Below are 233,930 nucleotides of genomic sequence, written 5' to 3' on the forward strand. Positions count from 1 at the left end.
CATTTTATACACACGCCGTTTTCGTACACAATTGTCCAGTAGAATTGTAAACTTAGGTATTTATTTGGTAATAGCAGCAGACGTATTACTAGTATAATACACTTTGTCAAATAATTGCCACCTTAAATACAAGAAAGCATGTACTCAGACCGCTCCAATTTTCTCAACGCTGGACAGAAAAATATAAGCACCAAAGAATAAGGGGGGCAATATGCTGCAAACTTGCTCAGACTTACCTGCCCTATATAGTCAACAAATACTTCCAGTTTAATATAAAATAAAGTCAAGCGAGAGAAATAATGTATTTCATTATTATCTCCCCCTGAAAATGCATTTCAAATATGATGGTGTAGGGTAAACGTTTCTGTTAACACGCAAAACGCACGCTGTGGAAAAATCTCATGCGCGTTACACGCTTCACGAACAAACGTTACCCACATACGCAGACGCACACAAAACGATATACGCTGAACGATATACTCTGAACGATATAATCTAAACGAAACACGTTTAAGCACGCAAAATAGAAACGTTTTAAATAAAATATCGTTTCAATATAAGTTTTTAACATTTCAAAACCGCAATATGTCACCGATTTCATTAAATAGTAGCTAGATATGCATATTCTGTTAGTGTTTATATAAAATTCCCTCAGCAACAATGTAAGGCTATAATGTTTTATAATTTCATGGGTACGACTTCGTGTGCACTTATGAAAATTACTTGCTTTAGGGCTTGTTCGGAGTCAAGAAAGTGTAAAATATGGCGAAGATTAAACGTATAATCTTCTTATGAGTATTTTTTACGTCGCCACCGTTTCTAAACCGTTAACAAAGAGAATTGTAAAAGCTTAAGCAAATTAATGAAATAAATAGGACATTGACTTATGCAAACGATGTTTCAGGAAACAATGTGTTTACAAGTTTGGATCCATCAATGAAAACGGAGCTCGAGTTACAAGATTTCTTGAACCTTGAGACAATTGGTATAAGAGATGAAATAGAAGCTACCAATGACGAGGTAGCAATGAAAAAGTTCAGAGACACATTAACATTTCAAAATGATCGTTATCAGGTTACATGACCCGGGCATGAAGAAGAGTTTGACCTACCAGTCAACAGACAACTTACCATGGGTCGACTAAAGCCAGCTGTTTCTTGTTTGACTGATAAATCTGAGTTAATGGAAAAATACAACAAAGTACTAGACGATCAACCTAACCAGGGCATCATAGAAAAGGTTGATTACAAGCAGCAAGATGGTACTAGGGGGCGATGATGGTAGTTTGCACTTTACAGTACCGTACATGAACAGGCTCAATCAAACTGAGCCTGCATCGTTTTAAGTTTTGTCGTGTTGGGCTTTCTTTGGGAATTCTTATTTTCTCTATTTTATCGCCACATCAGCGTTGTTTGTGCCGTGTGGAGGCTGTGGAAAGCCGACCCGTACATTCAAACAGAGATGTTATATTAACAATCCTTAAAGATCGTTCAGCACGACATTATTGTTGTGTTTGTGGTATTTTTAGTTTTAACCTTTCGGTATTTTCTTGCTGGGTGGTTCCAATATTCCTACTTTAATAATGTTTAATCACCCTAAGGATTTGTTGCCTGCTTTTTAAAACTTGTATTTTGACGACTTATCTGTGCTAGGCTTTATAACTTATGATCCCCTTTCAAAATTTCATTTTATTTAGTTCCGCCAATTGTGTTCTCGTTAATGGCAAACGCTTTCTATTACTTGAGGACAATTCGCCTCTTTTCATAGAATGGCACGGAAGTGTCACATTGAAGGTTCCATGATAACCGCCGTATGAACACAACTGCGGATGTTTCTAAATTCAAAACTTTTACTATTTCAAGTTCAATTGTTGAATTCTGCTTAAGCCGGTGCTAGGGGGCGTGGGCGGTAGTTTGCACTTTTCAGTTCCGTCCATGAACAGACTCAGTCAAACCGAGCCTGCAGAATTTTCAGTTTTGTCGTTTTTGGCTTGCTTTCTTTGGGGATTCATTTTTTCTCTAGTTCGTTTACTACCTCCCGCATCAACCAGTTATTACTCCACAGAAAAAGACCACAAAACTCAGGATAGTGTACGTTGCCTCAGCTGAAACTAACAAATAGAATCTAACTTTAAACGAGTTCAAACGTGTATCGCTGACATGTATGTTAGATATTAATTAGATTCAAGATACACAGAAGTGCCAAAGTAGTTGACATTGAAAAGGCCTTCTCGCAAATAGGCCTACAAAACGACCAGAGGGACGTCACTCGCTTTCTGTGGTTAAAACAGTTTTCATTTTAACAAATATACAGGAATACAGATTTTGTAGAGTACCTTTTGGTATTATGGCTAGTCAACTCCTACTTGGAGCGACAATTCAGTGTCATCTAGAGTTGTACAACAACGACATTGCAGAGAAAGTAATAATTACCATAAACATTAATAACTTGATAACGGGTACAGATACTGTTTTTGAAGGCATTCCGTTCTACAACGGAGCAAAGGAAATATTCAGAACGGCATCTATGAATCTCCAAGAATCGGCATCAAATAGTGATATTATCAACGCTTACATACCCAAAGAAGACAAAGCTGAAGTTAATTCATTAACAATTCTTGGAATGTGTTGGGATCAACAACAAGATACCATGTCTTCAAAACCTATCTGATGAAACAACTACTTAAAGAAGTGTATTGAAATAAATGGCAGTGCACTACGATCCGTTAGGATTATTTTAACAAGTCTTGTTCAGAGGCAAACTACTTAGCCAACGTCTTTTGAGTAAAGGAATCAGCTGGGATAGAGAGGTTTCAGATGACATAAAAAGTGAGTGGAATGCAATAGAAACAGATTTGGAAAACATATTTAACATCCATATTCCAAGATGTTTTTCACCAGAGAATGGCATCCAATCTGAAACAACAAATTTGGTTTGCTTTTGTGATGCTTCAGAAAAAGCATATTCTTGTGTAATTTACATACACAAGAATAATAGTTCAAAAGAAACGTAGTTTATATTTGCTACATTACGTTTAGCACCTATGAAGAGTATCACAATTCCAAGATTGGAGCTAATGGGAGAACTAATAGGTGTCAGGTGTATGAAATTCGTGCAGACACAGATTAGGCTAGCAATCAAACAAAAGTATCTCTTCAATGATTCACAGTGTGTTCTTAAAGAATGAGTTCAGAAAAGAAACAACCAGTGTTTGTAAAATACAGGGTCCGTGAAATTAATCAAGAAATTGATATTGCATTTGGGTATGTAAAGTCTACGGAAAATCTTGCAGATGGTGCAGATCTGAATAAAAACAATACACTTCGGTGGCATGGACCAGAGTGGCTCGGCGAATGTGAAGATAAATGGCCACATAACAGTTTTAAAGTGAAACTGATATAGTGAACAAGACCTGTCAATCTGTATCAGAATGAAGTGTAAAACAACACATTTAATAAAAGAAGGAAAAGTGTCAATTATAACGAATTCAACCAACTTTGGCATTGACTGCACAAAGTATTCATCTATCACGAAGTTGTTTCGTGTGACGGCATTAGCATTGCGTCTCATATTGAAACTGAAGAAAATAAAATTTACAAAAAGTGGTTCCCTTACATGTACTGAATTCAGTGAAGCGGCGGAGCATACTTGGATAATTTATGTGCAACGGAATCTTTACGCTGATATATTTACGTCAATGCATTCAAAAAACAAAGTAACTTACAAAGTCAGCTAAACCTGTATGAGGATGAAAAAGGTATCTTGCGCTGTAAAGGAAGACTACAACAATCAAACTTGACCAAGGGATTGAAACATTGCTCCCAAAGAATGATAGAATTACACAGCTACGCGTGTAAAAATGTCATAAGCAGTTTCTACACTACGGTGTTTCAAACTCTCAGTCATCTACGCTATAGATACCACAAGGTAGAGTAACGGTGAAAGCTGTATTACGCCAAAGTTTAGTGAGTCGTAGTTTGGAAGGCGCGTCTTACAAATTAACAAAAATGCCTCAACTACCACAATCGCGCGTGATGAAGTCTAAACCATATACCACACTGGAATTGACTACCTCGGACCGCTGTATACAAAAGTAAATGGTGAAAAGCAAAAGGTATGGATATGTTTGTTTACATGTCTAGATACACGCGCGATACATTTAGCGCGCATGCAAGATATGACAACAGAAACATTTCTGTTAGGATTTCGAAGATTCATTTCGCAAAGAGGCTCTCCTGTTGAAATAATATCTGATAATGCTTTATATTTCAAAACGGCCAATAGAGTTTTGACTCAGCTTAGACCAGTGTTTTAAGAAATGATGATGTTCAAAGCTTTTACCCCGACAAGAAGATTATATGGAGCTTCATAGTTGATTTCGCCCCATGGAAGGGTGTGTTTTATAAGAGATTGGTGGCTTTGGTTAAGCGATCTTTACGAAAAGCGGAGGAACTTCTAGGTTCGATGCAAATGCAGACGGTGCTTAAAGAAATAGAATAGTTTATAAAGTATATGTAGGTTATGATATTAACCCAAGCATTACCTTAACGCCCAGTCATTTCTTGACATTTAATAGAAGTGTTTGTTCTCCTGACATTGATGAATAAGATGATTACACATACTAGCCGCTTGAAAGTACTGCTGATGCGTTGATAAACAAGAGGGCCATGATGGCCCTAAAGTCGCTCACCTGTATATAGGCCGCCAGAGCGGGGCCAGTTTAAACCCCAGGGCTTTTGTTTGAACAAACTTGGTAGACACCCATTAGAAGATATTTCATGCTAAACATCTAAGGTTTGGCTTGTTGAGTTTTTAAAAAAAAGATTTTTTAAGATTTAACTATATACATATAGTTGAAAGCAATGACACCCCTAGGGCGGGGCCAGTTTTGACCCCATTTTACACTAACTAGAAGATGTTTCATGCTTAATATCTAAACTCTAGCTATTTGTTTTTTTTAAATCAGATTTGTAAGTTTTTGCTATACACATATAAGGAAAATCAATGTCCCCCGGGGCAGGGCCAATTTTGACCCTAGGGCTTTTATTTGAACAAACTTTGAAGACACTAACTGGAAGATGTTTCATGCTTAATATCTTAACTCTACTTATTTGGGTTTTTTCAAAGAAGTTTTTTTAAGTTTTTGCTATACACATAAATAAAATCAATGACCCCCGGGGCAGGGCAAATTTTGACCCCAGGGCTCTTATTTGAACAAATTTGGTAGACACCTATAAGAACATGTTTCATGCTAAATATCTTAGCTCTAGCTCTTTGGGTTCTTTAAAAGAAAATTTAATAAGTTTTTACTTTATGCATGACCGCCTCCGTGGTCAAGGGGTTAGAGTCGATGACTTCTAATCCAGTTACCTCTCTGGCGTGGGTTCGATCCCCGGGAGATGCTTTGGTAGTTTAGCGCGGAGGAAGGTAGTCTAGTATTGGTGTAACTCTCCAGGAACGATGGTTAGGAAACTACCCGCCTATATGACTGAAATACTGTTGATAAAGGCAAAAAATGAAACAAACAAACAAACAAACTTTATGCATATAGGGAAAAAATCAATGACCCCCTGGGGCGGGGCCAATTTTGACCCCAGGGCTTTTATTTGAACAACTTGATTGACACTCATTAGAAGATGTTCCATGCTAAATATCTTAGCTCTAGCTCTTTGGGTTCTTTAAAAGAAGATTTTTTAAGTTTTTACTATATGCATATAGGGAAAATCAATGACCCCCATGGGCGGGGCCAATTTTGACCCCAGGACTTTTATTTGAATAATCTTGATAGACACTCACTAGAAGATGTTTCATGCCAAATATCTAAGCTCTACCTTTTTGGGTTTTTTAAAAGAAGATATTTTAAGTTTTTTCTATCGGTTGCCATGGCAACCATAGTTCTGCATGGAAAAAAATTCTTTGAACATTTTTTAAAGTTGACCACCAAAGGAACATTCCTGTGAAGTTTGGATGAAATTGGCTCAGCGGTTAATGAGGAGATGTCATTTAAAGTAAAAGTTTACGGACGCCGGACGAAAAGTGATCACAAAATCTAAAAACCTATGACCCCCCCCCCCCCCCAGGGCGGGGCCAAGTTTGATACTAGGGACAAAATTTGATCAACTTTGGTATTGGACCTTCAGATAATACAATATACCAAATATCAAAGCTCTAGGCCATTTACTTTCAGACCAGAATATTTTCACTATATGTATATAATGAAAATCAATGACCCCCGAGGGCGGGGCCAATTTTGACCCGAGGGCCATTATTTGAACAATCTTGGTAGAGGTCTACCACACAATGTTTCATGCCAAATATCTTACCTGTAGCCTTTGCCAATTCAGAGAAGAAGATTTTTTTTATGTTTTACTATATAAAAACCCGGGGTGGGGCCAATTTTGACACTAGGGACGAAATTTGTACAACTTTGGTATTGGAACTTCAGATGATACCATAGACCAAATATCAAAGCTCTAAGGCATTTACTGTCAGACAAGATGATTTTTCAAGTTTTAACTATATGTATGTAATGAAAATCAATGACCCCCCGGGGCAGGGCCAATTTTGACCCTAGGGCTTTTATGTGAACAATCTTGATAGAGGTCTACTACACAATGCTTCATGCCAAATATCTAATCTGTAGCCTTTGCCAAATCAGAGAAGAATATTTTTTTAGATTTTACTATAATATAAATATAAGGAAATACCTATGACCCCCGGGGCGGGGCCAATTTTGACACTAGGGACAAAATTTGAACAACTTTGGTAGAGGACCCATAGATGATACCATATACCAAAAATCAAAGCTCTGGCCTATGTATTTTCAGACAAAAAGATTTTTTAATTTTGTGTTTTTTGAAATCCTTTTCTGGCCATGCAACAGACCGGAACCATTTGAACAACTTTGAAAGGGGACCACCCAATGATCATTTCTGTAAATTTTGGTTGATGTGCAGTCATTGGTTTCAGAGGAAATGTTGTTAATGTTCAAAAGTTGACGACCCACGACGACGGACGACGTACACAGGGCCATCTTAATAGCTCACCCTGAGCATTGCTCAGGTGAGCTAAAAAGTGGCATAAAGGGCAAAAGTTATTGAAAAGTTATTTGAAAAATATGGCGAGAAGAGTATTTACTTAGTTAAAGAGAGAGGACACAAGTGAAGTTAGAATGTGGTAGAAGTCAGTCACCGTTTGGTTTAGAAGTAGGAACTGTAGTGTTTATTAAAGATAAATTACCACGTGGTTGCTGAAGAATGGGTAAAAAAGTCGAACTTGTGGTTAGTCGCGATAAACAGGTTAGATCTGCAAAAGTTAGACTTCCTTCCAGAAAAGTTCTGGGTCGACCGTTAAATTTACTCTATCCACTCCAGTGTTCTAAATCAGTCGAGGACAGTGATAGTTCATTGCCATTAGTCACAGAAAATGTAATTAAACGTCCTATGAGAGAAATACAAAGTACAGTTACAGTAGTAATTCGTGTGTAGTGTCTATAAGCGGAGCAAGAACTTAAGAGATTTAAATTTTCCGCGAAAACCTATCAAACGGAGCAAACGGTTTATAGTAAATTAGCACGGGGCAAAGTAGTAACACTACTGTTATATTTCGGCGTTAAAGTTGCACGTGATTTTCGTAAAAAGTGTTTTATTAACAGCGTGAAGATTTAATCCCATCATTTGCTTTTTAGAGAAGCAGTAACAATTACACGTTTTCAGTGTGACAGTTGTACAAAAATATACAAATATAAGAGACACTTGAATAGGAAATTTGCAGAAAAAAACATTTACAGCCAAAATGTTTGAGATGTACGGAGGAAATGTGCAATGAAACATTCATTAGGAGAAGCTACTTGTACAAACATTTACAGTTTATTCACAAGTATACCATTACAGAGGCTAAGAGCAAAGCACTGTATGCGACAACTGCCAAATTATGTCACGAAGACGCGCAATGATACCAGGTACGAGGGTATTTCATCAGATGATGACATTTTAAACGTCTTTGAAGAATATATGGTGCAGAATTTGATATCAGTCTTTTAAGTTTGGCAGCAAGAGTTGCTACACGTTATGAGGATGAAATGCCGGAATATGTTAGACATGTAATGATCGTCACAAATAATGATAATATTGGTGATGATACACAAGATAGTGATAATCGAGTTAGTAACGGTGCACACGAGAATGATGATGAAGTTAGTGATGATGCACATGATTATGGTAATAAACTTAATAATGATGAACGTCAAAATGATAGTGTAGTGAGTGATGGTATTCAAGAAGATGTAGTTAATATTTTAGTGGATGAATGTTACGTTAGTGATAATGGTGCAGATAATGATAACAACAGTGTTAACGACAAAAATGTGAAGACAGTAGTGATAACGGTGCGCAGACAGTTGATAAAGGTGATGATTAGAACGATGAGAACAGTGTTGATAGCGGTGCAGAGAAAAGCGATTACGATTGGGGCAACAATAGTGATTACGGTGGCAGTTATTCAGATTGTGAATTTTATGCTTTAATGGATGAACTTAACGATGTGAAAGATAGCGATAACGATGTTGACAACAAAAGTTATAATGACAGTGATAACAGTGAAGGTGGTGAATACATCAAAGATTATGATGGTAATAAACAAGATTGTGAAATTGATAACGGTGATGATAACGAGGGTCAAATAAGTGATTTAGACAGTGATAATGATAGCGTTAACAATGTAATTCAAATATCAGATGAGGAGCTAGCAGTAGAAACACGAACATTAAAAACATTTGTAGAATGCTGGACGAGAACGGGATTCAAATTCACTACATAGGGGAATGACGAAACTATATATTCGTTGCTGAAGTACGAGGATAACTGTTCAAAGTTCACCATGAACAAGATAAACAGTAAGACAACTGTATGTACTTGTGACACAAGGGAGTGTTCTTTTTGTTTATATGAAACACACAATACAAAGTGTAATTATAACAATAGAATACTGTTATAGCAATATCCTTAACATGAACAGTGAACTGTATACAGGAGTATATGTTACATAAAGATATGTGTTATATACTTATTATGTTTATATTTATTCACAAATTGTATAGAGAAGACATCACATTATATATATCGTGTTTCATAATGGGACAATAAAAATATTGACCTAAACTTATATTAAACTTAATTTTCATTTAACTGGTGGAGCATATTTTATTTGTTAAGATTTGCCAGTTTTGGTTATTATTACATATTTATCAAAAGTGTTCTTAATACTTTAACTGGCAATGTGAATTGACTCAACGGAGCTATATACCGTCAATGCCCCATGTTGCGCCCTTAAAGTAACAGGAAGAGAAAGATGTTCAGTCGGACAGGGGCTCAAATCTGGGACACTAGGAGTACCATTCTGCAGCTCTACCAACTGAGCTTTCAGGCCTAATTATTTAACAGTTTATACTGTAACCTACTTCAACTCCTGCTGTATTGTACAGAGAACACTTCTCATCTATAAACCATCATGCCCCCACACTTTCTGTCAAATATCAGAGCGTTAGAAAATGTTCAGTCTAAGCGAAATTCGAACCCGGCACCCGAAGGATACCATATTGGGTCTATCAACGTACTGACTGAGTTATCTGGCAGCTTACACATTTTCTTCCATAGTTAGTAATCAGTAACATAAATATGTAATAAAATTTGTCCCTTAAGTCTGAAATGTTAAGTCAAGAACTCCTGATTTAAAGATAAGGGTGCATCATATGCTTACCTGCAGAAGACAAAGTATGCTAGATAGGAGATATAAGGACCTGGGCACACCTCAAAGAAGAAAGATTTTCCTGTAAATATCTCATTCTCCCTCAATTAAGTGATTTTAATAAATTTATACAGGGGAGTCTAGACAGCTAAGTCATGTCCAGACAAGTCCAATACATTGTATATATATCGTCCATAGGCATGCATTCATTTATAATTACTCATTATTGATATGTTTGTTTACATGCGGCTTAATTTAAATTAAGTTATATCAGAAACAGTCCTGCATTTATATCAGACTTTCAATATTTAATTAGATTTCGAACAATAAATTTTAACACAACCTTTCATGGCTTAATAACATTGAGAATTTTATTATTTTACGGTTCATATGAAATATAAATATCATTAAATTTTCCTTTTGTTCATGATTATAATTGTCACCTGTATATTCATTAAGATGAAAAGTAGAAATTGAAGTAATGCATACATGTGGGTGCCTATATCACTAAAATGTGAAAAGGAGAAAGGATTAAATATATGTAAGGCCCAAAGTGTCATCATTTCAAACATTTTCTGTATATACAGTTTGTCCGTAAAGTTAGTTGTAATAAAAGTGTGTCTTACAAAATACATAGTGTGCTGAAATTGTCATCATTATAAACAAAAGGAGTTGACAGAGAGAAGTCTTATCACCCAACCCATTTCAAAATAAGTGATTTCAACCAAACTTTAAACATTTATTATTACGAACAGATTTTTTAAAGAAAGATTAAGTAATGTAAACATACTAAATGAACACTGCTGAAAGGAAATTTCATTGATTTTGGTTCATAACTAGAACCTTTTTTGTTTTTGTTAACGGTAACAGCCAGCGGAGAATCTTTGCCCCATTTACCTACCATCTGTACCTTAACTACGATTTAAAAGTGTCCTTAACATTTATAAATCATTTCACATGAGAGATTTAGGGTTGTTTAAAAATAATTGACTTCAATTCAAGCTATATTTATTTGTTTGTTTTTTTTTCATATTTTTTTCTCCTGGATCCGCCCGGATAAATGCCGTCCGCCCGGAAAATCAAAATTCCAATCAGATTATTTTCCGGAATTATATATTTTTCCAATTGGATTTATTTATTTTTTTAATTTATTTTTGTGGAAATGCCTCATCATATACTCAATATGTATTTTTAATGTATTAATTTAAGCATTTTTCGGTAAATCCGTTTGGATTTTTTCCCCTTTGTCTTAACTGTAATATTTTCTTTTGGAAATAAATCATTTCGAAATTAATTCCAATTTTAAGGAAATGAAAATTAATCCAACTGGAATTCTTAAAAGAACGTACAATTTATATAAGGTAGGGTTATGTATTTTACAGACTAAATAAAGACAAAATGAGTCGGTTTTAACATAAAAATGAACGTATAACAGCATTGTTGCAACAATTTCAGACATTCGTTCTACGTTGATTAAAATTATATACTAATGATCTTTTGTCTTCTCGCAGATAATAAGTCACATTTCACGCAAAATATACAGTTTAAGTGTATTCAAGTGCAATATATCTGTGTAATAAAGACTTTTGAATTATGTTCCATTCGCCTTTCTGATTTCTCAGAGTGTAAAACGTTACATATTTACAGCTGGTAGTTTGGAAAATAAAACTTCAAATTTGTAAAAAAAACGATACTTAAACATAAATGAAGAATTATTATGTTAAGTCATATAGATCTATCAGAGAAAAAAAGATTGGAACAACCCGACCAAGTGAAAATTTAGCTTTCGATAAAAATACTATAAAGTCAGACGTATTTATATCTTGTGTTTTTCGCACTTTTGAACGACAACAAAAATGTAAAAAAAACTTTTTTTTGCATTGCCTCTGTTTTGATGTTTTTTTTTCTTTTTTTCCCTTTTTTCTCTTTTATTTTTTTTTGTGTGTGTTAAAAAAACGTGAAAAAAGAGATATAACATGCTTCAATTTTGTCCCTATTTGGCATTCTTACTTGCATACATTTTCGCTTTGTAATATTGTTTGTTTGTTTTTTTTTTGTTTTTTTGCAATCTAGTTGTACAAGCGATTGCTCACATTTGTTAAACAGGAGATTGCAAACGAAATTTTGATAAGTACATTTGTGAAGATGCAAAATGTAACAATGCTATTTACTGAAAATACAATAAAGTGAAAAACACGACAATGAGACAACGCAATAAATTACAAAATGTGACATGAAAAAAGCATGTTGCAATGTTACGATACAATAATACAAGAGTGCAACAAAGCAAAAATATGACATGCAAAAAAAGCATGTCGCTATGCAAAAAAAAGGATTTAAGTCCAACTCTGTGATAAGCATTTTTGCTTTCAAAAAGATAAAGGACAACAAATCATGAAAAAATACAAACTAACAAGGTGTTGTGCTTTTAAATAATTACATCTGTTGACATTTTGCTTTTTGCGGTGGAAGTGCAACGAGGTAAAAACTGAAAACATGCAGGTACGACAAAGTTGGAATTCGTCTTGTGACACATTTTTTTCGCATTGCTTCATTCCTTGCTTTTTATGCATTATTACTTTTTCACATTCTTGCTGTGTTACATTTTCACATTATTTCATTGTTGCGTTTTTATATTCCAGTTGTACAAACGCATGTGCACTTCTGTAAAACAGGCGATATCTTACGAAATATTATAGGAATCTAATTATATGTGTAATTCATATTCAATTGCTTATTTGTATCTTGAAGATACAAAAATGCAATAGTTTAATAAAGTGAAAAAGGCAACAATGAGAAAATACGACGATTCAATGCGATAAATTAAAAATTGTAATTATGTGACCTGCGAAAAAAGCGAAAACAAAGCAATGTGAAACTATTACAATGCAACAGTGCGAAAAAGCAAACATATTAGATGCAAAAACGAGAACATAATGTTATGCAAAAATATGATGAAGTCTATCTTTGACATAGCTTTATGTTTAGGAATTTTTGCATCCGAAAAGAAAGAACAACAAAATCATGAAAATAAACGACACAATCAAGTGTTGTGTTTTAAATTAAATCGTTGCCTTTTTGGTGTGGGAGTGCAAAAATGTGAAAACATTAATACAACAAAGTTGGACTTTGTCTTATGTCACTTTTTCACAATTCAACATTCCTTGCTCTGCATGCATGGTTACAGTTGTTGTTGTTGGGTGTTTTCGCATTATTGCTGAAATACATTTTCGCTTTATTTCATTGTCGCATTTTGGCATTCCAGTTGTTAAAGCACATGCGCACATCTTTAAAACAGGTTATGGAATGTGATAATATAAAAATATATGTGTATTATGTATGCACATGCATGTTCAAATCAGGAAGATAGGAAATTGCTCCTATACAATAAAGTGAAAATGCAACAATGTGACAATGCAATGCGGTACATTTTAAATGTGACATGCAAAAACCGAACAATACAAAAAAGGTACATCAAGGTTTTACTTTGTCTTGTGTTACCTTTTTGCATTGCTAGATTTCTTGCTTTGTACCCATTGTTACAGTTTTGCTTCTTCGCATTCTTGCCCAGATATATTTTTGCTTTGTTGTATTGTCACATTCTTGCATTAATTCTAGTTGTACAAGCGCATGTACACAACTGTAATTGTTTGTTTGATTGGGGTTTACATTACAACGTCAAAGTATAGTTAGTTTCTATGGCCACGTTCCACCTTAACTGGTGGAGGAAGACCTCAGTTACCCTTCCGTGTATTATTTCAATAAGGAACGGACACCTAAGAAAACCCATCCACGTTCTGTTATCTCATGTACAGATCTGTAAAACAGCTACTAAATGTGATGATATATGTGTGATATATATCTCCACACGCTTATTTATATAACCATGTGTATTCATATTATAAAGATATGAAAAAAGTAACATTAAAATAAAGAGAAAATGCATCAATCTGAAAATATAGCAATTCAACAATGCAATAAATCTAAAATGTGGCTTGCAAAAACGCAAAAGATGCAAGAAAAAACACAACAAAATTGGACTTCATCTTGTGTCACTTTTTGCATTGCTACATTCCTTGCTTTTTATGCATTGTAAATATTTTCGGTTTTTCGCTTTCTTTCGTTGTTACATCATTGTTACATGTCTGTGTTCGGTGAAAAAAGAAATAAATAAATGCACATGAATAGTAAAGTTTAAATTTAACATTTAATTTTGAAAAGAATGTTTATATCATCGTTACCAATGTCAAATTACAGTTGTAAATAAAGTCACTGCTTATATTTGGGGTCATTATTCCATTCACTGTGGTATAATTGTCATATGTACATTGTTCATTGTATCTGCATATTTCTTTTCTAAAAGCAAATGGAACAAAAAGCATCGAGAATGCAAGTATGCCAAAATATGACAATGCAACGATGTACTCTGCTTCACTTTGGAGAAATCGCCCAAGTTAAATTAATATCCCGCCACTCATGTAAAAGTTACGTTCCGAACAAGGTGTTTGCGCCTTACCCCCCCCCCCCCTCCAGGTTTGACCTTGATCTTTGAGCGGTGGACCTTGGTTTTTCATGTGAACATCACCCCATAATGGTAAAAATTTGTATCAAACTATTTTGCAATCTGTCAAAGAATGAGCAGGATATAGATCGGACAAATCTAGATGGATGCATGAACTAACGGACATACAAACACCAAACAGCCAAAATTGAAATCTGGCGACCTTTTCACAAGAGGGATCAACAATTTAAAAACTCTCTGACCACAAAGCATAATATTTCTAAGCATAAACAGGAAACAAATTTTAGTATCTTTATTTGACCTTTAACCTCTGGTGACCTTGCCCTTCATTTAGCTCGAAACAACTTAACTATATATGGGAAATATTTTTGCTAAGTGATATGAAAATCCATACATAGAAGTTATACTCGCAGTTGAATCTTTTATTTTGTTATTATACCTTTAACCCCTAAGTGTTACCTTGACCTTTGCCACAGACACCTAAATTTTTAGTTTGAAACTCCGCCTCACTACTGAAAATATTTTTCTAGAGTTATATTAAAATCCCTCCATGCATGTAGAATTTACACTCAGGACACGGGTTTTGCACTGGCTCCTAAGTGTGACCTCAAACTTTGAGCGGCGGACCTGGGTTTTGTGTTCGACACACCAACCTATCATGGTTAACATTTGTATCAAACTGACCTGGGTTTTGTGTTCGACACACCAACCTATCATGGTTAACATTTGTATCAAACTAGACCTGCCACTGTCATGGCTTGGTAATCCCGTATACCGCTATGTCAGAATCAACAGTGGCCATTTAAAGCTCAAGGGCAACCTCCCTACTAAATCTGAATTATGCTAAATTATGCCTTCTACATGACTTTAGTGGCAATAATCAAAGTAACTTTGGCCTTTGACCCAGTGACCTCAAAATCAAAAGGGGTCTTCCATTGGTAATGACACATCTCAAGGTCAAATATAAAGACTATGGGTCGAGGATTCTTAAATTATTGAGCGGACAAACCTTTTTAAGCAAGCCCCTGTGACCTTAACCTTTGACCTAGTGACATGAAAATCAAAGGAGTCATCTACTATTCAGAACCTACCTCAATACAAAACATGAAGACTCATGACCAAAGCATTCTGAAACCATTGGGAGGACAAGCTTTATTAAGTTAAGGTCCTTTCAACCTTCACCATTGACTTAATGGTCTTTAAATAAATAGGGGTTATCTACTAGTCATAACAAACCTCAGTACCAAATTTGAAGACTGTTGATCAAAGCATTGTAAAGCAATTGAGCGGACAAGCTTTTTTAATTAAAGGTCCCTATGATCTTGACCTTTGACCCAGTGACTTCAAAATCTTACAGGGTCACCTAATGGTCATGACCAACATCCATGCTCAATATGAAGACTGTGGCTCAAAGGAATCTTTAGTTATTGGGCGTACAAGCTTTTTTGTCAAGGCCCTGTGACTTTGACCTAGCGACCTCAAAATCAATAAATGAACAGGGTCATCTACTAATTATGACTCATGTTAATACTAAATATGAACACTGTGCGCCAAAGGATTATAACGTTATTGGGCGGACAAGGAGTATCCAACGGACTGCCAGACGGTCGGATTGCCGGATTCCAGTATAGCCCCCATCCCCTCACAACTCTGTTGTGCGGGGCTATAATTTATTTTCTAATCCTTCAAAGAATGAGTAAGATATAGATTGGACAAATCCAAACCGATCGACGGACAGACTTCAACACGTCCGCACATATCAAACTATACGACAAAAGTGATGACTAAGCCGAGTAAGCAGGCTGGACAAAAAAGATAAAGTTCAAGTTACGTCTTCCTAAAGACATTCCATGATTACTTATAACAGATAAACAAGAAAATGTCTCATTCTAAAATTCACTCAAACAAAACAGAAGACCGTTCAAAATTAAGGAAAGTTTTATGAAAATTAGATATAAGGTACGAACAATGTGCAGATCAGAAAACCCCTTCATAGGTAATGATTTATAGACAACTTTTCGGCTGAAACCTACGGTTCTTGGGATTAATATGGCTTTGGTGAACTAAGGAAAATAAAAGTTGATAGTTACTGAAGTTCATTTTAGACTCTCCTAAAATAGTTTAATTAGTGTTTATTACAATAATAACTTCCCCTTGTACTTGCTTGATTTATAACCAAATTGTTTAAGATAAAGTGATGGAACAAACGGACTGAAAATTAAGAGGTACTGGTCTACCCATAAATATTGAGCTGTAATAGTACCCCACAATAAACTTTTACAGACCTTTTAACTTAATATGTTGCATTTACATATCATATTATACAAGGCCGACAAAACCAAATGCCCACCTATCATAAATTAAGTTTGCCGTAACCATTTCGTGTACACCATTGATAATTGACGTACCAAATGAGCAATAAATTTCTGAACACTGCAAAAAAATAAGTTTTGCCAAAACTACAACCTATTTCATAATAAAAAATAATTTCGCCAAACTAGTAATTTGACGAAACCACTTTCACAAAATGAAACCACTTGGATGCGCTCAGGGCCTTTTTACCTTTTTTTCTGTAGCCGGTATCCAGCTACTTCCCTTTACCAAATTAATACCTTTTACAAAAAAAAAATAATCTTAAATTCCCTTACTAGTGAAGATTTCCGCTTTAAAATAAAAGATACACATCGAAAACAAACTTTTACGTTTAAAAAAGACTGTAACTGTAGCTAATAATTCAATTAACCAAAAGAGGCATACCTTTATTCAATACAAATGATGTTAACTAACAGTGTAATGCTCAAAAACCAGCATGGGAAAACCCCGCTACCTCATTCTGACATACAAAACATGATTTTCTTTTGCGATTTGGCTTATGTAAACAAGGTATTCCTGGTTAAGTATACAGTGGCAATAAATTGATCTGTTAAAACTCCCTTTTTACTGACTAAATAAAGTAAACTTTGAAATTAATGTTTAAAAAAGGAAATGCAAATAAATATCTTCCCAAAATGTGTGAAAATTACATGTTTTTTTGGTCCCCTAAAAAAGGGGCTAAGGCGCCTTCCCGAAAACTAGATAAAAGGCCCTGGCGCTAACCAATATAAATTGCCTTTTACAGATAATCGGTCTTAATAAAGCTTTTTCATATTTTAGCTGGCATTTTTGAGCATCACAGTCGTTCTACACATTTGAAGGGTTGGATATTGTTAAGAACGAAACAATACGAAACGATGCCGATACTTGTGAAACAATATGGTATTTCATCGATACCGATACTCGGTAATTTTTAAGTTGTTTGAGCAGCATAATTCATTATGTACTCATTATTTCTAGAGGATTCTTATTTTGATTGGTTTTGTTTTTTTATTAAATTATCAGTCTTAATATGTTACAACAAATTGCTGGTGTTTCCATCCTTGTCGAGGCAGATATCCGAACTACAACTCTCCTCCGTCTTTAGGAGTGAAATGAACGCTTGTTCTAGAGCCCACCATGATGTTGACATCAGCAACGACATGTATATTAAACAATTCGAAAATTTAATCCAAATTGCAGAAAAGATTTATTGCAAAACATGTAACTATCAGTTTCAAGAATAATACACCAAAAAGTGATCAACAAATGCCTTATCAACTAACTGTCGATTTTTACCGACTCAATGTTATTCAACCATTTTCAAGCATATACTCAGCAAAATTAAGCACTTATAAGCACATTTTTAGTTGTAAGCACTTTTTAAGAAAATGCTTCAAATTTAAACACTTTTAAAGACTGTGACGCAGTGATGACGTGTGGTCTTGACTAACGTTTTCAGAGACAAAGACATGAGGTAACTACTGTAAACGCTAAATATCATCCTTGTCTAAATTACGGGTCGAATTGGGAAGAAATATACCAAAATAACAAAACATTAATGACAAAATGGAAGTATTCCTTAACTTATTGCATGCATCAAACTTAATCAAAAGCCTCCGAAACAACGTTAAGCATTTCCTTCTGTGGTAGTCAGCGAAAATCGCATATTATTCGCAAAGCGTTAAACAGTAAAATGAAAATTCTTTACAGTCATTTTACATCATTTATATTGTACAATTATGTATTGAATGCATTCAATGATATTTACGTGTGTTAATTAGAATGATTTCTGGCTGCGATATGTATGTGAGAAAAAATACATTTCCTGTCCAAAAATAAACGTTTGTTAAAGAATTGTTTCCATATATTTTAAAATGCTGCTTTAATGTTTGTGTTTGTGCACAGTCTAAGCTAAAGGTTTAACAAATGGAAAATAATAGCTAATAGCTTAATGATGCTAAAACTGTAATGTACTGATTCAGGGGTAAAAAAGAATCGGCATCTTTTCAAATGAATTATAATGAGTTTTGTCTTAACGCGTTAAACAAACACATTTATATAAGAGATTACGTGCTATCTATGACGCGGCAGCCTGTTTTGCAATAAACTCAATATATAAAGCAGATTTTTCCTGGATGTAGTAAATGATAAATAAATGCACGAATTTGTACCTTTCTATCTTTAACATGATAGTAGACAAAACCTGTTGACGGGGAAGTCAGATTTATAAGAAAAAATCGTTCATTTTTTTTCATTTACATTTTTCGTCTTAAAGGTGTCATTCGGTATTTCATATTCCGCGTCCGTTTTTAATCAGAACACGTCGACGATTATTCATAAACCGAAAAGTTGCGACTGTTCCCTTATCGGAATACCCTGCTGATTATCGTTATGTTACATTAAAAATGGCAGAGCCGGTCTTGAAATGACACTGATTATTTAACTGATAGGTATAGAAATCTTTATATTTTCAATTGTTATTTTTTTATTTTTTTTTAAATATGACGTATAATCTATAGCCGGGCCTGTCAAAATCTGAACCCGGCCTTTGATTTACCCGTATGAACGAATTTGTGTTGTTAAATCTATATGGGCAAACTTTTAAGCAGTGCCCCCCCCCCCCCTTTGCTCAGTTACAGAGACCACTGCTACCACAAGTAGGGGTGTTTTTTCTATCAAAATTTTGAAAAATTATTTTGATTGTGATATATTTTCTGGTAAACGATTGCTTAAATTGAATTAGGAAAATGAAAAAACTAATTATTACAAATATATCATTTTTCGGATACTTTTGATCATGTACGTAACAGAAAGTAAAGTGGAAGTGGAATGCTTGCAGTCTATAAAAGTTAAAACATTTGTACTTCATGAAAAAGCTTGGTTTTATTCGCTTTCTTTACAAAAAAGAAGAAGTAGCGTTTGTTTTTGTCACAAAAAAGAAAACAAATCGACTTTGCGCCGTTTAGTAACCTCTATTTTTGGTGTCACGTGTCGTTTTCTATGATCATGTTTGTGAAGGTAGTGATTTGAGTGAAACCAATCAAATCACCGTGGGGAGTTTGCTACCTGCAAATTGTCCGCCATTTTTGCTATTCTCTAAACAGTTTTAGTTCTTTTGATAAAAATATTAAGTGCATTTTGTTTAAATGCATCATATTTGAATAATATCAAGGTATTAAATAGACGCAAAAATGTGCCCTTAATTATAGTAGAATCAATGGGTTGTTTTAAATGATTTTGATCAGTTAGTGAAGAACTTTCATATTTAAAATGAGGCTCAATATGGCACCAAAAGTTATCAAGTAAATGACTGACAAAATATGATATTTTTCGCAGCATCTATTAATTTTAGAAATGCATTCACAATTTATGTACTAGAGTACTTTGTTATATGGACACTATTTTTAGATATTTCAAGTGGTAAAATTAATGAAACTTTTATCACTTGAGCATCAAACAAAGTATCGACCGTCATCTTGAATTCCACTTCAAATATTTCAATGTCGCAGATCGAAAATAAATCAGTACTCAGTATTTAAGCAGAACTCAGTTGACACCTTCAGAACTCTGGAACCCAAAGTGCGTTAATATTTAGTATATTTACGCACTTTGGGGTCAATTTCTCGATTTTGACCCCAAAGTTCGTTGGACCCCAAAGTGCGATGCGAAGTGAAACGCACTTTGGGGTCGGACCCCAAAGTGCGTTTGACCCCAAAGTGCGGTGTTTCAAGGCTTTTTACAAAGGGAAATGATTAAATGAGTGTTTAAAGCGGTTGGGGTAGGTAACATTTTTATCCATATTAAAAACATTTTGTTAAGAAACAATCATTTTGCTCGTGTATTGTGATACCAGAATGTTATTTTTTGTTTCTTAACAATGAGCAATTGGAAAACAGTTTTCATAATGATATTATAGATAATTAAGAGTGTCTTCATTTTATAGCAAAGTTTTAGTTCAGAAAAGTGTCTATAAACAATTTCCAACTCATAAACCACACAGTAAAATTTGTTTAGATTTTGCATACAGGCTACCTTTAGTGCATATAACTGTCCTATGTTGTCAATTGTACAGTTCCTTGTAGTGCCCATTTAATTAGGGTGTTCTACCTTAGTATAAATTTCGCCCTTAAGAGGCGATAAAAATCGCGTATTTAAATTTCGATAGTCTCTAATGCGATAATTAGCGCCTTTCAACACCATAATTATCTCGTGAAGAACACACAACATACGAAAATAAGACGATAATCATCGAGGCGGAATTTTCAAATTTTGCAAGGACACTTTTTAGCTCACCTGAGCATGCTCAGGGTGAGCTTTTAGGATCGATGATTGTCCGTCGTCCGTCGTCCGTCCGTCGTCCGTTCACATTTAGTTGTTAACACTCTAGCGGTCACATTTTTGCCTCAATCATCATCAAACTTGGTCAGGATGCTTATCTAGTTGATAGCTCGGATGAGTTCGAACATGGGTCATCTCGGATGAGAAACTAGGTCACAAGAGCTAAAAATAGAAAAACCTTGTTAACACTCTAGAGGTCACATTTTTGCCTCAATCATCATCAAACTTGGTCAGGATGTTTGTCTATGTGATAGCTCGGATGAGTTCGAACATGGGTCATCTCAGATGAAAAAGTAGGTCACCGGAGCTAAAAATAGAAAAACCTTGTTAACACTCTAGCGGTCACATTTTTGCATCAATCATCATCAAACTTGGTCAGGATGCTTATCTAGTTGATAGCTCGAAGGAATTCGAACATGGGTCATCTCGGATGAAAAAGTAGGTCACCGGAGCTAAAAATAGAAAAACCTTGTTAACACTCTAGCGGTCACATTTTTGCATCAATCATCATCAAACTTGGTCAAGATGCTTGTCTAGGTGATAGCTCGGATGAGTTCGAACATGGGTCATCTCGGATGAAAAAGTAGGTCACCGGAGCTAAAAAATAGAAAAACCTTTTTAACACTCTAGCGGTCACATTTTTGCATCAATCATCATCAAACTTGGTCAGGATGCTTATCTAGTTGATAGCTCGGATGAGTGTGAACATGGGTCATCTCGGATAAAAAAGTAGGTCACCGGAGCTAAAAATAGAAAAACCTTGTTAACACTCTAGTTGGTCACATTTTTGCATCAATCATCATCAAACTTGATCAAGATGCTTGTCTAGGTGATAGCTCGGATGAGTTCGAACATGGGTCATCTCGGATGAAAAACTAGGTCACAGGAGCTAAAAATAAAAAAACCTTGTTAACACTCTAGTGGTCACAATTTTGACTCAATTGTCATCAAACTTGGTCAGGAAACTTGTCTAGGTCATTGCTGGGAAGAAATTGAACATGGGTCATCTCGGATTAAAAAGTAGGTCACCGGAGCTAAAAATAAAAAAATCTTGTTAACACTCTAGTGGCTACTGTTGTGATCCAAATATTCTGTTAATTGGTCTGAAAGTTTGTTTTGATGATTTCTAAGTCAAGTTCGAACATTGGTCATCTTGGATGAAAAAAACTAGGTCACACCGCCCAAATATGGAAAAACCTTGTTAACATTCTAGTGGTCACATTTTCGACTCAATTATCATCAAACTTGGTCAGGATGCTTGTATAGGTAATTGCTTGGATGAGTTCGAAATCGCATGTGGAACTAGGTCACCGGAGCTAAAAATAGAAAAATCTTGTTAACACTCTAGTTGCTACTGTTTTGATCCAAGTATCCTTGAAATTGGTCTAAAAGTTTGTTTTGATGATTTCTAGGTCAAGTTTGAATATGTGTCACCTGGGTAAAAAACTAGGTCGCACTGCTCAAATATGGATAATCCTTGTTAACACTGTAGTGGTCACATTTTTGACTCACCTGTCATGAGACTTGGTCAGAATGCTTGTCTAGGTAATTGTTTGGATGAGTTTGATAAATCAGGTGAGCGATCTAGGGCCATCATGGCCCTCTTGTTAAGTTTCTTGATCTATCAAAATGGCGATAATTATCGCTCGAGAGACTAGCGAAATTTTAGAGATGCGAAAATTACTACTAAATTTCGCGCTTTAGAGGCGAAAATTACCGCTTGTTACTAGGAAAAATGTGTGGAAGAAATAGGACACCGTAGCGATTAATACTTTTTTCCTAAACAACAGAAAACTTTTAATTCAACTTCTATAATTTCTATAGTTTTAATATACAAACTGCTGGCTATATACTTAGTTCCTAACTCTAGCTATTAACCGGAAACAATAATTCTTTTCTGTTTTAAATAGTAATTACTTTTACATTGACACATCGGAGCCAAATATTGCACTTTGTTTTATTGTCATATCTAACTTCCACCTTAAATCATCAGTCTGAACATTTATCTATTTTAGCAAAATAAACATTTACCCATGATTGTTCTTTCTTCATATTTGCACTCTATTGTCTTGTACCTTAATCAATAATTTTGTAGTACAATATCAAACAATTAGTTTTTTTTAGTTTCAACTTTTCGGCATTTTCTAGTTGGGTGATTCCAATATTCCTACTTGAATAATGTTGAATCACCCTTAGGATATGTTGCCTGCTTTTTAAATTTGTCTTTTGACGTCTTATCTGTGATACGCAGGCTTCATAACCTCTGATCCCCTTTCAAAATTCCATTTTATGTAGTTCCGCCCATTGTTTTCTTGTTTAGGGCACACGCTTTTATTACTTGGGGACCATACGCCGCTTTTCATGGAATGGCACATTGAAGGTTCCATGATAACCGCCGTATGAACACATCTGCGGATGTTTCTAAATTCAAAATTTTACTATTTCATGTTTAAATGTTGAATTCTGCTGAAGCCGGTGCTAGGGGGCGTGGACGTAAACTTGCACTTTCCAGTACCGTCAAACCGAGCCTGCAACATTTTCAATTTTGGCGTGTTGGGCTTTCTTTAGGGATTCTGTATTTATCTATTTTAGACAAATCTGCATGCAAAAGCAGTGCCGAGAATAAGAGAACGTGATTTTTTTTTCAATTAGCTAATTATAACTATATGCAATATGGCACATTTAGATTTCAAACTACGCCAAAACGTCATGAACCATATCTTTGACATTGTCAGTAAAAATGACTTCATTTAAATTATATTTATATTTGCAATCACAATTCAAACGTCACTTGTTAAAAAAATATTTGTGTTAAATCTATGTCGTCGGAAAGTCTCGAAAATCGATCAATAAGAAAAAATGGTCAAAATTAAGACGAGAACCTGTTTAAAATGTAGAAAAAGATTATGGCTATCAAGGGAAAAGTTCAAGGAAGCCACAGCATATTTTTTATTAGCATTAAAGGATTAAGAAAGGGTAACAGAGAAATAGAAAACAAGTAAAGGAGAGGAGACAAAAAGAGAAATTTTCAAAGACGTTGGTGACGTCAATCGCCAAGACGTTGAAAATGACGGTCGATTGACTGCGGACATTGTCAACGATGTTCGACAGTAGCTACGGAATTGTGCAGTCAACTCTAAGGATTTTAAAATGATAATAGTTAATGCATTTATTACATATATTGTATTCTTGGTTTACAATTGTTCCAATTATTTTCTTATTTTAAGCAGTGGTGTTATCATTATGGAGAAATTGTGTCAACAATTAAACAGTCACTGTTCAAAATCGGCTATGCAATTTATTTATTTTTAAAAAATGGCAATTTTGGTCATAGTTGTATTATTCTTCTTTTATCGTATGTATGATACTTTATCATTCAGCAACATTATTTTACATTATTTGTAATACATAATATAGTTTATTGCATATGCGATTTTCCCAACAATCAAGTTACAGAAGGAAAGAACGGAAGTTTGCGTGATTACAGGAGATCTTTATTATCATCCATTTTATAACAATACAATATGATACCCACTTGTACAGAAATATATATATAGGCAGAGGAATCGCCGTTTCAACAACATGACTGTACCACGTATTGGCCTACTCCGTGAATGAGTAAAAAGCTGCTCCGTTAAGGACAATACGCTTGTGACGTTGTTAACGTCAATTTTAAAGTTATACCGTGCGCCGCATTGCTATACACGTACATGCTTATAACAGCATAATTTTTTTCTTTGTTAATATTTCTTGTTGGTATTTTTGTATCATTCAGGGGATAGATTCCAATTTATTTTCCGTGTATTTTTATGTGAATTCATTTAACAGGTAAAGAACCATTTACAAAGTCCGGTTAATTTTTGATCACCCCTCGTATAATAATATATAATTATCCTTTGTAATTCAGCTGTTAGGTACCAAATTAGCTCAAGGACAGCCAGATGTAATCCCTTAAGAAGTTCAACGAGCACATTAATTCAAAGCGTATACTCATTTATCGCATTAGTAAATTTGATTTGTTTTGTAAAACAATTTATACCTGTTCTAGTTTATGGACTGCTTTCTTGGATGCCTCAGTGTGAACCAGGCACTTTAGATCTTGAAGAACCATAATGAAGGTGTCCAAATAAGAACACAAAGTTGTTTTGTCGATTTCTAGCTTTGAGCTATGTAAGAGTTTATTACGGATATCCAACGCCTGAAATAGATTTTTAAAAAAATTCTGAAGAAGGGGAATCATAACGCATAATTCCAATTATTATTTCGTTTTTGTTTTTTTTTTGTTTTTTGTTTTTTATATAGAAGCTATGTATCAACGTAACATTTCATTTCTGCTTGTGATAAAGGAATATTTGGTTTTAATATATGCTGTAATGATTGTATATTTCTAATCCTATACAAAGTCAAAGTTCGAATTCATATTTGAATGTTTACATTAATTTTCTGAATATCGAACAAACTGATTTTGTTGATAACGGTTATCTTTTAAGTAAAATTGCAATACGATTATTTTAAACTAATAGTCTATTCAGTAATTAAAAAACATTTTTGATGATATAAAATCATTTATAAATTATTGACTGTTTCCTGTACTTACCAAATGAAACGATATGATACTTTTAAACAATTAGTCTTTTCAGTAATTATAGAAATCGTTGGATGATATAAAAATCATATATTTATTATTGACCGTTTCCTGTACTTACCAAATGAAACGGACTGGTAGGATTAATACTGGTCACAAAGTTTTGTATTGACCTGTTGTTTATAATAATGCTGAGCAGTCCAGCAGCATCTGTATCTTTAGCTGATGTCCATGGATTTTTAATGGTTTGGAAACATTTTGCATAACTCCATCCATGAGGATCCGAACACCACGTACTTGGGTCAGTGTTCTTCCATAAGGGGTCTTTAAATACATGCTCGTCTATAATTTCATCGTAAAATTTACTGCAAATGCCATCTGGGCATTTCCTACGTCCGACTGGTCTGCTTCCAAAACAGCTGGTTGGGTTCTTCTGGTGACATGTGCGTCCGTTACATGCCTTCGTAGAGTTTAAATGATCTGGAGAAAGATTAAGTGACGTACATTGGTTGCACTGTAGTGGTGATCCAGATGGTAATGTCAATATTATCCTTTGAAGAGTATTATCACGACATTGCAGTACCTTTTCTCCAACAAATTCTTCAAGGCCTTCCTTCAAGTATTTTATTCCTTGACAGCCACGCACCCAATTCATACGCAGATCTTCATCCAGGTCCTCATTTTCCATCATAACATTTTCCGAAAAGGTCAGTCTAAATGAAAATATATTCATAAATGTGATTATACAATGCAACTTAATTTTATAAGATCGACATTTTAAGCATATTCAAACTGCAACTCATATATCTATATATAATGACTTTTATGGTTAAATTATAAGGCTATATGCTAAGAGAAACAATACCTCATATAACCAATCATTTTGTTTCTATATTTGGTTTTTTATCTGGTTAACAGGTAAAAAGAGGAGTGTTAAGAATAAAATAAGTCTTTATCACAGCACAGCACATTATAGCATAGCATAGTATAACACACAACACAACGTAACAAAACAAAAAACAGGCGGTAATTAATTGATAATTGAAGATGTCATATGTTGGACTAATGTTTTAATCTACAGTATCATTCACAGTGCCTTTGCTTCAACAAATTTTTCAAGACATTGTTATTGATATAGATGCATAATGCAAATATCTCTAAAACAGTTTTTATTCAAAATTTATCTTCATTCAGTTATGTCATTATTTTTGTTGGTCATTTTGGTTTCAAATTATAATTATAAAATAATAAGGATAATGATACAAGTTATCGGCTTGTGTTTTGGTAACTATAAACATCAAATCCTACCGAAATATTTATTACCCTTGAATTAATGAAATAACATAAAAAAACAACAACAAAATCAAAATACAATCTTTTTGATATTATCAAATATAGCACATTATAAGTTTTGTTTGAATACATTGTATCAATACGTTTTGTTGTGGTTTCAACACGAACATATCTTAATATAAATGATCAAAAACATAAAATTTGTTTAGATATATTGTCATTTAATTGCAGCAACTAATCTAATTTGCCAGTACTTTTTTTGATGGGTTTATACAAAATGAAATCCGGTGTCTTCTTAATGGCACACTAAGGTAAGTAATAACAATACATGTTGGGCATAATGAAGATTACGAGGAGGTAATAAGGCTGTAATATCGCGTTCCTACAAGAAAAATATATATGTCAAACTCAGATTATCATTTTCTTTCTTAATTTATATCTACAATTTGTAATTAAAATAAAATGAAGTTTAATGTATAAGTTTTTACTTTGAAATGTGTGAAATTGGATTGCATAACGAATTAAAATTATCTTAAATTAAAATCAACATGGTAAACTTTCTAAAATGTATTGATGCCCCGATTTCATTTGACAAAATCTAACTGGTTTTCTTACCCCACCCTCTTATTTATTGTTATAATGTACCTGTCTCAATAAACTAAAACATTTTTTTTCATATACATTTAACATTGATTTATTTGAAGTTATTCAAAAAATATAGTTCTTCATTATCACTTTTCAAGTAAGGAAATATGAAATAAGTGAAACTTTTCTACAGATAATAAAAACATATTTGTTGCTGTTGTTAAGAAAACGATACAACAGTCAATATTTTTCAAACAAGATGGTAAACTTTCGTAATTTTTTTGTATTTATGTCTAGAATATAGTAAAGTTTTATAATACATGTATAAAGTTTTAACCGCATTTTGAAAAAGCGTCAGTTATATATCTTATACATTAAATTTGGACGTAGTAAGTACATGTATATATTGAAACAAATTTAATCAAACTTATTTGGAACAATTGATTCGTTTCTAGTTGATATAGATGGTTTCACACATCCTGCATTTATCACATAATCAATTAATTATACCGATTTAATTTTAAGACAATCATTGAAAAACATAGACCAAACACTATGAAATCCACCAAAATGTTTTATTTTTATACATATCAATGTAATTTTGCAGTCATCGAAGACTAAAAAGCTATCTGCAAAGTCTTAATCCGCGGAAGCATACATCTATTAACTTGACTTATCGTGCGACGGGGGTAATACACAAAACGGTGTTCGAGCCTGTTATGTCCTACCTCGGGGATAGTTGACAGGCTATTGTTTTATTGCAAATAACCGTTTTATACGGCTATATAATTTGTCAGGAATATTTATAACGAATTTTTAACACAGTACAAAAGATACAACAAATCATAAGCAGTCGTGTACATCATTAGATATAAATATTTTGATAGGTTATATGGCCTTATATAAACGGTTGTTTGAAAATATAACTCAATTATTTAATTTATAATTCAGCAAATTTTCTTTAGTGAGAAAAGTGAGATTTCTTCATAAATTGACAACAGTCATGAACTACTTTAAACACAAACGTCACGATTATCAATGAAATGCAACGTCATAAACAAACAGAAAAACTATATAAACGTCATGATTGTCCAATGAAAAACGACGTTTCAAACGTTTATGACAAAATTTAAACATGTATGCTAATATATCAAGATTGCATGTTACGGTAAATGCATAGATATGTGATAGGTATTATTGTTATTATGATATACGAGAGAGATGTTGATGAAAGACAGATGCCATAAACAAAATCAATGTTTAATGCTTTATTTATTTTATGTAGATTTTATTCAAAAAAGTTTAATTTCTTAGAAATAGAAGTGAAGTATTCTGAAGCATTAAATTTGCACCACTTAACTGCATCGCATTAATAAAGAAACCGGTAGTACAACTAAATCTTACATTACTTACATGTTAGTCCTTTCTTGAATTTCTTACACATTATCAGGGAAAATGAAATAATTAGTAAATCTGTTATATGTCAACTATGAAGAAATTGAGCAGTGGTTTTGTGTACTTGAAATATATATGAATATCGACCTATACGTATTATGATGATTTAGTGTTAAGACAATATAGATTATAAAGTCCGTCTATGAAGTTATTTAGAAGTGGTAAGTATACATTTTTAACATACTTTGATTCTGCGGATTCTTAACTACTTACTCTGTGAATAATTATAAACTGTTAAATAAGAGGATATCTACATACATGGGTCTATATTAGCACGGTTTTTGACATAATTATATTTCTTTTTGATGAGTTAATATTATTTCTAACTAATTTAATATCCGTTTAATATAGCAATTTTTCCCATGTTCCATAATAGTTCTTTCATAGCTGTATTTTTATGTTTTCTTTGTTAATTATTATACATGTACGTTTATTTAAAACACGCGTTCTATTAAAAAAACTATAATATGTTCATTGTTTATTGAATGAGGCACTGCATTCGTCGTAATATATTTCTTATTGCTTTTGTTCACTAGATACAGCACTTGAAAAGTACTGATTTTACCATTCATTGAATACAAAATGATTAATGTAACTTATGCAATAATCATTTAACCTCGCGTCTCCCTGAGCAATATCGGCGATTTTGAGATTTAGGGGGGGGGGGCAACTACAAGGGAGTAATTTTATTCATAATCTAAAATTCAACCAATATTTGATTTTTGTTGTTATCTTTAAAAACTGCAATTTATGCGAATGTTTATAAAAAATTAAGATTTTAAATAATAATTAATAAAGCCGGCACCGGGATTTCCTTTCTGATATCAGGCAGTACTTTTCAGTAACATATATGTGCAATCTATATTATTAGGTTTTTTTCAGTGTAAATGAATGTTTTCTAAAACTCTTGAAGCCTATCTTCTAACTTGTATTCGATAGCAAAATTTTGAAAATTGATTAAATGATAAAGTATTTAAAGGGGCGCCGTGTTTGTTACCTAATTTAAGAGAGAACAAAAACGATAACTTTGAAACAACGTACTTACTTAATTTTTATTTTTAAGCCATCCATAGAAAGCTTATGCAGTTATTTTTTTCTTTTATATCAAAATATTAAAATTGATTACGAAATATAAAAAAGTTGGAAGTGGGCGCAGTGTTTTCCTTCAGTTTTATTGACAAATATGGAAGAGGCCCCGGGTTTTATGCCTGACCGAATATTTTCCTTAACAGAAATTCGTAAGCACTCGATCATATAGGGGCGGAGTGTCATGCATGACTTAAAGTCTTTTAACTTTGTGAATCTATTTTTGTCTAATTAAACATGTTACTGTATAAAGTGTTCTTGCAGCTCTGGAACTGAAAACACGTTTTCTTAAACTCTATTTTAAAATATTATTTTGTTTATTGTATTTCAGTTGTATATACATTTGTCTTGTCTGAGGCTGTAAATCTGCAAACCTTCTTATGTAGTATATGCAATGGAAGATATGAACTTGAAAAAAATTGCACGAAACTACAGAATACATCTGCACACAAACTAAATAGCTGCATAGCTTAAAATGACTTAAGGTCAAATACATTTTGTAGAAGTAACACAACATGAGAACAGAAGGATGCACGCATGGACGGACGGACTTGTGAAAATCTTAATGCACTCGCTCCCTCCTAGAGTGGGGCACAATATTTCTTAACTAAAGAGGAACATCTAAGTTATCATTTCTAATGAGAAAATTTGTATTCATTTACCTGAAACTTTCCTCGATCGGCTTGGCAGCACCTGTGAAAAGAATGAGAGGTAAAATTATGATATTTAGGATGGTTGATTTTGAAACATTTTCTTTGAAAATGATATATCCGGCCAAGATTCTCGTCACAAGCACATTTTTTTTTAATTTCCCATTCACTCAGTATTGGACGAAATTCCTAAAAAGTTTGTAGAGATATATATCACGTGAGAAGGGTATGATATTTCGTTAATTGGCATGTCATTGCAATTTGAAAAATATTAAACTTACCAATCAAAGTTAATCCAATATGTATAAATGCAAGACTTTGAGCTTGAACCCAAGCCATAAAGTCCACTTAAAGTGAGGGATCATTTGTTTTAAATTTATTCTTTACAGAAGCAACCTTGAACTTGATTTAAGTGATCCTAAGCTCCACTTAAAGCCAGGGGATCAATACCAAATATGGGATATATCATAAATTAAAGGTCTTACAAGGGGAAATTTATGATAAATACAAATTGCCGGAAAATGTTAGCAATACCCGGTCCTATTTTTATAAAAGGGTAAATAACTGAGAAAAATGTATGGCACAGTTACATAACTTGGCAGTAGCATGTATTTTGTATCGATGTTTTAAGGTGTAAACTATGAAGTCAACTTAACTCAACTAAACCCACTGGCCATAGACATATATGTACAATACAGAAACATTTGATGTGTACACAATAAAAAACAAAATTTAAGATAAGGAAACATAATATATTAACATAATTAATTGTTAAGCCGAAAACATATCTGTAAGATTTCAACAAAATGTTGTTATTTAAATTCTATCTATTTTATTGGATTTAAATGTTCAAAGTATATTTATTATAATGATACTACTGATTAACAAATGCATAATAATATTAATATGCTAATAAGCATGACTGATGTAAACTTAATTTAATTGTGTAAGATTGCCTAATATTATGTTAACATACTAGCTAGTAGTCAACAAAATGTTATTAGAATTCCATTAAGATTTTCTTTCTTTCTAGTGAGTAAAAAAAGTACGAAGCTGTATTCTTCATAAAATATCATTTCAACTACTTAACAATTTATATTACGTAATTTCATTAAAAAAGGAACAAGACAATACTTTTTCGGAATGTATAAATTTCGTAAATCTTGGATTACCGGACATTTAAACATAAAGTGTAGCTCGTCATCAATTTTAGATCTATTGCATAATTTACACAGTCTTTGTTCTCTCAGGATACCTTGATGTTTGCCTAATTCTAATTCGAAAGTGAGAGAGCCAGCTCGGAGTTGAGCAAAACAATATCTTAATTTACGTACAAATAAAATATCTAAGTAATAATCATGTTCATAACTTTATTTCATACCCTTATATACCGATAATTTTGATGATGATTAAACAGTGCTTTACCAATTTTGCAAATGTTGGGACTTAACTCTTTCAATAAACTCTGATGGTCTAAATTTTGATTATTGTGCCACACATAGCTAAAACCATGAACAAACGTTTTATCTCTTTGGGACAACTAAAATGAAGATTTGTGTTTGTGTCAAATAGAAAATTAAAGCATGTTTACATACAATGTGTCGGGAAAACTAATTACTTTTAACCAATACTTCAAACATACATAAGAATATTAACGCCCACATTCCCCTTATGAAAAGGCATTAGATGTTTTTTTCATTCACACATGAATATTTTTACTGCAAAAGTATGTACCTGATCAATACAATTATATTCCTTGAAACCCCAAATTTTGCTACCATATAGCAGGACCGGTAATAACTTCCTATCAAATAATTAAAAAAAAAACAAGAAATTTGTTAATTGGCCACAGTTTTTGCATAGACGATTATTGGTGTCATAATATAACTCAAAACTGGTTTAATATATTTAAATGTAAGTGGAGACCGTTAACTGTATCGGTGAGAAGGGCTATATCATCGGGAAACATCAGTTAGAGGATATCAATATCGTTGCAAGAGAGTTGTATACCCCTCACGCCACTATGTTTTAAATCTTGGTCTAAGTCCTTAATAAAGAAGAAAAATAGCAGAGTGGAAGTCAAACAGCCCGGTATCATCTGCATTTCCATCATTACATCTAACACAAGCTTTGACCCTCGCATACATTGACCTCAATACATTAAATAGATGCCTTTGCAAAATTTGATTCGATAAGAACTTGCCATAATATATTACCATTTACGGAGTCAAATGCGGTCTCAAAATCAATAAAACATACACATGGCTTACAAGGTTTTCTCGATAAAAGTTTAAAAAATTGTTTGCAGTACAAATGCATTGTCAATAGTATTATAACTGGCACGAAAACCATACTGGCAAGCATCTATTTCTGCGAAAGCAACTGCATATTAATGATGCTAGTAAATTTTTTACCAAATTGTCGAGTAATTAAATGCCACGGTAATTAGAAGGACAATTTATGCCACCCGTTTTATTAATGGAACGATTCTTGCTGAACTCAAAGACTCTTGAAATTTTCCTGTAGTAAAAATTTTATTAAACAAGTGAAAAAGTATCGGGAGAACAAAGTCACTCGTATATTTGAAAAGGGCTGCTGAAAGCTTGACTCGCGCATTTGTTTTCGTCTAGTACACGTATGCATGACAAAATTTCAGTTAAAGGAATATTTAATATTTCATAATCACATTCAGTAAATACTTTCTTCATAATTTAGGACTCAATTAAAATCATCATATTCATCGCAAAAATTAAAAGAAAATACAAATTGAACCTAAGATATGTCCAACTTGCTGGTTTATGTTTACCATTTTCAAAAAAAGGAAAAAGCTTCGAATTTATGAATAAATCCACAAGAAAACTCCTAGGTGCACAACTTCATATACTGAACGATTTTCGGTAAAATTTCAAGACTCCAAGTCAAACACTTTTTTGGCTAAGCCCGACATAAGTTAAAAAATGCAAGTTTTTACCACATCAAGAGCAATAAATACTGAATAAATCAACAATTTAATCTTAAGATTCACAAAATTCAAAATTCATGAGATAAGGTCAAGTTCAGTCTGTTCGACTTTAAGGTCAGTCAAAATTCATGTCCGAATTATGGGCCTTGAACAGTGACCTCATATTATAATCCGAAAGCGATGTATTTATTTTCAAGTAAATACCATTAGTAGATTTAAAGATTGATGCTGCTGTCAAAACTTTTACCAAAAGTTCAAAAGGGCAAAAAGTCTGTCAAAACCTACATTATACTTGAATTACATGGCTCGGGTAGTGACCTTTTATTATGATTCTTAGTGCTTTTTTAAGTTTTATGTAAGTAATTCTATCAAAATCCGTGCTAGACTCAAGTGCCTTGGATAGTGACCTACTGTGCTCCAAAACAGGTGTGTAAAGCTACAAGCAAATATCATCTGTGGTGTTCCTGCCGACACCCGGGCTAATAGGATAGCTCTCCTATATTTCAATGTTGGATAAAGGCGTACAATCAAACAAACAAACAAAAAACTATTTTACAAAAAGTCGACCTAAAATGTATTTTTACATTTTATTTTGTCTTCAGCTTATGTGACCAAGATATACAATGGACCGAAGCAATTTGATAGAACTTTGTAGAGCTGCATGCAACAAACCCTTCGAAGATTCTTCAAACTTAGCCCACTTGTTTCATTTGTATTGAATGACGGACAGCCAATGATCCTCAAAGCTCAAGGTGCTTCTACATGACAAGAGATCTATATAATGTGGAATATAAAAGATATATCAATAAGTTTAATAATAATCTGATGAATCTATTTACGATACACTTCTCTACACGCAGTTACTATAGCAATTCAAATACCAGGCTATAGAAATTACAATTTTTGTGAAGGGTTTCCTATCTTATAGAATTATAAATAATCCCGGAAAGGCAGATCAATCGAGAGCAAAATGAACAAAAACAAAGTTGTAAACTTATTCGGTTTACAATGAGTCCATTTATGCCAGAAAACGGAAAATACAATACATCTCTATCAAAACCTTCAATGTAAGATGAATGTAAGTAAAGGTTTCGAATACACAATGTCTTTTTAAGAATTTTACCTTAAAATAATTTAAACCAGTGGAGCATTAATGAGTTGACTATTGATGATGTTCAAACTTTAGTCGTCGCTTGTTTTATTCAGTTTCATTTTAACAATGATAACAAGAGTGCCAATGTCACAAAGATGCCAAAAATGAAATAACACAGGGTTTTGATTTTCGCTTATAGCACTAATATGCTTTGTTAAAACTTTCCTGTGTCATCTGAGTGTAATTTGTTTTACCAAATGACCTGGTAAAAGAGTTACGTTTAATGTTCGTGGATATTTGTATCTTGAAATACCAAAATCCCTCTGTGCACGATATATTGACCTTAATATACAGACCTGGAATAAACATATAAAGCTCAGACTGGATCCTCTACCTAGTTTTTGAGCGGAGACGACCCATATTCAAACTTGACCTAGAAGTCATCAAAACAACCTTCCTGACTGATTTCCAGGAAATTTGGATCAAAACTGCAGCCACTAGAGTGTTAACAAGATTTTTCTATTTTTTGCCCCTGTGACCTAGTTTATGACTGGAGATAATCCATCTTTTCGAAACAGACTTAGAAATCATCAAAAACAACTTTCCTGACAAATTTTCAGAATATTTGGATCAAAACTGCAGCCACTAGAGTGTTAACAATTTTTTTTCTATTTTTAGCTCCTGTGACCTAGTTTCTGACCGTCGTTGACCCATCTTCAAACTTGACCTAGAAATCATCAAATCAATCTTCCTGACAAATTTCCAGAATATTTGGATCAAATCTAAAGTCACTAGAATGTTAACAAGATATTTCTTTTTCTATTTTTAGCTCCTGTGACCTAGTTTATGACCTGAGATGACCCATCTTTGAATATGACCTAGAAATCATCAAAACAACCTTGCTGACAAATTTCCAGAATTTATGGAGCAAAACTGCAGCCACTAGAGTGTTAACAAGCTTTTTCTATTTTAAGCTCCTTTTGACCGGAGTTGACCAATATTCGAACTTGATATAGAAATCATCAAATAACCTTGCTGACAAATTTCCAAAATATTTGGAGCAAAATTGTAGCCACTTTTTGACCCGAGATAACCCATCTTCGAACTCTGTATTTCATTAAGACAAACATTTTGTCAAAGTTTGATGATGATTCAATCAAAACTGTGACTGCTAGACTGTTAACAACCCAAATGTTGACGAGGAACGACGCACGACGACGGACGCCGGACATGCCCCATCACTATGCCTCAGCTTGACCATATCGTGGTCATGTGAGCTAAAAATCGTTCAATGCATGTATTATTTAATTTTATAATAAAATAAAGTTCAAATTTGTTCGGATAGATTATTTGACATTCATACTAAAATTTTCTTTATGCGTAAAAGATAATTTAGAATTCGTTAATAAGTAAAATCATTAGGAAGTAATTGCTGATCTCCAATAAACATAAACAAACAAAGAATACCGAAATTGAAAATTAAAACAAACAAAATGTTTAAAATTCAGTTGTAGAAACATCTATTTATTTCAATTTTTCCGTGCTAATGAAATGATTATGTAACATGTACACTTTGTGTTTTAATGTCATATTAAGACGCAATTATTTTCTTTATCAAAACATTAAGGTCCAATTTATAACTTAAGCAAAATTAAAGTTTAATTAAACTCTTTGGTGAAATATTTGTTTTTTTTATAATTGGTAGCACATGCCGTCAATCTTATCTTACAGCAAGAACTGTCAATGGAAACAGAGATATGCCCCCAAGCAGGACCCAGTTAGAGGTACCCTGACCTTTGACTTGCATCAAAGGCTATGTAAGTACAAAAAAGAGTTTTACACAAATACAGAAATAAAAAATACCTTCTTATATTGTTAGTGAGGTAAATTATTTAAAACAAAACTTGCCGCAACGGGAAAAACAGATGACTATTGTCACAAATCGACTTTGAAAGGCGCAATACATTTTATTCCATAATTGACAATCCGAAGTTACTTTAAAAGTTCATTCATGTATTGCTTTGCGTGATGATTTGACATGGATGTTATTTCGTCCTTCAGTATTAAAGTGATCTTTAGGTATCACATTACTGTTTTTTTCAGTGATATAGCATTGAACGGCAATGTTATTTTAAATTAAAAGTCATACTTAATATTATTCAAGTGTGAATCAAGTTCATCTATAAACTAGATGTATCAATGAAGGTGATCTTTATTCACTCAAACACATTTGTACGTACAATATGAGGTTTTTCTAATGTAATGAATATAAAACTTTAATTTTCCAGCAGTAAACATACATAATTTTAGGCAACATCTTTTTTATGTAAAAATATGATTATTACAGTGTGTTCTGGGGTGGGGATGTTCGGATATTCTAAATTCTAATTAATTTAACAGTTGATCTTGATAAGAATAATATATATACATATATAAAAGAATGTACTAAGGAGTTCAATGAAATTATAAATATACCTGTATGTTAAAATTGTTCATTCAAATATAATTTTGAGATTTTCTTTTGATTAGTATATAATTATGTAACTATCATGTCACGCTTCATCAATATAGATCATGACATTGGATAAAATTATGTGTGTATTTATTTATTTTTATAAATTTTTTTATATATTTATTTATTATAAGGGGTTTTGAAACGATTAGATTGTAATTTAAATACGCTGTTTTGAGTAAAAGTCAACAAGGTAGCGTTATAAAAGATAATTTATAATTGACAGAATACATAAAATAGATATGTGCACGTGTAGATATCATGCTAAATAGGGGAAGTTCTCATTCCATACCGTAATTCTGTGTATATATAATAATCCATTAAGTATATATTATTGGTAATATATATAATTATATGTGATGACGTCACAATAAAGTTAAAATAACTTAAATATATAAGGCCAATTAGCACGAAGAAAAAGCAATGGCCGCTGTGGTGTAGTGGTTAGCATACTGGACCGGCAATCCAGAGACCCGTGGTTCGAGTACCGGCTGCACATAATTTCACGCACATGACTTTCTTTCTTTCATATATATATATGAAATAAGTATTGCAGAAGTGTCTTTTTGGATTATTTTTACGAGAAAAAACGGTAAATCTGTAAAACTTTTATCATAAATATGTTAGATGCTATATAATTAGAATTTTGCTAGGGCAATACGGATAAATTTACAAAGATTCAACAGTTTAGGCACATTTGTTGTATCTATTAAGCTTTCAAAACTGTTTTCATTATCAATTAAGTGAAAGTTATTAAGATACATGCTGCGTTGATTGTTAAAATAGCTATAGTTAAAGATGTAATGTCTTTCTGTGCCTGGGGAGCCACTTGTACACAAAGGGCAGGTTCTATCTGAGAAAGCTGTACCATCAAAGCGCCCCGTTTCTGGTGGGAGTCTTGTATTACATGTTCTGAATTTGAAAAGGGTAATGTAGTCATTGCGTGGGATTAAATTTAGATATTTTTCATAGGTAAGCGACTTTTAAAAGCTATTGAATACACGGCCTTTATTTGATGATTCAATTTGGTCATGCTAATTTTGTTTATATTGATCAATTAAAGTGAGTTGAATGCGATATGGAATACTTTTATTTACTGCTGTATTTTGATTAATCCATAAGTCAGTCCTGCAAACAGAGTTCAAAATGTCTTTAATTTTATTTATCCACTTATAATTTTGGTCTGAATTGAGCGTAAATTGGTACAAGATAAAAGAAAGTTTACTTTGTTTTCCAAGTAAAAGTCTAACCCAGAAAGATATCATCCTACTCTTAACTATGATTTCGACAGGATATCTGCCTAATTCACAAAGAAGCATACTAGTATATTTAGGATTGCATTTCCTAGCACAGGCTATTCTTCTAAGAAATGTGTTATGATGTTTTGAAGAAGATCTAAGTTCTCAAAGCGGAATACGGTATTTCAGATCCGTAGGTTAAGACAGGCTTTACAGCATGATCGAAAAGTTTAAGTGTAAGATCGATTGGTAAGTCTGCGTTATTGCATCGTGAACACGACATATTAAGGGCTTCATTTGCTTGTTGGGTGACATGTTTCCTTGCATTTAGAAAGGAGCCGTATCGGTTACTAGAAAAGGTCTAATATAATAAGAGAATAAGAGTAATAGTTTCAGCCATGTTTCATAGTTATAGTATAATTTAGATTTACTCCTAAAGCTCTATTTGATATAAGATAAGATTCAAGGTCGTTTAGATGAATGGAAAAAAGTCAAGATCAATTTAAATCTTCTTTAATGTCTTGTTGTGGACAAATATGGAGACAATCCATTCATTTATTACATAGTTTAAAAGTTGTAGCCAATTAAAGCAAAAAAAAAAACACTGTGAAATTACAATATATTCTACTGAATAAGGGTGATCATCTTACGGCGGTTGAATGTTATTGGTCAAACGGATCTCTATTTATTACCTTTATTACCCTGGGGTCTTCCACACAATAAGGGTATTGACTCTATGAAGACATTTTGTCAAATTATGTGGTAATTATGTAGCGGAAAGACTTTCGCATCCAAAGTCACTACGACATTGACCTTTATGCTTTGGCACTTAAAAATAAATGGTAATACTTTATAATGATCATCTTATGAATTACATTTTTGTGTCGTCATGGATCTCGTCTCCATCGTCTGTCCGCCCGTCACAAAACATGTAGCCTAATGGTGCAATTTCAGGAGTGGTCAATACCAAGTCTAGTTGTACATATTGTCGGCATTTTCCGTTTTAATTATTTTTGTCAGAGTTATAGCCTTTAATATTTTTTATTTTTAAAGTTTGTCCGGACTACGTCTCTTATACCAGTATTTTAGTTTGAATGATTTTTTGGCTGAGTTATGGCCCTTGGATATAAAAGGCGTTTTGTCCTGTTCATGAAAGCTAAAACATGCTACAAAGTATAGAACGAACTTGTCAATATTCCCAAAATACAACTGCTAACACATGTACAGGCGACACATGTAATTATTGCTCGTTCTTGTAATAGATCTATACTTATTTTCTCGACTTCGTGACTTTTTTCATAACATTGAAGATTTTATTGTTCATGACATGAATCCATGTTCTCACCATGCACCTATACAGATAAATTTGTGTATAAAAAATCATTGTAAAAAGTCCTTAAGTAAGGACACCTTTGTTGATAAAATCGTGTGGAGTAATGCAAAATGTTTAGAGTATAAAAATGTAATTGACTTAGAAAAAAATTACATAGAAAGTATTGTTGATAACATTATTTTTTCCAATACAGATATAAATTGTGGAGTAGATCAATTTGCAGATATCCTTTACAAAGGTGTATATAGCGTTTTTGGTAGGTCAGTAAATGTCAAATCGAAAACGCAAATTTAAAAGTCCGTGGTTTACGCAAGAATGCGAGACGACTAGACGTGAATTACGTTCAGCCACGAAGTTATACAAAAGCAATAGATCTACTAATAACAGTGACATTTTTCTTGAAAAAAGATGCATTTACTAAACGTAAGGCTAAAACGAAACTAAGGCAAATCAAAAAAATATTTTGCTTAAATTAGCTGCCACAGAACCACAGCAAATTTGGAAAGAAGTGAATAATTTAATAGCTAAAAATTTCAAAAAACAATAATATAAGTTCGGAGGATTTTTTTTAATCATTTTAAATACATTTTTTCGGATGATTTAGACTTTTCGAAAGATGATGTTAAGAATATCTTGTCTAATAATAGCAATGTAACTAATGTAGAGCTGCTCGATAAATCATTTACTATAGAATAGGTTCTAAAAGCAATGTCGACATTAAAGCGGGGGAAAAGTGGGGGTATTGATATTTTAATTCCTGAAATGGTTATTGACAGTAAAGATTTATTAGCACCATTATTATGTAAAGTTTTTTATCATATGTATGTAGATTGTATATATTCGGTTAGTTGGGCAAAGGGCGTGATTGTCCCTGTTCCAAAAAAGGTGACCAAAACCATGTTAACAATTATAGAGGTATTACTTTCACTAGTATTTTCTCAAAAATATTTTCAGTTTTGCTAGATACAAGGCTTTGCTCATGGGCAGAATCAAATAAATTATTATCTGATTTTCAATATGGTTTTAGAAAAAAACAAAAGCACAATTGATTGCATTTTTGTTCTAACTTCGATTATAGATATCTCCCTTGAAAACAAAAAGTTAAACTGTGCTTTTGTTGACTTTAGGAAAGCTTTCGATGTTGTATATAGAATTGGCTTATGGTTAAAGTTATTAGAATCAGGTGGTTTGTCAAAATTTGTTAAAATGTTGCAAAAAAATGAATGAAAATGTAAAAGTAAAAAAGTTGTGTACGTGTTTATGGTATGTGTTCTGATAGTTTTGATAGTGTTAAAGGTGTTTAACAAGGCGAGCCTTTATCGCCGTTATTATTTCTGTTTTTCATAAATGATATGTATCAATGTATTCTTTATGACACATGAGATTCGTTTTGTTTAGAGGAACTGAAAGTTTTTCTATTACTTTTTGCAGACGACACTGTGTTAATGTCATATTCTTCTGAAGGGCTTCAACGATTGTTAAATAATTTACTTGTGTATTGTAACAATTGGGGTATAACAGTCAACATTGATAAAACAGTTGCTATGGTTTTTAAAAAGGGAAATTATCCAGAACATTTTGAAGTATTTTATAACAATTGTAAGCTCAATATTGTTCTTATTTTTACATATTTAGATGTAACGCTATCTTCTAACGGATGTTTTTATCAAGCTCAGAAATCATTATCACAAGAGCATTGTATTCTCTTAATTCATTATTCGATGTTGTATCTTTAAATATTTCTGAAAGGATTAAACTCTTTGATTCGATGGTTTGCTCTATTTTGAATTATAGTTGTGAAGTGTGGGGTTGTTATAAGGTACCAGATATTGAAAAGGTTCATATGAAATTTTTAAAACAAACTTTACAAGTTTGAACACAAACATCAAATGTTTCATTTTATGATGAATTTCGAAGATTTCCACTATATTTTATGCATAATATAGGACTGATTAAATATTGGTTTAAGATAATGTCAAACACAGATTCTCTTATGTAAAACTTATTTATGAAGCATGATTTTAATGGTTATCCAGTAAATAAATGGTCTAAAAATGTTAAGAACATTCTAGATGAAACAGGTTTTTTGCTACCTATGAAATAATGCATCTGTAACAAATTTACAAATCCAATGTGTTATTAGATCAATTTATGATCAGTATATTCAACAGTTTTATTCTGAACTTCGTAACTCACCAACACTAAAAACATATTGTTTGATAAAGACAGATTTTTGTACAGAGAAATATTTATCAAGTATCTCTAAATAGCATAATCTAGGCAAAGTTGTCCGCTCATAATCATCTACTTATTGAAGAGGGAAGGCATAGAAATGTTGACAGAAGACTTAGGCTTTCTTTAGGCTTTTTGTTGGGCTTTCTTTAGGGATTCTGTATTTATCTATTTTAGTATATGAGTAGTATTCAAAACGAATATCATGTTTTACTAGTTTGCCCATTTTATAAAGAAATAAGAAAGCATGTTTGCCGAAATATTATTGTCATTGGCCTAATTTGAACAAATTAAAAACATTATTATCTAGTACTCAGAGTAGCATTTTTAAACAAAACCTCAAGATTTAGCTAATGTTAAAAGAAATATGTAATGACCATATTGCATTTTTTCAACATTTTCTTAAATGAGTTTGTATTTATTGTTATAGCTTGTTAATTACTTCCTGCATTGTGTTTATATTGTAAAATAATAAAAGAATGAATTATATATGACTAATGTCGTTTATTGCCTTATCAATTATTTAATGCATGTATTATCTACAACTGTAACTATATAATAACATACTTTTCTCAACTGTACATTATATCCGCCATACAGTTGTGTATTGGCGATGAACATTGTATATGTTTGTGCCAAATAAATATTGAATTGAATTTAATATGCTTATTGAGCTGAAACAGTTTTCACATTCAATGACACAGTGACTTTGTCAACTATAATTAAGCGCCCATAATAATTGTGATCATCTATGCTAATAGCCCTATGGTGTTTAAAGACTAATGGTTCTCTAGTTGTTGAGCGGATATTGATTGATCACTTGAAATCATCTGTGCCAAAATCAATAAGGGTATTGTACAAAATAAGGGTAATCATCCCGCAATTTGAAGGATATAATTCATACTGTACTCAAGCTATTGAGCAGAAACTTTTATGTAACATTAAAAGTCACTATGTGACATTGAGTCATCAGCGCACAAAAGCAATAGGGCTATTTTACTCAATGTGGGTGGTTATTCTATACGGTTTGAAAACTATGGGTCACAAAGTTCGATAGTTAATTGAGCGGAAAAGTTGTCATATAAAAAGTCACTGTACCTTAGCGTGTACGGAAATCGATAGATCCCATAAAACGAATATAATACAAAAAAAGCCCAACTCTGACTAATTTGTTGCAAGGCGAGTTAATAAGTTCGAGTCTTGACCTGGAGATCCCGAATCGCTCAACCGTGACGTGTGTTATCAAAATTAATAAATTAAGACAATCTAAACAAATGTATGGCACCATAAATGGACATAAACCGTAAATTAAATTATAATTGAAATTTCAAATACATCAATAAATGTCATTGTCATTTAAATGGAAAACGTTTTACCACTTACTTTCTGCATCATCAATGTATTGTGCTCTAATAATCTCATCTTTATTTTGTTGTTATAATTTTTCTTTAATCTTATCTGCTCTAATAATCTCATATTGCCTTTTTCTCTCACCTTTTTCTATTCTAATGGTGTCACGAGCTGCCTTTGCGGCATCATCCAGTGCTGTCGTTATATCATCTTTTCCAATAACGAGGCTATCATTTTCTAACTGAAAAATTTGTTACAGGAGAGAAAAATTAGAAAATATAAAACCAAATATATAATAAAAAAACAGTTATTGAGATAATGAGATAATAATTACAACATGTCTAATAACAAACATCATACAAAATATGAATACATTTAGAGGCCGACACTTACATTTTTAAGTATAAATTGTTGATTTGGGGACGGATTTTGTTCAGACTTAGACAACATATTTAACATATCAAACTTACTTATGTAGAATTAATAACGAAACAAATAGGCTTCTTTAAAATGAAAAATCACAAAAAGCTGAAAATATCGTAACAAAATTAACAGTTTCTGAATTCCACAAAACCAGTTCTAATACTGTGTGTGTCCGTGTCCTCCAATGTCAATAAACAACGTGTAAACACCTCTGTCTCATGGAAATGACGTAGTTTCTCATGAAGACTTGATGAATATTTCTCCATTTCTGAATAAGGATTTACTCGAGTTCCAGCAACTCCTTCTGCCTACTCAGTCACCAGATCTGAACATCATCGAACACTTGTGAGAATAAGAGTGTGGAAAAGCGACCAGTACCCCTCGTACTTTGTGGAACTCGAACAAGCCCTTGTTCAGGAATGGAGGACCATGAGACAGAGGTGTTAACACGTTGTTACAGCCATGGAAGGATCACACAAAGTATAAGATTTTGGTTAACATACAGATTAATTCGGATTCAAATTTTTTTACGATATTTACTGCCATTCTGTGATTTTTTCATTTTATAGTAGCCTATTTGTTCAATCTGACTAAAGTTCAGATCTACTTTTTTCTTTTATGTAGATTTAAAGACGACCGTATATGTTTCGCCTTCTTTATAATTCGGATTTCCAGAGAAAACTATTCTTAGACATGCAATTAAACCGGTTTTTACATAGACATTAGAAAAAGTATCAAAATACCGTTAAACATGGAAGTTAAACAAATTGTTGATTTTTGTCAGAAAAGTTGAAAGTATTTTTTAACAAATTACTTGAAAAAATAGAGTCAATTTTTAATGGGAAGATTGTTTTGTCACTTAAACGTTCTGCTATATAAACAACGCCATGTTTGTTCTCGAAATCATGCAATTTACCTACTCAGTATTTTTTCCCAGGGTTAAGATTAGAAACCCCATTGCTTTCAAAATTATGAAAGCATGCCGATGATTGGCTGTGCCATTTTCGGCTATTAGCGACACAAGGTAAAAAATGCAAATCTTATATAAGTCAAGAAATAGCAATAAATTCTTATATGGCCACTCTCAGATCTAAAAGCAGTACGTTATTTAGAGCTGATTTTAATCAGATTGCCTATTTGTTTTTTTTTTTATTTTCTTGTCAATGAAATGCGAATAAATTCTTAGTAGTAAGTATGATATATTGAAATTTGTATGGTCCAAATTTGAGCAAAATACGTCACAAATACACAATTTATACTGAAAGTGTAAATGTCGGGTAATCAGTGCCTCTAAGTGTATATACAAAAATATCGATTCATCGAGAGCTATTTATTTAAGAATTAGAAATGTGTTAAGCACTTTATCAATATAAGGTAAATGCACCTATTTCGTGCATTGACATCTGCAGACGAACGAGGAGGCATTGAAGATCCGAGTCAGCGAATGAATAATGATAATAAAACTTAAGATTACTTACATGAAGAAGCTTTTGTTTGGCACTCTGCGCATGCGTGTCTGTCGCTAAATATCCGGTATCGGAAAGAAGTTGTTGAAATACTTTAAAGAACTGTTGAAGATCCTGATCCTCTACCTCTAATGTTGGCGAATAGCTCAATGTTCTACTAATTTCTCTTGCCTGGCAAAATCAAAGGAATATAAAGGGGAAAACAACTACAGCATCGTTAATATAACTTTAGAAGTCAGTTTCGACAAAATATACATCTAAAAAATCTAATCACTTTATCTGAATAAATTGAAGCTACCTCACGCACCTTATATTTATCAAAATATGACTATTATTGAAATCTAATATAGTAACAAAGTTGCCAGAATTGTTTATCTTTATATATGTTGATTTATGATATTTTATTTTAAAGTATTGTATAAACGTATTTTATGTACACTTTGACTGACTGGTCTACACAAACAATTTTAAAATAGTGGGTACCTTCTCAAACATGTTGGTCTTTTTGTTAAGGTTTTCATGTACTTTCGACTGAAAGTCCTTGTTATTGATGATAACACTGATCATGCCAACGAAGTCTGTTTCTTGTGCACAATTTACATCTTTGTACCCATCTGGGGGCATGAAACATTTAGCTACCTCCCAGGAATTACTACACCACTGTGTAGCATCAGTGTTCTTGTATGACGGACAATAGAACCTATGCGCATTTTGTATTTCAGTTTTGAAATTATGACATATCTTGTAAGGACAGCCGGTAGGATTGTATCGTGTTGCAGAATGTCGATGGTAATTGCATCGTCCACGCCCAACATTACATATTCTATCTGTTGGACATTTGACAACATTTTCGGTGAAGCAGCTTGAACATAACGTTCCACTCATTAATCCATTGTTGTAGCATATATCATTTAAGCATTTCAATTGAAATTCTTGAAATTCATGACAAACAAAAGGTTCAATTCCTTCTTTGGTGAAAAGCACTGCTAACTGGGCTTTAATCCAGTTATTGTATTTTCTTTCCAAACGTTTAGGAGGACTGTATGAAGCCATTGTTTACAAACATTGTCTTCCGCAGATAACAAAAGTACTTTGTTAGATGTTCATTCCAAATCTAAAACAAGAAAAACAATGATAACCGCTGCATAATGTGTTCCCAATTCAATTTTTTTTACATATTCAACTTTGAAAATGACATTCAACTATCATAAAAGTCATACTAATTGACGAAAATGAATGTTAAAATAATCTGCGAGAAATAATATAAAGAAACTTTACCAGTTCCGTACAATGATTACCATTGTAAACTCACATAATACAATTATATTAGAATAGATTAGTGTTTGAAATTATTTTTGTCTAATAGGATTGCGGCATTTCAAACGAATCGTGTCACACTTACTTTGGTAAATCGGTAAACTGTGAATCAGTCTAGTAAATCGACTGTTTATAAAAATTATTTAAAACACCAAGCTGGTTAAAATTTATCAGTACGTATTTGCAAAATTAAATTGGTCGCGCTTAGATTGATAAAAATAAATGCTTTACAAGTTTAATAAGATTATTAATACCTATGCTACTATATATAGTAACAAAATGTAGGGTATATTTCAGGGCCATTATGGCAAGATCTAGGTCATTATGCAATTTTGGCCGCCTTGCTACTCGGCATTAATTTTTCCATAATGGGCAATTGAATGAGCGCACGTGCAGAATGACGTAATCAACTCTTAGTTACTTTCAAGATTGCTGCTGACGTTGAATGAACTGTAGTCACTCGCACACATTTTTTTAGGTGAAAGCTGCATGCCTCCAGATGAGCGAAAATAGTTCAATAAAATCAAACTAGAAAAAATGTACTAAGATCTTAGGAAAAGTACAAATATTCAAGGTTCAAGTAATAGTTTACATGTTATGTGCGATTAATGACTGATTTTCAGCATTTATAACTATATTTCTACTGCGTTACTAACGAAGCCAGGGCTATTTTTGCATATTTTGTCCTTTATTTAGTAATTTACGTGTGTTGTAAGTGCCATTGATAATGTGTAAATTGCTTCCTTTCGGTCATTTCACTAAATAATACTTTTAAACACATTTTCAATATTTTCATGAAAATCGGCATGAATCAGTAGACGTGCTACTACGTTATTAATCACAATCAGCAGAGCTAAACATTGAAGATATATATAAACTCAAAACAATACTGTACATGACCCTTAGAAATTCCAAAAATGATTTCAGAGTGACGGTAGGAAACGGTCGGATCGTTCGCATTTAGACTCAGGTTCGCATTTAGACTCAGACATCAGTCTCAAAAACCGTGCTTGAAGGCACAAAACTTCATGAAAAACTGGCACTAGATCTAAATGTTATTCTCACAAAAATGTAAAAAGGATTCTGTATTTATCGATAAAAACAACAATAAAACAACATTTTATTTTTTGTGTTATCTTGTTTTCTTTGTTAGTAGGAGTGTTGAACTGTATGACAACTGTCCGTTTCTTAGAAAAGGCAACAACGAAGATAAGCGACGTTGTCTAAACGCGTATTTCGGACATATGTATTAATTAAAGACGTTAATACTTGGTTGCTGCTCGGCATTATGCGATGTTCATAATGTCCTTAGAATCTACAGTTATTGTTGATGATGAAAATATGCTGATATTTAATCAAACTGATTTTAGAATGGACATTGATGTTGAATAAAACATACAAATTTAATAAATACAATCTGAGAATGCAAATCCTTATATAAATCAAAGTGCTGAAGGCACTGCAGTTGGGACGAACTTGAAGAATAAAAATTACCATTTTTTTACTATTTCGGGGGCAAATCATTCAATGAGTGAAGGGTGTTGCCGGTTGATAAATATAAAGTGCACAATTCAGTAAATTATCAGTAGTTGATACAATTATTCTATGACATACATGTTCAAATATAATATTTAGGTTACATGTACATGTAGGTCCATCACAAACTGTTATTGGCCCTTTTTGACAAGAGCAACAAGTAAAATAAAAGCTGCCAGAAGAAACTGCTAGCTGGACTATTTTTTAACGCATAGCATAATAAGGGAGACAAAACTATGAAAAAATAATCAATAATGATATCAATATATTTCTGTATCAGTATCAAGAAAACACTGAATGGTCAATATTTTTGCATCACATTATATATATATATGTGGCCATGTCATTAAAACTGATGATGGCTTTTGTAAACTGCACTTTTCATGCTAATCTCTTTCACTGTGTGACGTTTCAATCGAATTCCCTTAATATTTTAGTCCTTCTCTTTTTCTTCAATATTTTAATCCTCTCTCCGAACAAATATCATGAAATAACATATCATGAAATAATATAAACGGAGATAATTCAAAACTAAGTAATGTAGAATTTTGGTTATTTGACACAGCTCTGCTCACTAGTCTCTACAACTGTGTTTAGTTTGAGTAAGATATCACTGAAAAGATATACATCAGACAACCAATATTTTAAATTTTGATGTATTATAAGAGATGATAATTGTAAAATTAAGCTAGGAAAATTATGGTTCTTTGAAACTTCACTTCCTTTCACTTGAATGTTTTCGCTGTGTAAAATTTTAATCAAATTCCATCAGCACTATTAGGTATTTCTCTGGACAAGCATTATTAAGTACATGTACTATAAAGGGAGATAATTTAAAAACTACGGAATGTAGTTATTGTTCTTTGACAATTTGACAAATTCGAGTATGTACAACTGTATGTAGTTTCACTGATAGTTTGGAAGTAAAACTCCAAATAAGCATTTTTAACTTAAGGGAGATAATTAAAACATTAAGCAAGGTAGAGTTATGTTTTTGAACACATTTCACTTCCTCTTAAAAGTCTCTATCATTTTGTGAAGTTTACATAAATTCTCTTCAATACGTATCTAGTTACATTCATATTCCGGACAAAAGTGTGAAGAACGGACGTCTTCCTAAGATCACAATGTGGGTTTTTTCTGTAATCATTTAAAATCTCAAAAACACCATAAGAAACTATTTTCCTCCCATGAGCAACCTTTTTCCCCACAAGTACAAGTCTGTGTGGAATGAACACAGATATTTATCCATAATATTACTCGAGTCCATACAGACAGATGGTTAAGGCAGCAACTGTATTCTCTCCCTTTTGGGATCATAAATTATAATAACATGCGAAATATCCATATGGTTCTATATCAGATACCAGTATGATTGATCTTGCTTTTGTACCTTTTGAGTAATATCAGAATTCAGATTGCATTGACATGGAGAAAGGGATCAGCCTTTAATCCCCTCTTGGTGAAAACTGAAGGGGACTAATAACAACAATTTATTCTCATAGTTTCAATCATCAGGTTTATTACTTTTCATTAAACCAGGCAAGCTAATATACATGTTATAACTTATGAGGTATGCTAGCTCTGAATGTATGTCATTGCTAAATATTACACAATATTTTAATAAATTGCAATATGCAGTCATATGTGACACAAGTCCTTGGAGCTTCAATTAATGGAAGTTTTTTTAGTAAAATCAGTCAAAATATCATCATTGATTTAATTTATCACGATGGTTTTGTTTGTAGCCAAAACAGCTATATTTAACATTTTCCTTCAACACAATGTTCTTGCCTGGCCCTATACTATTGACAGGGGATTTAACTGAAGTGCTAACTCAGACTACCGCTCTAAAATAGTCCAACTAGTCCCAAGTGTTCATGGTTGAACAGTTATTTAGCCTATACAGTTATGATCACACTGTACTGTACTACATCTGGAAACTGGAGATTACCACAGACTGTGGTGCTAATCCTCATTTGCTTGACAGTGACGCATGACCACCTTAAAAAATGCATTAACAATTATATGAAGTTCAACAATTGGCAAAAAATACTTATCTTATTTGCTTCTTCTTAGATTTATAATGCAGAGCACTAAAGTTGTGTGTCTGCCATACAAAATGACTTTCAATAACAATATTTAAATATATTCGAAATACAATTTCTTTAATAAATACTCATACTAATACTAATACTTTTCTGTCACATAGGTTCAGACAGTATACAATTTATTTGTTTAGACTGCATACAATTTAAATGTATAATAATTTATTGGCTACAATTGTAAATAATGGTTAGTTTAATAAACAATATGAATGTTCAAAAGATTATCCCTTCAAACTTTAAAAACAGCCTGTCAATTAAGCAGATCCTAGCAATTGAGGCACATTAAGCAGAAAAATGGTCAATCAAAAGGTAGGGAAACATTGTTATACATATTTAAATCATTTGGTGAAGAAACAAAAGCAACAAAACTATATTGTAAATTTTGCAGTTCCTTGTAACGCCCTGTAGGATTGATTTGTACCACCTTAAAGCACCATACTATGATATTTCATGTAAGTAATCATTTTCAGCAAAGGAAAAAGACTGTCATATGCAGTTATTTAATGCCATTGACAGAAATATTAACTAGCACTATAATAAAATGTGAGCATGCACTGACACTCTTTTATTTTACGCTGTACTATATATGAACAAGTCTTGGACTATTTCAGTATGTAGATTTGAAATGCAAACTAAACAATTTCAGTTTAAAGCCTTTTCCTAGACATTTTGGGGAAAATTACCTTGCACAGTTTGGGAAATTTTGCATCTTGATTGGGAAAAATATTCAGTACCAGCAGGGTATTTTGAATTGTATAAAGTTGTTAATCCAACGAATTGTATATCATTCAAAGCATAAAAAATACATAAAAATTGACAATGAAATGTGTTTTTGAACATCACTGTCTGGTACCATATTGGATTGGAATGGAATGAAGCAAAATTGTCAGCTTTAATAACGAGAATTTCGACTCGATAATGATTGTTTGCCACTGGGAATGGGTCTGGTAATCTGGCCCGCGGTGACACTGGTAAAAAGGCTTGTGTTTTCATGAATAACTTTTGAAGAAAAGTTTGATTTGTGAAATATACATCAAATATTATACAAGAACCTGTTTTTGATAATATTCTGTCTTTCTTTAATCTTACACCTTTTCTAGCTACACTGTTCCAGCCTTTCCAAGTGAATATTGGAGTAAATGATCTTTTATTTCCCTGAAAATATCGATTAAGAGATTTCATCTTCAAAATTATCTAATACTACTCTTAGTGTGTGTATATTCAATGTATATATATGTGTACACCATAATAATTATGATTGTGTAAAGCATGTAATGACATAAAATTTGAAAATTTATGATTTAATATTTCCTCATATTACTCAAAAATATTACCACTTAAATAGGAAATGTTCTAATCATTTTTTATGATGTTACATGTATATTTGTGAATAAAATGTTAAAATGGGAATATCAGTATTATCAAAAATTGTTTAATGTCTAATTAAAACTGATTAAATTATTTGAAGTACGTAGTGATTACATCATTTCAAACAGCCTTGCTGTTGTGTTGACCTTTTCGCCACATGGTTGTGTGTCTGCCTTGTAATCAAGGGGTCTGGGGTTCAAATCCTTTTCAGTGGCTGAAGATTTTTCAGGTTAACAATGATCATGATGGCAGTTATTTTTCTTCAATTTTCAAAACAACCTGTGGCTTTCTGAAGGGAAAAATATAGCATGATAAATCAGAAAAGGGGAAAATCAGATTCTAACTACTGGGAATGGAATTTACCCATACATTTAAAAAAAAATTTTTATTCACTTTACTGTGCATGGTACTAGCAGAGGCTATCTATAAGCAGCTTTCTGTCTTCTGCTGACTGATATAAGTCAGCTGATGTTTAGTCATCATTCTGGTGAAGAATGTGCACAGGGGCTTTAGAGGAAAATATAAGTATTTTAAGGGGAAAATATACCTTTCTTGGGCGAGGGGAAACATTCTTTATTCGGCTGTAAAATACAGGGGGAAAATCACTGGGTGGTGAGGGTAAAATAAAAAATTACAATAATGCTCGTTTGTCTTTTGTGGGTATGAAGAATCAACTAGCAATCAATAAGAGTTTAGTCAGAAATAATAGGACAGTGCTTCTAGCTTGTACTCTAATGTCTCAATTATACAAGACCTGCAATATTAACAGAGGCTCAGCTTAACAGCTAAATGGCTGCTATTGAGGGTTAAATCTTTTTTTTCTAATCTTTCATATAAGCTCTTTATTCATTGAATTACTTAATGTTTGAACATGATAGATAAAAATAAAATTATTCTGAAATATTTAAGAATGTGCCCCATTTGGTAGAGACGTTACGGCCGTGACAAGACCAACAAATTGTAGGCGTATATGCCGGTTGTCCTTGTAAAGGCAGACATAAAAACCTGTCTGTGTTGCAGTCCAAAAATTGAGACTAGGCTACAGTAAGGTCGAAATGTCTTGGGGACGAAATACTCGAGATCTCTCAAATTACTTCGAAATTATTAACGAAAGTTTTAGGTTTGGGAACGAACTGACATGAATAAATGAACTTATTATTATTATTCATCAAATTCATAACATATTTTGCTTTAAAACTAACCTTATGGGCTAAACAGGCTGATAAGCTTGTCAAGTAGGTCATAAAGTAAACTCGAAGTTGTTGGATTCATCTAATTACTGTACATTACTGTAGACAGTATAGACATATATTATCTACATCTCTGGCTATTTCTATTTCAATATTCACTTTGCAATTATAAACTACAAAATTTATTCGATAAAAATTGTCTTTTTCAAAAATATCTGGAATATCATACAAAAAATGTGATGATAAGGTACGGATGAGTAATTTGAATAGTGCGACTCTCCATTCATAGAATTACTATGATCAATTCATAGAATTACTCGAATTTTCAAATTATATCCGCTAGATTTCTAATACCGCAATTCAAGCTTAATTGCACATGATTTTTTAAAAAATAAATTTCTTATCTTTTCTTCTATTCGCAATAAATCAAAATTTTCAGAAATACAGAGCACTATTTTTCACTCGCGTCGGTTAAGCGTCGGTCATGGTCGGATGATCACTATGAACTCAACTTCCTTGAAAAATGTAGGAATACAATATAACATATATAGTGGTGATGAAACGTCACTGCAGTGGGCGTTACCCTGTATGATTGGAAATTTCGGGTGTGTAAGTAAACTAGTTAATCAAAGCACAGAGGGCGCTGAATTTGTTTGGGTCTCAGAATGTCAGAAAGAGATTATAAACCAATTTGTTTTTGTATAGTGCCACCAATGCTTTCCAGTGTTTAACTGTAGTAAATTGGCTATAAGATTTATTGCAACACTGATATTCAATTCAATGTTTATTTGACTTAAACAATTAAAAAAATGAATTGCCTTAACTTGGATTTGAACTCCAGACCTCTCGATTCCTAAGCGAGCGTGCAAACCGCTCGGCCACGGTGTACTTATATGTTAACGGTCTGAAGAAAACCATATTATTCTCAATTAGGGTTTGTAACTTTTATTATTTCGACGCTAAACCTGTTGTTCAACACAGATGTAAATAATCATGGAGCTTACTATAAGCATGTATATCTATAAAGAATAAAACAATATTAGAAATCTTCGACCATTCGGGAATTATTTTGCTTGAAAATTAATGCGCCTGTCATTTGACAATCTTTACGCAGTCATCTCCCCTGAATTTTTAGTGTTAGTGTACATATAAAGGGTAGTAACCGCTTCAAAAAAGCGGACTACTTTCGGCATTTGCAATTATCAGCATCAAGGTCTGAAATTTCGCTACCATTATTTGTTTGGTCTGACGACCCAAACAAATAAAAACGAACTTTAGAATGTTTAGTGAGTAATCTTGATATTAAATCTTATATCAAAATAACTTATTGCAAAGCACATTTTATCGCAAAACTGGTTGAGACAAAAATGCAACTAAATTATGTCATCACAACAAGTATTGCAAAACTCGTTTTATTGCAAAACGAGTTGTATTATTATTAACTTTATTTCCCATTTTCATAGATCTTAAACATAATAGAAAAAATATAATGTATATAAAATCACATTCAATACATGTTATACAATAATTCAAAGTAAATATAGGTTATAGTTTAAACATAGATTAAGCACATAAATTTATGATATGCATCATAATATAATTATACATATTTACATAAATAAATACAAGAAAAAAATTACACACGTGCCTATTTTGTAATAAAAATGCTGTGAGATATTTTTATATGATTTATGGTCTAGAATTCCATTTAAAATTAGTGCTGTAACGAAACGAAATCAGAAACACTATAAATGGATTAACATCTTCACTTATTATATCCTTTTTACTTTGTCTAGATATATTTGTCTAGACCTATATCATACGGAACATTAACCTCGAAAAATTATTTCTAATTCCTCCATGTCAAAAACTTCAGTAGAGTCCTTTTAAAAGCGAAACATTAGATCAGTATCCACAAGTACTGACAAATCATTTTTGAAAAATACTCCAATAACAGTAAGTTATAACATTATTTTCTTTATTTCATTTTCTCAAACAGTTATTTATGTTTGCATACAATTTGAGAAATGTATCATGTGGCATTAGGAACTTTTTAGTTGGGTTTTACGTCGCACCAACACAGTTGAGATCATATGGTGATTTTCCAGTCTTTAAATAACTGGTGAAGGAAGACCTCAAGCGCTGGAAAACGACCTTGTAAATTAATCCGTTAACATACGGTACTAGACAAAAGGTAGAAAAACGTCCTTGTAAATTAATCTCTTAACATACGGTACTATATACAAAAGGTAGAAAAACGTCCTTGTAAATTAATATCTTAACATACTTCTCACTAGACAAAAGAAAATATATTTGGTAGTGTTTATAAAGACAATTATCCGCGCTAATTTTTTTTAAACCTCAATTCTAGTTACATAAAATGAAGAAAAAAATTGTACAAATAAATAATAAGAAATATAAGACTATGATAGCAAAATATGTACAGTCGCAATAGTTCATGTCTGAACAAGAGATTTGCTGAATATTTTTTTCTAATGGAATATTCACAATACGCACATCATGCATACATTTACATGTAGTGCACGACACGTAGACCTTTTCAATGTAATCTAAGAACAAGACCTCTTGCAATAATATTTCATTCTTAAAAGTGAGAACAAACATCAAGTAATCAATTCGACATTCATAATACGCACTCCCGACATAATCCTGCCACAACGACAAGGCAAAGAGTAGCCTTCTATAGAAAAAATAATTTGAAAGCGCATGAAAGATCTGAAGTAGATGTTTAGCTAAAAATAATTGTAAGAAACATTGTTTTAGCAATCATTTATAGAATTTATTGGTATTGGACATTACATATCGTGAAAAATTATCTAAATAACCGCTAGAAGTAGTTTCATTTAAGGTTGATGTTTTTTTTTCTATCAACAGGTTTGGTAAACGTAACAACTGTGTGTAAAAGTTTTAATTTACAAAAGACACATACTGTTACTTCCGTCTCGTATAACTTTCGCCCTATTAAAATCATTGTCAGCTATCTAACGTGTAAATCCTTAAATTGAGAAACGGGCATTTTCAATCCTTTGATGACAAACTTAAATAAAATTTCGAAATCAAAATGTATCATTTTGATTGTTTTGATAATTTTGGATACTAGAGACTTTCAACTTTTCATTTTTCTTTTAACTTTTAATGTCAATCCTAACATCAAATCAATATATTATATATTCCCGTTTATACGTAATATGATATAATTATCTTATGCGTAACTAATGATCTGAATTGATTCAATTTGGATCCAAATTAAGATTATTTTTTTCAATAAGTAAAACGGTAATATAAGATTACAGTAAACTCCGCTTATAACAAACTCACTGGGACATTCAAAACGTGTTCCTTATATCCGGAGCTCCTTGTAAGCATATAGCGAATTAGTTTCTTGTATCAGGAGTTTTTATAGCGAACAGATTTACATATAACGAACTGATTGTTTACCATTGTCCGCCATTTTTGAAGAGCATTTGATTAAGAAATAGAATAGAAATATTAGTCATTAATTTATAGTTTAGAAACAATACCCGAGAGCGTACTTTTTGGAATTTGAAAATCATTGCTATTTCAGTTTTAGTTTTACTCCCTATCTCAATTTCACATAAAATATAATATTTTGTTTCTAAACTCTTTTCGTTTTCTTTCCATGATTAAGAATAAACAAGATTTTCGATTTTTCCTTCCTTTAATATTGAATATCTTCTATTATAATATAAGGGTGACTTTTTAATGTAAGATATAGATTTCTTTTCAGTTAAATCAAGCGTACTTTGCAGTTTGCAATGGATCATGCTTGCAAGCATGCATGATTATGTTGAAAACCGATTATAAATTATTTTAATTATTTTACTCGAGCAAAACTATTGAAGAAAATAAATAAATAACCGTTTTATCTTGGTGAAAAGAGATCATGCTACAAATATCCTAAATAGAAAACTATACAAATTCATTTGAATAGATGTATTGAAGTACATACAACGATAAACGGTGCATTCGCCCGAGTTTTCATCCGTGCGAATGAAAACGAAAGTTGAAAATGCATGATCTATTTACGAATAGCCAATATTTTGGAGTTCGTTATAAAAGTGTAATTTTCTGTTGTATTAACTAAATTGGGACTTAGAAATGAGTTCCTTATAAGCGATAATTCCTTATAACCGTGTTCGCTATAACCATATATTTTTATATTAAATAAAGAAGGGCAAAATTCGGGCCAAAATAAATTGTTCCCTATAACCGGAAGTTCGCTGTAACCGTGTTCGCTATAAGTGAAGTTTACTGTATTCCAATTTGAAAGATAGCCACACAAGCAATACTCGTAACATTTTCATGACTACCTTATGAATATTCCTGTAATGTTAGGTCAAATTAAAAGGTAGATGTTTTAAAAGTTTGCAAAATGGCGACCTGCATCAGGTAATATTTCCACCCAGCATAAAAAACACTGCAAAACAATAACCTTACAAACATTAGCACTATTCTCCAACGCAAAAGTCAACATCGACATTTTTTATATATAACTTCTCTTTTGTAGTTTCGATTCATTCATGTGGGAAAAATATCCAACTATTAGACAGAAGATCAATGTTTCTTCATAGGTGCGCGTACGAGATGATTTCCTGTACTTCTAATTGGAATGGAGCCATATTATGTTTATAGTGTCGTTGTAACGTAAAACGCAATTTTAAAAAAATAAAATTAAATATCTATTACCTTTATTCACCTGGTATTACATAACAAGAGTAAGGAACAAGATTTTTTCTTCAGTAATATCCTGTCACTTATTGGAACACATTTTTAAGCAAATATTATTTATTTCGTTAAAGTTGTTAATTTTGTTTAAGTGTTTTGGTTAAATTTTTTTTACAGATATCGTCCTCGATTCTACCCGGTTATCGATCGATCACGTGATTAGCTGTCTTTGTAAAGTTGACATTCAATACACAATAGTTATAATGGCGGAACTCATATTATTTACATCGGTCAGGGGCGGATACAGAACAGGATTGGTTGGGGGCTAATATGTGGGTGGAAGGTTTTGACAAAAAAGAGAGAAAATAACATGAAAGGCGAAATGCGTGTCTTTAGGCTTTTGCCAGCATTGGTAATCTTCTGGATTACCAGTGAAACAAATTATTAACGATTCTGATACATCGTCTAGTTTCAAAGTAAAAGCCAGGCACTTAGCTGAGTTGAAATGGATAAAAAAATTACAAACCCCTTTTCCGCGTGACCTTAATGACAATATCTTTAAACGAGGTAATATTTCTGAAGATCCCACTATTGACACTTTTTCTATTCTTGACATACGGAAACGGAAATCTCGATCCCATGGAATACGTAAAAATGGTAACATTTAACGTAAATCAAAACAACTATGTCTGTTTCCGATTCAAATAACATCCTGCCTAATTCGGGTAGACATGCTATGTTATCACGTCTAACCTCTCTTTCTTTTCGGTCTCTTTAAACTTTAGATGAAGAAGCTGATAGCATAGTTATCCAAACTGATCCTTTATATACTGCAGCCTACCTCATACCAAAGTTTTACACAGTATATTTTAAGATCTCTTATCGACGCCACCGCTGAACATGACAGACACTTTGTTACAGTTACTTTTCTAAACAAAGGTATTGATTTCATCGATTTACTTAGTATTTTTCGTGACAAACGCGTTACCGACGCGATTCCTAAATATTTCAAAAACTCTAAGATAAGCTCTAGAAATGCGGTCGAGAAGCGATCGTATAGTGATCGAGTAGAAGATCTATTTGATCGAGAAAAAATCGTGTAACGATCTAGTTTGGTCGGGTATGCATCGGGTATACATCTCTTACCCGATCTGTACACGATCATCTCGACTTCTACTCGAGCATTATCCGATCTGGTGGGGTGGAAATCTGGCAACGATCAAGCAGAGGTCCAGTTAGTCTAGTTAAGATATTGTATGACTCGGCTAAAGGTCTGGGTGATCAAGAAGAATTCGGGATGATGGCCGGGTTGTCGTCGAGAAGAAGTCGTAAACATGATAGACTTGAGGTCGTGTAGGAGTCGTGAATGTGCATTTAATCCAACTTGGTCGGGCTTCATCGGGTAATTAATGTGATCGGGACGATCGAGTTGATCTGATCGGCGGTGAGAACATAGCTTTACTTGGAATTTGGCAAAATATTCACTGGTGATTTTGATATAATAAACGACAAGAGAATCCGTAATTTATTTCTTAAAGGACTAAAATATAGAATTCCTTCCGATATTGATTTTAATGTTTGCTGAATTGATCGAGGACTTTTCAGTTAAATGGTGTCGTCGCGAAAATGCTGATAGTAATGCACTAAATACATGGAAACATTTTTTATTTAATATTATTGAATCACGTATAGAATTTTATCGTGGGAATGAACATCTTTTGTCACCTTAACCTAGACTTACTTTACGACATCTTAGAAAGGATATATTAGCGTTCCACTGTTAATTTGTTTGAGTACCGTCTAACAAGGCGGCCAATAACATTATTATAGTATGAGGTATTCATTACGTAAATGTTTAACAAAATGAACTTAACAGCACCAATTGTTCTTACAAATCATGAGCGGAAAAATATATAAACTTGTTAAATGCGTCAAATCTATCTTGAAAATCTGAGTTTAGGCACAAAACTCGTTCGTTTTTTTATTGGATGTAGCATTTATTACAAGACAAAATAGCTCATATAATGGATATTATTATATGTGTGTGTTTAGATTGGTTTACCCTTGCCATCGTTATGATTACCAGATGGGCAATGATTCTCAAAATAAGGACTAACTACATAAATACACAGTAGGTATGTATATTTGGCACTTTAAAATGTGTCTGTGTTAGTGGTATTAGGTTATCATTATGAAACCCAAAACAATCCGTTGATTCGTTATTCTTTATATTGTTTCAAGGCTGCCCCTTATGCGCATTAACTATTGCATTTTAAACGAAATGAAACTTTTCATTAAAATAAATTCATATTGCATTATTTTGAAACGGAGTGTGTGAATGATCTTAGATTTGGCACTTGAGTTATTGATCCAAACTGTCATCAAATGGTAGATATATCTCATAAAAAAATTCACGTCTGTCATGTCAAAATATCGTCAGTGGAATACCTTTTGCATGATTTTGTTATGAAATGTATTGAAAGATCTCTCCTAAGCATCATTTAATAATGGTAATAATGCAAATAAATTTCTCGAATTCTGATTGGCTTTAAATGCTTTGTACACTCGTGCCGTATATACCATGAAAATCTGAACACTCACAATTAATGGTATATTCTCCATTTAACTGTCATTATTTCAAAACGATAGTGAAAAGTTACATCGCTATGATGACTTTAAATTTAAATTATTTTTATTGCGCAGCATTCGCATAGCTGAACGTTCAACGTCATCTTTACGTGTATATTTTTTCGTTGTGTCTGGGTACACGGGAGAATACAGTTTTGCTGGCAGCAAAAATACAACTTTCAACATCTGCGGATGTTTCAAAATTCTAAATCTTACCAGTTCATGTTAAATGTTGAATTCTGCTAAAGCCGGTGCTAGGGGGTGTGGACGGTAGTTTGCACTTGACAGTACCGTCCATGAACAGGCTCAATCAAACCGAGCCTGCAACATTTTCAATTTTGCCGCGTTGGGCTTTCTTTAGGGATTATTATTTCACTCTATTTTATCGTCACAGCGTTGTTTGTGCCGTGTGGATGCTGTAAAAAGTCGCCCCGTACATTCAATCAGGGATGTTATATTTCCGATCCTTAAAGATCGTTCAGCATGGCATTTTTGTTGTGCTTGAGATATTTTAGTTCTATCTATTTGGCACCTTTCTTGTTGGGTGGTTCCAGTATTCCTCACTTGAATACTATTGAACCACCCTAAGGATATGAGGTCTGCTTTTTAAATTTGTCTTTTGACGTTATATCTGTGATATGCAGGCTTCATAACCTCAGATCCCCTTTCAAAATTCCATTTTATTTAGTTCCGCCCATTGTTTTCTCGTTAAAGGGCACACGCATTTTTTTACTTGGGGATCATATGTCGCTTTTCATGGAATGGCACTAACATGTCATTGAAGGTTCCATGATAACCGCCATATGAACACATCTGCGGATGTTTCAAAATTCTAAATCTTACCAGTTCATGTTAAATGTTGAATTCTGCTTAAGCCGGTGCTAGGGGGCGTGGACGGTAGTTTGCACTTGACAGTACCGTCCATGAACAGGTTCAATCAAACCGAGCCTGGAATATTTACAATTTTGCCGCGTTGGGCTTTCTTTAGGGATTCTTTTTTCACTCTATTTCGGCTAGCGTCTCGGGTCATATTTATCTCATTCAGGCTATTTTCTTCCATACCTGATTTGCTAATAATATCTAATCTTCTCTATCAAGTATTAAAACATACAATTTTATTGATACAACAAAACTTAAATAAGCATTTGACCAATTTTAAAGACGTCATACAACACTTTACCTTTGCTGTTTTGCAGATAGAATTGGTTCATCAGAGATGATGACAGATGCATAACAATTACATATTGCGCTAGTTATTTTATTAAGTTTTCAATGTCCACTTCACATACTTGCAAAATTTCAATACTTTCTCGTTTTTTGCACCATATTCTTAAATGGTCTTCAATCCTTTGATATTGTTTTCAAATTAGGTTGTAAAATCTCGTGATTATATCGAGCAAGTACCTAGTTGTCAACTAATAAAACAGTGTATTGATGTGTACATTACACACTATATTATAGTTTTTATTTACATGATCTTTGTCTTTTACTTGAAGATTTGTCCTAGATTTATAGAGCAAATCTTCAGCAGGTCTGTGGTATATATTATTCAAGTGTTTTCAATAATATTTAGGTAAAAAGTACTAATGTTATAAAAGCTGTGTACTGTTTAGAGTCCTGCTGGGCAGCTTGCCGGTGGTCTTGTGTTGGAGGATGCATTTGTTGCCCTTCCTTGTTGATCATGTTTTTCATATTTTACATAATTAACAGATATAAGCCAAAAGTTCAAATTATTAAAATTTTGAAGCGGAAGGTACTTCCAGGAAATTGATATTTTATCATGCATAGCAAAATGGTGAATAAAGTTAACAAATGAGCAAATACTTTACTATTTTCTATATCATCATACAGAATAACAAAGTCTTAGACGTTTAATCCATTTTTTCAACGCTTCTACATACTAGTAGTTATCCTTAGGTATACGTTTCAGTTCTGAGTCCGAGATGCTTTTCTTTGCATGAAAGAGGAAGAATCACAGGGTGCCAAGTCTGGGGAATAAGGTGGATATTTAAGGAGAGTTTTTGTCCATTGTGTGCAGGGACGTTGCCGTGCAAACAATGCATGCCTTTTATACCGGACTAAGAACGAACTTTATTGCAGTGTTTTAATTTTTGTTGTCTTTTTTTCAATTTTTCTTAACACGACAGCTCTATCACACATGGATGTGATAGACGACCTCTAGAAATTTGAACAACAGTTTCACGGGTATTTAACACAATAACATACATAACTTTCTTAACGCTTATCACTCGCCTGGCAATGCATGGTCGACAAACATTTTTGTTTAAAATAGTAAAAAATTCTGGAAACAAAGTGATCCCTCGGAAGCATTAATCACAACAAAATTACAAGATAATTGCAGACTCGGTTTCATTGAGTCTGTACATGAGGGATAATGAATACGTGCTCACGCCCCCTAGCACCGGCTTGAGTGGTACTCAATTCTCAACACTTAATAGTGCTGGCATCAATGATCCCGAATGACCAGAAAAACCAGCTTTCATCCCCAGTCAGAATGTTAGAAAATGGCTACAGTTATGTTTAAAATACATTTTAAGTAAATTGCGAGCGCATTTACCTCGCTCCTTCTCCTCCTGGTCACATGTTAGCATATGGCGTATCCATCTAGCAGTTATTCGCCTATATTTCAATTGATTCAATTCGTGCTTAGTATGTAATAATGTACAAGAGAAACCGAAACATGTAATTATGATTATAAAGAAATGAATCCGTAAATGTGAAAGAAGGTTGGTTGCTCTGTTTTTGAGTCACATCAATACCATTATAGTCATATAGCAACTTAGAGTTTTCAAGTTGGAGGAAATCTCAAGTGCCCATCCGTGCATTATTGCAAGCACACGCGGACACTCGAGTCAAAACCCCTTACTTTATAAGGCCGGATGGATAGCTTCCTCAACTGAAATAGCTTTTAACTCCCGGTGGGATTCGAACATATAGCAATGAGGGGCCGGCGACTCTTTTAGAATTGGTTAATTTCTTAACAGGGTCAAATGATTTATAACATTGGTGCCAGAAGTAACCACATACGATATTTGATCAGTTTACCAAAAAATATGTTTCAAATTAGATTAACAGAAAATCAAGGTTCCGATGTTACTCTTTGCTTTATAGTCAATGTATTTGTGTTTAAATAAAATAACAGACAAAATGTTATTGCTAAGTATTGTTCCCGAAATTTGGCATCTTCAACGCGGACCAGAATGTCTTTTGTAGAGTAGATATCTATTCAAAATTAGCAATTAGAAGCAGTATTTATTGAAATAACACATGCCTTATGTGAAGTGTATGTAAACTATCATAATTATGGATCCCCTGAGCAGGTAATTAATGTTATAGCTAACACGTGCAATGTGTCTTATTTACTCTACAATACCCAATGGAGACAGTTTCATTTCCTGCATTCCAATATTTCTTAAAAATCATTTACCTTTGTTACCCCTTGGGCAATTTAGAATAAATAAATTTGGAGGCAAAAACATCAGAATAGTTTGGTATATGTTCGTAGTTAGTTTATTGAAATAATGAATTTGCACAAAAGAAACAAGTTTCAAAGAATCATATGAACATTTAGAGTTCGTTAGTTGTGAGTACACAGTATGTGCGAAACAAAATGGTGCATTGAACAGTTGTGAACCAAAATTTATTAAATGGACATGATAAAAAAAAACTTGACTTTTCGGTATTAAAGGCACTCTTCTAAGGTCTTTTTGATATTTCGGGACTGAAAATAACTTTTCGAGCTTTAATATTCCTTTGGATGTAAATCTGTACCAAATACTTGTGTACAAAAGTTCAGATCATTTGCTCGCTTTGTTTTCAAGACTAAGCATACCTTTTGTGTAAAATGACCTAAGATTGAAAAGCGTTGCAACACTTTTCAGTCAAATGGGACAATAAGTAGCAGGAAAATACGATTTTTAGATCTTTCTGAGTATATTTCTTGATTATCATTTTTATATCTTTCTGTTTTAAGTACCCCAGCTGATCTATGTAAGAAAATTCAAATTTTATGTTTGAAGGCGTTTGGACCTCAATAAAGTTCCTTTTTATTTTTATGAATAAAAGTGTTTAAATGAAATATTTTCCAGGAATAGAGCAAAAAGGTTTTGAATTTAATATCATTACACAATACATTAAATAATGCAAAAGTGCTTTTATCTCTTATGTTATTCAGAATTGACGCTCTTCAGGACGATGACCAACATAGGAAAACTGAATATACATTTTTAAAAGAAAACATTATTCAAATGGTCGAACATGATATAGTATCATGTAGACATTTATTTTTCATTGTCATACTGTTTCTTTACAACTTGCATCTATTGCTGGTATATCTAAATGATGTGAAGCATCCTCAACCATGACGATATTATAACTCATATGTTTATAACTAACCAGTATTGGTACTTGGTTAAATGACATAACAAAGGTACTTTGTCTTTTAAATAGCATAATTATCAACAATTCAAACAGTTTAATTTTTAGTATAATCATTTAGCACATTCACATTCAGCTATGATATAGTTATATTAATTGCTGTTATTCGCAGCTTATATGTACTATTAAAATTGATGTGGATTCATTCAAACTAAACGGTGTTAAAATATATAACTTGTTTGTATGTGATGACAAAAATGTACCTTTAGTTTCAAGGAAATAGTATCAAAAGGTTTATTCGAAATTTATACATACAAATACAGCAATCCCCAATAGAAACATTTCAAAAAATGTTAAAAGTTATATGTACAAATTGAGGAGTAAAATAAACTAATAGAGACAGTTTTATTGTCTTATACTCCGCACAAGACTTATTTGTTTTCCCTAGAGAAACTTGTATCAGAATTTGTAAGAATTGTTACATGGTTCTTCTAAATAAAAAAGAAACAACTCATTATTAAAACAGAGGATTTGAAATTTCAAACATATGTTACCGGTATTTATACCAATTGTATATGTATGCATGATGTTTCCATAAATGCCATTCCTTCTTGTGGACCCGAAGCTGAAAAAAACGGATTTTGATATCCAAAGATCCCGAATTCTTTGTAGAATTAGTTTCTGTGAGGAGTATTGATTTATATTTCCATGTTGTTTTTGTTTGAGGTTTATCTCTTGCTGTTCTGTTATTTTCTTACCACAGAAAAGCAAAACAATGTTGTTTAATGTCTCAATCTATGTTTGGTATTTCAGAAAAGGCATTATAAAACCTTAAAATTTACAATTATTTCTTTGTAAAGCGGTTGAGCAGGTGCACTTTGTATGAAAAGTTTATCTGTTATTTTGTCCCTTTGGGAATGTCATTTATATAATAATTAGCACATGCGATATGTTTTACTACCATTCTATTACTCAAAGGACTCATATTGTATTTTCTGACTTCCGATATATCTTTTATAATTGACCTTTGTTCCTCCCTTGGATGTTTTGGATAAAGGAATTTGTATATGATAGACAACAGACTAGTTGGATTAGATAAAAGTCGGGTTTTCCGGCCGAATGCCGTCTGAAATCAGTCTGATTTCATGTAAAGTTTACAGGGAAGAACTGAATATAAGAAGAACTTTCATTGGTCATTTTAGAATAACAAACTAAAATCTAGGAATTCCGTTGGCCATTCTAAAATCAAATGTAAAGGATAGTTTTTGCCATTCTAAAATAAGATTTTAAGGATAGTTCAAAATAAAATGTAATGGATAGTTCTTGCCATTATAAAATAAAATGTAAAGGATAGTTCTAAAATAAAATATGCAGGATAGTTCTTTAACTTTCTAGTTAAATTGCTCTGATATTCCAGTTCTGTTTAACCATTACTTTATTTACAATATTTCATATTTTCACACTGCCAATAACGCGTATGATTACAAAAGTTATAAAGTCAAACGTAAATACAAGTCAAATGGGCTTTTAAAGAATAAATACTGTAAACTAGAAATTGTTCTCCATTGAAGAGACAACGATATCAATATTTCCTTATAATTTAATTTCTATGTTAACGAATGTTATTGTTATTTTTTCTTAGCTACAAGAAAATAGAATGTCATTGTTATGTACGCATTGCTGACATTTCTATATGTACAAAACATATGCAAGTTAACCAGTTTTACTTCGACCAAGTATCTTTTTTAAAGGTACTTCGTGTTGTTAATGAATTTGGGCACACACTGGTTCAAGACAATGATCACAATACATTCAAATTTCGTTTTCCTATCATTTGACTGGACTTAAATGAACTTTTAATTCATTAAGACTTTCGTTTCATCTTAGATAATGTTACTGAAAATTCACTTGAAATATATTATTATCGAGCAAGAAAATTGTATTCCTTCAATTTTAAAAATTCAAAATAGAGCAGTTACAAAATATCACAATTTCGATATTTTACGTTTTACAAAATAACTATCTGTGCTATTTTTGTCATCATATAGGCATGTGTGTACGCGCACACGTGTCCGGCGTGTGTGTGCGCGCGTGTGTGCTTGGTGTTAAATGGCACGAGTAAAAAAGCTCAACCGTTGACTAAAATTGATAGAACATTAAAAATAATAAGTGTACTCAAAGTTAAAAGCACATGAAATAGTTTTATGCTAACCAGGACTAACCAGAGAATAGTATAAATAATTCAATGCACAATTCTATATTCTATAAGGTTCTGACATATAACAGATGGTGACACAAATGTTGTTTTTTCCATATTCATATTTTCCCGATGTTTATCCCATAACGATCGGGCACTTATTAACAATAAATTAAACATAACCTTCAGTTTTATTCTGGTTAAAGGCCTATTATGCCTGAGAGATGCTATCATGTTTTTTTCTCAAAAACTTTTTTATTTTTGGTATCTTGTTACAGTTCGAAAATAATACTCATTTGCAATATACATGAACTAGCTTTTGCTCCTTAAGCTCTATTGATAATGGATATAGTTATTATAGTAAATTAGTATTTTGTATGGAAGTCTTTGTTTACCTTTACTTCACAGTTCTAAACATTCAACGCTATTTACTATATTTGCTGAGCATCTTACATGCTCTTATCACATTATTAAAACATTATTAAACACAAGTTTAACATATCTAAAGAATTTAAGAAATATGGATAGCTGAGCATAATACATTTTGTGTTTCCTGAATGCTGGCATTATCTTCAGTTATTATTACATTACTTTAAACCTTAGAAACTATTATAGAATACATCAAAGAATTTAAGAATCTCTGAAAATAAATCAAAATTCTTATTTATAAATACGAAATGATATCTTGTTACTGTCAATTAGAAACTTATCTTGTAAAAAAAAGTGACAAAGTAACTATTCGCGTGATATGTCAGACGTGGTTGTAGAATCCTATTATTTCAGGGCGGAAATAATCGGATTATATCGAATAATACACTAATTAGGTTCTACAATGAGTTTTAAACTATAATAATTGATGATTCTGTATAATAGTGATAATGGTCCGTGTAATGATTGCGTACATATTGATTCAGGTACGGCAAAAGAGCAAAAGAATAACTGATGTAGGTCAAAACTTTCTGAACTTAGCGTAGCATCATATGATCATTGTTATAGCATACGTTAAAATATATCCAAATAGTTTATTGATGTCTGATCAATAAGTTCGTGTTTAAAGATTAGATCTAGAAATTAACAGACCGTAAACATAACATAAAGTTTAACCAGCATTTAACATAGTATACATGTATATTATTATAACAATTTAAATCCTGGTACAGCAAAGAGATCAAATTGTTTTTGTTTGTTTGTTTTTTTGAAGAAACTTTTTGGTTTATACATGAGTTCGATTCATAGAAGTTCTACATGTATGTAAAATATACTGATAGTATTTGAATGGGAAATCATTTCTTCAAGGCACATTATGCCTCGGAAATCCATATATTTCTGATTTTTTAGAAATGTTTAAACACGTGTTTAATAATGTTTTAATTACGGATTTAGAGAAAGTTAGATGTTTGACAACTGAAGAAAGTAGCGTTGAACGTGCAGTAATGTGTCATAAAGGTAGCAAAATGTAAAGAAAGTAGTATTTTGACTTCATAGAAAATTCTTATTCACTGTAATCATACAAATTGCAAAAGAGAAAAGGAAGCAAAATGTAGTTAATCTTTATATGGCAAATGAATTTATTTTTCTTGAAACTGTAACAAGAGACCAAAAATAAAAAGATTTTGAGAAATAAAAGTGATAACATTATTGAGGCATAATGGGCCCTTAAAACACTTCAGATTCAGGCCATGGATAGGAAAATACAAGACAACATATTAAATCTAAAGAATTTATGGCAGTATTATACAATCCGGATACATATTAAACATAGCATATCATATCAAAACAAGCTCTCTCTGGAGACTCATAAACATTGGTTAAAAACATTTTGAGTTTCCATATCTTTTATCACTAAAGAACGCTTTGGGTTCTTTTTATTCTAATTTCTCGCGTATAATTTTATTATTGATCCCATAGCGAGTGTTGTCAGAAATCAGAATAACTCGCATATCTTTGTTCTATTAATATGTAATAATTGTTGTGCTCTTGTTTTAGTTATAATTGATATACTGTGTAAAGTTATGAAATGTATGCGTCTCTTTGTTGAAATTCACGCCGACATTTGTTGGTTATATGATTGCTGGATGAAGACATCAGGTTTACACAACGTGCATTATTTAACAATACATAATAGAATATCTTATTCTATACACAAATGAGCCGCGTGACAACAAAACAAACATAGTGGGTTTGCGACCAGCATGGATCCAGACCAGATCAGGATTCATGCTGTAAGCTATCAGTTTCTCTACTTGTAATAGGGTTGGTAAGCGAACATTATGGATGCGCAGACTGGTCTGGATCCATGCTGGTCGCAAACCCACTATGTTTGTTTTGTCATGACGCGGCTCAAATTATTTTTGGGAAGATGATTCTTTCAGTATTTATATGGAACACTTTAAAAAGCGTCATCAAATAAAACTTTTTATTTTTGTCGTTTGTTTGTTTTTGCTTCTTGTTGCTGTTGTTGTTGTTGTTTTGCTTTTGTTGTTGTTTTAATGAGATTTTTTTAAGTGTTCTTTTAAGTCTTATTCATATACTGTATAGTATTGTACATATATAATTCGAATGAAATTCCAAAACATGACGTAGGGTTAAAATTCCACAAAATCTTTGACCCACCATCGTATAATTTCATAGCAGTTCTCAATAACATAGTTAGTTATGTTTTTAAATGCTATCTCCTAATCTCAGGTGTTGAATTTTGACCTGGAATTATCAGACCCTATCCAGAGAAGCCCCTCTAAATCGCGGTATGCAAAACGATTTAAAAATGAATTATTGAAGTGGTTTGGCTTGATATATAATTCAAAGTTAGTATTTTATAGAATAAATAACCCAAGTAACTACTTGACTTATATCTCTTATCTAAGAACTTCGCTGCACTCCATGGTTTCAATGTTAATGTTGTTGTTATTTTTCCCAAGAAATGATATACGTAAATAATGTTCATATTCCTCATTCATATCTAACATATAGACGGCTCTCCTGTGAGAAATAAATATTTGTTAAATATCGTTTAGACAATATGAGTTAACCTATCGTTTATTAAATCAGATATTAGTATTTTTATACATTCCCTTAGATCATTAATATATTTTGTTTGCTTTCTTTCATGGTGGTTTCAGAATCTTTCGTATTTTGTTCATGTTACCATTCACATGTCCTTCGATAACAATATTTCAGTAGAATTAGGAGTTTGAACAAAGGTTTATGCTTTAATATGATTATTAATTTTATAATTAATTATTTGATTATTTTCCTCTTGAATGTAATATTAATTCTGAATATTCATGACAAGCTATATGACCTTATATAAACGGTTATTTGCATATAATTATTACAAACAACCGAGCATATGTACGACCATATAACATGTCAAGAATATTTATAACGAAATTATAACGCAGCAACGGTTCCTCTTAAAAGAAAAAAAAATGAAATTAATTCATAAATTCACAGCATCCTTTTATAAAGTTTAAAATTATAAACATCACGATTATCCAGTGAAAATCGGTGTTACAACTGTGCAAAATTATAATATGCAAACTATTCGACTATGCTTTGTAAAATTTAAAAATAGTGGTAGCCTGGTGAAACCTGTATATACCTAGTTTTTCAATTCATTAATTCCGATTTAACAAAATAACTATCATAGTGAACATATTTTCTTGGTGTTTGGACGTGTTATTTCCCAAACCCATCCCTATTTCTATCTAGTTTATGAAATAGTTTATTTTCACAGACCGTCATTTTGCCCCCGAAAGAAAAACCTTAAAACATTATCGACACCTGCAATGTAATAAGCGTCCAAAACAAGAATTGTTAAGAAGAATGTGATATTGTGAATGTACAATGTCTACAGTGCTGATCCCTTGGGTAAGTTATAAATGTGATACTTAGCACGTGTAAAGTGTCTTATTTGTTTAACATTTCTCAAAGGAGATATTCTTATTTTCGCCTTCCATCATTATATTTATCTTTATTTATCTTTTAACCATAAAAGCTAACGGAAATGAAATATACGAGCCACAAGAATGATTTTATAATGGTTTGCAAAGAAATTACTGTAAATTTATCTGCCACCAATGCTACTGTTTTGGATAAATATTTACTTGTTTAATTAGCTAATTGTATGCGCGAATGTTAAAGAATCGTTGTTGGTTTAAACTTTTAACATTTACTTGGAACTATACCTATATTTATATCTATATTGTTTTAGATTAGAGAAGCGTGCGTAATGTATGAATATTAGATCGAACATTATCAGGACTTTCTAGAAAAGTTCCTCTGAAAAATGTTTTAATAAACAATGAAGATAAATACAAAATGTATGTGCATTATTGGACTGTTGATTGGCGTATAGAGATGATAAAACAAACAAACAATGCAAACACTTATGTTAAATATCTTTAAAGGGGAATTTAATGGTTGCTTTATTGGAAAAAGAAATATATCACATATCTAAATTTGCTTTTTATCACAACATTACATAGGTTTTCAGATAACTATTACTAAATTATAACATTAACTGCATTCAATATAGGTTGTTGTCTTTTTATTCAGTATAACATAAAAAAATCGTAAAACTTTTATTTAAGGTGCGACTTTTAAGTTGTATACATATAAGGGAAGCAACTCTGTAAAAGTTACTGTACAGTACAGTAGAAATCTACAGAGACAGGAATTTCAACGAAAGAAATATCAAAATGTGTTTTTCTTTTAAATGCTACTATCAGATCTAGCAAATATGTTAAAGACATTCATTTTGTGTTACTTTTTGCAGATTAATATGAATTCTTAATATGTAAAGCATTGCGTTCCTTAATTGCAACATTTCAAAATAATTACATCTACATGTTAACAATGTACATTGCAACTGGGATAAAATAAATATTATGTGCAAGATAGCATATATTCTCTTTTAAAACGTTTCTATTCGTCGAAATATTATAATTGTTTAATATAAACTAATTAAAGACAAGTAGACAGCCAATCAATTATTCTAGAAGCCGTCCTGTCGCATTAGATATCCCTTGGGTACGGACTTGTCATTTGTATATATATTTCAATTTAGTAAAATGGTTTAAATAAAATGTTAACGAATGACTTACCTCATGGGATAGTTCTTATTTATAAACTATATTGTATTGAGCCTATAGTTAATATTACATAACTTATACAGTTTAACACTTCTCATATAAGCCCGAAATAAATCATTTTGAATATCTAAAAACGGTTAAAAATATATTGAAATATAGCAATGTCAAAATGACGGACAGAAATATTTTGAAAAGAACTGAAGGTATTTAGTTCTATATATGAAACATCCAATGTAATATTTCATAGATGGGTTTGTTAACGGTTAAGTCCCGTTGTTTATTTCCCGCCACAAAGTTTCTCAAATCAAATCAAATCAAATTAAAATTTATTTATTGTCGGTAATTATATATAACATTTTACAAAGCATAAACTATGTATAGCTTTTGACCGACATGTTTATTCTCGTTCATGGCCCAATCCTGTCGATTCTAAATTAGTAGTCTTTTGCCTATGTAGGTTTGTTATTCTCACAATTTATTGTTAACATGATAATCACCAAAATGGCCGACTATGAAAAATTCATCACCGGCTGTTTTCCTTCAATAGATCCAGAAATTGTCAGTTATGTTACTGGTGAGTTAAAAATTAAATACATCGATGTCAAAACTATTGTTACATCGAAAGATCCAAAACTTTACCATAGATTACATCGTGATAGGCTCTTAAAGTAACTTTTTTCAACCTTGTAATTTTGCCCACGTTGATCTGACAGTTTAATATGTTGTGCAATACTTGGTATCGACCCGCCCAGTTTTCACTCATTCTATTCCTTAAATGTAAATCATGCCAAGTTTTCATTTACCTTTATACATAGTGGTTGGCAATAACCAGAGCGACCACCAGAGCTAGATAGAATTTTTAATTTTTGGCACTCTCAGTGTGTCAGTTGAACAGGTCTAGGATTTCATGATATTTATGGACTGTCAGTAAATTTATGGATAGTCTATAAATTTAAAGATTTTTCGGTCCATAAATTTACAGATCCTCGATGTTAAATTTGCTTTTTTTAGTTTTATACTAAAATCCGCAGCTTAAAACAAGTTGTTATATAGCTTAAGGTCTTCAGCGTACCCGTTTATATATATGACATGACGTGAACGCTGAAGATAACCCCGTAGGGAAAGTCCACCAATAATCGTGCCAGGAATCTGACACGCTCGTATTTATTAATCGAACATGCCACTAAGTAAAGTGAAGCATACCTTGATAATAACGATATATAATCTGTTGATAAGCCAATAAATGGGCAGATAAAAATCTTATTAGGAACATAAACTACCTAATAGTTCCGACAGGTAAAATTTCGCACTTGGCCGCCATATTGTCAAAATGTTTGACCAAGTGATTACGAGATTGACCTTATGAACCCATGTGCCTCCAATATTTTTTATAGATTACTTTTTTTTTAAGATGTTGAAAAAAGGTTATTTACTGACTGTTATATTCAATAAAAATCATAATTAAATACTAAAAAAAATTATGAAAAATAAATAAAAACATTATCATTGATAAAAAAAATAATCGAAATCATGTCGACAAAATGTTCTAAATATAGTACACAACTCTATTCAAATCTGTTCCCGCGAATGACGTCATACGAGATCTCGCGTGGCACATGAATGTCATGGCCGACTGTAGTCGGCGAAAATTGAATGTTTTACAGTTTAAATAGGCAATTTTAATGACGGTATTGATATTTTATTACTGAATTGGTTTAGAATACGATATTTAAATAATTGTTTACCGTAAAATGCACAAGAATTGATCGGGTCAAGTGTATTTGCAAGTGAAAAACAAGAATAAATCAACTTATGTTATTCTGGTTAGGTTTCGTAACGGGTCTAATCCAAAACTTTAATGCCGCATCTGATGAAAAACAAAAATGTTAAAAAGCGGCTTATAAAGTTTTGGAAGCCAGAACTAGTTGTTATATTGATTGTTTCTATTAACAAAGGTAATGAGATAAGTTTCATCTTTGTATGATGACTTTGAAATTTTTGTTAAAAGTGAAAATTGAAAGTCATCAAATTGTTCTGAATCTTATCATACTGTTACATTTAATCATATTATCAGTAAATTTATTCTTATTAACCTGCGGTTTTTAATTTTAATACAACTTATACTATTTTCGCATTTAATGTCTATAAATTTACAGATAGAAAAATCTGTAAAATTATAGATGGTCCATAAATTTACAGACTGTCCATAAATATCATGAAATCCTAGACCTGTTGAAGAAAAATAAATTGGTGTATTGAAATTTGAATGAAACAGAATTATATCGAAAGATTACTATGAAAAAGGCAAAACCTCTTAGCAAGCTTGATTTACTTTTATGGTGAAATAATATAAAATAATCGTTCATTTATACTAAATTACTTTACATTTCTGTTTTAAAACCGTCATTCGGTATGTTATACATTGCTTCCATTTATTTGGTTCCCTGTCCTATTATGGTTCCTATTAAAGTGCCCAGGACACCAGTCTAGGAAAATGTTTTCAATCAGAATTCCTCGGCTTTTATCGTTATCTTGAAATTTGAAAAGTTGCGATGTGTCTGTGTCAATTCAGTACTTCTGACGAAAGTTTTCAAAACCATCAGGCATCACTATCTAGCAGGTACTCGTGTTACCGTAATTCGGTAAAGCAAGCTTTGCAAGCAGGCCCTTCAGGCAAGCTCTTTGAGCTAGCTATTTTTTATTATTCTCATATACGCTGTACCAAACTAAGAAAAAAAAAAACAAGATAAAGAAAAGAAAAACGTTCTTCCATTTATTGTGACATATAATCCGTCCTTACCTAATATTGGAAATACTATTCATAAATATTGGGACCTACTAAATCTGTCAAAAAACGAAGGTGTTAAAAATATTCACAATAACTACACACCCATAATTGCCTATAAACGTCCAAGAAACTTACAAGACTTTTTAGTTAGATCTAGATTGATACTGACAGTGACTTTACATCACATTCTGGAGGTTGTTGTAGAAAACGCTGTTCTCATTGTGTTCGTATTAATAGTGGTACGTCATTTTATAGTTCAAATACAGGAGAGATATTTGACTTACGTCAACATACTAACTGTCAAACCAAGAATTGTATATATTTGATAACATGTAAAAAATGTAGCATGCAGTATGTTGGTCAAACCAAACAACCTGTGTCTAAACGAATGAATAGCCATAAATTTGATATATGCAATTTTGTAGATCCTGCATTCTCCACTAATGTTGCAAATCATTTTAATAAGGACGATCATAATTTTACCGACTTTTCATTTATGCCCATAGATGTTGTTTACAATACTTTAGATCGTTTGTGCAAAGAAACATTTTGGATTCATAAGCTAAAAACTCATTTTCCAGAAGGAATGAACACAAAGTTGTTATACTCAATTAAATAATTCATAAAATATCAATCCACGCTACAAATGCTAGAATTACGCCACATAGATATTCGTTTTTTCCTATTATCATTTTTTATAATTAAACCCTATAGGAAATATTCGTATTTATTAATCCGATATCTATTGTGTCGTTTTTATATTTTGATGCTTTGTTTGGTGCACTTATCTCTTTTATCATGAATTGGAATTGTTCGTATTTGTTCGTTTTTCCGCTAAAGTGGGCGTGACGTTAATTGTAAAATTACGACGTCACGTCCGTTGATATTATTATTATTTATTTACCTTGAAAAAGGCATACATTTGCCGAAACGTTGGAAAAATAAAAAATGATATACGTGTTATTGCTGTGACTTTATTATTTTAGTACCAAACTAAGCACATTCTAATAATTCTTAATATTCTAAGTTAATATGAAATTAGGCAAAGCCTATCAGTGATTTTCCTACTTATATAACAGACTCCGAAAAAAGGCCTCTTCCCAATTGAAATTTTCTTTAAATCATGCAGTTTTCCCAAAAATCTTAACTTAAACCAGCTTTTTTACTTCCCAAATCAAAAATTTTAGCGATAAGTTTTCCCAAAATCAGGAGGATAAGGCCTCTTCCCAATTAAGTGAGAAAAATCACTGCCTATGAATGGGGATGTCGGTTAAATTTTTTTTTCATTTTTCCGTTTAAAAGACCTTTGTCATTCAGTATTTCATGCACTGCTTCTGTTTTCACTCGGAACACTTGATGATTATTATTAATCTGAAAAGTTGTGATTGTTCTGTTATAGGAATACCCTGTCTATTATCATTGAGTTACATTGAAATGGCGGCGCCCAACTAGAACTGACGCTTAAAATTTCATTGATAGGTTTAGATCAAATTCTATGTATTCTTTTATAATTTTTTATTTGAATTCCTTTTAAATATACATGTGTAGTCTATAGCTGGGCAAGCCAAAGCCTGGGGCCTTTGGCTTCCCTGTATTAGCTTGTCAATTTCAAAATTATAATCTTTAATGTTTCTATATATTCTATTTACAGAAAAATGTCATTGATATATCAATATAGTTTATCCAGCTTTACTTGTACAACTTGAGAAGTTCACGATTATAGATATATAGATATTGTATTTTTTTCAGGAATGCTTGAAGACTCGGATGTTGTGGCATCCTCAGATGACATGTTTGAAGCGATTGGTCCTTTCTTTGAACAAGTTGATGTTAACAAAACAGAAGATGATATACGTGAAATATGTAACAGATTATATGCTTTAATTGGCAAACAGTAAGTGATGATTTAGGGTTCAATTACTATGTCAGGGCTTTCATTTCTCTATTCCGAACCATTCCCAAATCCATTAGATACAAGTTTTTCCCCTAATTTCAAAAAAAAATACCCCTTTTAAATTTTTTTAAAAATATGCCAAATTCCCCTATTTTATAATTTAAGGGCCTGGGTACAGTTCCCTATAAGGTAATTGGGGTCTTGTATATCAAAATTGTTGTTGATCAAGAGTCAGGTTTTACATCTAATAATGACACAAAACAGTAATGGAATGCGATAAGATTTTGTAAAGTTACTCTGTTCAAATTTAGAGTGTTATTTTGAGAATATGGAAAACAATGACTAAGTATTTGATTATTTCAGGGATACAGTAGGGGAAGTAAGCAATGGTCCACACAAGATTCTAGATGCACCTGTTCACCTTGGTGCTCTGATTGAGGATAAAAAGGACAAGACAGAATCAACAGGCAGTATATGGATGTCAAAAAGGGACAGCACTCTGGTATGTGTGTAACTATTTCTAAAAATAAATTGAAATGAAGAGATTTTGTATCATGTAAAAAATAGCTGTTCAAATACACTAAGTCACACTTTATGTTTTATCAGATTTTATGTAGTAGATTTCTTGAATTAAGTCTTTTTTAGAGCTCTACTGACTTAATTTGTTTTTTTTATGTTGAACTTCAAACCACTGGCCCCTTACTGCTGCGAGTTTGAATCCTACCATTGACTTTGGATTTTTTTATGAGAGGAAGCTATCCAGATATCTTAAGGGTAGTCAGTGGCTCTACTCAGATGCCCACTTGTCCCTGAAGTAATGTATCTGAGGTCTGTATTCACCAGGAAAGCTAGAAGTCTCCATATACCTTAAAAAATGTCAATGTGATTTAACTCTTTCCCTGCTGGGAATGAAAGCAATAATTCTTTGTCATCAGTACAGAGTTAGGCCAGCTTGCACATCCATGCTTTCTGACCAGACTCTATACTGTTGGTTGGCTAGCTTCAAATTTTCGTCTTAACATTCCCAAAAATGATAATAGACAGTTCCAAAAATGGAAGCTAATCAAGTTCATTTTTGAAATCTAGTAGATTGTTTAATTTACCAGTTAAAACCCAACCCAAAATATATATGGATTTATAACAGATGATTTGCTGGCTTTAAGATATATGCTAGAGTTACAATTACATGTAGACATATAGCAAAATGAAAACTGCATAACGGGATTTATTTAAACTTTGCATGCTTTTAGAATATGTGTTTATCAAGAGTTCAACTATTTGAAATAAAGAAGAAGTTACAACAGTTTTGCGTTCAGTCCTCCTTATGTAACACTAGCATGTCATACACCTTTAAGACAATAATGGATTGAGTCCTTAATGTTCCTTCCATATATTCATACATATATAATTATGTTAATTTGTTTCCACAATATCTGTACACCATTATTTATCATTTACAGCAAGTAGATTCTAAACAGCTGGCGAAAGCAGAGGCTCAGATACAAAAGAAACAGAAAAAACAAGCAGACAAAGATGGTGTAGCTTCTAAAAAACCAAATGGGTAATACTTTTATTATTGTGCTTTTAGTAGAACAAAAATACAAGGTTATAAAGTAACAACAAAAGTGAATTTAAAAAATACGCTGATAATTTTGTGTAATTGTAATGCAGTGATTTTTCTCACTTAATTGGGAAGAGGCCTTAGCCTCTTGATTTTGGGAAAAATTATCACTAAAATTGCTAATTTGGGAAGTAAAAAAGCAGGTTTAAATTCAGATTTTTGGGAAAACTGCATGATTTTAAAGAAAATTTCAATTGGGAAGAGGCCCTTTTTCGGAGTCTGTTATACAAGCAGAAAAATCACTGTAATGTTCTATAATTTAATGTAAGTAAAGGGATTACAGTATCAGAATACAAAAATTGAGCAATTAACAGTCTAATGTCTGGCCATACACCATGAAAATGCTGGCTGACTAATGGTGGCATAAATCTTATAATTCTTTTAGCTAGTACTCGAGGGTCATTGCTTACAGGTTGTGATATTTGTTTATCTAGAGATAACAAGATAAATACATGTATATGTAGAAACTAATTTTTATAATGTAATATTGTTATGAATAAAACATATAACCGGTTTCGAATGCAACAGTTCAATGGTTTACCTTGGTTAAAAATCATTGTCAGCAAGATGTGTGAATTTCTCATTGCATTTAGAATTTTATCAAAACAGCATAACACTGGCAAAAATCCCTTATAAAAAATTATAATTTCTGTATTCATATAAATTAAGATTTAGCTAATGGCTAAATTGTCTAATGGCAGAGTGAATCTGGTTTGACCTAGGATGGCTCCTAGCTGTTGGTTAATCTTATGTTCCTTTGTAAACCTGAACCAGTCAGATATTTAAATATGAGAAGACTGGTTCTAAAGTTGTCATTCTTACTTTTAAGTTCTGTTTTCATCCATATTGCATGTAGCACACATATAATACATACATTTATCATATAAACCATGGCGCAGGAGCATAATAAAGCCATTTGATAAAAATGATATTACACTAGTGTAATAACATTTTGATGTGTCGTCATTTGTGTTATATATAAACATAGCGTGAGAGCCACTAATGTTAGTGTCAATAAAAAATGACTCTTTTTAACAGTTAACTGTTCTTATTTTATATATGTAATAGAAAGAGCATCGAAACACGAGGCTATCTGATTTGTACGAGGGGGCATAGCCCCCGAATATAAATCAGATTGCTGAGTGTTTTGATGTTCTTTCTCTTTTGTATCATAGTCAAACATAAAAACACGTTCCTTGATACCACAATATGAAACCCCACAAAAAAGTAACCACTGAACGGGCATCTGAATATGATATTTCCATCGCTATCCATTTCTCTGCAGTCACAATATGTAAACCACGGACAAAATAAACCAATCAATGGGTATGCTCTGGAGTGCGGGTAACTAATACCTGCACTCCAGTCAACGCACTGTACATGTTTATATATCAATTTAACTCTGTCAGATTTTCTACAGAAATATCCCCAAACTATGATACAAGTGATAAATAGAATACTATATTCGTATAGATTCAACATTACATGTATTTAACTCGCATTTTGAAGTTATATCAAATGATTTTATTCAACTTGTTCAATAAATTTAGTATTAAACCTACACGCATTCAATATCGTCTATGTTTATTGCTACAGAGTATTGGATGGACCCACAGCAAGTCAGCAGTTTAATAAACGAGACATGAAGTTTGATGCTTCCGGTGCTAACAGATCGTATGATATCAAAATAGAAAACTTTGATATTGCTTTTGGTGACAGGTAAATATCTCTTGCATAGTCGATCTGTAGTTGCCATTTCATACATTATATTTTAGGTTGAGAATTGTTCAAAGTTTAATGTACTGAATTTGACGGGGTTGATTAATTCACTCGCTGATATTTAAGAATAATTTTACATATTTGTCATTTAGTATCTGTATACATGTTAATGGTGTTGCAAAGTTAAATAGTTATCATTATCCTGTATACGATTCTTTTTTTGCTTTTTTTTCCACAAAGGGGTCATTATTCTCATCATGCAAAATCTTTACCGGAACATTATCATGATTCTGCCTCAGAAATGCCTGAAATTTTTCCTTCTTTAGAAAGGCAAAAATTGTTAAATTTTTCCTTCTTTAGAGAGGCAAAAATTAGTTTTATAAGGTTAAAATAATGGTTTAAAGAGCATAAGAGATGGTTATCAACTGAAATAAATAGTGCTGAATGTAAATTTATTTGTCATGAAAGTACCAACATGTAAGCAAAGTAGTATTTTGACTTCCATACAAAATACTACATGATAATCACTGTAACTGTTCTATCTGCCAAAGGCCATAGCAACTTCATCCTATACCTTACAGCCTTCATAGTTGGACAAAACATGTTTGTAGATTTTCATTTTGGCTTGTATTGAACTATAAAAGTGACAACTGAAATGGTCTTTAATTTGTAAAATTCTCAAGATTTATGAAATTGCACCATAACTCTGTTATTTATGCCCAGATTTTTTCAGGCTTCATTTGTGTTGTAAAAAACGCTTTTTGTTTATTATTATATTCATTTATTTTTATTCAAAGGCACATTATGCCTCAAAATTTATATTTATTTTCAGTTCTTTAGAAATGTCAAACATTTGTTTTTAAATGTTAAAGAATGAATTTAGAGCATGTTAGATGTTTAACAAATGAAGAAAGTAATGTTAAACAGTGCTGTAATATGTCATAAATGTAGCAAAATGTAAACAAAGTAGTGTTTTGACTTCCATACAAAATTTATTCACTATACTTATACGAATTGCTAATACAGCAACAGAAGCAAATGTTAGTTCATCTATAATGGCACATGAGTTATGTTTTGGCAACTGTAACAAGATACCAAAAATATTTTTTTTAGAAATAAAAATGATAGCATATCTGTGGCATAATGGGCCTTCAATAAGTAAAATTATCTTCCAAATAATAATTAATTGTTTTGTTTTATTGGTATATATATTTTACATCTACAGAGTGTTACTTACTGGTGCTTCATTACATCTATCAGAAGGTAGAAGATATGGTTTGTGTGGTAGAAATGGTCTCGGTAAAACTACGCTTTTAAAAATGATCTCTAGGTAAGATTGAGCCAATACCCAGCTGAATTTATCAAAAAACTGCTGACTGTGTAAAACTACTAAATTAGTTTAAATGTACACGTCACCTTTTGAATTTAGAATTGATAACATTGAAAATTTATGTAGGTTAAGTATTTCAATATAACAATAATGTTTATAAGTGTAATTCCAACCCTGTTTGAGTTGCCTTTCAAACCTCAACAGACTTGGTCAGTGAGTTTCTAGAAATTTTTCCAGTAATTTTTTTAATTTTTTATGATAAAATGTAAGCAATATTGTATAGTTTTTTGCTCCTTTTTTCGCAGTGGAAATTTACAGATCCCGTCACACATATCAATTCTGCATGTAGAACAAGAAGTGGTGGGGGATGATACACTATCATTAGACAGTGTTCTAGAGAGTGATGAGGAAAGACATAAACTTCTTACACGAGAAAAAGAACTTAACCAATTACTTAATTCTAGGTAAAATATTCTTTTTACAGAAACTTCATTATTTGATTGGTGACTGTTGGCAAGTTTGTCAGATGATACAGTGTGAACAAATTACTATCTAACTAACTTGCCCTACATTTTCCAGAAGTATTCAATCAAAATTTTCACAGGATGATGTTGATTTTTTTCTTTTGTTTATAATTATATGACATTGGCAGAAAGCTTGAATTTTTATAAGGAAAACATGACTTATTATGGCAACGTCCCAGGCAGATGGGCACGTCGAATTTTGTCCAGAGCATATTTTAGCTTTTCAGAAAAAATATGAAAACACAAGTGGGGACCAATTTCCTTGCCACACTTTTTATTGCCCACACCTCCACCTAAAGCTTTTGTGACGGGTGTATTTTGTGACAATTTCACCCTTGTTTACGATTTCTTGCCATTTGTGTTACACTTTTTAATTAGCATTTGTCATTATGGATCAATTACTTGAAAAAAATAAAAATAATGAAAAGAAAAAGCAACAGGAAAGAGTTCAAAAGATACATAAAAGATCAGTATATTATATTGTGGTGTGAAAAAAAATTTGTAGATTATAAGAAGTGATACGCTGAAAGATTGTGTTACAATGTATATTTCTTTATAAGTCATTATTGACAGAATTATGAATATATGTGACATGTTTTGATTTCAGTGAACACAAGGGGGAGAATTCATTATCAACAGAGTTATCTGAGATCTATCAGAAACTTGAGGCTATTGAGGCAAGTAAAGCCCCGGCTAAAGCAGCTGTGATACTGGCAGGTCTCGGCTTCTCTCCTCAGATGCAGAGAGCTCCTACTAGGTAAGTTTGCTGAAGGGACACCACTGACATTTTTTATTTACAGAACAGAACTAGAAATGAGCCGCGTCATGACAAAACCAACATAGTGCGTTTGCGACCAGCAAGGATCCACACCAGTCTGCGCATCCGTGCAGTCTGATCAGGATCCATGCTGTTCGCTATCAGTTTCTCTTCTTGTAATAAGGTTGGAAAGCGAACAGCATGGATCCTGATCAGACTGCACGGATGCGCAGACTGGTGTGGATCCTTGCTGGTCGCAAACCCATTATGTTGATTTTGTCGTGACGCAGCTCATTTTACAGAACAGAACTAGAAATATTGTTTTGAGATTTTTATATACCATTTGATGAAGTTTTATACCAGTATCATTTGTGCATGATTTCAGATAGTCACTTTTTTCTCCAGAATAATCAGAATAATTTTTGTTGTGCAAAACAAACTAAAAATAAATAGTGATTTTTTTTTGATTTTTTTTTTTTTTTTTTTGGCGAAATTTAATACTTTAAAGAAATTTATAAGAAATATAGTGTGCTATTAAACCTAAACAAATGTAAATAAGCTAAAATATAATGAAGAAGCAGCATTAGAACAAAATGAACACTTATATTGTAAAGAGAAAGTTACATATATTCCAATGTTTCCAGTGTTATTATATTGTGTATCATTAATCTAGGTCACTGTCTGGTGGTTGGAGAATGAGACTGGCGTTAGCAAGGGCGTTGTTTTCAAAGTAAGCCTGTCTTTATATTTTATTTATAGTGACATTATGCCCATCCAAGGGTAAATTGTAAGTGAACAGGTGAAAGACAATATTAAAAATGGTGGATGATTTGTCCAGATTGAAAGATCTATAAGTTCTTATAAGATATTTTAAAGATATTTAGTGGGGATAGAGGTGAATAGATAAATAATGAAATTTATTATATAATCTATAAATAGCTTTGAAATGCCTTTCCCTGATTGGCTAACAAGCAACTTTTTGTAAAAAATAACAGGTCAATATCAGAGTATATTCGCTGTTTTTTTCCTAAAAATAGATTTTCAGAGTATATTCACCGGTTTTTCTTCTAAAAATAGATTTTCTGGAAATCCCAAAAAGAAGCAAGACTTTGACGTGACGTCATGCCAAGTTTGTTGTTATTATTCTGAAAAAACATCGAGTTGGGTGTACATAAGAGTCAAATTAGTCTATATTAGCTACAGTTTTGCATTTTTAAGAACAATAGGGATCAGCATGCCAATGGAAAGGGCCAAATTATGGAAACAGTAGACAAGCTGAAAAATAATGATTTCCATCATATGCAATGGCAGATGTGATAAGCCATATAAAAGCTATTTATAAATTATATAATAAAACATCATATCGCCTCGGTCAATATTAATTTTTTCAGTACATATCACATCATATTCAACAGCTAAAAAGTCCATATTTGTATAATATATGAAAGTGTTTAAAAGAAAATATTTATTGATCTTATATCATGTTAACACATACTACCATAAAATTTACAATTATAACTTTTAAAAACTTTAATAGGTAGGCTGGTGAAACCATCAAGACTGAGATTCTAAATTGACCAATGGTTATTATTCTTTGTGAAAATAAATTTGTACATTTAATTCCAAATTTGTTCAATGTTTTTAAATAAGAATAACAGTAGATTATCAAGAAAAGATTTATCAGAAGATAAGCATAAAAACATGTACAGTAATCAATATTCTGAAATGTAATTTTCAACTCTGTTTTTCATGTTTTCAGACCAGATCTTCTGTTACTTGATCGTAAGTTTGTTTATCTATTATGATATATTTCAACCTCTTTAGTCTATAATGATTTTTATAGATAAAAAAAAAACTTATATTAGGCTTAGAACAGCTTTAGTATCACCATTATAAATGTAAAATGATATATAAATACAAGTATTTGCTAAAAACAGGCAATAGTGCATGTACATGTATACAATGGTAAATGTTTATTTAAAATATTTGTTGAATGAAGGTGTACCTTTTTAGCTCATATGAGTTGGCTTGGTGAGCTTTTAGGATCGTTGAATGTCTGGCGTCTGTCATCCGGCATCTGGCGTCTGTCCATATTTAGTTGGTTAACACTTAATTGGTCGTTTTTTGCTTTTTTATTCTTATAAAACCAATTAAAATAATGCTAAATTCAGGGTTTATAGATTTTTTTGACATTTTGAACATACACATGTGTAAATCTAGCTCTACAAACACATTGCTACAGAATCAAACCATTATGGATAATTGGATTTTGTTTTTCAAATTAATGGCGTGCATCCTTAGCTTGCTGTAAGTTTATTATTGTTTTATTGTATTAATTGATAAAGACACATTCTTAGATCTAAGTTCAGTATTACTTTAAGGAAATTAAAGGACTAAAATAATCTTTAATCGCACAAACTTTTTTTCAGAACCTACAAACATGTTGGACATGAAAGCCATTATATGGCTGGAAAATTATCTACAGGTAAAATTATATTGTCTAAACATTATAATGTGTATTTCATGTAACATTGACTTTCATTGGATAATTATTGAATTTATATAATCAGTATCAAGGGTTGTCTGCAGAACTGCAGTAACTTATATGACATAAAGGACTTACAACAGTTTTGAAGTAAACCCCCATCATATACTCTGCTGCTGTGAAATAGATTAGATTAGAAAATATGGAAACAGTATTTAGCCTTTTAGGACACATGGCATGGGTGATTTCTCCAGATTTTTGCTTGGACATGAAATAATAAAACAGAGTAGTATCTTTGAATGTAATGTTCCGTATTTTTCATTTATGGAAACTTGACGTATTGTCTAATTATGTGTTATCTTTAAATGTAATGTAATGTTATTATGCCCCCGCCATAAAATAGTGTCACCCTGTTCCGTCATTCCGCCATCATCAGTTACCATTCATTATCTTAGTAACGGTTGCACACATTCAACTAAAATTTGACATATGGATATATCATGAGAAAATACAAGCGAAGTTTGAATTTAGTCATGGTCTGATGATGTTTGATAAAATTTTCAGTTTCCATTCATTGTCTCCCTAACAGTTGTACACATTCAGCTCAAATTTAACATATGGATATGTCAAAGGAATGCGCAAGTCAAGTTCGAATTTGGTCATGGGTCGATGATTTTTGGCAGATTTATGCCCCTTTCACTTTGAGAATAATATGAAATTTTCAGTTTCCCTTCATTATCTCCCCAACAGTAGTACACATTCAACTCAAATTTGACATATGGATATGTCAAAGGAATGCACAGGTCAAGTTTGAATTTGGTCATGGTTCGATGATTTTTGGCAGAGTTATGCCTGTTTCACTTTGAAAATAATATATAATTTTCAGTTTCCGTTCATTATCTCCCCAACTGTATTACACATTCAAATCAAATTTCACAAAAGGATATGTCAAAGGGATGCGCTGGTCAACTTCGAATTTGGTCATGATTTAATGATTTTTGGCAGAGGAGTGCCCCTTTCACTTTGAAAAAAGGAAATTTTCAGTTTCTGTTCATTATCTCCCAAACAGTTGTACATATTCAACTCAAATTTAAAATATGGACATGTCATAAAAATACACTGGCCAACTTCGAATATGGTCATGGTTTGATGATAGCTGACAGAGTAATGCCCCTTTCACTTTGAAAAAAATCAGAAATTTTTAGTTTTCGTTCATTATCTTCCGAATGGTTGTACACATTCAACTCAAATTTGACATATAGATACATCTTAGGAATAAGCAGTTCAAGTTTGAATTTGGTCATGGTTCAATGATTTTGGACAAAGTTATCTATCTTAAATGTTGGAAAAATTTTGAATTTTCAGTTTCAACACTCATACTTTTTGAAAGTGTAAACTATGTAGTCATTATTTTGGCTAGAAATATGCAATATTCAATTTACAAAAAGTTTACGCTGAACAGTTTCAGTGCCTTGAACTTTGTATGAGAATGGTTTGTGTAAACATTGATTAGCTTTAAGGGCTTTGAACTTAAAATGAAAAAAGAATAGTTTGTGCAAACAAATTTGGAACTAAATATCATAACATCTGAAATTTTGGCTGCATACAGGGGCATCTGTGGCGTGACTACACATTTCTAGTTTGTGTTTTAGGGTGAATATTGTACATACTATACCAAAAATGGTAAGCAAAAAAGAAACATTTATAAACTCACAAATTTCTTCAACACTCTATAATACTTCTTGCAGATTAATATTTACGGGCTAAATTTATTTTTCTTTCAGACTTGGCCGACAACGATATTAGTAGTATCACACGACCGTTCCTTCTTAAATTCAGTTTGTACAGAAATTGTGCATTTACATGATAAAAGACTGGACACTTATAAAGGAAATTATGATCAATTTGATAAAACTAAAGAAGAAAGAATGAAAAATCAGAAGAAAGAATACGAGGCACAGAAGCAGTATAGAGATCATATACAGGTACATGTGTATAGATAAATAGTGATGTTTTATTTTTTCTTAAACCTTAATCTGCTAAATATCTTAAATGGACTTGCCCATATTTCAATCTGGGCAAAACCAGTCATCATTTTCAGTAAAAACTTCAAAATATGTAGTGACTGAATACAAGTAAACAGGGCATGGATGTGCATTCTGTTCTTTGTCTGACTGGAGTAGATTCAGTTGTGGCTGGCAGGCTAACAGTGAACTGCCATCTTATGCTGTACTCTTTATATGTCTTTTAAATGTATATTTTCATTGGTTAGTTATCTATAAACATGGCTGCTGCAGATTCATAAATTAATTATTTTATTGTAAGTAACCATTTGTACACTTTACAGTATCATAAACCTTTTATAAAGGTCACTTGTCCTTAACAAGCAGCCTTTCAAGAAGTGTTTGATTTAGCTATTTTGGCCTATGTATATAAGCTAACACATTTGCAATGGAAAATTGTATACATGTTTTATGATAATGTAAAATTACAATATTTATTTATATTTTCAGGTGTTTATAGACAGATTTAGATATAATGCAAATAGGGCTTCTCAAGTACAGAGTAAATTAAAACTTTTAGAAAAATTGTGAGTATTTACACTTCATATTACATTTATTTGTGACTATAAATTTTTAATGTACATGTAACAATTTTAGCAATATTATATAGGCCAGTGTTGATTTTTTTCCTTCAACATTTTATGAATTACCCGGCTCACTTAATTCCCGGCTCAATTAATTTGGTTTTTATGAAGTCATTTAATAAGAGATTTTGTGGAGAAAAAATAAAACAAAGCAACAAATTAAAAATTTTCTATAGTCATTGGGAATTTCTTGATACCACTTTGGGTAAAAATGGGCATTTTTACTATTGGGAATCTTTTGAAGAAAGGAAAACTGCTGTAAGTAAATAGTAAGGTTATGAGTGTGACCATCTCTCAACTGTTGGACGGTATTACATTGTATCTTAGTAGTGAGTTGTTTTTTTCGGAAATGACACGCTGTTTAAAATCTTATTAAGTCAAACTGACGTCTATGATATTGCTGCGCTTTGAAGTCGCACCTTCATAACAGGTAGCAACTCTTACATCTGTGTGATTCAGGACTTTGTAAGGGTTATACAAAGTTTATTACTGATAATTTTATGTGTTCATATTGAAAAATAAAATTACTTAATTTTCTTCTACATGACTAAACATTAAAATTGGCACATGAATATGTTGACCTTTAAGTTACCTTTATATCATGGTTTGAACGCCCTCCCCCTATTCCTAGCTTGGTAGACTAGGTACTTTTATTCTGAGTGTACCAGGCAGGCACCAAAACAAGAGCTACCTTTTTAATCCATTTAATATTAGATTACCTCCTTTTTGGTGTTAAAGACCTTATTTTCCTCTTGTAAAAATTATTAAAATTTATACTATGATTATGGTGCCAGCTTTATTGGGTAATTTGTAATTTGAGACAATATGTATTGAAGTGTCAATTAAGGTCATTGTATTAAAATGAACAGTTATGATCATACAAGAAGATAGGCACTAGAATGGTGTAATTTTATGTTTAAATCTTTTTCAGACCTCCATTAGAACCTCCAGGTAAAGAAAGTGAGGTCACTATAAGGTAAATATGGCATTATGATATTGTCACTTTAAATAATTGTTAGAACAAATTCTGTAAAAGAATTCCACTTAGGTTCAGAAATCTAAAAAAAATCCTGTAAAAATTTGAATACCATATTGAAACTTTGATTAAAATACATTGTTTAAAAGATATAATTCAAGTCTTTTAATAAATTCTTTGAAGTTGCATACAAAATTTATCAGCACAATGTATTTATAGAATGCTTGAGGGATAGCATTTGTATAAAATATTTTTTGTAGATTTGGCGCTATGTCATTCAATGCTGCTTTTGTGCGAAGTTCTTATTTATGTTATGACATTTTTTATATGTATACATATTTGTCAGATTGTCAAGAAACCAATTATACACCACACACTATTCACTTAAAACCATATTTGTCAGATTGTCAGGAAACCAATTAAACACCACACACTGTTCACTTAAAACCATAATGAAACCAATTGTACACCACACACTGTTCACTTAAAACCATATTTGTCAGATTGTCAGGAAACCAATTATACACCACACACTGTTCACTTAAAACCATATTTGTCAGATTGTCATGAAACCAATTGTACACCACACACTGTTCACTTAAAACAATATTTGTCAGATTGTCAGGAAACCAATTATTCACCACACACACTGTTCACTTAAAACCAATCTTTGCCATTGAGTCTAATTATCATTTGTCCATTGCTGCCAATTAAGATACCATTAACAAATAAAACATGGCCTTGAGGGCAATATGCAAATTTACGGACTGGTTGGTCAGACTGAGGAAGGTATATGGCCCGAAGCGCAGCTGAGGGACATATACCTTCCGAGGTCTGACCAACCAGTCCGTAAACCTGTATTTTGCCCGAAAGGCCATGTTTTATTTGTTATATTATACCAAATCTAAATCCTTTCACCCCTTTTGTTGCTGTCATTTTTACTATAATTTGCTTTCAAATAATAATTTATTTGTTCAGTGTGTGAAATATCTCAAACCCTAGTCGGATTTTTTATTATTATTTTCAAGCGATACAGCAAAAAAAAAAATCATGCTCTTCTTTTGTTATTCAATTTTTGTTTATCAAACTAAACTGGCAAAAAACCCGAACTTTTAGATTTTCACAAACTGTATAAATAAAATTTATAATCAATTTAAAGACAAATCATGACTTTTGATTAACATGTAATAAATTTATGTAAAACAAAACAATAAATTCAGTAAAAAGAATCATTTAACAACAAAATAAAATATTATACCTCATTTGCATACGCCCTTCTATATTTAATATGACGTCATCCGGTCCATATAAGAATTATGGACCGCCCCCGGTCTGTATGCGGTTTATGGACCGGATGACGTCATATTAAATATAGAATGGCGTATGCAAATGAGGTATAATATTTTAGGATAACTAGTTGTTCACTTGCAGAGAAATTGATAATTACTGGTTAGTTATCCAGAAAAGCCGGCTAGATAGACGATCTCCGAGTTATGACCAAAAAATGTGTAAAATTTTGGGTTAAAGCCAAACAAACAACCAATTTTTTCACCGTCTTTATTAATCTATTTTTTTTATTTTCAAGGTTTCCTGAATGTGAAAAATTGTCTTCAAATATATTACAATTGGACGAGTTGCAATTTTACTATAGTAAAGATAGGATAATCTTTGATAATGTTGATTGTAATGCCAATATGTCTTCAAGAATTTGTATAGTAAGTATATTTAAAAATTAGTAAATTTGTTGCTAGGATACTGGTATATTTAATCATTGGTTGCTAGGTTACTGGTAAAAGTATATTTAATTACTGGTTGCTAGGATACTGGTAAAATATATATTTAAATACTGGTTGCTAGGATACTGGTAAAAATATATTTAATTCATGGTTGCTAGGTTGCTGGTAAAAGTATATTTAAAATATATTTAATTATGCCCCCATTTCGAAGAAAAGGGGGTATATTGCTTTGCACTTGTCGGTCCGTCGGTCCGTAGACCAAATGGTTTCCGAGTGATAACTAAAGAACCCTTAGGCCTAGGAACTTCAAACTTGGTATGGTGATTGGTCATGACCAGTAAATGACCCCTATTGATTTTGGGGTCAAGGGGTCAAAGGTCAAGGTCACATTGACCTTGTAAGCAAAAACGGTTTCCGATCAATAACTAAAGAACCTTAAGGCCTAGGAACTTCAAACTTGGTATGGTGATTGGTCATGATCAGTAGATGACCCCTATTGATTTTGGGGTCAAGGGGTCAAAGGTCAAGGTCACATTGACCTTATAAGCAAAAACGGTTTCCGATCAATAACTAAAGAACTTTAAGGCCTAGGAACTTCAAACTTGGTATGGTGATTGGTCATGATCAGTAGATGACCCCTATTGATTTTGGGGTCAAGGGGTCAAAGGTCAAGGTCACATTGACCTCTTGGGTAAAAACAGTTTCAGATCAATAACAAAAGAACCCTTAGGCCTAGGAACTTCAAACTTGGTATGGTGATTGGTTATGACCAGGAGATGACCCCTAATGATTTTGGGGTCAAGGGGTCAAAGGTCAAGGTCACATTGACCTTGTAGGTAAAAACGGTTTCCGATCAATAACTAAAGAACCCTTAGGCCTAGGAACTTCAAACTTGGTATGGTGATTGGTCATGACCAGCAGATGACCTATTGATTTTGGGGTCAAGGGGTCAAGGTCACATTGACCTTGTAGGTAAAAACGGTTTCTGATCAATAACTAAAGAACCCTTAGGCCTAGGAACTTCAAACTTGGTATGGTGATTGGTTATATCCAGCAGATGACCACTATTGATTTTGGGGTCAAGGGGTCAAAGGTCAAGGTCACATTGACCTTGTAAGCAAAAACGGTTTCCGATCAATAACTAAAGAACTTTAAGGCCTAGGAACTTCAAACTTGGTATGGTGATTGGTCATGATCAGTAGATGACCCCTATTGATTTTGGGGTCAAGGGGTCAAAGGTCAAGGTCACATTGACCTCTTGGGTAAAAACGGTTTCGGATCAATAACAAAGAACCCTTAGGCCTAGGAACTTCAAACTTGGTATGGTGATTGGTTATGACCAGGAGATGACCCCTATTGATTTTGGGGTTAAGGGGTCAAAGGTCAAGGTCACATTGACCTTGTAGGTAAAAATGGTTTCCGATCAATAACTAAAGAACCCTTAGGCCTAGGAACTTCAAACTTGGTATGGTGATTGGTCATGACCAGCAGATGACCTATTGATTTTGGGGTCAAGGGGTCAAAGGTCAAGGTCACATTGACCTTGTAGGTAAAAACGGTTTCTGATCAATAACAAAAGAACCCTTAGGCCTAGGAACTTCAAACTTGGTATGGTGATTGGTTATATCCAGCAGATGACCCCTATTGATTTTGGGGTTAAGGGGTCAAAGGTCAAGGTCACATTGACCTTGTAGGTAAATACGGTTTCTGATCAATAACTAAAGAACCCTTAGGCCTAGGGACTTCAAACTTGATATGGTGATTGGTCATGATCAGTAGATGACCCCTATTGATTTTGGGGTCAAGGGGTCAAAGGTCAAGGTCACATTGACCTCTTAGGTAAAAACGGTTTCCGATCAATAACTAAAGAACCCTTAGGCCTAGGAACTTCAAACTTGGTATGGTGATTGGTCATGACCAGCAGATGACCCCTATTGATATTGGGGTTAAGGGGTCAAAGGGCAAGGTCACATTGACCTTGTAGGTAAAAATGCTTTCCAATCAATAACTTAAGAACCCTTAGGCCTAGGAACTTCAAACTTGGTATGGTAATTGGTCATGACCAGCAGATGACCTATTGATTTTGGGGTCAAGGGGTCAAAGGTCAAGGTCACATTGACCTTGTAGGTAAAAACGGTTTCCGATCAATTAACTAAAAACGCTTAGGCCTAGGAACTTCAAACTTTGTATGATGATTGGTCGTGACCAGCAGATGACCCCTATTGGGTCAAGGGGTCAAAGGTCAAGGTCACATTGACCTTGTAAGTAAAAACGGTTTCTGATCAATAACTTAAGAACTCTTAGGCCTAGGAACTTCAAACTTGGTATGGTGATTTGTCATGACCAGCAGATTACCCCTATTGACTTTGGGATCAAGGGGTCAAAGGTCAAGGTCACATTGACATTGTAAGTAAAAACGGTTTCTGATCAATAACTAAAGAACGCTTCGGCCTAGGAACTTCAAACTTGGCATGGTGATTGGTTATGACCAGCAGATGACCCCTATTGATTTTGGGGTCAAAGGTCAAGGTCACATTGACCTTGTATGTTTAAACGGTTTCCGATCAATAACTAAAGAACCATTAGGCCTAGGAACTTAAAACTTGGTATGGTGATTGGTCATGACCAGCAGATGACCTTATGATTTTGGGGTCAAGGGGTCAAAGTTCAAGGTCACATTGACCTTGTAGGTAAAAACGGTTTCCGATCAATTAACTAAAAACGCTTAGGCCCAGGAACTTCAAAGTTTGTATGATGATTGGTCGTGACCAGCAGATGACCCCTATTGAGTTTTGGGTCAAGGGGTCAAAGGTTAAGGTCATGACCAGTAGATACTTGATAACCCTTATTAATTGTTTGATCACTGGGTAAGAAGTCATGCATAATAATCTTATCACATGACTAATTGGCTGCTGATAGGGGGCATACATGTTTTACAAACATATCTTGTTTTAATTGTAGGTTGCTTGTTAATTTTCATGTTACATCTTGATGTAATATTAACTTGATCACTGCCATCAGTATATAGCTAGGCCAGTATGGACATTTTCTCAAAGAATGAGAACCAAAACTGCTAAAATTAAATTAACAAGCTGGCTTATAGAAGGTCTGTGGTTCTACTAATTTGCAGACCTGGACTAAATCAATGCACAAAGGGGCACCAGAAATCTTCCTTTAGTAAAGTTGAAAAATCACCATATGACTTTAACATAGTTAGTATGACTTAAAACCCCAACAAAGAAAGACATGTGTACAACATTAACATGTATCTGCTAAAATTAACCGTTTTATTTTAGGTTGGTGAAAATGGTGCGGGTAAAACAACATTACTGAAAATATTATTAGGAGATTTATCTCCGACTAAAGGTATACGACACGTACACAGAAGTTTACGTATTGGTTACTTTAGTCAGCATCACGTAGATCAGCTTGAAATGGAACTGAATTCTATAGAACTTTTGCAACAAAGATTTCCTGGTGAGTTTAGATAGTGAAAAAAGAAAGTAGTCAACTGCAAATTTTTATTTTTCTTCTATTGCTTGTCCATTCATTATGCAGGATCATAAACGGATGTCAAAGACTAATTTCTTGATATATTTACCTCCCCTTGTAATCATAAGTCCTGTAACCCTTACATTGATCTAATTCAAAGTATACACTATTGCCATCCTGCATATCGACAAGTACTTTGGGAAGTTTTTATTTAAAGTGAGATTATTGGAAGAAAGGGAGAGATACTGTACTCACCTTGAAGTTGGCTTCACACTTTTGTTAAGTTTTTGCGCGTAAGTTGGTATTTCTAAAGAGTGAAAGACAAATACCCACCTGGGCAAAAGTCTACCATCCTAAAATGACACGGCAGACAAAAGCTGTTCCATGATGATTTACAGATTTTTAAAAAATGTATCAAGAGTTGAGTAAATATATAAATATTGTCAATCCACCAAATGCTTTACAAGTTCAATGATAGATATAACTTGAATAATCAATGACTACCCATTACTACAATTATAACCCATTTCCTAACATAGTTAGGGCTATATCTTTAGAACACAGGGCTATATTTTTAGAACACAGTTAGGGCTATATTTCATATCTTGACATTTTTTCAGGTCATTGCTGTTGTTTAAAGTTCTTTATTTTAGATATACATTTGTAAATGTTAAATTGACATTTTTCCTTAGCTTAAACTACAGTCGACATTGTATAAAGAGACCACTCAAGGGACTGCCAAAAAGTGGTCTCTTAATAAAGTGGTCTCTCAATAGAATTCTTGAAAAATCGAGATTTTTTTATATTACAAGTCATAGATATATTAACATCTTTTTATAAAAACAAAAAACTGTACAATATTATGTATGTTTTACTGTTTCATAATTACATTTATGCCTTTTTTTAAAGTCATGGATATGTGTTTGTTTTTAGTTGAAATTTGTGTACAAATGTGATCTACGCTCATAATACTATCAACAGGTCATTTTGATCATGAAACAAAGCATATTCAAATTGTCTTATAATGTTAATATTTGTTTATACACATCTGCTGCTGAACATACCTTCGTGTAATCAGCCAGAGCTCCAAATATTTTTTCATGTTTCTAGTTTTAAACTTCCTGATTTTTTCAGCAATTAGTTTTCACACTATCCCATTTCAAATTCAATAAGGTTTTTAGAGATCTAGGGTTTTTTTTCGATTTTTTATCAGGGTTATATTTAATGGGGTACAACATGTATTTTATAAAGCATCAGATGAGCACCTACACCATCAGCAATGAAAGGCTCGGTTCTGTAATGTTTAGTCTACTACATTTCACGATTTTATTTCGACTACAAACGACGACATTTGCTATTTACTCAGACACAATTCCATGCACGATTTCCTCATTAAATTTATCCGGACAATTAGTTGTCTGTCATTTTTTCGTTCGTTCCGACGTCATTTTCGACTTTATTTTCTGGAAGGGAGGTCACTCTGAGCACATGACAAAACTTTGCAAATGCGGTGTTGTGATACGTTATTGCACTGACAAAATATGTCACAATATATTACGATCGGAAAACTGTTCTTTTTTTCCGATTTTGAAACGATTGCAATTGTTATTCAATTCGTTTTTAAGCGACAATTATTTGTCACGGTCGTTTCCAATGACCATGAAAAATATTTGTTTGTTTGCTTGTACACATCAAACCTACTCGCTGATTACACAAGTGAGAATGCCCGTAGGGACGATTGTTTGTCACGGCCGTTTAATAGATACTTTAACACTTAAATCTGACTATTTGGGCCGACATTTAGTGGCCGCTGGCCGCGATATAAAATCGTCGTTTAATGGAATTAACTTATATAGTTAAAATCATCGGGAGGGATTTTATGTGGCCGCTTAATAAAAAAGTCGCTTAATAAAGGTGGACGCAAGTACGATGCCGACTGTAATTGATAATTTTAGTTGAATTGAACATAAATCTGAGTACAAGCTGCTTTGAAATGTAATTTTATAATTGGTTATTTTACAGGTCAGACTATTGAGCAATATAGAGGGGTGTTAGGGCAGTACGGTGTCAGCGGAGAGCTTGCTACACGACCTGTTACTAGTCTTTCTGGAGGTCAGAAGAGCCGAGTGGCTTTTGCAGTCATGAGTATGACCAAGTAAGTTTGTGTACAGTACAACTTCGGCAGAGTAACACCTTTCACGACACTAAAAAAATTATTGTTGCTGAGATTGTGAGGTGTTGCTTTAAAGAGGTTAAATGTAGAGTAATGTTTTACTTATAAAAAGGAATGATATTTTTGTTGTGAATACGTTATTGCTGTACAAAAGGCTGCTGCCCTGTAGAGTATTTTACTGTATCATAAAAGCTAATCCTATGATTAGTACAGTATCGAATCTGGTGTTCAGACCACATGTCTTTCTGTCAGTCTTTGTTAAGTTAACATATTGTATTCTTAAATCAAACAACATGTGGCAGTCAAACCTGTTCCACTGATAACCTCAGAATAGTCAAACTTTAGACTGGTTTTAGCGATTAAGAAGAGTTAACTAAATAATATCAATTTTGTCAGGTTTATTATAGCTTGTTGGGGCATCTGTGGCCGAGTGGTTAAGGTTGTTGACTTAAAACCACTTGCCCCTTTCCGCTCTTGGTTCAAATCCCACCATGGACTTTGGATTCTTTCATGTAAGGAAGGTATCCAGCTACTTACGGAATGTCAGGTGCCCATAATAAACGCTAGTTTGGACAACTTTTGTGAAATTGCAACTTAAGTTGCCAGCCCCAGCATAATGCTTGTTTTTGTGCTAATGGATAAACAAAAAGAAAATGAAATAATATTTGTTTGTTTCAGTCCAAATTTCTTCATCCTTGATGAACCTACCAATCACTTAGACATGGAGACGATAGAAGCACTCGGTTTTGCTCTCAAGAAATTTGCTGTAAGTATATGTCCTTGATACTAATAACATGCTGAATTTGTGCAATGAATTAGCCTGGATTAAAATCTGGAACAGGTGGTTCAAAGTTTACGGGATTTTTATATAAAAATAGACAAAAAAATCAGGTAAAAATAGTAAGAGCTTCTGGGGTCCGTCTGAACAGATAAATAGGCTGTTCTAGCTTTATTCTTGTGGCCAAGGCTGATCACAAATGTTTGAAATATTAAATTTATTTGTTGTGCCTCCTCCTTTGTGTTTTAGTAGCTCAAAAAGTATTTGACCAAGAGTCATGAAACTTTACAGGAATGTTGATCAGCATGTGTAGTCATGCACCTGGGTATTTTCATGTGGATTTATTTAGTTTTTTTAGAATTATTGCCCTTGACTTAACAAAAATTTGCAGGTTTCAAATTGTGTTGCACATAACTGAAAAATATTTGACCTAGAGTCATGAAACCTTACAGGAATGATGCTCAGCATGTGAAGTTGTGCACCTGGGGTTTTGATTGTGAATTTATATGTATTGTCAGAGATACTGCCCTTGACTTAGTGAAAATTTACAATTTTCAATTTGTGTCATGCATAGCTCAAAAAGTATTTAACCTGGAGTCATGAAACTTAACAGGAATGTTGGTCATCATGTGTAGTTGTGCACCTTGGGTTATTGTGGATTTATCCAAAATTTGTAGAGTTATTGCCCTTGACTTTGTAAAAACTGTTTATTATGTTGTGTTATTTGATCATTGAATGCTTGAGTTAGAACCAACCAACTTTACAGGAATAATGATCAACATCACTGTTAAGCTATGCACCTGGGACTTTGCATGTGGATTTTTTTCAGTTTTGTTAGAGTTATTGCCCTTCACTTACAGTAGTATAAATTTGCAATTTTTAACTTGTTCATGCATAGCTCAAAAAGTATTTGACCTGTAAGCTTGAAAGATTACAAGAATGTTGGTCAACATGTGTACTTGTTCGCTTGTGGATTTACTTAGTAAAAGATTTTTAGTTTTCAACTTGTGGCACATGTAGCCAAAAAATATTTGACCTAGAGTCATAAATTGACAAAACTGGAGTGTGGGAGCACCCGTGTCCTATGGACACATTTCAAGTTTCATATTTTTCAAACAGTTTAGTAGTTGTTTTTTTTGTAATACAACAAATAACAATTAAACCAGATGCATTCAAAAATGGGAATTCCAAAAGAAATTATCACCTATAATTGATAAAACATGTTATACTCTTTGCATACATTTTGAGAGAAAGGCATATATTTAAAAACATGTTTATTTTTCTTTTGTGAATCATTTGTTTTACTGATTAGATGTCAAACACTTCAATATTGTCATCTGTATATCTACTTATACATATCTTTGTCATTTGTTGATTACAACAGACTGACTCTATATCTTTTCCACTATCAGCTTTTACAACCTCTCCTATAAACTCACCATCACAAGTAAACTGTAAAATATTATTGGAGAAATGTCCAGATACCAGCACACTACCTGCTTCAGTGAGATAACAACATCCAGCCCAATCTAATTGTTCACCATTGAATGATGTAATAATCTGACCATTGTTGTCTAGTACTATCAGTCCATTATCATTGCCAGCAACATAAATCCTAGTAGCATCCTTACTGATAGCTAGACTGCCTATGCCAGAGAACAGCTTATGTCCACTGAACTGATTAATTTTCCTACCTGACAATGTATAGATATATACTTCTGAGGAATCATCTGAGATATATAAATTATTGTTTGCATATGCAAGACAAACACATTTATAATCGGTGTATATCTTGTTTGTTGTTTTCATTTTTCGTTCTAGAGAAATGAATTGAACTTCCTGTGTTGATGGAATAGTTACTGCTACTTGTGTGTTATTGATCATGCACACTTGATATGGCCTTTCAGGTAGGTCACAGTAGTCTGTGACAGTATAGTTGTAACTGTGTAACCGTTTAAGTTTCATGTTTTCTAAATCAGCTAGAATTATTGTTCCATCTTCCATACAGCAGGCAGTCCTGATATAACAATCTTTTTTATCTGACTTAACTTTTACATTATATGATTGATTACCTTTAATCTGAAATAAATTGTCAGCAGTCATTGTAGGTTTCTCTGATAGAATGCATATGGTCTTCTTTTGTTCTAACTGTGTAAGAATTGTTCTGTCAGGTTGAAACTCTATGTCTTCTACTATATTTTTTATTTTGGCATGCTCGATATATTTGTTGGCAACATTTGCAGCATCTTCTCCCATTTTCACATAAACAAACACTTCAGGATGACTTGTGTTTGTAGATGCTAACTTATCATTAGCTGATCTAATCCTGGACTTGTTTGCTTGTAGCTGTTTTAAAACATCTTCGATTTTGTCTTCAAGACATTTGACTTTACTTTCTATCTCATCTATAGAACTTTTCTCCAGCTTGTCAAGATGGTCATTGATTTCTTGACGGAATTTTCTGATATCAGCCAGTATTTCTGCTTTCCTCTTTAATAGCCTTTGTTTATCCTGTTTAAATCTATCAGCTTGTTTTTCAAGGGTCTTGGCTATTTCCTTGAGTTTTGTTTGAATGTCTCTCGAATTGACTTGGTAAGTATTGTTTTTGATAAATTCTGGTATGTAGAATGTGTCCTTACATAATCTGAAAAATAAGTTCAAACAATTTTTGGGGCTATGAGATGACAGAGGAGATGATATTTTATGTAGTGTAATATATTTAAGATAGTCTAAGAATATTATGTAAAGTACCTACTAAACATTCCATATACTTACTTAAAAAATATTTGTTTAAATACTATAGTTTACCTGTGATCAACTGCCATACATGTAGAACAGCCAACATTATCATGGTTCTGACAGTACATATCAATGTGTTTATGACTGTGCATGTCACATGTCTCTGCTGGTGCCATCGTCATAGCTTTGCTGGCTCCTGACTTAACCTGAGATTTATCCAATACCTTGTGATCAGCACATAAAGGCACTTTACTGTGAACTTTGACACAACTAACACAGAAATAATCGTGACAATCTACACAGTATTTTTCACCTTCAGTGTTCCTGCCTTCATTTCTACACATTGAACATAATACGTCAAATATTTCATCCGAAAGAGTATCCGTATCAAATTGTCGACCTGTAGCCATTTTGTCTTTTTCCCGACAACGTTGATCTATTTACATTGCAAAATCAATAAAATTGTCTCTGTTTCTTTCACAGTTATTTTAAATCTAAACATTGATATACTCTATAATTAAGATAACTGAAGGCCTTAAGTATCTTCTACATTGTACTCCTGGAAAAATATCAATTTCTACATAATATTTTTTTCATTGATATAAATCCTCTCCTATTGCTAAATAATGTTTAAATGATTTGACCTACTTTTGGTTAAACTTATCAAAGGTGCCCTTATACCTCTTTGCACACAGTCTAACTTAATCTGTTGAAAAATTATCCAAAGTTTATCATAATCAATACTAAATTGTTAAACTTTATATAGGTATAAATAAAATGTTTACATAGGGCTGGTTTAACATTATGCTATTTAAATCAATATAACATAGAAGAAAATATCTACTTGATAAAAAGAAAACTAACTTTATCTTCACTCGCAAAGCAAGTGGTGTACATATACATGTATATATTAGTCCTTTGTTATTATGCCCCGCCGATGACATTGGAAGGGGGATATTGTTTTGGCGTTTCCGTCCTTCCGTCAGTCCATTCTCATTTTGTGTCGCACATACCTCAAAAAGTATTTGACCTAGGGTCATGAAACTTTACAGGAATGTTGATCAGCATGTGAAGTTGGGCAACTGGGTATTTTCATGTGGATTTATTTTGTATGTTTAGAGTTATTGCCCTTGACTTAGTAAAAATTTGCAATTATCAACTTGTGTGGCATATAACTCAAAAAGTATTTGACCTAGAGTCATGAACCCTTACAGGAATGTTACTCAACATGTGAAGTTGTGCACCTGGGGTTTTGCTGGTGGATTTATTCTGATTTGTTGGAGTTATTGCCCTTGATTTAGTAAAATTTGCAATTTTCAACTTGTGCTGCATGTAGCTCAAAAAGTTTTTGACCTAGGGTCATGAAATTTTACAGGAATGTTGATCAGCATATGTAGTTGTGCACCTGGGTATTTTTGTGGATTTATTTCAGTATTTTTAGAGTTATTGCCCTTAACTTAGTAAACATTTACAATTTTCAATGTGTGTCACACCTATTTCAAAAAGTATTTGACCTGAGTCAAAAAAATTAAGGGATGTTGATCGCGTGAAATTTTTGCACCTATTGTTTCGGTGGATTTTTTGTTTTGTCAGATTATTTCCCCTTTATTATAAAAATTTGAATTTTTAATTTTGTCAAGCGTAGCAAAAAAAATTTGACCCAGGTCATAAAATTTTCAGAAGTTTATTAGTGTGTTGTTGTGCACCGGGGTTTTTTGGGGGTTTTTTTAATATTTTAAGTTTTTCCTTTTTGATAAATTTGATTTTTAAAATTTGTCACATGTAGCCAAAAATTTTTAGTAGGTCCCTGAAAAATTTTCAGGGAAGTTTATCAGCTGTAAAATTTTGCCCTGGTTTCGTTGACTTTATTTTTTGTCAGACTATTTCCCTTGACTTAGTTTCGCTTGTGAATTTATGTTTTGTCAGAGTTATTGCCCTTGACTTAGTGAAAATTTTCAATTTGTGTTGTGCATAGCTCAAAATGTGTTTAACCTAGAGTCATGAAACTTAACAGGAATGTTGGTCAGCATGTGTAGTTATGGTCCTTGGGTTCCCCAGTATTTGTAAAGGTCTTGCCCTTTACTTAGTAAAAGATATTTAGTTTTCAACTTGTGGCACATGTAGCCCAAAAATATTTGACCTAGAGTCATAAGATTGACAAAACAGTGAGTTTGGGGGCACCGTGTCCTATGGACACATTTCGAGTTTTATGCTTACCAGTGTGAAACTGGATTTTATCTGTGTGATAAAATTCATATCACCACAGTATATCATCCACAGTCTGGGTGATATAACTCTGCCGAACTTAATAGTCTGTATGTTGTAAGTTTTATGACTTCGTAAATTTGTAAATTTACGTAAAAGTTTATTGTTGCAATTTTGTTTTAAATGGCATATTTCTCAATTCAATTTGCATTATTTAACTAATATTGTTTAATGTTACACCTCAATAATGACAACAATCTTCAATTACCTTTGATTGCACATGGTGTGTGTAGGTGCTGAACTTAAGACATCATCTTTATATATGTTTATTTTTTTCCATGCTTCAATGAAAACAGTCGAAAAAATTGCTCTTACGATACTTAAATGCATAAAACACAAAGAAAAATTGTTGTTTTTTTTTTTCATGAATATGCTACAAGTGAGATAATATCCACAATTTCACTTGGACTGGTGAAAATACAACAATTTTCTCACTATTCAGTGTGATACTGTTTACAGCATATCCATTCAAAACAAACAAGCAAAATATCCTCTGTATATCAATAGTCTTTCAATAGCTGGAAAGTTTTTGATGGTGAAAAATTGTTTTCATTAAAGTTAGGCCAAGAAATTCTCGAATTATCTGATAATTACACCTGCTATGTAACTTGATTTCATCAATTTTAGGGAGGAGTTATTCTGGTATCTCACGACGAGCGTCTTATAAAGATGGTGTGCGAAGAACTCTGGGTGGTTCGAGACAAGAAGGTGGTGTCATTAGAGGGCGGGTTCCCACAGTACAAACAGATTGTCGAGGAAGAATTAAGAGCACAAGGCTGTTGATGAAGGCCTCTATCTTAGCCATTGTTATATTTATATATACAATATGTTCCTTAGTTGTACATGTTAAAACTACACGCATACAGTCTAACACTGTGGTTAAAAGCCACTTTCAATAAATTACTGTGGTTTCAGGCCACCTTCAATAGGTAAATTTGGTAAAGGCCACTTTTAATTATGAACAACAAAATAACCTTTTTAGGAATGGCCTTAAATTCAAAACTTACATTTGAACAATTAAAATACTAAAATTTATTTGTTAGGATTGTTTTTTTTTCAAATTTTTAATATGCACAGTTGCTACTATGTCCTTCTGACTGTAACACTTTTTCTCATATAACATGTACAAGTTATTTGTGTCCAAGGCCTCAACACCACGTTAAAACGAGGTTCTGATATATAAAATTGTAGTTTGTTTTTCTTTCTCTCACTAACACATGCTGAAACCAACATTATTTATTGACTAGTATCTTTAATATTAAGAGTGTTGGTGACTTATATAAAACCGTTACCATTGGTAGTGGTTTCAGTTCATTAAGGTGAAGGTCATGGTCATGAAGATTAAATAGTTTCTTTACAGTAATATCATGTTTTAAGCTTTCTTTTAAAACAAAAGACTGGTTGTTATGTAAATGTCTAACTGTATTTAAAGGGACTCCACTGAGGTTTTTTGACATGATGTGACTGAAAATAATTTTTCGAGATAAATGTTCCATTTGATGTTGGTCTAGACCAATAACTTATGTGCAAACTTTCAGACCATTCGTGAACTCCGTTTTTCCAGAATAATTGTGAAATATGGCCCAAAATTAAAAGGCGTTGCGACGCTTTTCACTCAAACCATTATCACAAAAATAAGGTTTTCAATTTATTTTTGAGTTTCTTTCTTAACTATCATTTGCATATTTTTCTGCTTTACGTGCCCTAGCTTATCTGTGTAAAAATTCAAGCTTTTTGTTTTTAGGTTTTTCGAGCTCCTTTAAAATACCAGTTCAGGTTACGTGTGATCTAGATAAAGATGTTCCATAATTATGACAGTTGGCGTTTTACATTTAAACTCCCGTGTTAAACATCATGATATTTCTTTATGTATACTAATATATTCAAGTTTTTTGTATGATAATTAATTTAAAAACTTACACACAATGATTACAGTGTAAATTATTTTTTTGTTCACAAACTGCCTTTACCCTTTTAAAGGGTAAGATAAGATTTTTTTCTGTGAAAAAGTAAAAAGATTTTTTTACATATTTGAATGTATATATTTGAAATCATGGCTATTTATAAACTTTCCAATGCATTTAAAATAGCATGCCTCCAGATAGAATGGCAATGTGCTTTTATTTTCTGTTGGAAACACATTTCCACATTTCTGTGTTGATTCAAACTAAGTATTTTATTAATTTTATCTTGGAAAAGTGCATCATATAACTGTAAGCCTTTTTCAAAACAGCCTCACACGAGCTATTTATAATGCGACAAGTGTCGTTTGTTTCTAAAAATGGAAGACCTTGAAACAAATTGTCTACTTTACAAATTTTATATAGAGACCGGACCTGTAGATTAGAGGTATCGTGGGATTTCTTTGATGTTTATGTATTTTATCTTCGGGAAATTTCATTTCCCACCTTTATTCTTTTGATTTGACAATTATATGAAATGATTTATCTAAAAATAACATATTTAACCATAAGAAATATGTAGGCTACTTGAAGTGAGATGAATCTTTAAAAAATATAACTTTAATTATAACAAGCTTTTTAGAAATGTATACATACTAATGTATTCACAATCGGCCAAAATTTTTGAGTATATGCTATGAACAAAATTTGACATATCAAGTTTATGTAAGAATTAAATTAAATCTGGGGGGCATCCCTGTTTTAAAGTGGTTTACAACAAAAGAAAAAATTGCAGGGGGGTCCCGGGTTTTTTTTATGGGTATCATTATTTCAACATATGTTAAAAAATGATAATTTGGGTGTATGTCACCCCCCTTTGGGTTGTAAATACCCATGGTCAAAATTTTCAGATGGGATCTTTTTTATTTTTTTTTTTTATATTCAAAAACAGATAAAATTCATACATTTTGTTTTGGGAAATCAAAAATTTAAGGGTCACTAATTGGGGTTAAGGGGAAAAAAAAAATTTTTAAAAAATCTCATAAAAAATTACTATTTTTTCTTCCTAATGAAAAAAAAGCATAAAGTTTGGTTCATTTTGTTTCACTAAACTTAGTTTAAAAAAAAATTTTGGGGTAAAAAATTTAATTTGTTTATTTTCAAATAAGTCATTTTATGATTTGTAGTTACACTGTTTATATCAAATGAATGATTTTTTTCCACTTTTCATCATAAAGTTGTCCATTGTGTTCACCAGAACACTCAACAGGATTGCCAGTGATCACTTAGGTTAGCAATCATGGCCTTGGGCGGCAAAATTAATTGTCCATACTGACAAGGTTGTCCACCAGCCTGTGTGTATCAAGAATATACTTTACAAATATCATATGGACAAGAAAAATCAAAGCACAGAAGGCGCTGAATTTGTTTGGGTCTCAAAATGTCAGAAAGGTGAAGGTTGTGAGATTATAAAACAATTTGTTTTTGTATAGTGCCACCAATACTTTCCAGCGTTTTAATTATAGTAGATTGGCTATAAGACTAATTGCAACACTGATATTCGATCCATGTAATGTTTATTTGACCTAAACAATTTGAAAAAAAAAGATTTGCCTTAACTTGGATTTGAACTCCAGACCTCTCACTTCCTAAGCGAGCGTGTAAACCACTCGGCCACGGTGAATTTATAGTTAATGGCCTGAAGAAAACCATATTATTCTAGTTAGGGTTTGTAACGACGCTAACTGTTATATAACACTTGTGTAAATAATCATGGCGCTTACCATAAGCATGTATATCTATAAAGAATAAAACAATATTAGAAATATTCGACCATTCGGGAATTATTTTGCTTGAAATTTAATCCGCCTGTCATGTGACCATATTTACGCAGTGATCTCCCCTAAATTTTTTCGGCCTATGTGTAACATATAAAGGGAAGTAACCGTTTCAAAAAAGGGGACTACTTTCGGCACTTGCAATTAACAGCATTAGAGTCTGACATTTCGCTACCATTATTTGTTTGGTCTGACGACCCAAACAAATAAAAATGATAGAGAAAAAACAGACAAGTAAGTCAAACTTAGATTTTGCCGGCCCTGATGGCCTCCTTGATTACTTCAGGCGTAACAGAAACTTGGAAACACCAAAGTTATTGGTAAAGGTTTGCATTCTGCAGTAATATGATAATACATTATTGTTACTATAGCATTCATACAAATGTCTGTTTTATGAAAGTGTATGTCAAAAGTGTAAATTATTTTAAATTTATTCAGTATCATGTTGGAAATTATAAAAATGTTTAGTTAGTTGATTTTGAGTGGGTTTGTTAACTTTATCTACCAAGTACCTAATGAATTTATCTTAGAGCTGTTGAATTTAAGACATGAGCTTCAGAACAGTAACACATTAATGTTCTTTTTTATATGCTTCTTTTATTTTTTTTTTCAAGAGGCATTTCTTATAAAAATATTGGCTTCCAGCCAAACTATGAATCCTTTATGAAAATATTGGATTCCAGCAAAAAGTTTCCATTTCATTCCAAAAATGCCTAGTTACCATAAAGTTTTTGAAGTTTTGCAATGAAAATATAATATAAAGTTTGAACCAACACTTGGTGTAAGAAATGCTTTTTATGGGATATCTTTATAGGTTAAACACATTAATACAGAGTAATGACTTCTCTGTGGTTTTCTTTTAACAGTCAATGCCCCTACTGGATTAAGTTATCTTATCAAACCAAGGGGATACAATATTCAGCAACAGCTGTCAGAAGGAAATGTTGAATTATTATTCAATGAGCAACAAATAATAAGTTATCTTTTTATGCCCCCACAATGTGGGAGCATATAGCGTTGCACTTGTCCGTCCGTCAGTCCGTCTGTACGTCCCGAAATCTTGTGAACGCAACTCCTCCTAAACCGGATGGCAGATTTTGCTTAAACTTACAGAGATGAACAACCTTAATGTGTAGATGGTATTAAAGGAAGGAATTTTTGCTGCGACCAAATTTAACAGAATTATGGCCCTTTGTTGATTTTTAGTTTTCAACTTGTTGCACACGTAGTCCAAAAAATATTTGACCTAGAGTCATAAGATTGACAGAACAGTGGCATGTGGGGGCATCCGTGTCCTATGGACACATTTCTAGTTTTAATTCAGTATAGATTACAAGATTAACAATTTTGAGAAGTTTGTCTATAAATGTTCAATAACTATGTCTTGCTTACTAAGTTGGTTGTACCTTTTGTTGATTCTTGAATTTTACATGAAACCTGAAACTTTACATTGAAACAAACATATTACATGATAAAAGTAATAACTTGATATTGATCATGCCTTGCATAGTAAAACTATGTGACAAAATATATGTTTATTCTGTGATGAAGAAAAATAAATTTTTTACAAGCAAGTATTTTTCCTTGTTGTTCTTTCCCTTTGTTCAGCCAATAGGGCTACAAATTTATTTTGTTAATTATAATTGTCCCCCTGCATACATGCATACGTTAGTTCATAAAAAATTATAGAAAAAATCTTCAAATACAAAGATTACGTTTGGAGTAAGACAGGAATAGTCATTAGTGAACTAATCCTAATCCAAACACCTAGTCTAAATTCTCTACTAACAGCAGGCCTTTCCCCAGGCGCTTCAAGCACCACGCTCCCACTGTGCCTTATAACTCCAAAATTAATCTCACCGATGTGCCATGAAATTTATAGCGGCACTTGATTTTTACGATCACTCTATCGTTCAATTGTTTACAACTTTGTAAAGCGCTTGCAAAATTTGACAATAAACACAGTGGATAGTGTTAAACAATAACCTAACTACATTGTATATATTAAAGTAAGAGTGTCCTCTCAACAATATCCTTACTATATATTAAAGAAAGAGTGTCCTCTCAACTACCTCCAAAACTTCACTATCATAAATATCAAAAATAAATATCCTTACTCAAGCAATCATTCTTGACAGTGCAGTGGTTTTTCTCAATTAGGAAGAGGCAATAGCTTCTCAATTTTTGGGAAGAATTACTAATCTGGGAAGTAATAAAGCTCAGAGCATTGGCAGAACTGCACGATTTTGAAGAAAATTTCAATTGCTAAGCCTTTGATGTATAAAGTGAAAAATCACTGCAAGACCTGCCTTTGATGTTCATTTCTTGCATGATAAGTATATTTTCTGAATACTGTATTCCTGGAAACTTTAAAAGTGTACAATATTTCACATTTATTCTATAGTTGGTATATTCGCAAAGACATTTAATGTTGGCACAAACAGAGATATAGATATCTATGAAAATTTCACGAATATTAAACTACTGTGATAAAAACATACAGGGTTTATGTTATTTCAAACAAGTAAATGTAATCAAACTTTATTATTAAAATGTATCCATTTGACAGTCCTTTAATAAGATAGAATATGGTAAGGAATTCATCTGTGATGATTTTGGCAGTCTTGTCTTCTGTACCTACATATATTTTTGCATGGAATTATTTATACAATGCTTTTGAACCCTTTTTTAAAAGTAATTGTTTTATTTCATTTAAAGCTGAAAAATACCGGAAAACGTCAAAAAAGCTTAAATTTTAAACGGAAAAGGGCAAAAAAAACCATATCTAATCGCTATTTAATGCCATTTAGGCAAATTTGCCAGAGCTAACATCTGGAATATACAGAAAATACAGAAAAATATAAAAAAAAGCTTGGTTTTTCGAATTTGTGAATGATTTTTGTTATGTGTCAGTATCAAGACAGTCTTGTCAATATTTTCAGCCACAAAAGCATGAGTGTTCTACAATGCATAAAGAAGTGTTAAATTAGTTAAAACACTTTCTTTCCAGGACATGATATGAAATTTGTAATTTATATGTATTTGAAATAACTTTAAATTTTGGTCTTTGTATTGATTAATGTAGCTTAAAGTCTGCAGATATGAATCTTTGCAGCATTGTTTTTCTCTCTGAACTTAAGAGATAACAAATAAAACTGTAAAGCACTATGAGCTCTACCTTCATCTTCCATACACTGTCCGATAAGATTCAATGCTGTTTCCTTGTGCCCAAGGTTTGGTTCCTTGCCTATAGTGTCGGCAAGATTAGTAAGTGCTTGTCTCCTATTTTCTTGTTGTCCTAGATTACTGTATACCTTATATTGCAGAAAGTAGAGGTAAGGAAGTGAATCCACAACGGCCCAGTTCATCCAGTAGTCTTCTGGTGTTTTGAAACAGTTGTCTTCCCTTGTAGATCGAAACATTTCATATTGGAGCTCTTTTGGTGCACTATATATTTCACACGGTAAGAACTGAACACACGATGCAGCAACTGAATGTATGGCGTCCTCATTTTTGTCTGTGCGACACAGCATCAAACCTTGCTTGTCTTCTTGGTGCCTTTTTGTAAACATAACAAGAACAGACAGTTTCAACAATGTTTTTATCATAGTCTCCCTCAATACCTCTTACAGCAAATTCAGCTTTCGGAAAGTTTTTTGCACAATATAACATGGAGGCGAGTTTAAGTTTAGTACATTGTAGCATCTGTCGTTTGACCAAGATAGGATCAATGCCCAACAGCGATCTTTTGATAAACATCTTGCTGAATGAATAACTGGGAACCAGAGCACAAATCCTAGAATAGAACCTGAAAACCATCGTGAAAAGATGTTAGTGGCGACTCTCCTTATCAAGATCTTGACACTGGCAACTTAAAAAGTTTCAACAATGTTTCTTTTAAATGTAAAGAATTTGCTTCTTTCATTACTTTTGGTAGAAATCTCTATTTTCCACTCATTTAAATGCAACTGTGAATAAGACCAGATTAAGTCACACAAAGCTTTCCTAAGATAATTTTCACTTGTTTTGAGTAGAAGAAAAATTTACGGAAAAATTTTTTACTCAGTCTTATACTAATAATCATCCGTAATTAATGCCAAGCAGTACTTCCCCTTTGCTGTTGATAATATATTTGAGAATTTCTAGCAAACATAGTTTCACAAGATGTGAGATCTTTCCTATGATGTAATGCGGACAATCTGCATCAATACAGACCAAGTAAACACAATGACAAACACCTCAGTAAGTTATTTTCACTCCAGATTTTAGGAGATGTGTTTGTTATGCAATGAAACAAACCCGTTTTACACATGTCACTTGAAATCACATCTTAAAATACTCGATTGATATCACCAGCATTTTCATTAAGACTAAGCAACGAATGTGTGTAATGTTCAGATGGAACATCAATTTTCTCTCTGCTAAAGATGTTGATATTCTCTATTCAAGTTCTTGGTTTTTACTTCCTCTGCACCCCAGGCAACAACAAAACATGCAGCAATACTACAACTTCGCTTCATTTCCGCAGAAGGCCATTGCCCTACACCTACGTTGTCCAACCAAGATCTTGCTTGGCGAGGCCATGATGTGCAAGGAAAAGCACTAACAATGTCCGTATCCAGGTATCCAGGCTCATCCTGTATAACAATAGCTGGACCACGTCTTGCACCTTTACCAAATACATTTTCAGACTTGGATACAATGGTGTTCTTTACAAATAATCTTCCTTCTCTGTCTTTAAAAAGGTAATGATCAGACTCTCCGATCTCTGGAACAGGGACATCAGATCTGACACACTGAAGTTAACAGTAACCAGCTGATACAGAACTATCTTGGATCATCAATAGATTTCTTAGACCAGGTTGCCAGTCACTCAAATCTTGTATAACATGATATTCATTTACAACAAAAACTCTGTCCAAGTCCGACATAAGGCCTGGTGTAGTTGTACCTTCAGATTGGCTGCCAAATAAATATATTGGACGATGTTGACCACGCAACAAAAATGATGCTTTATACATTGACTCCATTAACATGTGTGTTCTTCTTCTCTGCAGGACCATTTCCTCATCAACACCTATATCAGTAAGAACCTCAGACAACCTTGTTGACACAAACTGTGTATAATCTGGCGCACTAAACATTCTGAAATTGAATACAAATTGTATATCTGTGGTATATGTACTGTTTTTTGTTTCTTCCGATATATGTATATATATAATTCATAAGTTTTATTTGCTTTCTTCAGAATTAAAGTTGGAAATAACAATTATTCTATCTAACTGACCTAAGAGATATGTAATTTTGCACTGGAAAATGAGCTGTTAATTGAATACCTTGGTATAAGTAAATATTTATATTTTGAGATGTCTTTTGCTGATTATGATATTTCATTGATATGACGCCTGTGACTTATCTCCAGGATGATATCATATTAGTTAGGTTCTTAATCATATTGAACATATCTAGGTTTCATTAACCTGTCAGAGTTCCTCATACTGAATTTAGTTGTTTCAAACAATCTCACATCATATAATTATTCAAGTACTCTGAATATATAAACAATAAGGTGCATTTAAGAGCTCTAAAATTGAATTGAAGAGGTCTGTAATTGCTTCATACCAACCTACAAATTAATGTATAAATCCAGAGGTCTTGAATACTCTCTAAAAAAAATTTAACACAGTAAAATTTAACTTAAGGTATCTTATAAATTTTTACTATTTTGAAATTTATAACATAATTACAGTATACTACATGGATTAAACTGTTAAACACAATATTAAATACAAATTTAACGATCATAAATACCTTTTTTTTTAGTTGTATTTAAAATAGAATCCTATCGATCGTTTAACAAGGGACTTTCATAATCTACCGGCATATGGACAACTGAACTATATCGATATTTCTTTGTTTACTACTTTGGTACATACATGTAGTTTGAAAATTTTCTTTAAAATGATGAATGGTTTTGCCAAGATTGAAAGGTCTATAAGTTCTTATTAAGCTTGTTGAATAGATAAATAAAGAAATAAAGAAGTTGTTTATCAGAAAATATATATTAATCTGTTATTTTGTTTAAGCATAAAATCATAAAATTTAACTATTATAACTTTTGAAAAACTTTTATAGTGGAAGATGTAAGCCAGTGAAAAATTCATGAATGATGGCCCTAATAAAAGATAGAAATTTGACCAACATTAATTCCCCTTTGCGAATGAATATGTTTAGTAAATTCCTAATTTGTTCTAAGTATTTAAATAAGAATAACAGTAGATTATAAAGGAAATATTATCAGAAAATAAGCACATAAACAGGTACAGTAAACATTATTCTGAAATGTAATTTTCAGCTCTGTTTTTCATGATTTCAGACCAGATCTTCATTTACTTGATGGTAAGTTTGTTTATCTTTTATGATATTATCTATTATAATATACCTTGTATTTCAACGTCTTTACTCTATGATGATTTTTATAGATAAAAAAAACTTCTATTTGGCATAGAACACATTCAGTATCACCATACTGTTACGCTCCTGCGCTTGGTAGTGTGAGCCTTAAACTGTTCTAGATGTGAGCTGCTCCCTGCTGGCCAGATCTATTTGTAGTCTATCTGTCTGATCCCTGTCTGTCTGATAGCTCCTCTGTAGACTGCAACTCTATGCTGCCCCGTACTGTTTGTTAGTCTGCTCACCGTGAAGTTATGCACCCTTATTCTGCTGTAGTATGCCGCAGCTATCCGTTTTGACTGCTTCTCCGTGACTAACTTTGCTTGATGTAGACAGCAACTATCTTTTCTTGCTGCTCTCTCCGTGATTTCACGTCGTCTGCTGCTGATAGTTGACTGCCACTGAGCACGCACAAAGTTTTGAACTTCAACGTTAAAATAATTAAGGAGGGAAAAATTACAAAATACTTCTTAAAGTTTCTAAAGTTTATTAAACAGCTTAAATAAGCCAATATATAAATTAACTGTAAGTTGCTATCATGTCAAAAAGATCGTTCATAAAAATACTGTTTTAAGTTACAATCTCAAGTTCCCTCAATAATGTTTCTAATCAAAATAAAACTTGAACTTCACAAAAATAAATGTCCAATTATGTGATAAAAATAGTAAAATCCCAAAGGTAAATTAATAAAACGTTGTGCACAAGAATAATTTCGAATAAATGCCAAAGTATTGAGAATTTTAAAGAAAAAACCAAAACGGTGCACAAAGTAAATTTTGGATGTTGAAGCTCCCGACTGAAGGAAAGCTGGCTATTTATATGCCACAGTCCCCACACATTCCACAACTTTGTGGAAAGAACGCTCCACAGCTATTTTTGTGGGCTCCACAGTTTTTCTCGTGGAAGGACGTCCCACAGATTTTCTTGTGGGAGGAACGCTCCACAGCTTTTTCTGTGGGCTCCACAATAATTTTGTGGGATATCTTCTGCGCCAAAAATAGGCACCTAATCAACAAAATGTATACATCAAAACTTACAATAAGAATAATCACATTAAAACATTACATTTTCTAGTTAACAAATTATGGGATAAAGAACTATCCCTTGCATTCACTAGTGCCTACGTAAGGGGGCAGGGGACCTAAAAATGAAAAATTTTGTATTTCAGTGTGTCCAGAAACACAATTCCAAATATTTCAAAATCTGTTTCACAGGCAGATAACCAGTTGCACAGCATTATTCAATGATATATGACATACATTGAAGAAAATAATAGTTTGCATGCATTGCTCCTTCAAAAAATGACTGACAGCAATTTATATTTACCCCCACCCAGCCAAAATCACACCTAAAATGTACCAATATAGGCAATCTTCATGAAGGTGCAGCATACTCCAGAATCCGCCCGATTCCTTTAAAAATATCAGTAACACGCAGTGCAAGCTATGGCATTTTCAGAAATGACAAATAAAGTGTCTGTCATACGTTTAGATTTTTCACAAAATTTATCTGAAATTTCTTACTTGTTTGGCGCCAACTGTCAAAGCTTGATTTTTTAACTTTTTTCACCTCCATTCGGAGAGTCAGAAATACATACAAAGCTACCAAAATGCTTAGTTTCGGGTAAAAACCCAAAAATATATCTCATTTCCTACACACAAACAAGAAAGAATTACAATGACAGAGAAATATCAGAAGTTATCAGTACCTTCAAAACACCATGTCTGAGTTATTAAAAAATTTGACCGGGGCCATCATTCGAATATGTCCCCTGCCCCCTAATAGCAGTAGACGTAATAGTCCAACATGGTCGACAAGGAAAAGTGCATTTCAAATTATCATAAATAAACAGTGTTAACAATTAAATTCAGATGGATTTATAACGCAGATTTACATATTAAATGAGGCTGCATCATAAACAATCAAACTTTAACATCTTGAGTGTGAAATAAAGGAATTAACTATTATGACAGAAGTCACGAAAACAGATTATAAACACAGGATTCTACCATGGATAACATTTAGGGAAAATCTTCCAGAATCAGGAAGGATTAAATTGCTGGCACAATACGTAGATTTACGTTGATGTCCTGTATGTTTCATTAGGACACCACAGGATTTACTGTGTTGTCGCCAGTAAAAGCTTCACAAAATGAAAGTGAAAGTAGAAATAAACAAGACTGAAATCAAGTGAAATCACAAAAGGTAAAATTTCTAGGGCATTACATTACCCCCCGGTTTTCCATGGCAAAACTCCTGTTGCCATATATACATTTTTCACATATGACAATAAATATTTTTAAAGTTAATTATTTACATTAATGCAAACATTGATGAGTACCTTAAAATGTAAATTCAACAGATGCCTAATGCACAGAAATTTTACAGACTTCTCAAACATCAACAAATTAGTTTGACTTAAGGTCTTAACAATTAAACATGCATTTCATATTTTAATAATAAATTTTGTAACCACATATGTTTGTCAACTGTCTTCTCATTCTGTTCATCGATAGTTTGCTCATCCTGCTCATAGTCTGCTCATCCTGCTCATTGATTGTCTGCTCATCCTGCTCATAGATCATCTGCTCATCCTGCTCATAGATCATCTGCTCATAGATCATCTGCTCATCCTGCTCATTGTCTGGTCATCCTGCTCATAGATCAGCTGCTCATTGATTGTCTGCTCATCCTGCTCATTGATTGTCTGCTCATCCTGCTCATAGATCCTCTGCTCATCCTCAGTGTTCGAAGCGCTTCGCCGCCAGGATCAAAGGTGATGTTTTCCCTCCCTACATTACAAAGCTTCTGTTTACAAGCCATGCACAACAATTGAAAATTTAGAGGAGCATTCTTGCCAAAGAAGCAATGCTTCCTGTGCATGTGTTTTAATATCAAAATGCGCTGATTTGGGACTTTTCTAATATGTGTAGCTTTCACGCAATTGCAATTCCTTCTAGACCTTGCTGGAAAACTAGTGTTTGATAGCTTTGCTTTGCCACTAGTGCCAATAGTCCCAAACATTACATTACTTTTAATACCATCCTTAGAAGATTGTTTGCGTCTACTTGACATCTTTTTAGGGTGTAAAACGTCAATCTCAATTGTCGTCTGTACTTGTTCCTCCTGAGCAACATTCACATTTGGGTCTCTTCCTAGTTGAAGTTTCTGTTCCCCCCTCAGTGTTGCTTAATATATCAATGTTTGATGCAGGTTGATCAATTAAGTTAATGTTTAAGTTTGCAGATGTGCTTATATCCTTTGAGAAATTGGCATTTGCTTGAATAAGCAATTGGTGATATTGTTCTACTGGCAATTTATCGCTAGACTGTGTACCTACTTTGCCAAGGTATTCATCTACTAAATCCGCTGAGCTTTCACAAATGCTTACAGTGCCCATAACTGAAAGCATATATTTTTCACATGACCCCATAGTCTGGTCACAAGGTATTTCTGTACCACCAAGTACCATTACACCTTTACTAAGTAGCAGTTCGGCAGGACCTAACTCATCAGCAACGAGGATGTCTCTGCCAAGGATACCATCCTCTTCAATATCTGCAACGGCTATGTCCCTTACCATTTTCAGCTTCCCTAACTGAATAACAACCTTTTGCATTCTATTGTTTCCAACATTAGAGTCCCTGACTCTGCTTGGACAACAATTTTTTTCCAAGTGGAGGCACTTATCATTACTCAATCTTTCCATCACCCTAGATGAAAGAATAGTTTTTGATACCCCAGTGCTCACTGTAAATAATAAAGGTTTTTCATTGACACAACCATTCGTGCAGCCCTCAGATCCTAATGCTGATGATTTCCTGCCAATTGTTCTGCATCCCTTTACATCTTGTATATCTGATATGTTTTCTTTGGCCTGTCTACATTGATTTAGTTGGACCTCTCTTTGGCCCCAAGAGCTGGTCCCATTAAGTTTAAAGGCTCCTGTTTGTCATTGTCTGTAATATTGACATGCCTTATGTCATTAGATCGCCTTTTCTGACAATCCCTTGCAAAGTGACCAATTTCATGACAGCTGAAGCATTCAACTTCTCTTTTACCTGACCTTTTGCTTGATTCTGTCTTCTCAGATTCTTCGGCCTTCTCTAGCTTAGATAGCCTCTCGAGGATTTGGTCCAGCACCTTCAACCCATGATTTTTCTCCTCATTCTTGTTGTCTTCCATGTTCTGGTATGCTGACATCGTCCTAACGCTTCCATGTTGCAATAGGTCTGGTTCAAATATTTGATATAACTGTTCCGCATGTCGGTTTCGTCTCTCATGTCTTGAGGCATCCCTAGTTTGTATTAAGTTGACTGCATGAAAAACTGCCTCATCAATATTTGAAGGCTCTTTATGATATTCTATTAAAAATTTCATCTCTTCGTCTCTAAGCCCATCAAGGAATCTTCTGACCAGATCCTCGTCTCTTGTCCTCCTATCCCTGTAGCCATGCGCCTTGTCGTACAATCTTTTAAGATCGGCCGCAAACTCTTCAACTGTCTCTTCGATCCCTTGCTCCCTGTTGCTGAATTTAACACTAAATGACCGTGCTGTTTCTATCTTCCGATAGCGCCTGTTAAGCTCAGTCCTCAATTCATCATAGCTATGGATAACAGCTGGAGGTAGTTGAGTAAATACGAACTCACTTGCTGGACCCTCTATCCTAGGCAGAAGCTGGTCTAACCTCTCTTCTCGTCCCCAGTCATACCTGTAGGCAACAGCTTCGAAACGGGCTATTCACGTCGCCCAGTCTTCTTTGCCTGTAAAAGAAGGAATTTTTACATTAATTGCATGACTATTATGACTATTGACATAAGGTCTTCTGACATATGCCTGATCATAGTGATCACCATACCCATAGTCTATAGGTGCTCTCCTTGGGACATCATACCTGCTTCCTACTCCATAAGATACCCCTGCTTCTTGTTCCGCACGGGATCCTCGTGCATCTTGTCGCTGTGAGCAGTCGTCAACACTTGCTTGCCTGTTAGGGGCCTGCTTCAGCTCTTGCAGTTCCTTGACCACATCTCGCAATACGCTTGTTACTCCACTCATCACAGCTGATATTTCTATTGCCGCATTCACATTGGTGTTCTCTTGTTCACTTTTCTTCTGTATTGAAACATCACTCAACACTGAAGCCACATCAGACATTTCGTCGGCCGTCTCAAAGTCAAGCGTCCTGGTCTGCGCTCCTACTGTCTGCTGACCATCCTTGAAACATATCACTCCCTCGCTGTCGACAGGTCTAGGGCTTTCCATGCTGTCACTGTCGGAAAGTGATGAATAAATCTCTCTGGTAGCACCAAGTACAGGTTCGAATCTCTGGATCTACCCTTGGAAATCAGTAGATCCCACCGCTGCCACCATAAAATGTTACGCTCCTGCGCTTGGTAGTGTGAGCCTTAAACTGTTCTAGATGTGAGCTGCTCCCTGCTGGCCAGATCTATTTGTAGTCTATCTGTCTGATCCCTGTCTGTCTGACAGCTCTTCTGCGCCAAAAATAGGCACCTAATCAACAAAATGTATACATCAAAACTTACAATAAGAATAATCACATTAAAACATTACATTTTCTAGTTAACAAATTATGGGATAAAGAACTATCCCTTGCATTCACTAGTGCCTACGTAATAGCAGTAGACGTAATAGTCCAACATGGCCGACAAGGAAAAGTGCATTTCAAATTATCATAAATAAACAGTGTTAACAATTAAATTCAGATGGATTTATAACGCAGATTTACATATTAAATGAGGCTGCATCATAAACAATCAAACTTTAACATCTTGAGTGTGAAATAAAGGAATTAACTATTATGACAGAAGTCACGATTACAAACAGATTATAAACACAGGATTCTACCATGGATAACATTTAGGGAAAATCTTCCAGAATCAGGAAGGATTAAATTGCTGGCACAATACGTAGATTTACGTTGATGTCCTGTATGTTTCATTAGGACACCACAGGATTTATTGTGTTGTCGCCAGTAAAAGCTTCACAAAATGAAAGTGAAAGTAGAAATAAACAAGACTGAAATCAAGTGAAATCACAAAAGGTAAAATTTCTAGGGCATTACACAGGTGCTAGTTGCATTGATTTGACCTAAAATGTGTTTGACCTTGTTATTTATACAATAAAATATCAATATATTAAAAAAAAAAAATTAAAAAAAATATTATTTTTTTCACTGTTATATTATTATAGACAAGGTATGCAACATTCAGGTACGAAAATTATGGGTACGCCGGTTATCCGTGTTAAAATTTTTCACCGGGCGGTAATATCGTCGGATTTTTGCATGGAATCAATGCACAATATATTTTTCTATTACAATTTACTATTTACAGATCCCCAATTAACCGCTAGTTAATGTTATAAAGCCCGAAAGTAAGAAATCACCCAGGTCCGAAAGATGAGACCGTCATGACATGTACATTGTAAGCTGGTATTTACGCTTTAAATACATCAACAAAGAGATCAAACGGGTCGAACTCACATGCAAACAACTGGATTTTACATACTTTTAAATTGTTTTATCCTCCACGAGTCGAACTTAGTCCTATGAGCCTGTATTTAAAGAAATATCCTACATGTAGACGATATTTTTAGAAGGTAATTCCTACCGGAAGTATTCTCCGGTTTCCGTTTCACATACATTGACAAAGAGCGGAACAGGGAACCAAGCACGTGTTGTGGGAGAACACTTCCGATTTAAGAATTACCTTATACATGTAGAATGTATCTTAAAATACGGGCACATATGACTTAGTGCCACTCGTGGAGGATAAAACCATTTAAAAGTATGTAAAATCCAGTTGTATGCATGTGTGTTCGACCCGTTTGATCTCTTTGTTGATGTATTTCAAGCGTAAATACCAGCTAATAATGTACATGTCATGACGGTCTCATCTTTCGGACCTGGGTGATTTCTTACTTTCGGGCTTTATAACATTAACTAGCGGTTAATTGGGGATCTGTAAATAGTAAATTGTAATAGAAAAATATATTGTGCATTGATTCCATGCAAAAATCCGACGATATTACCGCCCGGTGAAAAATTTTAACACGGATAACCGGCGTACCCATAATTTTCGTACCTGAATGTTGCATACCTTGTCTATAATAATATAACAGTGAAAAAAAAAAATTTTTTTTAAATTTTTTTTTTTAATATATTGATATTTTATTGTATAAATAACAAGGTCAAACACATTTTAGGTCAAATCAATGCAACTAGCACCTGTGGGGCATTACAATACATGTAAAATGATTTCTAAATACTTGTTTGAATGAATGCATTACCTTTTAAGCTCACCTGAGCTGAATATCCGGCTTCTATCATCCGTCCATATTTAGATCATTAACACTTTAGTGGTCACCTTATTCTATTAAAAACCATAAAAATGATGATAAATTCAGAGTTTTCAAATTTTATGACAATTTGATCTCGCAAACATGTAACAGAGCTCCAGATAATTTTTTTGGCCAAGGGGTTTTTACCCCTCAAAATTTAGAGTGAGGGGTAAAATGCAAATTCTGAAAAACTTAAGGGGTAAAATCTGTCAAAAAAGCATTTTGCATTTTTTATAAACAAATTAAACTTATTGTTTTGTTTGTTTGTTTATTTTCTTTTTTTAGAAAAACCTTTACAAATTAAATACTGATTTAATGTGAAACAATTCAAAACATGCCATGTAAAGTCAGACTTCCAGAGTATACTGGAACTCAAGTTTAGGATACACAGCAAAATTATCAGAGCTTCCATTTTCAAAATTTGGAAGTCAAAGACTTCAAAATCTCTGATATTGGAAGTCATATTATATAGGTAAAGAAGGAAAAGTATTGATTTTCGGAAGTCACAGGCCAAAATGAAGGAGTAAACGACTCCAAAACTTCCACTAGTGGAGCCCTGAATTTTTTTTTATTTTCTAGGAGTCAATATTTTTCTTTCTTTATTTCTGTTGGCATGTACCTTATCATGTACTCCAGTTTGAACAATTATAGTTGAAATTAGAATTAAAGAAACAGAAACAAGATTTTTTTTATCTTTCCTTAAAAAAAAGTATTGGTCTGAGAGAAAATTGTCCGTAACTGTAGACTGGGTACGAAAATATTGAGTACAAAACTGCAGGTGAAAAACATGTTATTTTGTTCCAACAACAAAAGTTGAAGAAATTAAAATATATTTTTGTTTATATTGAGGCATAATCATGTCAATAGATGCCTAAACAAACTTAATACTGTGTTAACTCCTACGATGATTATCTGGCATTAATTTCGCAAGTTGATCTACGGGAGTTACCTCCCTTCTGTATTTCCTGCTACTTTCGTTTTTAACATGCGTTGTTGACAACAGAATTTTTAGTTTTCAATGCAATAAAATGGAAATATATTGTATTTTTATGCTCAAAACATTTTCTTTCTACATATCAAATGTTTACACTTCTATTTTTTCACGCATAAATTTTGACATACTAGCATATTTTCATTTTGTTGTGCGTAACTGTGACGCACGAATTTTGAAAGTGATGCGTATTTTAGATTTTCTATGCGTATTTTACGCTTATACGCACGCTATCTGGAGCTCTGTGTTAATCTAGCAATAGAAACAAAACCCATTGTGGATAATTGATTTTTGTTTTTCAAATCAATGGCATGCACCCTTTGTTTGTCGTCAGTGTATTATTGTTAGCATAGTTGATAAAAAGACAAATTTTTAGAAATAAGTTCAGTATAGTTCTGGCTTCCAAAACTTTATAAGCCGCTCTTTAACATTTTTGTTTTTCATCAATGCGGCATTAAAGTTTTGTATTAGACCCGTTACGAAACCTAACCAGAATAACATTAGTTGATTTATTCTTGTTTTTCACTTGCAAATACACTTGACCGAATCAATTCTTGTGCATATTACGATAAAACAATTATTTTAATATCATTCTATACCAATTAAAGTATCAAAATATTTATACCGTCATTAAAATTGCCTATTTAACTGTAAAACATCAATTTATGCCGACTACAGTCGGCCATGACATTCAGGTGCCACGCGAGACCTCGTATGACGTCATTCGCGGGAACAGATTTGAATAGAGTCGTGTACTATATTTAGAACATTTTGTTGACATGATTTCAATATTTTTATTCAAGATAATGTTTTTATTTATTTTCATAAATTTTCAGTACTTTAATATGATTTTATTGAATATAAAAGTCAGTAAATCACCTTTTTCAATATCTTTAAAAAAAGTTATATATAATAATATTTGAGGCACATGGGTTCATAAAGGTCAATCTCGTAATCACGTGGTCAAACATTTTGGCAATATGGCGGCCAAGTGCCGAAATTTTTACCTGTCGGAAACTATTAGGTAGTTTATGTTCCTAATAAGATTTTTATTTGTCCATCCTTGGCTTATCAACAGATTATATATAGTTTTATCAAGGTATGCTTTACTTTACTTCATGGCATGTTCGATGAATAAATACGAGCGTGTCAGATTCCTGGCACGATTATTGGTGGACTTTCCCTACGGGGTTATCTTCAGCGTTCACGTCATGTCATAGTATATATAAACGGGTACGCTGAAGACCTTAAGCTAAGTTCAGTATTACTTTAAGGAAATTAAAGGACAAAATAATCTTTAATTTCACAAACTTTTTTTCAGAACCTAGAAACATGTTGGATATGAAAGCCATTATATGGTTGGAAAATTATCTACAGGTAAAATTATAATGTCGGTATATAGAAAACATTATAATATAGATTTTATGTAACATTGTTTTTCATTGGATGATTATTGTATTTATATTATCTATATCGAGGGTTGTCTGCAAAACTGCAAAGATATTTTCAAAACAAAGAAGGACTTTCAACAGTTAAGCAGTCAATCCTTGATATGTACATTGCTGCTGTAAATTAGTACCTTTGAATGTAATGTTCCTTATTTTTTCTTTTATGGAAAGTAGCCTTATTCGCTAATTATCTTTTTGTGTTTATGTTTTAGAGTGAATATTGTATAAAAAAAAATGGTAGTCAGAAAATCCATTTACAAACTGCTTCAATACTCTTTAATGCTTTTGATCTTTCTTTCTTGCAAATTAATATTTACGGGCAAAATTTAGTTTTCTTTCAGACTTGGCTGTCAACGATATTAGTGGTATCACAAGACCGTTCTTTTTTAAATTCAGTTTGTACAGAAATTGTGCATTTACATGATAAAAGACTGGACACTTATAAAGGAAATTATGATCAATTTGATAAAACTAAAGAAGAAAGAATGAAAAATCAGAAGAAAGAATACGGGGCACAGAAACAGTATAGAGATCATACATGTATACAGGTACAAGTTTATAGATTAATTATAGTGATGTTTTATTTTATTTTAAACCTTAATCTGCTAAATATCTTAAATAGACTTGTCCATATTTCAATCTGGGCAAAACCATACATCATTTTTAGGATGACTTCAAAATATGTAGTGACTGAATACTAGTAAACAGTGCATTGATGTGCATTCTGCTCTTCGTCTGCAATGGTTGCAGGAGTAGACTCAGTTGTCGCTGGCAGGCTAACAGTGAACTGCCATCTTATGCTGTACTCTTTATATGTCTTTAAAATGTATATTTTCATTGGTCAGTTAAGAAGTTTATGTTATCTATAAACATGGCTGCTGCAGATTTATAAATTAAGTTTTTATTTTATTGTAAGTAACCATTTGTACACTTTACAGTATCTTAAACCTTTTATAAAGGTCACTTGTCCTTAACAAGCAGCCTTTCAAGAAGTGTTTGATTTAGCTATTTTGGCCTATGTATATAAGCTAACACATTTGCAATAAAAAAAGTACATGGCATGTACATTTATTATGATAATGTAAATTTATAATACCAATTTTCAGGTGTTTATAGACAGATTTAGTTATAATGCAAATAGGGCTTCTCAAGTACAGAGTAAATTAAAACTTTTAGAAAAATTGTGAGTATTTAGACTACATATTACATTTATTTGTGACTATAAATTTTTAATGTGCATGTAACAGCCTTTTAGCAATATTATATAGATAAGTGTTGTTTTTTTACTTCATCATTATGGAAATAACAGGCTCACTTTATTTGGAATTTATGAAGTCATTTAAAAAGAGAATTTGGACAAGTATATTTTAAATTTTGTTGCAAGGATACTAGTATATTAAATCATCGGTTGCTTGGTTACTGGTAAAAGTATATTAAAGTACTGGTTGCTAGGATACTGGTAAAAGTATATTAAATTATTGGTTGCTAGGTTACTGGTAAAAGTATATTAAATTATTGGTTGCTAGGTTACTGGTAAAAATATATTTAATTACTGGTTGCTAGGATACTAGTATATTAAATCATCGGTTGCTAGGTTACTGGTAAAAATATATTTAATTACTGGTTGCTAGGATACTGGTAAAAGTATATTAAATTATTGGTTGCTTGGTTATCCGTAAAAGTATATTTAATTACTGGTTGATAGGATACTGTAAAAATTATATTCAATTAATGGTTGCTAGGATACTGGTAAAAGTATATTTAATTATTTGATGCTTGGTTACCCGTAAAAGTATATATAATTAATGGTTGCTTGGATACTGGTAAAAGTATATTTAATAAATGGTTGCTAGGATACTGGTAAGAGTATATTTAAATATTGATTCTAGGATACTGGTAAAAATAAGACTAATTTCTCGATATATTTACCTCCCCTTATAATCATAAGTCCTGTAACCCTGACATTGCTCTAATCAAAAGTATACACTATTGCCATCCTGCATATCAACAAGAACTTTGGGAAGTTTTTATTTAAAGCCGGATTATTGGAAGGAAAGGGGCAGATACTGTACTCACCTTGAAGTTGGCTTCACACTTTTGTTAAGTTTTTGCGCGTAAGTTGGTATTTCTAAAGTGTGAAAGACAAATACCCACCTGGGCAAAAGTCTACCATCCAAAAATGACACGGCAGACAAAAGCTGTTCCATGATGATTTACAGATTATAAAAAAAAATGTTTCGAGAGTTGAGTAAATGTATTAGTATTGTCAATCCACCTAATGCTTTACAAGTCAAATGATAAATGACTGATGAATAATCAAAGACTGCATTATTATACTGTTTTTATACTATATATTTTTGTATTACTACCTATTTCCTAACATAGTTAGGGCTATATCTTTAGAACACAGGGCTATATTTTGAGAACACAGGGCTATATTTCATATCTTGACATATTTCAGGTCATTGCTGTTGTTTAAAGTTCTTTATTTTAGATATAAATGTTTTATTGACATTTTTTTCCTAAGCTTAAACTAATTGATAATTTTAGTTGAATTGAACATAAATCTGAGGACAAGCTGCTTTGAAATGTAATTTTATAATTGGTTATTTTACAGGTCAGACTATTGAGCAATATAGAGGGGTGTTAGGACAGTACGGTGTCAGCGGAGAGCTCGCTACACGACCTGTTACTAGTCTTTCTGGAGGTCAGAAGAGCCGAGTGGCTTTTGCAGTCATGAGTATGACCAAGTAAGTTGGTGTACAGTACAACCTCGGCAGAGTAACACCTTTCATGACACTAAAAAGTTTTTATTGTTGCTGAGATTGTGAGGTGTTGCTTTAAAGAGGTTAAATGTATAGTAAAGTTTTACTTTTAAAAAGGAATGATATTTTTGTTGTGAAGACGTTATTGCTGTAAAGAGGGTTGATGCTCTGTAGATGTTTTTACTGTATCATTAAAGCTAATGCTATGATAAGTACAGTCTGATCTGGTGTTCAGACCGCATGTGTCTCTGTCAGTCTTTGCTTAGTTAACATATTGTATACTTTAAGTTAAACAACCTGTGGCAGTCAAACCTGTTCCACTGATAACCTCAGAATAGTCAAACTTAAGACTGCTTTTAGCGATTAAGACGAGTTAACTAAATAATATGAATTTTGTCAGGTTTATTATAGCTTGTTGGGGCATCTGTGGCCGAGTGGTTAAGGTTGTTGACTTAAAACCACTTGCCCCTTTCCGCTCTTGGTTCAAATCCCACCATGGACTTTGGATTCTTTCATGTAAGGAAGGTATCCAGCTACTTACGGAATGTCAGGTGCCCATCACCATATGACCTTTACTATGTTTGTGCGCCGTTAAACCCAACCAAAAAACAAATATTGTCCTTGTTGGTTTGTGAGGGACAATATTGGGTTTGCATTGCAGTTTTCCAGGCACAAGACAGCATCTTGGTAGAACCATTGACCTTGTAATCTAGTTAGATATGAAATATGACAGAATCCCACATTAAATCCCCAAATCCTGAGTAGAAATCAAACCCACAACACTGAGAGGCAAATGATTAAAGACCATGACCTTTACCACTCAGCCAGAGAGGCACCTCCTTATTCTAAACCTCATAAAGCTACATTGATGAATTTAGATAATAAACATGAAACTGCAACTGTTCCCAGCCCCAGCATATTGCCTTTTTGTGCTACAGATTAAACAAAAAGAAAATGAAATAATATTTGTTTGTTTCAGTCCAAACTTTTTCATCCTTGATGAACCTACCAATCACTTAGACATGGAGACAATAGAAGCTCTTGGCTTTGCTCTCAAGAAATTTGCTGTAAGTATATGTCTCTGATATTAAAAGTACATGCTGAATTTGTGCGATGAATTAGCCTAGATCAAAATTTGGAACAGTTTGTTCAAAGTTTACAGGATTTTTTATATAACAGTAGACAAAAATTTTGTTGTGCCCCCACTTTAGCGGGGGTGGGTATTTAGATGTACCTTTGTCCACCCGTCCGTCCATCAGTCCATCCTTCAGTCCGTCCCTCTGTCCTCTTTTTGTGTAGCACGTAGCTCAAAAAGTGTTTGACTAAGAGTCATGAAACTTTACAGGAATGTTGATCAACATGTGTAGTCATGCACCTAGGTATTTTCGAGTGGATTTATTTAGTATTTTTAGAGTTATTACCCTTGACTTAGCAAATATTTGCAGGTTTCAAATTGTGTCGCACATTACTCAAAAAGTATTTGACCTAGAGTCATGAAACCTTACAGGAATGTTGCTCAGCATGTGAAGTTGTGCACTTGGAGTTTCACTTGTGGATTTATTCTTTTTTGTTATAATTATTTCCCTTGACTTAGTTAAAATTTGCAATTTTCAATTTGTGTCACACGTAGCTCAAAAAGTATTTAACCTAGGGTCATGAAACTTGACAGGAATGTTTTTAGCAGGTGTAGTTGTGCACCTTGGTATTTTCGTGTGGATTTATTTATTAATTGTAGAGTTTCTAGTTTCATATTGTTCGACATTTTAGTAGGTTTTTATGCTCCCCGAAAAATTTCGGGGGAGCATATAGTCGCCGCCTTGTCCGTCTGTCAGTCCGAGCAACCAAATAGGGAAAGGGGGCCATCTAACTGTAAACAGAACAAAAGAGAACAATAGAGTTCATTCCGTAACAATAGAATAAGGGGCCATGGACCTCTATCAAACAAAAGAAAATAACAAAAGAAATGGCCCCTTAGTCCATTTAAGTGGCATGTCCGTCCGTATGTCCGTCTGTTGTCTTGTCCGGAGCATAACTTGAAAACCCTTGGAGATAATTTGTTTAACCTTCATTCAGTGGTAGACGGCATTGAGAGGAGTGCAGTGTCAAAGAACCATAACTCTATTTTGCCCGGTTTTTGAATTATCTCCTCTTATAGAAAAATCTTGTCCGGGACATAACTCTTAAACTATAAGAGATATCAACATGAAACTTTGTAGGTGAATAGATCTTAATGGGTAAATGTGCAGTGCATAATAACAATAACTCTTTTTTGCCTAATTTTTGAGTTATTGCCCTTTGTTAATTTTAAACACTTTGAACTTTGTCCGGAACATAACTCTAAAACTATAAGAGATATCAAGATGAAACATTGTAGGTAGATATATCTCATTGAGTAGAAGTGCAGTGTAAAAGAAACATAACTCTGATAAGCCTCATTTTTGAATTATCTCCCCTTTTAGAAAAATCTTGTCCGGGACATAGCTGTAAAACTATAAGAGATATCAACATGAAACTTTGTAGGTAGAAATATCTCAATGAGTAGATATGCAGTGCACAAGAATCATATCTCTGCCTTGCCTAATTCTTGCCCTTTGTTTATTTTTACTTTTTGAGCATTGTCTGGGAAATTACTCTAAAATTATAAGATATTTCAACATGAAACTTTGTTGGTAGATTGATCTCATTGAGTAAAAGTGCAGTACAAAAAAACTCTGTTTTTCCCAATTTTTTAATTATCTCCCTTTTTAAAAAAATATTGTCCAGGAAATAACTCTTAAACTACAAGAGATATCAACATGAAACTTTGTAGGTAGATGGATCTCAATGGGTAGATGTGTAGTGCACAAGAACTTGAACTCCGCCTTGCCAAATTTTGTAGTTATTGCCCTTTGTTCATTTTAACATTTTGAACGTTGTGCAGGACATTACTCGGAAACCATAATAGAAATCAACAAGAAACTTTGTAGGTTGATAGATCGCATTGATTAGAAGTGCAGTGCAAAGAACAGTAACTCTGCCTTGCCTAATTTTGGAATTATTGCACTTTGAACTTTTTCCAGGGACATAGCTCTGAAACTACAAGAGTTGTACTTGTGTCCAAAACCTATTCGGGGAGCATCACCCGGCTCAAACCGGGCTCTTGTTTTTGTAATTCAACAAATAACAATTAAACCAGATGAATTCAAAAATGGGAATTCCAAAAGAAATTATCACCTATAATTAATAAAACATGTTATTCTCTTTGCATACATTTTGAGAGAAAGGCACATATTTAAAAACATGTTTATTTTTCTTTTGTGAATCATTTGTTTTACTGATTAGATGTCAAACACTTCAATGTTGTTCTCGATAGTTCTACTTATACACATCTTTGTCATTTGTTGATTGCAACAGACTGTCTGTATTTTCCTTTTTAAACTATCAGCTTTTATAACCTCTCCTATCAACTCACCATCACATGTAAACTGTAAAACATTATTGGAGAAATATCCAGATACCAGCACACTACCTGCTTCAGTGAGATAACAACAGTTAGCCCCCCTTAATTGTTTATCAATAAATGATGTAATAACCTGACCATTGTTGTCTAGTACTATCAGTCCATTTTCGTAGTCAGCAACATAAATCCTAGTAACATCCTTACTGACAGCTAGACTGCCTATGCAAGAGAACAGCTTGTGTCCTGATTGATCCTTACTGAACTGATTAAGTTTCCTACCTAACAATGTAAACATATATACTGATGTGTACTGATCTGAAATATATAAATTATTGTATGCATATGTAAGACCGAAACATTTATAATCAGTGTTAATGTTGTTTGTTTTTTTCATTTTTCTTTCTAGAGAAATGAAATGAACTTCCTTTTTTGATGGAATAGTTACTGCTACTTGTGTGTTATTGATCATACACATTTGCCATGGCTGTCCAGGTAGATCACAGTAGTCTGTGACAGTATAGTTGTAACGGTTTAACCGTTTAAGTTTCTTGTTGTTGTAATCAGCTAGAATTATTGTGCCATCTTCCATACAGCAGGCACTCTCGATAACACAATCATTTTCATCCGACTTGACTTTTACATTATATAATTTATTTTCTTTAATCTGAAATAAATTGCCAGCAGTCTTTTTAGGTTTCTCTGATAGTGTGCCTACGGTCTTCTTTTGTTCTAACTGTGTAAGAATTGTTCTGTCAGGTTGAAACTCTATGTCTTCTACTGTACTTTTTATTTTGACATGCTCCATATATTTGTTGGCAACATTTGCAGCATCTTCTCCCATCTTAACATAAACAAACACTTCAGAATGACTTGTGTTTGTAGATGCTAACTTGTCATTAGCTGATCTAATCCTGGACTTGTTTGCTTGTAGCTGTTTTAAACTGTCTTCGATTTTGTCTTCAAGACATTTGACTTTACTTTCTATCTCATCTATAGAACTTTTCTCCAGCTTGTCAAGATGGTCATTGATTTCTTGACGGAATTTTCTGATATCAGCCAGTATTTCTGCTTTCCTCTTTAACAGCCTTTGTTTATCCTGTTTAAATCTATCAGCTTGTTTTTCAAGGGTCTTGGCTATTTCCTTGAGTTTTGTTTGAATGTCTCTCGATTCAACTTGGTAAGTATTGTTTTGGATAAATTCTGGTATGTAGAATGTGTCCTTACATAATCTGAAAAATAAGTTCAAACAGTTTATGAGGCTATGAGATGATGGAGGGGATGATATATTATTTAGTGTTATATATGTAAGATAGTCTAAGAATATTATGTAAAGTACCTATATACTAAACATTCCATATACTTACTTAAAAATATCTTTGTTTAAATACTATAGTTTACCTGTGATCAACTGCCATACATGTAGAACAGCCAACATTATCATGGTTCTGACAGTACATATCAATGTGTTTATGACTGTGTCTGTCACATCTCTCTGCTGGTGCCCTCGGCATAGCTTTACTGGTTCCTGACTTAACTTGAGATTTATCCAACACCTTGTGACCAGCACATAATGGCACTTTACTGTGAACTTTGACACAACTAACACAGAAATAATCGTGACAATCTACACAGTATTTTTCACCTTCAGTGTTCCTGCCTTCATTTCTACACATTGAACATAATACATCAAATATTTCATCCGAAAGAATATCGGTATCAAATTGTCGACCTGTAGCCATTTTGTCTTTTTCCCGACTACGTTTGTTAGTTGATCTATTTACATTATAAAATTGATAAAATTATCTCTATTTCTTTCACAGTTATTTTAAATTTAAACATTGATGTACTCTATAATTAAGATATCTGAAAGCCTTAAGAATCTTCTACATTGTACTCCTGGAAAAATATCAATTTCTACATTTTAATTTTTTTCATTGATATAAATCCTCTCCTATTGCTAAATAATGTCTAAATGATTTGACCTACTTTTGGTTTAACTTATCAAAGGTGTCCTTATACCTCTTTGGACAAAGTCTAACTTTATCTGGTGAAACATTATCTAAAGTTTGTTCAACTTTAAGGTATATAAAGTGTTAACATCGGGCTGGTTTAACATTATTTACATCAATATACTAGTAACACGGAAGATAATATCTAACTGATAAAAAATAAGTAACTTTATCTTCACTGGCAAAACAAGTGGTGTACATATACATGTATATATTAGTCCTTTGTTGTTATCCCCCGCTGATGGAATAGGGAGCGGTATATTGTTTTGGCGTTGTTCTTCCGTCCGTCCATTCTCATTTTGTGTCGCACGTACCTCAAAAAGTATTTGACCTAGTCATGAACCTTTATAGGAATGTTGATCAGCATGTGAATTTGTGCACCAGGCCCCGTGTTCACTAAGAAAAGATCAGGATCAAGTGATCCTGATTTTTTTTTCATTGTTTTATGTTACTAAAATTAATTGTGTTTTGCTAGAATTAAATGGCAAATATTCAAAATGTAAAAAAATGCTGATTTGCAAAGAAACTTAACTATTTTGGGATAAAATCAACAAATAACAAAACAAATACAAAAATAATCGGGGCAAAATAAGGATCAATTTTAGGATCAGGATCAATATTTGGATTAACTGTAAAATGCCCTTATCTTGCAAAAAAAAAAACAACAATAAATTCATTCTAAAATTTCACAAACTTGCTATTGCAAGTCCAGTTATTAGATATTGAATCTAGGAGGATAAACAATGAAGAATATTATTTTTTAAATGCGATCCTGATTTTGATCCTGATCCTTAAATCTTTGTGAACACGGGGCCTGGGTATTTTCATGTGGATTTATTTTGTATTTTTAGAGTTATTGCCCTTGACTTAGTAAAAATTTGCAATTTTCAACTTGTGTGGCACACTCCTAGTCATGAAACCTTACAGGAATGTTGCTCAACATGTGAAGTTGTGCACCTGCGGTTTTGCTGGTGGATTTTTTCTGATTTGTTGGAGTTATTGCTCTGACTTAGTAAGTAAAAGTTTGCAATTTTAGACTTGTGCCGCAAGTAGCTCAAAAAGTATTTGACCTAGGGTCAAGAAACTTTACAGGAATGTTGATGAGCATGTGTTGTTGTGCACCTGGGTATTTTTGTGGATATATGTAGTATTTTTAGAGTTATTGCCCTGAACTTAGTAAAAATTTACAATTTTCAACTTGTGTCACACGTAACTCAAAACGTTTTTGACCTTGAGTCAAGAAACTGTACAGGTATGTTGATCAGCATGTGAAGTTGTGCCCCTATTGTTTCGCTTGTGGATTGATTCTGTTTTGTCAGAGTTATTGCCCTTGACTTAGTAAAAATTTGCAATTTTCAATTTGTGTTGAGCGTAGCTAAAAAAAGTATTTGACCTAGGGTCATGAAACTTTACAGAAATGTTGATTAGAATGTGTAGTTGTGCACCTGGGTATTTTCTTGTGGCTTTATTTAGTATTTGTAAAGTTATTGTCCTTGACTTAGTAAAAACTTGCAATTTTCAACTTGTGTCACACGTAGTTCAAAAAGTATTTGACATAGGGTCATGAAACTTTACAGGAATGTTGATCAGCATGTAAAGTTGTGCACCTTGGGTTTTGCTTGTGACTTTATATGTTTTGTCAGAGTTTTTGCCCTTTTCAAATTTGTTTTGTGCATAGCTCAAAATGTTTTAAACCTAGAGTCATGAAACTGAACAGGAATGTTGATCAGTATGTGTAGTTGTGCTCCTTGGTTTTCCCAAGTATTTGGAAAGGTGTTGCCCTTTACTTAGTAAAAGATATTTAATTTTTAACTTGTGGCACATGTACCCAAAAATATTTGACCTAGAGTCATAAGATTGTCAAAACAGTGGAGTTTGGGGGCACCGTGTCCTATGGACACATTTCGAGTTTTATGCTTACCAGTGTGAAACACAGTATATCATCCTCAGTCTGGGTGATATAACTCTGCCGAACTTAATATTCTGTATGTTGAAAGTTTTATGACTTCGTAAATTTGTAAAATTACATAAAAGTTTATTGTTGCAATTTTGTTTTTAATGGCATATTTCTCAATTCAGTTTTCATTATTTCACTAATATTGTTAAATGTTACACCTCAATAATGACAACAAACTTGAATTACATTTGTTTGCACATGATTTGTGTAGGGGCTGAACTTAAGACATCATCTTTATATATGTTTATTTTTTCCATGCTTCGACGAAAACAGTCGAAAATTGCTCTTACGATACTTAAATGCATAAAACACAAAGAAAAATTGTTGTTTGATTTCATGAATATGCTACAAGTGAGATAATATCCACAATTTTCTCACTATTCAGTGTGATACTGTTTACAGCATGTTCTTTGGAAACAAACAAGCAAAATATCATCTATATATCAATAGTCTTTCAATAGCTGGAAAGTTTTTGATGGTAAAAAATAAAATTTTTCATTAAAGTTAGGCCAAGAAATTCTCGTATTATCTGATAATTACACCTGCTATGTAACTTGATTTCATCAATTTTAGGGAGGAGTTATTCTTGTATCTCATGACGAGCGTCTTATAAAGATGGTGTGCGAAGAACTCTGGGTGGTTCGAGACAAGAAGGTGGTGTCATTAGAGAGCGGGTTCCCACAGTATAAACAGATTGTCGAGGAAGAATTAAAGGCACAAGGCTGTTGATGAAGGCCACTGTCTTAGCCATTGTTATATTTATATATACAATATGTACCTTAGTTGTACATTTAAACTACACAGATACAGTCTGACCTGTGGTAAAAGGCCACTTTCAATAGATAACTGAGGTTAAAGGCTGCCTTCAATAAAGAACAAAACAGATAATCTTTTAGTAATGGCCTTAATTCAAAACTTACATTTGAACAATTAAAAGAGCAAAATTTATTTGCTTTGATTATTTCTCAAAATTTTTAAATGAGCACAATACAGTTTCTATTTTGTCCTTCTGACTGTAACACCTTTTCTCATATATAACATGTACATGTTAATGGGGTCCAAGGTCTCAACACCACGTTAAAACAAGGTTTTGATATATAAAATTGTAGTTTGTTCTTCTTTCTCTCACTTACACATGCTGAAACCAACATTATTTATTGACTGGTATCTTTAATATTAAGAGTGTTGGTGACTTTTATAAAACCGTTACCCTTGATAGTGGTTTCAGGTCATTTAGGTGAAGGTCAAGTTCATGAAGATTAAATAGTTTCCTTACAGTAATATCATGTTTTAAAGATTTCTTTTAAAGAAACATCAGAAAGCATCTGATGGTGTTAATGATACTCTTGTTTTCAATTTGAAAGACTGGTTGTTATGTAAATGTCTGACTGTATTCAAAGGGACTCCAATGAGGTTTTTTAACATGACGGGACTGAAAATAATTTTTCGAAATGAATGTTTCATTTGATTTAGGTCTGGAACAATAACGTGTGTGCAACATTTCAGATCATTCGCTCACTCCGTTTTTTCCAGAATGATTATTGTAATTGTGAAATTTGACCAAAAATTGAAAGGCGTTTCAACGCTTTTCACTCAAACCGGACTAACACTATCACAAAAATATGATTTTCAATTTATTTTTGAGTTTCTTTCTAAACTCTTTTGCATATTTTTCTGCTTTATGTGCCCTAGCTTATCTGTGTAAAAATTCAAACTTTTTGTTTTTAGGCTTTTTGCCTTCAGTGGAGTTCCTTTAAAATGCCACCAGTTCAGGTTATTTGTGATCTAGTTAAAGATGTTCAATAATTGAGACAGTTGGCATTTTACATTAGTCGATTATTTTGTTCACAAATGAAACTGCCTTTACTCTTTTATAGGGTAAGAATTTTTTTTCTGTGAAATAGTAAACATTAAAGTTGTTTTTTTACACATTTGAATGTATATTTAAAATCATGGCTATTTATAACTTTCCAAGGCATTTAAAATGGCATGCCTCCAGATAGAACGGCCTTGAGCTTTTATTTTCAGTTTGAAAAAATAAATATCTTGGAAAAATGCATCATATCACTGTAAGCCTTCTTCAAAACAGCGTCCACAGAGCTGTTTATAACTAACAGTGATGTTCATTTCTGAAAATAGAAGAATGGGAAACGAACCGTCTGCTAATTTAAATATAGAGATAGAACCAGTAGATTGAGGTATCGAGGGGTTTCCTTATTGTTAATGTATTTTATTGTTGGTAAATTTCACTTTCCACCTTGATTCTTTTTATTTGACAATTTTATGAAATGATTTGTCTAAAAATAAATATTTAACCTTAAGAAAAGTTGAAGGCGGCTTTAAGTAAAGTGAATCTTTAAAAAAATGAAACTTAAATTATAACAAGCTTTTTAGAAATGTATAAATACAAATGTAATCACAATCGGGGAAAATTTTTGAATGTATGCTATGAACAAAATTTGACATATAAAATATGTAAGAATCAAATCAAATCTGGAGGCATGCTGCTTTAAGTTGTTTACAACAAAATGCAGAGGGGTGCAGTTTTGTTATGGGTATACATGTTCTCAACATACTGTTAAACAATGATCATTGGGTGTATGTAACCCACACTTTGGTGTAAATTCTCCATAGGTCATAGTTCAGATGGGATCTTTGTTGATTTTCTTTTTTATATCTCAAGACAGATCATGTCATACATTTTATATTGGTTCAAGAATTATGTCACTAATTAGTGTATGTCACCCTTACTTTGGTGTAAATACTCCATAAGTCATAATTCAGATTGTATCTCCTTTGATTTTTTTTTATATCTTAAAAAAGATTATGTCATACATTTTGTTATCGGATCAAGAATTATGTCTCTAATTGATTAATAAAAGAAACTTTTAAAGCTCTCAAAAAGACGCATTACATTGTATCATGTTTCAACTCTAATGAAACAACCATAAAGTATTGTTCATCTTGGTCACTGACTTAGATCAAAGAAAAATCTTGTTTACAAATTGATTTGCTATATTTTCAAATAAGTCATTTTGTGATTTGTAGTCACATTGTTTTATATCAAAGGAAAATTTTATTCCATTTTTCATCATAAAGTTGTCCATTGTGTTCACCAGAACACACAACAGGATTGCCAGTGTTCACTTAGGTTAGCAATCAAAAGGGGCATCATGGCCTGGGGCGGCAAAATTATTTGTCCAAACTGACAAGGTTGTCCCACAGCCTGTGTGGACAAATGATTTTTATCAAGAATATACTTTACAAATATCATATGGACAAGTAAAAAATGATACAGAAAAAAAGAAGAAAAGTAGATCAAACTTAGATTTTTCCCGGCCCTGATGGCCTTCTTGATTACTTCAGGTGTAACGGAAACTTGAAACCACCAATTTCTATTGGTAAAGATTTGCATTCTGCAGTAACATGATGATACATTATTGTTACTATAGTATTCATACAAATGTCAGTTTTATGAAAGTGTATGCCAAAATTGTAGATTATTTTAAATTTATTCAGTATCATGTTGGAAATTATAAAAATGTTTAGTTAGTTGATTTTAGTGGGTTTGTTAACTTTATCTACCAAGTACCTATGTAATTTATCTTAGAGCTGTTGAATTTAAGACACGAGCTTCAGAATAGTATCACATATATGTTCCTTTTTATATGCTTCATTTATTTTTTAGGAGGCATTTCTTATAAAAATGTTGGCTTCCAGTCAAACTATGAATCCCTAGTAAAACCCTACCTATGAATCCTTAATGAAAATATTGGATTCCAGCAAAAAGGTTCCATTTCGTTCTAAAATGCCTAGTTACCATAAAGTTTTTGAAGTTTTGCTCTGAAAATATATATAAAGTTTCCATGTGATTGAACCAACACTTGTTATAAGAAATGCTTTTTATGGGATATCTATATAGATACAGAGTAATGTCTTCTCTATGGTTTTCTTTTAACAGTCAATGACTACTGGTTTAAGTTATTTGATCATAAAAAGGAAACACAATACTTTAAGGGGAGTTGTATCCTCATGGTTAAGGTGTCTGCCTCTCAACCCAGGAATCAAGGGTTCGAGTCCAAATGGACCACAGACTCACCGCCATGTTTCCTCATATGACACCAGTTCTGGTTGTACTAGAAAGTGATTAATATCAGCTGCAAGAACTTGTTTTTCAATTGAGCTAAAATGATATGTTTAAACCTAAATATACAATATTCAGCAATAGCTGTCAGAAGGAAAAGTTAAATTATTTTTCAATAAGCAAAAAATAATAAGTTGTTTTTGTTATCCAGTATTGATTCTAAGTACATAGTACAAGATTAACATTTTTGAGAAGTTTTGTCTATAAGTTTTAAATAACTATGCCTTGCTTACTTAGTTCGTGGTACCTTTTGTTGATTCTGGAATTTTACATGAAACCTGAAACTTGACATTAAAACAAACATATTACATGATGAAAGTAATAACTTGATATTGATCATGCCTTGCACAGTATAATTATGTGAAAACAAAATAGATGTTTATTCTGTGATGAAGAAAAATAAATTTTACAAGCAAGTATTTTTCTTATGTGTTTTTTCCTCTTTGTTCAGCCAATAGGACTACAAATTTAATTTTGTTAATTATAATTTTCCCACTGCATACAGAAATACGTTCATGAAAATTATAGAAAAAATCTTCAAATTCTACGTTTGGAGTAGAGACAGGAATAGTCATTAGTGAACTAATCCTAATCCAAAAACCTAGTCTAAATTCTCTCTAACAGCAGGCCTTTCCCCAGGCGCTGTAAAGCACCACGCTCCCACTGTTCCTGTTTAACTCCAAATTAATCTCACAGCTGTGCCATGAAATTTATAGCGGCACTTGATTTTTCCGATGTCTCTATTGTTCAATGGTTTACAACTTTGTAAAGCGCTTGCAAAATTTGACAATAAACACAGTGGATAGTGTTAAGGTGACAACGGAGTCAATTACCACTGAAAATACCTAAAATGAGATTTTTTGCTTTGTAGATTTATCAACCTTTTCTGAACACATTCGTGATTTAATTTTGGTAGCAGTTAGTCCAAAAAATGTGTTTTTAAACGTTTTAAAACGGTACCTGTACCATTTTTATCTGCTATTCGCGTAACCTGTCAATTATCGATAACGCTCCGCCCCCTGTTGAGGCATCAATGAGGGAAATCGGTAGTTCCATATATCCGTGAATTACCGGTCCATACTGGTCCATACTACTCGTAATTCATGTATCGTACAAATACCGTTCATCTTTTTAGAATATCGTCTACCTTTTATTTGGCATTTTTTATAAAATAAGAAATTGTCGGCCAATGTACATAACATAATGTATGAAACATAAATAATTAAGCAAAGCAGCAAATCGCACGACCACCGGGTTGATTGAAAATATTATTGCTAAAATATCCATAATGTGTGAAAATAATTTGTCTGTCCCGTTAATCTGATAGATAATACATTGAGTTTATGGACTTTTGTACGGATTCAACGACTGGCTTTACATTCAACCTCGTTTTCTAACAATGTCAAGTAAAACAACAACAAAAACAGACAACATTTTTATGTGAACGCCTTTATGACTTGTGGTAAGGTGTCCCTGACAAATTTCTAAAACATTTTAGATTGTTTAAGGATGATTATTTCTCTATGAATCAATAAAAAAAGATATTAATATATATTATCAGTGAATGCTTTGAATAAATTGTTCGCCAGTTAATCGAACACAGTACTAATTAATAAACCTGGGACAAAGTATGGAATTTATTGTATATCCCAGTAGAAACTGGATCTATATGCCGTGCATAGATGATTTTCATGATAATAGAAGTCAAGAAGGTCAGATCATAATGATCGAGTGATACCTTTTATTTCTATTAAAATATGTGAAGCATTTATATCAATTTGGAGGAAAAAATATAGAATATCCCGTTCTTATTTGTACATCTACCATAGCCTTTAAAATACCGTCAGAAGCTCAGTTTTTTGTTAATTTAATTTATATTTTAACGGAATTTCATACACGAATACACAGACAGAGTGACACTGGTATAATATAATAATAATGCTGATGATAATAATAATAAACTTCAAAAGTGAAACAATTAAATACCCCGCTAGCAGTGCGCAAATACGTTCCACCCCCCCTCCCACCGAGTGCCTCAAATTTTACCGAAAGTCACGTGACATGTGCGACCGATACCAGACGGACAGTAAATCACGTTAAGATTTGAAGAAATTTCTGTTGTAAACTGATATTAATCAGCAACTTTTTAATTGGTCAGATGTCACTGGGTCATAAAATGTTGTTAGAGTATGTTACCGCAACCTGTGACCCTCTCTGGTGCGATATTTGTGTATTATGCAATTATTTAGCGTGAAACGTAGGGGTCCGAGAGAGAACAGCCGATTTATGACACTTCGTTTGATGCGGGTCGGACTAACTTTGAATCGGCATAACTTTTTCAATAATCAAGCAATTAACATGCGGTTTAAAGCACATGAAAGGGAATTCATTTACGGAGGGAACCGTGTCAGGGATTTTTGTTTGCTCAATCAGCGACTTAATTATCTTTAATTACGTAACATGTATGGTGAAAAAAAGTCGCATAAAATGTTTGACGTTACGTAATATTTTTTTGAGAAAAGATAGAAAAAATTTGAGACACGGTTCCCGAGACATTATAAGTATGTTTATTTTCCAAAAGTTTGATAACAAAAAATAAAAAATGACTTTGATATGACGATTTAAAATTTTAGGATTTTTATTAAAAATCAATCATTTACAAAGGCATTTTTTTCAAATTTGTTATTTTTTATGATGATCAGCAACATTTAATGCACAAAGATTAAATAAATAACAATTATTACAAAAAGTTGGTTTAAATGACATTTATGTGAGTACCACGGCAAGTGTCTGTTGTCACCTTAAACAATAACCTTAGTACCTCCAAAACTTCACTATTATAAATATCAAAAATAAATATCCTTACTCAAGCAATCATTATGTACAGAGCAGTGGTTTTTCTCAAGTAGGAAGAGGCAATAGTTTCTCAATTTTGGTAAGAATTACTAATCTGGGAAGTAATAAAGCTCAGATCATTGGCAGAACTGCACGATTTTGAAGAAAATTTCAATTGCTAAGCCTTTGATGTATAAAGTGAAAAATCACTGCAAGACCTGCCTTTGATGTTCATTTCTTGCATGATAAGTATATTTTCTGAATACTGTATTCCTGGAAATGGTACACTATTGTGATAAAAACATATAGGGTTTAGGTTATTTCAAACAAGTAATCAAAATTTACTATTAAAATGTATCCATTTGACAGTCTTTAAAGGGACTCCCCTGAAGTTTTTTTGACATGATGGGACTGAAAATATTTTTTCCATATAAATGTACCATTTTATGTAGGTTAAGATCACTAATCTTTGTGCAAAATTTCAAATCATTCGCGCACTTCGTTTTATTAGAATAATATTTCAAATTTTAAAAAATGGCGTTTAAACGCTTTTCACTCAAATCGGGCAAAGAAAAGCATAAAAATACGATTCTCAATTTATTTTAAAATACATTTCTTAACTATCTTTGAATATATTTCTGTTTAAAGTGCCCAAGATCATTTATGTAAGAAATTCAAATGCTATGTTTTAGGCTTTTAAACCTCAGTGGAGTCCCTTTAATATTTACCTTTTATTAGATAGAATATGGTAAGAAATTCATCTGTGATGATTTTGGCAGTCTTGTCTTGTGTACCTACATATATTTTTGCATGGAATGATTTATACAATGCTTTTGAACCCTTTTTTAAAAGTAATTGTTTTATTTCATTTAAAGCTGAAAAATACCGGAAAACGTCAAAAAAGCTTCGTTTTCGAATTTTAAGCGGAAAAAGGAAAAAAAACATACCTAATCGCTATTTCATGCCATTTAGGCAAATTTGCCAGAGCTAACATCTGGAATATACAGAAAATACAGAAAAATATAAAAAAAAGCTTGGTTTTTCGAATTTGTGAATGATTTTTGTTATGTGTCAGAATCAAGACAGTCTTGTCAATATTTTCAGCCACAAAAACATGAGTGTTCTACAATGCATAAAGAAGTGTTACAATAGTTAAAACACTTTCTTTCCAGGACATGATATGAAATTTGTAATGTATATGTATTTGAAATAAGTTTAAATTTTGGTCTTTGTATTGATTAATGTAGCTAGAAGCCTGCAGATATGAATCTTTGCAGCATTGTTTTTCTCTCTGAACCTAAGAGATAACAAATAGAACTGTAAAGCACTATGAGCTCTACCTTCATCTTCCATACACTGTCCGATAAGATTCAATGCTGTTTCCTTGTGCCCAAGGTTTGGTTCCTTGCCTATAGTGTCGGCAAGATTAGTAAGTGCTTGTCTCCTATTTTCTTGTTGTCCTAGATTACTGTATACCTTAAATTGCAGAAAGTAGAGGTAAGAGAGTGAATCCACAACGGCCCAGTTCATCCAGTAGTCTTCTGGTGTTTTGAAACAGTTGTCTTCCCTTGTAGATCGAAACATTTCATATTGGAGCTCTTTTGGTGCACTGTATATTTCACATGGTAAGAACTGAACACACGATGCAGCAACTGAATGTATGGCATCCTCATTTTGTCTGTGCGACACAGCATCAAACCCTTGCCTTCTTGGTGCCTTTTTGTAAACATAACAAGAACAGACAGGTTCAACAATGTTTTTATCATAGTCTCCCTCAATACCTCTTACAGCAAATTCAGCTTTCGGAAAGTTTTTTGCACAATATAACATGGAGGCGAGTTTAAGTTTAGTACTTGTAGCATCTGTCTTTTGACCAAGATAGATCAATGCCACAGCATCTTTTGATACCACATCTTGCTGATGAATACTGAGGGAACCCAGGGCACATCCTAGAATTGAACTGAACCAACGTGCAAGATGGTTAGTGGCGATCTTATCCAGATCTTGACATTGGCAACTTATAAGTTTCACAAAGTTTCTTTGTAATGTAACAATTGCTTCTTCATTACTTTTGGTAGAAATCTCTATTTTCCACTCATTTATAGCACTGTGATAAGACCAGATTAAGTCACACAAAAGCTTTCCTGAGATAATTTCACTTGTTTTGATTAGAGAAATGTTACTGCACTTTTTACTCATTCTTATACTAATATCATCATAATTTATACCAATCAGTACTACCCCTTTGCTGTTGATTATATATTTGAGAATTTCTAGTAAACATAGTTTTACAAGAGGTGAGCTCTTTCCTCTCATCAAGTTATTTCCAGGTATGATGTAATGCGGACAATCTGCATGAAAAACACAATTATAAAGACCGAGTAAACACAATGACAAACACCTCAGTAAATTATTTTCACGCCAGATTTTAGAAGTTTGTCTTTGTTATGCAATGAAACAAAACCGTTTCACACATGTAACTTGAATATACATCGTTAAATACCAGTAGTCGATTGATTTAAGTTTAATGTCTGTATATATAGAAAACATTGTAACATAGATTTTATGTAACATTGTTTTTCATTTGATACTTATTGTATTTATATTATCTATATTGAGGGTTGTCTGCAAAACTGCAAAAATATTTATAATACAAAGAAGGACTACCAACAGTTAAGCAGTCAACCCTTGATATATACATTGCTGCTGTAAATTAGGTTAGATTAAAAAATTAAAATGGAAACAGAATTTAGAACACATGACATGGATGATTTCTCCAAGTTTTTGTCTGGGCTTGAAATAATGAGCAGAGTAGTACCTTTGAATGTAATGTTCCTTATTTTTTCATTTATAGAAACTTGATGTATTGTCTAATTATGTGTTTTTGTTTGTGTTTTAGGGTGAATATTGTACATAATATATCAAAAATGGTAAGCCAGAAAAACCATTTACAAACTCACAAATTGCTTTAATACTTTTCAATAATTGTTGACCTTTCTTTTTTGGAGAATAATGTTTACGGGCCATTTTTTTTTTACTTTCAGACTTGGCCGACAACGATATTAGTTGTATCACACGACCGTTCCTTCTTAAATTCAGTTTGTACAGAAATTGTGCATTTACATGGTAAAAGACTGGACACTTATAAAGGAAATTATGATCAGTTTGATAAAACTAAAGAAGAAAGAATATATAAAAATCAGAAGAAAGAATACGAGGCACAGAAGCAGTATAGAGATCATATACAGGTACAAGTTTATAGATTAATAGTGATGTTTTATTTTTGTCTTAACCCTTAATCTGCTAAATATCTTAAATGGAATTGTCCATATTTCAATATGGGCAAAATCTTTCATCATTTTTAGGAAGACTTCAAAATATGTAGTGACTGAATACTAGTAAACAATGCATGGATGTGCATTCTGCTCTTTGTCTGCAATGGTTGCTGGAGTAGACTCAGTTGTCGCTGGCAGACTAACAGTGAACTGCTATCTTATGCTGCACTCCTTATTATTACATGCTTTTTGGTGGTTTATATCAGTGATATGAAACTGATAATTTCACTGTTTTAAACAGTGAAATGATCAATTTGATAATTTCACTGTTTTTGAATTTAAGCCCCTTAAGTTGTTTCAGTGAAATACCAGTGTGCTCAGTACTGGAAAGCAACTTAATGACATGACATTGTAAATGACGTAACATTGTTTAATTATTTGGCGGGCTTTTCATTTAGTATTAGGTTAAATGTCTTTTTAAAATGTTTCTTTGCATATAATAAAAAGAAAAATTGTTTAGTTTAGTGTAAGATCGAAATATATTTCACGAGCGAGCACCAAAAGGTATATTTCACTAAAGGTATATTTCATGAGTGGTGCAGCCATAAGTGAAATATGAACTTTTGGTGTTCACAAGGTATAAAGTGTATATTTTCATTGGCCAGTTAAGAAGTTTTTGTACAAACATGGCTGCTGCAGATTTATAAATAAAGTTTTTATTTTATTGTAAGTAACCATTTGTACAATTTACAGTATCATAAACCTTTTATAAAGGTCATATGTCCTTAACAAAGCAGCCTTTCAAGAAGTGTTTTATTTAGCTATTTTGGCCTATGTATATAAGCTAACATATTTGCAATGAAAAATTGTATGACATGTACATGTTTTTTTATAATAATACAAACAACAAAGAATATGAAACACATGAAACAAAGTGGATAATTTGATAAAGACTTAAGTTTAGGCTATTCATTAATCTCATCAGGGAATGTTTTATGATAATGTAAAATTACAATAATAATTTATATTTTCAGGTGTTTATAGACAGATTTAGATATAATGCAAATAGGGCTTCTCAAGTACAGAGTAAATTAAAACTTTTAGAAAAATTGTGAGTATTTTTTACAAATATTACATTTATTTGTGACTATAAATTTTTAATGTACATGTAACAATTTTAGCAATATTATATAGGTCAGTGTTCATTTTTTTCCTTCAACATTTTAGGAATTACCCGGCTCACTTAATTCCCGGCTCAATTAATTTGGTTTTTATGAAGTCATTTAATAAGAGATTTTGTGGAGAAAAAATAAAACAAAGCAACAAAATTACAAATGTTCTATAGTCATTGGGAATTTCTTGATACCACTTTGGGTATAAATGGGCATTTGTACTATTGGGAATCTTTTGAAAAAAAGGAAAACTGCTGTAAGTAAATAGTAAGTTTACGAGTGTGAACAGGTCTTAACTGTTGGACTGTATTACATTGTATCTTAGTAGTGAGTTGTTTTTTCGGAAATGACATGCTGTTTAAAATCTTATTAAGTCAAATTGTCGTCTACGATATTGCTGCGGTTTGAGGTCGCACCTGCATAACAGGTAGCAACTCTTACATGTGTGTGATTCCGGACTTTGTAAGGGTTATACTAAGTCAATTACTGATAATTTTATGTGTACATTATGAAAAATAAAATTACTTAATTTTCTTCTACATGACTAAACATTAAAATTGGCACATAAATTGTTGACCTTTAATTACCTTTATTTTTTCATGGTTTGAACGCCCTCCCCTTTCCTAGTTTGGTAGACTAAGTACTTTTATTTTGATGTCCAGGCAAGCCCCAAAAACAAGAGCTACTTTTTTATTCAAAAACTTTTTATTTTGAATTTAAAAAGAAAACACCTTTTTTGGTGCACCCCCTTTTTTGGTGAAAACAGAACTTTTTTATTCTATAAAATTACTAAAATTATGCTATGTTTATGGTGAAAAGTTTTTATTGGGAAATTTTGTAATTGAGCCAATATTTGAAGTGCAATTAGGGTCATTGTTTTAAATGAAATTATATCATAAAGATGTAGGCAGTAGGAGGGTGTAATTTTTATTTTTAAATCTTTTTCAGACCTCCATTAGAACCTCCAGGTAAAGAAAGTGAGGTCACTATAAGGTAAATATAGCATATGATATTGTCACTATATTAGAACAAATTCTCTAAAAGATCAAAAATAAAAAAAAAAATCCTGTAAAAATTTGAATACCATATTGAATCTTTGTTTAAAATACATTGTTTAAAAGATATAATTTAAGTCTTTTGATAAATTCTTTGAAGTTGCATACAAAACTTTAAGCACAATGTATTTATAGAATGCTTTAGGGATAGCATTTGCATAAAATATTTTTTGTAGATTTGGCGTGATGTCATTCAATGCTGCTTTCGAGCAAAGTTCTTATTTATGTAATGACATTTTTTATATGTATGCATATTTGTCAGATTGTCAGGAAACCAATTGTACACCACACACTGTTCACTTAAAACCATATTTGTCAGATTGTAAGGAAACTAATTGTACACCACACGCTGTTCACTTCAAACCATATTTGTCAGATTGTCAGGAAACCAATTGTACACCACACGCTGTTCACTTAAAACCATATTTGTCAGATTGTCAGGAAACCAATTGTACACCACACGCTGTTCACTTAAAACCATATTTGTCAGATTGTCAGGAAACCAATTGTACACCGCACGCTGTTCACTTAAAACCATATTTGTCAGATTGTCAGGAAACCAATTGTACACCGCACACTGTTCACTTCAAACCATATTTGTCAGATTGTCAGGAAACCAATTGTACACCGCACGCTGTTCACTTCAAACCATATTTGTCAGATTGTCAGGAAACCAATTGTACACCACACGCTGTTCACTTAAAACCATATTTGTCAGATTGTCAGGAAACCAATTGTACAACACACACTGTTCACTTAAAACCATATTTGTCAGATTGTCAGGAAACCAATTGTACACCACACACTGTTCACTTAAAACCATATTTGTCAGATTGTCAGGAAACCAATTGTACACCGCACACTGTTCACTTAAAACCATATTTTTCAGATTGTCAGGAAACCAATTGTACACCGCACACTGTTCACTTCAAACCATATTTGTCAGATTGTCAGGAAACCAATTGTACACCACACACTGTTCACTTCAAACCATATTTGTCAGATTGTCAGGAAACTAATTGTACACCACACACTGTTCACTTAAAACCATATTTGTCAGATTGTCATGAAACTAATTGTACACCACACACTGTTCACTTCAAACCATATTTGTCAGATTGTCAGGAAACCAATTGTACACCAGACACTGTTCACTAAAAACCATATTTGTCAGATTGTCAGGAAACCAATTGTACAACACACACTGTTCACTTAAAACCATATTTGTCAGATTGTCAGGAAACCAATTATACACCACACACTGTTCACTTAAAACCATATTTGTCAGATTGTCAGGAAACCAATTGTTCACTTAAAACCATATTTGTCAGATTGTCAGGAAACCAATTGTACACTTAAAACCATATTTGTCAGGTTGTCAGGAAACCAATTATACACCACACACTGTTCACTTAAAACCAATCTCGGCCATTGAGTCTAATTATCATTTATCTCTTGCTGTAAATACAGAAACCTTTTGGTATAACTAGTTGTTCACTTGCGGAGAAATTGATAATTACTGGTTAGTTATCCAGACAATCTCCGAGTTATGTCTAAAAAATGTGTTAAATTGGATGTTAAAGTCAAACAAACAATATCCTCGTCATCTTATATTCATATATATTTTTATTTTTTCAAGGTTTCCTGAATGTGAAAAATTGTCTTCAAATATATTACAATTGGACGAGTTGCAATTTTACTATAGTAAAGATAGGATAATCTTTGATAATGTTGATTGTAATGCCAATATGTCTTCAAGAATTTGTATAGTAAGTATATTTTAATTTTGTTGCTAGGATACTGGTATATTTAATTATCTGTTGCTTGGATTATATTAAAGTACTGGTTGCTTGGATACTGGTAAAAATATCTTTAATTAATGGTTGCTAGGTTACTGGTAAAAGTATATTTAATTACTGGTTGCTAGGATACTGGTAAAAGTATATTAATGGTTAATTATCGGTTGCTTGGTTACCCATAAAAGTATATTTAATTATTGGTTGCTAGGTTACTGGTAAAATATATATTTAAATACTGGTTACTAGGATACTGGTAAAAGTATATTTGATTATAGTTGCTTGATGTAAAATTAACTTGATCTCTTTCACCAGTTATTAATACAGCTAGGCCAGTATGCACATTTTCATCAAGAGTGTGAACCAAAAGTTCTGTAATTAAATTATCAGGCTTGATACAGAAGGTCAGTGGTTCTACTAAGTTGCAGACTTGTGCCTGAATTAATGCACAAAGAGGCACCTGAAATCTTCTTCCTCTAGTAAAGATGAATATTCACCATATGACTTTAACAAAGTCAGTATGACTTAAAACCCCAATAGATTTATGTATAAGATGAAAGACATGTGTATAACAGACAAGATATATTAACTTGTATCTGCTAAAGTTTACTGTTTTATTTTAGGTTGGTGAAAATGGTGCGGGTAAAACAACATTACTGAAAATATTATTAGGAGAATTATCTCCGACTAAAGGTATACGACACGTACACAGAAGTTTACGTATTGGTTACTTTAGTCAGCATCACGTAGATCAGCTCGAAATGGACCTGAATTCTATAGAACTTTTGCAACAAAGATTTCCTGGTGAGTTTAGATAGTAAAAAAAATAAGTAGTCAACTGCAAATTTTGCAAATATTTAATTTTCTTCTTTTGCTTGTTCATTCATTATGCAGGATCATAAACTGATGTTAAAGATTAATTTCTCGATATATTTACCTCCCCTTATAATCATAAGTCCTGTAACCCTTACATTGCTCTAATCAAAAGTATACACCATTGCCATCCTGCATATCGACAAGAATTTTGGGAAGTTTTTATTTAAAGCCAGATTATTGGAAGGAAAGGGAGAGATACTGTACTCACCTTGAAGTTGGCTTCACATTTTTGTTAAGTTTTTGCGCGTAAGTGGGTATTTCTTAAGAGTGAAAGACAAATGCCCACCTAAGCAAAAGTCTACCATCCTAAAATGACACGACAAACAAAAGCTGTTTCATGATGACTTACAGATTTTTTAAAAAAAAATGTATGGAGAGTTGAATAAATGTATAAATATTGTCAATCCACTAAATGCTTTACAAGTTAAATGATAAATATGACTGTTGAATAATCAGCGACTGCATAATTATACTGTTTTTATACTGTATATTTTTGTATTACAACCGTATTTCTATCATAGTTAGGGCTATATCTTTAGAACACAGGGCTATATTTTGAGAACACAGGGCTATATTTCATATCTTGACATATTTCAGGTCATTGCTGTTGTTTAAAGTTCTTTATTTTAGATATAAATGTTTTATTGACATATTTTTCCTAAGCTTAAACTAATTGATAATTTTAGTTGAATTGAACATAAATCTGAGGACAAGTTTCTTGAAATTTAATTCAGCATTTGTTTATTTTACAGGTCAGACTATCGAGCAATATAGAGGGGTGTTAGGGCAGTACGGTGTCAGCGGAGAGCTCGCTACACGACCTGTTACTAGTCTTTCTGGAGGTCAGAAGAGCCGAGTGGCTTTTGCAGTCATGAGTATGACCAAGTAAGTTGGTGTACAGTACAACCTCGATAGAGTAACATCTATCATGACACTAAAAAGTTTTTATTGTTGCTGAGATTGTGAGGTGTTGCTTTAAAGAGGTTAAATGTATAGTAAAGTTTTACTTTTAAAAAGGAATGATATTTTTGTTGTGAAGACGTTATTGCTGTAAAGAGGGTTGATGCTCTGTAGAGTTTTTTACTGTATCATTAAAGCTAATGCTATGATAAGTACAGTCTGATCTGGTGTTCAGACCGCATGTGTCTCTGTCAGTCTTTCCTTAGTACACATTTTGTATACTTAAAAATTAAACAACCTGTAGCAGTCAAACCTGTTCCACTGATTACCTCAGAGTAGTCAAACTTAAGACTGCTTTTAGTGATTAAGACGAGTTGACTAAATAATATGAATTTTGTCAGGTTTATTATAGCTTGTTGGGGCATCCGTGGCCGAGTGGTTAAGGTTGTTGACTTCAAACCACTTGCCCCTTTCCGCTCTTGGTTCAAATCCCACCATGGACTTTGGATTCTTTCATGTAAGGAAGGTATCCAGCTACTTACGGAATGTCAGGTGCCCATAATAAACGCTAGTTTGGACAACTTTTGTGAAATTGCAACTTAAGTTGCCAGCCCCAGCATAATGCTTGTTTTTGTGCTAATGGATAAACAAAAAGAAAATGAAATAATATTTGTTTGTTTCAGTCCAAATTTCTTCATCCTTGATGAACCTACCAATCACTTAGACATGGAGACGATAGAAGCACTCGGTTTTGCTCTCAAGAAATTTGCTGTAAGTATATGTCCTTGATACTAATAACATGCTGAATTTGTGCAGTGAATTAGCATGGATTAAAATCTGGAACATGTGGTTCAAAGTTTACGGGATTTTTATATAAAAATAGACAAAAAAAATCAGGTAAAAATAGTAAGAGCTTCTGGGGTCCGTCTGAACAGATAAATAGGCTGTTCTAGCTTTATTCTTGTGGCCAAGGCTGATCACAAATGTTTGAAATATTAAAATTTATTTGTTGTGCCTCCTCCTTTGTGTTTTAGTAGCTCAAAAAGTATTTGACCAAGAGTCATGAAACTTTACAGGAATGTTGATCAGCATGTGTAGTCATGCACCTGGGTATTTTCATGTGGATTTATTTAGTTTTTTTAGAATTATTGCCCTTGACTTAACAAAAATTTGCAGGTTTCAAATTGTGTTGCACATAACTGAAAAATATTTGACCTAGAGTCATGAAACCTTACCTTACAGGATTGTTGCTCAGCATGTGAAGTTGTGCACCTGTATATTTTCGTGTGGATTTATTTAGTTTTTTGTTAGATTTATTGCCCTTGTCTTAGTATTAATTTGCAATTTTCAACTTGTTCATGCATAGCTCAAAAAGTATTTAAACTGGAGTCATGAAACTTAACAGGAATGTTGGTCATCATGTGTAGCTGTGCACCTTGGTTATTGTGGATTTATCCAAAATTTGTAGAGTTATTGCCCTTGACTTTGTAAAAACTGTTTATTATGTTGTGTTATTTGATCATTGAATGCTTGCGTTAGAACCAACCAACTTTACAGGAATAATGATCAACATCACTGTGAAGCTATGCACCTGGACTTTGCATGTGGATTTTTTTCAGTTTTGTTAGAGTTATTGCCCTTCACTTACAGTAGTATAAATTTGCAATTTTCAACTTGTTCATGCATAGCTCAAAAAGTATTTGACCTGTAGGCCTGAAAGATTACAAGAATGTTGGTCAACATGTGTACTTGTCCGCTTGTGGATTTATTCAGTATGTGTAAAGGTCTTGCCCTTTACTTAGTAAAAGATTTTTAGTTTTCAACTTGTGGCACATGTAGCCAAAAAATATTTGACCTAGAGTTATAAATTGACAAGTGTGGGAGCACCCATGTCCTATGGACACATTTTAAGTTTCATATTTTTCAAACAGTTTAGTAGTTGTTTTTTTTAGCTCACCTGTCACAAAGTGACATGGTGAGCTTTTGTGATCGCTTTTCGTCTGGCGTCTGTACATCCGGCGTGCGTTCGTCCGTAAACTTTTACTTTAAACGACATCTCCTCATAAACCACTAGGCCAATTTCATCCAAACTTCACAGGAATGTCCTTTGGTAGTCAACTTTAAAAATTGTTCAAAGAATTTAATTCCAAGCAGAACTCTGGTTGCCATGGCAACTGAAAGAAAAAACTTAAAATATCTTCTTTTAGAAAACCGCAAGAGCTAGAGCTAAAATATTTGGCATGAAACATCACCTAGTCAGTGTCTACCAAGTTTGTTCAAATAAATGCCCTGGGGTCAAAATTGGCCCCGCCCCGGGGGGTCATTGATTTTCCTTATTTGTATATAGTAAAAACTTAAAAAATCTTCTTTTAAAAACCCCAAATAGCTAGAGCTTAAATATTAAGCATGAAACATCTTCTAGTGGATGTCTACCAAGTTTGTTCAAATTAATGCCCTTGGGTCAAAATTGGCCCCGCCCCGGGGGTCATTGATTTTCCTTATTTGTATATAGTAAAAACTTTAAAAATCTTCTTTTAAAAACCCCAAATAGCTAGAGCTTAAATATTAAGCATGAAACATCTTCTAGTGGATGTCTACCAAGTTTGTTCAAATAAATGCCCTGGGGTCAAAATTGGCCCTGCCCCGGGGGGTCATTGATTTTCCTTATTTGTATATAGTAAAAACTTAAAATATCTTCTTTTAGAAAACCGCAAGAGCTAGAGCTTAAATATTTGGCATGAAACATCAACTAGTCAGTGTCTACCAAGTTTGTTCAAATAAATGCCCTGGGGTCAAAATTGGCCCCGCCCCGGGGGGTCATTGATTTTCCTTATTTGTATATAGTAAAAACTTTAAAAAATTTCTTTTAAAAACCCCAAATAGCTAGAGCTTAAATATTATGCATGAAACATCTTATAGTGGGTAGTTTGTTCAAATAAATGCCCTGGGGTCAAAATTGGCCCTGCCCTGGGGGGTCATTGATTCCGTATTTGTATAGAGTAAAAACTTAAAATATCTTCTTTTAGAAAACCACAAGAGCTAGAGCTTAAATCTTTGGCATGAAACATCAACTAGTGAGTTTCTACCAAGTTTGTTCAAATAAATGCCCTGGGGTCAAAATTGGCCTCGGCCCGTGGGGTCATTGATTTTCCTTATTTGTATATAGTAAAAACTTAAAATATTTTCTTTTAGAAAACTGCAAGAGCTGGAGCTTAAATATTTGGCATGAAATATTTTCTAGTGGGTGTCTACCAAGTTTGTTCAAATCAATGCCCTGGGGTCAAAATTGGCCCAGCCCTGGGAGGTCATTGATTTTCCTTATTTGTATATAGTAAAATCTTCTTTTAAAAATCCCAAATAGCATCTTCTAGTGAATTTCTACCAAGTTTGTTCAAATAAAAGCCCTGGGGTAAAAATTGGCCCCGCCCCAGGGGGTCATTGATCCTCATTATTTTGTAGAGTGTCAAAAATTGTATATAGTAAAATCTTGAAAAATCTTCTTTTAAAAAAACCAAAAGAGCTAGAGTTTAGATACTAAGCATGAAATATTTCCCCAAAGAGTTAAAGCTAAGATATTTATCATGAAACATCTTCTAATGACTGTCTACCAAGTTTGTTCAAATAAAAGTCCCTGGTTTAAAATTGGCATTGGCCCAGGGGCCTATATACAGGTGAGCGATTTCAGGGCCATCATGGCCCTCTTGTTTTGTAATATAACAAATGACAATTAAACCAGATGCATTCAAAAATGGGAATTCCAAAAGAAAATAACACATATAATAAATAAAACATGTAATACTCTTTGCATACATTTTGAGAGAGGCATATATTTAAAAACATGTTTATTTTTCTTTTGTGAATCATTTGTTTTACTGATTAGATGTCATACACTTCAATGTTGCCATCTCTAATTCTACTTATACACATCTTAGTCATTTGTTGATTACAACAGACTGATTGAATCCACTTTTTTCCACTATCAGCTTTTATAACTTCTCCTATCAGCTCACCATCACATGTAAACTGTAAAACATTATTGGAGTCATCTCCAGATACCAGCAAACTGCCTGCTTCAGTGAGATAACAACAGTTAGCCCACTTCAATTGTTTATCATTGAATGATGTAATAACCTGACCATTGTTGTCCAGTACTATCAGTCCCTTACAATTGTCAGCAACATAAATCCTAGTAGCATCCTGTCTGACAGCTAGACTGTATATTGAAGAGAACAATTTATGTCCTGATTGATCCTTACTGAACTGATTAAGTTTCCTACCTGACAATGTATACATATATACTGATGTGTCATTATCTGCAATATATAAATTATTGTTTGCATATGCAAGACCATAACATTCAAAATCAGTGTGAATCTTGTTTGTTGTTTTCATTTTTCTTTCTAGAGAAATGAAATGAACTTCTTTTTTTGATGGAATAGTTACTGCTACTTGTGTGTTATTGATCATACACACTTGCCATGGTCTTCCAGATAGATCACAGTAGTCTGTGACAGTATAGTTGTAACTGTGTATACATTTAAGCTTGTTGTTGCTGCGGTCAGTTAGAATTATTGTACCATCTTTCATACAGCAGGCACTCCTGATATAACAAACATTTTCATCCGACTTGACTTTTACATTATATGATCGATTTCCTTTTATCTGAAATAAATTGTCAGCAGTCTTTGTAGGTTTCTCTGATAGTGTGACTATGGTCTTCTTTTGCTCTAACTGTGTAAGAATTGTTCTATCAGGTTGAAACTCTATGTCTTCTACTGTACTTTTTATTTTGGCATGCTCAATATATTTGTTGGCAACATTTACAGCATCTTCTCCCATCTTAACATAAACAAACACTTCAGAATGATTTGTATTTGTAGATGCTAATTTACTATTAGCTGATCTAATCCTGGACTTGTTTGCTTGTAGCTGTTTTAAACTCTCTTCGATTTTGTCTTCAAGACATTTGACTTTACTTTCTATCTCATCAATAGAACTTTTCTCCAGCTTATCAAGTTGGCCATTGATTTCTTGGCGGAATTTTCTGATATCAGCAAGTATTTCTGCTCTCCTCTTTAACAGCCTTTGTTTATCCTGTTTAAATCTATCAGCTTGTTTTTCAAGGGTCTTGGCTATTTCCTTAAGTTTTGCTTGAATATCTCTCGGTTCAACTTGGTAAGTATTGTTTTGGATGAATTCTGGTATGTAGAATGTGTCCTTACATAACCTGAAAAATAAGTTTAAACAGTTTATGAGGCTATGAGATGACGGAGGGGATGATATATTATTTAGTGTTATACACATGTATATTTAAGATAGTCTAAGAATTTTTTTGTTAAGTACATATATACTAAACATTCCATATATACTTACTTATAAAATATATTTGTTTAAATACTATAGTTTACCTGTGATCAACTGCCATACATGTAGAACAGCCAACATTATCATGGTTCTGACAGTACATATCAATGTGTTTATGACTGTGTCTGTCACATCTCTCTGCTGGTGCCCTTGGCAGACCTTTATTGGTTCCTGACTTAACTTGAGATTTATCCAATACCTTGTGACCAGCTAATACAGGCACTTTACTGTGTACTTTGACACAACTAACACAGAAATAATCGAGACAATCTACACAGTATTTTTCACCTTCAGTGTTCCTGCCTTCATTTCTACACATTGAACATAATACATCAAATATTTCATCCGAAAGAATATCCGTATCAATTTGTCCACCTGTAGCCATTTTGTCTTTCTTCCTGACTACGTTTGTTAGTTGATCTATTTACATTGTAAAATCGATAAAATTGTCTCTATTTCTTTTACAGTTATTTTAAATTTAATCATTGATGTACTTATCAATTTCTACATTTTAATTGTTTTCATTGATATAAATCCTCTCCTATTGCTAAATAATATGTAAATGATTTGACCTACTTTGGGTTTATCTTATCAAAGGTGCCCTTTTACCTCTTTGCACAAAGTCTAACTTTATCTGGTGAAACATTATCTAAAGTTTATCCGTATTAAAACTTAAATATATATAAATAATAAAGTGTTTACATAGGGCTGGTTTAACATTATGCTATTTTAATCAATATAACACGGAAGAAAATATCTAACTTATAAATAATAAGTAACTTTATCTTCACCCGCAAAGCAAGTGGTGTACATATACATGTATATATTAGTCCTTTGTTGTTATCTCCCACAGATGGAATAGGGAGGGGGATATTGTTTTGGTGTTGTCCATCCTTCCATCCATCTGTTTTCATTTTGTGTCGCACGTAGCTCAAAAAGTATTTGACCTAGAGTCAAGAAACTGTATAGGTATGTTGATCAGCATGTGAAGTTGTGCACCTATTGTTAGGTTTGTGGATTTATTCGGTTTTGTCAGAGTTATTGCCCTTGACTTAGTACAAATTTGCAATTTTCAACTTGTGTCGAGCGTAGCTTAAAAAAGTATTTGACCTAGGGTCATGAAACTTTACAGAAATGTTCATCAGCATGTATAGTTGTGCACCTTAAGTATTTTCGTGTGGATATATTAAGTATTTGTACAGTTATTGTCATTTACTTAAGAAAAAAATGCAATTTTCAACTTGTGTCACACATAGCTCAAAAAGTATTTAACGTAAAGTCATCAAACTTTACAGAAATGTTTATCAGCATGTAAAGTTGTGCACCTGGGGTTTCGCTTGTGACTTTATATGTTTTGTCAGAGTTATTGCCCTTGACTTAGTTTTGCTTGTAAATTATGTTTTGTCAGAGTAATAGCCCTTGACTTAGTGAAAATTTGCAATTCTAAATTTTTGGCATGCGTAGCTCAAAATGTATATAACCTAGTGTCATGAAACTTAATAGGAATGTTGGTCAGCATGTGTAGATGTGCTCCTTGAGTTTCCCTTGTGGATTATCCAGCATTTGTAGAGTTATTGCCCTTGACTTAGTAAAAACAGTTTCATTATGTTGTGTTATTTGTTCCTCGAGTCCTTGGGTTGAATCAACCAACTTTACAGGAAAAATGGTTAATATCACTGTGAAACAATGCACCCTGGATTTTGTATGTGGATTTCTTTCAGTTTTGTTAGAAATGTTGCTCTTGAGTTAGTTTAAATCTGTGTGATAAAATTCATATAACCAATAGTATATCTGATCCACAGCGTGGATGATATAACTGCCGGACTTATTTTGGTATACAATATAATTTTTATGATTCTGTAAATTTGTAAATTTACATAAAAGTTTATTGTTGCATTTTGTTTTTAATGGCATATTTCTCAATTCAAATTTCATTATTTCACTGATATTGTTAAATGTTACACCTCAATAATGACAACAAACTTGAATTACTTTTGTTTGCACATGATTTGTGTAGGTGCTGAACTTCTGACATTATCTTCCTTATATATGTCTTTTTTTCCATGCTTCATTGAAAACAGTATGATACATGTACTTTAAGACATAAAATACAAAGAAACTTTTCCATGAATATGCTATATATTACACATCCAATTGAGATAATATCCACAATTTTACCAATGCTCGTAAAAATATTACAATTTTCTCACTATTCAGTGTGATACTGTTTACAGTATATTCACTCGAAACAAACAAAATTAATTCCTCTATTTATCAATAGCTGGAAAGTGAAAAATATTGTATTCAGTTAGGCAAAGAAATGCTTGAATTATCTGATAATTACACCTGCTATGTAACTTGATTTCATCAATTTTAGGGAGGAGTTATTCTGGTATCTCACGACGAGCGTCTTATAAAGATGGTGTGTGAAGAACTCTGGGTGGTTCGAGACAAGAAGGTGGTGTCATTAGAGGGCGGGTTCCCACAGTACAAACAGATTGTCGAGGAAGAATTAAAAGCACAAGGCTGTTGATGAAGGCCTCTATCTTAGCCATTGTTATATTTATATATACAATATGTACCTTTAGTTGTACATTTGAACTACACAGATACAGTCTAACCTGTAGTAAAAGGCCACTTTCAATAGATAACTGAGGTTAAAGGCTGGCTTCAATAAAGAACAAAACAGATAATCTTTTAGTAATGGCCTTAATTCCAAACTTACATTTGAACAATTCAAAGAGCAAAATTTATTAGTTTCGATTATTTCTCAAATTTTTAATTGAGCAAAATACTGTTGTTGTTATGTCCTTCTGACTGTAACACCTTTTCTCATATAACATGTACATGTTATTGGGGTCCAAGGTCTCAACATCACGTTAAAAGGAGGTTCTGATATATTATAAAATTGTAGTTTGTTCATTCTCTCACTTACACATGCTGAAACCAACATTATTTATTGACTGGTATCTTTAATATTAAGAGTGTTGGTGACTTATATAAAACAGTTACCCTTGGTAGTGGTTTCAGGTCATTTAGGTGAAGGTCAAGGTCATGAAGATTAAATAATTTCCTTACAGTAATATCATGTTTTAAGCTTTCTTTTAAAGAAACATGTGATCTAGTTAAAGATGTTCCATAATTGAGACAGTTGGCATTTTACACTTAAACTCGCGTTTAACTTCTTAAAATGATTTTCTTTATGTATACTATCATATTATTCAATTTTTTTGTATGATAATTAATGTAAAAAAACTTATAATGATTACATTGTAATTTGTTTTGTTCACAAATGAAACTGCCTTTACCCTTTTAAAGGGTAAGATAAGATTTTTTTTCTGTGAAAAAGTAAACATTGAATTTTTTTTTACATATTTGAATGTACATTTAAAATCATGGCTATTTATTACTTTCCAAGAAATTTAAAATAGCATGCCTCCAGATAGAACGACCTTGATTATTTTCTGTTGGAAAAACAATGCTGTGTTAATTCAAACTAAGTATTTCAGTAATTTTATCTTGGAAAAGTGCATCATATAACTGTAAGCCGTTTTCAAAATAGCTTCCCTAGGGGTATTTGTAATGCGACAATTGTCGTTCCTTTCTAAAAATAGAAAATAGAAGACCTTGAAACAAATTGTCTGCTGTACAAATTTTATATGGAGACCGGACCTGTAGATTTGAGGTATCGTAGGATTTCTTTGATGTTTATATATTTTATCTAAGGCAAATTTCATTTCCCACCTTAATTCTTTTGATTTGACAATTATATGAAATGATTTATCTAAAGATAACATATTTAACATGAAGAAAAATGAAGGCTTCTTGAAGTGAAATGAATCTTTAAAAAATGAAACTCAAATTATAACAAGCTTTTGAGAAATGACTATACATACAGATGTATTCACAATCGGGCGTATGCTATGATATCAAGTTTATGTAAGAATTAAATCAAATCTGGGGGCATGCTGCTTTAAATTGTTTACAACAAAATGACAAAATGCAGAGGGGTGCCGTTTTGTTATGAGTATATATGTACTCAACATACTGTTAAACAATGATAATTGGGTGTATGTAACCCACACTTTGGTTGTAAATTCTCCATAGGTCATAGTTCAGATTGGGTTTTTGTTGATGTTCTTTTTTTTAAAAAACTCAAGACATATTATGTCATACATTTTTGTATTAGATCAAGAATTATGTCACTAATTAGTGTATGTCACCCTTTCTTTGGTTGTAAATACTCAATAGGTCATAGTTCAGATGGGATTTTTGTTGATTTTATTTTTTATATCTCAAGATAGATCATGTCATACATTTTGTTATTGGTTCAAGAATTACGTCACTAATTGGTTAATAAAGGCAAAAACTTTTAAAGCTCTCAAAAAGACTCATTACATTGTATTATGTTTCAGTCCTAATGAAACAAGCATAAAGTTCATCTTGCTCACTGACTTAGATCAAAGAAAAATCTTGTTTACAAATTTATTTGCTTTATTTTCAAATAAGTCATTTTGTGATTTGTAGCCCTACTGTTTATATCAAAGGAGCTATTTTTACCTCTTTTCATCATAAAGTTGTCCATTGTGTTCAACAGACACACAACAGGATTGCCAGTGATCACTTAGGTTAGAAATCAAAAGGGGGCATCATGGCCTGGGGCGGCAAAATCAATTGTCCGTACTGACAAGGTTGTGCCACAGCCTGTATGGACAAATGATTTTTATGCCACCGCAGCATCTGAGATGCGGTGGCATATAGCGATTCACCTGTGTGTGTGTGTGTGTTTGTTTGTTTGTTTGTGTGTGTGTGTGTTATATAGATTATATAGTGAACTTAAAAAATCTTCTTGTGAAAAACCACTAGTCCAATTTCAACCAAACTTGGCAGGATTGATCCTTGGGTGAAGGGCTTCCAAAGTTGTTCAAAGAATTTAATTCCATGCAGAAATCTGGTTGCCATGGCAACCAAAAGGAATTATAAGAATAAATTTAAAAAATCTTCTTGTAAAGACCCAAAAGGCCTAGAGCTTAGATATTTTGCATAAGGCATTGTCTGGTAGACCTCTACCAAGATTGTTCAAATTATAGCCCTGGGGTCAAAATCGGCCCCGCCCCGGGGGTCATTGATTTTCACTATATGTACATATAGTAAAAACTTAAAATACCTTTTTGTAAAGACCCATAGGCCTAGAGCTTAGATATTTTGCATAAGGCATTGTCTGGTAGACCTCTACCAATATTGTTCAAATTATAACCCTGGGGTCAAAATCAGCCCTGCCCCGGGGGTCATGGATTTTCACTATATGTACATATAGTAAAAATTTAAAATACCTTCTTGTAAAGACCCAAAAGGCCTAGAGCTTAGATATTTTGCATAAGGCATTGTCTGATAGACCTCTACCCAGATTGTTCAAATTATAGCCCTGGGGTCAAAATCGGCCCGGCCCCGGGGGTCATTGATTTTCCTCATATTTACATAGTAAAAACTTATAGTAAAAACTTTAAAAAAAATTCTTCTAGCAATTGACAAATGCTAGAGGTTAGATACTTTGCATGAAACATTGTGAAGTGAACCTCTAGCAAGAATGTTCAAATAATAGCCCTGGGGTCAAAATTGCCCCCGCCCCGGGGTCATTGATTTTCAATATATACATATAGTAAAAAATAAAAAAAATCTTATTGTCTGAAGGTACAAGGCTTAGAGCTTTAATATTTGTTAAATGATATCATCTATAGGTACTCTACCAAAGTTGTTCAAATTTTGCCTCTAGTGTCAAAAATAAAAGTGAACTTTGATATCAGCTGACCTAGATTTTGACAAAGTGTATTACATGTTGTCCTTTGATGCAGTCATGAAATTTTAGGCTGTGTGAAATATGACCTTCACCACCAAATTCACTAGACTCGAGTGCATTGATATATTCCTACTCTGATCTTTTGTTGAGTTAACAATAGATTTAACCACTAATCTGATAATAAGAATTAGATATGCATTATGACAATCTTCAATTGTATAGAAACAAAAAAATCTGTTCCTACACTACTATTTAGTGTTGTATTATTGCGGTGGCATAGCATTTTTCTCAAATGCAATCTTGTTATGAAGGATACACTTAATAAATATCATATGGACAAGTAAAAAAAAATGATACAGAAAAAACAGAAAAGTCAGACTTAGATTCTACCGACCCTGATGGCCTTCTTGATTACTTCAGGTGTAACGGAAACTTGAAACCACCAAAGCTATTGATACAGATTTGCATTTTACAGTGACATGATAATACATTATTGTTACTATAGCATTCATACAAATGTCAGTTTTATGAAAGTGTCTGCCAAAAGTGTAAATTATTTTAAATTTATTCAGTATCATGTTGGAAATTATAAAAATGTTTAGTTAGTTGATTTTGAGTGGGTTTGTTAACTTTATCTACCAAGTACCTATTGAATTTATCTTAGAGCTGTTGAATTTAAGACATGAGCTTCAGAATAGTATCACATATATGTTCCTTTTTATATGCTTCATTTATTTTTTTCAAGAGGCATTTCTTATAAAAATGTTAGCTTCCAGACAAACTATGAATCCCTAGTGAAACCCTACCTATGAATCCTTTTTGAAAATATTGGATTCCAGCAAAAAGGTTCCATTTCGTTCTAAAATGCCTAGCTACCATAAAGTTTTTGGAAGTTTTACTCTGAAAATATATATAAAGTTTCCTTGTGATTGAACCAACACTTGGTGTAAGAAATGCTTTTTATGGAATATCTATATATAGGTTAAACACATTGATACAGAGTAGAGTCTTCTCTATGGTTTTCTTTTAACAGTCAATGACTACTGGTTTAAGTTATCTGATCATAACAAGGAAACACAGTACTTTAAGGGGAGTTGTATCCTCATGGTTAAGGTGTCTGCCTCTCAACCCAGGAATCAAGGGTTCGAGTCCTAATTGGATCACCGACATGTTTCCTCATATGACATCAGTACTGGTCGTACTAGAAAGTGATTAATATAAGCTGCAAGAACTTGTTTTCAATTGAGCTAAAATGATATGTTTAAACCTAAATATACACATTCAGCAACAGCTGTCAGAAGGAAATGTTACATTATTATTCAATAAGCAACAAATAAGTTTTTATTTTATTCAGTACATAGTACAAGTTTGAGAAGTTTGTCTATAAATTTTAAATAACTATGCCTTGCTCACAGTTGTTGGTACCCTTTGTTGATTCTTGAATTTTAAATGAAACCTGAAACTTTACATTGAAACAAACATATTACATGATGAAAGTAATAACTTGATATTGATCATGCCTAACACAGTAAAACTACGTGAAAACAAAATATATGTTTATTCTGTGATGAAGAAAAATAAATTTTACAAGCAAGTATTTTTCTTGTGTGTTTTTTTCCTTTGTTCAGCCAATAGGGCTACAAATTTATTTTTGTTAATTATAATTGTTCATAAAAATTATAGAAAAAAATCTTCAAATACAAAGATTACGTTTGAAGTAGAGACAGGAATAGTCATTAGTGAACTAATCCTAATCCAAACACCTAGTTTAAATTCTCACTAACAGCAGGCCTTTCCCCAGGCGCTTTAAGCATCATGCTCCCACTGTGCCTTATAACTCCAAATTAATCTCACTGCTGTGCCATGAAATTTATAGCGGCACTTGATTTTTCCGATCTCTCTATCGTTCAATGGTTTACAACTTTGTTGCGCGCTTGCAAAATTTGACAATAAACACAATGGATAGTGTCGAACAATAACCTTACTGCATGTATATATTAAAGTAAGAGTGGCCTCTACTTCTAAAACTTCACTATTATAAATATCAAAAAGAAATATCCTTACTCAAGCAATCATTATGTACAGTGCAGTGAATTTTCTCAGGAAGAGGCAATAGTTTCTCAATTTTGGTAAGAATTACGGCTAGAATTACTAATCCGGGAAGTAATAAAGCTCAGATCATTGACAAAACTGCACGATTTTGAAGAAAATTTCAATTGCTAAGCCTTTGATGTATAAAGTGAAAAATCAATGCAAGACCTGCCTTTGATGTTCATTTCTTGCATGATAAGTATTTTTTCTGAATACTGTATTCCTGGAAACTTTAAAAGTGTACAATTTTTCACATTTATTTTATAATTGGTATATTCGCAAAGATATTTAATGTTGGCGCAAATGACTGCAAATTTCACAAATATTACACTACTGTGATAAAAACATACAGGGTTTAGGTTATTTCAAATAAGTAATCAAAATTTACTATTAAAATGTATCCATTTGACAGTCTTTAATATTTACCTTTAATTAGATAGAATATGGTAAGAAATTCATCTGTGATGATTTTGGCAGTCTTGTCTTGTGTACCTACATATATTTTTGCATGGAATGATTTATACAATGCTTTTGAACCCTTTTTTAAAAGTAATTGTTTTATTTCATTTAAAGCTAAAAAAATCCGGAAAAGGTCAAAAAAGCTTCGTTTTCTAATTTTAAGCGGAAAAAGACCAAAAAAACATACCTAATCGCTATTTCATGCCATTTAGGCAAATTTGCCAGAGCTAACATCTGGAATATACAGAAAATACCGAAAAATATCAAAAAGCTTGGTTTTTCGAATTTGTGAATGATTTTTGACATGTGTCAGAATCAAGACGGTCTTGTCAATATTTTCAGCCACAAAAAAACATGAGTGTTATATATAATACATAAAGAAGTATTAAAATAGTTGTATCACTTTCTTTCCAGGATCTTTAGATATGTATTTGAAAAAAAGTTCATATTGTGGTCATTGTATTGATAAATGTAGCTAAAAGTCTGCAGATGTGAATCTTTGCAGCATTGTTTTTCTCTCTGAACTTCAGAGATAACAAATAAAACTGTAAAGCACTATGAGCTCTACCTTCATCTTCCATACACTGTCCGATAAGATTCAATGCCGTTTCCTTGTGCCCAAGGTTAGGCTCCCCTTCTATTGTCAAGGCAAGATTAGAAAGTGCTTGTCTCCTATCTTCTTGTAATCCTAGATTACTGTATACCTTGAATTGCAGAAAGTAGAGGTAAGGGAGTGAATCCACAACGGCCCAGTTCATCCAGTAATCTTCTTGTGTTTTTAGACATTTGTCTTCCTCTGTAGATCGAAACATTTCAAATTGGAGCTCTTTTGGTGCACTATATATTTCACATGGTAAGAACTGAACACACGATGCAGCAACTGAATGTATGGCGTCCTCATTTTGTCTGTGCGACACAGCACCAAACCCTTGCCTTCTTGGTGCCTTTTTGTAAACATAACAAGAACAGACAGGTTCAACAATGTTTTTATCATAGTCTCCCTCAATACCTCTTACAGCAAATTCAGCTTTCGGAAAGTTTTTTGCACAATATAACATGGAGGCGAGTTTAAGTTTAGTACTTGTAACATCTGTCTTTTGACCAAGATAGATCCATGCCACAGCATCTTTTGATATCACATCTTGCTGATGAATACTGAGGGAACCCAGGGCACATCCTAGAATTGAACTGAACCAACATGCAAGATGGTTTGTGGCGACCTTATCCAGATCTTGACACTGGCAACTTATAAGTTTCACAATGTTTCTTTTTAATGTAAGAATTGCTTCTTCACTACTTTTGGTAGAAATCTCTATTTTCCACTCATTCATAAGCACTGTGATAAGACCAAAATTTAATTTAACAAAAAATTTCTCCCGAGATAATTTTACTTTTTGATTAAAAGAAAATGTTTTTGGGAATTTTCAATACCCGCTCTTTCCCAAAAACATCAAAATTAACGCCAAAGTACTGCCCTTTTCTATTTATCATGTGAGAATTTCAGTAAAAAAAACTTTCACATGAGGGAATTTTTCCTCTCATCAAGGGTTAAAAACCCCGGGATGATGTAATTTGGGCAATCTGCAAAAGAAAAACACAGGGTTTTACAGACCCAGTTTAAAACCCCAATGACAAACACCTAGTAATTATTTTCACGCCCGTTTTTTGGGGATTTTGTTTGTTTGCAATTAAAAAAAACCGTTTTTTACATGTAAAATTGAAATTTACATCTTTTTAAAAACGATTTTATTAATTTTTTTACCAGCATTTTTAATTTAAAACTAACAACAATTTGTTTTAATATTTAGACGGGAACCCTCAACTTTCTCCTGCTAAAGATGTTGATATTCTCCTTCAAGTTTTGATTTTTTTCTTCCTCTACAAACCCAACCAACAAACCCAAAACATCCCCTACTACTGCCCAAATTCGCTTTAATCAGCCCGAAAAAAGGGCCCTTGCCCCATACCTTTTTGCCAACCACAAACTTCTTGGGCCCGGGCCCTGATTGCAAGGGAAAAGCACCCAACAGTGTCGTATCCAAGTATCCCCGCTCATCCCCGTTTAAAAATAAACTGGGCCAAAGTCTTGGGACCTTTTCAAAAATAAACTTTCCCGACTACAATGGTGTTCCCCCACAAAAAAAATTTCCTTTTTCTTTTCTTTTGGGCAAGGGAATGATCATAAATCTCCATTCTCGGGAAAAGGGGGATCAGAATTTTATACACTGAAGTAAACAAAACCACTATACAAAAATATCTTTGGGTTTTTCAAAAATTTCTTTTGGGCCCGGGAACCCGTCCTCCCAAAATTTTTATAAAAATGAAATCATTTACAAAAAGAAAATCGTCCAAGTCGGGCGAAAAGGGCCCGGTGAAGTTGTACCGTCAGATTTGGGTCCAAATTTGGATATTTGGAACCCATTTTCATCCCGTAACATTTGATAATGCTTAAAAACATTGACTCCATTAAAATGTATGTTCTTCTTCTCTGCAGGACCATTTTCTCATCAACACCTATATCAGCAAGAACCTCCGACAATCTTGTGGACACAAATTGTGTATAATCTGGCGCACTTAACATTCTGAAATTGAGATTGTATATCTTTGGTACATGTACTGTTCTTTGTTTCTTCTGATGTATGTATTCATTAGTTTTATTTACTTTCTTCAGAATGAATGTTGGAGATAGCAATTATTATATTTAACTGATCTAAGAGAAGTGTAATTTTGCACTGGAAAATGAGCTGTTAATTGAATTCCTTGGTATAAGTAAAAATTTATAACTAAAGATGTCCTTTGCCGATGATGATATTTCATTGATATGCATGTGACTTATCTCCAGAATGATATTATATTTGTTAGGTTCCAAATCATATTGAACATATCTAGGTTTTATTAACCAGTTTGTCATAATGAACTTAGTTGTTTCAAACAATCATACATCATATAATTATTCAAATACATTGAATATATAAACAATAAGGTGTATTTAAGAGCTCTAAAATGAGTTGAAGAGGTCTGCAATTGTTTTCATACCAACCTTCTAGTTAATGTATAAATCCAGAGGTCTTGAATCCTCTCTAAATAAAATTTAACACAGTAAAATTTAACTTTAGATGTCTTATAAATTTTTACTATTTTGAAATTTAAAACATAATTATAGTATACCACATGGATTAAACTGTTGAACACAATATTAAATACAAATTTAACGATCATAAATACCTTTTTTTAGTTGTATTTAAAATAGAATCCTATCGATCGTTTAACAAGGGACTTTCATAATCTATATGGACAACTGTACTGTATCGATATTTCTTTACTTACTAAGCTATTTAGACATAATCGGAAATCGATGGTTGGATTGTAATCATTGTACCCACAGACACTTTGGGTTTGGAGCTCAAAACGCCTTCTGATCATGGTCTGCACTGTCGCTATTCTCTGTTTGGTACATACATGTAGTTTGAAAATTTTCTTTGAAATGATGAATGTTTTGTCCAGATTGAAAGGTCTATAAGTTCTTATTTAGCTTGGTGAATAGATAAATAAAGAAATAAAGTGTGCGTTTATCAGAAAATATATATTAATCTATTTTGTTAAAGCATAAAATCATAAAATTTAACAATTATAACTTTTGAAAACTTTAATAGTGGAAGATGTAAGCCAGTGAAAAATTCATGAATGATGGTCCTAATAAAAGATAGAAATTTGACCAACATTAATTTCCCTTTGCGAATGAATATGTTCAGTAAATTCCTAATTTGTTCTATGTATTTAAATAAAAATAACAGTAGATTATAAAGGAAATATTATCAGAAAATAAGCACATAAACAGGTACAGTAAACAATATTCTGAAATGTAATTTTCAACTCTGTTTTTCATGATTTCAGACCAGATCTTTTGTTACTTGATGGTAAGTTTATTTATCTATTATGAGATTATCTAATATGATATACATTGTATTTCAACGTTTTTACTCTAAGATGATTTTTATAGATAAAAAAATTTTATTTGGCATAGAACAGATTTAGTATCACCATTATACGTGTAAAATGATTTCTAAATACAAGTATTTGCTAAAAACAGGCAATGGTGCATGTACATGTATACAATGGTTAATGTTTATTTACAATACTAGTATTTGTTGAATGAATGTGTACCTTTTAAGTTCACCTGAATATCCGGCTTCTGTCATAAATCATTAACACTTTAGTGGTCACATTTTTGCCTACTTATTCTATTTAAAACCAATGAAAATAATGCTTAATTTTTATTTCAAATTAATGGCATGCACCCTTTGTTTGCCGTAAGTTTATTATTGTTTTATTGTATTTATTGATAAAGACACATTCTGACAACTAAGTTCAGTGTTACTTTAAGGAAATTAAAGGACTAAGATAATCTTTCATCTCACAAACTTTTTTTCAGAACATTCAAACATGTTGGACATGAAAGCCATTGTATGGTTGGAAAATTATCTACAGGTAAAATTATAATGTTCATATAGAAATCATTAAAACATCTATACTTGATTTTAACATTGTTTTTCATTTGATAATTATTAGTCTCCTACCGGTTTACCGGAGGGGACTTTAGGTTTACCCTCTGTCTGTCTGTCTGCACTCACAGGACAGTAATTATGTGGCTAGAGGGACAATAGGTAACTGTTCTTTTTCTTTGATGTCATTAATTCCGTAATGCTTTTATGTAGCTATTTTCTTTTGTGTGGCTAAAAAGAACAATACAGAGAACAATAGAGTAGCCACATTATTACTCTCCTGTTAGAACGTCTGTCTGTCCGTCCGTCCATCCACAAAACTGGATCCCGCGATAACGCAAAAAGTACTGGAAATATTTTTATGAAACTTCATATATGGATAGATGGCAGTCTGGAGATTATGCACGTCTTTACCTTTTTTTTCCTTTATTGAAAATTCTGGTTGCTATGGCAACAAATAGACTGAAAATATAGCAAATTTTACACATAATCTGGATCCAGTGATAAAGCAAAAAGTCATGGAAATATTTTTATGAAACTTGAAATATAGGTAGATGGCAGTCTGGAGATTTTGCACGTTTTTTTCTTTTCGTCCTATAATGACAATTCTGGTTGCTATGTAAACAAATAGACTGAAAATATGGCAAAGTTTACACATAAACTGAATCTAAATTTACATGTACTTAAAATAGAGAAAAATTCAAACATTATTGAATGCCCATGGCCCTTCAGAATGTTGCTGGGGTTCTAACCGGTAGGGGACTTTTACACGGTGCATATCCATATCGGTATACCCTCTTTGCGAAATCTGCTCAAACTGTACCCTCTCTGAACATACACAGGTCATTCTCTGCTAAAACAAACCAGCGATGGATACCAATCAAGTAAAATTTCATTGTAATAAGGAAAGGAGGTATGCCACGTAGAAAAGATGTATAGACCCTTTCATTTAAGACCGTATTCAAGTTGTCGCCCTTGGATGACGTCATTGGAGGATACGGTGGACAATGCCGATACGATTAAGAACAATAATAGTGGGATACAAGAAAAGCATTGATGCAAAGCATCAAAGGGCGTCCAAGCAAGAAATGCAGCAAGTGAAGATGAACTAGTACACATATGATGACAAGATATTCTTATAAACTACCAGAAATGTATATCACTTATGAATGAGCGGACGAAAGACATTGTTCATTATGAACTTTGATTGGCATGCTAGAGATTAGAATATTACTTGTTATTTCTTTATGATTGTGGTTATTAATAGCAACGGATATACATGTATGCAATCATTTATAATCCATATGTGTAACGCATGACGTACTACACATTTGTCCCTTATTATGTTCTCGCTATTAGCGAAGACCCCCTTAAGGTATCTGTTCACACTTTAAGTTAGTAAAAATATGACACTGGTTATATTACCATGTTGATCATGTTGAGCATAATTGTTTATTATACAATAATTGTAATATCTATTAATTTTAATTAAAAAAAATACAAATTTTATGAATATTGTTTTCTTTTATTCTTTTTTGTGTTTTATGTGCTATTTTAATACTGAGTTTTTACCACTCTTTTTTATTAAAATTGTAAAATAAATTTTAAGAATTCAATTGTCATATTGACCGACGATTATAAGTCAAAGCTTAACTGGAAAAAGTCAGTAAATTATGGTTTATCTTTCAATATATAATACTGTTTATTCTTAAACCATGTACATGTACATTGTATTTTTCTTTATCATTTTTTAAATTATCAATCAATTGAATAATTCATAAAATCTAATTTGTAACTTTGAATAATTCCTCGGCATCTTTACTAAACACGGATAACAAATTAAATAAAATGTTTCAAAGTTGATAATGTCATTTTAATACCATAAAAAATGTACCTTTTTCTCAATTATTGTACATATCACGGATTTATATTACATATAAATCCGTGTACATATTTATTGTTTTTATCTCATATAGATAAAATGAAACATGCTATTGTTGTTTTTTTTTTCTAATTGTAACGATATCAAACATCTACTTCAAAACCGGGAGAGACCGGACAATAAACGTGTGGTACTATTCGCCGGTCACTAGTAAATCCTGGTCAAAAAAGACCGGCATTTACCGATAGGAGTGATAAATAGATATATCTATAAATAGGTTTTTGGAATATTTAGGTCATCAACTGATCATTCTAGGATACATGTACAACAATAACATACCATGATAACCGACTGTGTACTACAAAATGATAAATAAAAAACCCCGAAGAGCGATTTATTGACGGAAAAGGTTATTTCATTTGTAAATGTTTGCATTGCGAAAATTCATTGTAACATATCGCGACATTTCATTCTTAATTAATAATCAAGCACCCTCATACCGATCGGAATTTTTGGCTTTTATTATGACCGACTAAAAGGCTCGAGAAGTTGCTGTCGCCCTTTCACAAAATCTGATTTCATTCCATAAGAGCGCCGCGCTTCGGCGCGGACGCCAATAAAGATCTTAATCCTTTCTCTTGTAAGATTGGCAGATTGAAATTGCCAAAATTTTGTGTAATTGAATCAGATATTACATAAAAAGGATGGTGAAATGAATAAATATGTTTACTATATAATATGGTTAACGATTTGTTTTAATAATTGACCATATTCCTAGGTAACTGATCATGATTACCATTCTCGTTAGACTCTTAATAATGAAAATTTTACCAGACAGTTAAATCGTACTAACTTGCTAATACCAGAGATATTGATTATGTATCTATGTCTCTGCTAATATACAATACCCAAAAGATATTTTGAGTTTCAAAAATGTAAGGATTCTGTAGTTTCTTTTAAAACAGCTGCGTAATTATTAATTGCAAGGTACTTGTTTATTAAAAATCATTTTGATTTAAGCATTACTAAGACACAGAAAAGAAAACAATATAAATCTATGTAATTTCAAAAAGAAATGTAAAGGCATAAAAAGTAAAAATTCTTTTGAATGTACATGACTGTATACTATTTGTGTCAGCAAAAAAATGCACTCTCAAACAATCGTACATCACAACAATATATTTAAGCTGGTAAAGTAATATTTTCAACTTGATACTTCTTAATTCATACTCTGCTTATCAAATATTTAAAAAATCAAATAAAAAAAAAACAATAACAAAAATAAGTTGTGAAACACGTTCACAGAAATTCGTTATCAATTCAACTGAATTATAATTTTACGTATTTTTGACTGTGTCAGTTGGTAGGACTCTGGATCGAGTATCAAATCAGTAAGGCATGACCAATAAAGTCCCTAGGATGATCCATAACAAATTCGGACCATAAATATTTTGACAACTAACAAAAGTGACGTAATCTGATGTAATGATTATGTTATAACTCTAAAAAATGCACCCTGGTGATTTATGATATCACAGCCAAGTGCCGCTTGTATATGCAACATATGTACCCTGTTATAATTAATATGTTACGGCCTAGTGGTGCTTATATATACACATCTTTTTATCTATGAAATAAGTTACTGGGAAAAGGTCTTTAAAGAATAGATTTGTAATCAAAATTATTCTATTACCGTCTGTTGCGAATCTAAAATTAATAAAGTCAATGCCACATGGTTTTCGTTCTTTCCGGAATATTTATAAAATTATATCCTTCACTGGTTCTTTGAAATATATTTTATACGGCATAATAAAAAGAATCAGTAAGTATTGACATAATGCATTCTGTTATTGTTCTATTTAATCTTGAAAAAAAATCATTAAAAGACATTGGCAATCTTATTTTCAGGTTTGTCACAAATACGCCGGAATTTTCTGAATGACAGAAAATAACACAGAAAACTAGAAAATGGCCAATTAAATTTATAATAGGCAATTTCAGTGTGTATGGGTGTTAATAAAATATTAAAATTTGATAAAGTTACTAGCTTTTTATCCTGGTATTTGCGAAAATCTAGGTCTAGTAAATATATTAACTTTGAAATTTCGCTGTTTCTTTTTGTAGCGACACGGATTTATAAATCCGCGGTAGCGAGAATTAATCTCAATCTTTGCTTTTGTATTTTTTCTATTGTCTTGATATTGAATTTATGTATGCATGGGTTAATTATTACATGTTATAATAATAATTGAACGATCAGTATTTACGCATTTAACTTTTCAATTAGCGAACTTTCTATGCGGCATGCATAATTTTATCCCCCATTTACGGTGGGGGGAAAATCCCGGGATCCGGGATCCGGGACGCCCGGGATCCGGGATCGTATTAGATATATAGGGAAAACTCATAAACTATATTTGTTTTGATTATATTGTCGTTATGAGAGGCGATTAAACGTTAACTATTTATTTCTATAATTGTATGTAATGAACAGTAAATGAATTTAACTTAAGATTTAAATATATTTCGAGTTATTATTTAAATATATTAACAAACTGCGGAAATCACAATACTTGTAATTATAGTATAATTGGAAAAATCAAAGTTTTTGTTAATACACTATTTGGCTTAATTTTATGTTCATGTATTTAAATATTATTTTTAGAAAAGATCAGAGAGATATACTTATATGATAACAAAAAAAACTTTTGACGTGTATATAACAGGTGGTCAATTCCCGGGATCTCTGTAGTGTTTAATAGATTCCGGCTTTTCTGAAAGCAAGATGGTAATGGTCAATTTCCCGGGATATATATATATCTTATACGATCCCGGCTTTTCTTAATGCGATTATCCGGGATCTCTTAAATCTAATGAGGAAAATCAACTATTTTTTCGTGACCATTATGGTTGAGTATATTTATACATTATTGTAAATACAAGTTCGACTTAATTGGCATGCTTATTTTACGTAAAAGGCGTGTAAAATACTATATAAAAATGCTGATTTATCTGCAAATTACCAAATGTGTGTTGTTGTTTTTCTAATGATATATACTATACCAGAAGGCTTTCACGTTGAAGAAAAAAAAAAGAAAGAATACAAATGTAAAACATAAGGTATATATTACAGATGTTTAACAAGTAATCAAGTTCCATGGATCGTATAAAGATAACATGTTTCACTTATAAACAGATATGAATGTCTAAAATGAATATTTTTAAAAGAAAAACATATTATTTGTCAATTTTTAATATAAAGTGAAAAAGAACTGTAGCGGACCTCATTTTCCTTAAAAAATATGTCCAGTACAGGACCCTAAACCTATCGTCCCTGGTGTTAATTAACATTGGTGTATTAAAGGTGTTTAGTTGACACTTCCGACTATGGCCAATAGACCGAATAATAATTTACTCTTTATCTGTACGTCTAATACGATCCCGTTTTTTCTGAAAACTATATTCTTGAACTGGTCAATACCCGGGATCCCTATGTGTTTTAATACGATCCCGGCTTATCTGAAAATATCTTCTTGGACTGGTCAATTCCGGGATCCCTATTTTTTAATACGATCCCGGCTTATCTGAAAAATATATTATTGGACTGGTCAATTCCCGGGATCCCTATATGTTTTAATAGGATACCGGCTTTTCTGGCTGCGGTTCGTATAACATTGAAAATAGTAATTCACGTTACATAACTTGATGAATATTTATATGTGCAAGATCATGGTAAATGAAAAATTGAAAAATATAATGATTAAGCAATTAAAAAAATCAACACCTTAGTTCGATTTAATAGGTGTTGCATTAAAGATTAATTATACTTAAAATGATATTTTAAAAATACTGATAATTTAATTCTCTTTCTGAATGTAAAATAAACATTTTAGTGCAGGCATGTAAGATATATTATCTTTACACACGATATCAGTAAACACAGTGTGAAACACGGTCCATAAAAGGCAATTTAAAAAAAAGACCAAATAACTTGACACTGTAAAATGCTTTTGCCAATAAAAACAAGTTTGAGTCTTGCAACATCAAAATATTGTTTCACAAAGCGAATTAATTGAGAAAAGATAAAAAGGCATTATCATAAAATTATACTTCACGCCAGTTTAATGCACTGCATATTTTATGAAAGGTACAATGAATTATATTGTGATATTTTCAACTTAATTTTTTTTATATTTTTCATATTCTGCTTATTAGATAATGTAAAGAAAATATTTTCCTTCATTTAACGTATTTATAAACAAGATGACAAACGTACACAGAAATTTCGTTAATAATTGAAAAATACTTATTTCTGTAACAACTGTGTTTATTAATACCAGTTGGAAATCATTCTTTGGGGTCAAATCAGTGAGACATGGCCAATGTCATAAAGCCCCTAGGATGATCATTTAGCTAAAGTCGGATCATAATTAAATAACTGGCACAAGTGTTATCTGATGTAATGTTATGCATCCTGTTGATTTATGATATCATGGCCCTGTGTCGCTTAATTGTAATTACAACATATGCACCCTGTTGATTGGCCCAGCGTCGCTTACAGATACAAATCTTTGTATTAATGAAATAATTTCTGTGACAGAAATGATTATATTAATTGACATATTACTCTTAATCACATTTGCAAAACCTCTTGGAGTCAATTATACTTATATAATATATATTTAGAAATTAATTACGAAGCACAGATTAACCACGTGCATTTTTAAATAAAATTGTGAAACTGTATGTACTAGGCAAAGTTATTTTACTTGTATAATACTTTTATGTTTTACTATTACCACGGTATGTGTTCTTCCTTGTTAATTTGTGTCATAATCATATAATAATACTTTTTTTATTATTTATAAAAATAGATTTGTAATATCAACAATAATCTTATTTTCGTCTATTGTGAATCCTAATACTTGAAAAAAGTTATTGCCACATGGTTTTCGATTTTTCAGGAACGTTTATATATATTATATACATCCCTGGTTCTTTGTAAGAATTCTATTTCGCATAATAAAATAAAATCAATATGTGGTTATAACAGGTACGTATATTAACGTTATTAATACGACAAAATCAGGCATAAATCGCGTATATCATGTAAATTATTACCTGAAACTTCTATTTTTTTTTTTACTTTTCTTAAAATCTTGGTACATTTTTCGCGAGTTTGGTTTTTCTTGAAATATTTTTTGGTTTATCAGGAGGCATGCAGCTTTAAAATGAATTATCATACTGAAACATGTGTTGATTTACATGTCTGTATATGTGAAGTTTTGTAACGAAAGATATTTAGATATATTGCCTGAACATTTGAGACGATTTGTAACTAGATTACAAACTTCTGCACACAACCTAAGAATACAAACTGGCAGATATGCTAGAAACAGAATACATACAATACAATAGAAATGAACGCTACTGCCAATGTTGTTCTTTAAAGCTGCATGCCTCCAGATGAGTCAAAATATTTCGATAAAATCAAACTTGAGAACTATGTACTACGACTTTAGGAAACGTAAAAATGGTTCAAGATTCAAGTAATATTTTACATGTTATGTGCAGTTAATGACTGATTTTTTAAATGTACAACTACTAATTTTCTGCTGCGTTTACTAACGCAGTAAGGTCTATTTATGCATATTTTGACCACTTTTTGGTAATTTACATGGCTTGTAAGTGCCATTGATAATGTATAAATGGCTTACTTTTGGTTATTTCACAATATAAAACATTCAAAAACATTTTCAAATTTTTTATGAAAATTAGCATGAATCTGGAGGCGTGCTGCTTTAAGAGATTAGAAGACGAATTTCATATATGATCTTATATGCCCATGTTATACAAATGTTCGTAACCTTTATATTAAAAGATATTATTTTGTTAACCCAAGTATGTACAAATTTATTGCATTGGTGCAAAGTAATAATAGAAATGAACTTTGTTAATTAGCATTTTATTACAAAATGTTATGACTGTTAGAACTTCACTATTAAATAATGTTCAATGATAGATCAAAAATTTTTATTTTAAAGTTTTGATATTGATTTTCTTCCTTAAATATGTTCATCCTCAACTGAGGCTTAATAACAATCAACGTAAGTTTCATTACAATTATTGATTTCTTTATATTATTTATATCATGATTTCTTTACATTGATTGCACTGAAAGTACATGTTACTTGAATATTATTATGTATGTGATGATGTACTATGTATAAATCCGAAATATAAAGTTCTGTTCTGTTTTTGTGTTTGTTCAAAAATGAACTAGCTACTTCTACCTTACTGATATATTGATTTAGATACATGTATATTATCATAGAATTAATTGATTGCCAACTTGTATTGACCATCGTTATATACACATTATTATATTGCCGCATGCCACTCAATAATAATTTCCCCTATATTATAATAACTTGATTTATTAGTGATGACGATAATGGTGATGATGACGACGATGATGAAGGTGATGATAGACACTGCTTGTCTAAAACGATCCCGGCTTTTATATATGTGATCCAGCATGGATCTCTATATATCTAATAAAATCCGGCTTTTTTTCTAAATGTGATATGGCAGACAGTCAATTCCCGGTATCTCTCTTTGTTTAATACGATCCCGGCTTTTCTGAATGTGACATGGCAGTGGTCAAATCCCGAGATCTCTATATATCTAATACGATCCCGGCTTTTCTGAATGTAATTTGGCAGACGGTCAATTCCCCGGTATCTCTCTTTGTTAAATACGATCCCGGCTTTTCTGAATGTGACATGGCAGTGGTCAAATCCCGGGATCTCTATATATCTAATACAATCCCGGCTTTTCTAAATGTGATATGGCAGACAGTCAATTCCCGGTATCTCTCTTTGTTAAATACAATCCCGGCTTTTCTGAATGTGACATGGCAGTGGTCAAATCCCGGATCTCTATATATCTAATACAATCCCGGCTTTTCTAAATGTGATATGGCAGACGGTCAATTCCCGGTATCTCTCTTTGTTAAATACGATCCCGGCTTTTCTGAATATGACACGGCAGTGGTCAAATCCCGGGATCTCTATATATCTAATGCAATCCCGTCTTTTCTAAATGTGATATGTAGATCAAAGATGTTCTAAAAATATTGTACAAATATCGTAATGATTTAATAGAGAAAATGATAATTCGTTTGTTGTGATTTTTTAAAGGTATAATATACTAAGTAAAATGCTTTGAACATTACAAGTCTATTCTGATTCTGTTTGACAAGCGGAAATCACTAAAAAATTAAAAGATTTATATCTAAGTAGGAAAATCAAAATATTTATATAAAAGGTCATCTTTTTCCGTGACGAATCAAACAAAATGTATTTAAATAAAATTTAAAAAACCCGGCTTAATCTTACTTTACGTAGCAAACACGCTTTGGTTCACCAGACAGGTGTCTCTCATCTCTCATCTCTCATAATATTTATTATAAAAGTGCACGTGTCATTTGTGTCAATATCTCGAAACCAATATACAATGACTTCCACTGCCAGTACATGTACTTACAATATTAAATAAGATTATGGGTGTGTGACATTCTGAGGTCAATTAAGGGGACCCAATTAAGGCTCTCATCTGTGAAAAAATACGCTAATACTACAAATAAAACTTATTCAAAAGCTCTACAAAAACATTCAAATGATAATAATAATAATAATAATAATAATTAAACAACAATTATAATAATAATCTAAACTTTATTTTCGTACAAATTGTAGTATTAAATTAGTACGGCTGTTAATTAAACGTTTCCATTATCAAACATATGAAATAACCAACCAAGACACATGTATAAAGAATTACAGTACATGCGAGTCTCAACGAAAATCATTCAAATACAAATATATATCATAGCCATCAACGATAAAAAAACATCATTAAAATTGTCAACAAGCATATCACAAGCATATCTTTGACAAAAGGCATGAAATAAATCGATAATTTATCGATGACGGGTGGTCAATTCCCGGGATTACTATATGTTTAATACGATCCCGGATCCCGGCTTTTCTATAGGCGATCCCGGGATTTTCCCCCCACCCCCATTTACGTCACATCCGGTAAGGGGAAGTAACTCTCTTCACTGACTCGGTTATCGTTCTTTAATTAAAGGTCAATATACCACGGAACACTAGATGTTTTTAGTTGTATTGCTGAGTGTTTTTTATGTCCAGATTTTCACTGTACTGCAACTTTTCACAATAGAGCTACAAAAATCACATGTCTTGCTTCCGCCCATTCACCTCGACATATTTTTCCCGTCCTGAAATGGAACCTGGTGGCTTGATTATATATGGGCATCATACATTAGTTTAATATGGTTCATGTGTATACTTTGATCATCTTTCGGAAAAGGCAGTATTTGCACAAATAAATGGAAAATTCATAAAAAAACACCCTACTTTCGTTTTCAGCGCACGGCTACTCTCTTCCATTTGTTTTTTTTATATCACAGCTACCCTCTCATTTTTTTACAAACCCACATACTCTACCCTCAAAAGCACGACATATGCCTTTATTTGCGTAAATCGTTAAGTATGTAATATTTACATAAAAGTAAAAAGTATTACATACACACTTAACGATTAACGATTGCCGCTACAAAACCGAAAGTAGGGTGTTTTTATGAATTTTACATTTATTTTTGACAATATACTGCGTCGACAGTTCTTGTTTTATTGTATGTAACCATTTGTACACTTAACAGTATCATAAACCTTTTATAAAGGTCACTTGTCCTTAACAATCAGCCTTTCAAGAAGTGTTCGATTTAGCTATTTTAGCCTATGTATATATAAGCTAACATATTTGCAATTGGAAAATTGTATACATGTTTTATGATAATGTAAAATTACAATATTAATTTATATATTTTCAGGTGTTTATAGACAGATTTAGATAAAATGCAAACAGGGCTTCTCAAGTACATAGTAAATTAAAACTTTAAGAAAAAATGTGAGAATATTTTACAAATATTACATTTATTTGTGATTGTAATTTTTAAGGTACATGTAACAATTTTTCAGCAATATTATATAGGTCAGTGTTGATTTTTCTCCCTTCATCATTTTGGGAAATTACCATTTATTGATACCACTTTGGGTAAAAATGGGCATTTTTACCATTGGGACTCTTCTGAAGAAAAGAAAACCACTGTAAGTGAATAGTAAGGGTACGAGTGTGAACAGATCTTAACCGTTGCACAGTATAAGTTTGTATTCTAGAAGTGAGTTGTTTTTTCAGAAATGACATGCTGTTTAAAATTTTATTCATCCAAATTGACGTCTGTGATAACAGGTAGTAAATCTTACATCTGTGTGATTCCGGACTTTGTAAGGGTTATACTAAGTCAATTACTGATAATTTTATGTGTACATTATGAAAAATAAAATAACTTAATATTGATCTACATGACCAAACATTAAAATTGGCACATGAATATGTTAACCTTTAAGTTACCTTTAAATCATGGTTTGAACGCTCTCCCTCTATTCCTAGCTTGGTAGACTAGGTACTTTTATTTCTGAGTGTACCAGGCAAGCACCAAAACAAGAGCTACCTCTTTCATCCATTTAACATTATATTGAACTTAAAAGATAACCACCTGTTTTGGTGAACCTACTTTTTGGTGTTAAAGAACTTATTTTCCCATTTGTATAAAATTAGGGACTTACTTACTAAAATTTATTCTACGATTATGATACCAGCTTTATTTGGGTATTTTGCAAAACTTGGGACAATACATTATGTGTTGAAGTCAATTTAGGTCATTGTATTGAAATGAACAATTATTATCATACCTCAAGATTAGCACTAGAGTGGTATTATTTTATGTTTTTTTTCTCTTTTTCAGACCTCCATTAGAACCTCCAGGTAAAGAAAGTGAGGTCACTATTAGGTAAATATGGCATATAATATTGTCACTTTAAATAATTGTGTGAAAAAAATCTTTAAAAGAATTCAACTTAGGTTCAAAAATCTAAAAAAAATCCTGTAAAATGTTGAATACCATCTTGAATCTTTGTTTAAAACGGGTTTAAAAGATATAATTCAAGTCTTTTGATAAATTCTTTGAAGTTGCATACAAAATTTTAAGCACAATGTATTTATAGAATGTTTGAGGGATAGCATTTGTATAAAATATTTTTTGTAGATTTGGCGTGATGTCATTCAATGCTGTTTTTGTGCAAAGTTCTTATTTATGATATAACATTTTTTATATGTATGCATATTTGTCAGATTGTCTGGAAACCAATTATACACCACATACTGTTCACTTAAAACCATATTTGTCAAATTTTAAGGAAACCAATTGTACACCACACACTGTTCACATAAAACCATATTTGTAGATTGTAAGGACACCAATTATACACCACACACTGTTCACTTAATACCATATTTGTCAGATTGTCAGGAAACCAATTATACACAACATACTGTTCACTTAAAACCATATTTGTCAGATTGTCAGGAAACCAATTTTACACCACACACTGTTCACTTAATACCATATTTGTCAGATTGTCAGGAAACCAATTATACACCACACACTGTTCACTTAAAACCATATTTGTCAGATTGTCAGGAAACCAATTATACACCACACACTGTTCACTTAAAACCATATTTGTCAGATTGTCAGGAAACCAATAAAACACCACACACTGTTCACTTAAAACCATATTTGTCAGATTGTCAGGAAACCAATTGTACACCACACACTGTTCACTTAAAACCATATTTGTCAGATTGTAAGGAAACCAATTATACACCACACACTGTTCACTTAAAACCATATTTGTCAGATTGTCAGGAAACCAATTATTCACAACACACACTGTTCACTTAAAACCAATCTCTGCCATTGAGTCTAATTATCATTTGTCCATTGCCGCCAATTAAGATACCATTTAGGATTACTAGTTGTTCACTTGCGGAGAAATTGGTAATTACTGGTTAGTTATCCAGAAAAGCCGGCTAGATAGACAATATCCGAGTTTTGACAAAAAATGTGTTAAATTAGACGTTAGAGTCAAGCAAACAATATCCTCGCCATCTTATATTCATACATATTTTTATTTTCAAGGTTTCCTGAATGTGAAAAATTGTCTTCAAATATATTGCAATTGGATGAGTTGCAATTTTACTATAGTAAAGATAGGATAATCTTCGATAATGTAGATTGTAATGCCAATATGTCTTCAAGAATTTGTATAGTAAGTATATTTTAAATTTTGTTGCTAGGATACTGGTATATTTAATCATTGGTTGCTAGGTTACTGGTAAAAGTATATTTAATTACTGGTTGCTAGGATACTGGTAAAATATATATTTAAATATTGGTTGCTAGGATACTGGTAAAAATATATTTAATTACTGGTTGCTAGGATACTCGTAAAAATATATTTAAACATTGCTTGCTAGGTTACATGTAAAAGTATATTTAATTACTGGTTGCTAGGATACTGGTAAAATATATATTTAAATACTAGTTGCTAGGATACTGGTAAAAATATATTTAATTACTGGTTGCTAGGATACTGGTAAAAATATATTTAATTCATGGTTGCTAGGTTGCTGGTAAAAGTATATTTAAAATATATTTAATTTTAATTGTAGGTTGCTTGTTAATTTTCATGTTACATCTTGATGTAATATTAACTTGATCACTGCCATCAGTATATAGCTAGGCCAGTATGGACATTTTCTCCAAGAATGAGAACCAAAAGTGCTAAAATTAAATTAACAAGCTGGCTTATAGAAGGTCTGTGGTTCTACTAATTTGCAGACCTGGACTAAATCAATGCACAAAGGGGCACCAGAAATCTTCCTTTAGTTAAGTTGAAAAATCAATATATGACTTTAACATTGTTAGTATGACTTAAAACCACAGCAAAGAAAGACATGTGTACAATCTTAACATGTATGTGCTAAAATTAACCGTTTTATTTTAGGTTGGTGAAAATGGTGCGGGTAAAACAACATTACTGAAAATATTATTAGGAGAATTATCTCCGACTAAAGGTATACGACACGTACACAGAAGTTTACGTATTGGTTACTTTAGTCAGCATCACGTAGATCAGCTCGAAATGGACCTGAATTCTATAGAACTTTTGCAACAAAGATTTCCTGGTGAGTTTAGATAGTAAAAAAATAAGTAGTCAACTGCAAATTTTGCAAATTTTTAATTTTCTTCTTTTGCTTGTTCATTCATTATGCAGGATCATAAACTGATGTCAAAGACTAATTTCTCGATATATTTACCTCCCCTTATAATCATAAGTCCTGTAACCCTTACATTGATCTAATCAAAAGTATACACTATTGCCATCCTGCATATCGACAAGAACTTTGGGAAGTTTTTATTTAAAGTGAGATTATTGGAAGGAAAGGGGGAGATACTATACTCACCTTGAAGTTGGCTTCACACTTTTGTTAAGTTTTTGTGCGTTAGTTGGTATTTCTAAAGAGTGAAAGACAAATGCCCACATGGGCAAAAGTCTACCATCCTAAAATGACACGGCAGACAAAAGATGTTCCATGATGATTTACAGATTTTTAAAAAAATGTATTGAGAGTTGAGTAAATATATAAATATTGTCAATCCACCAAATGCTTTACAAGTTCAATGATAGATATAACTTGAATAATCAATGACTGCATATACTGTTTTTACACTATATATTTTTGTATTACTACCCATCTTCTAACACAGTTTGGGCTATATCTTTAGAACACAGGGCTATATTTCATATTTTGATTTTTTTCAGGTCATTGATCTTGTTTAAAATTCTGTATTTTAGATTGACTTTTTTTTATCCTCCCCGAAGGGAAAGCATATAGTCGTCACATTGTCCGTCCGTCCGTCTGTCCGTACGAACCCAGAGGTACTTGTGTGACTTGGAGAACAATGGGTAACAGATCCTATTCATTCTGTTTTTACTTGTGTGTCTTTTTTTAAGCCTTGTGTGACTAAAAATGGCCAAAAAGATCAAAGGAAAAGTCACATAAGTACCATATTGTGCGTACATCCGTCTGTCCGTCTGTTATCTTGTCCGGAGCATAACTTGAAAACTCTTGGAGATAATTTGTTTAAACTTCATACAGTGGTAGAGGGCATTGAGGGGGAGTGCAATGTCAAAGAACCATAACTCTATTTTGCCCGGTTTTAAAATTATAAGAGATATCAACATGAAACTTTGTAGGTAAATAGATTTCAATGGGTAGATGTGCAGTGCACAAGAAACATAACTCTTTTTTGCTTAATTTTGGAGTTATTGCCCTTTGTTAATTTTAACACTTCGATATTTTGTCCGGAACATAACTTGAAAACTATAAGAGATATCAACATGAAACATTGTAGGTAGATAGATCTCATTGAGGGGGAGTGCAGTGTCAAAGAACCATTACTCTATTCTGCCCGGTTTTTTAATTATCTCCCCTTTTAGAAAAATCTTGTCCGGGACATAACTCTAAAATTATAAGAGATATCAACATGAAACTTTGTAGGTAAATAGATCTTAATGTGTTGAAGTGCAGTGCACAAGAGCCATTACTCTTTTTTGCCTAATTTTGGAGTTATTGCCCTTTGTTAATTTTAACACTTTGAACTTTGTCTGGAACATATCTCTAAAACTATAAGAGATATCAACATGAAACATTGTAGGTAGATAGATCTCATTGAGGGGGAGTGCAGTCTCAAAGAACCATACTCTATTTTGCCATACTCTATTTTGCCCGTTTTTTTTAATTATCTCCCCTTTTAGAAAAATCTTGTCCGGGACATAACTCAAAAAACAAAAAGGGGAATTTCAAATGAAACTTTTGGGTAGGAAAAATAGATCTCAATGGGGTTTAGATGTGCAGTGAAACAAAAAACCATTACTTTTTTTTGGGCCTAATTATGGAGTTATAGATAGGTTAAGATCAAAAATTATGGGGAAGTGCGGGTTGGAAAATTCAGTAACCCCTTCCCCTTGAAAAAATTTTTTTAATTTGGAATTATTGAAATTTTTTTGAATTTTTTCCCCAGGGACAAAAAACCCCTAAAACTAAAAAGAGGTGTACTTTTTTGTGCCCAAAAACCCATTGGGGGAACCCCCCCCGGGCTAAATGGGCTCTTTGTTTTAAAAATCTAAAATTTTTGGGGTTTTTAAAATTTAGGAAAGTTTTTAAAAATTATTTTTGTTATTTTACGGTCAGACTATTTGAGCAATATAGAGGGGTATTAGGGACAGTACGGGTGTAAGTGGAGAGCTGGCTACACGACCTGTTTCTAGTCTTTTTCTGGGAGGTCAGAAGGAGCCGAGTGGCTTTTGCAGTCATGAGTATGACCAAGTAAGTTTGGTGTACAGTACAACCTCGGTAGAGAAACAACCTTTCATGACACTAAAAAGTTTTATTGTTGCTGAGATTGTGAGGTGTTGCTATAAAGAGGTTAAATGTATAGTAAAGTTTTTTAGTTTTAAAAAGGAAATAATATTTTTGTTGTGAAGACGTTATTGCTGTAAAGAGGTGGCAGTCAAAACCTGTTCCACTGATAACCTCATAATAGTCAAAAAACTTAAGAAAAAACTTAAGACTGCTTTTAGCGATTAAGATAAGTTAAGTAAATAATTATGAATTTTGTCAGGTTTATTATACATTGTAGCTTGTTGGGGCATCTGCCCCCAAAAGGGTGGTTAAAGGTTGTTGCCCTTTAAAACCCAAATTTCCCCTTTTCCCGCTCTTGGTTCAAACCCCACCTTTTGGACTTAAGATCCCTTTCATGAAAGGGAAAGGGGTATCCAGCTACTTCCCGGAAATTTGTCAAATGGCCCCCAACAAATTTTTCCCCTTTACTTGTTTTTTTGGGCCGTTAAACCAACCAAAAAAAAAAATTATTGCCCTTTTTGGGGTTTTTTTGGGGGACATTTTGGGGGGTTTTTGATTTGCATTTTCCAGGCACAAGGACTGAATATTTTTAGAACTTTTGCCCTTTTAAATCTAGTTAAAATTAAAATTTTATGACAGAATCCCCCAAATTAACCCCCAAACCCTGAGTGGGAAATAAAAACCCAAAACATAGAGGAAAAATAAATTAAAAAACCAAATATGCCCTTTTCCCCTTAAAGCCAGAGGGGACCCCTTATTCTAAACCTCATAAGCACTTTTTGAATGAATTTGGGTTTAATAAACTAAACTCAATTTTTCCCCACCCCGGGCATTTTTGCCTTTTTTTTTGTTACGGGGAATTAAACAAAAAAAAAATAAAAATAAATTTGAAAATGTTTAAGCCCAATTTTTTCATCCTTGATAAAACCTTCCCAATACTTAGAAATGGGAAAATAAAAAGCTTTTTTGGTTTGCTCCAAAAAATTTTGCTTTTAAAGTATATGTTTTTCTGTTTATTTAAAGTAATCTAAATTGTGCAAATTTATTAGCCTGGTTTAAAAATTTTGGAAAAGGGGAATTTTTCAAAAGGTTTTACGGGTTTTTTATAAAAAAATTTAAAAAATAATCACAAAAAATAGAATAGACCCCTCTTTGGGTCGGGCACAAAAAATAAAAAGGTTTGAATCTTGCTTAATGCTGGTGGCCAAGGCTGATCACTTGAAATGAAACAAATGTTTGAAATATTAAATTTATTTGTTGTGCCTCCTCTTTTGTGTCACACATAGCTCAAAAAGTATTTGACCAAGAGTCATGAAACTTGACAGGAATGTTGATCAGCATGTGAAGTTGTGCACCTGGGTGTTTTCATGTGGATTTATTTAGTATTTTTAGAGTTATTGCCCTTGATTTAGCAAAAATTTGCAGGTTTCTTATTGTGTCGCACATAGCTCAAAAAGTATTTGACCTAGAGTCATGAAGCCTTACAGGAATGTTGCTCAGCATGTGAAGTTGTGCACCTGGGGTTTTGCTTGTGGATTTATTCTGTTTTTATATGCCCGAAAGGGCATATTATGTTTTACCCCCTGGCGTCCGTCTGTCTGTCTGTCCGTACGAACCCAGAGGTACTTGTGTGACTTGGAAAGAACAATGGGTAACAGTAAATTCTCTTTGATCCTATTCATTCCGTTTTTACTTGTGTGTCTTTTTTAAAGCCTTGTGTGACTAAAAATGGCCAAAAAGATCAAAGGAAAAGTCACATAAGTACCATTTTGTGAGTACGTCCTCCCGTCCGTCAGGATGTTCTTACATTTGTATTCTTGTTGGGTATTTTACTGTGTAAAAAAAACCCCAAACAATCAAAGAAAATAGCCAACAGTACATACGAGGTGAGAAGGATTGGTAGTTGTTGGGTATTCAGTACTCAACATATACCCTCTCGTGCGCTCATCCGTCCATCTGTCTGTTAGCAGTTCGGTTTCCGGAGCATAACTTAAGTTTCCATTTGGCCCAACAATGTTTCAAACTTTCATAGGGATAATTGTCATATTGGGAGGAAGACCCCCTTTTGATTTTTTGGGAGTCAAAAGGTCAAGGTCACTATATACCTTTTAAAACTGAAAACAGTTTTTCCCGAGCATAACTTTTAAGTTCAATTTGAGCACAATGTTCAAACTTCATAGGATTGATTGTCCATTTACTAAGTTAGGGAAGACCCTATTTGATTTTTTGGGGTCAAAAGGTCAAAGGTCAAAGGTCACCTAAATTACCTAAAAACTGAAAAACTGTTTTTATGGGATAAACTTATTGTTCCATTTGGCCCCACAATATTAAACTTTCATAGTATGATTTGTATATTTGGATTAGGAAGACCCTATTGATTTTAAGGGTCACTAGGTCAAAAGGTCAAGGTCAAATTACCTTTTTAATTCCAGAGCATAATGTAAGTTCCATTTGGCCAAATATATTCAAACTTCATAGATTAATTGTCCATATTGGGTAGAAGACCCCTATTGATTTTGGGGTCACAAGGTCAATGCTCAAAGTCACTTTTACCTTAATATTGAAAACAGTTTCTAGAGGCATAACTTAAGATCCATTTGGCCCACAATACTCAATCTTCATAGTATGATTGTGTATATTGGATAGAAGACCCTATTAATTTTTGGGTCACAAGGTTAAAGGTTCAAGGTCACTATACCTTAAAATATTAAACAGTTTCTGGAGCATAACTAAAGTTCCATTTGGCCCACAATATTCAAACTTCTTAGGAGGATTGTCCATATTTAGGTAGAATACACCTATTTGATTTTTGGGGTCACAAGATCAAAGGTAAGGTCATTATTAATAACTTTAAGTATTTAATCAACCTACAGCGTAAAATTTTTAAAAGGGTAACAGCTAATTTTCCCCTGTTTTTCCAAAAGCTTCTATCCCTTACTAAAAAAAAAAAAAAAGACACTTTCAGGCATATAATGCTCTGCCTGGCGGTGCTCTTGTTTTAGAGTTATTGACATTGACTTAGTAAAAATTTGCAATTTTCAAATTGTCGCATGTAGCTCAAAAAAGCATTTAACCTAGGGTCATGAAACTTGACAGGAGTGTTGATCAGCATGTGAAGTTGTGCACCTGGGGTTTCACTTCGACTGCTTGATGCGAAAGGGTTGTAACTCCTTCTTTATCTTATATAAGTTACAACCCTTTCACACCAAGCCCTCGACTTGGTGGATTTATTCTGTTTTGTCAGAGTTATTGCCATTGATTCAGTAAAACTTTACAATTTTCAACTTGACTCACACGTAGCTCAAAAAGTATTTAACCTGGGGTCATCAAACTTGACAGGAATGTTGATCAGCATGTGTAGATTTATTTAGTATTTGCAGAGTAATTGTTCTTGACTTAGTAAAAATTTGCAATTTTCAACTTGTGTCGTGCGTAGCTCAAAAACCATAGGGGTCATTGAAACTTTTTAAGGGGAATGTTGATCAAGCATGTAAAATTTTGGCACCTGGGGTTTTTTGCTTTGTTAATTTATATGTTTTGTCAGAGTAACTGCCCTTGACTGAGTGAAAAATTTGCAATTTTCAATTTGTGTCATGCATAGCTCAAAATGTGTTTTTAACCTGAGATCATTTGAAACTTAAATTGGAATGTTGGTCCATCATGTGTAGTTGTGCAAACCTTGGGTTTGTGTGGATTTATCCAGAATTTGTAGATATATTGCTCTTGACTTTGTAAAAACTGTTGCATTATGTTGTGTTTATTATTTTGTTCCTTGAATGGCTTGAGTTAGAATCAACCAAACTTTACAGGAATAATGATCAACTCACTGTGAAGCTATGCACCTGGGACTTTGCATGTGGAATCTTTTCAGTTTTGTTAGAGTTATTGCCCTTGACTTACCAGTAGTATAAATTTGCAATTTTCAACTTGTTCATGCATAGCTCAAAAAGTATTTGACCTGTAGGCCTGAAAGATTAAAAGAATGTTGGTCAGCATGTGTACTTATGCATCTTGGATTCGCTTGTGGATTTATTCAGTATTTGTAAAGGTCATACCCTTTACTTAGTTAAAGATTTTTAGTTTTCAACTTGTGTAAAATGTAGTCCAAAAAATATTTGACCTGGAGTTACAAGATTGACAAAAATGTGGATTGTGGGGGCACCCGTGTCGTATGGACACATGTCTAGTTTTAAATTGTTCAAACAGTTTAGGATATTCTTTAGTAATATAACTTATAACAATTAAACCAGACGCATTCAAAAATGGGAATTCCAAAAGAAATCATCACCTAGTAATAAAAAAAACATTATTTTCTACTATTTTATGTATACTCTTTGAAAATTTTTGGAGGGGAAAATTTTTAAAAACTATTTATTTTCTTTTGGAAATATTTTTTATATTAATGCCCAAACATTTCAATGTTTTCTTTCACTTCCCCAAATTACCTTTTTTCTTAGTTGTTTAAACAGACTGATCTTTTTTTCTTTTCACTATAAATTTTAAAACCTCTCCTCCCAACTCCCCATCAATGTAAACTGTAAACATTATTGGAGAAATTTCCCCAAATACCCCACACTCCCTTTTTCAGTGAGATAACAAATAGAGCCCACTTTAATTGCCATTATTAAAATTTTGAATTAACATGCCCTTGTTGCCCGTACTTCAGCCCATTATAAGTCGGCAACATGATCCTTGTGATCCTGCTGAAAATATATTTTTGTATGTAGAGAACGCTTAGTCCTGATTGATCTTACGAATGATTAAGTTTCCTACTAAATGTATACATTTTTATTTAGTTCGCATCTGAATATAAAAAATTATTTTTTCATATGCAAGACCAAAACCTTTAATTAAAATTTAAAATTTTGTTTTTGTTTCATTTTTTTTTCTAGAAAAATGAAATGAATTCCTTTTTGTAATAGTTACTGCTATTGTGTATTATTGCATAACACTTTGCCAGGGCCCTTTCAGTAGATCACGTAGCTTGACGATAGTTGTAACTGTGAGCCGTTTGTTATTGTTCTGCGATCAGCAGAATTATTTCCCATCTGTAACGCACACTGATGAATCCAACGGGCTTATAAAACTTAACTTTTACTTATATATTGATTACCTTTTAATCTGAAATAAATTGTCAGTTGCCGGGGTTCTCTGATATTTGCCTAGGGTCTTTTTTTTTTCCCTGTTAGAACTTTTTCGGGTTAAAAACTCATTCTTCTATTTCCCTTTTTATTTTGGCATTTCCATTATTGTTGGCAACATTTCGCATTTTTTCCCCCATTTTAAAATAACAAACACTTCAGATGATTGTTTTTGTAGATGCTAACTTTCATTAGCTGATCAAATCCTGGACTTGTTTGCTTTAGTGTTTTAAATGTCTTCTTTTTTTTCATTACATTTAACTTTACTTTCTATCTCATCTATAGAACTTCTGAAAAATTTTTTTAAACAATTTTATAGGCCTTGAGGATGGGGGGATGATATTTTTTTTGTAGTGTTGTATATGTAAGATGTTAAGAATATTATTTTTATGACTTAATACAAAAATACCATGACTTACTTAAAAAAAAATTTTTTGTTTAAATACTTAGTTTACCTGTGATCAATCCAAATGAGAACAGCCAAATTTATCGGTCTTAATACAGTACTAATCAATGTGTTTTATGACTGTGTCTGTCACATCTCTCTGCTGGTGCCCTCGGCATTTACGCTTTACTTGGTTCCTACTTAACTTGAGATTTATCCAACACCTTGTGACCAGCACATAAGGAACCTTTACGGTGAACTTTGACACAACTACAGCACAGAAATAATTCGTGACAATCAACACAGTATTTTATCACCTTTTCAGTGTTCCTGCCTTCATTTTCTAACACATTGAACATTAATACGTAAATATTTCATCCGAAAGAATATCCGTATCAATTTTGTTGACCTGTTAGCCATTTTTTGTCTTTTCCCGGGACTTACGTTTGTTAGTTGATCTATTTACATTGTAAAATCTAATAAAAATAGTCTCTATTTCTTTCTCAGTTTATTTTTCAAAATTTAAACATTAATGGTACTCAATAATTAAGATAACTGAAAGCCTTAAGTATCTTCTACATTGTACTCCTGGAAAAAATATCAACTTCTACATTTTAATTTTTTCATTGATATAAATTCCTCTCCTATTGCTAAATAATATCTAAAATGATTTGACCTACTTTGGGTTTAACTTATCAAAGGTGCCCTATATACCTCTTTGCACAGCAAGGGTAAACTTTATCTGGTGAAACTTTTCCTTCAATACTAAATTGTTAAACTTTGAGGTATATAAAGTGTTTACATAGGGCTGGTTTAACATTTATACTATTTTAAATCAATATAACACGGAAGAATATCTAACGGAAGGAACTGATAAAAATAACTAACTTTATCTTCACCGGCAAAGCAAGTGGTTTGTACATATACATATACAAAGAAACTAAACTATTTTGGATAAAATCAACGAATAACCAAAACAAATACAAAAATAATCGGGGCAAACTAAGGATCAATTTTAGGATCAGGATCAATATTTGTAAACTGTATAACTGTAAAAATGCCCTTATCTTGCAAAAAAAAAATACAACAAATAAAATTAATTCTAAAAATTTCACAAACTTGCTATTGCAAGTCCCCTTTTTAGATATTGAAACTAGGAGGAAAAAAATGACGAAAATAAATTTTTAAATTCGATTTTCCTAATTTTTATCCTTATCTTAAAACTTTGGAACACAGGGCCTGGGTATTTTCATGTGGGTTTTTTTTGTATTTTTTATTTTTTCCCTTACTTTAATTAAAAAATTCCAATTTTAAAATTTTGTGGGACGTAATTTAAAAAGTTTTGGCTGAGTCATGAAAACCCTTTCGGGAATTTTTTTTTGTACATTGAGTTGTGCACCCGGGGTTTTTCGGGGATTTAATTCTGTTTTGTTGGGTATTTCCCTTGATTTTTAAAATTTTCAATTTTCAAATTTTGTCACATGTACTCAAAAAATGTTTTAATAGAGTCAATAAATGTAAGATATGTTGATCAAACAAAGTGAAATTGCACCTATTGGGTTCGCTTGGGATTTAATATTTTTGTTTTGAGTTATTGCACTTGATTAGTTAAAAAATTTGAATTTTCACCTTGTGTCCAAGCCTAGTAAAAAAGTTATTTGACCCTAGGGTCATGAACTTTACTAGAAATATTTGATTCAGCATGTGTAGTTGTGCACCTGGTTATTTCGTGTGGCTTTATTAAGTATTTGTAAAGTATTATCCCCCGCCGAAAATTTTCGGCGGAGGTAGGATAAGAAATTAGTCTCCGCCGTCCGTCCGTTCCGAAACCTCCGCCGTCCTTCGTCCGAAATGTCCGAGCATATCTCTAAAGTATTTGAGTTATCAACTTTAAACTCATAGTGTGATAGATCTCATTTGCAGGGGAGTCAGTGCACAAGAATGATAACTCTACCTTGCATTGATTTTTGAGTTATTGCCCTTTGTTATTTTTCAAAATTGATTTTTGTCAGAGCCATAATCCAAAAAGCCTATGAGATATTAACATGAAACTTCATAGTTGCATAAATCTCACTCAGGATGTGTGCAGTGCCACCCAAGAAGATAACTCTTCCCTTTCATTTAAATTTTTTTTTTTTGGGGGAGGGTTAAATGCCCTTTGTTTATTTTTCATACCTAATTTTTACCTGAGTGGAGCATAACTCAAAAAGTGTTTGAGATATCAACATGAAATGTCATAGAAGGATAGATCTTATTGAGGAGGAATGTTGTGCACAAGAATGATAACTCTTCCCTATACAATTTTTGAGTTATTGCCCTTTGTTGTTTTTTTCATGCTATTTTGTCCAGAGCTTATCTCAAAAAGTATTTGAGGTATTAACTTGAAACTTCATAGGTGGATGGATCTCATTGAGGAGGAGTGCAGTGCTAAAGAATGATAACTCTGCCCTGCATTATTTTTGAGTTATTGCCCTTTGTTATTTTTCAAAATTAATTTTTGTCCAGAGCATAACTCAAAAAGCCTTTGAGATATCAAAATGAAACTTCATAGGTGCATAGATCTCACTCAGGAGGTGTGCATTTCACAAGAATGATAACTGTAACTTTTATAATTTTTGAGTTATTGCCCTTTGTTATTTTTCATACTAAATTTTTTCAGTTCAATTTTGTTCTCAAAAAGTTTTTGAGGTATCAACTTGAAACTTCATAGGTGGATAGATTTTACTGAGGAGGGATGCAGCACACAAGAATGATAACCTACCCTGCATTATTTTTCAGTTAATGCCCTTTGTTATTTTTCAAAATTGATTTTTGTCCAGAGCATAACTCCAAAAGCCTATGAGATATTAACATGAAACTTCATAGGTGCATAGATCTCACTCAGGAGGTGTGCAGTGCACAAGAATGATAACTCTTCCTTTCATAATTTTTGAGTTATTGCCCTTTGTTATTTTTCATACCTAATTTTTACCTGAGTGGAGCATAACTCAAAAAGTGTTTGAGATATCAACATGAAATGTCATAGAAGGATAGATCTTATTGAGGAGGAATGTTGTGCACAAGAATGATAACTCTTCCCTATACAATTTTTGAGTTATTGCCCTTTGTTGTTTTTTTCATGCTATTTTGTCCAGAGCTTATCTCAAAAAGTATTTGAGGTATTAACTTGAAACTTCATAGGTGGATGGATCTCATTGAGGAGGAGTGCAGTGCTAAAGAATGATAACTCTGCCCTGCATTATTTTTGAGTTATTGCCCTTTGTTATTTTTCAAAATTAATTTTTGTCCAGAGCATAACTCAAAAAGCCTTTGAGATATCAAAATGAAACTTCATAGGTGCATAGATCTCACTCAGGAGGTGTGCATTTCACAAGAATGATAACTGTACCTTTTATAATTTTTGAGTTATTGCCCTTTGTTATTTTTCATACTTAATTTTTTCAGTTCAATTTTGTTCTCAAAAAGTATTTGAGGTATCAACTTGAAACTTCATAGGTGGATAGATTTTACTGAGGAGGGATGCAGCACACAAAGAATGATAACCTACCCTGCATTATTTTTCAGTTATTGCCCTTTGTTATTTTCAGCCATCAGTATTCACATAGGTTTCAAATCTGTAATCACTATAGCCATCAGTTTTCATTACCAAAAGACCTCTTAAAATGGAATTATTCTGCTCTACTACATATACATTCTTCCAATGAGCAAACACATTCGGCGGGGGATGGCCATGTTGACATGGCTCTTGTTGTCCTTGACTTAGTAAAAAATTGCAATATTAAAAATTTGCACACGTAGCTCAAAAAAATTTTTGACAAGGGGCATAACTTTACAGGCATGTTGATCCATTAAAATTTGAACCCGGGGTTTTATTGGCTTTTTATGTTTTGTCAAAATTTTTTGCCCTTTATTAGTTTCCCCTTTAATTTATTTTTTGCGTTTATTCCCTTGACTTAGTGAAAATTTGCAAAATTCAAAATGTGTCGTGGTAGTCAAATGTATTTAAACCCGAGTCATGAAAATTAGAGGAATGTTGGTCAGCATTTAAATTGTGTTTCTTTGTTTCCCTTTGGATTTCCCGCTTTTTAAGTTTGCCAGTATTATAAAGACCTTTCTAATGTTGTGTTATTTGTCCCGTTTGGTTAGAATTAAACCCGTGTATGTAGTTTATTTTTTAAAAATTTCTGTTTAAAAAGGCATATGTTTTCAGGCCAGGTTTTTTTAAATTATATTTAAGGCTTTGAACTTAAAAAAAAAATATAGTTTTCGAAGAGAAAAAGGCGGTTATATTGCTTTGCACTTGTCGGTCCGTCGGTCCGTAGACCCCAAATTGGTTTCCGAGTGATTACTAAAGAACCCCTTAGGCCTAGGAACTTCAAACTTGGTATGGTGATTGGTCATGACAAGTAGATGACCCCTATTGTTTTTGGGGTCAAAGGTCAAGTCACATTGGACCTTGTAAGCTACAAACGGTTTCCAATCAATAACTAAAAGAACCTTAAGCCTAGGAACTTCAAACTTGGTATTGTGATTTGTCATGATCAGTATATTGACCCCTATTGCATTTTGGGGTCAAAGGGGTCAAAGTCAAGGTCACATTTGACCTTGTAAGCAAAAACGGGTTTCCGATCAATAAGTAAAGAACCTTAAGCCTAGGAACTTCAAACTTGGTATGGTGATCGGTCATGATCAGTAGATGACCCTTATTGATTTTGGGGTCAAGGGGTCAAAGGTCAAGGTCACATTGACCTCTTGGGTAAAGACGGTTTCCGATCAATAACAAAAGAACCCTTAGGCCTAGGAACTTCAAACTTGGTATGGTGATTGGTTATAACCAGCAGATGACTCCTATTGATTTTGGGGTTAAGTGGTCAAAGGTCAAGGTCACATTGACCTTGTAGGTAAAAACGGTTTCCGATCAATAACGAAAGAACCCTTAGGCCTAGGGACTTCAAACTTGATATGGTGATTGGTCATGATCAGTAGATGACCCCTATTGATTTTGGGGTTTAGGGGTCAAAGGTCAAGGTCACATTTGACGTTGTAGGTAAAAACAGTTTCTGATCAATAACGAAAGAACCCTTAGGCCTAGGGACTTCAAACTTGATATGGTGATTGGTCATGATCAGTAGATGACCCCTATTGATTTTGGGGTCAAGGGGTCAAAGGTCAAGGTCACATTGACCTCTTAGGTAAAAACAGTTTCCGATCAATAACTAAAGAACCCTTAGGCCTAGAAACTTCAAACTTGGTATGGTGATTGGTCATGATCAGTAGATGACTCCTATTGATTTTGGGGTCAAAGGGTCAAAGGTCAAGGTCACATTGACCTCTTAGGTAAAAACAGTTTCCGATCAATAACTAAAGAACCCTTAGGCCTAGGAACTTCAAACTTGGTATGGTGATTGGTCATGACCAGCGGATGACCCCTATTGATTTTGGGGTTAAGGGGTCAAAGGGCAAGGTCACATTGACCTTGTAGGTAAAAATGCTTTCCGATCAATAACTTAAGAACCCTTAGGCCTAGGAACTTCAAACTTGGTATGGTGATTGGTCATGACCAGCAGATAACCTATTGTTTTTAGGGTCAAGGGGTCAAAGGTCATGTAACATTGACCTTGTAGGTAAAAACTGTTTCCGATCAATTAACTAAAAACGCTAAGGCCTAGGAACTTCAAACTTTGTATGATGATTGGTGGTGACCAGCAGATGACCCCTATTGAGTTTTGGGTCAAGGGGTCAAAGGTCAAGGTCACATCGACCTTGTAATTAAAAACGGTTTCTGATCAATAACTTAAGAACGCTTAGGCCTAGGAACTTCAAACTTGGTATGGTGATTTTTCTAGACCAGCAGATTACCCCTTTTGATTTTGGAATCAAGGGGTCAAAGGTCAAGGTCACATTGACCTTGTAAGTAAAAACGGTTTCTGATCAATAACTAAAGAACGCTTCGGCCTAGGAACTTCAAACTTGGCATAGTGATTGGTCATGATTGACCCTTTGATTTTGGGGTCAAAGGTCAAGGTCACATTGACCTTGTATGTTAAAACGGTTTCGGATCAATAATAAAAGAACCCTTAGGCCTAGGAACTTCAAACTTGGCATGGTGATTAGTCATGACCAGCAAATGACCCCTATTGATTTTGGGGTCAAGGGGTCAAAGGTCAAGGTCACATTGACCTTGTAAGTAAAAACGGTTTCTGATCAACTAACTAAAAACGCTTAGGCCTAGGAACTTCAAAACTTTGTATGATGATTGGTCTTGACCAGCAGATGACCCCTATTGAGTTTTGGGTCAAGGGGTCAAAGGTCAAGGTCATGACCAGTAGATACTTGAAACCCTTATTAATTGTTTGATCACTGGGTCAGAAGTCATGCATAATTACCTTATCACATGAATAATTGGCTGCTGATAGGGGGCATACATGTTTTACAAACATATCTTGTTTGTCTAAAATTGTTAAATGTTACACCACAATAATGACTACAAACTTGAATTACTTTTATTTGCACATGGTTTGTGTAGGTGCTGAACTTTAGACATCATCTTTATATATGTCTTTTTTACATGCTTTAATGAAAACAGTCACAAAATTGCTCTTATGATACTTCAATGCATAAAATACAAAGAAAATTGTTGGTTTTTCATGAATATGCTATATATCACACATCCAAGTGAGATAATATCTTCAATTTCACTTGGGATGGTGGAAATATTACAATTTCATCACTTTTCAATTGCTTGAAAGTGAAAAATTGTATTCAGTTAGGCCAAGAAATGCTTAAATTATCCGATTATTAAACCTGCTATGTAACTTGATTTCATCAATTTTAGGGAGGAGTTATTCTGGTATCTCACGACGAGCGTCTTATAAAGATGGTGTGCGAAGAACTCTGGGTGGTTCGAGACAAGAAGGTGGTGTCATTAGAGGGCGGGTTCCCACAGTACAAACAGATTGTCGAGGAAGAATTAAAAGCACAAGGCTGTTGATAAAGGCCACTGTCTTAGCCATTGTTATATTTATATATACAATATGTACCTTTTGTTGTACATTTAAACTACACAGATACAGTCTAACATGTGGAAAAAGGCCACTTTCAAAAGATAACTGAGGTTAAAGGCTGCGTTCAATAAAGAACAAAACAAATAATCTTTTATTAATGGCCTTAATTCAAAACTTACATTTGAACAATTAAAAGAGCAAAATTTATTTGCTTTGATTATTTCTCAAAATTTTTAATTGAGCAAAATACTGTTGTTGTTATGTCCTTCTGACTGTTACACCTTTTCTCATATAACATTGTAGTTTATTTTTCTTTCTCTCACTTACACATGCTGAAACCAACATTATTTATTGACTAGTGTCTTTAATATACAGTGTGTTGATGACTTATAAAACCATTATCCTTGGTAATGGTTTCAGGTCAGTTAGGTCAAGGTCATGAAGATTAAATATTTTCTTACAGTAATATCATGTTTAAAGTTTTCATTTTTAAAGGAACATAAGAAAGCCTCTGATGGTGATAATGATACTGTTGTTTTCATTTTCAAAGACTGGTTGTCATTTAAATGTCTGACTGTATTTAAAGGGACTCCACTAAGGTTTTTTGACATGATGTGACTGAAAATAATTTTTCGAGATAAATGTTCCATTTGATGTTGGTCTAGACCAATGACTTATGTGCAAACTTTCAGACCATTCGTGAACTCCTTTTTTCCAGAATAATTATTCTTATTGTGAAATATGACCCGACATTAAAAGGCGTTGTGACGCTTTTCACTCAAGACTAACACTATCACAAAAATATGATTTTCAATTTATTTTTGAGTTTCTTTCTAAACTCTTTTGCATATTTTTCTGCTTTACGTGCCCTAGCTTATCTGTGTAAAAATTCAAACTTTTTGTTTTAAAGTTTTGGACTTCAGTGGAGTTCCTTTGAAATACCAGTTCAGATTACATGTGATCTAGTTAAAGATGTTCCATAATTGAGACAGTTGGCATTTTACACTTAAACTCGCGTGTTTAACTTCATAAAATGATTTTCTTTATGTATACTATTATATTATTCAAGTTTTTTTGTATGATAATTAATTTAAAAACTTACACACAATGATTACAGTGTAAATTATTTTGTTCACAAATGATACACTGCCTTTACCCTTTTAAAGGGTAAGATAAGATTTTTTTTCTGTGATTTTTTTACATATTTGAATGTATATTTAAAATCATTGCTATTTATTACTTTCCAAGACATTTAAAATAGCATGCCTCCAGATAAAATGGCAATGTGCTTTTATTTTCTGTTTGAAAAACAATTCTGTGTTGTTTCAAAATAAATATCTTAGAAAAATGCATTATATCACTGTAAGCTATTTATAATGCAACAAGTGAAGTTCGCTTCTAAAAATAGAAGACCTTGAAACAAATCGTCTGCTTTACAAATTATATAGAGAGCGGACCTGTAGATTAGAGGTATCAAGGGATTTCTTTGATGTTTATGTATTTTATCTTCGGCAAATTTCATTTCCCACCTTTATTCTTTTGATTTGACAATTATATGAAATGATTTATCTAAAGGTAACATATTTAACCTGTAGAAGAATGAAGGCTTCTTAAAGTGAAGTGAATCTTTAAAAAATGAAACTTAAATTATAACAAGCTTTTTAGAAATGACTATACATACAGATGTATTCACAATCGTGCAAAATTCTTGAATGTATGCTATGAACAAAATTTGACATATCAAGTTTATGTAAGAATTAAATCAAATCTGGAGGCATGCTGCTTTAAGTTGTTTACAACAAAAAATGCAGAGGGGTGCCGTTTTGTTATGGGTATACATGTACTCAACATACTGTTAAACAATGATAATTGGGTGTATGTCACCCACACTTTGGTTGAAAATACTCCATAGGTCATAGTTCAGATGGGATATTTGTTGATTTTCCTTTTTATATCTCAAGACAGATCATGGCATACATTTTGTTATTGTTTCAATTAAGAATTATGTCACTAAATGGTATCTGGTTAGTAAAAGAAAAACTTTTAAAGCTCTCAAAAAGACTCATTATTATGTTTCAGTCCTAATGAAACAAGCATAAAGTATTGTTCATCTTGGTCACTGACTTAGAGCAAAGAAAAATCTTGTTAACAAATTTATTTAAAAAAATGCTTCCAGACAAACTATGAATCCCGAGTCAAACCCTACCTATGAATCCTTTTATGAAAATATTGGATTCCAGCAAAAAGTTTCCATTTCGTTCTAAAATGCCTAGTTACCATAAAGTTTTTGAAGTTTTGCTCTGAATATATATATAAAGTTTCCATGTGATTGAACCAACACTTGGTGTAAGAAATGCTTTTTATGGGATATCTATATAGGTTAAACACATTGATACAGAGTAATGTCTTCTCTACGGTTTTCTTTTAACAGTCAATGACTACTGGTTTAAGTTATCTGATCATAACAAGGAAACACAGTACTTTAAGGGGAGTTGTATCCTCATGGTTAAGGTGTCTGTCTCTCAACCCAGGAATCAAGGGTTCGAGTCCTAATTGGATCATTGACTCACCGCCATGTTTCCTCATATGACACCAGTACTGGTCGTACTAGAAAGTGATTAATATAAGCTGCAAGAACTTGTTTTGCAATTGAGATAAAATGATATGTTTAAACCTAAATATACAATATTCAGCAACAGCTGTCAGAAGGAAATGTTAAATTATTATTCAATAAGCAACAAATAATAAGTTTTTTTATTCAGTATAGATTCTAAGTACATAGTACAAGATTAACAATTTTGAGAAGTTTGTCTATAAATTTTAAATTACTATGCCGTGCTTACTAAGTTGTTGGTACCCTTTGTTGATTCTTGAATTTTACATGAAACCTGAAACTTTACATTGAAACATACATATTACATGATGAAAGTAATAACTTGATATTGATCATGCCTTACACAGTATAATTATGTGAAAACAAAATATATGTTTATTCTGTGATGAAGAAAAATAAATTTTACAAGCACGTATTTTTCTTTTGTGTTTTTTCCCCTTTGTTCAGCCAATAGGGCTACACATTTTTTTTGTTAATTTTAAGGTCCCCCTGCAAATACATTAGTTCATAAAAATTATAGAAAAAATCTTTTAGTATTAAGATTGTCTCCAGAATCCAGCAATCATTATTTACAGAGCAATGTTTTTTCTCAATTAGGGAGAGGCAATAACTTCTCGATTTTTGTAAACATTACGGCTAAAATTGCTAATTTAAGAAGCAATAAAGCTGGTTCAGATTTTTGAAAAAAACTGCACAAGAAAATTTCCATTGATAAGGCTCTGATTTTTAGCTCACCTGACCACGAAGTGGTCAAGGTGAGGTATAGTGATGGGGCTATGTCCGGCGTCCGTCGTTGTGCGTCGTTCGTCGTCAACAATTGGGTTGTTAACAGTCTAGAAGTCACAGTTTTGATTGGATCATTGTCAAACTTTGTCAGAATGTTTGTCTCAATGAAATACAGATCGAGTTCGAAGATGGGTCATCTCCGGTCAAAAGCTAGGTCACAGGAGCTAAAAATAGAAAAAGCTTGTTAACACTCTACTGGCTGCAGTTTTGATCCAAATATTCTGAAAATTTGTCAGGAAAGTTGTTTTAATAATTCCTAGGTCAAGTTTGAAGATGGGTCATCTCCGGTTAAAAACTAGGTCACAGGAGCTAAAAATAGAAAAAGCTTGTTAACACTCTACTGGCTGCAGTTTTGATCCAAATATTCTTGAAATTTGTCAGGAAGGTTGTTTTGATGATTTCTAAGTCAAGTTCAAAGATGGATCATCTCCGGTCAAAAATTAGGTCACAGGGGCTAAAAATAGAAAAAGTTTGTTAACACTCTAGTGGCTGCAGTTTTGATCCAAATATCCTGGAAATTTGTCAGAAAGGTTGTTTTGATAATTTCTAAGACAAGTTCGAAGATGGGTTATCTCCGGTCAAAAACTAGGTCACGGGAGCTAAAAATAGAAAAAGCTTGTTAACACTCTAGTAGCTGCAGTTTTGATCCAGATATTCTGGAAATTTGCCAGGAAGGTTGTTTTGATGATTTCTAGATCAAGTTGAATGATAGGTCATCTCCGGTCAAAAACTAGGTCACAGGCGCTAAACATAGAAAAAGCTTGTTAACACTCTAGTGGCTACAGTTTTGATCTAAATATTATGGAAATTTGTCAGGAAGGTTGTTTTGATAATTTGTAGGTCAAGTTCGAAGATGGGTCATCTCCAGTCAAAAACTAGGTCACAGGAGCTAAAAATAGAAAAGGCTTGTTAACACTCTACTGGCTGCAGTTTTGATCCAAATATTCTGGAAATTTGTCAGGAAGGTTGTTTTGATGATTTCTAGGTCAAGTATGGGTCGTCTCCACTCAAAAATGAGGTCGCATTGCCCAAATATGGAAAACCTTTTTAACACACTAGAGGTCACATTTTTGACTCGATTGTCATCAAACTTGGCCAGGATGCTTGTCTAAGATATTGCTGGGATGTGGTTGATGGGTCAGGGGAGCGATCCAGGGCCATCATGGCCCTCTTGTTTAGTGAAAAATCACTGCAGAAACTTCCTATGATGTTCATTTCTTGCATGAGTATTATATTTTCTGAATACTGCATTCCTAGAAAATTTTGTGGATACAATATTTGACGTTTATTTTATGATTGGTATAACTGCAGAGACAAATTTTCGTGCAAATATAATGACCACAAATATTGCAAATATTAATTCGCTGTGGTTAAAAAAGCAGCATACAAGGTTATGTCTATCGTAATGAAGTAATCAAAATACTTTACTATTAAAAGGTATCCATTTGACAGTCTTAATATTTACTTTTAATGCGATAGAAAACAGTGAGAAATTCAGCTGTGATGATTTCGTTGGTCTTGTCTGGTGTACAATGCTATTTTTATGCCCCCGGGCATATAGTAATTGAACCATCTGTCCGTACGAGGTTAACCTAGAACGGCAAGTTGGATTTTCCTTAAGTTCTACCTGTACCAATGGCTTCATAATTTACACACTTACTAATCCATGCAAGGTATATGATCTTGGCAAGTTACATAACTATGGCTTCCATTTGCACCAAGTTATGGCCCTTTTCAGCACTTAGAAAATGAATAATGGTTAACCTAAACCGGCAAGTTGGAAATATCTTATGTTCTATCTGAACTAATGGCTTAATAATTTTCACACTTACTTATCAATACAATGTACATGATATTGCCAAGTAATATAAATGTGCCATCCATTTTCCCAGTAATTTCCCTTTTTATCACTTTGAAAATAGGGCCTTGTATGGTTAACCTATTTCGCAGAGTTGGATTTATCAAAAAATTTCACCTAATTACTTAATTTATTTAATGATATCTTTCATATTTGGTAGGTGGATACCTTTAACGGTCCTCTAATTTTTGTGGCGTTAGGCGTCACTAGGTCAAGGTCACTTGTGTAAAAAAATAAATTTAAACATTTCTGCTCATACAGCCTTTATTTTAAAGTTAATGTCTTTCATGTTTATAATAGTCATACCAAGGGAGGTCCTCTTCCTTTTCCTTTAGTAAGGGGTCATTTTGGGTCAAGGTCATAATGTCAAAAATAGATTTTTTACACTTTTATAGGTGTATTAACCTTATTCTATCGACAGATGTCTTGTACATTTTGTAGGAACATAAAATTGAGGTTTTCTCATTTGGATGGAGGTAGGGGTCAGTTGGGTCAAGGTCACCAGTGCTAAAAATAGATTTTTACACTTTTGCTCATACAGCCTTTATTTATTGACAGATTTGTATTATAATTGGTAGAAGGATAAAATTGTGGTATTCTTCCTTTGGATGGAGTTAGGGGTCAGTTAGGTCAAGGTCAACAATGCTAAAAATAGTTTTAGTGCTAAAAATAGATTTTTACACTTTTGCCCATACAGCCATTATATATTGACATAATTATTTCATATTTGGTAGGAAAACAAGTTGCATGATATTCTGCCTTTGGATTGAGTTAGGGGTCAGTTGGGTAAAGGTCACCAGTGCTAAAAATAGATTTTTTACACTTTTGCCCATACAGCCTTTATTTATTGACATTTTATTTCATATTTGGTAGGAAAATAACTTGCATGATATTCTTCCTTTTTGTAGAGGTAGGGGTCAGTTGGTCAAGGTCAAGGGTGCCAATTACAGATTTCTACACATGATTGGTTTTCTTCATGAACTGCGATAATTTGCTTGCATCTCTTAGTAACAAATTGTTCCTTCTTTACAATTTACCATTACCTGTTATGAACACTTTGTTTTATGAGTAATTTTGAACAGTTAACGGTGGGATGAGTACCCCACAAGAGCCTAAACTTGGTAGTGTTGGTTATTTTCAAATTCCAATTGATCACAACAAGAGGTGTACAAAAACCATTTGCAATGCCTGCCTAGACCTAGATGGAACCTCCGGCCCTAAGTCGATCTCTTTTAAAGCACACAACAGTCGGCATACGGTATGATTTTATGAACACAGATTATACTGGACTGTGCATACACATGAAATATAGTGTTGTGTTTTCTTGTTGTGCAATGACTTGTATTTGATTTCGCTAGCTCGTCTTTAAAAAAAAAGACAAACTTTTATGATCACTGTGATGTTGTTGTTGTTGTCGTAAAGTTATTAAAGGCACATAATGCCTTAGAAATGAATGAAGTTTTATTTCTTTAAAAGGGCAAACATGAACTTCAAAGCAGTGTAAGAGCATGACATTGTTAGATGCTTATATCCTAAAGAAAGTAGCGCCTAATATGAAATAATTGTCATAAAAGTGGCAAAATGTAAACAAAGTAGAATTTTGTCTTCCATACAAATTAGCTACTTCACTCTCTAAAGTTAAATTATTGACAACAGTGAGCGCGGGGGCATTTGTTTTATCAAACACAGATTCTTGTTTTTTTTTTAATAATTGTTTCATTTCATTTTAAGCCAGAAACGAACAAACCCATACTTAATCTCCAATTCACGCCATTTAGGCGAATTCTCCAGAGCTGGCGTGGAATCTACAGAAAATACCAGAAAATATCAAAAAAGCTTGGTTTTTTAGAATTTGTGAATGATTTTTGGTATGTGTAGAATCAAGATGGTCTTGTCAATATTTTCAGACACAAAACATGAGTGTTCTATATAATACATAATGAAGTATCAAAACAGTTGTGACCGCCTCCGTGGTCGAGGGGTTAGAGTCGATGACTTCTAATCCAGTTACCTCTCTGGCGTGGGTTGATCCCCCGGGAGATGTTTTGGGGTAGTTAGCGGGGGAAAAAGGTAGCTAGTATTTGGGTAATTCTCCGGGAACGATGGTTGGGGAAACTACCCCCCCATATCTGAAATACGGGTTTGGAAAAAGGCAAAAATTTTGAAACAAACAAACAAAAAAACCCAAAACAGTTGTAAATTTCTTTCCAGGATTTTAAAAAAGTTAAATTTTGTGGTCATTTTTTTGGATTAATGTAGCTAGAACCTGCAAATGTGAATTTTTGGCAGATTGTTTTTTTTCTTTTAAATTAAGAGATAAAAAATTTAAAACTGAAAAAGCACTATGAGTCTACTTCTTTTTTCCTACACGGGTCCAAAGTTTAAATGCTTTTTCCTTTGTCCCAAGGGTTTGGTTTCCTTCCTATAGTTGGGCAAAAATTAGAAAGTGCTTGTCTCATATCTTCTTGTAATTCCAGATTACTGTAGTAACCTTATATTGCAGAAAGTAGAGGTAAGGAAGTGAATCCACAACGGCCCAGTTCATCCAGTAATCTTCTGGTGTTTTTTAGACATTTGTCTTGCTCTGTAGATCGAAACATTTTCATATTGTTGTCTCTTTTGGTGGCACTGTATATTTCACATGGTAAAAAACTGAACACAACGATGCAGGCAACTGAATGTATGGCATCCTCATTTTGTCTGTGCGACACAGCATCAAAAACCCTTGCCTTCTTGGTGTCTTTTTGTAAACATAACAAGAACAGACAGGTTCAACAATGTTTTTTATGCATAGTCTCCCTCAATACCTTTTACAGCAAATTCAGCTTTCGGAAAGTTTTTTGCACAATATAAACATGGAAGGCGATTTTAAATTTTAGAAACTTGTAAAACCGGGTTTTTTTAAAAAGATAGATCCATGCCACAGCATTTTTGATCCCCAACATCTTGTTAAATGAATAAAAGGGCCCCCAAAGGGGGCAACCTAGAATTGAACTAAACCCAAAACGTGCAAGATGGTTTGGGGGCGCCCTTTTCCCCAAGATTTAAAGGAAAACAAAAATTTTTCCAATGTTTTTTTTTTTTAATGTAAAAAATTGCTTTTTCCCTTTTTTGGGTAGAAATCTCTTTTTCCCCACTCTTTTTAAAAACCCACTGTGATAAGCCCAGTTTAAGTCAAACAAAAGCTTTCCTGAGATAATTTCACTTGTTTTGATTAGAGAAATGTTTTGGAATTTACAATACAGTCTCTTACCAAAATCATCATATTTAACGCCAAGCAGTACTGCCCCTTTGCTATTGATCATGAATCTGAGAATATATAGTAAATATACTTTCACATGAGGCGAGATCTTTTCTCTCATCAAGTTATTTCCAGGTATGATGTAATGCGGACAATTTGCATGAAAAACACAGTTATACAGACCGAGTAAACACAATGACAAACACCTCAGTAAGTTATTTTCACGCCAGATTTTGGGAGATGTGTTTGTTATGCAATGAAACAAAACCGTTTTACACATGTAACTTGAAATCACATCTTTAAATAATTGATTGATATAAGTTTTCACCAGCATTTTCATTAAGATTAAGCAACGAATTTGGGTAATATTCAGACTGAACATCAATTTTCTCTCTGCTAAAGATGTTGATATTCTCCATTCAATTTCTTGATTTTTACTTCCTCTACACCCAACACCAACAACAAAACATTCAGTTCTTTCTACAACTTTCGCTTCCCTTAGCAGAAAGGCCCTTGCCCCAAACCTTGTTTTTTCCAAACCCCGAAAACTTTTCTTGGCCGGGGCCATGATGGGGCAAGGAAAAAACACTTTAAAAGTGTCTTTGTCCAAGTATCCAGATATCCCGGATAAATGGGGGTGGAACCCTGTCCCTTTCACCTTTATCAAATATCTTTAGGGCTGGAAAACAAGGTGTTTTCACAACCCAAATTTCCCTTTTTGTCTTTGAAAAAGGGAATTTTCAACTCCCCCGACTCTTTAAAAGGGGGAAACAGATTTTGATTTCACTGAAAATAAACGTAAACCCGCTTAAAAAAGGGAAATATCTTGGGTTTTCAAAAGATTTCTTAGACCAGGTTGCCAGTCACTCAAATCTTGTATAACATGAAATTCATTTAAACAAGAACTCTGTCTAAGTCTGACGAAAGGCCTGGTGTAGTTGTACCTTCAGATTGGCTGCCAAATAGGTATATTGGACGATTTTTATCACGTAACATAAATAATGCTTTATACAGTGACTCCATTAACATGTATGTTCTTCTTCTCTGCAAGACCATTTTCTCATCAACACCTATATCAGCAAGAACCTCCGACAACCTTGTTGACACAAACTGTGTATAATCTGGAGCACTAAACATCCTGAAATTGAATACACATTGTTTATCTTTGGTACATGTACTGTTTTTTTGTTTCTTCCGATATATGTATTCATAAGTTTTATTTGCTTTCTTCAGAATTAATGTTGGAAATAACAATTATTCTATCTTCCTGACCTAAGAGAAGTGTGATTTTGCACTTAATTAAATACCTTGGTATCAGTAAAAATTTATATTTTGAGATGTCTTTTGCAGATTACGTCACATGTTTCATTGATATGACGCCTGTGACTTATCTCCAGGATGATATAATATTAGTTAGGTTCTAAATCATATTGAACATATCTAGGTTTCATTAACAAGTCAGAGTTCGTCATACTGAACTTAGTTGTTTCAAACAATCTTACATCATATAATTATTTAAATACATTGAATATTATATAAACAATAAGGTGTAATTAAGAGCTCTAAAATGAGTTGAAGAGGTCTGTAATTGTTTCATTCAATGTATAAATCCAGAGGTCTTGAATCCTGTCTAAATAAAGTTGAACACAGTAAAATTTCGACTTTAGATATGTTATCAATTTTTACTATTTCATGTATTTTGAAGTTTATAACATAAATATACCACATGGATTAAACTGTTGAACACAATATTAAATACAAGTAAAATGAAGTTAAACGATCATAAATACCTTTCTTAGTTGTATTTAAAATAGAATCCTTGCGATCGTTTAACAATGGACTTTCATAATCTATGTAGACAACTGTACTGTATCGATATTTCTTTATTTACTAAGCTATTTAGACATAATCGGAAATCGATGGTTGGATTGTAATCATTGTACCGTGTAGATGTAGATGTAATGGAGTAATGAAAAAAGGGAGACAACTGTACCGTCATTAAAAATTGTCAAAATCATCGCAGTTATTGTAGTCAAAGGGCAAGGCCGTCGTCGATGGTCCGGCCGGTTCCGCGGCCATTGGCCGGACCAATACTTTTGGCCAAAAAAGAGGTTTTAAAAAAAAAAAAAAAAAATAAAAAAAACGAAAATAAAAAAACACGCATCGCTGATTAGCATTTGACACTTACCTGGCCCTTATATACGCGGTAACATACAAAACATGACGCGAAGAAAAACAATGGGGACACTTTAATTGACCAGGTATAGTTAAACATATATATATATATATGTGTGCATTATGAATATCTTGAACTAAGTAATGCCTGAAATTCTCCGAGAAACTTTTGATAAATATTATTATTGAATTGTACACGGCAACCGTTCAAAAGTCATATTTTTTTTATCACATACCCGTGCCGTTTTTGCGACTCCGTGAAAATGGTATTGCACGGCCGTGCATATATTGTTGAACGTCATTTGCGTTATACACACTAATTGTTTAGCGTTTTTCTAAATGGGCGTCAATGGAAAAATGGTTTTTTTCACTTCAAAAGGTACTTATTTTTGGTATGTAATAAACAGAATATTGAATTCGTGAAGTTCATTACTGAATTTTATTGAACTCGTTGAATAAAATATTAATCTCGCCAGAGGCCTTCGGCATAATATATTTATATTCAAACTCCTAAAATAAATTCAGTAAATAACTCTTTCAATTACCTATACATAATTACAGTGCAGGATGTGTTCCGGCCCTAAGTATTTTGAAAGCAAATCGATCTTGCATGGCCAGTGTTAAAGAGATTTTTGAACCAACCCGAAATATGCGTACTTCAGAACGTGAGGATTTATTTTTATTTAGGCCGCACAACCTTTTGAAGACCGTTCACATAGAAAAAAAAACTTGGTTGTTGTTTGTGATTTATATGGCAACGATATTAACCCGGACATTCTCTTAGAGGTAATAGCTTACCAGCTGACTACGTTAACATTTTGACAAATCAGAAAATAGTAAACTGTTACTTCTACCTGACGCTTTGAAATTTGTGTCAAAACAATCCGTGCTAGAACTGAGGTCGTTGTGTTGTTACAGAATTTTTTAGTATGCCTGCTGCTAATGCTACCAGTGAAAAGGAATTCTCGGAGCTCAGAAGAATAAAATGTGAAAATTCACACCGGGAGATAATAAGAACGGCGAGTGCATTGTTGTAGAAAATAATGCACGCTTCGGGCCCTTAAATTCCTTTGTTTATGAAGAAAAAAATTCCGATAGTGTTAGAATGTTTATTTTTCATTCGCCAAATATCAATTACATGTACTCATCTTTTATATTCACCTGTTCACGTCCGTTATTCAAACCTTAAATTTCATCCTTAAAACTTACGACGCACTTAAATCTTTGACATTTTACTATAACATGTTCTAGCGACAGGCTGTAAAATGTGCCAAATATATGGGAAAACGCCCCTGAGAGCATCCTAGAATAAAATTTTTTTCGGGGGAGCATGCCCCCGTACCCCCCTAGATTCTGCCTTAAATCTACCAAATTGGCCGCACCAATCACAACATCGTGACGACGGGCCTGAAGGGGGGTCACTGCGGATGAGTTCATTAATTACCGACACGTACTTTTCGTTCTAACTTGTATTTTTTTCCTCTATATTTCTTCCGTAGTTTATGTAATTGAGGTAGATTTATTCACCGTGGCTGAAGAAATTCTCGTCGTGACTTCCAGTGCACCATTGGGAGGAAAATTTTCGGAACCAGATGTACATAGTCTATTAGATAGATATATGTGAAACATTAGGCCTAGTTCTCGCTCTTAACAATCTGTTCTTTTATCTGTTGCGACATTAGTATAAAATAGGCAGGCTGAAGACCTTAAAGGCTCAAAAGCCTAAAAACATAAAATTTAAATTTCTTACATTACTTAAAACAGATATATACAAACTATTATTAAGAAATATATTCTCAGAAATAGATTGGGGAAAAAAATGGTATGAAATCGTGATTTTGCGCTCTTTTCAGCCTAATTTGAGTGAAGTGTTGCAACGAATTTCAATTTAACAACTGGGAAACTCGTCGAGGGAATGACCTGAAAAGCACACAAGTTACTGGTCTAGACCTGGGACTTAAAATGTTACGTCCCAGGTCTAGACCAATATCAAATGGTACATAAATCTCGAAAAATATTCACAGTCCCGTCATGTCAGTGAAGTAATATCAAACACTTGTTGAAAGTCAATAACGAATGACATCTTGCCAAAAAGTCTTTTAAAGGTGCTTGGCAGTTTTTGACTTTGGAGCGGCAACTTAGTTAAATTCTAAGACTTTCTGACACTTTGATGGCACCTTTTTGGTGTTTAGTGATTTATTTTGAGTTATTTATAGATGCTACTTGCGACATTGAGCTGTCATAAGGGTTTCCACACACGAGTCTGTTTCCGAAAATTTTCTTTCAAACTTATCATACCACACCGTATTACCGGCGGCAGTGATGGCAGATCACTGCAGTGATGGCAGATAGCTAAAAATTTACCGCTCGGTACAGGTAGGTTATAAATTTGGTTGGTATTATTATATTCAAATACTGCCCATTTCATTGCTATGAAACTGGAGATACTATTAGGTAATTTTGGACACTAGTTTTTTTCTGTTTTTAGACTATTTTGAGCAGGATAAAAGTGACATTTTCGGAAAAATCCGTGAAAATGTATGTTTTTTTGTTCAAAATATCTCAAGTTTTAACTAAATGGCAGGATTTCGTGTTATTAATATAGACGTTCATCCATTGGGGTCACGCAAGCCAAATATCTACCCCGTGAGTCTTTTCTTGAAAGTTTTACAGACGTTCAATTTGGTCCGGTCGAAGAAAAAATGCTACCGTTGAACTTGTAGGCAGATACTTATTTTAAATGCTGCCGTCGATGGCAGAAATACCATGAAAGTGGCTAACATTCTGACAGAAAATCAAGGTCAATCTTTTATCAATTCCTCTATTCTTTGCGCCCTTTTAGTCGGAATTGAGACGTTAAACTATCATTTATAATATTTTCTCAAGGAAGAAAAGTAATTAATTCGGTATGTGCATCGAAAAAGCTTTTTAGCAACACGCAGATACAATACAAAATGTGATGATTCAGTACGACCAAATTGCACTATAAACAGAGCAATTAAGATGAAGAAATTCATTTTTCTATATTCATGCATGTGTGCTTGATCTGTTGTGTCTGTCAGTTACATGCTTACAATACCATATGTATCTTAAGTTTAGCAGCGCATAATTCTCTGCCTTTTCAAGACATAACGCCATTTGCATATTACAGCTGTAACTTCAGTAAGTGGATATTCATCTGCGACACACCTAATCGTGACTGTAACTATAGCATGCATTGGCATTTTTATCTGCCGATAGGTTTATTATACTCGCCGCCGGAATTACCAAAATTATGGGCCAGATTATATGCGCACTTGCAGGTCCGATCGTAGAGTCCGTAGAGCGGAGACTTTCCATGCAGACTGTTCTTCGCTCGTTGCATGGTGGTTGAAGGAGCAACCATCACTTTTCAGACGGCATCATCTAACAAAAACGGCTCGTAATTGCTAGCGCCACCCTCTCGGGTTAGTCACGACAGGTCAACCAATCACCTCTGGAATTTGAGATCATTTGACCTTGACCTGCCGTGTGCCTTCTCCGCGACGTGCACGCCTCGGGAGGGATTTGGAGAAGGTGCCGCGAAGCATTTCATGTCTACAATATCTGGAGAATCGCAATTGTGCAATACAGTGTTTCAGTGCATCGAATATTTAGGTAATTTAAAATTCGATCATCAATATAGTAGCTTAGTCTAAAAGCCCTCGAGGATAAGTAGTATTGGTTATAAATGATTTTGCAGGTTATATTATCCGATATAAACGATTTTAAACTTAAATATCAACTGAAATTGCCAGTCCGCATAGAGCGTGAGTTTTATAATCTCAACATTGTCGGTTCGATTCCCGGGCTGGAAAACTAAAATAACTAAACAGTCTATCGGACGAGATCGAGGTCGCAAGTACGGGCGGTAGAGAACCAGGAGAAAATTCTGGAATTGGAAAGTCTTTCTGTATCTTTCAAGTATAAATAAACTCAAATACACACACATTTAAACTGAGCCTCAAGGCGAGGGTAATTCTGCAAACAACCGTTTGTTCATACATGTATATGACAATATAGACCAGTAAAAATATCAGGACCAGTAAAAAAATATCACAAATTAATTGCGCAACACAATTCCTTTATTAAAGATAAAATATCATAACGTCATAAATCGACAGCATCATTGTATATAATGATATAAGCATCGTTGTTATCCAATTAAAATCGACGTTATATAAAACGTAACAAAAGAAGCGGGAAAACGCACCAAAGTCTAAATAATCCTTTTGTGCATACTCCCGATAGGGTGACAATTCTACTGATATGATAAATGATTAGACAAACATAACCAATAAGTCTTACACTCCATATATTCAAAAACACAATACATATATATAAACTGTGAACAAAATGTATTCTATGTAATTGTCAAGGCACATGCTTACGTATCATTTGACTACACGTGACCACAAACTAACACTATACCAAGAACGTCAACATGAACGATATAAAACAAGATCACGCGCGTTTTCTCGTGACAGTCAAACGATATTTCAGTCAAACATTAATGAATATTCATTTGTAAACGCCTGTTTTGTTGATAAATAAAAATATTGAACACAAAATGACAAGCGCAAATAGAATTGTTTAACTGTACGTTCTTCAAAACGTACTTGTTAAAGTTTTTTTTTCTAAAATGACTGGCAATCATTTATTTTTCGATTGTGGCATGTAAAGTTATTACAATTGGAAGATCCTCGGCTATTATTGATAATAACAATCCGAAGACCGACGGAAAGGGCCGACAAGTTGCGATTGAAGTTTTATACATCAGATTGACACGCCGTCTTATTGTGACGTTTCTTTTTCTTCTTTCTCGGTCCGTACTTGATCTGAAAATGTAAAAAAAACGCATATAAGTCTATAAAGACATTGTTTCTGGATAATATAATGTAAATTACAGAAACTTATTAGACATTAAAGGGACTTCACGGAGGCTTTTTTCACATGACGGCATTAGAAATATTTTCTCGAGATTTGTGTATCATTTGATGAAGGTGAGGACCAATAACTTAAGGGGAAGTTTTCAGATCATTCCCTCCTACCGTTTTTCCACAATTATCATTTTTATTGAGCAAAATAACCCCCCAAAAAATGAAAAATGTTGCAACACTTATTTTTCAAATCGGACTTAAATTGCACAAAAAAATCGATTTCAGTTGATTTTTTGCATATTTTTTCATTATCCTTTGCCTCACATGATTTATGTAAGAATTCACATTGTATGTTTTTAGGCTTTTTGGTCTCAGTGGAGGAGGGAAATAATAAAAGAAACTTGAAAATATACAAATCACCAGCTTGTACTCTGCTTGTACATAATATGCATAGAATTATGGTTGAATGTTTAAAAGTTAAACTAATCAGCCGTTATCTAAAATGAAATCAATTTGCATATATTTTGAGATAAAATTCCTTGCTAAATTTCAATTAGAGTACAGCAAGTAGTTTCAGATTAAAGTGTCTAAGCCAAACGAAAATATTTGGTAACTTGTCCATAAAATAAGAAAGACCTTGGTGAAAATATTGTATTGCTCATAGCTACTTGGTTTCGGGGTTTCTGTAGCTGTCAAATTTATCCAAATGTAACGATTTTAAACATGTTCGTTTGGTGTTGTTTTTGTTTTGATGGGTATTTTAAAAAAAGAACTTAACGTTAAACAAATCGTTACATTCAGATAATTTCGACAGTTAATGATTAAAGCTAGAAGGATCTTCGTCCCGAAACCAAGTACCTAGTTCTGGTTTTGGATCGAGGATTTTTGTCCCTTGACAATGCCAGTAACATTAAACACGTGTAAATTACTAGACATGGTAAACTCAGCGAAATAACTTTTAAAATACACAAAATGTATTCAATTTATAATCAACAATTTAGTTGTTGCAAATTTATCCAAATGTAACAATTTTAAACATGTTCGTATGGTGTTTTTTTTCTTTCTTGTTTTTTTTTAACTTTAACTATAGTTAAACATTATTAGTAACAAGTCAAAACGGTGGGTATTTTTTAAAAAAAGAACTTAGCGTAAAACAAATCGTTACATTCAGATAATTTCGACAGTTACTGATTATAGCTAGATGGGTCTTCGTCCCGAAACCAAGTACCTAGTTCTGGATCGAGGATTTTTGTCCATTTACAATGCCAGTAACATTTAACACGTATAAATCACTAGACATGGTAAACACAGCGAATTAACTTTGAAAATCAACAATTTATTTATGAGAGGAAATATATAATTCACAAATGATACTTTGTTTAATATTTCCATTTCCGGGTCTAAGAGGTCAGTAATACTTCTATTTAGAGCCATTCGTGAATAATTGTTCTGAACTATTCGAATTTCCGGAAGTCGAAGCTGTTGCGCGCTTCCATCTTGTGATTTGTTGTCAGGCGAAGCTCGACTTGAGGAACCAGTAAGACGCGGTAGGAAGACATCTTTATCTTCCGGTTGGTCGGTCCTGTAAATCTGCATGTTTTCAATCTCGCCTTGACTAGAACTAGATTTTATTTCCGGTTTTCTTTTCGATTTTGCGTGATGTTTTCGTGGAGTTTTTGATGTACAAGATTCTTCCTTTTTGATAGAATTTTCACCTGTTAACAGAAAAAAGGAAACAATAAATAACGAAAGTACAGTCTCATGCACACATACCATATTTATAATGGCGTTTGGGGTTATTAAATTTGAGCCGTGTCATGACAAAACCAACATAGTGCGTTTGCGACCAGCATGGATCCAGACCAGCCTGCGCATCCGCGCAGTCTGATCAGGATCGTAATAGAGTTGGAAAGCGAACAGAATGGATCCTGATCAGACTGCGCGGACGCGCAGGCTGATCTGGATCCATGCTGGTCGCAAACCCATTATGTTGGTTTTGTCGTGACGCGGCTCATTTGTATTTTACAGAATATAGGGTTCCTGTGTCAAATATAGTCAGAACAAGACGCTGATTACTCAGTTTGCAATGTGCCAAAGATACTGCATGTTTATATTCTTATATTGTTTCTGTTGTTGGCAATCTGCTGTTTAATATCTAAAGAACTTAACCATTAAATAGGTATTTTGAGCCATTGTTTTAAAAAATTATAATGGGTAACAGTAACTTCTTTTTGATCCTATTTATTCTGTTTTTACTTGTGTGTCTTATTAAGCCTTGTGTGACTAAAAATGGCTAAAAAGATCAAAGGAAAAGTCACATAAGCACCTTTTCGTAAGTACGGCCGTCTGCCCGTCCGCTCTCACGGGAAAGTAATAATGTGGCTAGAGGGACAATAGGTAACTGTTCTTTCTCTTTGATGTCATTCATTCCGTAATGCTTTTATGTTGCTATTTTCTTTTGTGTGGCTTAAAAGAACAATAGAGAGAACAATAGAGTAGCCAAATAATTACTGTCCCATTAGAACTTCCGTCCGTCCGTCCGAAACACTTTCGTGTCCGCGATCCATAACTTTTTAACCGCTGAAAATTTTGTGAAATACCTTGGCACATGTGATCACTATAATGCGACGATGGGCAGAACACAACCCCCAAGATCAAGGTCACACTTAAAGGTCAACTGTTAAAAGTCTTAATTTCATAGTAAAAAGTCTACATTTAGTGTCCGTTCCATATATTTTAAACCACTGAACTTATTCTTAAATAACTTGCCACAAATGGTCATGGTAATGAGACAATGTGCAGAGCGCAATAATTGGGTTGCTATCCCCAAGGTCAATGTCACACTTGAAGGTCAAATGTTGAAAAGTCTTCATCTCATAATAAAAACATAATGTAGTCTACATTTGGTGTTCTCTCAATAGCTTTTTAACAACTGATTTTTTTCAATAACTTGGCACAACTGATCACCATTCTGAGATGGCGTACAGAGCGCAAAATTTGGATTGCTGCCAAAAAGGTCAAGGTCACACTTTAAGGTCAAATGTTAAAAAGTCTTCATTTCGTGTCCGCTCCGTCACTTTTAAACTGCTGCACTTTTTAAAAAAATAACTAGGCACAATTGCTCACCATTTTAAGAACATGTGCAGAGCGCAATAATTGGGTTGCTACCACGAAGGTCAATGTCACACTTAAAGGTCAAGTGTTAAAAGCCTACATTTCGTATCCGCTCCATAACTTTTAAAGCACTAAAAAGTTTTTTTTTAAAAACTTGGCACAAATGATCACCATACTGAGACGATATGCAGTGCGCAATAAATGAATTGCTACCCCCAAGGTCAAGGTCACACCTAAATGTCAAATGTTAGAATGTCTACATTTCGTGTCTGTCTATTACATTTAAACTGCTGCAATGTTTTTAAGATAACTCGGCATAAGTGATCACCATTATGACACCATTGGCAGAGCACAAATAATCAAGTCACAACCCTGAAGGTCAGGTCACACTCAAATGCCCAATGTAAAATCATCTTTTTTTCATGACCGCTCTAAAATTTATAAACAATTTAAAGGTTTTAAAATTACTTGGCAAAAATGATCCCCACCATATCACAATCTGCAGAGCTCAACATCCAGGTTGCTTCCCAAAAGGTCAAGGTTATATGTTCTCCATAACTTTTTGACTTTGTGGAAGATTTCAAACATTATGCATAAATAATCACCATCGTTTGACTATGTGCTAATGATATGCATGGCACAACATCAAGGTCATAGTTGGCAAAACGTCAAGAAGTACACATTCATATTCACTGCGGATCCTTCAAACTGCCTTGTAACTGTTAAGAGGGTTGCTGCTCTGTAGAGGTTTTTACTGTATCATCAAAGCTAATCATATGATAAGTAGAATCTGGTGTTGAGACCGCATGTGTACTACAGAATGAACAAAAAAGAAGATAAAATAATATTTGTTTGTTTCAGCCCAAATTTCTTCATCCTTAATGAACCTACCAATTACTTTGACATGGAGACGATAGAAGTACTCGGCTTTGCTCTCAAGAAATTTGCTGGAAGTATATGTCCTTGATACTAATAACATGCTGATTTTGTGCAATGAATAAGCCCGGATCAAAATTTGTAACAGTTTGTTAAAAGATTACGGGATTTTTTATATAAAAATAGACAAAAAAAATCAGCTCAAATAGTATAGAGCCTCTGTGGTCTGACTACACAGATATATAGGCTGTTCTAGCTTTATTCTGGTGGCCAAGGCTGATCACTTGAAATGAAACAAATGTTTGAAATATTAAATTTATTTGTTGTGCCTCCTCTTTTGTGTCACACGTAGCTCAAAAAGTATTTGACAAAGAGTCATGAAACTTTACAGGAATGTTAATCAGCATGTGTAATCATGCACCTGGGTATTTTGTGTGGATTTATTTAGTATTTTTAGTGTAATTGCCCTTGACTTAACAAATATTTTCGTTTTTAGAATATTTTTCCCGAGTCCCTGAAACCTTACAGAAAATTTTTGCTCGCATGTAAAATTGTGTACCTGGGGTTTTTCTTTTTATTTTTTTGTTTTAGAGTTATCCATTTCCTTTTCCGCTTACTTAAATTTTTAACTTTGGGTCATAAAAATTTGACGGGAATTTGATCAGCATGTGTAGTTGTGCACCTGTGTATTTTCGTGTGGATTTATTTAGTATTTGCAGAGTTGTTGTTCTTGACTTACTAAAAATTTTCAATTTTCAACTTGTGTCGTGCGCTACTCAGAATCAATGTGACATAGTGTCATGAAACTTTAAAAGGAATGATGATCGCATGTGAAGTTGTGCAAATGGGTCTCGATGTGAATTTATATGTTTTGTCAGAGTTATAACCCTTGACTTAGTGAAATTTGCAATTTTCAATTTGTTGTCCTGCGTATAGCTCAAAATGTTTAACCTGGGGGAGTCCCCCCATTTGAAAAAAATAACCAAGGAAAAAATGGGTGGGTTTAAAATTGCACCTTGGGTTTTGTGGATTTATCCCAAATCTGTAGAGTTATGCCCGTTTACTTTGGTAAAAACTGTTAATTTTTTTTGTGTTTATGTTCCTTGATTTGAATCAACCCAACTTTACAGGAAAATAATATCAACATCATGTGAAGCTATGCACCTGGACTTTGCATTTGGATTTTTTTCAGTTTTGTTATAGTTATTGCCCTTGACTTACGTCAGTATAAATTTGCAATTTTCAACTTGTTCATGCATACCTCAAAACGTATTTGACCTGTAGGCCTGAAATATTACAAGAATGTTGGTCAGCATGTGTACTTATGCACCTTGGGTTCACTTACGGATTTATTCAGTATCTGTAAAGGTATTGCCCTTTACTTAGTCAACTTGTAGCACATGTAGCTCCAAAAATATTAGACCTAGAGTTATAAGATTGACAAAACAGTAGAGTGTGGGGGCACCCGTGTCCTATGGACACATTTCTAGTTTCATATTGTTCAAACAGTTTAGTAGTTTTTTTTGTAATATAACAAATAACAATTAAACCAGATGCATTTAAAAATGTGAATTCCAAAAGAAATTATCACCTGTAATAAATAAAACATGTTATACCATTTGCATACATTTTGAGTACCCTTTGCATACATTTTGAGAGAAAGGCATATATTTAAAAACATGTTTATTTTTCTTTTGTGAATCATTTGTTTTACTGATTAGATGTCAAACACTTCAATGTTGTCATCTGGATATCTACTAATACACATCTTTGTCATTTGTTGATTACAACAGACTGATGTAATTCCCCATTTTTCACTATCAGCTTTTATAACTTCTCCTATCAGCTCACCATCACATGTAAACTGTAAAACATTATTGGAGAGTCTTCCAGATACCAGCACACTACCTGCTTCAGTGATATAACAACAGTTAGCCCCCTCAAATTGTCCATCATTAAATGATGTTATAACCTGACCATTGTTATCCAATACTATCAGTCCATTATACCTGTCAGCAACATAAATCCTAGTAGCATCCTTACTGACAGCTAGACTGTTTATGTTACAGAACAACATATGTCCTGATTGATCCTTACTGAACTGATTCAGTTTCCTACCTGACAATGTATACATATATACTGATGTCTTATTATCTGAAATATATAAATTATTGTTTGCATATGCAAGACCATAACGTCCAAAATCAGTGTGAATCTGGTTTGTTGTTTTCATTTTTCTTTTTAGAGAAATGAAATGAACTTCTTTTTTTGATGGAATAGTTACTGCTATTTGTGTGTTATTGATCATACACACTTGCCAAGGTCCTCCAGGTATATCACAGTAGTCTGTGACAGTATAATTGTAACTGTGTAAACATTTAAGCTTGTTGTTGTTGCGACCAGTTAGAATTATTGTACCATCTTTCATACAGCAGGCACTCCTGATATAACAAACATTTTCATCCGACTTAACTTTTATATTATATGATTGATTTCCTTTAATCTGAAATAAATTGTCAGCAGTCTTTGTACATTTCTCTGATAGTATGCCTATGGTCTTCTTTTGTTCTAACTGTGTAAGAATTGTTCTGTCAGGTTGAAACTCCATGTCTTCTACTATACTTTTTATTTTGACAAGCTCCATGTATTTATTGGTAACATTTGCAGCATCTTCTCCCATCTTCACATAAACAAACACTTCAGAATGACTTGTGTTTGTAGATGCTACTTTATTATAAGCTGATCTAATCCTGGACTTATTTGCTTGTAGCTGTTTTAAACTGTCTTCAATTTTGTCTTCAAGACCTTTGACTTTACTTTCTATCTCATCTATAGAACTTTTCTCCAGCTTGTCAAGATGGTCATTGATTTCTTGACGGAATTTTCTGATATCAGCCAGTATTTCAGCTTTCATCTTTAACAGCCTTTGTTTATCCTGTTTAAATCTATCAGCTTGTTTTTCAAGGGTCTTGGCTATTCCCTTAAGTTTTGTTTGAATGTCTCTCGATTCAACTTGGAAAGTATTGTTTTGGATAAATTCTGGTATGTAGAATGTGTCCTTACATAATCTGAAAAATAAATTCAAACAGTTTATGAGGCTATGAGATGACGGAGGAGATGATATATTATTTAGTGTTATATATTTAAGATAGTCTAAGAATATTATGTAAAGTACCTACTAAACATTCCATATACTTACTTAAAAAATATCTTTGTTTAAATACTATAGTTTACCTGTGATCAACTGCCATACATGTAGAACAGCCAACATTATCATGGTTCTGACAGTACATATCAATGTGTTTATGACTGTGTCTGTCACATCTCTCTGCTGGTGCCCTCGGCAGACTTTTACTGGTTCCTGACTTAACTTGAGATTTATCCAATACCTTGTGACCAGCTAATACAGACACTTTACTGTGAACTTTGACACAACTAACACAGAAATAATCGTGACAATCTACACAGTATTTTTCACCTTCAGTGTTCTTGCCTTCATTTCTACACATTGAACATAATACGTCAAATATTTCATCCGAAAGAATATTCGTATCAAATTGTCGACCTGTAGCCATTTTGTCTTTTTCCCGACTACATTTGTTAGTTGATCAATTTACATTGTAAAATCGATAAAATTGTTTCTATTTCTTTCACAGTTATTTCAAATTTAAACATTGATGTACTTTATTATTAAGATAACTGAAAGCCTTAAGTATCTATTACATTGTACAACTGGAAAATATCAATTTCTACATTTTAGTTTTTTTCATTGATATAAATCCTCTCCTATTGCTAAAGAATATCTAAATGATTTGACCTACTTTGGGTTTATCTTATCAAAGGTGCCCTTATACCTCTTTGCACAAAGTCTAACTTTATCTGGTGAAACATTATCTAAAGTTTATCCGTATTCAAACTTTAAGGCATATAAATAATAAAGTGTTTACATAGGGCTGGTTTAACATTAGGCTATTTAAATCATTACAACATGGAAGAAAATATCTAACTGATAAATGATAAGTAACTTTATCTTCACTCGCAAAGCAAGTGGTGTACATATACATGTATATATTAGTCCTTTGTTGTTATCCCCCGCTGATGAAATATGAGGGGGATATTGTTTTGGCGTTGTTCTTCGTCCATTCTCATTTTGTGTCGCACATACCTCAAAAGTATTTGACCTAGTCATTAAACTTTACAGGAATGTTGATCAGCATGTGTAGTTGTGCACCTGGGTATTTTTGTAATATATTTAGTATTTTTAGAGTTATTGCCCTTAACTTAGTAAAAATTTACAATTTTCAACTTAATTGTGTCACACTTAACTCAATAAGTATTTGACCTAGAGTCAAGAAACTGTACAGGTATGTTGATCAGCATGTGAAGTTGTGCACCTATTGTTTCGTTTGTGGATTTATTAGCTCACCTGTCACAAAGTGACAGGGTGAGCTTTTGTGATCGCTTTTCGTCCGTCCGTCCGTCCGTCGTCCGTAAACTTTTGCTTTAAATGACATCTCCTCATAAACCACTAAGCCAATTTCATCCAAACTTCACAGGAATGTTCCTTTGGTGGTCACCTTTAAAAAATGTTCAAAGAATTTAATTCCATGCAGAACTCTGGTTGCCATGGCAACCAAAAGAAAAAACTTTAAACATCTTCTTCTAAAAAACCCAAAGAGCTAGATCTTAGATATTTGGCATGAAACATCTTCTAGTAAGTGTCTACCAAGTTTGTTCAAAGAAAAGCCCTGGGGTCAAAATTGGCCCCGCCCCAGGGGGTCATTGATTTTCCCTATATGCATATAGTAAAAACTTAAAAAATCTTCTTCTAAAAAAACCCAAAGAGCTAGAGCTTAGATATTTGGCATGAAACATGTTCTAATGGATGTCTACCAAGTTTGTTCAAATAAAAGCCCTAGGGTCAAATTTGGCCCCGCCCCAGGGAGTCATTGATTTTCCCTATATGCATATAGTAAAAACTTTAAAAAATTTCTTTTAAAGAATCCAAATAGCTAGAGCTAAGATGTTTAGCATGAAACATCTTCTTATGGGTGTCTCCCAAGTTTGTTCAAATAAAAGCCCTGGGGTCAAAATTGGCCCCGCCCCAGGGGGTCATTGATTTTTCCTATATGCATATAGTTAAAACTTAAAAAATCTTCTTTAAAGAACCCAAAGTGCTAGAGCTAAGATATTTAGCATGAAACATGTTCTAATGGATGTCTACCAATTTTGTTCAAATAAAAGCCCTGGTGTCAAAATTGGCCCCGCCCCAGGGGGTCATTGATTTTCCCTATATGCATATAGTAAAAACTTAAAAAATCTTCTTTTAAAGAACCAAAAGAGTTAGAGCTAAGATATTTAGCATGAAACAAAGTGTCTACCAAGTTTGTTCAAATAAAAGCCCTGGGGTCAAAATTGGCCCCACCCCAGGGGGTCTTTGATTTTACCTATATGCATATACATGTAGTAAAAACTTTTAAAAAATTTCTTTTAAAGAACCCAAAGAGCTAGAGCTAAGATATTTACCATGAAACATCTTCTTATGGGTGTCTACCATGTTTGTTCAAATAAAAGCCCTGTGGTCAAAATTGGCACCGCCCCAGGGGGTCATTGATTTTCCCTATAGGCATATAGTAAAAACTTAAAAAATCTTCTTCTAAAAACCCAAAGAGCTAGAGCTTAGATATTTGGCATGAAACATGTTCTAATGGATGTCTACCAAGTTTGTTCAAATAAAAGCCCTACGGTCAAAATTGGCCCCACCCCAGGGGGTCATTCCTTTTCCTTATATGTGTTATACAAAAACTTTAAAAAATCTTCTTTGAAAAAACTCAAATAGCTAGAGTTTAGATATTAAGCACGAAGCATCTTCTAGTGAGTGTCTACAAAGTTTGTTCAAATAAAAGCCCTGGGGTCAAAATTGGCACCGCCCCGGCTGACATTGATTTACCTTATACGTGTATAGCAAAAAATTAAAAGTCTTCTTTGAAAAAACCCGAATAACTAGAGTTTAGATATTAAGCATGAAACATTTTCTAGTAAGTGTCTACAAAGATTGTTCAAATAAAAGCCCTTGGGTCAAAACTGGCCCTGCCCCAGGTGTGTCATTGTTTTTTTACTATATGTGTAAAGAAAAAAACTTGACCAGCTATACCTTGGATGTTAAGCATGAAATATCTTCTAATGGGTGTCTACCAAGTAAGTTCAAATGAAAGCCCTGGGGTTTAAACTGGCCCCGCTCCAGGGGCCTATATACAGGTGAGCGACTTCAGGGCCATCAATGATGGCCCTCTTGTTCTGTTTTGTCAGAGTTATTACTCTTGACTTAGTAAAAATTTGAAATTTTCAACTTGTGTCGAGCGTAGCTAAAAAAATATTACAAAAATGTTGATCAGCATGTGCAGTTGTGCACCTTGGGTATTTTTTAGTGTGGCTTTATTTAGTACGTATTTGTAAAGTTATTGTCCTTGACTTAGTAAAAAATTGCAATATTCAACTTGTGTCACACGTATCTCAAAAAGTATTTGACATAGGGTCATGAAACTTTACAGGAATGTTGATCAGCATGTAAAGTTGTGAACCTGGGGTTTTGCTTGTGACTTTATATGTTTTGTCAAAGTTATTGCCCTTGACTTAGTTTCCCTTGTGAATTTATATGTTTTGTCAGTGTTATTGCCCTTGACTTAGTGAAAATTTGCAATATTCAAATTGTGTCGTGCGTAGCTCAAAATGTATTTAACCTAGAGTCATGAAACTTAAGAGGAATGTTGGTCAGCATTTGAAGTTGTGCTTCTTTGGTTTCCCTTGTGGATTTATCCAGCATTTGTAGATTGCCCTTGACTTGGTAAAACCTGTTTCATTATGTTGTGTTATTTGTTATTTGAGTACTTGGGCTAGAATTAACCAACTTTACAGGAAAAATGATTAACAACTGTGAAGCAATACACCCTACATTTTGTATGTGGATTTTTTTGCCAGTTTTGTTACAATTATTGCTCTTGAGTTAGTATAAATTTGCAATTTTCAACTTGTTCATGCAAAGCTTTAAAAGTTTTGACATGTAGGCCTGAATGTTTACAAGAATGTTGGTCAGCATGTGTACTTATGCACCTTGGGGTTCACTTGTGGATTTATTCAGTATTTGTGAAATTTTTGCCCTTTACTTAGTAAAATATATTTAGTTTTCAACTTGTGGCACATATAGCCCAAAAATATTTGACCTAGAGTCTTAAGATTGACAAAACAGTGGAGTGTGGGGGCACCGTGTCCTATGGACACAATCCTAGTTTTATGCTTACCAGTGAGAAAATAGATTTTAGCTGTGTGATAAAATTCATATCACCCACAGTATAATATTATCATCCACAGTCTGGGTAATATAACTGCCAGACTTATTTTGGTATACAATGTAATTTTTATGATACTGTAAATTTGTAAATTTACATAAAAGATAATTATTGCATTTTGTTCTTAATGGCATTTTCTCATTTAAAATATCAATTATTTCTCTAAAATTGTTACTAACAATAATAACAACAAACTTGAATTGCTGTTGTTTGCACATGGTTAGTGTAGGTGCTAAACTTAAGACATCATCTTTATATATGTCTTTTTTCCATACTTTAATAAAAACAGTGGAATATTGCTCTTATGGTACTTAAAGATATAAAATACAAAGAAAATTTGTTGGATTATTATGAATATGCTATATATCACACATCCAAGTGAGATAATATCCACATTTTCACTCATGCTTGTGAAAATATTTCAATTTTCATCACTATACAGTGTGATACTGTTTACAGCATATTCATTCAAAATAAACAAAATTAATATCCTCTATTTTAATCAATATCTGGAAAGTGAAAAATTGTATTCAGTTAGGCAAAGAAATGCTTGAATTATCTGATAATTGCACCTGCTATGTAACTTGATTTCATCAATTTTAGGGAGGAGTTATTCTGGTATCTCACGACGAGCGTCTTATAAAGATGGTGTGCGAAGAACTCTGGGTGGTTCGAGACAAGAAGGTGGTGTCATTAGAGGGCGGGTTCCCACAGTACAAACAGATTGTCGAGGAAGAATTAAAAGCACAAGGCTGTTGATGAAGGCCACTGTCTTAGCCATTGTTATATTTATATATACAATATGTACCTTAGTTGTACATTTAAACTACACAGATACAGTCTAACCTGTGGTAAAAGGCCATTTTCAATAGATAACTGAGGTTAAAGGCTGCATTCAATAAGGAACAAAACAGATAATATTTAAGGAATGGCCTTAATTCAAAACTTACATTTGAACAATTAAAAGAGCAAAATTTATTTGCTTTGATTATTTCTCAAAATTTTTAATTGAGCACAATACAGTTGCTACTCTGTCCTTCTGACTGTAACACCTTTTCTCATATAACATGTACATGTTAATGGGGTCCAAGGTCTCAACACCACGTTAAAACAAGGTTTTGATATATAAAATTGTAGTTTGTTTTTCTTTCTCTTACTTACACATGCTGAAACCAACATTATTTATTGACTGGTATCTTTAATATTAAGAGTGTTGGTGACTTTTATAAAACCGTTACCCTTGGTAGTGGTTTCAGGTCATTAAGGTGAAGGTCAAGGTCATGAAGATTAAATAGTTTCCTTACAGTAATATCATGTTTTAAGCTTTCTTTTAAAGAAACATAAGAAAGCATCTGATGGTGATAATGATACTCTTGTTTTCAATTTCAAAGACTGGTTGTTATGTAAATGTCTGACTGTATTTAAAGGGACTCCAATGAGGTTTTTTAACATGACGGGACTGAAAATAATTTTTCGAGATAAATGTTTCATTTGATGTAGGTCTGGAACAATAAGGTGTGTGCAACATTTCAGATCATTCTCTCACTCCGTTTTTCCAGAATAATTATTATAATTGTGAAATATGACCAAAAATTGAAAGGCGTTGCAACGCTTTTCACTCAAATCAGACTAACACTATCACAAAAAAATATTTTCAATTTACTTTTGAGTTTCTTTCTAAACTCTTTTGCATATTTTTCTGCTTTTCTAGCTTATCTGTGTAAAAATTCAAACTTTTTGTTTTCAGGCTTTTGGCCTTCAGTGGAGTTCCTTTAAAATACCAGTTCAGGTTACATGTGATTTAGTTAAAGATGTTCCATAATTGAGACAGTTGGCATTTTACACTTAAACTCGCGTGTTTAACTTCATAAAATGATATTTCTTTATGTATACTATAATATTATTCAAGTTTTTAGCTCGACTATTCGATAAGAATAAGTAGCGCTATTGCAGTCACCCGAGCGTCGGCGTCGGCGTCGGCGTAACCACTTATGTTAAAGTTTTTGTAATAGTTCAAATATTTTCAAAGTCCATTGACATATGGCTTTGAAACTTTGCACACTTGTTCACCATCATTACCCTAACCTGTAGACAGGAGGAGGTAACTCTATCAAGCATTTTGACAGAATTATGCCCCTTTTTCGACTTAGAATTTACGTTAAAGTTTTTGTAATAGTTCAAATATTTTCAAAGTCCATAGACATATGGCTTTGAAACTTTGCACACTTGTTCACCATCATGACCCCAACCTGTAGACAGGAGGAGGTAACTCTATCAAGCATTTTGACAGAATTATGTCCCTTTTTCTACTTAGAATTTACGTTAAAGTTTTTGTAATAGTTCAAATATTTTCAAAGTCCATTGACATATGGCTTTGAAACTTTGCACACTTGTTCAACATCATGACCCCAACCTGTAAACAGGAGGAGGTAACTCTATCAAGCATTTTGACAGAATTATGCCCCTTTTTCGACTTATAATTTACGTTAAAGTTTTTGTAATAGTTCAAATATTTTCAAAGTCCATTGACATATGGCTTTGAAACTTTGCACACTTGTTCACCATCATGACCCAACCTGTAAACAGGAGGAGGTAACTCTATCAAGCATTTTGACAGAATTATGCCCCTTTTTCGACTTATAATTTACGTTAAAGTTTTTGTAATAGTTCAAATATTTTCAAAGTCCATTGACATATGGCTTTGTAACTTTGCACACTTGTTCACCATCATGACCCCAACCTGTAAACAGGAGGAGGTAACTGTATCAAGTATTTTTTTTACTATCAAGCACTAAGAATAGTCGAGCGTTGCTGTCCTACCGACAGCTCTTGTTTTGTATGATAATTAATTTAAAAACTTACACACAATGATTACAGTGTAAATTATTTTGTTCACAAATGATACACTGCTTTTACCCTTTTAAAGGGTAAGATAAGATTTTTTTTCTGTGAAAAAGTAAAAGATTTTTTACATATTTGAATGTATATTTAAAATCATGGCTATTTATAACTTTCCAAGGCATTTAAAATGGCATTCCTCCAGATAAAACGGCCTTGAGTTTGAAAAACAATTATGTGTTGTTTCAAAATAAATTCCTTGAAAAATGCATCATATCACTGTAAGTCTTCTTCAAAACAGCCTCCCAAGAGCTATTTATAATGTGACAAGTTTGTTTCTAAAAATAGAAGACCTTGAAACAAATCGTCTGTTGTACAAATTTTATAAAGAGACTAGACCTGTATATTTGAGGTATCGAGGGATTTCTTTGATGTTTATGTCTTTTATCTTTTGCAAATTTTCATTTCCCACCTTAATTCTTTTGATTTGACAATTATATGAAATGATTTATCTAAAGATAACATATTTAACCTGTAGAAGAATGAAGGCTTCTTAAAGTGAAGTGAATCTTTAAAAAATGAAACTTAAATTATAACAAGCTTTTTAGAAATGTATACATACTAATGTATTCACAATCGGGCAAAATTTTTGAATATATGCTATGAACAAAATTTGACATATCAAGTTTATGTAAGAATTAAATAAAATCTGGAGGCATGCTGCTTTAAGTTGTTTACAACAAAATGACAAAATGCAGAGGGGTGCTGTTTTGTTATGGGTATACATGTACTCAACATACTGTTAAACAATGATAATTGGGTGTATGTCACCAAGACCCAGGTCATAGTTCAGATGGGATCTTTGTTGATTTTCTTTTTTATATCTCAAGACAGATTATGTCATACATTTTGTAATTGTTTCAAGAATTATGTCACTAATTGGTTAATAAAAGAAAAACTTTTAAACATCTCAAAAAAACTCATTATTATGTTTCGGTCCTAATGAACCAACCATAAAGTATTGTTCATCTTGGTCACTGACTTAGATCAAAGAAAAATCTTGCTTACCAATTTATTTGCTATATTTTCAAATAAGTCATTCTGTGATTTGTAGTCACACTGTTTATATCAAAGGAAAATTTTATTCCATTTTTCATCATAAAGTTGTCCATTGTGTTCACTAGAACACACAACAGGATTGCCAGTTATCTCTTAGGTTAGCAATCAGGGGGGCTAGGGCAGCAATATTAATTGTCCATACTGACAAGGTTGTCTCACAGCCTGTATGGACAAATGATTTTTATCAAGAATATACTTTATAAATATCATATGGACAAGTAAAAAAAATGATACAGAAAAAACAGACAAGTAAATCAAACTTAGATTTTGCCGGCCCTGATGACCTTCTTGATTACTTTAGGTGTAACAGAAACTTGGAATCACCAAAGCTATTGATAAAGGTTTGCGTTCAGCATTAACATGATAATACATTATTGTTACTATAGTATTCATAAAAATGTCAGTTTTTATGAAAGCGTATGCCAAAAGTGTAAATTATTTTAAATTTATTCATTATCATGTTGGAAATTATTAAAAGGTTTAGTTTGTAGATTTTGTGTGGGTTTGATAACTTTATCTACCAAGTACCTATGGGATTTATCTTACAGCTGTTGAATTTAAGACATGAGCTTCAGAATAGTAACACATTAATGTTCCTTTTTATATGCTTCATTTATTTTTTTCAAGAGGCATTTCTTATAAAAATGTTGGCTTCCAGCCAAACTATGAATCCCTAGTGAAACCCTACCTATGAATCCTTTTATGAAAATATTGGATTCCAGCAAAAAGTTTCCATTTCATTCTAAAATGCCTAGTTACCATAAAGTTTTTGAAGTTTTGCTCTGAAAATATATATATAAAGTTTCAATGTGATTGAACCAACACTTGGTGTAAGAAATGCTTTTTATGGGATATCTTTATAGGTTAAACACATTGATACAGAGTAATGACTTCTCTGTGGTTTTCTTTTAACAGTCAATGCCTACTGGATTAAGTTATCTTATCAAATCAAGAAAATACAATATTCAGCAACAGCTGTCAGAAGGAAATGTTAAATTATTATCCAATGAGCAACAAATAATAAGTTATCTTTTTTTAATTCAGTATAGATTACAAGATTAACAATTTTGAGAAGTTTGTCTATAAATTTGAAATAACTATGCCTTGTTTACTAAGTTGGTCGTACCCTTTGTTGATTCTTGAATTTTACATGAAACCCGAAACTATACATTGAAACAAACATATTACATGATAAAAGTAATAACTTGATATTGATCATGCCTTGCACAGTAAAACTATGTGAAAACAAAATATATGTTTATTCTGTGATGAAGAAAAATAAATTTTACAAGCAAGTATTTTTCTTGTGTGTTTTTTCCCTTTGTTCAGCCAATAGGGCTACAAATTTATTTTTGTTAATTATAATTGTTCCCCCTGCATACATGCATACGTTAGTTCATAAAAATTATAGAAAAATCTTCAAATACAAAGATTACGTTTGGAGTAGAGACAGGAATAGTCATTAGTGAACTAATCCTAATCCAAACACCTAGTCTAAATTCTCACTAACAGCAGGCCTTTCCCCAGGCGCTTCAAGCACCACGCTCCCACTGTGCCTTATAACTCCAAATTAATCTCACCGATGTGCCATGAAATTCATCGCGGCACTTGATTTTTCCGATCTCTCTATCGTTCAATGGTTTACAACTTTGTAAAGCGCTTGCAAAATTTGACAATAAACACAGTGGATAGTGTTAAACAATAACCTAACTACATTGTATATATTAAAGTAAGAGTGTCCTCTCAACTACCTCCAAAACTTCACTTTTATAAATATAAAAAAAATATCCTTACTCAAGCAATCATTATGTACAGAGCAGTTGTTTTCCTCAATTAGGAAGAGGCAATAGCTTCTCAATTTTGGTAAGAATTACTAATCTGGGAAGTAATATTTTATAAAGCTCAGATCATTGGCAGAACTGCACGATTTTGAAGAAAATTTCAATTGCTAAGCCTTTGATGTAGAAAGTGAAAAATCACTGCAAGACCTGCCATTGGTGTTCATTTCTTACATGATAAGTATATTTTCTGAATACTGTATTCCTAGAAATATTCAGGGGCACACTATTTCAAGTTTATTTTATGATTGGCATTTTCGCAGACAAAAATTTTCGTGCAATCATAATGACCACAAATATTACAAATATTAATTCGCTGTGATAAAGGTTATTTCTATCATAATGAAGTCAACAATATAAGTTACTATTGAAATTTATCCATTTGACAGTCTTAATATTTACTTTTATTTCATGCTTTCCAGTGTTTTATTGTAATATATCAGATGATTATATTCTGATAAACCACTAGTGAAATTTATAAAATATAATTTTCACTGTAGCCGGACTATATCTGAATGCGGATGAAAAGAAAATCATAACTAAATGGAATAACAGGCAAAAATAAATGCCGTCGTACGTAAATTTTGCTTTTTTAGGAAAAGTAAGTCGAATTCACCATAAATCATGTTAAAAATGTAACAAAATTAGAGAAATTTAACAGAACTGTATTTTAAAATTGATGATGTGACGTCATGATATGATGACGTCACAAAGGAGAATGCGCGACGTTACGCGGCAAAATCAGTAAAAAAAATGCTTTAAATCACTTAAAAAGCATGAAATAAACAGAAAATTTATTTGTTTTACATATAAGATTGAAATATATTTCATTCGTGAACACCAGCTATTATATTTTCACTCGTGGCTACGCCACTCGTGAAAATATTGCATCTGGTGTTCACTCAATGAAATCATATTTCAATCTTACATGCAAAACAAACAAATATCCTCTATTTAATGCGATAGAAAATGGTGAGAAATTCAGCTGTGATGATTTCGATGGTCTTGTCTGGTGTACAATGCTATTTTTGCATGGAATGATTAATACTATGCTATTTTTTTTAGAATAATTGTTTCATTTCATTTTAAGCCAGAAACGAAAAAAAACCCATACGTAATCTCCAATTCACGCCGCCATTTAGGCGAATTCGCCAGAGCTAGCGTGGAATCTACAGAAAATACAAGAAAATGTCAAAAAAGCTTGGTTTTTTGAATTTGTGAATGATTTTTGAGATGTGTCGGATCAAGACGGTCTTTTCAATAATTTCAGACACGAAAACATGAGTGTTCTATATTATACATAATGAAGTATCAAAACAGTTGTAACACTTTCTTTCTAGGATCTTAAGAAAAGTTCATATTGTGGTCAATGTATTGATTAATGTTGCTAAAAGTCTGCAGATGTGAATCTTTGCAGCATTTCTTTTCTTTCTGAACTTAAGAGATAACAAATAAAACTGTAAAGGACTATGAACTCTACCTTCATCTTCCATACACTGTCCGATAAGATTCAATGCTGTAGGTTAGGCTCCCCTTCTATTGTTAAGGCAAGATTAGAAAGTGCTTGTCTCCTTTCTTCTTGTAATCCTAGATTACTGTATACCTTATATTGCAGAAAGTAGAGGTAAGGGAGTGAATCCACAACGGCCCAGTTCATCCAGTAATCTTCTGGTGTTTTTAGACATTTGTCTTCCTCTGTAGATCGAAACATTTCATATTGGAGCTCTTTTGGTGCACTATATATTTCACATGGTAAAAACTGAACACACGATGCAGCAACTGAATGTATGGCATCCTCATTTTGTCTGTGCGACACAGAATCAAACCCTTGCCTTCTTGGTGCTTTTTCATAAACATAACAAGAACAGACAGGTTCAACAATGCTTTTATCATAGTCTCCCTCAATACCTCTTACAGCAAATTCAGCTCTCTGAAAGTTTTTTTACACAATATAACATGGAGGCGAGTTTAAGTTTAGTACTTGTAGCATCTGTCTTTTTGACCAAGATAGATCCATGCCACAGCATCTTTTGATACCACATCTTGATGCTGAATACTGAGGGAACCCATGGCACATCCTAGAATTGAAATAAACCATCGTGCAAGATGTTTAGTGGCGATTTTATCCAGGTCTTAATATTGGCAACTTAAAAGTTTCACAATGTTTCTTTTTAATGTAAGAATTGCTTCTTCATTACTTTTGGTAGAAATCTCTATTTTCCACTCATTTATAGCACTGTGATAAGACCAGATTAAGTCACACAAAAGCTTTCCTGAGATAATTTCACTTGTTTTGAGTAGAGAAATGTTACGGAATTTTTTACTCAGTCTTATACTAATATCATCGTAATTAATGCCAAGCAGTACTACCCCTTTGCTGTTGATTATATATTTGAGAATTTCTAGTAAACATAGTTTTACAAGAGGCGTGATCTTTCCTCTCATCAAGTTATTTCCAGGTATGATGTAATGCGGACAATTTGCATGAAAAACACAGTTATACAGACCGAGTAAACACAATGACAAACACCTCAGTAAGTTATTTTCACGCCAGATTTTAGGAGATGTGTTTGTTATGCAATGAAACAAAACCGTTTTACACATGTAACTTGAAATCACATCTTTAAATAGTCGATTGATATAAGTTTTCACCAGCATTTTCATTAAGACTAAGCAACGAATTTGTGTAATATTCAGACTGAACATCAATTTTCTCTCTGCTAAAGATGTTGATATTCTCCATTCAAGTTCTTGATTTTTACTTCCTCTACACCCCACACCAACAACAAAACATCCAGTACTACTACAACTTCGCTTTAAGTCAGCAGAAGGCCATTGCCCTACACCGTGTTTGTCCAACCATGGTCTTGCTTGACAAGGCCATGATGTGCAAGAAAATGCAATAACAGTGGAAGAAAATGCCAAAACAGTGTCTAGAAGTAATCTTCCTGCACTGTCTTTGAATCGGTGATGATCGGACTCTCGAGTGAGTGGAAGAGGGGCATCAGATCTGATACACTGGAGTAAACAGTAACCATCTGATACAGAGCTATCTTGGATCATCAATAGATTTCTTAGACCAGGTAAATTCCTAATTTGTTCTAAGTATTTAAATAAGAATAACAGTAGATTATAAAGGAAAGATTATCAGAAAATAAGCACATAAACAGGTACAGTAAACAATATTCTGAAATGTAATTTTCAGCTCTGTTTTCATGATTTCAGACCAAATCTTCTTTTACTTGATGGTAAGTTTGTTTATCTATTATGATATTATCTATTATAATATGCATTGTATTTTTACATCTTTACTCTATGATGATCTGTTTAGATAAAATAACTTCTATTTGGCATAGAACATATTTAGTATCACCATTATACATGTAAAATGATTTCTAAATACAAGTATTTGCTAAAAACAGGCAATTATACATGTACATGTATACAATGGTTAATGTTTATTTAAAATAATTGTTGAATGAATATGTACTTTTAAGTTCACCTGAGATGAATATTCGGCATCTGTCATCCGTCCATATTTAGATCATTAACACTTTAGTGGTCACATTTTTGCCTACTTATTCTATTTAAAACCAATAAAAATAATGCTAAATTCAGAGTTTTCAGATTTTATGACATTTTGATCTCGCACACGTGTTAATATAGCAAAAGAAACAAAAAACATTGTGGATAATTGAATTTTTTTTCAAATGAATGGCATGCACCCTTTGTTTGCCGTAAGTGTATTATTGTTAGCATAATTGATAAAAAAAAGACAAATTCTTAGAACTAAATTAAGTATTACTTTAAGGAAATTAAAGGACTAGAATAATCTTTAATCGCACAATTTAACTTTTTATTTCAGAGCCTACAAACATGTTGGACATGAAAGCCATTATATGGTTGGAAAATTATCTACAGGTAAAATTATAACGTCCGTATATAGAAAACATAGATTTTACGTTAATAATTTTTCATCGGATCGTTATTGTCTACATATTATCTTTATCGAGGATTGTCTGCAAAACTGCAAAAATATTTATAATACAAAGAAGGACTTACAGCAGTTAAGCAGTCATCCATTGATATATACATTGCTGATGTATATTAGGTTAGATTTAAAAAAATATGGAAACAGAATTAAGAACACATGACATGGATGATTTCTACAAGATTTTGTCTGGGCATGAAATTATGAGCATAGTACCTTTGAATGTAATGTTCCTTATTTTTTCTTTTATAGACGTATTGTCTAATTATGTGTTTAGGTTTGTGTTTTAGTGTAAATATTGTACATAATATATCAAAAATGGTAAGTCAGAAAAACCATTTACAAACTGAAAAATTGCTTCAATACTCTTCAATACTTGTTGATCTTTCTTTCTTGCCGATTAATATTTACGGGCAAAATTTATTTTTGTTTCAGACTTGGCCGACAACGATATTAGTGGTATCACACGACCGTTCCTTCTTAAATTCAGTTTGTACAGAAATTGTGCATTTACATGATAAAAGACTGGACACTTATTTATAATGGAAATTATGATCAATTTGATAAAACTAAAGAAGAAAGAATGAAACATCAGAAGAAAGAATACGAGGCACAGAAACCGTATAGAGATCATATACAGGTACAAGTTTATAGATTAATAGTGATGTTTCCTTTTATTTTAAACCTTAATCTGCTAAATATCTTTAATGGACTTGTCCATATTTCAATATGGGCAAAATCTTTCATCATTTTTAGAAAGACTTCAAAGTATGTAGTGACTGAATACTAATAAACAGTGCATGGATGTGCTTGTTTGTTTGTTTCATTTTACGCCTTTTCCCAACAGTATTTCAGTCATATAGGAGGGTAGTTTCCTAACCATCGTTCCTGGAGAGTTACACCAGTACTAGACTACCTTCCTCTGTGCTAAACTACCAAAGCGTCTCCCGGAGATCAAACCCACGCCAGAGAGGTAACTGGATTAGAAGTCATTGACTCTAACCCCTCGACCAAGGAGGCGGTATACGCATGGATGTGCATTCTGCTCTTCGTCTGCAATGGTTGCAGGAGTAGACTCAGTTGTCGCTGGCAGGCTAACAGTGAACTGCCATCTTATGCTGTACTCTTTATATGCCTTTAAGATATATATTTTCATTGGTCAGTTAAGAAGTTTATGATATCTATAAACATGGCTGCTGCAGATTCATAAATTGTTTTATTGTAAGTAACAATTTGTACACTTTACAGTATCATAAACCTTTTATAAAAGTCACTTGTCCTTAACAAGCAGCCTTTCAAGAAGTGTATGATTTAGCTATATTGGCCTCTGTATATAAGCTAACACATTAGCAATGGAAAATTGTATGCATTTTATTATGATGGTGTAAAATTAAAATATCAATTTTATATTTTCAGGTGTTTATAGACAGATTTAGATATAATGCAAATAGGGCTTCTCAAGTACAGAGTAAATTTAAAACTTTAGAAAAATTGTGAGTATTTACACTTTCATATTACATTTATTTGTGACTATAAATTTTGTAATGTACATGTAACAATTTTAGCAATATTATATAGGTCAGTGTTGATTTTTCTCCCTTCAACATTTTGGGAATAACCCGGCTCACTTAAAAAAATTTCTGTAGTCAATGGGAATTTCTTGATACCACTTTGGGTAAAAATGGGCATTTTTACTATTTGGTCTCTTTTGAAAAAAAGAAAACTGCTGTAAGTAAATAGTAAGAGTGTGACCATCTCTCAACTGTTGGACGGTATTACATTGTATCTTAGTAGTGAGTTGTTTTTTCGGAAATGACATGTTGTTTAAAATCTTATTAAGTGAAATTGTCGTCTACAATATTGCTGCGGTTTGAGGTCGCACCTGCATAACAGGTAGCAACTCTTAAATGTGTGTGATTCCGGACTTTGTAAGGGTTATACTAAGTCAATTACTGATAATTTTATGTGTACATTATGAAAAATAAAATTACTTAATTTTGTTCTACATGACCAAACACTAAAACTGGCACAAGAATATGTTGACCTTTAAGTTACCTTTATATCATGGTTTGAACGCCCTCCCCCTTTTCCTAGTTTGGTAGACTAGGTACTTTTATTTCTGAGTGTACCAGGCAAGCACCAAAACAAAGAGCTACCTTTTTAATCCATTTAATATTAGATTACCTCCTTTTTGGTGTTAAAGACCTTATTTTCCCCTTGTAAAAATTATTAAAATTTTATACTATGATTTATGGTGCCAGCTTTATTGGGTAATTTATAATTTGG

General features: G+C 32.9%; 7 protein-coding genes and 1 long non-coding RNA gene across 8 annotated transcripts; 2 read left to right on the top strand and 6 right to left on the bottom strand.

Annotated features, from left to right (window-relative positions):
- Positions 1–49,732: 49,732 nt before the first annotated feature.
- On the bottom strand, positions 49,733–57,638 carry LOC132758191 (uncharacterized). Its single transcript, XR_009629546.1, has 3 exons — positions 57,470–57,638; positions 51,236–51,338; positions 49,733–50,079 (listed from the first exon to the last, which is right to left on the bottom strand). It is a non-coding gene; the product is annotated as an uncharacterized LOC132758191 (long non-coding RNA).
- A 14,610-nt stretch (positions 57,639–72,248) lies between these two features.
- LOC132758187 (ATP-binding cassette sub-family F member 3-like) lies at positions 72,249–102,779 on the top strand. Its single transcript, XM_060749743.1, has 19 exons — positions 72,249–72,338; positions 76,302–76,446; positions 76,810–76,948; positions 77,907–78,007; positions 79,664–79,786; positions 81,012–81,116; positions 81,422–81,580; positions 82,248–82,397; positions 83,071–83,127; positions 84,157–84,179; positions 84,827–84,882; positions 86,667–86,867; positions 87,396–87,472; positions 88,461–88,505; positions 90,091–90,220; positions 93,538–93,718; positions 95,756–95,888; positions 96,585–96,672; positions 102,316–102,779. The coding sequence occupies exons 1-19, from the start codon at positions 72,251–72,253 to the stop codon at positions 102,469–102,471; spliced, it is 2,157 nt and encodes a 718-aa protein (XP_060605726.1). The 5' UTR covers positions 72,249–72,250; the 3' UTR covers positions 102,472–102,779.
- On the bottom strand, positions 97,946–100,304 carry LOC132758185 (uncharacterized). Its single transcript, XM_060749741.1, has 2 exons — positions 99,493–100,304; positions 97,946–99,328 (listed from the first exon to the last, which is right to left on the bottom strand). Exons 1-2 carry the CDS (start codon positions 99,831–99,833, stop codon positions 97,993–97,995), a joined length of 1,677 nt encoding a protein of 558 aa, XP_060605724.1. The 5' UTR covers positions 99,834–100,304; the 3' UTR covers positions 97,946–97,992.
- Positions 102,780–121,559: 18,780 nt separating the features above from the next.
- LOC132758186 (ATP-binding cassette sub-family F member 3-like) lies at positions 121,560–195,578 on the top strand. The gene is made up of 9 exons (XM_060749742.1): positions 121,560–121,610; positions 141,875–142,078; positions 143,140–143,216; positions 144,226–144,270; positions 145,972–146,101; positions 146,752–146,932; positions 147,757–147,889; positions 148,588–148,675; positions 194,782–195,578. The coding sequence occupies exons 1-9, from the start codon at positions 121,566–121,568 to the stop codon at positions 194,935–194,937; spliced, it is 1,059 nt and encodes a 352-aa protein (XP_060605725.1). The 5' UTR covers positions 121,560–121,565; the 3' UTR covers positions 194,938–195,578.
- LOC132758192 (uncharacterized) lies at positions 127,764–129,849 on the bottom strand. The gene is made up of 2 exons (XM_060749747.1): positions 129,284–129,849; positions 127,764–129,114 (listed from the first exon to the last, which is right to left on the bottom strand). The coding sequence occupies exons 1-2, from the start codon at positions 129,622–129,624 to the stop codon at positions 127,764–127,766; spliced, it is 1,692 nt and encodes a 563-aa protein (XP_060605730.1). The 5' UTR covers positions 129,625–129,849.
- LOC132758183 (uncharacterized) lies at positions 151,481–153,765 on the bottom strand. The gene is made up of 2 exons (XM_060749739.1): positions 153,313–153,765; positions 151,481–153,131 (listed from the first exon to the last, which is right to left on the bottom strand). Exons 1-2 carry the CDS (start codon positions 153,651–153,653, stop codon positions 151,781–151,783), a joined length of 1,692 nt encoding a protein of 563 aa, XP_060605722.1. The 5' UTR covers positions 153,654–153,765; the 3' UTR covers positions 151,481–151,780.
- A 14,698-nt stretch (positions 195,579–210,276) lies between the features above and the next one.
- LOC132758189 (uncharacterized) lies at positions 210,277–214,615 on the bottom strand. The gene is made up of 3 exons (XM_060749744.1): positions 214,528–214,615; positions 211,897–212,237; positions 210,277–210,480 (listed from the first exon to the last, which is right to left on the bottom strand). The coding sequence occupies exons 1-3, from the start codon at positions 214,613–214,615 to the stop codon at positions 210,412–210,414; spliced, it is 498 nt and encodes a 165-aa protein (XP_060605727.1). The 3' UTR covers positions 210,277–210,411.
- A 1,370-nt stretch (positions 214,616–215,985) lies between these two features.
- Positions 215,986–218,482, bottom strand: LOC132758184 (uncharacterized). The gene is made up of 2 exons (XM_060749740.1): positions 217,747–218,482; positions 215,986–217,580 (listed from the first exon to the last, which is right to left on the bottom strand). The coding sequence occupies exons 1-2, from the start codon at positions 218,085–218,087 to the stop codon at positions 216,230–216,232; spliced, it is 1,692 nt and encodes a 563-aa protein (XP_060605723.1). The 5' UTR covers positions 218,088–218,482; the 3' UTR covers positions 215,986–216,229.
- Positions 218,483–233,930: the final 15,448 nt, after the last annotated feature.

Source organism: Ruditapes philippinarum, unplaced genomic scaffold (assembly GCF_026571515.1).
Source record: "Ruditapes philippinarum isolate M1 unplaced genomic scaffold, ASM2657151v2 ctg165_1_1_1_1, whole genome shotgun sequence".
Lineage (NCBI taxonomy): Eukaryota > Metazoa > Mollusca > Bivalvia > Venerida > Veneridae > Ruditapes > Ruditapes philippinarum.

Coding starts and splice junctions, on each gene's coding strand:
- LOC132758192 (XM_060749747.1), bottom strand. CDS start 129,624: ATGGCTACAGGTCGACAATTTGATACCGATATTCTTTCGGATGAAATA. Junction 129,115..129,283: donor TGTATGGCAGTTGATCACAG/GTAAACTATAGT, acceptor CTTATTTTTCAG/ATTATGTAAGGACACATTCT.
- LOC132758185 (XM_060749741.1), bottom strand. CDS start 99,833: ATGGCTACAGGTCGACAATTTGATACGGATACTCTTTCGGATGAAATA. Junction 99,329..99,492: donor TGTATGGCAGTTGATCACAG/GTAAACTATAGT, acceptor CTTATTTTTCAG/ATTATGTAAGGACACATTCT.
- LOC132758184 (XM_060749740.1), bottom strand. CDS start 218,087: ATGGCTACAGGTCGACAATTTGATACGAATATTCTTTCGGATGAAATA. Junction 217,581..217,746: donor TGTATGGCAGTTGATCACAG/GTAAACTATAGT, acceptor TTTATTTTTCAG/ATTATGTAAGGACACATTCT.
- LOC132758187 (XM_060749743.1), top strand. CDS start 72,251: ATGATAATCACCAAAATGGCCGACTATGAAAAATTCATCACCGGCTGT. Junction 79,787..81,011: donor GATATTGCTTTTGGTGACAG/GTAAATATCTCT, acceptor TTACATCTACAG/AGTGTTACTTACTGGTGCTT. Junction 84,883..86,666: donor GGCTGGAAAATTATCTACAG/GTAAAATTATAT, acceptor TTTTTCTTTCAG/ACTTGGCCGACAACGATATT.
- LOC132758186 (XM_060749742.1), top strand. CDS start 121,566: ATGTTGGATATGAAAGCCATTATATGGTTGGAAAATTATCTACAG. Junction 121,611..141,874: donor GGTTGGAAAATTATCTACAG/GTAAAATTATAA, acceptor TTTTACTTTCAG/ACTTGGCCGACAACGATATT. Junction 148,676..194,781: donor TTGCTCTCAAGAAATTTGCT/GTAAGTATATGT, acceptor CATCAATTTTAG/GGAGGAGTTATTCTGGTATC.
- LOC132758183 (XM_060749739.1), bottom strand. CDS start 153,653: ATGGCTACAGGTGGACAAATTGATACGGATATTCTTTCGGATGAAATA. Junction 153,132..153,312: donor TGTATGGCAGTTGATCACAG/GTAAACTATAGT, acceptor CTTATTTTTCAG/GTTATGTAAGGACACATTCT.
- LOC132758189 (XM_060749744.1), bottom strand. CDS start 214,615: ATGTTATTAGTATCAAGGACATATACTTCCAGCAAATTTCTTGAGAGC. Junction 212,238..214,527: donor TCTCCATGTCAAAGTAATTG/GTAGGTTCATTA, acceptor TTCTGTTAACAG/GTGAAAATTCTATCAAAAAG. Junction 210,481..211,896: donor AAATGGAAATATTAAACAAA/GTATCATTTGTG, acceptor TTACATTTTCAG/ATCAAGTACGGACCGAGAAA.